Source organism: Balaenoptera borealis, assembly GCF_965194805.1.
Source record: "Balaenoptera borealis genome assembly, chromosome: 3".
Taxonomy (NCBI): Eukaryota; Metazoa; Chordata; class Mammalia; order Artiodactyla; family Balaenopteridae; genus Balaenoptera; species Balaenoptera borealis.
The window spans coordinates 45,469,735-45,721,994 of NC_138866.1; the positions used below are offsets into that span (position 1 = coordinate 45,469,735).

General features: G+C 43.4%; 1 protein-coding gene across 9 annotated transcripts; it reads right to left on the reverse strand.

Moving 5' to 3' along the window:
- Nucleotides 1-8,829: 8,829 nt before the first annotated feature.
- On the reverse strand, nt 8,830-233,435 carry SAMD4A (sterile alpha motif domain containing 4A). Of its 9 annotated transcripts, XR_014242965.1 has the most exons (15): nt 233,075-233,435; nt 231,225-231,852; nt 91,267-91,785; nt 61,314-61,577; nt 50,067-50,176; nt 47,770-47,856; nt 39,732-40,065; nt 37,389-37,474; nt 32,408-32,526; nt 27,895-28,096; nt 26,422-26,548; nt 18,681-18,764; nt 17,293-17,373; nt 15,427-15,909; nt 8,830-13,195 (listed from the first exon to the last, which is right to left on the reverse strand). XR_014242965.1 is itself a non-coding variant. In XM_082386513.1 (14 exons), exons 2-14 carry the CDS (start codon nt 231,418-231,420, stop codon nt 13,167-13,169), a joined length of 2,238 nt encoding a protein of 745 aa, XP_082242639.1. In that variant the 5' UTR covers nt 231,421-231,852; nt 233,075-233,434; the 3' UTR covers nt 8,830-13,166. The 9 variants fall into 9 exon arrangements, 7 of the variants coding, with proteins under 7 accessions (XP_082242639.1, XP_082242642.1, XP_082242644.1 ...); XR_014242966.1 differs by lacking the exon at nt 17,293-17,373 and having other exon boundaries at nt 233,075-233,433; XM_082386513.1 differs by lacking the exon at nt 15,427-15,909 and having other exon boundaries at nt 233,075-233,434.
- Between the last annotated feature and the right edge of the window lie 18,825 nt (nt 233,436-252,260).

Below are 252,260 nucleotides of genomic sequence, written 5' to 3' on the forward strand. Positions count from 1 at the left end.
AAAAAACCCTAAAAATAGAGTTGCCATATGATCCAGCAATTCCACTCCTAGGTATAGGTCCAAAAAACAAAACAAAAACAAAAACAATAATTCAAAAAGATACATGCACCCTGATGTTCATAGCAGCATTATTTATCATTGTCAAGACAGGGAAGCAACCTAAGTGTCCATCGACAGATAAATGGATAAGGAAGATGTGGCGCATATATATATATATATATATATATATATATATATATATATATATATATATATATATACACACACACAATGGAATACTACTCAGCCATAGAAAGAGTGAAATTTTGCCGTTTGCAACAACATGGATGAATTTGGAAGGTATTACACCAAGCGAAATAAGTCAGAGAAAGACACTGTGTGATATCACTTATATGTGGAATCTAAAAACTACAACCAACTAGTGAATATAACAAACAAGAAACAAACTCACAGATATAAAAAACCAACTAGTGGTTACCAGTGGGGAGAAGAAAGGGTATATTGTACAACACAGGGAATTTAGCCAATATTTTATAATACCTATAAATGGAGTATAATCTTTAAAAATTGTGAATTACTATGTTGTACACCTGTAACTTAACATAATATTGTATATCAACTATACTTCAGTAAAAAAATAAAATTCCCCAACAGTTGGGAATTGGCCAGACAGGGACGCCAGGACCTTACCCACCTGGGTGCAGGGTAGGACTGTGCATCTCAGCTCCCTTGAAGTCAGATGTGGCCGTGTGACTAGCTTTGGCGGATGAAGTATGAGCTGCAGCGATACTTCTGGTGGAAGCCTCATCCTTCCTTTCCTCTGCCGTGGCAAACATCAACGCTCCAGGTGGTGGCAGTTGTGCCAGCCTCAGTTCCAGAGTGAGCTGTGTGGAGCAGAGGCCCCAGGTGAGCTGGGATGGACGTGCTCCTCAGTGAGAAATAAGTTTTTGTGGTTTTAAGCCACTGACATTTTGGGGGTGTCTGTTGCTGCAGCATAATCTAACTTATGCTGACAGATAAGTGGATAATCAGATGGATGAATTCTGGCTGATGGATCCTTCGGCTAATGTGTTATATATCCCAAGAAACAACATAGATTAACCTAATTAAAGTACAAGTCATTTCCAAAATTAAGTCTTTGTGGTAGGCATTGCAAGCACAATTGCAGGTTAGTGGTGGGGGGAGAAATTTGGGAAGTGGCTCTGAGCCTGCTGAAACCCCACTGCTTACTCTGCCGGGCCTAGAGGATTCCCATAGGTAGGGCGCCCAAGGACGGTGATGGGTCAGGTGCTTAGTTCTCTAATGAGTGAATGGAGACAGCTGCCTTTTACCTTCATCTACTAAAGAGGCAGAAGCACGGTCACAGACCACTTCGGTAAAAGAGGAGAAACAGGTCCCTTTAATGGGTGGGTTTCACCCTTGGCTGCGCATTAGAATTACCTGGGAGCTGAAGATCCCCACCCTCGGGTCACGCCCCAGACTAAGTCAGAGTCTCTGGAGGTGGGATCAGCGTGAGCAGCTGGTGAAGCTCCCTACGTGATCTGTGTGTGTTCCAGGCTGAGCACCACAGCCGTGAAGCCTCTTCGTCCTCCAACAGGGGCCATATTTTAACCAATGTTTGAGGCAGTCATTTTATAGAATTCTCCTGCCTATACCTGTGGCCTGTGTCTCAGGCTGCGACAGATGTTGGAAGGAAAAGGCCTGGAGATTCACCGCAGTCTCCTAAGTGCAAGTGCTCATATGGGGAGATCTCCGAGCCTGACAGCCAGCCATGGTCCCCTCCTAGCAGGATTTGAGAGTAGACAGACCTGGACTTGAACCCCTGCCCTGCTCTCCCCCATAACAGTTCTGTGACCTTGGACAAGTTGCTTGACATCTCTGAGCATCAGTTTCCTCAGCTGCAGAGTGGGGATGATCTAATACCAACCTAACTGGCTTAGCACAATTGTCTCTGCATAACTACCAGCTAGTTATTATTTCTCCCAGGTGACTTTTCTTGAATGATGAGGTAGGTTCAGTAATATAACAAATTCCACCTGCTGCCTTTACTTGGTACTCACTCCTTCAGTGGTGAATGGAACCTCGACTCCCCAGCTGCCCCAGTCAGAAACTGGGGAGGATTCTGGACTCTTCAATTTCTCTTTCAATCCCCACATCCAGTCCGTCATTACCCAGGATGTTGCTGTCCGCTAAGAATGTCACAGACCCATCCAGTTCTCCCTATCCCTCCCGCCACTCACTCAAGCTTGTGCGTTGTCTGAATAACGCAGTAGCCCCCGGTGGGTCTCCCCAGCGTCACTCTGCCTCTCCTCAAATCCATTTCCCAGAATGTAGTCAGAGTGATCTTTCTAAAATATAAACCTGCCTATTAGATATTAAAGCAAATTTTTAAGTTGTAATAAATAAAACAGTGGGGATGCTGGTAGATGAATAGACAAACTTATCAATGGAAAGAAAAAAATTAAGTCTAGAAATAGACCTACATACATAGAGGAAGTTGGTATACTACAAAAGTGACATTTCAAATCAGTGGAGGAAAGATAGATTATTCAATAAACAGCATAGGCACAACTGGGTAGCCATCTTTGCATAGAAATAAAATTGGATCCATACCTCATACTTTACACAAGGAATGGTTCAAATACATAAATGTAAAAAAGTGAATCCATAAAAGTACTAGAGGAAAACATAGTATATCTCAAAGCAAAAAGGGCCTTTTAAAATAAGATTCAAAATACAGAAGCCTAAAAAGAAAGGATCAAGAAATTCAACTACATTAAAAAAATTCTCAATGGAAACAATCACTATAGGCAAAATCAAAAGACAAACTGGGAAAAGTATTTTAACTCATATCACAGACCAAAGGTAATTTCCACAATATAAAAAGAGCTTCTACCAATTATTAGAAAAAGACCAACAACCTGATAGTAAAATGGGCAAATATATGGACAGACAGTTCAAAGGAAATTACGAATGACTATTAAGCATATAAAAATATGCTCACCCTCACTCAAATAAGTGAAATGCAAATGAAAAGGACATATATTATTTTTCACCTATTAGATTGGAAAATATTTTTTAAATTGGTGACATAGGAATTGCTGAGAGGGTAAGAAATAAAGCACTGTCATCCATTGTTGCCAGATGTATAAATCTATGGAAGGCAACTTGGGAAAAGTTAGCCAAATGACAAATGATAAATGTGATGGTTATCAGCTTGGCAAGGCTCTAGTACCAGTTATTTAATCAAACACTAATCTAGGTGTTGCTGTGAAGGTATTTTGTAGATGTGGTTAACAGCATCTATAGTCAGGTGACATCAAGTAAAGGAGAGTGCCCTTGATGATGTAGGTGGGCCTCATGAAATCAGTTAAATGTCTTAAGAGCAAAAACTGAAGTTTCTAGGAGGAGAGATTCTGCCTCAAGACTGAAGCGTCAGTTCCTGCCTGAGTTTCCAGTCTTCTGGCCTTCCCTACAGATTTCAGACTTACCAGCCGCTACAAATGAGTAACTGCTTAAAATAAGTCCCCCATATCTATCTATCTATCTATCTATCATCTATCTATCTATCATCTATCTATCTGTCATTTATCTATCTGACTGGTGTTTTTCTGGAGAACGCTGATATAATACCCTTTAATCTAACAATTCCACTTTCTCACTTGTGGGAACACTTGTACATATGTGAAACGACCCATGTACAGTGTATTTCATCATAGCAGTGCCTGTAACGGAAAGAATGAAGGCAGCGTGAATGCCCATCAGCACAGGACTGGTGAAATCCCACTAGCCCAGAGAGTCGAGCCCTGAGCAGTCATCAGAAAGTATGAGGCAATGATAGTGTTTTCCAAAACTGATCTAAGCGGAAAAAAAGAAAAATAGCACACAATGACAAACACTCTGCACATTGTGCTCTTTTGTGTGTAAAAAGAGAGAAAATATATCAGTGTTTGTAAATGTATAAAATATCTCTTGGTGGCTACAGAAGAAACTAACTCTGAATGCCTGGGGGTGGGGTGTGCTGAGCGCCTGGGGCAGGAGGGAGGCTTTTCACTTAGGCTCTTTGTTCTACAAAACCAGAAACCTCGGTCTTCCCTCTTGGCGCAGTGGTTGAGAGTCCGCCAGCCAATGCAGAGGACACAGGTTCGAGTCCTGGTCTGGGAGGATCCCACATGCCGCGGAGCAACTGGGCCCGTGAGCCACAACTACTGAGCCTGCGCGTCTGGGGCCTGTGCTCCGCAACAAGAGAGGCCGCGATAGTGAGAAGCCCGCGCACCGCGATGAAGAGTGGCCCCCCGCTTGCCGCAACTAGAGAAAGCCCTCGCACAGAAACGAAGACCCAACACGGCCATAAATAAATAAATAAAATTCAAAGTACATTTTAAAAAAAACAAACAAAAAACGTGCTAAGCAAGATAAGCCAGACACAAGAGACCACGTAGTGTATGATTCCATTAAAAAAAAAAAAAAAAAGAACCAGAAACCTCATATCTGATCATATTGCTGGCAGGCAAGGGCAGCTACGGTCGTTAAGGTGCAGTCTACACTTCTCACCATGGTTAACAAGGCCCTTTGTGACTCTGCCACTGGCTCCAGCCAGTCCCCAGCCCCTAAACCCACCACTGCCCATTCTCCATTCCAGTCGTCTGTTCCTCAGATTCACAAGCTCTCTCTTGCCCCCAGATCTGGAATGCTCCCAGGCTCTCTACAAGAACTGCTTTCCATCGGGGTTGCTCCCTCTCTTCAGAGGAAGCTGGGAGGCTTGGTGGGTGTTTGACTTCCTGCTGGGAAGAGAGCAGCACCCCTTATTCCCCTGCTGCCCCCTCGTGGACACCCTGACCCCTGGGCTCATATCATTCAGGCTAAGAGACTAAAAAGACCCCCCAGGGGGCCTGATGGGGCATCTCAGGTTTTCTCTGGGTGGCACAGGACAGATGGCTCACTGTCACTGGACTTTACCTACCGGGTCCAGAAGGACCTTGGTTCTTGTCCCCTGCAAAGTATCCTCTGTTTCCGGACATGCAGCTGGTCAGCACCTGGTCCCCAGGAAATTCTGTTGTAGGAGGAAGACAGCAAAACTGGGGTCTGTTCCCTGAAGCCTTTTCTGGGAGCTGGGTTGGATATGAACACTTTGGAAGCACCTCTGGATAAATGCAGTGACTGCAGTTGAACAAGGGCTTGGATTCTGTGTCTTAGGAGAGCAAAGTGGAGTCAGTTAGGAGATGAAGCCATCTAGACCCCAAAGCACAGAACAGGAGAAGGCATATAGGGTGTGTTTTCTCCGCCCCGGGTTGGATATACGCATTTGGTAATGGAGGGAGGGAAATGATGTTATGTATGCATTTTATTTCTCTCATCCACAATTTGCTGTCTTTGGACATATTCCATCTTGGATGAGTAACACAGTTATAGGTCAATGCCAAAAGGGACTCAGTCAGGTAGAGGTACTGGAAATCCATGCTTAGCTTTTTCCCAGTGAACAGATCTGGGATAAGCTTAACAGAAAGCAAAGTGGAGAGGTCCAATTGGATAGATTTGATCTTGGGGTTTTGTAGGTTCATCTGACTTCGCTCCAAGCCTGTTAGAATTTTATGGCATGGAAAACTGGAACTATCTCCCAAGGATGTTGGCACAAACAGGGACACCCAGTCCCGGCTATGGTCCCCACAGGGAGGTTTAAACTGGAACCTTTCAGCTGTCTTGAGTTCCAATAGCTCTGGTGGGACCATTTCACTCACCAAAGCTCTGATTTTGTTTCTCCTGGATTGGACTTAAAAACATAAAACCTCAAAAAACTGTGGAACACACTATTTAAAAACATGTGCTCTGAGTCAAATGTCAACACAAAGCTGTCTTTTTATAAAGTCTGAGCTTTATAACGTTGCCAAAATATTTCTCTGTGGGTTTTAAAAGTTGAAGTAGAAACCACTGAAGAATGAAAAATATTCCTTGGAGGAAATTCTCAGTCATCAAATGGCCAGGTTCATATCACAGAGAAGTCACTGTCTGTGCACAAGGGCCCCTTGGGCAAGGCTGGTGGGCTGACACCCGGGAGGACAGGGAAAGATCACGCACTCCAGCGGAGCCCCTTGGTCATAACTGAGATGTCGTGCTGACGTTTGCCAAAGTTTGCAACTTCCCAGGCACCCGCATTTCCTACTTTATGTACCTGTGTCCCAAATGCGTGGGCAGACCCCCCCCGCCCCCACCCCACACAGAGGGGCCACCCTCCGGTCTCAAGACACCTGGGCCAGAAACTGAGAGGAGAGTGAAGACCACTGCTCAAAGTTACCATGGAAACGGTGCTCTTTCACGTGACCCATTTCCAAGCCCTTTAGGTTTGGGCTCTAACCTCCCACCACCGGTCCCATTACCTTATGGACCCTCCTTTTCCTTCCCTGCTGACATGTCCCCTTTCTCAAGGATTGCGTTTTTAGCTCTTAGAAATGCCCAGTGAACAAAGCACTTGCCACTTTTTTTAAAGATTTTTTTTTTTGATGTGGGCCATTTTTAAAGTCTTTTCTTGAATTTGTTACAATATTGCTTCTGTTTTATGTTTTGGTTTTTTGGCCCTGAGGCATGTGGGATCCTAGTTCCCCAACCAGAGATCGAACCTGCACCCCGGGCATTGGAAGGCGAAGTCTTAACCACTGGACCGCCAGGGAAGTCCCAGCACTTGCCGTTCTTGAGCCAATGTCTGTGCATCTCTCAGATGTGATGGTTACTCCTCTGCTGTATGGCAGGCACTGTTAGCCCAGGGGAGGGAGATGTTAGCGCCAGGATTTCCACCGTCTCATCCTGAGGGCGATCTCCCAGTCTGATTTTGCAGGCTGATCCCAGAACTTAGGGAGCCACAACAGGACTACTTTTTAGCAATTTAGCAAAAAAAATAATTTTGTCTTTTGAATCTAGCATGAGATTGGGGGATTGTGATTTTCTTTCTTTTATTTTTCTTGTATTTTAAAAAAGAATTAGACTATGTGGGTTGGAAATAAACAGCCACCCCCTACAACTAAAATTCACAGGTGGTTTGAGAAGCACTGAGTGAGCTAGGCCATCCTAGAGCTACAGTTAAGCATCCAGAGGCTGAAATGCCCAGGGAAGGGGTAGTTTTCAGGTTTTGTGATGTGTGGATGGAAGATAGAAAATGAGAGTGCTTGCAAAAGCCTGTGGAACGGTATCTGTGAGATCAGTGCCTGAGTTTGATGTGCTAGCACAGCTCACTGGGAAAAGGGGCCTGGACAAAGTGTGGGCTGACACACTGTGCTTGGTGGTGGAGGGGGCCAGATCCACCCTGACTGGTCATCTTTCTAGAGGATTAGGTTCTGGTTATGGATGAGCATTTCGATACCCCCCAGGCCCTCCCCGCAGCCCCTGGGGACAATATGTCTTGGGCTGATCAGGAGTCAGGGCTACATATAGATGTAGTGACTGTTCAAGGGACAAAACCAAGGTACTTTCACAGGAGTTTGGTCCCTTTTTCTGTTCCCCCGGGCTGCCATTCTCATTAGCTTGGAGAGTATGAGTTGATTGTACCCATCTGTGCTGCTTCTGGATTCTTGGCTCAAACCCATTGCAGCCTCTTCCGAGCCAGTACGCTATATAGATATTCATCCCCCTTCAGTAAATGCAATTAAATCTCTTTTTGGGAGGGGCTGCTAGGGGGATTCCTGAAAACTTTACTACAGGAGTAACCTTTTCTCTAGGATTGAACATTCCATTACAAAGATGGCTGACAAAGAGCTACAGCTCTACTGATAAATTGCTAACTAACCCTGTTTTGGGCACCGTGCTGAGCCCTTTATGGTCCCTCTAATCTCACAACTCTCTTATCTTCCCTCATTCCACACATTTCAAAAGTGAGGCTCAACTTTTCTCTTGTACACTATCTCCTCCTCACAGAATACCGAGATAGAGCTCATTTGGGTTATGGGAATTTAACTGTAGGAGGAATTTCATTTAATGTCTCAGCTTACGAGGCATTTCTTCACTTTTCCAGGGATCGTTTTGGATTTTGCCAGTCTCTTGAGCAGCTTGAGCCTGGCGGAAAGGCAGTCACTGGATGGTCACTGTCACAATGTTAAGCTGTGGTTGCCTCAGAGAAATCTCAGGTTGCTAGGTTTTGGTGGTAATAACCTCTGTATCCTATGTTTTATTTTGTCTTTACCTTTCTTTCTTTCTTTTTTTTGGACTAGAGTTTTAACTACACAAACCTTGAGTGTCATAGGCCAAAACCCAAACCAAACCCAAGGCTCAGAGAGGTTAAGTAACTTGTTCAAGATCACACAGCCAGAGAATGCTGGAGCCAGAATTCAAACCCAGGTTTGTCTCTCCAACCATATGCTTAACTGACACGTTATTTAGAATTTATATTAATGTATATTATATATCTTACTGGAATTAGAAGTATTAAAATAAGATTCAAGCCATGTGTATTTAAAACCACAAGGCTCCAAGGAGGCTCCTGTTTATGCTGTGGTTAAGGGGTAAAATATGATTTCAAAGGCACTGAGGGTGGAGAGCAAGCTATAAACAGTACCACCTGCAAGGTTAGAGTTTTAATTTAGAAACATGCCCCTAAGTCAGGTGATACATTTATTGGTTACTCTGGGCACAGATCAAGCTGCATAAAATTTTACACCTCTCTCCCTACCTTTTCGTTAAAAAAAAAGTAGCTCATGGTTGGAAGACACAGTTTTCATAGAATGGTCAGGGGGGAACAGTTTACAGGGATGTCAGGCTTATTCTTCCTGGCTGGCTTATTTCTAAGATTCAGTTCTTGTTTTCTAATCGATCATATTGACGAAAATGAAAAAAGACACACACCAGTGTTACAAAACCTTGTATTAATCATTTCCCTTCACTTTCAATATAACGTTGATATGAAATATAGCCATGATTCTTAGTTACATGGGAGGAAATGAGTAATAAATACATTGTAGCAAGTTTAAACCACAAGGGTGTTTCACTGGTAACATTTGAAAACTGTACACTTGCAAAGAACAGCTTCTTCAAACATTAGTATATCTGTATATCAGTAAAGCTTTTACATGTAACAAACATGCTATTTCCATATATGACAAATTTAAAAAATATGCATTGCTTGGCAACATGAACTAGGCAAAAATAGTTCTTTGTTCACTAACTTTATACAGGAAAACAGGACGAAAGGCATGCATGTACAATAGGGATGCCTGCACGGGGCATGCAACAAAAGAAAGCTTTTTAAAAGTCAGCTTACATTAGGCATAAATACATGAGGGTTATATATTAATAAGGGAGGAAGTCTTCTGTTTGACATTATTAACATTCCTGTTTTCTTCCTATTCCTCCCAGAGGAATACACATTCACCTTTAAGTAAAGATAAAGGAATTACAAAAAAATAAAACTCACTTTGCAAACATCTCTGATGACTTGTAAAACAAAAAATCAACATTAGTGTTATCACAGCCCCATGTGCAAATTATCCTTCCCCAGGGCCTTCTTGTAACAGGCACACCTGAACGCCTTGGTTAGGCTGCTTCCCTGCACCAAAGATGGGGCCACCTGCCCAAGACATCCCCAGAGGGCCACCGAGATGGGGGCTGCTTTCTCCTCCCCTCGCTGCCCTTCTGGTTGTGCGCCTATCCATTCAACCCAGCTCAGCCCCCAGCCCAGGCTCTCAGGGAGATCCCGGTTCCAGAGGGGGAACGTGCATCTACAAACCTTGCACTGGCAGTAGCTACAAGAGGGGCAGAAGAACAGAAGACCCGGAGAAGGCTCCCATTCCGTAAAAGGCAGCCGACGACACCTCAAAAGAAAACCTTGTTTCCCTCAGTGTCTCTTCAAATGAATGGGAGAGGGGGCCCAGCTCTAGCTCCAATCCTGAGTACCAAAAAGGGACCGTCAATACACAGCATTGGAGAGCTTGGTGCAAACAGCCGCCCTCTTCAGGGCATCTATTTTGTTTGCTGGCCCTTGGTTTAAAAAGTGAAACTCAAAAAGCATGTGGAAAACAAAACAAAACATATCAGCAGCAATGTTTCATTTCTTGTACACAGTTCATGTGTGTCTTCCTACTGTTTCTGGTAAGAAACCACTATGAATAAAAAGCACCAATAAAACATCATACATGATAACAATATCGTAGAACACCACTGTCCCTGGGACAATGTAGAGATGTCAAATACACACTGCTTAAATCAGAACAAGGGGAGAAAAAAAACCCATGTAGTGAAATAGATTTTACTCTGAGATTTTTAATGTTTACTATTTACTTAATATAAAACAGTTGCATTTGGGGGTCAATGGGTAAATACAAAAAAAGGCACTGCCGCTTTATTACTAAATATCCGACTTCACAGCCTTATATGCATGCAACTGTTTGATTTTTTTTTTTTTTTTTTATAAATAAAGTTCTTTTGCTTTAGGATTTTTAGATTGAGCTGTATACCTGCAGTCAACACAGGACTCAAAACAAGGTGGGGACAGGCTCCTAAAATTTATCAGAACACTCAACTTAAAAAAAAATTAAAACTAAGAGCAAAACACAACTAAGTAGATAAATCTATACACAGTCAATGAAAAATAAGCTTTTCTTTAAAAAAAAGAATTATGTTGTTATTAATAACAGACTTTATCATGGTTACCAGCCATAGCAAGTTAATAAGTAACATATCCAAAATAATATCTCTAATAATCAGATAACCATTGTTTCTATATTCAGTGAAGGAATAAATAGAAATTCAGATTTGCAAATACTTTAAGGTCTTCTTCCTTTTAAAGGATTCATGCTAATGTGATTGTGTTCACAATCTGTTTTCTGAACAACCCGAGTGTTTATGGATATATGTGTTTTGCAGCAGATCTGAATGCTTTTTAACTTCTCCACAAGATGTGTTATACCATTGTTTTTTTCTTCCATTAACGTTCTTAGCATCCAAAACACACCTTCGCAAACCCTCTGGTCTTGCCTTTGGCCTTCAACATCTTTGACCTGTCCTTCCCGGCTCACACATGATCGTCCATCCCAACACATTCCCCAAGTAACCCTAAGCTTGCTTAGAAAAGGGAAGTGGAGGATGAATGTTAATGGCACTTGGTTAAAAAATATCAACTAAAAAATGCTGCCTCTTTCTGCAAATGAATTTGCATCTTTAGAACATAGTCACCCATGGAGAGCCCCACTCTTTTTTAAAAAATGCAGTGCAGGATGTTGTGGATTCATGTGTTCTTTGCTTGCTAAAGGCTCTCTGTGGTTAAGATGTTCCCACATTTTAGACCTTAAGAAGACTTTGCAAGCTTCACAACATCCAAGGCTGTGTTGGGTGTACATTTTCAATCTTGAAGGTAGAAGAAAGCTGTTTGGATTTCATTAAGGCCTTTTAAATTGTATTTACTTCATTATTTAAAAAAAATAACCCCAAGCAAACGCAGTGATTTTCATGGTCTGATCTCTTTAATTTCGACTCTGACTTTGCTAAAAAACAAACCCAAAAAATTGTACCAGACACCCATTCAATAAACATGCATCCTACCATCTCCCTGATCTCGCCTCTGGCTGAGCTGTCACACCATCACTTACACAACCCAATTTTCCAGCGCAGAGCACATTTCCTCTTGGATTTCCTCTAATACCCTCCATTGCATCAAATTCCAAACGTAGTCTTTCTTGCCCTTAAGAAATAGAGCTATTACTTCGTGGTAGCATAGTTTGTTAATCTCTCACCATGTAAGTAGTAGTTTTGTCTCCCTTCCGTGTGGGTGGATAAATCAGCCGACAACACAGCAAATCCCTGACGTACGTGATAGAATCATCATTTCCATCATGAAGTCGACCTTTCTCACATCTTCTTCCACTGCCCACCTGGGACGTCTCCCCGCAGCTCTCTCTGCCACTTGCTGACTGACCGTTTATACACTGTTGCCGGACCTTGCTCTTCTCCTCTTCCTCAGCGGTGAGCGAGCCAAGGGGCTGCAGCCCCCAGGCTGGGGTTCCTGCGAGCAACCCCCCAAAAGTGGCCTTTTGAGCTTATTATCTGGGTATTAAGGCCTCTTGCTAGGGAAAAATATTCATCCTTGCCTTTTCTCCTCCAGTGAAACTTGTACCCACCTGTGTGTGTGTGTGTGTGCGTGTGTGTGTAGCGAGGCCAGGAGTGATAGGATGACACCCCATGGTAGGGTGGGGAGAATGAGGTTCTCCGGGTGAGAAGCAAATCCAGCGTAGAAAGGGCAGCAGGATTCCTTTAGACTCTCTAGGTGACTGCGCGCAATCCCATAACCGATCACATGGTGGCGCCCTTCCCACTGCTCCGCCCACTCCAGCCACATCCTCAACTCCACCTACACACTTCTCTCACCCACAGGTGGGAGACACAACTCAGGCCTACGTGACCGCTCCGTCTTCCCGAGAAGCAGAGCTTGGCAGCCATTTAAAAAGACGACCCTGCTGCTATTATAAAAATAGAGGAAAAAAATGAATCCATAGCAACAAATCCTTTACAAAAACCATAGTATGAAGAAAAGTTCTATCCCAACTCTTTACACATTATGTACCCTTTAAAATTGTTATGTAAACAATACACAAATCAAAGTTTATCTGAAATTTTGTTGGAGGGAATTTCTCCCTTCCTGCCCCCGTTGCCATGTGGACTTCTTCTGCGGCTGGATTTCAAGCAGGGGCCTCAGGGAATCCAATCAGGGGAGACATAAAAGAGCGAGCCGCCGTTGTGCTTTGGTCGCAGGCATCCGTGCCTTCCTCCTGGGGCCTGACTCTGAAGGCAGGCTTCTGAGAAGGCTCCCAAGGGCTGGGGCTTCTGCCTCCCTCCCAAGTCTCTCATCTCTTTCCAAGCGGTACCCTCTTTTTTTTCCCCCTCATTTCCATCCAAGAAGCCACTTGCATTCCCTCCACCCGCTCCCAGTCCTATGTTTCCCTTAGAGATCCCTCCCCATGCCCCACACCAAGCCATCCCACGACAGAAACAAATGACAAAATAACCAATCCCAGGTCTACTGATATGTTTACAAGGACGACCTACGCTCTCATAAAATCAAAATGGGAGAGGGACCAGGGGAAAAAAAAAGGCTGCAAAGTATCTTGGAGGATTCTGTGCAACCCTGAAGATGGCTAACACTGGACCCGCAGCAGTCGATTTCACGGCCAGCGCGGTCACTCTCATCTTCAGCTCTAGATTGTGGAGGTCCGGTCAACCCCGTCTGGGAGAGAAAGAAGGACACAATGGGCACAGGTGAGCAAAGCAATTCCGTTCATGCCCACCGATTCCAGCGTCATGCATGTTGGACCTGCCAGTCTCTGAGGACAGATAAGGGTTAAATTCATCCATCCATCCATTCACTCATTCTTCACATACCCACCCACTCAACATAGCTATTTTTGCCAGGAGCCATACTGAGCCTGGAAACCAAGACGAAAAGACCTAATCCTCACACTTAGTCCAAGTATATATATATATCCTAGACAGGACACAGACATGTAAACTGACAATGACATATGAGGGATAGTTGCTGTAATGGAGTATGTACCAGGCACAGCAGGAACATGGGGGAAGGAGTGTTTAGGTTGCCCTTGGAAGTCAAGGATGGTTTCACAGAGAAAGGAAATGACTTTGTAGATGGTCTGGTAGGAGAAGAAAAGAGGAGGCAGGAGAGTATTAGGGTGGGGAGGGCATACAGCTCATGTACAGGCGTGATGCTGCTCATCAAATGGGGGGCCTGGGGGCGGGTTGGAGGTTTAGGACGAAGGACAGGAGGAGTGGCAGGAGATACGGCAGAGAGCCAGCTAGGTTTTGCAATACACATGCAGGTGGACCTGTCCAGCTCATGTCCCTTTCTTTGGGAGCATCTCCCTCTCCCCCTGAGTCCCTGCTAAAAGGCTGGGGATGAGGTGGTGGTGATTGCGATCCCTGATCACAGCTGAGCAGACCAGGGGGATGCAGCTGACCCAAACTGATCCAGATTCTCTGTCTCAAGAACCTGATCGGGGGCAGAGACACCAGGGTGAGATATTTTTTTGGCACCTGGAACTGAAAGATCCAGTGGACATGGAAGAGCGTTGAGGCCACCCAGCATATGCCATGTCAGTGTTATGGAGAATCGGTGAAACCAGGCTATAGAGAAGGTGGGGGACATGCCTGTCAGAGAGGAGAGGCCATGAGTGAGCCAGACCACAGAGGGAGCCGACGGCTGCCCAACCCCTTTTCACACGGCACTGTGGGAGAGTCCCCAGAATCAGACCATGAGGGTCTTGTGTACTATTAACAGGAGCTTGGACATAGGTATTTGGGGATTTATAACTGGTAGAGTAACCAGATTTGACTTCAGAATGGTTTCTCTGGCATGGCTGGTGGCAGGAGGACCAGTTAAGAGGTCCCTACAATGGTCCATGCTAGAGTTTCTCCAGTGAGCAGAGAGAGGCATGGATTAGTCATAGGAGGTAGAAATGACTACGTTCAGTGACCACTAAATGAAGGCCAGGATGGGATGCAGGATGCCTCCCTGGTTTCGCTGATGTCCGCATGTCAGTAGATGTGTTTTGGTCTAAACCTCCACGTCACGAGGCCCGTCTAGCAGAGGTGCATCTAGATGCAGTGGGCAGAGCTCAGGTGTGAGAGGGGCGTGGCCAACTGTTCCAGGGAAAGCTGGAGGACCTAAGTGACACAGAGGAGCACTGAGCCCACTGCAGGGGTCTCCTGGCCGCCTCATGGGTGGTGCCAGGCTGGCATCTTGCCAGCAGGGACTTGGAGGAAAAATGTTTCTTTCATTCAGATTTTTAATGAGATCACTGTAGGTCCACATAAGAAATAGCACTCTGTTTCTGGGTTTGCCCCTAAGGTAACATTTTGCAAAAGTATAGTATAGTATTACCACCAAGATAGTTACATTGATGTAATCTACCCATCTTACAGATTTTCCCAGTTTTACTTGTACTCATGTGTGTGTGTGTGTATAAAGTTCTACATGATTTTTTGAGAGATTTTAAATAAGGGAAGCAAATGGCCCCTGAGAGCATCTGTTGTTTCAGATTATCAATCCTAGAGGTCCCCAGATGTGAACGAATCACCTCTCCCCGCCTTCCACGCATGTCAACCTTAGCCTCTTGAGTGGTGGCTCGGCAGTGGTAACTGGCTGTGGGAGAACAGTGAGTGTGTGTATGTGTGCACACACACGTGTGTGGGTGGGGTGAGGGTGCAGAGGCCACTCCCTCGTCTGTAGAAGCGCAGTGCGCACTCTTGCTGGGCCTCACTCGTCCATTCATTAATGTCAACCTTTCATAGTTGTTGAAGTGAGAAGCTGAAAACAAGAAAATCTCAACTAACCCAGCCCCAAGTTGCATTTTCACAGAATTCTCACCCTATACCTCATCCTCCAAGGGTGATGGTCGGTATTCACCTGCAGGGAAATGACCAGTAGGTTAAGTCCAGACTCACCATTTACAGCTGTGCGGGTCGTGCACTGCACAACTCAAAGGGGCACCATTCACATGCAACCATCATAGGTTTTATAATTATTATGGCAAATTTCAAATGAAAGGCAGATTAATGTCTTGAGAAAGTGGAGCCTTTTCCCGATTTGCACTTATATCGGCTATAAGTGGAGCTTTAAGTCCCAAGAAGAAGTGAGGAGAGAAGGTGAGAAGGAACGACAACGGGATCAGGTGAAGCACAAACCCCAGAACATCCGAGGATGGACCGTGCATTCCTCTTTATGGTTTGATTCACTATGGACGCCATTCTGCCGGGCGGAGCCTCGCAGACTCATTCTGCTGGTACTGAGTCTCTCTGAACACCTGGGGCCACCAGTCAGGAGCAAGCCCAGCAGAGCCAGATGAAAGCCTTAAATAAAGACTCACAAACCAAGATGGCAGAGGCAACCCACCCCCTGGGCTTCCTCACCGGTTCTGTCGGAGGGGCCTGGGGAGAGAAAAGAAGAGATGGATAGGGAAGGCCAGGGAAAAGTAGCTTAGACCAACACCGAGAGGGCAGCAGTTACTGGAGGAGACTGAAAGAGCAGAGATGCCAGCACAAAACCATGGCCCCCAAGGCTTGGGGCCCGGGGAGCAGCCCCATTAGAATGGCCATCCTGGGATGTGGTGTCCTAGGAACTTGGACACCTCTCCCCTCTTTTCTTGAGATGCCAGCAGAGGAACATCTTTTACTACTCTGCTTTCCTCTCCCTAGTCATTCATCCTCGTGTAAGATAACTTCACTCACTGGCAGAAATTCTGTTCCCAGCAAAGTCATCTCCGTTGGCACCTGGCAGGGGTCGGCCAGCAGAAAGGTGCTGTCACAGTGGGAGGGCACACTGCTGCCACCGCACCCAACTGGGCCACCCTGAACCTAATTTGCATTCCCTGCTCAGGAAGCTGCTTACGAGGCTTCCCACCAGAGAGGATTATTGAGAAAAAACACAGCAATAAAAAGGCTTAGGAGATTAACAAGATGCAAACATTAGCAAAAAAAAAACCAGTTCACAGATGTTTCCTGTAAAAATAGAAGAACAGGCTAAAAATGAAGTCTTTCAATGAAGACCTCCCTTTAATAAAGAGCATTTGGCATTACTGCTATTAATGATGATGACGATGTTAGTACTTGGCGGATTGATAAGAGCTTCCGACACACCAATTACCTGAGATCTGTCAAGCCCGGGGGGAGGTGAGTCCTCCTGGCTGACTCTCACAGGCAATGCAGGACTGAGTGGAGTCGCCCCGCAAGCCAGCCCCTGTCAGGTGTCAGGTGGGAGGGTACCTGGGCTGCCTACAGGGGGCTGAGCTTGGCCTGAAGGCTCAGGTCCGGAGGCCTTCCGTTTAGGACAAAACTGAGATATAATTTGCACGCCACAAATTTCACCCTTTTAAAGTGTACAATTCAGTGGTTTTGAGCATATTCACAAGAATTGTGCAGCCATCATCACCATCTAATTCCAGAATATTTTGTCACCCCCCCAAAAGAAATCTGGTGCCCATTAGCAGCCACTCTCCATTCCCACCTCCCTCCAAACCCTGGCAACCACTGATCTGCCTTCTGTCTCTGTAGGTTTGCCTCTTCCGGACATGTCACATTAAGGGAATCACACGCGGTGTGGCGTTTTGTGTCTGGCTTTTTCACCCATTAGCATAATGCTTTCACAGATCAGCCACGTAACAGTACTTCATTCCTTTCCAAGGCTGAAGGACATTCCACTGTGTGGCTAGAGTGCCATCTTGTCCGTCCATATTCATCTGCTGATGGACCTTTGGGTTGTTTCCCATTACTCCTCAGGGGCTGTCAGGGTGCTGACCCAATCTCCTCGGTTACCTGGAGAAGAGGCGCTGGTGGCACCACACGCAGAGGTACCAGGAGTGAACCAGTGATGCTGCGAAGCTCCTAGGATCTGAACTGAATGGCCAAGGGAGAGAGTGGTGTTTGCAAAGGGGGTTCCCTGGAACCCCAGCGGGGGGTCACGGAGGGAGCTGTGCACCCCACCGTCTGTCCGCTCAGCAGCCCTGGGAGGCCTTCAGCTAGCTCCCTTCTGGTACTGAGCGGAGGCTTTCTCCAGGCTCTGGAGAACCTCGCATGGGTGAGGTCAGGTGGGTGCAGTCCCGGCCTGTACTCTGCTCCGCACAGAGCATTTACCTTTGTCCTATTTGGTTTCAGGATAAGACTGTGTTTGTAGAGACTAAACATCTAAACATCCCTGGTCAGGAGGACAAAGCTCTCTGGAGCAGTGGCTTATGACAGCCTTTCTTTTTGCTGCTGCTGCTGCTGGGCTAGCACAAATTGTGCCTCTCCGTGTACCCATCTCTGGCTCTGGGGTGGGTGAGCACGTCCAGACCGGACAGGGCTGTCGGGAAGGGTCACAGGAGGCCTGTCTCAATCTCCATGACTCACAGCCTCCCTGGAGGTTGGCAGGAAGGGGCGGACATCTCTCCTCTGCCTGCCAAACATCCCCAGGGCTGGCAGTGAGTCCAGGCCAGAGAAAGGCACACGTTTAGTACCAGGAGGGCACTGACGGCCTCCCAGGGCTGTTGTGACGATGCAGGGCTGCAGACCAAACACACAGTGGGACGACCCAGCTGCTTCTGGGAGCTCCTCCAGGGCCTGCAGCCCTGCACACCACTGGCGCATCCAACTAGACCGTCCCTGTCACACTGCGAAGGACGCCTCGGACTGCTTGGGGCTCTGGGCGTCGTGGAAGCCATTGGAACGGGGAGATGTAAAAACAAGGAGGGATTTTGGTTTCAGAAATTCTATTTTTAGAGCAAGTTGGGATATGCTTGGACCGGACTGGGGGATCTAGTGCCGAGAAGGAAGGAATCCAGTGCTGTGGGGGAATGTTTCCACTAAAAGCCACGTCTTGTGTTCCTGGCTCCTCCCGCGCCCGCATTGGGCTAGGACAGCTGCGGGGCTGGGACTCCAGTGTGCCCTGGGGGGTGGAGCCTCTGGGGAAAGAGGGCAGCCTCGGTCTCCAGGGACCCGAGTCACCTCCCAGAGAAGGAGGAGGAGCAGGGCGCTGGGGGCCACTGTGCATGGTGTGGCTTGACAAGGGTCCGACAGCACCCTGCAGCCACTCTCCCTCTCCCTCCTTGTCCCCTGCCTCCCCGGCCTGTGCCCTTCCCTCTCTCCCGAGCTGCGAGCTGCGGAGGATGGCACGTGGCTGGGGGTTCTCCCAGGCGTGCAGTGTCATGCGGGGAAGATGCACTCACCTCCCAGGGCGTGCTCGGTCATACTGAGGCACAAGGACTCCAGCCTGTTGTTGATGTCAGGTTCAGTCACGGGAAGCTGGAATTCTGCAAGGGACAAAGGGTTCCGTTGGTGACAGGGGCTCTGAGAGCAAGGAGGAAGTAGGCACGGTGTCGCTGGCTCCACCTGCCAGGGTGAGGGTTTGGAGTGCCTCCCTGGGAGGACTCGGGGGACGGGGTGGGAGAGACCAACAGGGCCGGCGTGGAGGGTGAACTGGACTCGGGTTCAACCAATCTCTGAGTCTGTTAGACACACTGAGTCCATTGCAGCTGGAAGAAAACTGGTGACTAAAAATAGCTGTCATGGTCACAGTCTGCCAGGCCTCTGGTCAGACCCCTCCAGCGGCTTCCCATCGGAGTAAAAGCCAGCCCCTTGCCATGGCCTGCAAGGCCCCGAAGACCTGGCCCCTTGTTACCTCTCTGCCCTCATACAGCAACCCCTTCCTTCACTCCCTACCAGGCCCTTTTCTACCCCAGGGCCTTTGCACTGCTGTTCCCTCTGCCCAGAATGCTGGTCTCTGGACACTTCCATGGCTCACTCTCTGCCTGCTGTCACGTCTCTGGCTCTACTGTCTCCTTGGAAAGGACTTTCTGTTCATTGTAGGTGAACAGAATTTCCCCATCCCTTTTCTCTGCTTTATTTTTCTTCATAGCCATCACCAACACCTGACATGTGTGTATTTGTCACCTCCTCCCAGTTGAATGTTTGCTTCATTGGAGCAGGACTTGGCTTTGCTCCCTGTGCCTAGAACTGGGGCCTGGTGCATTTCTGCTTCATTGCAAGGAGCAGGAAATGGAAACCACAGCCTGGCAAGAGCCTCTTCTGAGTCCAAGACCCTGCTGGGTGTCCAGTTCTCAAGTGGGGCTCCCAGGGGCTAAGTGACGTGTCAAGGCCAGCCAGCTGACGCGGGGCTGGGACAGGAACCCGCGTGGGTCTCACCCCAGAGCTGGGGCTCCCCCGCACACTGCATGGCCGCCGTGCCTGTCAACACTCTCAGACTCCAAGCGCTGAGAAGCAAGGGCTGAGACGTCTGCTCTGCGGGTTCCCGCTACCCAGGACGATACTGTGCATTCGAACCACAAAGCCCCCCCATCTACCGTGTGCACCCTCCCTATCTCTCCAGGCTCTGATCCCTCCTCCTCCAAGGGGGAGGCACCCCTGAGCCTCCTCTGTCGTGCTGGGGCTCACCATCAGCACCTCCCCCATCCTCCCCATCCTGTGGAACTCTTGAACATCCTTAACTAGCTTGGAAGTGCCTTGCAGACAGCGACGATGCTCTCAGATTTCTCTGACGCTCCCATGATACCCAGCCATGGCCTTCTGCACACCTCATACCTGTCTATGGAGGGATGGAAATGGAAGGAAACTGACAGCTGTTGTGAAACTCGGACAGAACTGTGAAAGCCTATGGGGGAGGGCAGAAAAAATCAGCAGTGGGATATGTTCTGAGTGCCTGGGGAGCTTCAGCCTTGCCACTGCCTTCCTGTGTGACCCTGGGAAAGCTGTTCCCTTCTTTGGGCCTTAGCTCTCCCATCTGTAAAGTGGGGAAAGGATCCTGCGGCCCAAACTGCAGGCCATTTCCTGGCTCCTTCGCATCTCCACTAGGGGGCGCTTGGGGCCAGAGCGGGGAGGGAATGAAAAATGAGGTTGATGGTTTGGTGGGAGAGGAAGTTGAAACCAATGGCGAAACCAAAGTATTTGTTTTCCTCGAGGAGCTATGCATTTCAGCCTTCCCTGCAATCTGTGTTCTCCATTACCAGCTAATTCAGAGGCAGATGTCGTTTCCGTTATTTAAAATTCTCAAAAGAGAAGGTTGGCAGAATGGATCGATATGAAGAACACCGGGAAGCAGATAAGGTTCTTTCTGACACCAGTTCCAGCATCGATGGGTCTGAAAGACAACTGTGCCAGTTCATGAGCAGACAGAGGACGACTGGGCTTCTAGGGAAGCTGGTTTCCCCACACCCGCATCCACCACTGCTCTGAGTAGGGTCGGGCAATTAGACAACCCAGAGGGAAGAGTATTTTAGTATTTTCATCCATTCATGTGAAAATCATATGCATGCAAAAATTAGCAGCCTTCAGGGTGTGAAATCTATAAAATAGAAACACAATTTTATATATAGCCAGTAGGCAAATAAAAAAAAAAAAAAAACCCCAGCAGTTACAGCCATCCATATGCTCATTGTAAAATTTAGTTTACTCTCTAGCACTCCCCTTTAAACAAACACTGTGGAGAGATTTGGATAAATAAAGATGCTCGACATTTGGAGAGAAGTCTTTCAGCTGCAGGATTTCTTGCCAACACGCAGCAAAATGGCATTTTCCAAGCCTGGGATTGCGTGTTCCAAAAAAAGGGGGGCTGAGAAATGTGGGGCTCTCTGCTCCAGAATCTCCAAACCCTAGTGGCTGCTCTTTTAGGCTGAAAGTCGGCGTGCTTGCTTTTTATCCTCCAGCTCTCCCTCTGTTGCACGGGGGAGTCATGGCTCCCAATCACTTTCAGAGCAGCTTTGAAAAATTCTAAGTCTTGGAAGAAGCCCGTATGTTCACACTCCAGAGTTTCCTAATAGTGTGACTTTTTAATTGTGTATTTGATAAAAACAGATCCGTGGCACCTCCCTGCACACATGAGACAGCGGGAGACCAGACGGGTGAAGAGCGGCTTCCATCTCGGCTGGAAGCCCTCAGCCACGGGTGGCTTGGTGGGCAGAGCTCTCAACGCCCGGACTAAGCGTTTGGGCAGCTCCTGCCCACAGGTCCACGTGGGCCACAGGCCAACTCTTGTCCTTGCTCCTGCTCAGCCTGGGGGCTCATCGCGTTTATCCTGGGCCCCCAGCTGTAACGGACTGGGCAGGTGTAGTTTCGAGTCTTCGGGAAGGCAAAAAGGATAGACTCTGAGCCTTCTGTCCTGTTGCCCTAGCAGGCCTGTTTCCTTAGCTCGGATGGCATCTCTGAGTACAAGGGATTCTTCCCCTCCCCATCAGACCCTTCCAGTATTTAGGATGTATTTGAGGATCCCCAGTTCTAGGATGCCCAAAGTCTAGGCTGATGCGGGACTTTCAAATTGTGCCTTTTCAGAAGTCCCACAAGAACAGGGACCGCCGTTCAGGCCCAGGGTCAAGAGGATTCCGGAAGGAAGCAGCGCCCATCCCTAATGAGGTGTTGCTGCAGGGTCCACCTGGGGGACCCCCACGTGGCTTTTTCTTGGCCGAAGCAGCCATTGCAGCTGAGTCTCATGGCTGTGGCACCTGAAGTGTCCTTCTGCCTCTCTCTCCAGGTCCCTGAGGCTGAGGTAAAGGGGCCAATGTTTTTAGGACTTTAGAATAAGAAACAGGTTGGGGCATTCTAGGAAAAACCTTGAGAATCTCACTTTGTCCAGGACAGCTGAGGCCACTCTGCTGAGTAAACCAGAAGGGCTTTGAGTCTGGTTGAGTGAGAAGTGGGTTGCTGGAAGGCGAGAAATTAGGAAAGTCAGGCTCTTGAGGAAGGGGCAGGGAATGCAGAAGTGGGAGCTGCACAGCTGTGATGAGGGGAGGAAGGAAGATAAAGGGAAGGCGGGAACCAAGAGGAAAGGGGGAGAATGGTGTCAAAAGGAAAAGAGATCAGTGCGGGCAGGGAAATGGGCCAATGCGGCCGTGCAGAGCTGGTAGTGGTGGGCGGGCGGCAGGGAACACAGGTACGCAGTCGCTCCCTGAATCTGCTGTGGGGAACGGAGCTCTTCTCTGGGGACCTCGCTCCTAGACCTGCAGAACTAAGTGCTGCGGAAATCCTATGGGACCCACATTTTCACAAAAAATGATGAGGAGACTATGGCACACGACACTATTGTACCATCTTGCCCCAGGTCGGTCTCCCTGAATTTGGCTCTCAGAAGCAGCGGGGCACAGACCCAGCTGGGTTCTTGGCTGTGAAAGAATTGATTCATTTGCCAACCTCTCTGCCCATTCTCCGCCAGTCCTGAGCAGGGCTGTTTGCCTTGGATTACTAGAAGGAGGGAGCAAGTGTTGATCAGGTGCTCTCAGTGGGTCCCTGTTCTGGCCTCTGCTTCCGCAGGGCAGCTCCTTCCGTCCCCTCAGCGGAGCCAGTGCACTGACGGCCCTCCCCCTCTCCCCTCTCTTTCTATAGGCAGTTCTCTGGAAGGAGTCTGAAACTCACTCGCACTAAGGAGAAAGGAATGATAACAGCTTTGTGCACTGTGCTCCCAGGTATTCTAACGATGGAAGGATTCCAGCCATGAGCCGCTGCACAGGGGAGGTTTGCGATGGAGAACAGATACGTCACATCACGAAATGCTGCCAGGTAAGGCACTGCCTTACCCGTCTCACATCTGGGTGGTCCAGTACCAAAGGTAGTTTGCGCATGGTTTTGTGCAAGGGAAGGATGAGGTCCCCTGTGAGGCTGCCCAGTCTACCTTTCTCCATGCTTTTCCTTTGAAGTCAGCTGCTGGGCCCCCCTCTGCCCTTTCCCATCAGGCCCTCTAGGTGGCGAGGAGCCTCCGTGGCCTCCTAGTGTCACGCCAGGGCTGCTCTGAGATCCTCTCTGATCCCAAGGGTGGCGGAGCCCGGGTCAGCAGGCTCTGCTTCCAAGATAAGGTGTCATTCTGCAAGCAGTTTCCAAACTAATTTTCCAGTTGGGATAACACCCTACCTCTCGGAGAAACATGACCCCTCTCGCCAGGCGCCACCCTGATTTTGAGCCTGTCACCCCCCGGTGATGGTTTCAGACCCTGTCCTCCTCTCTCTGGGAGGACCAGCTTCGTGTTTCTTACTCATCCCACAGGCCAGCAAGAGGCAACAATCACCGATGGCTCTCCTGGCTTGTCCTGAGAAACATCTCAAATCTGTCCACATGGGAATGAAGTGAAGAACCACCCCTCCTGCCCTGGCCTCCAAGGAGCCCACGGATTCTGTAGGTCCAGGAAAGAAAGAAGTGCCTCGCAAATTCAAGCAAGGTGACTGATGAATTGATATACAACTTGGAGGCTGGTTCTAGCCCCCTGGCTTTTCTTTATTCTTTGGAGACATTCCATCATCTTGATGGGATTATTTTAAGTTTATAGAATCCAAACTTCCTTAGAATGTATTGTAGTCTTCAAGATTTGCTCAGATGGTTCAAAGTGGGTGCTTTGAAGACATCTAATGGCCAGGAGGAAACCACTATGTTGGAATGTAGCACAGTTTTCTGAGTATTTAATTTTGGGTTGGTCACACATCTCTATTCCACTTTGCGTTCACAATTACTACTGCTTGTGTAAAGATGAAAGCCGCTTTCTGCCTTCCTGATTTCTGCCTCCCTGACGTGATGCTTATGGTCTAGTCCCAGCCCCTGGCCCTCAGGCCCTAGATGCAAAGGCTGAGGAGGAACTTTCTGCGCCCATAGGGGGACTTTCTGCAGCCTGCTTTCCCTTTAGCCAGGGATCCTGGGTCACAGCTGTGCCCTGCCTTGCCCTTCATGGCCACGTCTCAGGAAGAGCCACCCCACATGGGCCGAGGGTGCTGGGCAGGACTGAGGAGCGGCTTCTGCTGAGCCCTAACCAGGGTATTTGCAATCAGGAAATACGGAGCAGGCCTGTCCCCGTGCCGTGGTTACTAGAAATGCCGTGGCTCATCAGGGCCTTGCTGGAAGTGGGTTTGTCATGCTCGGGTGAGAGGTTAATTAAAACAACAACAACAACAACAATAACCCAAGGGTTCTAGAGTTCTAAGTCCAGTATGCGAAGAACATTATTGAGAGACTTGCAGATAACTACCAGGAAAACTGAAAACAGTCGGAAGTGCTGCTTCTGGAGACGGGACTATGGGCTGGGAGGGGAGGGCAGGCGGAGTCACTTTCTCTTACAAGCTGTTTGGTATTATTTGATTCTTTAACTATGGGAACAAGAGGCTTCATGGGAAGAGGGTGGAAACAATCCTAGGGTCATAGCTGACCTGAGCATAAGCCAACTGTTCAGCATTGCTGTATAACAGCAGAGGGGAAACATAGTGCAGATGTAGGATTCATATCAACAGACCCAAAAGGTTCTTCTCCCAGGGATGGCCCAGCTCTTCCCGGTGGGCCTGGTCTGCCCAATTAAGATGGGGGACAAAGAGGATGACTGAGGACTTGGAAGAGAGCTTCAGGGAGGTAAAAAGAGGTAGGAAAGAATGGAGAAGGCCACAAGCGTGTTAGGATTGGCAGAGAGTGGTCGGCTACGCGAGGGCTCCCGTGAGGTTGCACGGCGGCTGGGCTGCAGTCCTGGGGCTGAGGTCAGGGTGAACTATTCATTTAAGGTGAAAGGTCTCGTGCCCAGGATGTCTTCAAATCTTGTCCAGATTCTCTTCTTACTGGCAATGGATTCTACATAATTCTACATGAAAACAGAGGCTGGGACTAAATGACCCAGGGAGAAGGCCTTCACAACCCCCAAATTTTATCAAGTATTTCTTCCTGGGAAGAAAAATAGCAAGTATCAAAATGAAGAAAAGGAGCTTTAAAACAAAAATGCACGAATAGGTATAGAGTTCTAGAAGTCAAGAAGCGACTTTCAACCAGCATCTGGAGTATGTGGATGTCCCCTCCTTTCCTGACATACCTTGTTCCCTGCTATCAACACCTGCCCTTCTCCCTCGCGGCCTCTCCTCCTCCAGCCTGCCCGCCCTTCACTCCTCCATGCTTAGCCCTGTCTCACCCCCCCTGCTCAAAATCTTTTATCGATTCCCCACTGACAGCAGCTGGAGTCTGAGCTCCTCGGCCTTGGATTCAGGGTCTCACCTTCGGCTGCAGTCTTTCCAGCTCCCTTGGTCTACTTGCCGCTACTTCAGCCTGACCCCTCTGCCGAGCCGCTGTGGGACTCGCTGTGGGACTTGATACCTTTGCAGTCTTGCTCTCTCAGCTCCTTCGGCTTGCAACGCCACCCTCCTCTTTCCATCTCTTCACCCTCTGCTCCCTGAAGCTCACCTATGACTCTAAGAAGCTTCCTTGCCCACCCAGGCCACAGTGACATTTCCCCTCAGACTCCTGTTAAGACATGGTACAGAGCACGTCTACCCAGGGTGAGGACCTTCTTCCAGGTGCAACCCATGTAGTAATTGCTTGCGGGGCTTTGTATGACTCATGGAGTCTAAGAGGTCACTGTCTGCACAGAAAAAGGTGCAGGTATCTGTTGGCCTGCACATGTATGTAATTCTGGCTACTCTGTTTGAGGAGGCGTGGTCAAAGGTGAAATTGACACGAGGTGCACCAAGCTGCTCTTTAACCAAGTAAAGGGAAGATGGCTGGACCAGCAGTCACGTGTGCAAGGAACTCCCAAACCAGGGAGAGGTCTCTCAGCATCAGCACTGTCAAGTTTTCTTTCTCTGTCTCACCATCTACACATTCTCCCACGTGTATACCAACGACACACACACTACACATGAAACCCCTCCCAACTCCCCCCGAAAACCCCCCAGTAATATCTCTGGGTTAATCAATCTAGAAATATAACTAGGATCAAAAACACCCCCAACAGATCGCAACCAACTCGAGCTCCGTGTGCTGGCTCCCAGCCAACCAGCCGCTATTCATGCTGGCAAGGCACGGTTTAAAAAAGGAAAGGCTTCTATAAGCTCAAAAGAATGCATGGTGACAGTTGAGGCTAAGCGCTTTCTGCCTGGGTTCACTGGGGCATCTATTTTGGCGACCTGGCCTCCCCAAGAGGAGAGCGAGGGATGGAGGGCTGGGCCCTACCTGGCTGCTGGAACATCAGCATATTCTGTGGTGAAGTGTGCACAGGCAGCGAGCGGGTCCTTTGGACTGAGCTGTGGGTGCGGCTTGGCATGCTATTGCTGCCCCCGGGGTTGGCGAACCAGAGGTTCTAGGGAGAAACACGAAAGCAGAACCCGTTAGTCCGGACACCTGGTGGGGCCCCCAGCCAGAATCCAGGAGGCAAGTACCCTGGGAGGACTCTCTGCTAACTTCTGAGAAAGGGCTTATAGGCCAGTGCAATCCATCTGCTTATTTAGAGAGAGGGGCTTCAGATTCCGTTCAATCCCCCCCTTCCCCCCCCCCCCCCCCCGGCGAAACCTCCTCGGCCCCAGGCTCCTTTCTAAGCCTCAGCTTAATCTGGACACCAATCTCCCTTGCTAGCTCCAAAACTCTTTTTATCCCTTCTGTTGCCTTTGCTTTTCCTATCACTTTTCTAGGAAATGGGGGGAGTTCTATAAATGTCTGCAACGAAGAGCACAAACTATTTCAGGGCTCTCATTTGATTTTCTCTGTGAGATTCTTACAATTTACTACAAAGCAAGGAGGAGAAAAAAGAACCTCTCAGCTGGCAAAGAGCTGGCACAACTCAGCTTGTGTGTTTATTATTACGCGGGTGTCCTAGCAGTGATTTCCTCTTGGACCCATCTGGGGGCTTCCCACAATGGTCAGAGAGTGGGGCTTTTTCCTACCCTGTGCTGCTTCCCTGGGGGGAGTGAATCCTGCCCGTCTTGCCAGGAACTGTTTCCTGTTTTTAAATCAAGCTCTCATCCCTTAGTTTCTCATGACAACCCAGAACCTCAGACTCACTTGGTGTCCCTCTACCCCCAGCCCCGACCTGCAGAGTCCCCACAAAGCAGGGGCTACACAGGTGGGAGGCACTGGGTGGGAGGGTGGGACTAATGGGACGAGGAGCCAGGGGACAGAGGTTGGCTCTAAATCCCACGGCGAGAATCTCTGGCAGCCTGGCCTTGACCGACTGAGAATGTTTCAATTCTCCCTCTGACAGCCTTTCTCAGGCTCCTTCCTGTGGGTTCTCCACCACAGCTGGGACCACGACAAAGGAGCCATTTGCCTCAGATACAAAGGCTAAGAAAGCCCTTAGATGCTCTGGAAGCCAAATTTGGAAGGCAGTGGGATCTGCTGGGGCAGGTCAAGGATCAAGGCAAAGAAGAAATAGGTCTTGCATTTCTTCCTGAAGGCCCCCCGTGTGCAGGGCCCCCAAGGTTAAAGCGGTCGTGGGGCAGCCTAAACAAATCCCCACAAAGCCAGTTGCTGCCGTGGCCTCGCTTTGTCTTCCCGAGAAACAGTGCAAACAACCTCTGAGCCACAGGGACAACTGTCCTCAGTCTAGCCCCCCTGGACCTCTCCTCTCGCCTTGGGGTTGTCTGGGGGTACGTCCTGAGCCTCAGGCCCTGAGCTGGGCCCGCCCACCCTCCTCCCCGGGGCCAAGCAGACCTGTCTTCCTTGTTTCATGATGGTGGGGTTGGCTGCGGTGTTGCGCTGGGTGGAGCTGACGAATCCGCTGGTGCCCAGGAGGCCAAGGCGGGCGGAAGGGACATTCCGGGAGGGGATCTGGTACTGGCGTGGGTTCCGTCTGCCCATGCCACCGCCCACAGAGCCAGCCGTCGGGAGGGAGTTGGACTGCCCGAAGCCGCGGCTGTGAGAGCCAAGAGGGAAGAACAGAGGCCATCAGTCACCCTCAGCCCTTCCCAGCCCCCGGGCTGCCAGAGGATGCCTCCTTGGGGTCTGCTCACAGTTTGACCGTTATGAGGTCTACGGGGGTCAGGGTTCTATGACTAAATGACAGCTAACATCTGAGAGCTAACATCACGGGCACCGCCCTGGGACTTTGATGTTGATTCTTCAATCCTCACGACAATCCTATGAAGTAGGCACTCTATCTCCATTTACAGCTGGAGAAGTAAAACAGAGAGCTTAATAATTTCTCAAAGGTCACACAGCCATTGGGGGGCAGGGCTGGAATATGAGCCCAGAAGGTTAACCCGTGTGCTCTACAGCCTTCTTCCACTGTGTCACGGGCCCTGAGCACTCAAGTTCCCGTCAAGAGGCCACACAGCAAGAAAGCGGCAGAGCCAGGATCTGTGCCCCTTCCTTCAGACCACAGTCTGGTTCTGATGTCTGTCTGTACAGCAGACTTGGAAGGAGTGGCCTCTGAGCCCCACTAGGACGTAAGCTCCATGAGAAAAAAGATGGTGTCTGTCCTCATCAATCCTGCAGGTCCCCCCTGCCTGGATCAGCTCCTGGCAGTAAATGCAGGTTGCGTGAACGAATGAATGAGTCTCTGGCATTATAATCACCTCTCCAAATGGGAGAGCTGACCCCATGTCTAGGGCTCTGACTCCAGGTGAAGAGGAGGGATATGAGAATGAAGATGATGATGTTTGCAATCGCTCTGGACCTAGGACACCGACTGCTCCCCACTCCTCAGGCCCTCCCCGCAGAAAGACCCGGAGGTCACAGGCTTCGCCTGGGTCCACGCAGGGAGGCGGCCGCGGACCCGTGGCATCACGCTCGGACACCGTGCTCCCATTGGTCTGGTGACCTCAGCGCTGAAGAACTCGTCCTCTCCAGCAGGCCTCAAGTTCTGGGAGGGTGCACAGCAGCCAGCAGGGTTTCAGGAACCAGCACATTCTTTCCAAGAAGAGTCAGCTTTAGTCATTCACTGATGTTTCAGTCAAAATGCTTTACCTCCGATGGCCACAAGATGGAATAGACTCGCTTTCCCAGCTACACAGGGGAGGTTTGTACCAAGCCTGTGAGGAGACTCCAGGAGACAGGGCTGACGTAGTTTAACCAGATGATGGGGAGGGGAGGTGCTGCAAAACAGTTATTTCCTGAGGGAGAGAGAGATGTGTGTGTGTGTGTGCGTGTGCGTGTGCGTGTGCGTGTGTGTGGTGGGGTGGAGTATCTAAGTCATCAGCACAGTTGATCTCAGAAAGTGTTTCTTCCTTAGAATTCCTAAATTTCCTGGGGGGCGGGGGAGCAGGGAAGAGAACGCCACAGTGAGCTGGTGGCAACTGATTTCTGGGCTGTGTTTTTCCACTTCTAGGCTTTTGTGACCCAAAAGAATGGTTCCCGATTCCAGTCAGAGGCTCACGTACACGTGGTGAGAAGGACACTCACGGGTTCTAGGTCTCTTGGTTTATCTCATTCTTTCTCCCATTTCCCCCCTTTCTTCCTTCTTTTACTAAGGTTTAAAATGTTTGGTTTGAAAGAAGAAATTCGGGCCCAGAGGAGTAGAAGTAATCTCAAGTGATGGAAGAGACCTCCTCTGGAGTATGGACAACATGTGACAGGTGGGGACAAGGATCAAATGGCTGTTTTTTGGGGGTTTTTTTTGTTTTTTTGTTTTTTAAACTATGAAAACTAGTCCTTTGGTTTTTGGAGTCAGAATTTTGGCCACCTGGTATGATGATTTAGTATTCTCCTAAGATTTTTCCTTATTTAGTGCAGACAGCTTTTTTGCTCATCTTCCTTTTTGGTTGGATTTTTCAAAAGTTATTTCATATGCAAAACAGAGCAGTCAGCGAGTGATGCGAAAATGATTTGTGTTTCCAGGCAGGCAAGACTATATTCTTAAGCAATATAATGTAGGCAGAGGATTCTGTAATGGGACACTTAGTCACGGGAGAAACGTGGACTCCTAAAGTTAGCATTCACAGAGCTGGTAGAGCCCAGAACATTTTGGGGATAGGCTGGATGGAGGGGAGAATTTGGTTAGGCCATCGAATGATGGTGGATCTCACCGTGGTGTCCTAAACTTGGTTATCACAAAGTCAGACTTATTGAGGGTTGCCACTGCTGGTAACCAGAGTGAAAGCTTAAGTCACTTAAGATCACTAGGCTTAATGAAATAATCATTCTTTCTAGGGAGAGAACAAAGTGACAAACGTAAGTTTTCATTTCTCATTCTCTTGCTCTGCCCATCTGTGTCTTTCTGTGCTTTCCTAAATCTAACCAACTGAGTTCATTTCCTTGAAATGCATGAAAAGACTGATAAAATAACATTAATAAGAACCAATTAATTTGGGATTGGTGATAGTTCAAGGAGGGGCTGGGCTGCAGTTACCTTTGTATTATGGGAAAAACAGGTCTTCAAAGCAAATTAATAGCATAAAAAGATCCCAGAGGTAATATTTATGAGAATGAATTATTTTCTGGAGCTTTAGCAACTTCCAATTGACCATCCATAATTGATGACTGAATTCATTCTGATCTAATCAATAAAAGGAGAACCAATCTGGCAAACCTTGGGTTAGCCCAATTCAAGCGTCAGTTAATAACACTGTAGAGAAGTCAAGGTTAAGGGCACAGTGATATGGACCAAGGACAAAGCAGGGCAGACAGAAGCAGCGGATGGCACTTTGGGGAGGAGGAGCAAAGAGCCTGAAAGCTCTGTTTTCATCTTCAACTTCTGAATTCCTTCTTCCTCTTGGAACTTGTCTCCCAAGGGCCTGGTGTTGCAAGAGGGGTCCGGATCTTCCTCCTCTTTCTTGGGGGTTTTGCTGACCTTACAAGAAGAGGGAGAGCCTGGGAAGGGGGCAGCCTCAGGGAAGAAGGCTAAGGAGCAGGGCTCGCCTTTCATCTGGGCCCCCAGGAATCCTCAGGGTGCACAGGTGGTCCAGCCCAACCCTCCAGGGAGGCTTGGGGCCAAGGAGCTGGCAATAGAGTATTGTTTTGTCTGACTCTCTTTTTTGCACATCATCCGGGGACCAGGAGAGCTGCCCGCAACCGCAGTGGTTAAGAGCACTGACTCTGGAGCTGGCGCTGGCCTGCCTGGTCCAAATCCCGGATGCCACTGCCTCCCAACTCTTCTGTAAATTGGGGTTAATAATAGCACCTCTACCTCATATGGCTGTTGCAAGGATTAAATGTATTAATATTCTTAAGTGCTTGGATACCCACTTGGCACAAAGTACATGCTAAATGTTTGTTTAATAAATAACTGTGTTATATATGCTGGAATATGATAACACTTCAATTTTTACATTAATCTTCAATGAAGACTTTTCACAAATTCCAACTGGCCTTATCTCCCTGAAGTAATTTATAAAACAGTGATGTTTCAAGGCACACTTATGCAAATAAATGCCAAACATTTTAACACGGACAGAGCTTCTACATATGCACTGAGAAATGAATTCAGAACTTTCTAGGTGCAAGCGAAAAAAATGAGTATTTATCTGCTCACGTTGAAAAAAGTAAAATAGAATGTTGATTTTTCAGCATATCTGCATCATCATCAGTCCCTTGTCTCCCCCAAAACTCCCTGTCATTGTTCAAGGCTTCACTCTACCCCTCCCCGTGATTCCTCCCCCAGATTGTCACTGTAATTCACCTTTAATACGCAATTAGATTCCTCAATTTCAAACCAGATTAAGGTAATGGGTTCTAAAGTACGACGAGGCTTATTTTTAACTGCATCCAAGAAGCTGAAGTACTATGAAAAATCAAGAATGGTACTGCTTTACTCTTAGATTGCAGCTCAGACCAAAATAGACCAGCACTGGGCTCTTCACCCTGCCACCAACTATAATTAGCTTGTCTGCAGCAAGAAGGGAGAAAAAATTACACTACCACTTAAGGTGCGGAGAGAACAACACGTTTTTGTCCTTTCAGATTCCCCTGTTGTGGATAAACCACCAAGTGTTTTGTGGGCATTCATTAAATCATACCCACTCCCCACTCGATGCCCATCCGGACTAACACCGTCATTTTGACCATGTAAATTGAGTTGCCAAAGATCACATTCAGCTCTTTCTCTGGGAATTCTTTCCCTCTACAGCTTTTTCCCAACCCCACCTGTTTAAGGAATGCGATCTGGACTTGTCATAGGGCGCCCTGATAAACAAGGAATGATGCCCTGTGTAGTCCTGCCCCTGGAACCTAAGCAGACAGTGAGGTACTGGAACCACCATGCATTACAAAGACCGAAATCCCAACATACTTTCTTTGCTGTCGATATCCTGATATGTCTAGAAGGGTTTTCCGAGGGAAAGACCGAAAGAGCTTCTGCACCTGCTGTTTCCATGACAACAATCGTTTTTTCTGTGTCTCTGTAAATGCCTGCAAAAACAAACAGGACTTTTTAATGGGTGACGCAGCCTGGCATTAGAAGGAGAAACACGCGATTAATAGGGGAAACATAGGAGTCCTCCAGCTGCCTTTTCTTCACCTTGTTTCCAACCTGGTCCAAACAGCAGTCAGTTTTATTTGGGAGCTGCCTGTACTGAAAATTCAAGTTATTTGACATTGGAGGCGCCTGGTAAGGTACATGCCTTAAGCTTTTGACAACCCTCAATTTTGGTTGCATTTCTGGCAAATCCATACCCACCTTCCACTTTCCCCTGACTCCACTCTGGACTCTGTTTATTAACCAAGAATGAATTGCAAAATTGATTGTTGACTACTCGGGCTTTTACAGGCATTTTCATAATCCATGGAAATGCTAAACCACTCCAAAAAATCAATCTGCTTGATGGTGTGTGTTCACCCTGGAGTGGTCTGTGGGGCTTCAGAAAAGGGAATGTACTCTCTGCGTGTCTGGGCTCTGCTGAGAAATCTCCAGTTAAAGGGCCCCATGCTCTACACAACCCCAGTGCACCATTCCTCACCTAAATTTTGTCTAAGGTTTAGGAAAATGGGTAGATCTGATGCCTTCTCAAGTCTTTTCTAGTAAAACTGGTGTTTGGGGATGCTTTGCCTACTGCCCCATACGTAACGCACTCTCACCTATATCACGTGTCTTTGTGTGTACAGCCTATGTACTCAAGTGCAGCCCAGGGAAGGACTTCACAGGGGCTATGAGACCCCAAGGCGGGGACTCTCAAATTCATGATATATTAGGATCCCCCCAGGAGACTGTTAAAAGGCAGATTTCTGAACCCCCTCCCCCAACCAGAGCCTGATTTCATAGATATGGAGAGGAGTCTAGGGGGTTTGTGTTTGCAGCAAGTGCCCTGGGAATTCTGCTGCAGATAGGCCATGGCCATGTAGTGTTCTAGATGGTGAGGACCACACATGCAATATAGGAAACCCCTGTCAAGTGCCTAGAACTGTGGTCCACGCACTGTCATAAATCCACCAGATCTGACTGATTAGCAGTAACAGTGATGGAGATATCATACCCAAGTAGTTTTGTCAATAAAGCATGAAATACTTTAAGTAGAAATAAATGAATACTTAGAGTAACAGACTATATGTCTGTTTCCCATAAAGGAAACAGATTCCTTAAACAGGCAGAAAAAAATGACAGCTTTATTTTCTTCCAATGACATTTCATCTTTAAGGACCTGAACACAGGAGAGCTATGTGAACAAAAGCAAGAAGACGTTAGTCATATTGTGGAAAAGGTACTGACGACTTGCCAACCCCTTCCTCCTGGGTGACCTTAGCCAGATGCCACTGAGCAGAGTCATCAAGGAGGACTTCCCCAGCAGGCACTCTGTGCCCCGTTAGAGAAAAATGTGCTGACACGCCTTAAGGTGCATGGTGGATGGTCTCACGGCTAAGAGGTGAGTATGTGGTTCTCCTCTGTGGTCCCTCTCATTTGCTGGTTATGCTCAGCAAGTGTCCAGCTATACAGGAATAGCTCCAAAAGCTGCAAAAGGCAAGCATTTCTGCTAGACTAATAAAGGGACGGGTAGATTCTGCTTTTGACCAGCTTATTCAGCCAAATGTTGAGCGAGGACACAAGATGCAGGTGCGCTGCTCAAGATGACTTGGGGAGGAGAGTCCAGCCCAGTGGGTCAGTGGAAGCCGCTGGATGCAAATGGGCAGGGCTTGAATCCCTGCACATCTTTATGCAAGTTCCTTTACCTGAGACTCAGCTCCTTCTGAAAACTCAGGTTAATAATACCTCATCAAAGGGATGTTGTAAGGATTAAATGAAATTCACACACAAAGGGCACTTAGGACACTCAGAACACGCCTGGCTGTTCGTCATGGTTCACTGTGTGCTGCCCACAGACGCTCTGACTAGGTTTTTCGGTTGCATGGACGGCCCTTTGGTGGCTTCATAAGCTTTGGTATTCAACCATGGCCTTAAACTCCAACCAATGACTTCGAGGTCTCAAAACTACAACATTGAGCTGGTCTGGAGCCCACCTGAGTTTCCAAGTGACAAAGGAGTAAATGGCTCACTTTACAGATGTGCATTCAAAGTGCTTCCAGGGACACTGGTTCATATGTGACATTTCCCATGGTGGCCAAGAGCACCCAAGAAGATGGACATGTTTACGCCCCCTCAGAGAGGTCAGCTCAGCCACTCAGCAGCGGGCCAGCAGCTCACATAGCTGGGGCTGCAGATGGGGATGGGCCCCTTAGGCGTGCTCAGTGTGTGGCTCTTCTTCTCAGTCCTGGGAGCTGCGGCTGGGAGGCCTGGAGAGGAGCTAGACCATGGTTAGTAATGAGCGATTTCTGAGAGCTGGTTCCCGTGTGCGCCTGCAAATAGCACTCAGTTGTGGGAGCTCTGCTCTCGGCTGGGATGCCAGCACCTCATCTCAGCCCGCTCCAGGCAGCTCTGGGCTGCGCTGGCAGCAGCTTCCTCGGGGGCTGGAGGGGAAGGAAGACTCCACGCTCCAGAATGCCCAGACACAGCCGGTCAGCCACTTCTGAGCTCTCTGTCCCTGTCAGGCCCAGACCTATATGTCTGTCTGGATGAACATGTGTCCTACAGCTCTTGTGGCTGGATTACAGGGGTCATAAAGGGGGCAAGAGCTCGTCTTCCAGAACCTTCTCAAGACGGCGAGGAGGTGAGAAGCCTGGGCTTATAATCCAGGAGACGAAGCGACTGGTCTCAGAAATAAGATTCAGAACTTTCCTGTCCTTTTACTCGTCTAGGGAGTTGGCTCCTTTGTCCCTGGGGAGGAAGGAAGGTGTCTCGGCAGTCAACACCCTCCCATCCACTGGCTAAAGAACAGCACGATCGGGAGGGAGCCCTGGGTCTCGGAGCCCCGGCCAGTCTTCAGCCCGGATGGAGACTGTGCCTCGACAGGGCCTCACAGGGAGGGTGGGTTCTGCACACACAGAATAACCCGAGGCTGTGGAAAATTATTCACACGTGTTTCCTCTACTCAAACTCAAATCATAAAAAGCCTCAAACACCATTTTCCCTCCCGAAGCAGAGAGCAGGCCCCTCCATCCTGACACGCATGCAGGCAAGCAGACGGGGCACGAGCTCCTTTCTGCCCGTGACTCCTGTCAGCGACGCGCCCCCCTCCACTGCAGTCAGGGGAGATGAGCCCACACGGGGCCACCTTGGCGCCTGTCACTTGGAGCTCCAGGGAGGAAAAGGGGAAAGACACAGAAAGGAGAGTCAGGATGCCCAGGGAGGGCATGCATGACTGCAGGAAAGGGAGAAGCACCAGCGTCGGGGCTGGCGTGGACCAATGAGGAAGCTAGTGCGCCATCCAACGGAGGCAGCTGCAGGGCTCGTTACTCTGTCTCCTGGGCTCAGCAGACTGGAGGCGAGGTGGGAGGGAACTTGTCCTCCAGTATCTTCAAGGATCAGTGCTGAGCGTGGGCGTGGGAGAGGAAGCAGGGTTCTGGTTTGCTTTTTCAGAAATTTAAATGCTCCCCTGATCAGACCCTGCTGAAGCCTACTCCAAGCGTCCTCCTCCCCTCCGAGCGCTGTTCCCTCTGCCTGACTGCTCTCTTCCGCTTCCTCACGGACCAAGTCTTTCCCACTAAGATTCTGCTCGCCTTTCAGCTCTAGCTTGGACGGAGTGCCTCGGGGCTCTGGGTGGGTACCCACCACACCTCCTGGGCTCCAGTTCCTCGGAGGTGGCCTTATTGTCATATGTGTGATAACCTGTTTTCCTTTTGTCCCACTCACTCCCCTCCCACAGGAAGCTCCCTAGCCAGGGGCAGGACCTAGGTGCTTAATAAATATCTACAGAATGAATGAGCTCTAAAATCCATCCCCTGTTCTTGCCTTCTCTCCTTCCTATTGTTTTTTTGCTGGCCCAAATGAGAGCAGAGTCAGAATTGGACATTGAAAAGGGTGAGTGGGAGGTTGGGTGGAGGCTACCTAGAGATTGTCATACTGAGTGAAGTAAGTCAGACAGAGAAAGACAAATATCATATATCACTTATATGTGGAATCTAAAAAAATGGTACAAATGAACTTATTTACAAAACAGAAACAGAGTCACAGATGTAAAAAAAAAAAAACTTACGGTTACCAAGGAGGAAAGCAGGGTCTGGGGGAGGGATAAATTGGGAGATATTGGGACTGACATAGAGACACTACTCTATACAAAATAGATGACTAATAAGGACCTGCTGCATAGCACAGGGAACCCTACGCAATACTCTGTAATGACCTCTATGGGAAAAGAATCTAAAAAAGAGTGGATATATGTATACGTATAGCTGATGCACTTTGCTGTACAGCAGAAACTAATGCAACATTGTAAATCAGCTCTACTCCAATAAAAATTAAAAAAAATAAAAACAATTCCTATAAGAATCACAAGTCAAAATACAGCAGACTAACCACCAAACCACATACAACATACACACAGACACACATTATTTCTTCTGCACGCTCTCCTTTTCTCCCCGCCCTCCTCCAATTTTCCTGAGCTCAAAGGGAAAATGTTTCCACACCCCCGGGGCTAGGTGGCAGGACTGTGGTCGGCCACCCCAGGCTCGGTCCCTCGGGCAGGCTTCCGGAGCCGGACGTTTCTCTCAGGCATTTGCCCCCAAGTCAGAGCTCAGTCCAGGCGAAACTTTGGACCCCAGAGTAATATGCAAGCTGCGTTTAGGTTTGAAGCCACCACAGCCAAGTTCTGCCTGAGCTATTATTAATGACCCCCCCCCCCACCCCGCTCAAACACAAGGTGTTGGACACCCGAATGATCACAGCACAGAAACTCTGAGAACCACTTCTAAGCAATGAGAAAAAGCAGTTTCGTGAAACTCACCTCATGGATTAGACACTTGTCTATGAGCTGTAAATAGGAACTTATATTCTCCTCGTCGGGTCTGGAGACCAAGAGTTGTGTGCACACTGGGAATTAAAAAAAAAAAAAAAAGGGAAGGTGAATTAGAGAAATGCACACCCATCCTAACCTCTGAGATCTGCCTCTGATTTCCTTTCAGGACCAATATTTTGAGAGGTATGTGTGACTGTGGCTTTATGTCACGTTCACAAAAAAGGCCAGGAGGCTCCTCATTCCACTGAAGTCAAAGGCTTGGTCACCACAGGAGCCCTTGCCTCCAGAAGCCCCTTTGGTTAATTCCACGCATACCATTCTATATTAAGCCTTCTGCAACCCAGCCCGAGACAGACACTCTGGGAGAGGAAGAATGCAGCAGCGTCCCCGAGCCCTGTCTTTGAAAGAGGTTCCTTTTGAGAGGGAGTTCAAAGGCATTAAAGACCATCAGCCCTTATCAGAGAGCAAGAGCCATAATTTTATGAATGAGCCGCACATCTCATTTGGAGGAGTGAGGCTGGCACATCTTTTAGGATGTGAGGTGTGTGGGCACGCACATGAGCAGGGAGCCTGCTTCTCAATCAGAGGAGGGTGATTTTCTCAAAGCGATACCCACATTTATACATGCACAGGCTCACATTCACCTACACACTCAAGTAAGTTCTCGCAGAGACGGAGCAGAGCTAGTCTGCAGGTGGAGGACACACCCACCCTGGACAGGTCATGGCCACGCTAGTGTAGCCCATTCTATTCTCATCCTAGAGGTCCTGATGCTCTGATTTTGATGGGAATGTTTAGAAGGCCAGGTGGAGATGGTTGGACAAAGATGTCAGTGAGAAGTAAAAATGCCTCTCCATGAAGCTTGAAACTGGGCATCAGGATTCCTTTCTCTCCCTAATCCTGCATAACCAGTCTGTCATAGAATCCCATTTATACCATTTCACATAGATTTTCAGTATAGCATTGTCAGTAATAACAAAACATGGAAACCATCTCAATGTCCATTCATTGTGGCCCTGTTAAATTATGGTTTATGCATACAGGGGAATAGTATGCAGCCTTTAAAAAAGAATGAGGTGGTGCTTTTGTATTGCTAGAAATACTGAAAGCATATAATGTAAAAAAAAACAAGCTGCAGAGAAACATGTAAGCAAGACCTGTTTGTGTGTAAAAAGGATGCTCATGTGCTTATATATGATTATAATGTTTCTGAAGGGATATTCCCCACCGTTTAGAGTGGTTACCTCTGAGGAGGAAGATGGCAGGGCCTGGGGTGGAGGTGGGCATATTTTTCACCTTTCACTATTTTGTTTAGCTTTGATTTTTTATGTAGAGCATGAATTAATTTTATAATTTATTTGAAAGTAGTTAAATTTTAAAAAGACACCATGTCAGAGGACTGCGAATCCCCTGAGGGCAGAGCCCACATGGGTCTTGTCACAGGGAAGGGGGGTGACGCACCACACTCTCAGATAACCACGCCCACCTGTACCTCCACCCACGGGGCCATCTGCTCTAATCCACACAGCAAAGAGCCCACTTGGGGTTGGGGGAGAGTGAGAAGGTGGCGGGACCCACCCTGACCAGGAAGCGACTGGCATTTCAGCTCCAAGGGATGCTACAAACCATCTCCTCTGCGCCAGATTTCTACAGATTTCAGTCTTTTTAAGGACACGTACTATAGGGAAACTCTCACTGCGCCTATAAGATTCAGCTGTCCTTTTCGTTAGAACCCAGTCTTAAATGGTCTGAAATATTGCACAATGGAAGAGAAAAAACTTGTTTCCCCTTCCCAAAGGAAAAGTACTGGTATTCACTACATTTTTTAAATAATCGAGATTTTTTGAGAAATACCCCATCAAGCACAAATTATTCTAGTGTCAGACAGGGTCAAGGATATATGCATAAGGGCCGGGCACAGGGCAGTCACAGGCAGAAGGGGCGCTCTTACCCAAAGGACCACGTGGGAATTCTATGCTGCCTTACAGACACACACAGTGTGGCTGTGGTACCTTCTATGGCCCGTGGGAAGGCTGCCTTCAGCCTGAGGGTCCAAAGGCCCAATGAGCGCTCCGCCAGCAGGCCCTGGTCTGAGGAAGCGGGAGAGAAGGGAGCCAGGGTGAAGAAAGACGCCTTTGGGGATCAGAGAGCTTGGAATTCAGATCCAAATACCTTAACCTCTCCGGGCCGCACTTTCCTCATCTGTAAAATGGGCTAATGACATGTACTCTGGTAGTTCGCCCAGCATCCTGGGGAAGGTCCTTGGGAACTGGGAGCTCTGGTCAGTGGTGTCGAGAAGAGGAAAGGGGAGGCGGGAGAATCGGGTCCTACCTTTCCCCATGACACGTGTGAACTGCCCAGGGAGATCCCCCTCTGGCAGGGGGGTGACAGCCAGCTCCCCGTCACAGCTGCTCAGCTGGTGCGGTTGGAGCCCGCCACTGGCCCCAGCCGAGGCAGTGGCCGTGGCTCCGGCGGCCACGGCGCTGTCTTTGCAGTCGGGGCTCTGGCTCTCCGGGCCCATCAGCGAAGGCGGGTGTGAGGCCTGGGACTCCCGGCGGCGAGCCTCGGGGGTGGCGCTCGGGGAGCTGTAGGCCTTGATGGGAGTCAGGATCATTTGGTGCAGCTCCTGGAGGGGGATGCGCAGGTTGCCCCCCTCGATGATGTCCTGGATGGTCAGAGGGAGAAGACCTCCATGAGGGTCAGGAACTGGGTGACCCTCCTCCATGCCGCCCCGCCTCTTCCCCGAGCTGTTCCCACGCAGGGCTCAGGGCTGCTGACCCCTTCATTAGAATGTTCTTTGGAAGAGCAACCATTTAAAACTGAATCATTCTATTGTTAGCCCAGGTAGAAAACTTGGAAAATACATACAGGTATAGCGAGGAAAATATGATCACTTTAAAATCCCACTATCTAGCGACGATCACTAAAATGATTTTGGTACATTTCCTTCCCTGGCTTCCTCAATGCCTTTCTTTAAAATGCATTTATTTAGTTTACATCCACACACTTTAGAAGCTGTAAAACAAAGTTATACAGGGTCACATGGTGGCTTCCTGACCTGCGTGTGATTTGTTTTAGATGAAGGAACATGCTCATTCACATCTTCATTCAGCGCATGATACGGGCAACACAGGCAGTGGTTCAAAGCACAGACTCTAGGACAGCTGCCTGGGTTTGAATTCTGACACTGCTGTGTGACCTTGGGTAAATGACTTAACCTCTTTGTACCTCAGTTTCCCTGTGGAAACGAAGGAAGGTTTCAATGTTAAAATGAAGGTAACAGTAGGACCTGCCTCATCAGGTGGTTGTGATTATGTTAATATTTGTAAAGCTGCAGGTTTCAGTGTTATGTGTTTCTTTGTTAAACCTATAAGTATGTTTTGGGTGCTCTGACCTGCTGTGCACTGGGCTAGGCATGGGGATATGGCAGGAAAGCCAGTAGGGTTCGCTCAGGGAGTTTACATCCTGCCATGAGATGAACATTCGTCATGCTAGAGACTAAGGCACAGGGCAGGGCTGCTGGGAGGGGAGGCTTCGTGATGGGGTGACATGGGAGCAGGAACCCAGTTGAGCCTGAGCTGCAGGTTCCCGGGAAAGAGCGCTCCAGGCAGAGGGCACTGTGAGGGCACAGGCACTGAGGTGGGAGCCTGGAGGGTGTGAGGAACAGCAAGGAGGGCTGGCGTAGAACGGGGTGGGGGAGGGGAGGGGGTGGAAAATGAGGTCCAAGGAGCCATGGGGGCCTGAGTGTAGGAGTCAGCAGTCTGGGGCAGGGATGCAAGAATTTCTTCTACAGGAGATGAGAACTGTATATACTATACAGGCAGACCTTGGACATATTCCGGGTTTGGTTCCCAACCACCTCAATAAACCAGTTATCTCAATAAAGCGAGTCACACAAATTTTTTTTGTTTTCTGGTGTATATAAAAGTTATGTTTACACTACACTATAGTCTATTAAATATTCGATAGCATTATGTCTAAAAAAGACAATGTACATACCTTCATTAAAAAACACTTATTGGGGCTTCCTTGGTGGCACAGTGGTTAGGAATCTGCCTGCCAATGCAGGGGACACGGGTTCAAGCCCTGGTCCAGGAAGATCCCACATGCCGCGGAGCAACCAAGCCCGTGCGCCACAGCTACGGAGCCTGTGCTCTAGAGCCCGTGAGCCCCAACTACTGAGCCCGCGCACCTAGAGCCCGTGCTCCGCAACAAGAGAAGCCACCGCAATGAGAAGCCCGCGCACCGCAACTAGAGAAAGCCCGCGAGCAGCAACAAAGATCCAACACAGCCAAAAAATAAATAAATAAAATAGAAATCTTAAAAAAAAAAAAAAGACTTCATTGCTAAATAATGCTAGCCATGACCAGAGTCTTTAACGAGTCATAATTTTTTTTGCAATAGTAACATCAAAGACCACCGATCACAGATCACCATAACAAATATAATAATAATGAAAAAGTTTGAAATATTGTGAGAATTACCAAAATGTGACATAGAGACATGAAGTAAGAAGCAAATGCTGTTGGAAAAATGTCGCCAAAAGCCTTGTTCAACTAAGGGCTGCCACAAACCTTCAATTTGTTAAAAAGAAAAAAGAAAAAGGCAGTATGTGCGAAGTGCAATAAAGCGAGGTATGCCTGTAATGTATATAATTGTCTGTAATACATACATGACTTTATATAATACAATTAGATCCTCCTGTACATTGAGTTTTATATCCTGGGCATTATTTATTAGAAAAAGGAGTGAAAGTTGATTCTGATAGACATCTATCTGTTTGCCAGATGCTCACAGAGGCGCAGAACAGGCTCAGATGCTTGGGGCTGGAGGTCAGGGGTTGGGGGGTCTTTGCTGGTGTGGTGGGCGGACCTGCCCTGCCACAGTGCTGCCCAATGCTTATGCAGGAGACCTCTCCCCGGGACCCGGGAAGGACCATGACTATCAGGGCCCTGATTACTAATGAAGTATTTAAGCTTCTGAGCGCCCAGAATAGCAAGGACATAATTTTAAAAGCCTGAAGCATGAGTACCAACCCGTTCTGGGGATCCTCTCTTACCAAGAAAAATTGCTTGATGATGTCAAGGAACACAAGCTCATGGAACGTGATCATTTCTACACCCAGACCGCCCATCAATCAGTTAGAAAGAGGAAATCTGAAGACGCAGCCTTGGACAGGCGTGTTTCAGTTCTGGGCAGCAAAACACCGACAGCCCGCCCCGTCGCTGGCGGGAACCTGCTTTGTTCGCGGGTTGGAAGCAGAGCCTCAACTGTGCCTCAGCCTAGTTGGCACCCAGGGATTCGGAGGGAAGTGAAACGTTAAGTAGCCACCAGAACTGTCTCAAACCTGGCCAGGGCCACTATCCGGCCTATTTCAGGGGAGAGAATCCCATTTTCCTTGTAAAGAGGCAGGCTTCAGAGAGTCTACCCTCTTCCTTCTAAACTTGGCGGAGAGGGCCGTGTGTGGTGAGACCAGCCTGCAGCCTGTGTCTGCCAGCCTGATGCGTGAGTCAGGACGCTCCTGGTCATTCCCAGTTTTCCCACTTCCCCAGGCTGGACCAGCCCTTTCCCAGAGTCACGTGACTGGTTCCTTGACTTTGGACCTGGTGATCTATCAGGGCATGACACAGGGAGGCAAGCTAGCTGACCTATGCCAAGAGAGCCCCTGCCATCTTTTCTGACCAAACTGTGTGCCAACTGGACGACCCCTGCCTCGAGGTCCTCCAGTTTCTGCCAACCGCCCAGCCAGCACCTGGGTGTGGAAGGGCAGCCCTGACTGAGGAGGGGAAGGGAGAGGAGAGAGAAGGGATGAGGCTTCCCCACGAAAGGGGGCTGGGCAGGCGGAGCTGGCAGGCCCGTCTGGGTGACCATATGTACCCCTGCTGTGCCATCCCACGTGGCAGCTACCACTGAGGGGAGCTAATGCACACTTGTGATACTCTGTCAACTGCCACTGAAACCTTGTCTGCTCTCGTCACGTGGCATGAAGGCTTCTGTAGTTACTCAGTGATGGGGAAGGAGATCTGGGTTATGCTAAGAGCTGAACTCCTTCAAACAGGGAACATATACTCGTCCCAAGTTCAGATCTTATTCTACTGGGGACAACTACACCAAGAAGGAAACCATAAACATAATGAATAACGTTGGACACTTTCTGAAAATATCACAATCAGGAATCATGCTTTGTTTGACTTCTGTTTTGACTTCAAAGCCACTGTCTCAAAGACAACACCTGGCTTGTGACCAGTTGGCAATACTCCTGCTTATGCCAGCCTCCATGGGGTGGCACTATGACCATCTGGTTACATTCCTGACTCTTCAGAGTGAAGTCCGGAACTTAGCACTGAGGGCCCAAGTTGAGAAGGAAGCTAGCTCAATCCTGTACCCTCGACTGGCTGTGGGAATGAATTCTCCATGTTGACCAAAACAGGGAATCAGCCCAAGTCTCTACTGATCCTTCATACCATAAATATAATCCTGTATTATGAACACGAAGAAGCAAAAATGAACACAAAGAAGCAAAGCTGCCCGTTAACTCCCGTGCAGAGCCGAGGAGCTCACGTGAGAGCAGAAGTGGGAAGGCTGGTCCTTCCTGCACAGCAATCCACTCAGGCAGGCACAGCTCAGGGCCGACAAGTGGGAAGGAGGCTACCATCTGACTGTCACAGCCTTCCTGGCCTGGCTTTCTTAGGTCTTGGAGGAAGACTGGTTCAGAGCCTCTCTAGGGGCATGTAACAGCCACAAGGGGCACATCATCTGGAAGCGAGAACTTTGGCTGCCAGTGGCGGCCCCGGCACTTATGTAACTTCCCATGGCTCTATCTTTCTCTCTGGGTGAGAAGAACTGGACTCCTCACCCAACAGATTGCACTCCTGCATCTACTTAACTCTATTCTCCCTATGGGCCGGGCACTGTTAGACACGGGGGGTCTAAAAACAAATATGACAGAATCTTCACCCTAAGATGCTTACAGTTACCGGGACCCAGGCAGCGTGAGGGTGCTGCCAGGGCAGGGAGCAGTGGGAACACAGACGTATATGTGTGTGAGTATGTTGTGTGTATCTCCTTTCCCCAGGCCAGGTTCCCAGGCTCAGAGAATGGTTCAGCTGCATCATTTGGGAGTCAGTTGAAAAAAGACAGTAAATAAAAGCACATGGAAACATTTTCATTATTAAAGATAAATGCTGGAAAATCTGCCCTGGTGACCATTCTAATCTTCCCTTTTCCTTTTCTACCAAATACCTTGAGAAGGCTACACTGCCTGAGCCCACAGCCTCGATATCCTTTCACGCTCCCCGGTTCTTGGGTTTCTGCTTCCCCTCCCATCTCTCTGAAACCCTACTCATCATGGCTACCAGTGAGCTGCTGGTGGCCAGTTCCAGGGGGCAGTGACAGTCGTCATGGGACGTGACCCCGCCACGGTCCCTCCCTCCCTCTGTGACCCTCGGGGGTCTGTCGCTGTTTGGTCCCTCCATGTCCTCTGCTGCTCCCCACCCAGGGTCTGTTCTCGGCTCTTATCAGTCGCCACACACTTCTGGGGTACCAACCACCATCCATATACAAACGACCCACAGCTGAGCCTTGCAAAGCCTTGTGGACTCTAGACTTGTTCTCCTGGCCACTGACTTGCTGTTTCTGCCTGGGTGTCCCACAGGCACCTCAGACTGCATCCGCCAAACTCAACTCTATTTCTCCCACGCTATAGCTCCTCCTCTATTTTCAGTTCCCAAATGGTGTGACATCCAAGCCCACACCTCCTGCCAACGCCCGGACTCCCGCTAACTGACTCTCTCATCCTTCTCCACCGTCACGGCCCCCGCCCTGGCTCAGGGGTCCACCGCTGGCCACGGGCTCCCAGCGAGTCCTCCCGCCAGCACTGGCTCCCCTCTGCTTTCCATCCTCACCACGGCAGAGTGGTCTGTTTCATCCCAGGAAGATGTCCCCACCAGCCTCAGCGATGACGCCGATCACGCTGGATTCTGAGGGCGCCCCTACACATCTATCTGTGGTACCTCGTGTCCCGAGCTCCCCGAGGGTGGGGACCACGAGTTCCTCACGGTTAGCCTCCAGTGGACAGGGGAAGTCTAGTCCAAGGCAGCTGCTTAGTAAGTGTTCAGTAACTGAGTGGTAGCGCTCTGGACCTAGAGCTTATCTGCAGCGGCTGCTGGTTGTGAACTAGCCACTGGCGGGGTCCCGGCCATCTCCTTAGAAATCTCTGTGAGGTAAGAATGCCAAAGGAGGCAAGGGCATGATGACAGCGTTTCCAACAGCATAATCAGCTGAGGATGTCTGGGAATGTCAGAGGAATGGCTGATTGGAGCCTGTCGCTGGTGGCCTATGTGGGGACGGGTTACCGGCAACCCTCTCCCTGGCAGGGCGGGAGAGGCGCGGCCCCCAGAGAAGAGGGAACAGAGCCGGGGGCTGAGTCCTCAGTGGATGTTGAGGAGAGCTGCCCACCCACCCCCACGCCATCAGCTCCTGAAGGGACAAGCTCGCAGGTGTCTGGACTCGGGTGTTCCCAAGCAAGCCCAACGTGGTGGTCCGCAGCTTCCCTCCTTAAAGAAGTCACACCGAGTAAACTCATCATGCTTTCCGCTTGGCCAGTAGCTGCTTTCAGACTCTGTATTACATCTGTCATCTTTTTAACATTCCCAGTCCAGTGACCCAGGGAGAAGGTCTTTTTGTGGAGTCAACCTTATTCTAGGTGTGAAATATAGGACACAGAAAGTGTCACCGACTTATGACAGGCTAGATAGAAAGTCAGTGGCACGTGAGGGCCGCCCGAGCCACCTTGCTGCCCTTGTGTTTCCACGTGCTGATTTGGCCCAATGTTGCACGCAGTGGAGCCGACAGCAACTCCATCTCTCTGTCCCCCAGGTGGGTGCATATCCTCAGTGACAAGAGGATATGAATGAGTTCTTGAAGGATGCTCCAGAAATAAGTGCGGAAAACATCGCTCTTTTACCATAATGCTTAGCAATCTAATCCTTATGTAAAATGTTTTCTGTGCTTTTTAACAGATAAGGAGAAAACTGGCCTGTTGAATGTTCCCCCAAAGAGAACAGTTATATAAAAACGGCAGTAATCACTCTGTTAGACAAACTGCCTGGTAAAGGAGTTGATATAAAATTAAGAACAACAACAACAACTTCAAGTTCACTTGGATAGGTTACTTGTCGTTTGTGATTCACTTTAATTAAGAACAGGCCTTTCATCAAGGAGGTGCCTATGAGTAGCCTCTATCTATCCATCCAGAGGCTTAAAAACCCACCTTCCTTATAAAGATGCATATTCTGTAACTACATATTACTTTATATTTTATAAGATATGCATTAAGCATAATTTTATATGTTGTCACACATCTTTGTGAATAAGGTAAAAAAAAAATCCCCACGACATTAAAATGTTTATGTGCTTACAAAACTTGCTTTAGCCTCACCTACCTCAATACTTTGCTCCCTTTCAAAGGCACCCTGGGATTACTGGAAGAGATTACAACTCAAGCTCTGAAGGCAGCAAATATCAGTACCTTCCCACCCACCACTCCCAACAGCAATATACAAGGATCTCCACACTAGGGCCGAGGCAGCACTGGCTCACAACGTCTGCTCTCTTTTGGACCTTAGATGAACTCATAAAGTCACCAAGCCCTAAAAATGACATCCTTACTATGGTGACATCCAGATACCATGATAGGAAGAGAACATGCTTAGGCAGCACACAAAAAGGGATGGTAGCAGCAAATAAACTGATTTTAACAATGGAATAAACTCTTTTTCAGCACTGTGCATTTTTGAGATGGGTCCTCTCAGAGTCATAGGGACCCATTCTGGTAAGTTAATGTCTGAAATTTTTCTCTGGAGAGCCTACCATGCCTGTCCGTCAAGTGATTTTGATCCTCTCTGTTGAAGCTTGGGGTTTACTTGGTGTTTGCCACTCTGGGGGCAGCTTTTCTCAAAATAAGATCCTTCCCTGGGAGGACAGCAGGAATGAAGCACATCTGTATGTTCCCTACACTGATGTGTCAAGATTGCAGCCTCTGATTGTGGGCTGAACACCTCCTTCATCTCTACAAACGTATAAAAGGCAGAAGGGAATATATATAAAACATTTCCTTAGAGCTCTGGGATGGCCAGTTGTGGGATGCCTGGACACAGGGAATAAGTACATTTCAGCGGTTAGATTACATAGAAGCATGTATAACCAGGAAACTTCACTTCAAAATCATTTCATTTTTTTCTGACTTTGGTAAGGAAACAGCATGATACTCCCTACAAGATCTGCCGATGACACTTTCAACTGAGAATCTCCCTTGGCCCATTTTCCCACGATGAAGGTGGAAGTGGTTCATGACCCGGTAATAACTTACCCTTTCCAAAGACTTCAGGAGGTTTTGTCTCTCTTTGAGCTTCTGAATACTGATGACAATTTTGTGTCTTGCACCTTTGGTAACATTCTATAATGAAATAAAAGTTATATTTAAAAACATATTTTTAAGCATCAGCTTAGAGATTCTTGGAAGCTATTTAGTACTTTACTGTCTTCTTGGTTCCCACATGTGTGCAGACTAGTAAATATCCATTTGTCTCTCTCTTCAACATCCATTGTCATCAACCTCTTCTTACTAAATATTATAACTCCTCAATATCCATTATCATCAACCTCTTCTTACTAAATACTTTAACTCCATCTGGCTACACATTTGCCTGTGTCTTTTGGCTGTGACCTTTAGGAGAACGAGAAATAGCCAATTATCCCATTCAGCATGAAATTTCTTCATAGTCTTAAAAGATCACTTTTAGGTCATACACTCACTCCTTGTGTCCAGGTTTTATCATTTCGGTCCGTTCCAGTTTTCCTGAAGGTTCCAACCCCATACAGAGATACGCATTGCTTTCTCAAAGCTTTCCTATGTTTACCCATCTCGAGGAGACATGAAATCCAGTGCAGTTCTCACCTGGTGTCAGACAATACTGGCTGGTTTTTGTCAGTTTGCAGCCCCTCTTGGTTCTCCATAAGGAAAACTAAAATAGAGAACTTAAACCTATATTTCAGTCATCACTTCAGAGAGAGGATTAGGATTCACAGTTAGGATTATGGATTTTATCTTCTTAACTGCGCATCAGTGGTGAGCCCAAGGATTCAGTTAAACATTTGTTGACTAGAGAGACTGCAAATTTCCAAATAGAAGATCCTCTCTCAAATCAGGTCTCTAATATAAACTTCTGATGACTCTCACAAATATTCATAAAATTTCTCTTAAAGGTGGGAACACCAGAGGTATTGCCTTTACTGAGGAAAATTAAGACTCAAATGATGTCTAAACCCACTCTTTAAGATGAAGCACTGGGGGCATATTTCTGTTTAGCCTTGACTTTGGGTTCAAGTGAATTTTTACTCTGAAAAGTCTGTGCTGGCCTCTGGTTTTGCCCTCTGTGTCAATTATTTCTTGTTTTTTCTCATGTCGAACAACTGATGACCGAGATTTTTTTCTCAACTCTGACCCAAACACAAGAATGCTCTTAGAAGAAGTTCTCATCAGTCCTGGGGATCTCAAGGAGTGATCGAGATAAAAAAGCAGTGGGAGAAGTGTTAGGAAGTTGAAATTAGGGCCTTTCATTCTCTGAGAATGTGCAGTGACTCTGGGCTTTGTCTTACAACTCAATACTGGTATTCAGCCAGGCCTGCAGAGGTTAACTGTGGATACTGAATATGCAGTGGGAAACCAGGATCTGCTGGGAGGTCTGCGTCCAGACCAGCCATGCCCCAAATGGTATAATCTCCTCTTCCTGCAGGGGAAATACTATTAGCCCATTCAGACCATTAATTCTCTCAAATCACCACTCAAAGGAAACCGAGGTCAATTTGAAACATGCAAATAGCATTTTAAACAAGGGAAACAAAGACATTGGTCAGATCTATTTGCCTGAGCACAGCATGGTAGGAAACATGCTTAGCTTCAGGGGCTCTGCTGACTGGCCTGGGCTTCGGTCCACAGTGGGAAGGAGGAACTTTGTCCTTTTATGGCACACAGAGGGAACTGACATCTGAGACCTGGGGTAATCCCATTCTCGATGGCTGTCCCATGTTATTTAGGGTGGTTAGAAGAAAATATTTTGTACAACTTTCTCCATTCCAACTAAGATCTGTCTGAACGTGTTTTTGGACAAGTGTTGGGGAAGGTCTGAGACGGGAGCTGGTGCTTCTACTTCCTAACTACTAGAAGTCAGGTGATTTGTAACTGGACTGGACAATACACAACCAATCTGTCATCCTCCAAAGCAGCCCTGGCTGGGCAGACAGAGGGAGGGGCCCAGGAAAACAAAAGCAGGGACACGGACTCTTTGAGGTCTTGGTCAATGTTACTTCTTCTGATTCCCCCCTAGCACCCTAGAAGTGTGCACCTAGGTTATTTCTTTTTCATAACACTCCTTCTCACCCTCATTTGCCCTGTGGTTACCTGCTCGTCTTCCCATCTCTTACTGGACCCTGAAGGCAAGAACCCAGCCCTACTCACCATGGCATGCTGGCCAGCACCTGGCAGTTCCTAGAACAAGGCAAGCTACTAGGTGGGTACAGGTATGGGTTCAAACAAGGTCTGCCTTGGACTTGAACGTCAGGTTCCACCCGGGGTACCTTCTCGAGGATAGCCAGCCAAGCACATACCTGAGCCTCCAGCTGGCACTCAGTGAGGGCCATCATCTCCTCGTAGGTCATCTGGGAGAAGAGCGCAGCATACTTGTGCAGGCGGAGGCTTTTTAACCAGGCTGGAACATCTGTGGTGCGAGATGCACAGGAGATGGGGAGAGAAATTCAGAGGGAAAGAGAAGAGATGACAAGAGATGTGGGAAGAGAGAAAGGAAAAGAAGGTGGTGGTCAGAGGGAAAAAAACGAAAGAAAAAAAAAAACCTTTATGTTACTACTTGTTTAATTTTGGCAGCAAATTACAGACTTAGAAGTCTTGATCTAGTTCTGATATTCCCACTGTTGGGCTCCCTTACTCTTTACACCAGGGGGTGGCTAACTTGGGGTCCATGGGCTTCAGAGCATACAGCAATTCTCTAAAACTACATCCCAATTTGTGAATATATGGGTGCTTTTCTGGGCAGAGGGTCATCCACAGCTTCTGTAAGATTCTCAAAGGGATTCACGACCCAAAAAATGTCAGGGATTCACTGCTTTAGCCAGACGACTTCATTTTTGATTTTGAAAGAACTGACTTAGAACATAAACTACATATGATGAGTCTTCATCCTCAAGATAATTTCTTTCTAGGTTTAGTGCAGATCCCCATATGCTGTTTCTGCCGCTTCCACAGTGATAGGAAAAAATCCAGGCAGCAGCACTTTCCCCATGGGTGGAGCTGCTGTCATTCTCAGCCTCATCTTTCTTCTGACTTCCTATACCCCAGTGGGAATAAGGGCATCCTGGACTCCAAAACTACCACATAGTGTGTGTGTGTGTGTGTGTGTGTGTGTGTGTCTGCTGACCATTTCTCCTAGCTAAGTCATGTATCTGGATGTGTCTTTGATGTTCTCCTTGAATGTCAACCACATATCAGGACTTGAAAGGTCCAAAGACTGCCTAGACTATGGGATAATGGGAATTCCAAAGCACATCTGAAATAATTCCTACATTTGGGATTCTAGATTTAGGAAAATTAAACAGTAACTGTATTGAAAATCCACAGGAGAATTATTACCTTGGTAAGTACAACCAAAACAAAGCACTTGCCCATGCTCTTTAAAGTCAGGGTTTTTGAGCTGATAGGATCTTTGAGAAGTCTCTAGAATCATCTTCCCCCACCCCAGCTCATTCTACAGATGGCAAAATTAAGTCATTAAATCTAGATCACAGGGCAAGTATGTGGTGAAATGGGGACTAGAGCCAGGTTGCCAGATTCCCAGATTTTTCCTACATTGCATCAACTTTTTGTAGAATGAGGACCAAATAGTCCATCAGTGGGAAGGCTGAATAAACAGTGACTGTAAAGTCTTTGAAATGCTGAAGCATTGGATAAACGTTATTCATGCTTTCTATGAATTATTATCCATTACTAACCATGTTGATTGCAAGATACTATCTATCTCTAAGTGCTTTATTCTGAGGTGCTGACAGAATCCACAAACACTACAAAATAAGTAGGAAACTTCTAATTTTTTAATGTTTAGAGTAGCTAACTGGGATTGATTAAAGAGGCCTGGCCTACTCTGATATCAGGCCCTGCCACCTGGGTGAACCCAACCTAGTTTTAGGGAATGTGGGTATGGGATGATCACCTGAGACTCAAAGATATAGCAGGGGAGAGTGGGCCTGGCGAGGTTACTTCTTGATTTGCAGTAATGTGAAGACCAAAGAGGAGGAATTTCTGGAGAAACAGAATTGGATAGCCAATGGCATTTTAGGAACAGACTCAGTCATCTCAGGCAAGAAATCACTTGACTCTGTGCTTGGAGGCCCTTCATTCTACTGTGACAAGTGGAGAGTCCTTCTGGGACCATTGTTAACCACAAGAGACAGGGCTTCCCCAGCCACATAGTACCAATCCTCACATCCTCCTCAACTCAAGCTGTGGTTGGATCAAGAGTTCAGGACATCTGCTTCCCTCTGGTGACATCCTGGAACTATTCGACCAGACTTGATTCTCCGTCATGCTTTTGTTGCTGTTAAAACAATGCTAATACTTCCACAGAGTGAGCAGCAAATAGATGTATCTCTGGCTTTTAGGCCACTGACATGTTACTGCTTTGTCACCAGGTTTCACGTTTGTTGTTTACATCTTTGAAAGGCCCCAAGTAGCTGCTCAGAAAACTCAGTGATCATGATTCAGAGAAGTCTGGGTAACCCAATGCTATGCTTGGGTACAATCTGTCATAAAAGAATATGGAGTAACTTCATGGGCTAAATTTTCACTGGGTGCCCTACAGCTTAATCATGCAAAATCCACTGATGATAAAACAAAGAGAATCCCGAGCTACTAAATCATGCTGCAAACTGGGTGCTTTATAAGCCAAGGTGACAATACGGTGTTTTAAGAGTCGGGGAGAGTGGGGTGCAAATCTTGTCTTGGCAAGTCTCAGTCCAATCAGTACTCATTCCTTTCTATAAAAGTATTTTGACAACTAGAATTTCCCTGGTTAGAGGGATGAAGAGCCTGCCTCACTCATTTAATCAAAATGTACGTCACTGGGAGTCGTTTCCCCAGAAAAGGTTCCTACACAGCTTCAGAACATGGTGAGTTAGGCCTTCCTGAAGAGTTATTCCTGGCTATGTTCCGGGGAAATGCAAGCTCTTCTTGGCCATATGTGCCTTGGGTAGGCATGTTGAACCTGCTCCTAGAGGGTCAGTTCCTAGCTCAGTGCCATGTGCCATCTCCTCCTGCAACGTGAACTGATGAACAAAGAAGAGGAAATCCCAGTTCTTAAGAACGTAGTTTACTAACCTTTCACCCCCTGGTTGGCGGTGAGGCACCTTCCTTTGCCAGGGATTAAAACAAAACTCCATTAATAGGGAAACACACCAGAGAACTGAGTGCCTTGACCATTTCACTCCTCTGAAGCCAGGAATTCCAATGACTTGGAGGCTAGATTCTGTAAGATGTTGGCCAGGGACAAATTCTAACTAAAAGCTCAGGTCCTTTCCCATGATCCAGATACTACATGGTTGGATGCAAAGCTGAGAACCAGCTAACATAAACTCAGGCCTATGGTTGGAAGACACAGACCAACTAGGGTGTTTCCTGGAGTGGCTGATACGTGATTGAAAGCATGCATGCCGCCTGGGCTCCTGCCTCTGGCTGGTACACAGCCATTTAACTTCATCTGGGCTGTTTCTGATGGACATGCCAATGGAGGTCCCAGACTAGACAGTTATTCTCTTATGCAGTGTGAGAAAGATAAAGATGATTTTACTATATGCTGGAGCTGACTTCCTTGCCAAGTGTGGGAATCCTGATATTTGCTCACTCAACATTTATTGAATGCCTATTATGGGGGCTAGGCATGTCCCTGCCATCAAGCAATTTTTAATACAAAAAAACAGGTAACTCACAAAAAAATTATAAAAGTTGCAGAACAAGTGCTAAGTCTACTCAAAGTTCTGCAGTGGGGGGGAGATGGGCACAGAACAATGGGCATTTGGGTTTGCCTTGAGGAGTGGGATAGCTTCACAGTAGCATTGGTCCTGGAGTCACTGGGCAGACCATAATGAGGAAGCCGTCTGAGGAAGCCATCTGAGGATGCAGGAGCAGTGCATAAGCAAAGCAGAGATGCAAGAGAGCATTCCAGGCCAAGCAAAGGCTTGGGTGAATTCTAGAGAAGAGCTTAGACATAAGACGGGACAAATAGGCAAGGGTCAGATGATTGGGATTTCTAATGCCGAACCAAGGACAGTCAACCTTGGCTTGGGTGATGAGAAACTGTTGAAATCTGAGCAGTAGAGGCACAATCAGATGAGTATGTAAGAATGACGATGGCTGTCGATGTAAAGGCTGGGCTGGATGAAGTGGGAGTGGAGGCCAGGAGATGAAGCCAAGCTCAGGAGGGCAGTGGCAGAGGAGAAGGAAAGTATGTAAATCCACAGCACTTGAAGATTAAGGAAGTACAGGGAATAAGGGAGAGAAAGGAGCCTAAAATGGTTCCTCTGAGTAGGTTTGGTAGGAAAGTATAGGGGAGCATCAGATTTGGGGTGAGAGGAGAGAGATGGTGAACTCCATTTTAGGTCAGCTGAGTGTCATCACCTTTGAGCCACCCAGGCGGAGAAGTCAGCTGGTCAAGACCTCTGAAGAGGGGGCTGAGCTGGAGAACCACTTTCCTTGTCAGTAGCACATGGTAGTTGTTTTAGCCACGGAAGTGGGTGAGATTACTCAGGGAAGAGGGGAGAGCCAAGGTGGAGCCCTGGGAGTACCAGGCTTTTAGGGGAAGGTGAGGGAAGAGAAGCCCATGAAGGAAACTGACAAGGGCAAAGGGTAGGAAGTTTCTGGGAGAAAGCAGCACCATCCACGTGTGGACAGTGGGCTCCCATGCCACAGTGTCCATCCTTATGAAGCTCCTCTACATCTTGCTGCAGTCCACGGTGTTTTATCTTCTCATGGGCGTTTTTGATAATAGTGCTTCACCCATCTTTTATACCCTGGTATGTCTACCTCTTGGTCTTTACCAATGGGTCAAGTTTCCCATTACGCTTTCTATTTACCTTTTAGAGTTTGGATAAATCAGCCACAGAGAGGCTTTGTGGTGCATATTACAGCTCACACAGAAGCTGAGCTCCAGTTAGAACTTGGGCTGCTTTGCTCAAATGCCTGCTGCTGGAATGGCTGTAAATATCATTCAGGTCAACAGGCCATGCAGCACCTGCCCCACAAACAAGGGGGCCCCACAAGAGAGAAAGATGGAACCAATATTGCAGAAGAGCTCAATATGGGGAGCGATGTAAAGGGTAGGGAGTTAGGCATCCCTGGAAGACAGAACCATGAACAGCCGCCTTTTCCACAAGAGGCTTCACTGTGGTGGTCCTGGTACCTGCAAATGGAAGAGCAACTCCCACTCGCCACGGAGAGCCAGGCTAATCTCAAACAACTCCCTCTCTCTCTCCAAGACACGACTGCATCCTTGGTCTTTGAGGGAGAAGAGCCAACGTAGGAGCAAGAAGGGACTAACTCTTCAGGGTTGAAGCAAGAAGGAAAACATGTCTTTTGAAAATGAAGAAGTCTAGCAGCATCATTAAGATAATGGAAGCCTGTCTATTTTTGGCCAGAGCGGAATGAACAGCCCCATTCCATACCAGCCTTTGAGCAAAAGAAAGAAGGTGCCTTGGTCTCGGGTCCCTGTGGAGCTGGAGTGGGCTCTGCCATCCTGGGACGTGTCCATGGTGGCCTCCGGCTTCCACACTTGTGGGGAGCATGTGTGGGTCTTGGAAGGCACAGAGATGGTCGAGTTTGGGTAAAATACCCTCTTTGAAGGGTTTGATACAAACAGAAGGACTAAATTTCTCGCAGTTTCCATCGGCTATGACACCCGTAAGTGGTGTTCTACTCTTAGCCTGCTTTGCGTCAACAGCAGCTGGGTTCCACATCGACAGCTGTCCTTAAAGCACTTTAGCTGAAGACATACACTTTGTAAGAAATAGCAGCTATAAGTCTCACAACCTTTAGAATTTGGGGGAATCCTGGGGATTTACATTTCAAAGATATCAGGGCCTCTCAGCCTATCTGAAAAGAGGAAGCACAAGTCTGAGCCCATTAGGACCTATCCACACAGGTTGTATGTTGGCATTTGGGAATAAAGAAAGTGAAGTAAGTTTACTAAATCCTGGCCTTTAAGTTAGATGAATTCGAGACAGCATCTAGAAAGTCAGCATTCAGAAAATAGTAACTTGTTCCCATGACAGCCATGCTGAAAAGTGTCCCAGCCACACACGGGGCTGTGTCACTCCCTCTCCGTCACTCACATCCTTATGACCCTCAGAAATGCTGTATTCACAACCTTTCTTACAAAGGTTTCTGATGGGTTCCTTTGTCTTACCAAAATAACACTTCTCAATATTTTTTTTTCCTCATCTCATTCTAAGACAGGCAGAAGTTCAAAGGTCTACATTTCAAAACCAACTCAAAACCCCAAACCCGCTATTTCAGAATAGGCAATATATTTCCTTTGTTATGGAGAAAAAAAAGTTTACGTAAGTTTCATCTAAGGAAGATTCTTTAGAAAAGAAAACCTGAGCCTATTTTCATGGTTCCCTCCGCTCTTAATCGCTGTTTACTGGACCCAAAGGTTTCTTTTTTACCTTTATCATATCTATATGCAAACAATGTAAGTTTAAATTACCCCTATATTTTTATACTAACATAGTTCCATACCTCATAAGCATACCAGCCAATGTTAATTCATATTGGGGAGGTTGAAGCTCATCTCAAGAGAAACAGACCCCACCCCCTCATCTCTACCCCTCTCACACCGACAACTGCAATGAGAAAATCATGGAGCTTCTCAGTCTTAGGAGACTAAATCTACGGGCCTTACTAGCCAGAAGTCTAGTGAATTCCCCACAGGAACTTCACCGCAGGGAGGCAGAATGCTTACTGTGCAGGTGAGGAGGGGAGCCAGGGCTCTTAGGGGGGCTGAGCCAGGGGAGAGCATGGTGCACTGTGGTCCTGGCTGGAGCGCCTCCACTGGAATCTTCTACAGGTGCCCACGCTCAGCCCCCGCTGCACGCTGTCCTCCCAGTCTGTTTCTTTCCCAATTTACTCTTTGCTGTCGATGACATCATGGGCTACCCAGATGTCCCAGGCAAAAAGCTGGGCATCGTCCTAAATTCCTCTTGCTCCACCCCTGTCTACATTCAATCAGTGCGATTCAATTCAGAGCTCCCTCAGGTCTATCTTACGAAGACCCCACGAACACACTACCTTGTCTCCTTTGTTCGGCTTGGTCCAAATTCATTGTCCTCCTCAGTTACTGAAACATCCCCCACCTCCCAGCTGGCCTCCAAATCCAGGATCCCCTGCCCCTCCCCTACTTTGATATGCCTCCCACTCTTCTGTTCAGGTCCTATTTCTAATATGTAAATCCAAGCAGGTCATTCTGCTGCTAAATTCCTTCCATGTCAGGATAAAAGCTCCAATCTTTTGCAATGCCTAGCATCTGGCTCTTCCCTCTCCAGACATTGTTGCCATGTGCCCCTAACACACAAGCCATCGGATGATGCACTTGGTCAAGCTGTCTCATAACCATGCTTTCACGAATAACATTCCCTCTGCATAGAATGCCCTTCCCTCACCTTATATATTTGGCTAATCTGTAATCCTGCTCCGAGCTGAAGCTCCAGGCCTCTCCCCCTCCAGGAACTTTCCTTGACTTCCTTCCACTTTGAATTAGGGCACTCCTTGCTGCCTGCCTCGACCCAGGGCAAGTCTCTGAGACAAGATATGTTCACAGATGTGCACATGCATCAGGTCTCTGTTTGTTGCTCACATGATAGCGAGTCCCTTGAGGCAGGAACCATCTCCTTCACCTCTGTCTCCCCAATAGCCAGTCCAAAGCCTCTCTCAGCAAGCGCTCAAGAAAGGCAGCTGACTTGCTGAGGACAAAAATGAAACCTGTTAATCAGTCTTTCTTCCCTTATCTCTGTTCCCACAGAACAGCCATTATCACTCATGAACAGCCCTTGCCTTTGGATAAGTCTTTAAGTGTTGGGTTTATACAAAATTTCTGAAGACGTGATGCTAATAGGAGGGGCAAATGTACTTCTCCCACCAATGAAATTCTGTTCTCTATTTTCTTTTCCTTTCAGGAATTTATGGGAATGTCATTTTTTTCCCTCTTGGCCACCTGGAGGCTTTGTATGAGCGAAGGGGTAAGAGAGCACATTCTACTCATGTGATATGGAGGGGGAGAAGAATATAATTGAGTGTCAACTTAGAATCAAGAATCTTTCCCCTGGGATAAGTCACAGTGAAGCTTTTGCAAGGAACAAGGACAACTGAATTTAGAAACCGCAATCAGCCTATTCAGTGCAAACATGTATAACCAGTAGCCTCCACAGGGCATGTTGAAGGGGAAACTTCCATGTTCCCACTCAGTGTCCCACTTCTGTTCATTAATTTCTAGTTGAGTGGCTGATCCCATGCTTCCCTGAGCCTGAGATATTAGTTTGAGATCCCTACTGCCAGGGACATCCACTCTGTGCTTCAGAGCTGACTTAAACCTTCAGGATGTGTGTTTACGATAAAAGGAAAAACAAAGCAAAGCAGGCAGATGATGTTAATCCTCTGAGAGCAGGAGCTGGTCTACTTGGGAGAGAACTTAGTGACAATCCCTGGCAGGGAACGCTGACACCAAGACAAAAAGAGGGAGAGATGGTTGTTTGTGAAAAATCAAAAGGGCAAGAATGCTGGGCTGTGAGCTTTATTTCCCACTCTGGACCCAAGAGGCACATTCCTAAGGGACGATGTGTAGCCAAACCTGGCTCATCTGTCTGGATGAAAAGGAAGCCTCAGATGAACACAGTGTTTCGGCAAAGTATGCACAGCTGCTGTCAAGAAAGATGAATTCACACTAAATTAAGCTCAATTACGGGAATTTTTATTCTTTTCCCAAGGTGTGGGGTGAGGGCTGACATGCATCCTCTGGAGATTTGGAACTCCTCCAAATTCTACTACAGATTCCTTGCTGTTCTCGTAAACTGGGTGTCTAAAGAGTAGGAAAATAGCAGTTAGATGATGGCATCCTGAGGTGGACCAGAAAGTAGCTTTCAAAGGCTGACACTCCTGCCAAAGGGCCAGGTCACAGAAAGGAAGAGACGTGGATCCAAGAGGAAGAGCTAGCTCTCTTTAAAAGCACTTCATTTGATTTCAGATGCCATTTCTCAGAAAAATACAAATTAATTTGGAAATTTAAACCGGTGTCTGCTCTTGGACAGGGGAATCGGATGACACACTCTTAGGACAGGCTCATTAAGGGTTGCTTCTGCGCTCTCCTGGGAGGCCATCCTGAGCAGCGCTAGATGGTGGGCGTCCTCAGGGGTGGCCTTCGAGGGAAGCTGTTGCCAGGTGCAGCGGGGGAGGGGCATTCATGTGGCGTAAACACTGGCCCCGACACTCTGGAATGATGCTGTTTTCAGGTGTGGATGTTTCTACGGCTTGACCTACCAGCTGAACTGCAAATATACTTTTCCCACACATAGAACCCTCATCGTCTATCATGTTCCTTCCTTCAAATAGGCTTTGCCATTTAATTCACTAAGGACCGTATACGTTGGGAGAAGGACCATTCAGTAGGTCAGCAGAAGGTGGATATACACAGAAGAGGGTCCTCTGTTTAGTCCTGTCACCAAAGAGCCTGTTTTCTGATCACATGCCTTGGGCCTATAAAGAAAATCTTGGCTATCAGATCTTATCTGCATCATTTTCAGATCGAAGAAGCTCTGAGGGGACAACTCTCATCAATTCTAAAAGAAGGAATCGAAGAAGCTGATATACGGGATGTTCCTTGAACTTTGGAATATTTTGGCTTTTATTCTAAAACAGGGACAGGACATTTATTCCATTTTTCTCTCATTCATTTCTCTTTAAAAGCCTGCTCTCATTACTCATTTCTCACCTCGAAAGGCCAGCATGCAATGAGCACACATTTACCTGCTTTGGGAGAATGTCTAAGGTATACAGAGGGCTTCACAACCAAAAACAAAGAAAGAAAACCAAGAAAAGAAAGCAAAAGGAAAAAAGAAAGAAAAGATAACGAAGCTCCTATGAGCAGACAGCAGACCCAGCATTCCTCTGGGCGAGGCCTGTGTCCTGGAGAACAACAGGCTTCCTGCAAGACCCTCCAAGCCCTTCAACGTAAAGGCCAGGCCTCCTTCCCAAGGTTACCAATTAGAACCGCACGTAGCTTTCTTGGAAACCATCTGTCCAGACACCCCACTTGCCCAGATGCTCCACTTCACTCGGCAAGAAGCTAGTCCTGAGTAACCACGACTTCTACCCCTCTTGGGCCAAGCATGGCTGAGCCTCCCCTACTACCCATCCCCCCGGGGCTCAGCTGCTTGAACACAGAACCATGTAGCATAAACTCAAAAATGGGTTTGGGTAGGTCTCCAAAATTACGACACATTTCCCCGAGAACTGTGAAAGAGAAAGAAAAGAGGACACACATCCCCACCGTGCCAAAAGAAGCCATTGCTTTTGCTGCCTGTTAAACACCTTTAATGACTCATTTGTATCACCAGAGAGAGGAAAACATCAAGATGTGTCCCACCCTCTCTGGGCACTCAGCACAGTACCCACCACAGATTGCGATGGGATGGGAGGATGCTGGCCTGAGCAGCTGGGAGGGAGGAATGCTCCAGGGAAGTGTCTTTGTGTCAGATTCATGTCCCCTGGTGGACAAGCTCCATTCTTCAGCCTGGCGCTCACTTACAACCAGCACCTGGGCAATGGCGGGCATCTCCCTGTGCCACGCTTCTGTGGCGGGGAGGAAACTCAGTACACAGCCTCCTATGTCAACACTAGTTCTTCTCAAGGGTACGATCAGAAACAGCACAACCTCAGGACTATGCATGCCAGCAACGAGGGCACCCTCAGAGCCTCCCCTCAGCATCGTGGTCCCAGGAGCACGACTAGCTCTTGTTTCTCCATCTAAAATTGTTATTAGTGTGTCTCTGATGAGCATCTTTCCCTCAGGGCTTCGCAGCCCTTGAACAACTTGCACCTAAAAAATACAGAATGTGCCTATCCTCTCTGAACCTACCATGGGTGATTTGGAAATCTCTATCTCCCGATGAGTATCTTTAGAAGAGGAGAGATTTACAGGGCAATGTAGGAACATTTATGTATGCTGCACAAAAGGCCTTTATCACCTGTATGCAAATCTGTTATTAGGCTTAAAACACTGTCAGAGAGTCTCAGTGGTATTTTTTTCATGTCCCTTAAACAGATGCAGAGAAAAAGGGTTTGCAAGCTTCTTTGGATATCAAAGGAAAAGGGAGAGAGGAAAGAAAGCAACACTACGATTGTACACTAAGAGAGATTTGAAAAAAAGATCCTGTGGTTTGTTTTGCTAAATTATTGACGGTTCCCTGGCCAGAGCAGTGAGGTAGAAGGCTGGAGCAGCTCAGCATCTTTACAAACAGGGCAGACCGAGGAACGTACGTGCAAACAGTAGATGCTGTCACCGCCAGCTGTGACACATTTAATTGTCCGCAAGTCACTGCATTCAAAAAAAAGAGGGTGTTGACCTCTCTTGCTCTTCCCAGGTTTTGGCAAGAAGCCCTGGAAGGGGAATCCGAGCCCTTTCCTCCACGGTCAACTCCATCAGCCTGGGGAGGGGCGGGCTCTTTCCTCCTTGCTGCCTACCTCTCTTCTCACCCTCCTGATTCCAAATAAAGGGATGGACTCTGTTGCCAGTGGTAGTCACTCACCTTTCATACCACTACCTTCTTCTTGGAATGTGTTACGAGCAGTGGTCTGATCTTCTAAGTGTTCACTCCCACCACTTCCTGAAGAGGCTACACTGCTTTGTGGTGACAGGGGGGCATGATCGGATGGGAGGCACTGGGGTCCTCTAGCTCGTAAGTCCTCATGAGACATCCATCCATGTCCTAGAGGCTGGTTTGGCACATTCATGGGTGGGGTAAGGGACACAGATCGTTTCAAAGGGCTGTGGTGTGCCTGGCCTGAGAGAACTGGAAAAAAAAAATAAAATGAAATAGGTTATTCCCCCCCCTTTAGCCTGGGCCGCAGAAGAACCCACAGTACCTCTTCACCCTGAGAGATGGCGCTGTCTTATTACTGCATCAGTGGGCATGGGGTGGCCCTTCCCTTCGGGGTGATTAAAAAGGATGCTGTATGTACCTCTGGGTGGGTTGGGCTTCTCCAGGGAGGCTACATCTATAGTGCCCAGACCTGTGCTTTTGTGGGTTGGGATCTGGGTTTAGTTCCAACTCTAGAAATCAGGATTTGGAGTAGTAGCCCCATAAATCAGGTGAGGCTTGACAGCCTGGCTAAGTGGCCATCTGCCAGGACTGAAAAGAACATGTCCTGGATAATTTTTTTGCAGGGGAGGAAACACACAAAACCCGACATTACCCATGTCATTAAGGGTGGACTTCTGGAAGGGCAGGCAGGCCGGTCATCATCGTTGGGGATCTTTGCTGGGCTGAGCTAGACGAAGTGGACTAGTCCTTCCAACCAGGAATCGGGGGAACCATCACCTCTGAAGGGGGTGCAGGCTCAGCGAGGGGCCCAACACTACCAGGGGTACGGGACACAGCAGCTGTGCGTGAAAGGGCCGATTCTTTCTCTTGGCTTCGCAGGTTAATGCCAAACTTTACATTGAAAACACTTCCAGGTAACAAGGCGTTCATTCAGAAGCCAGTGGGGTGCGTGTTCAGCCCTTCCGTGCAGTGGGCAACATCTGTGTAGCCCCCATTTTTAATTTCTTTTCCAGAAAACCAGGAAAAAGCAACAACTCACATATAACTAGCCAAATTAAATTGAGGTCATTCAAGGCAGGGATTTAACCAAAATCAACGCCGAGGGAGCCGACGTTACCCTTGGTTGGTTTTTCTGGGCGTGTAAAGTGACAACCTTACAAAATAAGTCTATTCATAACTTTCTCTCTGCGCTGGCTACTGACAGGTCCAGTTTATTTTGACTGCTGCAGTGTTAACGTGGAATTGAGCCACATGCATTTTTAAACATTTTTCAGGGAAGCCATTAAGTTCCATCTCAGGCTCTATCCCCTCCAGTGAGGTATTTACTCTCCCAAGTCCGGACTAGCAATGCTTTGCTGGCGTTCATCTTTGTGTGTTTTTTAGTCAGCAGACCTGACATCCCCATGTAAGAAGTTCCGCTTTCTGTTAAACCGCATTCTGCTGGGGCAGCACCCACATAGAGACCTGAACAGCAGGCTCCCTTGCCCCCCACTTAAAAAGATAAAGTCTGAGTGTTTGCAAACAGTGTGTTTGGGGCAGTAGAGGTGAGGGCAGGCTGCCCATGGTCAGCTGGCATTAACCAGGCCCCGAGAGCCATGGGGCTCACACCTCTGCTGTCAGTGTTTCCGTTTGGCTTCATGTGGCCAGAAGGGCAGTCTTGTGTGTGAAAGAGGGACAATCAGAAGGGGTAGAAACTTCCTTATTAACAAAAAAGGGAGGGAAAAAGGGAGCTGCCGAGTTTAGTATCTGTAACCCGAGAAATTTCTAATTTGGGTCGATTCTATCAAAGGCAAGGAATTATCATCTAACTTCAAAATATGCAAAGGGAACAATGTTAAAAAATTGTTTTGGATCCTAACAGGCTGAAACAGCTTGCATTTCCACTAAATAGACTACGGAAGAAACTATTTAAAAAGGCTCCCTGGAAAATGCATTGCTACCTGGTTGGATCCGAATTAGCAAGAGAAAAAGAAAAAGAAAAAAGAAAAAGCAGAAAAAGAAAAAAAGAAAAAGGAAGCAGCAGCAAAAATGAAGAGAGAAGCCAATAGGAAGAAAAGCCAGACATCCAGAAAATTCATTTCATGCCTGTCTAAGTATTTATACAAAATTGGGCAGACTTGTTCAGGGCTGCCCCAAGTGCTGGGACTTTCCAGCTGAGATGTCTTTGCTTCCTGGTACCTCTGCAACCATTTCAGAATATCTGGTGGATGCTCTGAATGGTGCCAGCCAGGTGTGCCCAGAGTGGAAACGGGGGCTCCTCTTCACAGCCAGGATTAGAGTGAGCCCGAAACCATAAAAACAGGCCTTGCCAAAGAGAGACACACAGCTCAGAGCTGCTGGAACCCTTAGCATTCCACCTGGTTAGAGGCTATAACTGAATCCATAACCATGAGTGGTGACACTGCTAAGAGAGTCCCCGTTTTTGGATGTGGAGAACAATACCATACACAGGTAGCAGTTGAATTCCGTTATTAGATGAAGCCAATTTGCTTCTTTCCACCGAAAGTTTTCTTAAAATCCATGCTACCTCCCCACTGATGGGTGTCCTTGGGGAGGCTGTCAGTGTCCAAGGAATCTACTAAATGTTTACCTAACTTCCCAGGACTTACAGGGATTTGTTCATAGAAATCTACACCCATTTCTTCATATATCCCTGAGCTTGACTGAAGCTACAGGGATTATGGCACGAGCTTGGTTGGTCTCTGTCTCCAATAAAAATCGATTATACCTGAGGTACAAGGACCTTTTCCTAGGGACTTTCTACCTAAGGCCCCACCCTGTCTGTATCATAAAGATTCCCACAGCTGGCACCAAACTCAGAAATGCCCCCTTAGGAGCGAACCTGCCATAGCAACCAAGCACAGTGCTTCTCGTTAAGCTTCTGGTTTGGTTTGCAGAGAGGGCCGTGGATTGAGAGCCAGCGGGGGCCCACACCTACATGAAAGCCAAGTTGTGCGGGGCAAACACCTCATTTCTCCAAAGGGAACTGAGGCCTGGAGGCAATACAGGCTCACCTTCCTGTGGGAAGGAGACTGGAGCAGGTGACAGGTCACCTGCCGACAAGGCCACTTTGGGGTGAAGACAAATCTTCAGGTAGAGGTAATGGTGACCGCGGAGCGGAATTTGGTATTACTTCAGGTGCTGGAGTACTTTGTTTGGCATAAAATAGCAGAGGAAAGAATAAACGCCATGGACAGAAAGAGTGTGAGAAAACAGGCCACACAGCAGTGGAAGGAATGAGGTGGCCCGGGGCAAAGGGTAGATGGCTGTCCCATGACTCCTTTTTCTTTTCAACCAAAAGAACTCATCTGAAGTGGTGGTAAATAGAGGAAGGATGGATATTCAGGCAAAAATAAATAAATAACATTCCTTTCCCTATGAGTAGGGAGGGGAGAGCAGTGAAGTCAGGCTTCTGAGAAGCTCTTCACACCGTGTTAGCTGCCCCAGAATAACTCTAGCTAGAGGCAGACCTTTTGAATGCTCTCGCTTGCTGACTGCTGCACGCCAGACAACAGCAGCGCTCCACTGAGACTTAAGCTGCCCCAGAGTAATATTCAAATGATGCAGAATTAAGCACACCTTGAAAAAAAGTCTCACTATTGATGAGAAGTTAGCAAGTTCCAGCTGAACCGAGGTCCTGAATTTTGTGACTTTATAATAATGAGCGTTGGAGGGACAGCATATTTCAGGGGGGATTCATTCTAACAATTGCCCAGGGGGGCAAAATTGTGACTCTTGCTCTTGAAAAAACTGAAGCTAAAACTTAATACTGTGTAGAGTATAGAGCCTGTATCGCTTATATTTTTAGGAATAGGAAATCTCAGGTATGTACACATATATATGTATGTATGTATGTGTACATATGACAGTAGAGTACTATAATAGTTGGAACATTTATAACGTCAAGTAAACTAAAAATAAATAATAAATATTGAGCAAGTCTAGTTGAAATATGGGAAAAGCAGCTAAAAATAATCTTGCTTCAGCAGTGGAGCAGTATGATGTGAGGACAGAGGGTCTTATAATCTGGCCAAAAACTCTGTCATACCATTCGGGGCCAGCCGCCGTCTCTGACCTCCTTTAACCTTATGATTTCTTTTTCATCTCCAAGCATCTTTCATGAGGCTACTTTCAACACATTTTTAGGGGAAAATACGATACCTGGCACTGGGTTCTGTTCTTTTAAGTATTTTCTTGAAAGCCTGGAAATCAGATTTCTTTCCCCTTTCCTGTGACCAAACTTGACTTTGCCTTGATTTTTAGCTATTGAAATAAGGTTCAGGAAGAGACTTTTCAAGATAGACTTTTTAAAGAAAATTAGGTATAACTACTTCTCCTGCCTTCTAATATGACAAATAATGGGGTTTGTGGAAAGAGGAAGGTTTGGGATACGGCCCCAGCTATTTCCTTGGTCCACTGTTAGGTTAAGACTGTACCCCACTGTCAAGGAGTGAAGTGATCCTCATACACAAACAGTTCGGACAACTGAAGCTCAACTCTTACACTGAAACTTTATCCTAACAAACGGTAATGGGGATCTTTCAAAGATACATTGCATACTTCTCTGTTCTCCTTAAATTTATACAGTGAATGCAAGTAATGCTTTAAAATTAGTATTATGAGCATAGATTAATAACATTTCAGAGCTGCAAGGCCCTGAAAGGCAATGTAATCCAATAATCCCTATGTTGTGAGCTGGGGGCCCCTGGGTAGTGGAAGGACCTGGGAATCCCTACGTGCACCGGTTAGTAGATGAGACGCTGTGCTATACGTGGTTTTTATACGTATGTAGAGAGTATTAAAATTAATAAAATATAAATTCATTTATATTTGCTGAATTCATAGCTCTTTTTGTCATTTTTTTCATCATCAGATTTGAAGTACAATTATTGTCTTACGGGGATCCCAGTTTTTTGTTAAAAACTGAGGCCCGAACTCAATAAATGATAGAGATGACCGCTATTCTCTGCTGTGTTTGCTGAGTTCCACGGGCACCGAGTGGCCTCGGGAACTCGTATGCTTAAAGTCCTCTGGTGCCTTTCACAGTTCCACTACCTCCTCAAGTTCACTCCACCACCAGGTCTCATTGCTACCACTGTGAGTTTCCACCTATCTCCAGGCTCAGCATTTTGCCCTGGAGTCTAGAATCTAGACTGCTGAAGCTGATTTCCTTTTGAATAAGGGCATCAAGTACACCCATACTCCTAATGTCATTCTCTTTCATCAAACCCAATAACCTGTCTTCTCAACCCAAGGTTGGGCTCTGCAGCCTCATCAGGCCCTCATGAGTTCAGCCACGTAGACATGATTTGCAATTTCACTCTTCTTTCTTCCTAAGCCAGTCTCTCCATTTCTAATTCAAGAAGTTGGCCTTCACAGAAAAACTTAATGCTTTGTTAATTTTTCAAATTCTAGATGCTCATGTGACAGAACTCAATCTAATTGCTAGTATGACTAAACTTTACAAAAACAACTCATTCTAATTTAGGGATTTTAAAAAGTAGAATGAGGAAATCAAACATTTGCATATTATTTTTAAATATTAACTTAGAATTTCTTTCCCGAATGAAAAGGTCTGGGTCAATTCCCTACTCGGGTGATACACGTTACGTGTGTTAACAGGCTATGAAAAAGCACGGGGAATATTCGACTTACGTGTTGCTAATGGTGTACTTTAACAATATTTTCTAGACCTACTCCCCAAAATTCGGAAGTATCAGTAGAACCTTTGCTGAATACACCAATTTGAGAGTTTTGCTGCAGGAGGTGGTTTGATACTTGTCAAGTTTAAAGGAGAAAAAGCTCAAGCCATTGCCAGCTATAAAATAGCTATGGCTATTGTTTCAAAGTTACTGGGGAGAGTGTGTCTGTTCATCCCCTTAGTTTAGGCCTGCTTAACAGGCATCTTTCGGGTGCCATCCCAAGAGTTTCTTCTGAGAACACTGATTTCAGAGCATCTAAGGAACTGTTACTGAAGGCTTTCCATTTTCAAAGAGTAGAGTTCTGCTAACACCACTTGTATGCATAATTCTAGACATTTGCTTTTTAAAAAAGCCAACATCTTTGAGTAAGGCTCAGTGGCGAAACGACATTAGACCCTGGATTCCTCTTCTTTAGTTGGTTTTGTGGTGCCACAACCAGTAATCTGAGGCCCTGTGGTGGGAATCTTTGGGGAAGAAAAGATTAATAGTACTGCAAGAATACATTAAAAAAAAAAAAACAAAAACTTGGGTATTTAATCAGTGACATCATGCAAAAAAAAGACAACACCAGTCACATTCATGGCCAAGAACAGATTTGTGTCGGGAGTTGGAGGGGGAAGGGAGTATTAATTATTACGGTTAAAATTAACATGCTCTGTCTCATTGCTTCAGGGAATAGATTAAAAGCAAATCTGAAAGGTTATATGCCTCAACTCTGCATGCTTGTGCTCTGCTTCTTGTCCAAAAGTTTGGAAAACCAGTGCTCACAACATCTGGACACCAGAAGATGATTCCCCCAAACAGCTTTAGACTCCACCTCATCCTGGGGGAAGAAGAAAGAGCAGGCTACAAAGCAAAGACATAGGGGGTGGACCGGGTGTTCCCGACAAGCCCAGGGAGGAAGCCACACGCTCTCTGAAGAGAAAGTATACACTCGCCTATGCAACAAAACAAAACAAATGGAGACTCTAGAAGAAGACAGAGCCGCAAAGAACATGCCAACAAGGCTGACAAATACCCACTGCCAAATCTCTTTTTCCCCGTTCAGTCTCATTTTCATACCATATTGAAGTGAACACATTCTGACGCAGGGAAAAGCACCTGGAGAGGTTTTTCCATGATGCGAGTCCTTGTCACTGGTGTCAGCCCTTATTACTCCACAGAAGGCTAGGCCTTTGGGCAGAGCAAAGATGTATGTTTCTGCCTTCACATTATCACTTAAACATTTAGGCTTTTAAGAAGTAAATTAGAATGTTTCTGGCAGACTTTTATTGCTGCATTAATCTTTTGTACATTTCATTTGTCCTCTTTTGTCAGTTTCTATAATGGCAAAACTGGGTGTCATCCTAGAAAATCTATTTTAGAAAACTGCTGTTTGACTTTACACTGTCATTATTTATAAGTTAGACAAGAAGACAATATATACATTTTAAAGAAATCAGTAGAATCTTACAAGTTGAACTTCAAATCAAGCAGTCCTATAAGGGAACTGCCCAAATCCTCTCATTCCATTCTATCAAAACCAATGACACCAACTATGGAAGTAACTTGACACCACTGAAGCAGATGTTTCAGCCAATTCGAGGGACTGTGGAATCAACCCAGCCATTTCTAAGGTTCCTGTATATTGGGTTCACTTCTACTTTCCTGAATTATGTTCCTTTTCATATCTATAGTTATATCTATATGTGCTTAACCCTTAGGCTTCTTAGACCTTAGGTTTGTCCGTGGAATTTCTACCCACGTGGTGAGTGAAGAGTTTAGACAGAGTTGCAGAATTTGAATCATTTCGATTATGACACCAAGTAAAGAAAATATTTGAGTCAAGCAAGTGGCCAGGAGTGGACTGAAGCAGCTATTTCCTTTTTTGTTTACCAGTGTGTCCATAAAAATGCTCCAGTCACTGTGTTTAAGGAAGAGAGTGGAGAAACTCAGAAAGTTAGATGTTTGATGACAAAACTACCCTCCTACCCCTTTCTTAAAAGATAACTCTCAAATTGTAATCACTGTTACCTCAGCTCACATGTCTATCCAGGAAGTGCTTCTTAGGTTTACAAAATGCGCTGTCCATCCTGTGTTTAACACTCCCCGGCTGCTGACTGAACGCGGGTACCAGCAAAGCAATCCAAGTTTGGAACTGCAATAGCCAGGGTTTCATGATTGAGCAACCAAGCCCCCCGTCAGAGCGTCAATCCCAAGGCCACTACCAGAGTCACTGCACAAATCATCAGGGTATCCTTTTGCATCTTGACACCACCAGCAGCACTTGTCCAGAGGAGAAGGGGGTCACACTTAAAAGGGGCTTACAAAGGATATTTTGGAGTCTTGTCTACTAACTCCTGTCTTGAGCTGAACTACTGGCAAAGTCTTCACTGCCGCTGGAGCTTAAAAGGCTCCCAGATAAGAGGGCAAGGTGGCTCTTAAATGCAACAGCACTGATTAGGCAAGGACTGGCATCATTAGAAGATGCCGAAATCCTACTGCCATCAGGGTCTCAACTCAGCACCAGCCAAACGCAGGACCGGTGCCAGGATTTGAGTGTGAAACTCTGAACTTGGCCTTGATTAAGCAGCAATCTTTTTTCTTTTCTTTCTAGTGTTAGGAGACGGGTTATAAATAATTAGAAATGTATTATGCAGTCCTGACTAATTCTTAACTTAGTTCCTTGATAGAAGAATGAGAACTGGAGATTCTCAGCATTTCGGCCGGCAATTTACTGATGAGGGAATTGGTTCTTGTTTTCATTAAAGCATTCAATCTAAATGTCAAGTGTAACAATACACATAAATGACCATTCAAAAAACAAAAACCACAATTTGAGCTTACACTGCTAATTAGATTATTTGGGGGGGATGTTAATTAAGAGAAATTGGATGGTTTGGGTTCTCCTGGTTTCTTAATTATATTTGATTGAATCACCATGTGATTCAAGACAAGCTATTGAGGCTTCACGCATCCCAATTCCCACCTTCTCTTCACCTTCAGCCTCTTCTCAAATTCTAAACTGTCACAACCTGACCCTGTGGGTGTTGGGACACAGTGAGATTGGTACTGTGTTTGTAAAATTGATTTACTGTGGTCTGTAATTACACATAATGATTTGAATTTTTGACTTGGCACTGCATTTTTCATTTAAACCGGATCATTCTTCTCTACCCCAGAGAAACAGCGTTTACGTAATTGCTCTCAACTCATCGACTTGGGTATTATAAATCAGTCCTGCAATAAAAGACTTCCAGAGACACTGCAAGCATGAGGTTCCTGGCATAATTCAGGCCCCAGGACTGTTCTAGTTTAAGGACAGGAATTGAACAGCATTCATTTCTTATTGGATATGAGATGGGGAGGGCTGTCTGAAGCCTTAAGATCCGGGCAGCAAAGACAACAGGCTGTAGGGTGATCAGGGGGGCTGGGCTGACCCCAGACAGCCAGCTCAGATCCATAGGTCTCTTTGCTTATCTACATCTATGCCCACCTTGACCTGCATACAAACTATACAGTGTGTGCGTGTTCCTCTATTATGTCTTATATATCACTGATCCTCCGTATTCACAGATTCTGTATTTGCAAATTCACCTATTTGCTAAAAATTTCTTGTAACCAAAATTCAACACTCGCAGCATTCTCATCGTCATTCACGGACCTGTGCAGACTGGCAAAAAATGAGTCCTTGGAGCACGTGTTCCTGGCTGGAGTCGAACAGGCCTTGTTGCTCAGCCTTCCCATGTCAGTTCTCATACTGTAAACCAGTGTCCTTTACAAGGTTGTTCAGTGCCATGTTTTTCTAACTTTGGTGTTTTTCGTTGGTGATTTACTGTTTAAAATTGCCCCCAAGTGTAGGGCTGGTGTGCTGGCTAGTGTTGTTCAGTGCAAGGGGCTGTGATGTGCTTTAGGGAGAAAACACATGTATTGGACAAGTTTTGTTCAGCATGAGTAAGAGTGCTGTTGGCCTTGAATGCAGATATTAATGAATCAACAATATGTATTAAATAAGATGTCTTTAAACACATATAAAATAATGTTATGTATTGATAGGTTAATGAAAATGTCATGAGGTTTGCAGGAACCTAGCCTAGTATTTCCCCTAGCAGCAGGGGGGTTCAATGTTTGCTAATTCAGTGTTCACAGGGACTTCACAGAACATCAGCAGTGAAAATAATGAGAACTGACTAATATAGATATGGATAAAATTCTTCATTCCGTCTTCCATCCTGGAGCATTTTTGTCTTAGGCTAGCAGTTCTCAACCTTGGCTGCACATTCAACCCCTCTGGAGCCTTAAAAAAAATCCCAATGCCCAGATCCCAGGCCAGACCAAGTAACTGAAAATCCCTGTAGTGGAGTCAGAGCATTCATACTTTCTGATGCACGTGAGTGGTTTTAATGGCTAGCCAGGCTGAGAACCACCGTCCTGGGCTGTCTTCTTACCTCAGTGTTCCCCTCAAACTCTGCCCACATCCTGGACATTGCACACCTCCCCAGGTTGGCCGCCTGGTCTTAATAAAATGCCCCCAAAGAATGGGCATTTTTTTACCCTTTAAGTCACTTTAAAAGAAAACATACACATCATTGCTTTGGCTTCACATGCAGAATTCTGCTCAGGCTCTTCAGCGCAGGATTTTATCACTCTTGTCCTGCCCTCCAGGTAAAATAGATATTTTGGAACCAGAATTCCAACGTGAATGATATCTGGGCAGAAATTTCTAAAAGACTCCCTATACAATGTTTTGACTCCTGGGCAATAGTGCCTGCCTCTTGCTGTGGCCATTTCATCCTTGCTAGGCAGGAAGAGAGGGTCAGGGGTCAGCCTCAGTCTCTCTCTGGACATGAATCAGCTGCAGAAAGCTCTGAGTACATTTTCTCTTGGTCTGGAAATTCGGTAGGTGAGAGCATAACTGATTCACAAACAGCAAAAACTGTGTTCTAGATCCACGGACCAGGAGCGTCAGCAACATCCGGGAACTTGTTAGAAAGGCTGGACTCTCAGGCCTCACCCCAGACCCAGAATTAGGACCTGCACTTTAAGATCCCGGGAGATTTGTGTGCACATTCAAGGTTAAGATGTACTGGCTACACACCCAGCTCTGACTTACTGGCTTGACACCTGTTCTGTTGATACTGGGGGAGGCATCATCTGCAGCAAATGCAGCCTGATGAAGTAAGAATTTGGGATTTGGGTTGGAAGACATATGGCCATTCTGTGCCTCAGTTTTCTCCAGCAGTAGCTATCAAAGGCTCCATCATAAGATTGCTGAAAAATTAAATCATTTACTGTACATGAAAGTGTTTTTTAAACTGTAAAGTCCTACAGAAATATTAGTTATTAGTTGTCAGAGTAAGAATAACCCAATATAAACCAACACTGCTAACTGAAAAATCAACTCAAAGTACTAGCCAGCCTAATGATATTCATAGAGCATTTTTAGTGTATTATGTGCCATATGAAAAATATCTCTGATTGCTTGATAGTGTTTCATAGATTTACAAGAGATGAGTTTTCTACCATGGCCTGTCATACCAAAAGAAGTGTCTTCCTTGTTCTTTCAGAATTCTTATCTACAGACAAACTTTTCTCTGCCCCAATCAGAGTAACGTTCCTTTGATTCAGACTCAACTTGATCTTTCCTTTCCTCCCACTCATTTTAAGTGTTCACATTTCGTTTCCATTTTGGAGGGTCAGGGCACGTGAATCACCTTCTTTTCCATTAAAGAAAAGAACCCCTCATGAGACCTTCTCTTTGTCCTGACAGTGGTAAGCAACACCGATTGCCAGAAGTCCTTATTGAAGATTCTAAGTACTTCCATTATATTTAGAAATTCAAGCTAAGAACGTATAACACAGCTAGGTGACACTGGGTTCCTCATATGCAAAACAAGGAGGTTGGACTAGGTGAACTCCTTCCTTCATTCATTCATCAGACATTTGTTGGGTGCCCGTGTGTCAAGCTCTAAAAGCTGAGGGCACAACATTGAAAAAGCCATTACAGCCCAGAGGATGATCTCTCAGCCCCTCCCTAAGCCAATCTGCTACGATGCTATTAGCATATTTATGCAGTGCCATTCTCATTTGGACAAGATATTTTCCTCGCATTGTTTATTTCCCCATATTTTAAAAAAAGTCTGCCTGTAATACTGATAGAAAAGCCCGCGAGGGTGTCAGGGTAAAGGAGCTGCCAGCCGCTCACCGCAGGCTACATTCTGCACCAGGGAAGGCACTAACCGATCTCATCCCTCCCCTTCCTGGCTCATCCCAATGCTCTCCTTTCTCCTGCACATTTTAGGCTTTCATGGAAGGGTGACTGAACGAATGAATGCTCTGTCTCTTTAGTCTCTTTCTTTCTTCCCGGCCCTGGGCTGGGGATACTGTACTGTCCTTTCCCCAAACACAACCCAAAAGCACATCCTTAGGACCGCCTTTCCTGAACCTTCTCCCTGAAGAGGAGGCCACACGAGGGCGAGCACAACTGCAGCACCAGCTACCGTCACTAAGGCTGGCCGAGTGTCGAGCACTGCCAAACGCGCCCTCACATTGTTCCGGTCACTCCTCACTTAATGCCTTATGCAGTGGGTTCTATCATTACTCCTCCCCCAAGTACAAACACACAAACACACGTTTCACAGAGAGGAAGCTGAGGTGCAGAGGGTAAGGGGCTTGGCAAAGATCACACAGCTAGGAAGGGGCAAGGGCCAGGTTTCAAAACCCAAGTTTCTCTGACTTGCAAGTTTGACTTGTGTTCTTCAGCCCAACTCCACACTGTTTCTCATGGAAGAAAGAACACCAGCCCTGACACTGGGCCTTGACACTGAACACTCAATATCCAAAACCCCGAGCAGGTCCACTGGCTCCGCATTCAGGGTCTCATAGTACTCATCTGGAAAATAGTTATAACAATGATAATACCTCTCCTACCTGCCTCCCAGGGTTGCTGTGGGATCACACGCTGCCCGTATTATCCATCCATCCATCCATCCATCCATCCCTCCATCCATCCATCCATCCAATACTCGCTGAGCATCTGCTCTGTGTTGGGCATATGCTGGGTATTAGGAAGGATGACAAAGGCCCACTAAGATGATGTACACAAGATCCTTTTGAAATAAATTTTTTACCTTCCTGCAAAAAGAGTTTAAGCTAACTGCCTTATTCACTCACTCATCCAACAAACACTTAGCTAACATTTCTATGCACAGGGCACTATGCTAGTGACTAGGGCTACAGGTGCCGAAAAAGAGAATACTAAAAGACAGGGCAGCACAGATGCAAACAGTATCTTCTATCACTTATTAAGCCATCACCTTCTATCATTCAGAAGCACACAGCTGCTAGCAGCTGTAAGGCAGTGTTAATATTTTAAGTAACACTTTGCACGAAGGTGAAGAATTGCTGAAGGAAGTAAAAATGTTAGGTGATTTCAATTTCAATTAATTTGCTACAGTATCTCAAGGACTTATCAGAGTTTTTGAGGAGGTGGTAATGCACCAGGACCAAGATGCTTCTCTGAATCCCGGCTCTCCATTTTAGAATGACAGCGTCAGGAGAAATGCATAAAAGTCAGAAAAGCTCTTCTCTTCTCTCTTGCTTCTATGGTAAATGTGCATGTTGTTTCTTTGGCTATTCCATGCAGTCAGTTAAAATCCGTGGCTCTGAGTAGCATGAAGATTCCCTATAACTGAATTAGAAATCACCTGCTCAGCTGCCTGGGAAGCGTCTCTTTTTCCACTTGGGCTTTCCCTGACTGGCTCACAGAGCTTATGGTTTTGGTCTTGTGTGGGTGTTCTGAAGGGCAGAGTCAGATGAGCATTTGCATAAAAAAGCCAAATCAAGATCTTTTCATTTTAAATTAAATGCTAGAGGGAATTCCCTGGCGGTCCAGTGGTTAGGACTCCGCGCTTCCACTGCAGGGGGCACAGGTTCGACCCCTGGTCTGGGAACTAAGATCCTGCATGCTGCACAGCATGGCCAAAAACAAACAAACAACAAAAAAATTAAATGCTAGAGGAGGAGCAGACTTAAGAGGAACAACCTAGTTTTTTTTCTCCCTTCAAAGATGTAAGATAACCATGAAGTTTCCCTAAACAGAAAGCTGTGCTTCAAGAAGCATCCCCGTAAAATGAACACTGACTCACCAGGTGCCCAATAGGGTGGGTATAGAGCTCCTCATTCCTTAGTCAAGTCCTTAAGAGAATTGGTAGAGGCATAAAACAATGCCAATGTTTTATTTTTATTTTTACTTTTTTTTTTTTTAAGATTTTTCTGATGTGTACCATTTTTAAAGTCTTTATTGAATTTGTTACAATATTGCTTCTGTTCTTTTATGTTTTGTTTTTTTGGCCATGAGGCATGTGGGATCTTAGCTCCCAGACCAGGGATGGAACCTGCACCCCCTGCATTGGAAGGCGAAGTCTTAACCACTGGACTGCCAGGGAAGTCCCCCTATGTTTTATTGAAAAGACGTTGTTTTTGTTTAGATACCCAATGGAGTCGGTCCTGATGGGGTTTTAAAGATGGTGTTGCATTTCTTAGGCCCTTCCTCCAAGAATATTATTTTCAGAAGACTGGAAGGTGTCAGGAGCACCACAGTTTGTTTTCCTCATTTATTTACTCCCCAACTATCTCAGAATTCCAGAACTGTAAAATAGGAAGGGACTTCTTTAAGAATATGATTTAGCAATCATCCAATCTACCCCCTTGCCATTTTATCACTTAAGGAACCAGAGGCTGAAAGAGATACAGCAATTGCCAAGGTCACTGAACAAAGTTGATATTGAAGTTAATACTAGAGCCCCTATGTTTTTGGTCTTTATCATTCAAATTATATCAATGGTCATTAGTCTTTATATCAATGTCATTGATAGAGAGGGAGAGTTTTTTTTTTTTTTTTTTTTTTTTTGAGAGGGGGAGATTAATAGATCTGTGATTTAAAACAGATATCTCTCGTTTAACACCAGAATAACACACTGCAGGACCCCAATGTTGAGGCCTATGTACAATGTAATAAACAATGTAACCCAAACACAGCAGGGTCTAGGGTCTCCAAAAACAACAGTATGCCATTGGGTTTTTCCAGAACCAGAGCTGTTGCATCTTCACAGTGGGTTGGCAATTTCCAGTTCTGGGCACTCTGTGCACCTGTTTTTCTCATATTGGCTGCCCACCACTGTTCAGCCATCCGCCGCTCAAGACCTGCCACAGGACGCTCTTGTTTTTGCCAAAGTGGTCAGAGAGATTGCCAGCACAGATGTGAAGTCAGGTATTGTCTGGAGATTGGAAAAAGCAACACCTTCTTCGGCCAGAATCTTCACCAGTGGAAGACTGGTTTCTCTACTACAGTTAATCCTACTAATCAGTTTGGGTTGTATTTATTTAATTCTGTGGTTTTTATAGTGAAAATATATTTATGCAGATATTTAAAACTGGGATGTCTATATGTATACCTGGAAGCCATCATTTATATATCTAATTATCTAATGAATTGACCAATCTGCCATTTGAAAAGATTGGGCAATTTCACAGGGATGTCACTATCATAACACCTGGGCCCTAGAGGTGGTTATTTATTGTTTATTGACACTTTGTAATTAGCAGAACCACAGAATCTGTCATTTTAGAGCCTGAAAAAGCTTCAGGGATCATTTAATCAATCTTTCTGTTCTCCCCAGACTACTTTCCAGATAAGACAATGGAAACTGAGGGAAGGTAGGTGACAGGCAGAAGGTCACATTATGAATGAGGAGAACTAGTTCCAGGAATGCTTCTACTTGGCAATGGGATCTTCAGGCAGTCTCTTACCTTTCAAATGCAGACCTTACTTTAATAGAAACAGGTGACATCCTATTAGTAAAGAGAGTTATGGTGGGAAGATCACTATCAGGAAAAGTTTGGGCTTGAAGAAGGAGTTCTAGGGGAGGTAAGATATTTCAGATGCCTCTCATTAAAGATTTTAACTTAAGAGACAGATTTGTCCCCATTTAAAATCAATGGCTGTGAGTAGCATAAAGTTTGGTTTCAATACTTAATCTTCAAAGATTGAAATAATTATGCTTAAGATAGTTATCATTTATTGGGCTGTAAGCATTGTACAAAGAGATCTATATTACATGTGATTCATTCATGCATACATTCATTAAGTATTTATTCAACACCCATGATACGCCAGGGAGTGTTTTGGACACTAGGCATACTATAGTGAACAAGGCCAGGCCCCTGGCCTCTTGGAATTTATAATCAAGTGGGAGAGATAGATAATAAACAAATTAACAAGTTAAAATAGACTTCCAACATATGGAGATGTTACCATTCCTTCTGGAAACTCACTAAAAAGACAGCAAAGGCATAAATGCACAAGGAAAAGGACACAGAGAAATGACAGGAGATGACAATGGGTATCAGAAGACCACTGAAGTCAACAAAATTTTGGAAGCTTGGGAACAGAAGGACATGAAGGTAACTGACTCAGTAGACCAAAGAAAGGGGATACATACGCCCACAGCAATGGAAGCATGACAGTTTACGCTGCAGAACTCCCAAGAAATTTAGGACTCCAAGATCACGTACCTCTGAAGGCAGGGGTGCTGGGAGGCGCTGAAGACAGGAGGTTTGGTAGAAAGTATGTCTAAGGTACAGGGACAACCTCAGATTCTCTCTCCTACCCCAAAAAATTAGGCAACTATCCTATCATCTTAGCACCTTTCTCCTGACAGCACCCAGGACCCAGACAGCCAGGCCTGTATCTTCCAGAAGGAGAAAAGGATTCCTCTAGGGGAAATGGACTAGTTCATGAGAAAAGAATTACAGCTGTGAGTCCCCAGGAAACAGCCTGGCCAGGCCCGACCAGATCTCTCCATGGTGAAATTCATACACACAAGTTCAAGTGCCTTCCTTTTAAATGAAAGGACATTTGCTTGAGATACAGAAAAACAGAAACAGAAAATTAACTCAAGGAAGCACAGACAATGTTGGGAGCTGAAAAAGACTCCAAAACTCAACTGTAACATCTTTAGAGATATTAGAAAAGGTTTGCACTTATGAAACAAGAACAGAATGCAATATGAAAAGGAACATTCAAAGAACAAGAACACTTGCCATTTGAAAATACAATAGCAAAAATTAAAAATTATATAGTAGGTGTAGAAGATAAAGATATCAACCAGAAAGTAGAACAAGAAGACTAAAAGTAGAGCAAAAAGATTGAAAACAAGAAAGGGAAAGTTAAGGAAATTAGATGATCAAAAGAGAAAAGCTATTATCTGATTAAAATCAGAGGGAATTATTTTTAAGATTTGAGAAAATTTCCTAGAACTGAAGGAGCACAAGTTTTTAGATCAGGAGGGTTAGTGTAAAATCTTTGTCTTCAAAAAAAAAGGACGGTACTTAGGCTCAGAGAGGAATTTCACAATCACTCATGGGTGGGGATTATTACCCCCTTCTTAAATATGAGAAAATAAAGGCCAAGAGAGCTTAAGGCATCTCTCCAAGGTCACACAGCTAGTCATCAGCGGAACTGGGAATCAGTGGAATCAATCAGACCCAGGTTGGTCTGACTCGAAAGCATGTGCTCTGAACCACAAGTGGATATTGCCTGAGACCTTTCTGGACTCTGATTCTGCCATCAGTGTAAATTAGCAACCCTGCCAGATCCATGCTACCAGCATGAGTTCTTGAATTAGCCAAAGTATAACAGAGGAGGGAATGTTGAGAAATATGGGATTATTTGCCTAAACTCTCCCTTCAATTGTAAAAACTAGGCCACCTCCATGGATAGATTTGGGTGGTGATGCAAACCGGGGCAATTCTGGAGAGTCAGACTCATATTTGAACTGTGGGACTTGAGGAAAAGCAAACTTCTCCAGCACCAAAGGAAGACCCAACTCTACTTGTGACGGGCTTAGAGATCGGGTTCCCAATGGGATCCTTATGACCATCATGGATTTGTTTGAGGTAGAAGTTTCATCAAAGTTCCCATTGGAAAGACGTGGTGTTGGGAGTCTAAGTATTTTTTTTTAATTTTTAAATTTAATTTTATTTATTTTATACAGCAGGTTCTCATTAGTTTTCCATTTTATACATATTAGCGTATACATGTCAATCCCAATCTCCCAGTTTATCCCACCATCACCCCCACCCCCCCTGCCACTTTCCCCCCTTGGTGTCCATACGTTTGTTCTCTACATCTGTGTCTCTATTTCTGCCCTGCAAACTGGTTCATCTGTGCCATTTTTCCAGGTTCCATTAATATACGATATTTGTTTTTCTCTTTCTGATTTACTTCACTCTGTATGACAGTCTCTAGGTCCATCCACGTCTCTACAAACAACCCAATTTCGTTCCTTTTTATGGCTGAGTAGTATTCCATTGTATATATGTACCACATCTTCTTCATCCATTCGTCTGTCGATGGGCATTTAGGTTGCTTCCATGACCTGGCTATTGTAAACAGTGCTGCAATGAACACTGGGGTGCATGTGTCTTTTTGAATTATGGCTTTCTCTGGGTATATGCCCAGTAGTGGGATTGCTGGGTCGTATGGTAATTCTATTTTTAGGTTTTAAGGAACCTGCGTACTGTTCTCCATAGTGGCTGTATCAATTTACATTCCCACCAACAGTGCAAGAGGGTTCCCTTTTCTCCACACCCTCTCCAGCATTTGTTGTTTGTAGATTTTCTGACGATGCCCGTTCTAACTGGTGTGAGGTGATACCTCATTGTAGTTTTGATGTGCATTTCTCTAATAATTAGTGGGGAGTCTATAGATTCTTTACATCGAAGACAAATCTGGCTTTCAAGCAGGCTTCTTCTAGAGTTCTAACAGCTCAACCAAGGGCCCTAAGTCTTTGCCAGTCTAGATGATTCCAACAGAATCTAAGCTGATTGATCTAAAAGAGGGAGGGGCAGAGGGGAAAGGTATGTCTCTGTACCCTCTTCCCAAAGTCAGGATTCTTAAGTGTTTCGTATCTCTCAGCCCATGCCATTTAGGTGGCAGAGAGGTCTCATAGGGTCAACATCTCCAGAAGTAAATCAATTACCCGATATGATGAAGTGGAGCTGAAAAAACTGACCTGCGGGCAAAACAATCTCCTGGGTCAAGGAATTTCAGCAGCCCTTTTGCTTGGAGTCACACCAGTTTGAGAGTTTGACCCCTGAGTGTATAAAGCTTCTTGCTCCTAAGCCAGTGCAGGCGCAGCCAAAAATACAAAACCTGGGTTAAGTATAGGAACATATCTTTGTTCTCGGCCACTTGGTGGCTATTTTTCCAGTGTGAAGACCTAAGAAGTAAACATGAAATCCTTTACTTGCTCTGTCCTTTAAGAAAAAGCACTTGTTTCTCATGTTGACCTTTCTAAAAAGTTTGTTCATGCAACTGCAAAAGGATGGAAGGCAGCTCACAGGCAGAAGTGTGGACGTGAATGAGGAGATGGTCACGAGCATGACCCCGGCATTGAGCTACCCCAGTCGAGAGCTTAAAGAGCTTTTCTCTGAGCAACTGCTTCTCCAGTACCCCATAATTAGCCTGCTCTCTGAACTGCATACAGATGGAGTGGCTGGGGAAGAGGAGCAAGGGAATAACTCTAGAAGCAAATAAAAATGATGCAGCTTCTCCAGCTAGAGAGAGATCATCACCAACAGAAAATTAGGGAAAGAACTGTGACCATACAAAGCTTTAAATTCTTTCTCACAAATCGCACAGATTAAAAAGAAAGCATTCAAGCAACACAGCTTTGCTTGCAAGACATCCACCCTCGCTGACTATTGACAAAACTCATTCCTGAACAGCCGTGAGCTATATGACAAGGCTTACCTTGAATTTAGGGTCTGCAGCTCAGATCCCGATTCTGGGACTGGCTGACCTCAGTCACACTGTCAGCCTTATAACCAAATTAGAGACACTCTCGGGAATCAAAACCTCTCAGACTTTGTAGGGGAGCCCACAGTGCTTTGAGATTCCAGGTGAATTTGGAGCTACCCTGCCAAAATTTAACAAATGGTCATTTTTAGCCAAAGATGCCATTATTGTACTTGCAGTGAGCTCTGACTTTTAGAACAGTACTTATATATAACATTCAGTCGGGATATTGAAATTATCCTGCTAAGCCTGTCAGAGTTAATAACAATATCGCAGGCACCAATTTCTTGGATAACGATGAACATGTGTGAATAATCCCCTTTCTCACAAACTATCTCCCTGAGGCCTAATGACTACTCCAAAATTCTTCCAACTTTCCAAACATGCTGCAGTCCTGAGCTTCCTCCCAATGCACCCAGTGGATGCAGACCAGGCATCATTCTAGCCAGGCCCTCACATCCACATCTTTTCTCGGCAAGTTCTCTCTCCAGCTCCTGAAGGTATTTGGGAAGGCCACCTTCTCTGTGTTTAGAAATGCAGCTTGAGGTGGGAATTAGAGCCACCTGCCCACTAAGTCTGGAAGCATAGAATGAAAGCACCATACAGGATCCTTAGGGGTCATCCAACCTCATGCCTTGATAAAGAAGAGTCCCTGAGAGTGCAGGATCCCACACTGAGCTGGAGATGGAGTGACTTTCCTAGGCCACTACTCTTTCCTTCCACACTCTGCTCTCTCGGGACTGGCCACACTTCCCTAGCCTGTATCTATGTGCATAGCCTCATTTTTCTCTATTAAATCTTATTCTGTTACTTAAGGATCATTTTAATAAATGTGAATAAAATCCTTACACTTATTGCTAATTTAAAAAGTTATTCCTGGGCTTCCCTGGTGGCGCAGTGGTTGAGAATCTGCCTGCTAATGCAGGGGACACGGGTTCGAGCCCTGGTCTGGGAAGATCCCACATGCCGCGGAGCAGCTAGGCCCGTGAGCCACAACTACTGAGCCTGCGCGTCTGGAGCCTGTGCTCCGCAACAAGAGAGGCCGCGATAGTGAGAGGCCCGCGCACCGCGATGAAGACTGGCCCCCGTTTGCCACAACTAGAGAAAGCCTTCGCACAGAAATGAAGACCCAACACAGCCATAAATAAAATTAAAAAAAAAAAAAGTTATTCCTGTTAGCAATGGATCCCAAAGAAGCAACAACAAAATTTTACCTATTCTTATTCTTTCTTTTCCTTCTGGTCCATTTTAAGCTATTTAGTAAGATACATCACTGCAACAGTCCTTATGGGGATATAGGTATTTGGGGAAGGCAGCTCTCTACAGAGTTGACTCAAAGTATCTTGATTTCAATTGAGCCTATTGGAAGAACCGTGTCATAGAGCTGCCCTAGGAAGCTTATTCCACCCTAGTTTACCGCAGAGCCTGGGCTGGTGGATGAACCACCCTTTACTTGTATCAGCATTAACAACCAGTGCAGAAATAATAATAATGAGGGCTATTATCTGTTGAGTATCTCCTATTGGCAAGTGCTTTACATGCATTTTTCATTTAATCCTCACAACCCTAAGAAGCTCTCTTAACTCATCTTCACTTAACCAACTTACTGGACCAACCGGTACTTTCCATTCCCTTCCAACTATTCATAGATGCCCGTGGCTCACGGACTCTTTACGAACTAGAATTTACTTGTGCACTTCTGCTCCCACCAGCTGACTTATTGGTGTACCAAGAGAAGGTTGAATTTGTCACCAAATCTATTTATGCCAGTTGTACTTACTATTGTAAATGTATCACTTTAAAAAGTATAACAGAAATAACATATGAATTATAAAAAAAGTTAACTGCTTAAAAACTTTGTTACAAGCTTTAGAAATATCCATTGTTTTACTTAAAAAAAATCTACTGTTGAATTCAGTGTTAGTGAGAAAACTATAAGCTAAATTATAAAAAGAGAAAAACCAGAATCTAGAAAGATTCTGTGCTCTGTTTTTGCAAATGTCTTCAAATTCCGCTTCCATTTTAAGGAAATCACAGACAATAATGCATCAAGAGTGTGATTTATACAGGAAAAACAAATAGCAGCCTCAGTCAGGAACCCTATCCTCAAAGAAAGGACCATCTCACGATACAAAAGATGGCACATGAATGTATTTACACTTTAAGTTAAAATAATATGTTTAAGGTCTTAAGCCTTTTTTAATGATTTCCTGCTTTAAACAGCTATTGCAATTACCACATCAACCATCCAACCTATCAAGCCAATTAAGAGATCTCCTACCGAAATGTATTCCCATTTTATGGATGAGGAAAGGAAGTTTAGAGCTCAAGTAACTTGTCCATGGTCACATACCCAGTTATTGGTGGGGCTGGAATTTAAAACCAAGACATCTGACTTCAAAGCCACGTTCTTGATTTTGATCAAGACTGCCTCATCATTTATACCCCAAACTTGAATATCTAGAATGCCACTTATAGCCTTATAATCCCCTTTGCATTGCAATGTCTTACTGTGCAAAGGAGAAGGCTAAAGTATAAAATAATCTGTTATAAATTTTTAGCTCCGTATGGGTTTTGCTGGGCTTTTCCAAAAGGATGCATCTCGGCAAGGTTGGCTGTGAAACAAATCTCTAAAGCAAACCCTGTGCTCTCATTGGCTCTACTCTCTAATTGTAGCCATGGAATTTGTCTATGGGAATAGTCCAGACTTTTGGCAAAGAATGACTCTCCCAGGGTATGTTGGGAGTTTTAGCCTTTCTCCAATCCACAAAAATCCTTTATAGCACTTTCCAGATTTTGGAAGCCCCCTGCCTACCTCACTTCCCCATCTCCATATCCCTCCTCTTACTTGACTTAACACCTGAGACTTTCTAAGACCGTATTTTACCTAACAGAATGTCGAGGACTGGGGTGGGGGTAGGTGATGGCAGGAATGATACCTACAGTGTTCAAGAGTTAGAAAGTATACCTCAGATTAATAGTAATTGCTTCTACTAAAATTTACCCTCACCTGTCACCATGAAATTCAAGGGTTTAATTTGCTTAATGTTAACAACATCAAAGATAAGCTACACTCTTGATACATCTTTCCTCAGTGTAACATGAGTTTGTCCCCAGAAATCTTAAAAGTGAGAAAAGAAAAAAAATAAGTAAATGCAAGATTAAAAGATTTTTTTGTCCCATTGTTCATGGAGTAGCCACTGTTAGACTATAACTCTAAATCTTGTGAAATAATAGAAATTCTAAGACTACAGGGCTCAGAAAATGTCTTAAAGAAGCCAGCCTGTTCATCTCCTTCTTCCTCCCCTCTTCCAGGCTAGTCCAATTTAAGCCATTTATTCCAGCCAGAATCCATCCTATTTTTGAAGTACAGTGGGGAATTAGAAACAGTACTGCCTTCTTCTGGAGCTCATCTAGTGTTTAATAACCCTCACTGTCATTACAGTCTAAAAAACTCCTCCCGGATAGAGGCCGGATGGTACAGCCTCATGAACCAAGGCACGTGTACCATGGAGGTCTTTGACTTTTCCCAAGTAGTGGGATCTCCGATGCATAATAAACTAGCAGGCTTCTTGCTTACTACAGTGTTTTTTCTGATTGTTCCTCCCCAAGCCCCAGAAAACAAACACTAGACACAGTGAGGAAAAGCACCGTCCTGTAAAACCTTTGGACTCTTGGAAACAGGAGAAGGATCAGGCAGTGGCAATATTGGGTCCTCTGAGATATCACTGAGCCATCTTCACAATGTCATATCAGGAAGGCCAGGGCCATATTTAAAAAAAGGTTCCCCCAAAGGGGAAGGAAGCTGAAGCTAAAAATATATCATGCCAGCTGTTATAAATGCTTCTCAAAGGAAGCAAAGCAACTAGAGTTACCTCTTTCAAGAGCAAATGAGGGGTTAAGGATCTAAGGGAATTTTTCAGTTACATGCCAGGTTGGCTACGTTTTGGGGAAGAAGAAATTTTCCACCAAGAAAGAAAGTCTGTTGGTAAAAGACAAAATAATTCCATTAAAATTTTAAAGGAACTCCAAAGGACACCAGTGGCTCCCAAGGCTTAGGATGGGGATGACCTGCAGTCTGCAAGAGAGAAGCAAGGTCTCCAAGCCTTGTCCCTCTTTTCAGTTCCCAGGAGACCACTTGCCAAGACCTCTTCTTATCAGGCCTGCACAAAGTTGAGTGTTCTCTCTCCTCCCCTTGAATATTTGTGTTCTAATGGTTTTTTACAGGATGGCTGGAATGAGCTCGAAGTAGCTGGTAGCCTTGTAAGAAAATGTGAAGGGCAGAGAGAAAAGGACTTCTTGCGCCAAACGGGTATCTTTGAAAGAGCTGGCCTTGGCTGCCTAAGGGGCTGATGGAATTGGGTTGTTTTTTTTTTCAGTTGCAGATTCAGGGTTCCCAAAGGAGCCCCATTTCCTGAGATCCACAACATCCCTCCTTTTTACCTTGCCCTGCTGAATTAGTTTTGTTTCAGGTGTCTGCTCCCTGGGTCCCTGCAGCCATCCTTTCCATGAAGGGATGGACCTTCCACCCCGCAGGAAGGCTGAGAAACAAGGATCAAAGTCCAAGGAATATCAAGGCACAGGATGCCCCAGTAGTTTTTACATTTTAACTTTCAATTTTGAAATAAATACAGATCTACAAGAAATCGCAAAAATACTACATAGAGAGGTTTCATGTACCCATCCCCCCAGCATCGCCCAAGATGACATCTTACACAACTGTAGTGTATTACCAAAACTAGGAAACTGACATTAACACAACACCCTTAACAAGACTATAGACCTTACTCAGATCTCAGCAGTTTTTGTACACACTATTTTTTTGGTATATATTTGTGCATCTTATCACCTATATAAATTCATATAACTATCTCCACAATCAAGATCACAGTATGTTACTAAAAGTCTGTTAGTATTGAGACCAAGTTGGTAACATAAGTCAGGATGACTGTAAGGATTATGATAGAATGCTAAATGATCAATATTATCACCAAATATTTAGTGAGTTCTCAAGGACACTTTCTTATTTATTTTGGAAATCCATTAATTTCATGAACATCTGCCTAGTGAGCCCAGGAATTTATTAAGTCCCTACTGTTCAGCAAACGTTTCTGGCAGGGCGGGCAGACAGGCTTCAACTCACATGCCATCTCTTATTGAATTATAGTGGCTGCCTCAAGGGGTATATTGAGGAGGACGCAGAGGCCACATCTGGGCTTAGCAGGAGACAGCCATTATCTAAGAGATGCTCTACCACAGGAGAGTGGCAGCTGAACACATGCCAGGAATTTGCCATCTCCAACATTTCTGTGACTTTTTGAGGGTGTTCAAGGTGCTGGGAAAGAGGGATAAAGAAGACAAAACCCCTGTCCCCAAAGAGTTCATAATCAGGAAGGGGAGGCAAATATGTCAACCAAGAACTGGGACACAGAATGCTCAGTATATGAGTCAGTGCAAAGCAAGCATACTTGGGGTACAAGACTTGGATGGTCTGTGACATTGGTCAAGTTGCTTGGCCTCTCTGTGCCTCGGTTTCCTTATCTGTCAAATGGGAATAACAATAATAGCCACATCGTGGAATTATAAGAATTAAATGAGCTAATATTTATGTAAAGCGTTTTGAAGAGTACCCAGCATGTAGTAAGCACGATGCAGCGATTACTGTTAATTTACTTTTCATGATCTATGGTACCCCCAAATTTTTAATGTATTGCTTTTATCATCAGAAAAATCAATTTAGATTAATAAAAGAAATACTAAGGTTCCAAGCTATACCATGAGACTGTAGAAGAAGTGGGCAGTTCAAATGGAGCACTTTGGAATAATTTTTGTAACGCAAAGTTTGTGAGTTCTTGCCTCAGTCTAGGCTAGCAAAGGTTGGCATGTGTTCAAATCCAAATGTAAAGAATGCTAAGAAAAATCGTGTATTGGCAATGATTTGAATAGAAACAAGTTCCTTTCATTTGTAACTGCAGCACATAGTTTTCTCCCAAGTCAAATTCTGCCAGTGAAGAGTAGAAAATGGTTAGAAAGTCAGTCTGGGGCAATGGAGGTGGCACTGACCTGCCCACAGCAAAATTCTGTGGGCTCTTAAGAAAACCTGGATGGTTCTTTTCCTGGAGAGTTTACTTTTTCTATGGAAGACTTGAGACAGAAAGCAAACCTAAAGGTGCTAAGCCAGGTTCTAGGCATGTTGTATTTGGAATTGCTTGTGATGGTCAATACAAAGGCCATGATTTGTGACAGCCAATACCTTGGTCCTTTCTGGTCCCACAGGCTCATGATGAAGAATCTGCACATTCTTGCTCTCAGTCAGCAGACCCCTGAGTAGCCTTAAAAGGAGAGCTAGGTACTGAAAATAGATTCTCCCCTCTCGTCTGAAACACTTTTGATGCTCTCCAAAATGGTGCTTCATAGACTCTCGATTGTCCCAACCCATTCTTCTCTTATCTCATGGAAGAAAAGCCCCAGCTCAAAGATCCTGTGGGATTTCATTTGATTCAACTTCTGTAATCAATAAAAGGTACTCTCTCCTCTGTCTAAATGGATGAAAATTGGTTGATTCTTGTTAGATTAGGACATAGTTTTTGCCCTCTACTTTTAGCCTCATCTTAATCCCTTCCTTCAAAAAATCTGTGTGGTTCCATCATCTATTTTTTAATGTATCATTTTCTCCATCTCAATGTGCCAGCACCTTCTCAAAGCCAATATACATCCAAAATCAAGCTTATAGCTAGTTTCTCTCCCTATCTTGTTTCTTATCTCTTTGGAATCACTAACTCAACTTTCTTCTTCCCTTAAATGCCTATCATGTGTGAAGCACTTCCAATTGATCTCTAAGATCTCTCTTTGATAAATCCAACGGTCACTTCCTGGTCCTCATCTTATTGGACCTATCAGTAGCATTTGACTCAGTTGATCACTTTTTCCTTTTTGAAACCTTTTCTTCATTTGCCTTGACACACACACACACACACACACACACACACACACACACACTTGAGTTTTCTCCAACTTCAATGGTTTCTCCTTGGTTTGCTGCTTCCTCTGCTTTTCCCCAGCCTTCATGTTGATGTGCTAAGGTTCAGCCGTTGGTTCTCTTCTCTATCTGCATCTCTCCTATGGTAATCTCATCTCATAGTTTCATAGCTTTAAATATCACCCATGTGCTGAACTCCCAAATGTCTATCTTAGGTCAGTCTTCTCTCCCAAACTGCATGCTCATATATCCAATTGCTTACTAGACATCTCTGATTGTCTAACAGATGTATAAACTCACCATCTATGAAACTGAACTCCCAATCTTACCCCCAAACCTACTCAATAAATAGAGACTTCCTCATTTCAACTGATGGCAGTACCATCCTTCCAAGTTGTGTAAGCAAAAACCCTGAAGTCATTCTTGAATTTTTCCCCTCACAACTCATTTATTCTGTCAGGAAATCCTTTTGGCTGTACTTTCAAAAATATATCTAGACTTGACCACTTCTCCCCCCTTCTACTGCAGCCATTCTGGTGCAAGTCATCAATGTCTTGCCTGGATTACTGCAATAGTCTCTTAACCAGTCTTCATGTTTCTGTCCTTGCCCTGGTACAATCTATTCTTAACACAGCAGCCAAAACAATCCCTTTAAAACATGAGTCAGATCACATCACTCGTTTGCCAAAAATCCTCCAATGGGATTGCTGAGAGAAAAAGTCAAAGTTCTTGCAATGGCCCACAATACCCTGTAGGATGTCTCCCTCCCTGTTACCTCTGCAACCTCTCCCACTGCTGTCTACCTCACTCACTCTTTTTCAGCCAGCAACCTTCTTTGCTTTTTCTCAAACAAGCTGGTACTCTTCTATCTTGGAATCTGAAGGCTTAAGGCCAAACCATTTTCTATTGCAGTGAAATGGTCACAGCAGACTCAAGTCCCCCTAGACCATGCTGCATGGTCTGAGCTCAGGAAAGATACAATGCAAATGAGGGCACAGAGTCTGGGGGTTAGTGCTAGCACTTTGCTTCTCACTGTCTTGCCCAGTCTCTCTCATTCATTTAGCAGACACTTACTGAGTGCTTACTGTTGCCAGCCCTGGCCAGGGCTGGGCATTTACGTACATAGTCTCATTTACCCTCACCACAACCCTCGCAGGCAGGTATCATGAATGTTCCCATTTTACAAGTGGGGACCTTGCTCAGAGAGGTGAAGTAACTCAGCCAAGTTGCAGTTAGCTAATTTCAGGTCTAAGATTTGGATGCAGGAAGCAGTGACACCAAAGTCCTTGTCCTGCCCACTTTGTCAAGCTGCCTCCCAGGTGCTGAAGAGATATTTGATAGAAGCACAAGCGAATGAATGACCCAAAGGATTGCAGTTTTGATAAGCACAATTTAACCACCATTGACAATGCAGAGGGGTAAAGCAATGACATTAATGTTTTGTTAAAGAGATGTTCTCGAAATACAAGTGCTGATATGACCTAAGTGTTTGAATGAAACTTTCTGGAGGAGAGATCTGAGCTCTTACCTTCTTTACTGATACTCTGAAAAGGGGCTCTAACCCCTTTCTTCTCAAGATACGTAATATAGTTACCTTGTTAAACCTCCAAGTCCTTTTCAGCTCAAGTACTACACTGGGCTCAAAGGTCTAGGAGGCCATGACAATCATCTAAGCATTTCCTCCCCTCTGTTGGGCGAGGTAGCCACAGTGAAATATAAAAGTGCCTGTTGACTACAATCTGATAACCATCTCAAATTGTACTAATCTTATCAAGACCCCGGAATGTGTAAATCAGCGGAGATGGAAATGTGATGACCCAAGACTAATTTCAAGACAAATGACATAGAACTCAACCCCTTAAAATACAAAAGACCAAGTTTTGAGAGGGTAGGCAGCTCAGAGCCCGCATCTCTCCCAGCTATCAAACAGTTTTGTAACAATTACTGGATTCTGTCACTGACCCAGGAAACTCCGGCCAAGAAGCTCTGTCATCCCAGCCTGCATGTGTCTGCTTGAATAGTTCAAGCCATCACTCTCCGTCACACAGAGGTTAGTGAAACTGTTCCCTGGATTACTAGTCTGAGAAAAAAACTGTCACCAGAACCTCTTACACAATAAACTAATGATGCAATAATCACCTAATTCCCCAAATTTGCAAATTATCAATATCTAAATATAAAAATGGACGAAAGAATTTTAAAATCTCATGTTGTGGCATTATCAATGCGGTATTTTAAGTACTTCTTTGATTATTCCACTGAAGTACTGTTTCAATCAATGTAGTAAAAATTCAACACTCTTACGTATTTGAAAAAGCCATTTAAAAAGGCCCATTAGCCAAAAGATCCGAGGGGAGGTAGAGGCCAAGAAACTGTCACTGACAATCCTTAATCCTCTCAGATCTTTTAATTGGGGGTTCCTGCATGTTGGCAGGCACATAAGGTCTAACCGCAAAAGCTTTTCCCCAAGAAAGTTATCTATGCACTGACGCTGTCTTCAGGGACACATGCAAACTAGCATCAGGGAACTCTGTTTAATGGCAGGCCACTCTCCCACGTTGCCACTTTACAGAAGCACCAGTGGCATGTTTGTCACTTTGCTCAGCCTAAGTGGGGAGCCATAGAGAGGAGGACTCCTGGCCCTGGTCCCAGCTGTGGGCAGAGTACTTTGCTTTAGTGGTCAAAAGAGGAGGAGGCCGTCCTCTGCTCTCCCCTCCCGCAAAGCCATCCTGCCCCACCTCTCCTAAGGGGTTAGACAAGAGAAGGCCATAGCATCCACACCAGGCCACGGCACAGAGCAGCATTCTCAGTTAGCAAACCTGCTCCCCCTGGTCAGGAGGAAAAGTGACTCTGACAACTGGGGATTAAAACCAGGAGATGCAAGGGAGGGAACATTCCAGGGTGAAATTAAAAAATAAAAAAAAAAGAAAGAAAGAAAAAAAGAAAGGAAAAGAAACAAAAGAAGTGAAAAGAAAGGAAAATGCACAAAGCCCATGAGGTTGTCTGGTTAACCATGGGTTAGAATCAGGTTTAGAGAATCACACGGGACTCAGTGTCTCAGCGAATCCAAAAACCCCAGGTGAAAGATAGCGGGTGAAAGGCATTTCTGTTCGTGGAAACAGGAAGTTTCCTTCTTTCACCACTTAATCTGTCTCATTTAATTTTTTCTTTTTTTTTTGGTCTATTTGTAACCCGAATTTGGACCATCAATCATTTTTAGCTGCCCAGCATTTTTCTCTTTCCAGAGTTGAAAGAACAACAAAGATGGGGTCCAAAGAGCCCTTTCCCACAGCCAATTCCAATCAGCCCTCCTCTCCCAGGGTTACAGGGTGCTCAGAGCAGACATTCCCAGTGGGACATGCCACACACAGCAAGTCGCCAAACCAGACTGCGCTAAAGGGCTTCTCGGGGACTTACTTGTACTTGTGCTGGTTCCAATCGTATTGATTGTGGTGGGGACGGATGAAGAGGAGTAGAGGGGCACGTGGCCATTCTCACACCCCAGGCTTTTGTCCTGCCAGTTGGAGGCGTTGATGCAAATCCCAGAATCCCGAGAGTTCTGCCACCCGTTAAGCTTGTCGTCGGAGTTCTGTCTTTGGTGATAGTAGTGCGTCTGCCCATAATCCACGGAGTCCGAGCGGCCTCGGTTCTGGCCGCCAAAGCTGGTCGACGTGCGGTCCTCCAAGTGGTTCAGCCACATGGCCAAAGCACTGCGGTCTTCCAACGAAGTGGCCGGGTGGATCAAAGCATAGGACAGCAGCTGCCTGCTCTCCTCGATGTGCTGGTTGTGTTCAATGGAGTGCGCCAGGATTTTGGGCAGCAGTTTCATATACTCTACTTTTGCGTCGAGGTTTCCTGGCTTCAGCAAAGGCAGGTGAGTTAACAGGAGGGAAATCACTTTATCCTTGGATTCCTGTTGCCATTGGTTAATGATTCCTGAAAAGGAAAATATGCAGGGCAAATAAGCAATTACACCGACAGTGGCACCAAGCACCACACTGTAAAGAGAATTCCTGGGGATTAGAGTCTCAATCTACGTACCCTGGCTAAATTTTCTCAAAACAGCCTCTGCATTGAGTTGGATAACTGACCTCAGGTTGTCAGGGGGCAGTGACTTCAATGAAACATGAAACAAACGCTCTGAGATGTTTGGGTGCTCAATCTAATTCTCATGCAGGTCTCCAAAGAGGCTATGACCACTTCGGTACAAACAAATACAATTTACAGCCATTTTATTTCTTAGGAAAGTCTAGGCAAAGCCTCAGATAGGTGAAGAAGGAATAAAAAAATCTCCATGGAAAAGTGAGTATAATCAAGGGTCCATATAGTGGAGTCCGCGAAGGTACGGCTGCTTTCCCTTCCCCAGACATTTGTGGAAAGTGGCTGAAGCCCTGACAAAGGCATTTGTTTGAAGTTGGTTAAACTTCCTAGACGGAGAAATCTGTCAGGGAAAAAAGGACACCCCTCAGCTCGGTGAAGTACGCCTGCACCTTCCTCATGAGAAGCTGACTCAGAAAATGACTGTGATCTCAAAGCTAGAATGAACAATAGACCCAAGACTTAGCTCCAGTGGCATCTCCGATCACACATGCTAAGCAAGCTATTTTTCTTTAAATGTAGAAGATCTGTTTGGTTATTTTTATTATGATAAAATATACATAATATTTGCCATTTTAACCATGTTTAAGTGTACAGCTCTGTGGCATTAAGTACATTCATATTGTTGTGCAGCCATCACCACTATCCATCTCCAGATCTTTATCTTCCCAAACTGAAACTCTGTACCCATGAAACACTGACTCCTCATTCTCCCTCTCCCATCCCCTGATGACCATCATTCTACTTTCTGTCTCTATATATTTCACTACTCTAGTTACTGTATTTAAGTGGAATTATATAGTATTTGCCCTTTTGTGACAAGCTTATTGCACTTAGCATAATGTCTTCAAGGTTCATCCATGAAAAGATTTGTTTTTAACACTCTCCCAAGGAACCCCTCCTATTCCCTACTATTCAAAACACAAATTTTTTGCCGTTAGGTAAACATGGATTAATTGCCTTAACTGGCCTTTGAAAAGTAGCTTGTTTTGGAGACTGATGGTTATCCATGGGGCCTGGGATGATAGGAAAGAAAGCTCCCTCCAGAAAAGTCATTCTGAACACCTGAACACCTCAACTGGCCCAGTGATGACTGTAGAAGGGCTAGGACTTTCACAAAGTATCTGCAGGGTTGAAAAGGCACTTCTGGAATTTAGCAGAAGGGCTTCACAATTCTAGTGAGGCACAAACATACCAGAACAAGCTCAAGAGTCAGTGTTGACCATAAGCTACAAATGCACCAGCTGTGTAGGATAAGGCCTCTCAAGACGAAGGGAGTATTCAATGAAAAGTATTAGGCGAGAAAGACATGGTAGGTAATGAAAGAATGTGGGCTTCAGAGTCAGACACACATTGGCATGAATCCCAGCTCCGGCACGTAATTGGCAATGGAACTTTGGTAAGTTACTCAATCTCTCTGAGCCTCAACTCCCTCATCAGTGAAGAGTGCTACCAAGAGCACCTGTCTCTCCTTGTGTTATAAGATTAAATGAGGTAATATATCAAAAGGACCAGTCAAATACTTGATAGTGGAAATAATTCCTTCTATTTGTCTCTGCATTAGTCAGGCCCATGTTAGAGCCATGCTGGGTGGTTTCAGATACCAAGTTTTAAAAATAATAGAGGCCAGATACTCCAATAAAGATCTATTAAAAAAAACAGAGACCAGAGATGACCCAGGGAAGGTCATTAAAAATTATCAGAGTTGATACAAAGCTACAGTAATCAAGACAGCATGGTATTGGCACAAAAACAGACACATGGATCAGTGGAACAGAACAGAGACCCCAGAAATAAACCCATACACCTACGGTCAATTAATCTTCAAGGAAGGAGGTAAGAATATACAATGGAGAAAAGATAGTCTCTTCAGCAAGTGGTGTTGGAAAGTTGGATAGCCAGCCAGATGTAAATAAATCAATGAAGTTAGAACACACCAGCACATCATACACAAAAATAAACTTAAAATGGCTTAAAGACTTAAATATAAAACATGATACCATAAAACTCCTAGAAGAGAACACAGGCAAAACATTCTCTGACATAAATCATATCAATGTTTTCTTAGGTCAGTCTCCCAAGGCAATAGAAATAAAAGCAAAAATAAACAAATGGAACCTAATCAAACTTGCAAGCTTTTGTACAGCAAAGGAAACCATAAACAAAATGAAAAGACAACCTACAGGCTGGGAGAAATATTTGCAATTGATGTGACCGACAAGGGCTTAATTTCCAAAATATACAAGCAGCACATACAACTCAATTACGAAAAAAAAAACAAACAACCCAATCGAAAAATGGGCAGAAGACCTAAATAGACATTTCTCCAAAGAAGACATACAGATGGCCAACAGGCACATGAAAAGACGTTCAACATCGCTAATTATTAGAGAAATGTGAATCAAAACTACAATGAGGGGGCTTCCCTGGTGGTGCAGTGGTTAAGAATCTGCCTGCCAATGCAAGGCACACAGGTTCAATCCCTGGTCTGGGAAGAGCCCACATGCCGTGGAGCAACTAAGCCCATGCACCGCAACTACTGAGCCTGCGCTCCAGAGCCCACAAGCCACAACTACTGAACCTGCGTGCCACAACTACTGAAGCCCGTGAGCCTAGAGCCCGTGCTCCTTAACAAGAGAAGCCACTGCAATGAGAAGCCTGCATACCTCAACGAAGAGTAGCCTCCGCTAGCCGCAACTAGAGAAAGCCTGTGCACAGCAACAAAGACCCAACACAGCCAAAAATAAATAAATAAAATAAATAAATTTTTTTAAAAATTTAAAAACTACAAAGAGGTACCACCTCACACCAGTTAGAATCGCCATCATAAAAAAGTCTACAAATAACAAATGTTAGAGAGGGTGTAGAGAAAAGGGAACCCTCCTACACTGTTGGTGGGAATGTAAATTGGTGCAGCCACTATGGAAAACCATATGGAGGTTCCTCAGAAAACTAAAAATAGAGTTGCCATGTGATCCAGCAATCCCACTCCTGGGCATATATCTGGACAAAACTGTAATTCAAACAGATGCATGCAACTCTATGCATAGCAGCACTATTCACAATAGCCAAGACATGGAAACAACCTAAATGTCCATCGACAGATGAATGGATAAAGATGTAGTACATATACACAATAGAATACTACTCAGCCACAAAAAAGAATGAAATAATGCCATTTGCAGCAACATGGATGGACCTAGAGATTATGATACTAAGTGAAGTAAGTCAGAAGGAGAAAGACAAATACCATATGATTATCACTTATATGTGGAATCTAAAATATGACACAAATGAACTTATCTACAAAACAGAAACAGACTCACAGACGTAGAGAACAGACTTGTAGTTGCCAAGGGTCAGGGGGTGGGGTTGGACTGGGAGTTTGGGATTAGCAGATGCAAACTATTATATATAGAATGGATAAACAACAAGATCCTACTGTATAGCATAGGGAACTATATTCAATATCCTGTGATAAGCCTTAATTGAAAAGAATATGAAAAAGTATATATATATGTGTGTGTGTGTGTGTGTGTGTGTATGTATAACTGAACACTTCGCTGTACAGTGGAAGTTAACACAACACTGCATTAATAAATCAACTATACTTCAATAAAATAAAATTTTAAAATATTATCAGAGTCGGAAAAGAGATAGAAAGTCAAAGGTAAAAAATAATGTGCTTACAACTGAACAATATGAAGAGATACCTGACTTTTTTCAAGTAGGGATTTCATAAGGAGATGGACAGTCAACTACTTGAAGCAAAAGTCTTCAAATTGAAGCATGAGAGAATAAGATTGGATGTGAAGTGCCAGAATGACAAAAGACTCAGAGGAGTCTCCAAGGAAGTCTCTACAACCTCCATCCTCGGGGCCTGAAGACTAGAGATAGATGGTCCAGAGAAGCACTGTCAGATAGAAATATAATGCGAGCATATGCAATTTAAAATTTTCTAGTATTAAAAGAAAAGTAAAAAGGAGGTAAAATTAATTTTAATGATATATTTTATTTAATCCATTATATCATTATATTATTTCAACTTGTAAGCAGTAAAAATTACTGATGAAACATTTTACATTTTCTTTGTATTAAGTCTTCAAAATACAGGGTGCACTTCAGACTACCCAAGGCAAGCTACAGATTCAGTTTAATCTATATCAAAGTACTAATGGCATTTTTCACAGAACTAGAACAAATAATTTAAAAATTTGTATGGAAACAAAGAAAACCCCAAATGGACAAATCAATCTTGAGAAAGAAGAACTGGAGGAGTCATGCTCCCTGACTTCAGACTATCTTACAAAGATACAGTAATCAAAACAGTATGGTACTGGCACAAAAACAGATGCATAGATCAATGGATCAGAATAGAGAGTCCAGAAATAAACCCACATACATATGGTCAATTAATATACAACAAAGGAAGCAAGAATATACAATGCAGAAAAGACAGTCTCTTCAATAAGTGGTGCTGGGAAAACCAGACAGCTACATGTGAAAGAATGAAATTAAAACATTCTTTAATGCCATATACAAAAATAAACTCAAAATGGATTAAAGACCAAATGTAAGACCAGAAATGATAAAACTCCTAGAAGAAAACATAGGCAGAACACTCTTTGACATAAATCACAGCAATACTTTTTTGGATCCATCCCCTAAAGCAAAGGAAATAAAAGTGAAAATAAATAAACAGGACCTAGTTAAACTTAAAAGATTTTGCAGAGCAAAGAAAACCACTGACAAAATGAAAAGACAACCTACTGAATGGGAGAAAATATTGGCAAATGATATGACCAATAAGGGGTTAATTTCCAACATATATAAACAGCTCATACAGCTCAACATCAAAAAAACAACCTGATTTAAAAATTGGCAGTAGAACTGAATAGACATTTTTCCAAAGAGGAAATGTAGATGGCCAACGGGCACACGAAAAGATGCTCAACATTGCTAATTATCAGGGAAATGCAAATCAAAACCACAATGAGATATTACCTCACACCTGTCAGAATGGCTATCAACAAAAAGAACACAAATAACAAATGTTGGTGAAGATCTGGAGTAAAGGGAACCCTCTGTTGGTGGGAATGTAAATTGGTGCAGCCACTGTGGAAAACAGTATGGAGCTTTCTCAAAAACTAAAAATAGAACTACTATATGACCCAGAAATTCCACTGCTGGGTATATATCCAAAAAGAACAAAAATGCTAATTTGAAAAGATACATGCACCCCAATGTTCATAGAAGCATTATTTACAATTGCCAAGGTATGGAAGTAACCTAAGTGTTCATCAACAGAGGAATGGATAAAGAAGATGTTGTACATATATACAATGGAATACTACTCAGCCATAAAAAAGAATGAAAACATGGATGGACTTGGAGGGTACTATGCTAAGTGAAATAAGTCAGAGAAAGACAAATACTATATGATATTACTTATATGTGGAATCTAAAAAATACAACAAACGAGTGACTATAATAAAAAAGAAACAGGGCTTCCCTGGTGGTGCAGTGGTTAAGAATCCACCTGCCAATGCAGGGGACACGAGTTCAAGCCCTGGTCCGGGAAGATCCCACATGCCGCGGAGCAACTAAGCCCGTGCACCACAACTACTGAGCCTACGCTTTAGAGCCCATGAGCCACAACTACTGAAGCCCATGCGCCTAGAGCCCATGCTCCGCAACAAGAGAAGCCACCCCAATGAGAAGCCTGAGCATCGCAACAAAGAGTAGCCCCTGCTCGCTGCAACTAGAGAAAGCCCCCTCGCAGCAACGAAGACCCAACGCAGCCAAAAAATAATAATAGATAAATAAATTTTTAAAAAAAGAAGCAGACTCAGATATGGGGAACAAACTAGTAGTTACCAGTGGGGAGAGGGAAGAAGTGGCAGTACAGGGGTAAGGGATTAAGAGGTACAAACTATTATGTATAAAGTAAGCTACAAGAATATCTTGTACAACACATGGAATGTAGCCAATATTTTATAATAACTATAAATGGAGTATAACCTTTAAAAATTGTGAATCACTATACTGCACACCTGTAATGTACACAATATTATACATCAACTATACTTCAATAAAAAAAATTTTTTTTTTAAATCCAGGGTGTACTTTACCACTGACAGCACATCTCAGCTTGGACTAGCCACAGCTGAAATGCTCAGAGGCCATGTGTGGCTGGTGACTACTGAATTGGCGAGCACAGGGCTGGAGACATTCAGATGGGGAAGGCGGGTGGGAGGGCACAGATGACCTCAGCAGGTCCCTCCAAGCTCCCTATATTTAGCAAATTGCCACCTGACACAAGACAACCCTCATGCATTCCACTAGGTATACAGCCTTTCTTTTAAAGTTGCTCTGGGAGATGAAGGAAGCACCAGTTCTAACTTTCTCATCAATACCTTTTCAGCAAACACCCGGCATGTTTTAAATTCTGAACATGCTTAGGATGAAGATAAAATCTATTCATTAAGCCCAAGGAACTAAAGAGGCACTGGCAAGAAGCAAAAGGGCCTGAAGTGAAGATGGATCTATGTCCAACGCCAACACTGATCACATGTAGCCAGTGTATACCCTGAAAAATGTATGTTTAAAAATAAAATTTGGGAACAACCTTTAATACAAATCCTTGAGGCTGAGGAACTCCCTAGCTTTTTGCGAGGTTACTTCCCTGTTTGGATATTCTACCCTTCCACGAAAGATCAGCCTAAAAAAAGATTAGGAACAAAAAAAATTTATCAATAAATAGGACTCAGAGTACAAACTAAACATGTTATCTCCAGGTAAGCCCTCTCTGGCAGGGATTAACCTGGGATCCAGAGGAGGAACAAGCATAGCAAAGAGGCTGCTGACCCTTGGTCCCTTCCAGGCCTGAGAAGGTTTTTTCTCTATCCTTGGGACAGGGCTTAGATGCTGTGGGGCTGTGGCATGGCCATGAAGACAACTATGACTTTTGTTTACTGCCTCTGGGAACATGGAAATACGATGGCCTTCTGAGGGCTAACTACACCTACTGGATCAAACTGTTTCTGCCACAGCTCCAGCTGCCATGCTGAGAGCTAACAGTACTGAATGTTTTCTGTGTGCCAGGGACTCTTCTGAGGTCTGTGCATGTAATTCCTCGTTTCATCCTCACACGAAGCTTATGACACAGGTCCTATTACAGCCTCACTTTACGGATGGGGACACAGAGGCACAGAGAGGTCAAGTAACTTGCCCCAGGTCCCCCAGCTAGGGAGGTGGCAGAATGGGGGTATGCAAACTAGCATAAAGATACATAATGACTATCATACTAGAAGAGCTTGGCTATAAGCTAAATATATTAATATTTATAATGCATACGTAATTATATACTACATATATAATTATATACTACACATGTAATTATATAATACATTAAAATATAATTATATAATATATAATTACACATACAATTAAAAAAATTTTTTTTTTAATTAAAAAAGAATAATTTTGGCCACACCCCATGGCATGTGGGATCTTAGCTCCCCAACCAGGGATCCACCCCGCACCCCCTGCATTGGAAGGTGGAGTGTTAACCACTGCACTGCCGGAGAAGTCCCTAAAATGTTTATATGTACATTCTATTTACAAATATAATAATGTAAAAAAATTTTAAGAATACGTGGATAAGCAGAAGATTTGGGTCAGCTATGGAAGTGTAGAAGAAAAGAAGGTACAGAGGACAATGTACCTTTTGTGGTTTTAAAATATGTCCACTATGTCTTTGTCAGTCCTCTCCAAAAGGTGGAGCCAATCAACGCCCTCTGAGAGCAAGCTGGGGTTAATGAGTCACTTCTATCGGATAGAATGTAGCAGAAGTGACAGTGCGTGACTTCATGGATTAGAAGAGGCACTGCAGCTTTTATCTTGCTCTCTCTTGGGTTACTCACTCTGGGGGAAGCCAGCTGCCATGCTGCGAGGACTCTCAAGCCACCCAGTAGGGACAGAGGTCTGGATGGTAAGCGACTAAGCCCTGCTGCCCGCAGCACCAACTTGGAAGCAGAACTCTTAGCCTCCGTGAAGCCTTCGGGTGACTACACTCCAGAGAACATCTTGAGGGGCCCTGCGTCGTATTCCTGAGCCAGAGAAACTGTGTGTGATAACATGTTTATTGTTGTATTAAGCGTCTACGTTTGGGGTAAAGATAACTGATACACCTATCTAAGTACCCCTCTAGGAAAAAGGAAGTTTTAGCCCTTTGGCTTCTAGTAGTTCAGTCCTTAGTGCAAGGTCATTCCCATTCTGAGCTGGACTCATGAAGCTAACCTGTTGCCACGAAACATTCCCCTCACTTAGCTTCCCTCATCCTGGTTATCCACTCACCAAACAACCTTTGGACTATGATTGAGCTAACCAGGTACCTTTAGGGAGAGGATGAACTGATCATACAGACAAGGGATTTCTAGATTCTGTGATGACGATTTTTCAGGGCAACTTAATAAATGGTTTCTGATTATGATCTGTCTTCCTGTGGAGGCCTTCCTGTGCTGATTATATGGACTTTGAGAACATCTAGTCTCTCTGGCTCCTTTGAGTACGTAAGGTCCCTCCTTATGGCAAATTAATCAGCCAGCACTGATTGGCTGAATCAGTCTCTCAGGGGGAGTATCCCCAGAGCACTGACGAGAGTGAGAATCTCCACCTTCAAACAGAAGCCCGGCCCTGCATGCGGGGACTTGGTATAGGAACGGCAGGTCCTGCCCAGCTGCCCACTGGCCTTTGTGTCATCCACACCACCTTCCAGGCAGAAGGAGCCTTTACTGAGATGTGTATTCAAGGAACTCTCCTTACTGGGGAAGACCCAGGAATCCTCAAAATGTTCAACTAATCGATCACTTTTGTGATGCAGTTTCTATTATTATCCACCCCAATATCAACTCTAGTCGGTAGACAGTCTAAAGAACGGAAGTCCAAGAACAATAAGGTTCAATGATGCCAACTCACCTCTATTACTTTCTCTGAATGTTTTCTTTATTATTTCTCTGGATAAGCAGCAGAGATAAGAGTTTTATGGATGTTTTATGTGGGTAAAATCTAATGATTTATAATTTATAAACCAGTGACATAGGAGTAGTAAAAAAAATCTTGAAAGAGCTATAATTAAAGACCATGAGGATTAGGAAGCTGTCCCAGTGATTCTTGGAGTGACAAAGAATATGTTTAAATACCAAATCTGGTATTATTACTACACAATGGTATGTCAATGTTTAAGGGCTCCAGTTGTTAGTAAATTACCTTTAAATTGGTATTTTATTATACCCTTGTTTTCAGTTTAATAACATTTACCATAAAAGAGTTTCTCACAGGTGTATTTAGGCAATTTGCTCATGCGAGAAATGGCTGGAAATTAAATGCAAACGTACAAGAAGTACTGGTTAAATAAATGCGCTAAAAGGCAGGAATACTGTGGGTCTTAAATGGTCAAAAGCTCCCTGGAAGAATTTGTATTACAAACTCAATCCTAGACACATCATGTAATAAAGGCTTCTAACTGTAGTGCATCTTTGCACAAATCAGGGACCGAAGGACAGTGGGAATACCACATGCCATGCGTTTGGTAGGGATGGGAGCTGAGAGGGCACCTAAAAAGTCAGGGGGAAAATGGCAAAAACCAACATGGCAAACAATGGGATTCCTGTGTTGGCACCTGCATTTGCCTACTGTCTCCCAAGGAATCCTCTTGAGCTAGAGATGGCTAAAGAAACATCCCAGTAATTTGGTGGAGCCCTGCAAGAGATGTGGATTAGACCAGTTGTGATGGGGGACCCCAGATAACATGGAAGTGGTGCTGCAAATGGTGCTTTGGGCAGATACAAAGGATTGAGAAGATAGAAACCTCCTCCCTATTTTCAAGGAGGGTGATTGCTGGCTGGCGGTCCCCACGGATCCTTGCCTCCTGGTCTTCATGCCCTTGTGTACTCTCCCCCAACACCGAATCTGAACAGTTGTATGTGACCAACAGAGTGTGAGGGAGGCGTTCTGAGATTAGGTCATAAAAGGCATTGCAGCTCACTCTCTTGGTTCACTCGCTCTGGCGGAAGCTATAGCCACTCCAATTGTGAAGACATGCAGGCAGCCCCAGGAGAGGCCGCCGTATGGGGAGGAACCCAGGCCTCCTGCTAAAAGTCAGCACCAACTTGCCAGCCATGTGAGTAAGCCACCTTGGAAGTGGATTCTCCAGCTCTAGTCAATATCTTGATTGCAACCTTGCCAGAGACTTTAAGCCAGAATTACTCAGCGAGGCCATCTCAAATTTCTGACCCTCAGAAAACTGTGAGATAAACATTATTATGTGAAGCCATTAAGTTTTGGGGTAATTTGTCATATAGCAAAAGTTAACTAGTACAGGGAGCTTCATGTTACTTGGTAAAAAGAATCACTCAAAAATGCTACTGCCCCTTGAATTCACTAGAAAAGGCAGGGATCTACGTAGTGGACTCCATAGCCCATTATAACCACCAGCGATTTCTCTGAAAGTACGATGGTGGTTAGGGGCTGGTCATTCATAGGCACCTGACCGTCCTCAAAGAGCAAGAACCAGACACCTCTGGCCCCAACAGATACCTATAATAATCCCTTACTGCTCCCAAGTGATCTTGTCATCTCTTCAATGGGGACTTTCCATCTTAGTCCCTTTTCTCCTGGGTACCAGCATGGCTGGGCAATCCAGGAGGTCTCCTTTGCTCCTGAAGGACCCAGGTCAGCAGTAACTAGTCCTGAAATCTCAAGTTAGGGTTGGGATTCACCTTCAGGCTTCTGACCTCCTCCTGGCAATGGCTAACTCTCATAGGTCTGAGGCTGCCCCGCCCCTGAGGGCACATAAGACAGGCCAACTCCCCCTGCCACTTGCCTCAGTTCTGACCTCTGGCCTGACGACTATGCAGACAACTCCTACAGTTGTATCTCCAGCACAGGTTAACAAGGCCCAAACTGAACTCTTGCTTTCACTCTCCCTAGACCTGCACCTTTTGTCTTCTTTTCTATCTCAGCAAATGGCTTTTCCATCTTCCCAGTAGTGCAGGTGGAAACCTTGGAGTATCCTTGACTACCTTTATCTGTCAGCAAATCCTACGTGCTGGATCTTCAAAATATATCCAGAATCTAACTATCAATGTAATAAGCAGAATGATCTTCTTATACCAGAAGATAGGTCATGTCACTTCTCTGATCAAACATTCCAATGGTAAAAGCCATAGAACGGACTATTAGCCCCTCTGTGATCTAGCCCACCCCCTACTACTGTCCCTCATTCACATCCTGGCTCCCTTGCTGTTCCTTTACATGCTAGACCTGGGCCTACCTCCCAACATTTGCACCTGCCTGGAACACTCTTCCCCCAGACCCACATCCAGCCTCCCTCAGTTCCGTCTTTGCTCACATGTTACCTTCTTAGTGAGACCTTCTCTGTACACACTCTTAAACTGCCCACATCGCCCCCTCACCCTACACTCCCTCTCCCCCTGTCCTGCTTTACTGGTCTCCACAGCACTTATAATGTGACCTGCTGTGTACCACACTCAGTTTCCATCGTTCTCTACTAGAATATAAGCTTCATGAGGGTAGTGATTTGTCTCCATTTCCCCTTGCATTACCATTTCCTTATTAATCACATTTTAAAATGGCTATATAAAATTGTCCCCAGGCATTTTGTTTGATAGTTTATTAGACTTTGGGATTTCTTACTCAAAATCTGAGGTTCTTTCTAGAAATTTCCTTTAAACAAAGACTGATGGACTGGGTGACCTGCGAGCAATAGTAGGTACCAACTGTCACCCCAAAACTGTTCAGTCACCTCTTTCTTGTTTGACTCTGGAATTCTGATTAATTCCAGCTTTAACGTCAAATAGAAACAGGAATACGTAAAAGAGGAAAATAAAATGATTAGCTCAGTTTTCAAAATCTTTACTACATGCCCCATTTCAATATTCTATTTAGGATGGAAAATTTCCCCAAGTGCTAGAAAACAAAAGCATAATGGGAGCTTTTCCTGATTGTAACTGACACCAATTAAAGTAATCTTCATGATAAAGATTTGTTAGGCTGAGACAGCAGAATTAAATGCATTTAATACGACTCTTTTGCAAACATCTGTTGAAGAAAGAGACAAAACCAATGCCAATAGGGCTGTGTTAAGGCTGTGTCGTGTCCAAATTTTTTTGGCCATAAGTGATTATGTTCTAATAAAACCTCATAGGAATGGGCCTCCTAAGAGTCATATAAATTAGAGATGAAGAAAATGTTACCTTACTCTTGACAAATGCAAGACAAATCTTTGCAAACCACATTCGGCTAGTTTTTTTTTATACTCAAAACCCCTCCAAGGAGAGGCGTTAAATGTTCTCAAAGCAGGAAGCTTTCCCAGTCGCTAATCTTCAGTGCCCCTCTCGCCCTCCCAGACCACCACTGACAAACCCCACATACCACAAAATGACTCTCCAATCGTATTTCAAAATAATGAATTAGCAATCCTCACGCTGACCTTGCAGAAGAGAAAAACAGGCTTTGCACTCCTGCGCTTAGATTCAGGCCTTGCTCTATAAGCAGCGCTGGAAATGAGAGCATGAAAAGAAGCACACTGTGGTCCAGGGAGCTGAACTGCAATGAGATTTGCTACCGAAGAACTCCAGGACCAAAATCCCTGGCAATGTCCAGACACAGTCAACCAAGGAGTGTCAGGAGGGATATAAACAAGGCCAGATCACAAAGGAATAGTCTGTGCTCCATCCAGCAGACCCAACTGAACAACAGCCACTTCACACAATAGGTTTGTAAACCTCACAAGTCTGGCGAGGGCCAGAGTGAACCACCTCTGACCATGTGGAGGCGTACTATGTCTTGAAATGAGTCTGGACTATTGAGTCACCAGGTCCCACACTTTCTACAATAATGAGGAAGTTGCTCGACAAAATTTCCCATCTTGAGAGATGGGAATCCAAAGTGTGCGTGTGAATGTGAGAACCCTGGGATGCGTGTAAATATTGTCACCAAGGAACAGCCCACACATATGCCCAAAATACCCATGTTGGAAAAGTTGATAGTAACATGTTTGCATCACTCCCTTAGGTAGGAATTCTTAAATACATGTACAAGTTATTCGACAGAGGATAGAATGGACAAATTTGTGAAGGCAGGATATTTGAATCCATGGTCACAAATGAACTGTTAATGTATTTGAAAAGAAGGGCCTGGTTAACCGCCCAAGGATAGAGTTGGGTGACTAACCCTAGGACGGAGCCAATCCCACCCTCTGGTCCTCACTACCCACAGCCCTGCAGAGGGAGTTAGAAGCACACCTCCCTTACTGGATCTCTTGAGCTATTAGCCAACTCCAGGAATTTATGCAAAGGCAAGCAGAAAAGGCAGGTTATTTTCACCTCTTACTTGTGCACTGAACTCATTTTCAGGTTAGTAGGTCTGTCGAGGCAATCACACAGAATAAGACTTTTCAGATTTTTTGAGAAGGAGGGCTACTTTTTAATTTCTGAAGTTCTCCCGGGCAGTGGGGTCTGAAGGAGAAAAGGATGGTAAAGGATGTAATTCTCTAATCAGAAATGAGAGGCCATTTCCCTCCTTCTGGGCATCTCACTGTGAAATTAAACAGACCCACAGGGCAGTGGCTGGGCCAGAATCAGCAGGACTGGCCGGATGAGGGCACTCTGCTTTAGGAGACTTTGTGGGAATGCTGCAGGAGAAGACAAGAGCTCAGAGCCCATAGTTATAATGTCTGTGGACAAGGGCCTCTTGCTCATGCTTCCTGAGCCTCAAACATACCGCCTAGAATTCTAAACCAAAGGAAGACACGAAAACAGTGAGAGGACTTAGGCCACACTAGTCTAGAGCAGGGAGTGACAGCAACAGCCTGTTTTGTTTTAATCTGGCTTTATGCCACCACCTTTGGAGGTGGATGTATTTATCCACTGGATATTTATCTTTGGTCCCTATCGATGTATATGGCCTGGTTCTAGGGTCTCTCTTTTTCAATGGGGTGCGCAGGGTCAGAGATAGCCATGGAAAAAGTTTTGTACCCCATAGAGAAGTCTGTAATACAAAGAATTTGGAAAGAATCAGACCAGAGGGGTAGAGAAATACTTTAAAGAGCTCTCCATTTATAGAACAGGCAACTCTCTAAGGAGTAGAATCTATTTTCTAAAGTAACTCCAGAACCTGCAGCAGACCTCCAGCCAGCATCTGACACATTATTTACTAGAAAAACATGAAGAGCTTAATCAGTTACAACTATACCAATAGAGACTTAACCTTGGCTGTTCAAATCCTAAGAGACTATTATTTATCATTAAATATTCTTTGCTGTAGATATGCCCTGTATACATCCACACTCGCTGCCTCCTGCCCCCGCCATTATCCATGACATGGTTTAGGAATCTACCTCCTTCCTTGAATCCTATTGATCTACTCTGGCCCTTACTGCTTCTCTAACACATTGTCTACCTCAGTGGCATACGATACTCTTTCTCCTCCATTAGACCGTGGGCTCCTTGAGGGCAGGGCCAGTGCCTCCCACTTAAGTCTCTACTGTTTGTTTGCCAAGGACAGTGCTGATCACACACGCTTGCTGGACCAGACTGGAGAAAAGACACATGCACTTTTCTATCACAGCTGATGATGCAGATGTGTTCCTTCTTGGCTTCGTCTGTCTCTGGTTAGGGTGCTAAGTGTCCATAGCAGAAATCTCCGGACCAAGGCAGAATGGTGAGGGGACACTGGGCCCCAACAGAAGGGGAGGTCTGGCCTCTCTTCACAAGTGGACGCCCCCCGGCGTCTTCACATCAGCCCCCTCCCGAGGTCCTATCCACTGAGAGCCCTTCCCACCCACCTCCACACACACACACACACACACACACACACACGTACACACACACACGCGCACACACACACACACTCACACACGTGGGGAAGCCGAGCCGCCTGGAGACTCGGACCCCGGGATGCAGATTACAAGTACCTAAGATGGGCTCAGTTGTCTTGGGGCTCCTTTCTGAGGTATTCACTTCCAAGAACTGTAGGAGTACCAGGTGCTCTAAGTAACTTGAGGAAAAGGAAAAGAAAGATAATAAAGCATTGAGAGCACAGATTCCGGCTGTATTGTTTGGGTCTGGGTCTCAACCTTCCATTTAGTTAGCTGTGTGACCTTGGGCAATTCTGTACACTTCAGGGCCTCATCTGGAAGATGGAACACTTCATAGGATTGCTGTGCTGTTTGAATTATTTAATCTGTGTAAAGCATGGAGACCAGTGTCTGGCCCATCGTGGATGTTCTCTAATTGTTAGCAACAGTCCCCATTATCTGAGGAACGAGGCTAAGGTTCCATGGGCCCCTCCCCCTCCCCTGCAGGCTGGGGAAGTGGGGGGAGGGGAGAACAGGAGAGCCAAAAAGACCTAACACACTGGTTCTCCAAATGTAGGGGGCTGCACACCTGGGAAGTTGTTAGAAATGCAAATTTGGGACCCCTCCCTAGATCTACTGAATCGAAAACTTTGTGATTAAAAACCCCTTCAGGTGATTCGGATCCAGGCTTAAGTTTGAGAACCCCTGGTCAAAGGAACTAAGAGAAAATCGTAGCCTCCTTGGTTAAGGCAGCTCCAATTTCCACCTCTGGGATGATCAGCAAGGTAAGGCTGGTGTGAAACCAGGTGGGAAAACTAATTTCTTACCAGGAGAAGGGCTGAGAGGAATCAATTCAAAGGGCAAAAGGAACCTATTTTTAAGAGGAAGTTGCTGGATTAAAAAATTAACCAACAAATAAGCCAGCAAAATGCCAGAATATTTCTAGGACAGGGCTGATCTCTCAAGTTTTCTATTCATAGCCATCTAGCCAGATAAAAGGAGTGATAGCGCCTTCTAAGGCTACACGGGGGAGCCACGATTTGGCTCACGTGGGTTTTAAGAGTGTTGTCAGAACAAGAAGCAAAGTCTGACCAGGCCTGGGAAGGCTCATGAATACAAAGAAGGTTAAAATTCCTGTTTTAAAGCATTGTTACCATAGAATCACGCCTTCACAAACCAACCCCTCATCTTCCCAGAGTTCTGTGTGGTCCCAAGGAGGAGGGTGGAGAGGGGTCTGCAGGAGACCCAGAGGAGCCTGGACCGCAAAGCCAGGGCATTACCTCTAAACGGTTGCTCCGGAGAGCTGTTTAGTGAAGAAGTTATCAACTCACAGGTCTGACAATGAACCACGAGACACATGCAGCAACAGGAGCAAAATTCTCTTGATTAGAGGACCACGATATTTTGCTGAGTTTGGGAGGGAGGGCGCAGACGCTGTACAGGTTGTGTGGAGCTGAACACATTACACTTGAACCAGATGTTAGGTGAAAAAGTTGTGAGTTGATGGGATTATCACATAAGGGATTGCTCCATCTCCTCCTTCTCCACTTTGTCCTCCGCCTTTTCTTTCCTCCTCTGGTGTCCACTGGGCACAGATCAGCATTATTGAGTGTCCAGCTGGCTATTGTGATGTCAGAGGCATCACCCACAGTGGATGATGCCTGAGGAGACTAAGCAGCCCAGCCCTGTTTGGGGACACAGGCCTGATTTGAGGTCCCGTGACACCACGCTCCCTCCATCTACCTGATCACATCTCACATCTCCTACATCTCCGGAAGTCCTTATCCTCCCCTCTCAAAACCGATACGGTGCTTCAGGGAAACTGAGGCACAGAGAAGCTCACCCAAGGTCAGGCAGCCATACCCTAGTATGGCCACGAACAGTGCCAGAGCTTCCTGACCGCTTGTCCACACCACTCCAGGGGACCCGGCTGCCTTTTATAGAAAGTTTCCACACACCTTCTATTCCTAACCCTGATCACAAGCATCGCCAGGCCGCATGCCTCCGAAGCACCAGCAGACTCTGTGTCACAGCCTTAGTAACGTGTCTCATTTAGGACCATGAGCACAATTTGTTTGCATGGGACACTGAATTCCTGATATTCTTCCTGGGCTCCTTTTTTGTTTTTATTTCAAACACGGCTAACTACTCAGGCCTTCTATATATCGAGAACGCTGACTTGATTCTCCAAGAAAAATGAGCAGTTTTACCACACACAACTGTTCTTGGTCATCCCCAAGGTGCCAAGAATGTCAAGAGTTTGCAGTGTGAGGGTAGGAAGAATACTTTGTTCCTAATGGCCCATGGAGAGGCAGGACCCAACTAACAAGTATTTGTTTTTATTTTGCAAGCTAACAGTAACAGTACTGATAAGATGAAAGATAATCTAATAAATAGATAATCTAATAAATAAATATATATATGTACATATACACGCACACATAAACACACATATATGTATTTTAAAGTTACCAGAGTGTCTTGATTGAGATCTAAAATGGGTAGAGCCTTGGGAAGAAAAGGAAGCAAGACCCTCAGAATAAGATCTGCATGTGAAGGTGAAGAACAGATATATAACCTTCAGTACATGGCTTGCTCTACTAATCACTGAACAGATTCCAGTACCTAAATAAAGCCTCAGAAAGCACACATATGGGAAGAACTAGCTCATTTATAAAACAACTGATGGGCCAAGACAGGAAGCGCTCACCAGCCAATAAGGTGGTTTGGTTTCTCAACATGACAGAAGTGCATTTTAACTGTGTAGTAAATAAAATAAAACTTCATTGTAAAAGAGCCCCAATGTCCCCCATGTGATCTGTCTTTGCTGCCTCCTCATGTGACCGGCCTCCCAATTTAGAGCGTAACCAACTCCCAATGACCTGTAATAACACCATTCCCAAATTAGAGCTCTCAATTTGACTTGGCCTCGGTCCGTCCCTCAAAGCAAAATAAAGCATCCGTTTTCTTTTTTTTCACATTCATAATACTCTCCTTTTGGAGTTGCCAACTCAAACCCTGTTCCAGTCAGATTGAGCCCTTCCTCTATTTTTTTTTTTTTTTTTTTCTGGTTAGCCAAAGAGCCTGATGGAAAAACACCAAGAGACAAAAACAAAAACAAAATCAGATGAAAATTCCAAGTAAGTGACATTCAGCTGGAAAAGCGATGATTCACATGCAAATAAAAATCTCCCTGAATTCACTGTTATATGACGCAAGCCCCTGGCTTCAACATAAAAAGGGCAGGATGAAATCACCCACAATTAAACTCACCGTGGAATACTGGAATTCTCTGGCTAGGCCTCCCCAATTAATGATAAGAAAACCCCCAACTGTAACAGAATGAAGCTAATTGTGCTGGATCCCAGGGCATCCCCACCTCAGCTGACATTCACTGCCGGATATTCCCCAATCCAGCTTTCTCCACCTTCCCTCCGCCCTGACCTGGACCAGCATAGCCTACATGAAGATGGGGCTCCGGTCTCCCAGGGGAAGCCCTCCTTTCCAGGAAGACATCAGGGGATTGTGCCGAGAACCCTGGCCCTCTCACCCGCACTCACCACCCCCAGACGCTAGTGCGCTAGGGAGCTTTCTTAGGCGCTCTGGGGAGCTCTCCCCAAGACTAAACAGAGCCTTTGTCTGAGCTTCACATCATCATCAGCCTCTGATCTCAAGTCCAGCCAGAGATAGTTCAGCAAGTCACCTCCCCTGACTGATAAATAATTTACCATTTCACTTTCCCTTTTTTTCCAGGGGAAAGTTGGTCAGACACCACTTTCTTCTTCTCCAGATGGTTCCCTTAGGATGCACAGTCCATCAGCCTGAGAATCACAGAATTCTGGAGATGGAAGGGCCCTCAGAGATTCTCTGGCCCTCCCTTTACTAGTTGTGGGCCTCCCACCTTTGTTCCTCCCTGATGGTCACCTGGGCTGAGCCTAGCCACGGGGAGCCCACTTCCACCATCAAAGAGAGCTAGAATTATCGAAGCCCTAATCCATCTCTCTGCAACTTCTTTCCATTCAACAGAGGTCAGTTTTTCTGAAACTACAAAGAATAAATCTACAGATACTTGTACACTCGTGTTCATAGCAGCGTTATTCACAATGACCAAAAGCAACCCCAAAATCCATCAATAGAGAATAGAGGATGGAGAAACAAAATGTGGGCCATACATACAATGGAATATCATTCAGCCTCTAAAAGGAAGAAAATTCTGATACATGCTACAACATGAATGAATCTTGAAAACATTATGCTAAGTGTAAGAAGCCCCATACAAAAGACAAATATTGTAGGATTCCACTTAGATGAGGTACCTAGAATAGGTAAATTCATAGAGACAGAAAGCAGAATAGTGGTTACCAGGGGTTCAGGGGAAGGAGGATACTACTCTTTAAACTGTAAAGAGTTTCTGTTTGGGATGATGAAAAAGTTCTGGAAATGGAGAGTAGTGATGGTAGCACAATATTATAACTGTAATTCATGTAATAGAACGGCACATATAAAAACTTTTAAAAAGCACATTTTATGTAATGTCTATTTTATTACAATGAAAAAATACAATAAAAAATCAACTTCCCCTTTCACAAGATAGCCATCCCCCTAAATTTTCTTTTTCAGGCTAAAAATCCCCAGTTCCTTCTAATAATCTTTTTTTTTGGGCCACACGGCACGTGGGATCTTAGTTCCCCAACCAGGGATCGAACCCGCGTCCCTGCTGTAGAAGTGCAGAGTCTCAGCCACTGGACCGCCGGGAAAGTCCCATCATCTTTAGATAATATGATTTCTAGACCCCACGGCCTCCTGGCCACCATCCTCTTGGTCCAGGGTCCTCAGTGTCTCCCCAGGGTCTCCCTCAGAGGCACCCAGCTTAACCGCCAATCGAAAGGCTCACAGAACGGAACCACGGCCTGCCTGTTTTGGCTACCAGGACAGAAAGGTCTAGGTTCAAAACACATGCCCTATTCCACCCCACCCACCCAGCGGCTGCTTCCCCAGGCCCAGATCCATTTCCCAGACAGCTGTGGGCAGCTGCAGCTGAGAAGTGAAACCAGCAGAGGCAACTGGCGGACGGGTGGGAGTGGGGGCAGTATCCTAGCTGAGCACGCGCTGGCCTTTACACAGATCTCCCTCGTTTCTGTGGGTGTCTGGCAGATGGAAACGGGGCAGGCACAGGAGGCGTTTCTCTCCAGGCACTCGGGGATGCCTCTTAGGCACCCACCAGAACACACCAGCAGCCTGTGGCCAGCATCACGGGGGGCTCAGCTACCCCGGCTGCTCGCTGGGCTTGAAGCACTCGCCCCTATCGGACCATCTGGAAAAGGTTTGAAAGTTTGAGGCAGGGAAAGTTCCCCTTTGCATTTTAAAGGATGTTGAAACTGAGCAGCCTGGGTGTTGGTCTGATTCCACAAGTGAGTAATCCATTTCCTGAAAGTAAACTGCTCACCCTTTGGAAGTGGACCAGGGATTTTGGGGTGCCATTTGAAGTGTCACTAGCTGGGTAAATATTTACTGGCACAAGCCATGGAGCTTTTCTAGGAATGTCAGTTAATTTACTAAATTAATGACCCTTAAGGTGGCACCCTTAAAAAAAGTTAATTTGTCTTTTATAATGGATGAGCAGTTTATGCCTGGGATGGGGTATTGGGGGAAGGGTGCTTCTCTGACTGCTTAGAATAACCACATATAAATTAAAACCAGGCCTGACTTTAAAGTCTCTACCTTCTAACTTTTCTTGACTCCTGATTTTCTATTAAAATCTGAGCCAATGATAGGTTGACTTTGGAAAACTCTGTTTTCTCTGCCAATAATTTGCCTGGAGTTTCAAATGACAGGATTTGAAAAATCCCTTCTCTGTGAGTCTAGTGGCCTCAGGGATTCCATACAGATCTCCTACATCCCCGCTTATTCAAAGACTGTGCGCCTCTGGATATACCTGGAGACATGCCTCCCGTGCTCCTGTGTGGAACAATTTAGACTTTAATCAGGTGGCTTGGAAAAGGCTTTTGTGTTGAAGAATAAAAAAGGTGATTTCTTTTTGGCTCAACTGATCACTTAAACAATCCTTTCAAAAAGACTCCTGTGCCTCCTGCTTCATGAAACAGGCAATCTGCAGGAAGTAATCTAAATTTTCTGATTAAAACTATGCAGACAGAGGACTGTTTCTGGAGCTCTGCTGGAAGAGAAGTGTGTGTGTGTGGTGGCCTCTGAGGTAGGAATAAAGCAAACTGAGAAGCGATTCTCAGTGGAAGAATCATAGAAGTTTACGAAGCTGATAGAGAAAAGGTCACTCTGGATTCCCAATCTCATGCTCAGCCTGCCGCCAGCACTCTTCAACCTCTCTCAGAATGAGCCCTTTTAGAAACGAATTTAGGATCCATATGTGACTGTGTTGGGCTCAGACATCACCGCCACCCTCGGGGGTCTTCCTAGACAGAAATGGGGGTTTCTGTGACCCTGCCTGAACCCTGGCGTGGTCCTGCGCCTCCGCCTGTGTTCTACCTCACAACCACTTGTGCCCGGGTTTTAGGCCAACCCTACAGTATCCTAGAATCAGATGCCATCTACCTGCTATTCCATCCCCATCAGGGGTACCCCGGGAGGGAGATGGCTGTGACTCCGAGAGACGACAGCTCTCCCCCAGTGTTCTGGAGCCTGAGCCTGTAAAGGCCAGAGCATCAGCACATACTTCCATCCACGGAGAACCAGGCCGGGTGCTCGCTTGGGTACACAGCTTCCCCCAGCAGGGCCCACCTTCAGCAGCACTGCAGAGCGGCTGGCGACGGAAGAAAACAATATGCTGGCTGCCAAGAACACAGGCTTGGTGATCCAGGTAGCCAGCAATGCTGAAAACGGTGTTTTTCCTTGTTCATTCATTTCCTTCCTTTCCAACAGGCCTATGTACAAGGCAGCATGGCTTAAACAGAGGTCACCGAATGCCTGAAAAATAGGGCTGGCCTATCCTGTTAGTAGAGTGGAAATTTGCTCTTACTTTATTTCCTTTTATGCTTTAATTTGGCACACATTTATTCTCCATTGCATTATCTTTCGTACTTATCTTTTGATGGATGCAGCCATAGTCAGAGTACAGATCCGGAACAGAACATCATGGGATGTTGATTGTGTGCTGAGAAACTCCATCTTCAATACTTTTTGGAACAAAAGTAAATGCTTAGGGCTTCCCTGGTGGCGCAGTGGTTGAGAGTCTGCCTGCCAATGCAGGGGACACGGGTTCCAGCCCTGGTCTGGGAGGATCCCACGTGCCACGGAGCAACTGGGCCCGTGAGCCACAACTACTGAGCCTGCGCGTCTGGAGCCTGTGCTCCGCAACAAGAGAGGCCGTGATAGTGAGAGGCCCGCGCACCGCGATGAAGAGTGGCCCCCACTTGCCACAACCAGAGAAAGCCCTCGCACAGAAACGAAGACTCAACACGGCCAAAAATAAATAAATAAATTAAAAAAAAAAAACAATGCAAAAGTAAATGCTTAAAATACAAGTGATGATCAGTAAGCATTAATATCAACAGGGCTACCAGGAGCTGGGAAATGTCAGAGAGATTCACAAGATGAGCCTTCAGTGGGATGTGTGCTGGGATGGGCACTGGATGAGAGTTAGGGGTCCACATGTGGTGTGTGTCCCTTGGTTACCATTGGCACCAGCACTCAACAGCCCCCAGGAAACCACCTTATTCTATTTTCTGTGACTCTCCCTTGTACAGACCTGGCCTGGGAGATGGAGAGGTCACAGAAGAGAGCAAATGGACTGAAACAGTAGAGACAGGAGGCCGACAGGGAACTGAACAAGCCCCAGCTACGTCTGCTGCTTTCTGAGTCCCGGGAATAGGTGGAACTTACAGACGTCTCCCCCTATAAACTCATACCTCAAGATTCTTCCATGCATGCAGCAGGCTCCCTACGACCTCAGACATTAAAGCCCATGTTGGGGGGTGAGAACAGGGCTCCTTCTTCACCCAGGGATTCCTGAACCACACGCCCCTTTAATGGAATACCCACCTCAGGGGTATTCGTAATATTCACCCCTGCACTCCCTGTCAGGCCAGTCCTGTGACCAACACTGGATGTCATGACAGCTCTCTTCAAGAGCTCTGCATTTCTTCTTAAAGTGGGATATTGCATCAGTCATAAATCTTTTTCCATCATCTGGAGCAGTGGTCCGTCACAACTTACTTCTACTGCTTGTCGTTGGGGAGATTTCCAATTCCCACTTTGTTTAAACGTAAGGGAACTGCCTGAACTGGTCTCCCGGAATATTTTTCACTTGGGGCTCCATCAAAAAGTGACTAAAAACTTTTCCAAAATCAGCGGTGCTCCACACACATAATGATCAACATGCTCACATAATTACATTTACCTCCTCAACCTCTGGTTATGAATATCTAACATCTGTGGAGGACGTTCTTTAAAAGTTGGCAAAATCTCTATCTAAACATTATCACATCTAATTTTCAAGACAAGTGTGACTAGGCAGGCGGTGAGAAGCTGAGGCTGGTGGAGGTGAAGCCATCCGCCCCAGGCCCTCTGTGCAGGCTTAATCCTCGCTCCCCAGCCCGGAGCTGCTGTCCTCTGGCCTCTCGCTGTGAGGCTAGGCTAAGGCTTGCTGGAAGAAGGTCTGCACCGCTCAGCCTGACCTGTTCACTGTTTTCTTAGTGATTGTTACGAATGACTCTAAATGTCCTGGATGGACATCAGAAATTTAATAATAGTTTACGCGCACATCCCAGCATGTCTCCAAAGCAATGGAGAATCAGATTCTAAAAGCAAATAAGACACTGCTTTATTCTCCTTTCTCTGGCTCTGCTGGCGGGGTGTGAGTGAGTTGGGTGTGTCGGGTGAGGGGAAAGAGCCTCCAGAACATACCATTATGATTATCTAACAATAACAACACTCTCACTGGCAGCGTCCACTGAAAAGATTAAGAGCATGAGGTTTCTTTTACTCTATATGGCCACGAGCTTCCGAAGTAAAAAACATAAAGTAAAAATATAAACTGCTTCATTAGGTCTCAGTGATGCTGGGTACTTTGATTGAGTTTTCTTCGAACTTTAACATGATGAACTGAAAAATGTGTTGGAACAGAAGTTTCTGGATCTTGTTTCAACTAAATCACTTTTCAATTTGCCAGAAAAGGATATGTAACAAATGTGGCTCAATTTAAGTAACTTAATTTAGTTAACTTTCCCTTAAAATAACCCTATCAAAAAGTAATCATACACTAAAAAGGCCTCAATACCCGCATTACAGCCCTAAATATCACCTCTGCTCACAACCCGGGGACAAACACAATCCAAGTCTCTCAGCCACAGACCTCAAAATTACACCACCTTGGCAAGATGCAACTCCACGGCAGATGCATTCGAAAGTGAGTGGTAGTTATTAAGGCCCAATTCTCCACGCGTTGTCTTATTAAGTTTTATTTTCTGAGAGGTAACTTTTTTTTGTCAAACCGAAGAGCTGGCAGTTGTATTAAGACTGTTACTCTTTCACTTGCATAGTTCTTATTCCACAGCTCCATAAAGCCTAAGAAAAGATTTCTGTCTAAAAAAATACACAGTGATGTCAGACATGCTGGTGAGGTTTCCCACCAAACAGCACGGGAATGAATGATGGTGAAGGACTGTGGAACAGCACACACACAAGGGAACGTGGCCCAGCGAGACTCTGAACACACACCCTGCATCTTCTCTGGATACACACACACCTGTCCCAACATCTCTGCCTCCAAATCCTCCAGGTCACTATCCCATCCTGTCCTGTCTACCTCAGGTCGCAGACAAGATCCTCTTGTCAAATCCTGAAGGTTGTCAAACAGAAAGCAGTACTTGCCCTCACACATTCTGAGAGATGGGTGGATCTGGTAAGGAGAAACAGGTGGAAGAGTTACCGTGTGGAAACCAGCAACACGAAACAGCTTGCTTGAAAGTTGTTTCCCAACTGCACACGGGGTCTCAGGGTCATAGCCTTAGGTATTCAGCCTAGGAATGTAATCTCTTGTGCCTCAGTTTCCTCATAAGGAAAAAAATACCCTTCCATCACCAGCCACTTCCAAAGAATGACATGGCAAACATGATTTGTACATCTAAAGTCAGCATGAAGTGTAATGATAAGGCATTCGCTCTGAAAGTCCTTGTCTAAAGATCTTTACTTCTATGAGCTAAAAGCTTCACTCAGGCTCAGGCCTCAGGGTATACTCTGAAATCCAGTCTTTGCCTAGGATCCTGCATCATCTGGAAAAGGAAGAAAGTTTAAATGTTCTTCGTTGCACATTGGTATTTTTAGCACACTTAGAAAAGATTAGACTGTTTTTCATGTAATTCATTTCTCATAATATTAGCACTTGTGTTTTAAGAGCATGTAGCAGGGACCTATTGTTAGAGAAGACAAGATTAGAATAAAATGGCTGAGTTATCAGGTATATTGCTCATTCTCTTCTGTTGCTGAAAATATCTCCTCAATGACTACTTTCCAATTAGCAGCGCCCAAATATTCCTGGTCCAATGGACTGTAGACATATAAGAATCACCAAAAGCCAACTTTAAATATTTGACCTTCAGTCCCAATCTCCAAGAATGATGGGCAGCTGGCTCATCTGTGAGTTTCCACAAAGTCCTACCAGTCTGTCAGACCCAAAATTCAAACCCAAGTCAGTAAAAAATAAGCGCTTGAATATCTGTCTTCCTTGTTTCCCCCACTTCTTCCTGCTGCCTATTTTTTGTATTTTTAACTACTAACTACTTTTAAATGTTACATAGCACAAAGAACGGGGAATGACACTTGAAAAATGTTTGGGGACAAGTTTGGGTCAAGCAGAAGGTAAAATAAAAGGTTGGGATTATCCAGGGTTTCAATCATCCATTCTCTCCCAGTAGACTGTATATTATATATATAAATAAATGTGCCACATGCACACACAATTATAGATAGGTAGGTAGACAGAGAGATAGAGGGATAGAGAGAATAAATGAATGATATTTGGCTGCAAGTCATTAGAGACAATTTAAAAGGAATTCAGATACTAGCATAAACCCCAGGAGACTAATTCAGTAGACAAAAATGCCCTTTCAACCAAATAGTTCCAACATATCAGAGAATTTCCTCCTTTCACCAAAGCCAAATATTTTACTGTGCTTTAACAGACTAATTAAAACAGCATTGTGGTATTCAAGCATGCGTGGGTTATGGAGAAGAACCTCCACTTCATGAGCAGACACTGAATCTACGGCAAGAGTTATACAGGAGGATCAGAGACCTTGCTTTGTTTCATTAATATTCACACATCCACTTGGTAAGAACTGTAGCTTGGAACTATGATTTCCATTACAAAGCCCCTGAAATGCCAGGAATGAGTCATGGCATTGTGCCTGGCCAGTGCACTGATTTTCTCCATTAACCAGGCGTACATACTGACAATTTCCAGGAGAAAAGCTGAATGAGTCAGTTTCAGGAATAAACCACATCAGAATGCTATGTGCGTGGGGGAGGTAGGGTAATAAGAATGGCGGTTTTGGGTTATTGTTTTGTTCTCTTTAAATAGAAGCATTCATAAAATGTATTTCTCCAAAGATTGCCAAAAGCAATAGATCCATCCAATTATAAGGATTCTAACACCATGACCCGTTAGTTACCCAAACACTACACAGTGTGGTAAAACTGCTAGGACCAATAATAGCTTCTCAAGGACAATTCCACAGCCCCTTTCACACACACTGCACTACCTTTTGACCACTTCCAAACACCTTCTCTTGTCCTGACTTACTTCTTCAGGTGTCTTCCACTAGCCGGCTTTCACAGAGAAATGGGAAGTCGTTAGAAGGTAACAAGTTGGATAACAAAATGGCCAGAATTCAAGCAGGTCATGGGCAGTGTTTCAGCAGGTACACACAGACCTCTGGCTTCAGTGGGAAGCAAAATGCATAACGCAAGGCTCTAGACCATGGGGACCTCTTCTGCATCCTGGCACGCTCCCTCTTGCCATTCTAGCTAAGGAAATTGGAGTCCAGATGTCTTTAGCTGTCCTCTTTCTTGAGAATAGCTTCCTAGGTTTAAGAGATAAAGACCTAGAACACTGTCTTTCTGGCTATCTATTAAGAAAATTTTTATTTGAGCGTATTTTGGGAAGCCCAGCAAGGTAGAAATATTGAAACTGAGAAGAATCACAATGAATGGAGAATTGTGAATACGCCAAAAGCACTTGTAAAGCCAAAATGAGCAGTTAACGAACAAGGGTGATTACGAAGAGCCGGCCTATCTCTTTTCTAATAAGGACCTGCTGCAGTATTCAGGGGCTCCTTTGTCCAGGATTATTCTCAGTTGTTCTACATCTTTCCTAGGACTGAGCCACAGGCTTGCTTTTTCTTTTTTTGGATTTGGCCTCCAATGTTTAGGCACGAGTCAGTACACACAGATGAATAGATTAGCTGAGCTAATTTAAGGGCGCCCTACCATGGAAGGATTCTTTTTTAGCCCTCTATATTTAGGTTAAGGTTTGTGCCTGAGCAAGACACTAACTGAAGGGCTGAATTTTCTAAACCGTGCAAGGGAGGAAACGCTTTTATGAGATCTTCCTAACAGGCTACTCGCTTGCTCCCTGGGCTCTGATGTCCCCATAGCCACAGAGCCTTAAAACAGGCCAATTATGGTGACCTCACTGATATTATGGGGTGACTCTAGCCTCGTTTTCATAAATGCAGTGAGCACACGCTGTGTTGGGGAATCCTGGCTGGTAAATATCCCTGCCAGACAAAACTTGATAAAACTTAATTTGATATGACAGCTTGATTGAATTGCTACCAGAAGCAATCATTGTGATTAAATCACAGAGTTCCTAAATCTTACAGTTGGTAACAAACTCAAGACTTTGAAGCTCTTCACTGCTGAAACATGAATTCGCATGTTCTTACCCTGTTGCTTAATCAGACCTAATGCGTGGCTAAAGAATAAGTTTAAAGTTTGGCCCTCAAGCAAACACTTCAGAAAGATTCCGTGGCTTCCTGGGTATAAAATAAGCTGCTCTCCATGGTAGAGGATGCTGTGCCTTCTTTTAAAATCTCTTCCCATCCCATTGATTTGGGTGTCATTTGGGGCATGGCTACATCGATGTTAAGGGATATACTGCACTGTCACTATGACAGTGTGTCAATGGATTTCCTTCTCATGTTTTTGACATTTAAAGGCATCTGCAGAAAGGTAGACTCCACCTGTGTCCTCCTGCTGGCAGAGACTAAACACCTGCATGGTAGAAACCAAGCCAGGATCCACTCAGTGTCAAACGGGCCTTTGGAGAACAGAATCAATTACCCACTGCCTTTTCTTTTGTTTCTCAAGTTTTAAGCATGCTGCTGTTTCATTCTTACTTGTTTAGAGAATTTCTATCCAAAAAGCAACTTAGAAGCGCAGCAAAACTCCTGCCCTTCTCTCCCCAAACGTGGACTAGATTAACTTGGCAGCATCTCTGCTGCCACTGAATATATTAACTTCTTAAACGAGGCAAACCTTTCCAGGTTCTTCTCACTCATTCCGCAGGGACATAAGCTTCCTTTGCATAACCCCTTCTTCCCATTGAAAAGAATGAGAACGCCATGCTTTAACATTTTGGCATTTCTTTGTGGATGCAAGTGGAATGCTAAAAGGGATTTAGGTCCCAGTGGGGAGAAGTAAATGAATTTTTCACACGCCTCCCCTCCTTAACTGTATGTGCCCTAAGCATGGCTTTTTTAAGACTCAGAGAGTAGGTTGCATGCTCAGATAGCATCGGAGGCTTCAGAGAGCAGGGAAGACTGGTCCCCGGAGTTAAGGTCTGAAAAAGAAAGCAATTCAGATCCACGGGCTGAGGTTTGAAGTTTAACAGTAATGGCTGTGACTGTTTACACAGACAGAAGACAGTTATTTAAGGGTGAAATTTGATCTACCTTTAGCTCAGCCAAAATGATGATCCGAGAGAAGCGTTACGCTATTTCTTCTTAGACTCAGCTGCTGAAGGGCCCGCACAGCGGCAGGGCTGCCAGGCGAGGGGCTGCTGCTTCTTCCCAAGGGCCACAGAGCCACCCACCCTCACCCCAGGGCCCAGGGCCCCACTGTAGAGCTTCCTCCAGTGATGCCTGGGCACCCTGACAGCAGGTGGGGATTCAGTGGACTTCCTGAATGTTCCTTCTAAGCGGGCTGAGAGGGTTAAGGAAACCAGTCCAAACTTCAAGTGCTAAAAGCAACAGGCAGCCTGCTTTGCTGACACCATCACAAAACCCACGGTCAGGAACAAGACAGCCATTATTTCTTCACGGATCCTGAGGGAGCGTCTATTGCCTGTATTGTTTTCTAACTTTGGAAGCACTAAATAAGGATAACTTTTGGTTCAAGGTAGGAGACTGAATGTTTCTATGACCTCACTCTTTCTTACATAATATATTAATCAGGACCTTTAGGCCTAAGTTTGAAAGAGCCAAATTCTGCCTCTGGACATGTGTCACTCCCACTGAAGTTGATGTGACTTGGCCGTCAGACAGCTGGGGGCAAACTTCACTCTTCATCAAGGATGTGATGGATAAGCAGTGGTTTCCAAGAACAGAATACAATGCTCTGAAAAAGAGCCACCAGAGGAGGATGGAAAAGATGCCTTTAAAGCTCACATCAGCAAACACTCCCCATCATTCCTGAATGTGCATGTCTACCTTCCCAGCTTGCGAGGGAACCTTTGAGCAACGGCCCCAGGCACCTCCCTGGAGATCATTCTAGATCTCAGGTGCACCACGGCTGCAGGCAGAATGCAGCCTGGGCCAGAAGATCTCTCTTCCAACCGTTAATACGGTGATATTTCACTCTCAGTCACTTCGTGGGAAGATGCATAGCAGGTTTCAGAGCCACAAATGACTTTATAGTTGCACTTTATCATTTCATTGTTCCCACATTACAGACAGACTTTTATGGAAATTGATCTTGATTTGGTACATATATAGATTTATTGTGCATTACCTTGTTCCAAAAAGAATTTTAAATGACTTACATGTGGTCTTAGGAACTGCTCCCACATCCCCATAACACTTAAAAAACAATACAGTCGGCCCTGCTATCCACAGGTTCTGCATCCTCAGATTGGAATCTGCGGTTGCGGGACCTGAGGACACAGGGGGCTAACTGTATCATCCTCTTGTAACTTGGACGATTCCTTAAAAATTGAATGTAGCCTTTACACAGCTAAAGTTGAAAGTAAATCAAACCTAAGGCATTCCAACCCTCCAATTTTTCACTTAAAAACAAATCCCAAGATGACGGGCATCCTCTCAGGGGCTCTGTGACTTTCTGCAGCCCTTTCTGAAGTCCTACTGACCCAGCTATGAGTGCGGAGAGGACGGGGCAGAGCGTGACAGATTCCACGCCCGCACGAAGCGCAGCACCCACAGATGACTGAAAACAAAGTCCTCTGTGATTGGTGTTGATCATCCCCACCTCCCCGCGACCCTAGCAAAGAGAGTAAAGATGACTGCGTGCATCCCGAGGCTTAAAAGAAATAAAACAACAACGAGAGAGCTGACTATACGCTAAAAAAAAAAAATCTGTAATCTGAAAAGGAAGCAATAGATGGGGGCAACGTGTGACATTTCCTGCCCTCGCCCCCTCCCCCCCGCCATGCCTCTGCGCCTCCCACCTCTTTGTCCCCGACTTTAACTTCCTGCTGGGGCTCTGCTGCACATCTCCCCTGAGGTGTCAATTCAGGCCTGATAATCCAAGCTTCGATTTCACGGCCGCTGGCATCTGGTGCATTGCCAGGTTCACTGGGACTGAGATGTGGAGACCTACCCTCAGACAGGTTCAGATTCTGGCTTCACACACACTGAATTCTGGAAGACTGAGTACATTTCACATTTTCAGTAAAGTCCAAGGTTCCTGGCCTGACACTCAAGACCCCCCACGGTCTCATCCTAAGCCTCCTTCCCCCTCTCTCACCTTCCCCAAGCCCGTGCCTCAGTGTGGACTCTGCCTTGGCTCATGCAACCCTCCATGTGGAAGAACGCCGCCCACCTTCCCTTGAAGGGTAAATCCATGCCTGTCCTTTGGCAAATTCATTTAACAAACACTGACGGGGGACTCACTGTGTGTCAGGCGTTGCACTAAGCACTTTACCTATCTCACTTAATCCTTGCAACAACCCTGAGAGGTAGGTACTATCGTTATCCCCATTTTAAAGATGAGGAAGCAGAAGCACAGAGATGTGACCTAGCCTGGCGCTCAAGGAGCCGCAACCAAGTAGCAAAATGCCAAGTTTCAAACCTGGTGATCCAACTCCAGAATCTGCATTCTTAATGATGATGCTGGCTGCCTCTTTCATAAAACCTGCATGTCCCAACTCCAGCTAAAATTTCTCTCTCCTTCTAAATTCCATAGCCCTTTAGTGCTATCTCTCTTATGGTCCTACCATTTTCTTCCTAACTTTCAAGATGTTGATGGGCGTTTCCTCTTTCCTGGTAGCAGGTAAGCTCCTTGAGGACAGAATCCATGTCTGATTCCACGTTGGCCCCTACGGTTCGCCCCCAAGCCCTGTACATGCTCCGTGGGTGCCTGTCAACATTTGCGTGTTTGTAGGTGGAAGAGAGCAGACAAGGAGGGAAGAAGGGACCCACTCGGCTAAGGGATCCCCTGCTACAGTGAGGAAACACCTCATTCTTTGTTTTCATCCCTATGTGGCTGTGAGTTTTATGTTTACTTTGGTTGTTCTTTTTTTCCTTTTTGGCCGCACCGTGCAGCATGTGGGATTTTAGTTCCCTGACCAGGAATCGAACTCGCGCCCCCTGCGTTGGAAGCGTGGAGACTTAACCACTGGACCACCAGGGAAGTCCCTACTTTGGTTGTTTTTGGAGCAACTGTAGCTGCTGTGGTGGAAGGCAGGTAGTTTTGAAGACTAAAGCTGTGTGCTATGTGCATGTGAGGCATCAGCCGTCAAGTTCCCCTTTGTTCTTCCCAAATGCACGAGCTGCTTATAGAGGCAGCGGTAATGACAGTGATGGCAAGATCAGCAATAACAACAACAAAAACTCCTATCAATTATCGTATACCCATGCTAGGCACTTGCTATCCAGCATTTGCAATCCTTTCAATAAAGCTGCATCTAGGCCTTATTATCCTTATTTTACAGATGGGAACCGAGATTCAGAAAGGCTCACTCTTTTGGCCAAGGTCACAAGCTGGTAAAACATATAGTACAGAGTTGTAAACCCAGTTCTGCTTCCCTCAGGGTTGATCTGGGCTCCTGCAGGAGCTAAGAAGAGCAAGTCACCTGGCCTGTTCATTCCCTACTTCCTGGACTCTCTCTGTGGTTTAGTCTTTTAGGTGAAAAGCTACCCTCACACATGCACAGTTCTTGCAAGAAACCAGATGAACAGTAACCTACTTTCACATTGCTCAGAGAGCCCTTAATTACTAGGAACAGACAGGATCACAGTCACAAAAATGTACCATGACATCTACAAGAGGGGGGTGCAGGTGGGGACGGGGGGCAAGGGATGGGACCAGACAGATTTGTTTGGAGTCAAAGAGGCAGAGAGAGAACTAAATGTTTTGTTTAGAAGAAAGAATAAATCACTTTTCATTAATCTATAAAGTTGTCTTACTTGGGCCACAAGAAACACTCGATGCGTTCAGAACTTCGCCACAAAAACATGTTACTGGTCTGGGGCATAAACAACTATTTTTCCTCATATAGGAAGAGCAATGCTTTTCACCTCGCAAGGGCAGGGCAGGAGGGAATCCCTCAAAATACAGCACACACTTAAACATGATTCTGCTCTGATTCATCAAATCTGCAATAGTGTTCAGTTCACTTTAGGATTCTTGGCGCAAAATGTTCTTTAAATAATTGAGAAATCATCTTTCCAATCTCCTAAGTGATACGCTACTTCCCCTAATGTGCTCTTAAGCTCACGACAAGTTTAAGTTAGACTTTTCTGTGTGTGAGAATAAAGTGGTGCTATCACAAGCAGAAATACTAACAGCTACTGGGGGTCAAGTTAAAAACCAACCACGTTGCAGCTCAATATCAAAAAAACAGACAACCCAATCCAAAAATGGGCAGAAGACCTAAATAGACATTTCTCCAAAGAAGATATACAGATTGCCAACAACACATGAAAGGATGCTCAACATCACTAATCATTAGAGAAATGCAAATCAAAACTACAATGAGGGGAGCCTGTGCTCCTCAACAAGAGAGGCCGCGATAGTGAGAGGCCCGCACACCACGATGAAGAGTGGCCCCTGCTTGCCGCAACTAGAGAAGGCCCTAGCACAGAAACGAAGACCCAACACAGCCATAAATTTAAAAAAAAACAAAAAACAAAAAACAAAAAACTACAATGAGGTATCACCTCACACCGTCAGAATGGCCATCATCAAAAACATCTACAAACAATAAATGCTGGAGAGGGTGTGGAGAAAAGGGAACCCTCTTGCACTGTTGGTGGGAATGTAAATTGATACAGCCACTATGGAGAACAGTATGGAGGTTCCTTAAGAAACTAAAAATAGAACTACCATATGACCCAGCAATCCCACTACTGGGCATATACCCTGAGAAAATCATAATTCAAAAAGAGTCATGTACCACAGTGTTCATTGCAGCAGTATTTACAATAGCCAGGACAAGGAAGCAACCTAAGTGTCCATCGACAGATGAATGGATAAAGAAGATGTGGCACATACATACAATGGAATATTACTCAGCCATAAAAAGAAACAAAACTGAGTTATTTGTAGTGAGGTGGATGGACCTAGAGTGTCATGCAGAGTGAAGTAAGTCAGAAAGAGAAAAACAAATACCGTATGCTAACACATATATACAGAATCTAAAAAAAAAATGGTTCTGATGAACCTAGGGGCAGGACAAGAATAAAGATGCAGACGTAGAGAATGGACTTGAGGACATGGGGAGGGGGAAGGGTAAGCTGGGACGAAGTGAGAGAGTAGCATTGACATATATACACTACCAAATGTAAAATAGGTAGCTAGTGGGAAGCAGCTGCATCGCACAGGGAGATCAGCTCGGCGCTTTGTGACCACCTAGAGGGGTGGGAGAGGGAGGGCTGGAGGGAGACGCAAGAGGAAGGAGATATGGGGATATATGTATACGTACAGCTGATTCACTTTGTTATACAGCAGAAACTAACACCCCACTGTAAAGCAATTATACTCCAATAAAGATGTTAAAAGAAAAAACAACCAACCACATTAACAGTGGGCTAAATAAAAGAGTCAAGGTCGCTTCTAGCGATAAAAGCCCCCGTTAAATATTCTTCATCTGCTTGTTTTGCTGAATTTGACATATAAGCTACTCATTTCTAGTCGTGGTGATTTCAAGTCTATGACTTTTTCTTTAAGAAAGCATTCCACGGAAAGCACACGTTCTAGAGCAGCGGTCCCCAACCTTTTTAGCACCAGGGACCGGTTTCAGGGAAGACAATTTTTCCACAAACGGGAGGGGTTGGGGGGATGGTTCAGGCAGTACTGTGAGCGATGGGGAGCGGTCCAGGGCCCAGGGGTTGGGGACCCCTGTTCTAGAGGGAACCTCAGAGGAAAAAGTGGCAACCTTCCCCTCTCTAAGGGACTCTGAGTTGGGGGCATGTAGACTCCTTAACAGACCCTGGACTAAGTCTCCTATAATGAAGAGACTATAAGGAAGAAGATGTGGAGCTGTGTTGGGGGAGTTTCACAGTAATTACCTTGCAACAGGGATCCAGGCAGCAGCTACAGACTCAGCAGCCTGGCCACTGCTCTGGCTTATAAGTGGTGCTTCTTCTCAGTTTGAATTAAAAGAAGATGAAACACAGCAGCCTAATCTAAATTTCCTCTGCTCAGTCATCTTGGACATTGAATTGAGCTCCCTGCTTCTTTCTGTATCCTTCCCTGTCTGTCAGTCCTCCCTGATCCTACAGGGGAACACGGTAGAGGAGGAGCACAGACTCGGGGGCCAGACTCCCTGGGTTCAGGTCCTGGTAAGTGTCACTCACCAGCTCTGTGACCTTGGGCAAGTTACTTACCCCTCTTGCCTGCAAAATGAGGCTGGGGATAACAGTACCTATTTCATAGGGATGTTATAGGGAGTAAACTAGAAAGGGGATTAAATTAAAATAAAATACCTGTATATGTATAACTGATTCACTTTGCTGTGTACCTGAAACTAACACAACATTGTAAATCAACTATAACTATACTCCAATAAAAAGTTAAAAAAAGAAAACAAAAGAAACTTAAATAAATAAAATTAAAATAGAAGTGCATGTCAGTGTTAGCTATTATTATTTTTTCCTTCCTGTCTTCTTTCATTTGCTTTCTTTCAATGAATAGTTACTGACTATCCCCTAGATACATGTCTCTACACTGGACGCTACATGAACTTTAAATATAGACAGGATAAAGTCTATGCCCTCCAAGGAAGGACAGAAGGTAAAAAGTTATCGCAGGAAAAAATCACCAGTCTGGGATTTGGGGAAACTGAACTCTGGCCCTAACACTGCCAGTAACTTCTTTATGGCTTTCTCGCCTGTGGACAAGATCCTTCTAGGAATCTTGACCAGAGAAAGGAATAGTATGCAGCCAGGCCTCATGTCATCTACCATGTCATCTGAGTGATTACACAGCCAGTACCACAAAAACTCAGAAGGAAGAGAAACGGTTTCTTGTCCAGCCAGTCAGAGAAGGCAGCACAGGCTGCCAATCTGTGCTCGGCCCTGAAGGATGGGGCAGAAGTAGGGAGACGGAGATGAGGGCAGGCTGTTTCCGGTGGAGGAAGGCGCACGTGCAGACGTACAAGAGTATTTAGGAACTAGGAAACAGAATATTTCGGCTGTTGCTGAGAACTGGTTTTGGGAAAGCAGGAGCGAAGACACGAGAGGTCAGCTTTTGAAGGGCTGGTGCGTGAAAAAAACAAGTGGCAGTTTTTGAAGAGCATGGCACAGTATGGGGAGATCCATCTGCTGGTGGCCACAGGAGGGAGCCGGGTGGAGAGAGAACAGTTGGAGGACAACTGCACCAAGAAGACACAAGGACACAGGGTGAGGGGTGTCTGCAGCCTCGGGAGGGAGGGGGCCCCCATGGAGCAGCTGTCAGGTCTGGGGGGCTCTCTTAACCTCTCTTATCCACAGTTCTCTCATGTTAACAAAATGATAACACAGCGAAGTGTAAGCACAGTGCCTACACGTGGTAAGGACTCAGTAAACGTTACCTAGAAAATAAAGTGATGGATGTGAGAAAAACTGTCAGTGGAGAATTACTGTTCACCTGGAAGTCCCAGTTATTGGTGAAACAAATAGCAGGTGACAGCAAGAAAGAGGGGGACCATGGAGACTTCCTCCAAGTCACCAGCACAGTGGGCTGGGAGAAGATGACCAAGAGAGCGGGTCATCCAGGAGAACGTCAGGATGTGGAGTCATGGCATGCACCTTTCCTTGACTCTTCAATCAGAATGACCTGGGGTAGCAATACTGCAGTTGCCATGGAGACTAGGGAGCGAATAAAAGTCAATGCCCTTCCTGGCCCTGGAGCCCTGATCTCCACACATGGTCCCTGAGAAAGAGATGAGGGGTTCTACCCTCATCTCTCAGCACAAAGCCACTAACGATGCCAGTCACAGATATTACTGCATCCCCTAAGAAGACAGTAAGCATTATTGTTTCCATGTTCAAGGTGAGGAAATTGGGCTGAGGTCACTTGGTGAGCTGGTAACAGCTGAACCCAGAGCCTGGACTTTGTCTTGGACTTGAAAGCCTGTTCCTCTCCCAGCTGTCTCTCAGGCTGTTTTTACCCCATTCAGCCTTCACAAACAGATCTAAAACCATACTGCAAAATACAAGAGCATGAAATTGGAAATCAAATAGGTGCTTCTACATCTATTTAAATCCCATTTATTTTTAATAACTACTGAGGTTAAGCTTTGTGTGATAGGTGAGAAGTTGGTTTAAATCTTGATTTATCTCTTGGTTGACTAGTAAAATATTGTCATTCTGCTCAAGTGAAGAAAAGGCCCATTGAAAATGTCACACTTATTTAGCTTTTCTTAAAACTAAGTGTACACCTCTGGGGCACTTTCTTCCAGGGTCTTAAGCACCTGTGATTTGCCAGCTTTTAGTTTGCTGGTATATTCCATTCCTCCAGCATGTGGTGGGTACATATGTGTCTGCAGGCCTATGGCAACCAAAAGGCTAATGCTCATTCTGTCAATTACACAGAAATTCTCATCTTAAGTGGGAATCATTTGTCCTTCTAGTTAAGTGTCTTTGACAATATATGCTATTTATAAATCAAAGGCATCTGGCTCTGAATGGAGGCTAATTACAACCACAATAAAAATAATAAATACAAACTGGTTAGCAGGAGAGTCTCCAGTATGAGCAAAAACAATTACGTCAATAGGCCTACCCTAACACGGAAGTTAATGAGAATACCAGGCCATCGATCAAGGACCTCACAAAGACATTTTTAAATTAAATCCACAAAGCATCGCTGTCCCTAGTACTTCCCATAGGTCCCTCCTTCCATTGATCTTGAGGGTCGCCTCTTGACCTCAGTGGCCCAGAACAACACTTCTGGGGTTTTCCCACTATCATCTGCTGCTTCTTATGCCTTATTCCACAGTTGGGGTAACCGCTAACTCTCCGTCTTGCTTAGTTATGGTGGGCTTCGAGTCTCTCACCAGACTTAATCTAAGAACCCAAAAGTCTCTCTTTTACTAGGTTTTACCTGAACAACAGTGGAAGCAATTTGTCTCTTAAACTCACTCCCTGAGCTTTAGGGTTCACACCCTGCCCAGTTGTGCCTTCTCATTATGAGGAAAGAAAATCCACTATTAACTCGAAGTAAGGAAAACCAGATTCCAGGTTGAGACAGCCCCTTTCTTCCAAAAGCCTGAAATATCAGGTGAGGAGTTCTTTCAATCTGTTCAGAGTTTAGTCAGCACATTCTGGTTATTCTGGACCCAGAAAATCCTCAGAAACCAGGGTCCATTATGTAGGGTCAGAGAGATGGGCACGTATGATGATCAAACAGGAATTAATGAGGATTGAGGAAATCCAACCAATTTCACCTGGAGATCTCTGTGGCCATCCATCTTTTCCGCCATCTGCTCCAAATTTGGACCTATGCCCTGAGAGGCAAAAGAAAAATCCATCCATCTTAAAAGTCCACTCAGGTGAAATGCCATTAAATTGCACTATTGTCCAGAACTGCAGAGAGAAACATTTCTTTTCTAGTTTATCTGGCAGCCATCAGTTGTTCCTCATTACCCTGAGAGAAGCATCTGGTTTAGGCTCTAGAATAAAATACCTCACAATCTATCAAAATCAAACCCCTAAGAGCTAATACTGAAAGGAAGGACGGCCTCTTACTTGTTGGAGGTGGGTGGATTCATGCTTTCCCATGAAGTTCATATTCTGGTGTACTTATCTTTGGGAGCTGCATTCCCTGGGTGAACAGGAACCCAATCGTCATACCTGTTTTATGATTTTAAGCATTCCACATTAGCATAAATTAAAGTACATTCATATGGCTTTTATTGTTCAAGATGACAACCACCTCACTGTAAAATATTATTCTTCCTGAGGTTCTCAGATACCTCTGTTAACTTGTCCGGAATCCACAGGCATTCTCACGTTTTTCCTGCAGTTGTTTGTGCTCTGATACAGAGTCTAGACACAGCACAGAAATAGAGGGAGGTCTTTCCACAATGTTTGTAGACCAAAGAGGATAAAAAATGACTTAAAACACACTGGGTTTTAGGACACTTCAAATAAGATTTCTTTCGCTATATCCTGATCTCACTTCATGAGAAATAGGTATATTCCTAAACCATCTAACGTAAGCCACATGGTAATAAATCAAAGCTCGTTATTTAAAGGAATTCCCTCTCCTTCTCTCTCTCTCTCTCTCTGCTGAGTTCACATAAATAAACATATATTCAAACCATTTTAAGCCAAAGATCTTATCTTTCTTGGAACAAGTGCTTTGAAATATATTGTTGTTCAACTCCAAATGGTTTCTCCCCTATTTATTTCGGAGTTCTTTGACCTCAACTACATTTGCGTAGGGAGAGAGAGGGAGAGAGAAGGAGAGAGAAGTAGAAAGAAGAAGAGGAGGTGGTAGAGAGGGGAGAGAGGAAGAAGGGGAGAGAGGATGGGAGAGAGAAAGTGAGTGTGCTCCAGAGAGCTTGTGCAAAGGGTTCAGCCTACAGTTTCCCTCAATTAGCATGTGTCCTTGGCTGAGTGTGCTAAAGGAGGTGTGTCTGCTCTCTCCTCAGCCTGGTTCAGCTCTCTTGTAAATCACATAGTATAAGCATCTTGATATGCTCAGTAGACATGTATATTTTACACAACATGCTGCAACTAAAAAAGAAACTCTAATCCAACACATATAGTAGCTTGGATTGGGTTGACAATCTAAAAAAAAAAAAACTGGTTAAAGCATGGAATCATAAAAATGATACTCTTGTTATATATATCAACTGACATTTATTCATAGATATTTAAATATATGAGCGTACACTCATTCACAAATTTGGTACAGGAGCAATGCCTTTTCTTTGATGATGGGTCCAACTGTCTGGAATTCCCAATTGTCTTTCCTGTATAAACCAGAGATCTACTATAATTTTCAGGTTTAGTTTCTTAAAGAAGAAAACAACCCCCAAACAACTGAAAAGCAATCTGACTGGGGAAGCTGCCTAGATTTCTATGAATTTTCCCCTAATCTTTTAGAATTATCTTGTTTATACTTAATTTGGCCACAGTTTTCGGGTTTTTTTAAATCAAAGTCATCATTGACAAGTCTTTCCAAGACAACAGTATAGTTTTCATAGAAACACCTCTCCTTTTCACACTCATATATATCTGTTTACATAATATTTAGCTACATGTCCCAAATGGAAAAAGTACAACTGGCATAAACAGGTTTGGCAACAAGCAACTCTCAACTGGCTTCCAACTGAACTGACTGGAGAAGGAGGAGGGCCCACAAGAGAGCAGCTGACTACCCCAGCATGCCACAGACATCTGGCACTTGCCAGAGGGAAAAGAGCACAGCCTGATGGCTGAGTGGATCCAATGAGCTTCTCTGTACCTCATAGAGGCTCAATCAAAGAAATAGCTAATGATCTATTCCAACAATGGAGGGGGGGAAATGACCAAGTTGGACCTAGGGAGGAACTGTAAGTCGGTCTCTAACCTGATGCCTTCCTAAGACTTCGAAGGATAATTTGGGCTTTTTTTTTTTTTTTTTTGCCATTTGGAAGATGTATTTTTTTTTTTTGGTCTGCTTAATTTTTATCTTACAGACTATTGGATAAACCTCCTCATAAGATGCAATAAGTAACACTGCTGTAAACAGGACAGAAAGAAAAAGTAGCTGTGCTTTTGGCTAAACAGAAAGAAAAATGAAAAGACAGGATATACATTATATAAGTATATAAATATATAAGTCTATACTATACAGGTATGTATATACTTTTAAATATATAGTATATTATATGTAAAAGTACATATACTATGTATTTTAAAGTATATGTATACTATATACTTTCTATAATATATACTATATACTTAAAAGTAACTATTGTATTTATATAAAAGTATATATTCTATACATTTTAAATACATAGTATATATTATATAAAAATATATACACTTTAAAATATCTAGTATGTTATATATAAAAGTATATATGCTATATATTTTAAAGTATATATACCTGTCTATATATTATATATAATATACTGCCTTTTAGTTATATATGTGTATATGTTATATATATAAGTGTATATACAGATGTCTACAGCATATACGTTATGTGTGTGTGTGTGTATACTTATCTGATGGTGCTTTATGAGGTGTGGAGGTTCACACTGTATCTTAAGATCCTTTGACTAAAAACTTGAACCCCTAAAATTCCAGCTGGATTGAAAAATCGACTTAGTTTCCTTGGTTCAGTACTTCAGATCTCAGTCTATCATTTTACTCATCATTGTTACTATACAGGGTTTGGATAAAAATATTCTAGATGAAAAGTATCTGAGGCTGAATCCAGTCTCAGTGTTGAGGAGTGAAAGCCCTTAATCGTCCATCCTGGCTAATTCCACTTTGCAATACTTGCAGCTGTGAGGGATGGTATATTTAAAGGGGTTTTATTTAGCTCTGGAGTTTTATTTATTTATGATTTATTATTTACATCCTGCCTACTTCCATGAAGGATTTGAGGCAGCTTGGCTCTTCAGTTAAGCCCGTCCTAGATCAGTTCAGTCACTTCTCCGTCATACTGCTACGTCCAACTTCAATGAGTAGTTTTCCCAGTGTGATCAATTAACTCAGACCCCTGTGGTCCGGGCCTTCCACTGAGCAACAAAGGCGGTGCATTTGCAGAGTCTGTGACCTTTGGTTTGCTGCCCAGTGCAGGAAGCCGCCCCAGCAGCACAGGAAATCCTGGACGAACTTCCCAGGGCATCCCCTTTGGTGGCCAAACCTCTCTGGGGGATGCATGGAGTGTGGAGACCCACAGGGTTGTCAGCAGCTCCACATCCTGTGTCGAGGGAGCAGAAAAGTGGCCTCAGGATGCTCCCTGGTGAGAATGTAGGGTACCAGTAAGTGTCCCAACCAGTAGGGGTCTCCACCGATATGTTCTATGATCACACACCCTTCTGTGTGAAGCAAGAGAATGGGGAAAGCCTTGACCCTGGCTCCCATGGATCTCCACTCTGTCACATCTCTGACTAAATGGAATAAACGCTTACACAAAAATTTTTAAATAGCCGTGATAAAAATGGATACCACCAGGGAAGGTGGCAGGTCTCTTGTGAACTGTGAGACAGTTCTCAACCATGACATGTCTCAAATGCATCTCCACAGGCTGTGGAGATATTGATCCCCTCAGCCCTCGAGCAGTCAGGGATGGCCCAGGGTAGCTGGGTCACCCCAGTGTGCTGAACAAATGTTAGCACTTTCTCACATGCCCGGGCACATAAGGGATTGAGAACCAGCCACAGCCATGTGGAACTGCAATCCTAAACATCTCTCTTTCGTACAGAGCCAGAGATAAGATGGATGCTACGTTCCCAAGTATCATTAATACTTCCTTGCCTGATTCCTCACCTATGATATCAGGCCCTCACAAGTACCCTGTGAGCAAGGCATCCCCAATGTACAGGTATGCAAACTGAGCCTCAGAAAAGCCAAGCAACTTGCCCAGAGTCATCTTTTTGAAAGCACCAGACTGGCCCAGTTCTGCTCATTCTCTACTTCCTGCACAGTGTGTAGCCATGAGGTGCACCTAAGTCCCCAATCTGACCTCTCTTCTAACGAACAATCATAAAAGATTATTCGTTAAGATTAATCTTAACGAATAAAATTAAGAGTGGGAATCAAAAATGAAAAGTAAGGACATTATGCTGGGAAGAGTTCCTTGGAGGAAGCCTGTGAAGATGGACTGACCCTCATTTGGAGACTGAGTGGACACCACAGCGGGAGCATGACAAATGGCGGAGAGGGCAGGCAATACTGGGTGAGGAGGAGATTCTTCTTGTCAGGCAGGCTGTGATAGGGCCCTGGCAACCCAGAGCAGGATGTCATACAAGCTTTTGGAAATGTGGGTCTGAGGCTTGGGATAGGGGCTATCTAAAGATGGGACTTGGCAGTCATTTGCTCAGAGAAGAAGGCTGAAACTTTGGGGCTGGCTAAGGCCTGGCAGGAGAATATAGCCCAGATCCAGACCATGAGGGGTGTCGCTGAGCCACTGTGAGAGGTCTGGGAGCTCTGCAGCTCCAGGTTAAAGTTTCTAATGAATTAGAAAACAGATAGTTACACCTTCCCTTTAAGCACCTTTCACATCTACTTCGTGGGATTCAATGTAAGAAAATTCTTGACCTCAAGATCCTAGGACCTAAAGCTGAGCTGGGCTGTTAAGGGTATCTTTACCCCGCAGAGCCTCAGCTCCTGGGATGAACGGAACAATCTTCAGACTATCCACATCTACCAAATTGCAAAGTAGAACCCAAAGAGGACATTCTCATGCCCAAGGTATAGATAGGAAAAAGGCTGGCTCTTCATTGGCTGATTTCAAGTCCTCATATGAAGTTTCTTGACATTGTCACTTACTGCACATGGCTGACCTGGCCTACAGGTGCAGCTGGCCCCTAGGAAGGAGCTGGTGGTCATTTTACATGACTGCACCACTGCAGAGGATGGACAGGTGCCCATGCCTTAGTAGAGAACCCAGCACAACTTTGACAGCAAGATTGCAACACTCTCTACAAAAAATCTTGACCACAAAACTAGAAATAGTACTTCCAGCTGACCTCAACTCTTCCCCTCTGAAAACCTAGCATCTGACTTCTCAACTGGCAATGAACAAGCAAGACCAACAGCCCAATCACATTGTTAATTCTAGCTGCCTTAGAAAATAAGAAAGGGGTCAGGGAGGAAATCTGTGCTTACAGGGATGGGAACACAACAGAGTAGTGAGGAAAAGTATCTATGTGAACCGATAGTGTTACTTACAGAAGGCAAGTTTTACAAACTTATGGTTACCAAAGGGGAAAGGGGTGGGGGATGGATAAATTAGCGGGTTGGGATTAACATATATACACTACTGTATATAAAATAGATAACCATCAAGGACCTACTGTATAGCACAGGGAACTATACTCAATATTTTGTAATAACCTATAAGGGAAAAGAATCTGAAAAAGAATATATACAACTGAATCACTGTGCTGTACACCTGAAACTAACACAACATTGTGAATCAACTATACTTCAAAAAAAAAAAAAAAAAAGAGAAGTATTAGCTGATTATCAGTTTTAGTTTCTCATTACACCACAGATAGGTGGTAGGTGGATTAATTTGCTTCAGTGGCCAATGTTCCTGGAATATTTTATAGTAAAATATTTTAATGGCTAATATTAACTTGTAATTTATCACTGTAAGTTTAGTGAGGAAATTGAAAAATGATCACACTACAGGTGCTAAACACATCTATAGATTAGATGGAATGCATGCATTCCTATAAAAGGCATCCTGAATACCGGTCAATCTGGCACTGACTCCCACTGGAAAATAGTTGTTAAGTTTCTCCAGGGGATGGAGAAATGGAATATAATCAGGTTATTTGTCACCTTGCCCTGTGCGCTTAGCAAAATATGAGGAAGCACATAAAAAGCTAGTCACAGAATCAGCTTTACAATTATTTTTGCTACTTATTTTAAAGCACATCTACACAAGCGTCTCAGCATCACTCACTATCTTAGCAGACAGGTTCATGCCCGTCTGGTATGTCAAGAGCTACCACCTCCAGATAAGGCAAGTTCAAACTCAAGGGGGAAAGTCCAGGAAACAGTGACCTATGGAAGAGACCCAGACAGGAGTCCACCGCACTGAGAACAGAAGACTCTCCAAAGGTGCACGTTGGGAAGAGAAGACTTGACAGCTTCAGATCAGAGTATCTCTCCATGTCAGGAGGGAACAGTACACAGTGAAAAACAATCTAGACAGTGACATGATATGAAAATCTACTGAAATGGTGAAGGGTAAAACCGAAACCAAAGGTTACCAGAGAGTTGAATTCTACAGTAAGGAAAGTTAAAGGGTAAGAATCTAACCCATTCTGCCCATCTGATTTGTATTCATTTTTCCATGTCCACTAGCTTCCTCAATAATATTCATTATAATAATAATAATACATATGTAATGATCATTTATTATACGCCAAACACTCCTAAGCACTTTCCATGTATCAACTCCTTTCCTCATCAAAACAAACCTATGAGGCAAATTCTATTAATATCTCCATTTTACAGATGACAACACTGAAGCACAGAGAGGTCGAATAAATTACCCAATGTCACACACCTAGTAAGAGGTAAAGCCTGGATTTCCAGACATTTTGGCTCCAGAGCCTTTGCACTTAACCGCTCTGCTTTCCTGTCTCTCAACGAGGAGGAATGTCCAAAGGAGAGAAAAAAAAACAATGGCAGTGAATAAAATGGGCTCTACCTAAAGCTTGCTGGAATAAATTCAGTCTACCAGTTCCTGCTGCTCTGGGTTTGTCGTCCCCAAGGAAAGTGGACGCCATGATTGCCCTCTCCCACCCCAGCATCCATCCCACCTCACCCCCACCGTAGGGAGGACATGGGATTTGGGCAGACTGATTCATGGATGTGGTCTCTGAAAAAGCATATCTTCTACATGTAAAGCAACAAGCTGGCATTTTTGTTTATGGATTAGCCTCCTCTGAACTTGGGAAGTGTAAGTCTTCCCAGATCATCCATGAGGTAACTGATCAAATCAACCTTCAGATCTACAAAGCTGAAGATCAGACCTCAGTCTACAAAGAAAAGAAGCAAAGAAAAGCAGTGTCCCTTGAAGCCCAACCCGAAATAGTCATTCTAATGAATAGCCTAATTCACTTCTCCAAGAGAGAATAAAAATAAACACCATTTACTGAACACTTCCTATTACTGAGGAGCTATTTCATAGGCCATCTTCCTTGTGCATTCTTCTGTGCTCTCCCTGGAGAGGGGGCAGGGGTCTATTAGCCATGGAGTGAAGGCTGGCAGTTCCCAAGTATCACAGGTCAACACTGCTTCTAGGACAAAATTTATATTGGCCTGTGGTTTAATAAGAAAAATCTGAACAACCCAATATGAGTTTTTCTGGAAGCTCTATGTGTGTGGTATAGAAGACTCTCCTTTATTCTGAGATTATATTCTTCCTACTTCTGGTGTTGAAATATCTTTTCTTTTATGAAAAGATTATAACATTATATGACAAATTTTCTGCTGCTGTTTTTAATATCCTTACTCCCCATGATGAAAGCTAACAACTCTATATTGAGCCTCCTGAATTAAAAAAAAAATTGTTGTTAGATCATAAAATTCCTAAGTGTAGGGTTGCTAGCCCGGGGGCTGACATCCTGGGTTTTGCTTGACCTCAACCACAGAGAAAATTTAGAAAACAAGGAGACAATTGGGTGGCTGGAATGTCCCCTGTGCTGATGTCTTCCCTGCTAAGCTCCTAGCTGACCTCCAGTTACTCCCTTAGTCCCCCGTGGCTGCTACCAATAGGGTTTCCCTATCCTTCCTGGCCAAGCTGACGTGCTGGGCAGAGTTCAGGACACAGCTTTAACTGTGGTTTCCTGATTAGCAGAGAGACTCCAGTTAGGCAGGAAGGAGTTCAAGCTTGACTATTATATGTCATAGTCATCTACCAGTTCTTAGGAATGAATACATCAACAGAAATGACCTGGAGCAAAAGAGTATTCCTGAGAAAATCCCCAACAACTCAGAGAGAGACTCTTGTCACTGCACTTCATCTTTTGTGTCTTCTTTTGACAAGAAAGTGACACATTTAAGACTCAGTTACTCTAAAATGTCATTTAAGCCAAACAATATTTGAGAAGGTTAACGGTGATTGAGAGAAATGAGTGCTAACAGGAACCAGACAAAACATCTACACGACTTCCTGGCTAAGGAATAGCGTGATGAGAAGAGACCCCAAAACAGGAGTCAGGAAATGGGGTAGTTGAGTGGTTCTGCCATTAGATTGCCTTAGAATCTTAGGAGAAACCATTCTCAGGTCTTCTACTTCCTCACCTGCAAAATAAGATGGCTGGTCACTCTGCATCCTAAAATTCCCTGATTCTGTTCATTGTCTGGAGAAAAGAACAAAGTACCTTCATGTGTCAAGAAAGATTGTGAGAAATAATACTGAAAAAAAACCCTTGAAGGTAAAGTGGAAAGTTCCTCAGGGGTCTCAAGGCCCTGATCAGACACTGATGAAAGATGAGCCCCAGGATCGGAGCCCCAGGAACACCTCCAGAGGGGTTCTCCCCAGAACAAGCTTCCAGCCAGAGCTGAGAAATGAAGAATAGGGCCTGTATTGCTGAGACCAAGAGAGAGAAGGTAAGGAAGAGAGCAGGAAGAAAATAGGAGGGAAAGAAACATAGAAAAGGCAAAGGCCTAAAATAAGTGGGATCCTATGAGTATCAAAGAGCATGTGAGGAGAGAGCACGGATGAGTAGAGCTCTGTAAGGGGTTGATAGCATACGGGGGAGGAGTGGAGTGGAAAGAAGAGAAAGCTGAAAAGAGAGACAGGGCAGAAGAGCAAAGGGAGAGCAAAGAAAGAAGGAAAAAAGATAATCAAGACCTCTGCCTCTCATTTTGAATACAAGTAGAATTTCTTAACTCTCCCATCACCCATTCATCAAAATAAGTCACCAGATGTGAGGTCCGAGGGCATCCTGCCAAATTAAATAGAGAAAAGCTGCACCCTTAAAGAGAACAAGATAGTATCATTTTCTATAATTCAGTGCACGCAGAGGCAGCCCATCTACACACAGATATGGAAGGAAAAAGTCCACCAAGGGTCCATAGCCTTAAAAAAAAAAAAAAAAAAAAAAGATTCTGGCCTAAGCTATCCAGAAATAGAACATTTTGATTACAAAATAAAAACTAGGTCAATAAGATAATAGACATGATTTAAATGAAAATCACAGTATTTGTAATGGGCTAAAAATGGTATCAATATTACTGCAGAGAAGGAATATAATTAAATGTATTTTTAAACAGCAGCTCCCCGACCCAGCCCTACAAATCCCAGACCGGCCACCAGTATTTCTCCACCTCATCGCAGAGGAATGTGCTGGCATGCCACAAGTTGGTCTGAAGAATGCAGAGTTTCCTACTACTTTAGAAGATCCCAAATGACACTGGTGAGCTACATTCTTTCACTCGTAGATCACTGTGATTCATTTATAAAGCAAAGAAATGGAAAGGTTAGAGATCTGACCATTTCATTCTTTTACCATTTTGACTATATGGCCAGGAAATATGCAATGGAGGTCTGACTGCCACAGTTCTCTCAGGTCCACTGAAACCAGGAGAATTCCAGACCATCATAGGAGGTGGTTATAGATCCTAAGAGTTTAGCACAGGCTAGGAATTAAGATAAAGGGTAGAAGTGTACATTTCTGGTTTTCTTTCTACAATTTGCGGTGTGAACTTGCAGAGAACTTTAACTCCTGAGTATAATTAATCTTCTAAACCCTCACATGGGAGGAAGGAGGCAAAAAGGAGCAAGATGAATTAGCCGGAAAGAATAATGTTCTGGACAGTGAAGACAATTACTACAATAAGCACACAAAAGTCCTTGGGCATTTCCTCGGATGTCTATACAGAAGCCAAGTCCTAGGACTCTGTTTATGAGGAAATATCAATGGCCCTTCCAAATTTGGGAGGCCTTCAGAGGCCAAATAAAGATTAAGTTGAATACATTACCACTCTGGAATATATATGTATACACACATACGTATAGTATTCCTTATTTAAGGATATTGCATCAATATTTATATCACGGATATCTCAAATAAGCTATCAGCATGACTACATATACATATTAATCATCCAGAAGAGATTATTTACAAAATCTCTTTGTGGCTAGTGCATTTCTACTAGTAAGTTTTTAAAAAGAATCAACTCTTTAATATGCTTAAATTCCAACATACCAACTTAGTTGCAAGGCATTCATTCATCCTTAGAAAGCATAAGCTTACCTCCCATAAGGAAAATCTGTTAAATGACAATTGAACTTGTCAAACAAAAGACGAGTAGAGAACTTAGTCATTTCATGTTACAACTCATGTAACCGAACTTCCTCAGGGCAATTAAGTGTGTGTATAAAATATCATTAAGGTAGTGTCCACTTCACCCCCTCTTTACTTTGAGCATTATAATAAAAGGCATTTCAATAAGCAGTGAGTTGACAGATATCATAGCCATGATATGTCACTTTCTGTAAGTGACATAAGGAGCTCTAAAGGCCTGGTATTCTGAGTCAAGTGAAATAAGTCACTATAATAGGTCTTAAGGAATTCTAAACCAAGAGAAAGGCCAAAAAGTTAAGGATCATCTGAGCTCATCCTACCACTCTCGGGGTTGTTCTTATTTATAGTTCCTCCCTATCACCAGGGCCGCTAAACCTTGAAATGGAAATAGTGAAGCAGAAGTATGGCAAGGGTTGCTGCAGACAAGGGAAACTTCTGCAATATCCAGAAAGCACAGAGCTCAGTTTTTCAGATGAAAAGCACTCAGTATCGGTTTTAACTCTGACCTTCCACGACCTCAGTCTGGAGATCCTGATAGGGATGAAAGAAAAGAACTAAAAGGCCAAGCAAGTAAAAACCACAGAAAGAATGCTCAGTGCAGGCATACGACATGGGCATGCCTCTCTCTGTTCCGTGAGTCTGGTGGGGGGAAAATGGATTATTTATAGGGGAAGGGAAGGAGGATGACAAAATAAGCTCTTGACAAAGAGGATAAAAGCTTATGCTGGGAAAAGGCATCGCAGTCATTTGCACTCTCATGGGATGAACTTGGTCTAGCAGTGACTTGGGCATATTCTGGTTTCTCAGCAGGGAGGAACCAGCTGGGGCCTGGGGACACTGGTGTTTTGGGAGAAACAGCTGCTTGAGCACGAGTGTCGGAAGGAAGTCCTCTTCCCTACTGCCAACCCACAAGACACAGAACTGTAATCCAGTCGCAGGAGCTACTATAATGAGACAAAGGGGGACAAGATTGAGTCAGTGCCGATTAGTGCCCCAAGAGTTTGACAATGGGACAAATGCATGCCAACAAATGCCATGCCAACAAATGCAAGAAGGGAAAACACCAGCCAACAACAGGGGGATCCTCGTCTAACAACAGGACTTGGGGAAGGAATTCTAATTTTATCTATTTAAGCAACTATTAATTACTTATACAGGTTTAGGAACACGATGGACTGGTGAGTCAATAAGGGATGTAAAGGTTTCTCTATAAACAACATGTAAACCCTCTATTCCAAGTCTTTTATCTGATAAAAGTTGTGAGTCTGACAGATTTAATTCACTTTCATTCACTTCTGTCAACTTGTCAGTGAACTACTAGAGAGGAGGTAAGTGGGAAGACAAGAAACCTCTCTCTAGAACAATCAATCATCCCCTTAGTAAGAGCTCTCGATAACCCCTCCCATTACCCTATTTGTACGTTATAAGCCAGTAAGCATAATAGAAAACCTTCTCCTCCTTTTTAATAGCTATTCTTTCCAATGGCTAAAAGTCTGAATAGACTAGGAATTAATACCAAGTATATCAACACTGGCCATTTTAATGGGAAAAAATATGAAATATATATCTTCATGTAAATGGAAGTCCTACATTATAAAAGCAGGCGAGATGATTATGTGTGACAAATACTTAACAGTCAAATGAGAAAAAGTAGAAAAAAGTTCTCCCTTCTAAAATAAACTAATCTTTTTCCAGCGTACAATCCTCCTAAATTCTGACATTTATGCTTGCTTCAAAAAACAATTTAAGTCAACACTTCCCACTCTGTTATTCTATCCTGAGGCATACAAATTTTATTAAATAGCCTAAAAATGCTCTCACGCACAAGGAACAGGGAAAAACTGACTTGCACCATGACAAAGTCAAGCTATAGGCTGACTTCTACCCCGTCGTTGTGCTGGCACCAAACTAACCTTGAGTTCTGCTTGCCCACTCTCTCTCCCTCCCTTCCCCCTTCCTTGAGAACCATACCAAAGCCTCCCAGTGTGCGCTCTCCCAGTGATCACCACCACACTATGCCACTGTCTTCAAAAACACCTTCTCTGTTTCAACAACATCACAGTCAGAATGACATGTTCCTCTCCTGGTCAACGCCTCCATCCCAAAACAGGATCCTGCGAATTCCTAAAACCTCTGTCTCACTCTTTTTTTTCTGGTTAATTCTTTTTTTTTTTTAACATCTTTATTGGAGTATAATTGCTTTACATTGTCGTGTTAGTTTCTACTGTATAACAAAGTGAATCAGCTATACGTATACTTAAATTCCCATATCCCCTCGCTCTTGAGTCTCCCTCCCACCCTCCCTATCCCACCCCTCTAGGTGGTCACAAAGCACCAAGCTGATCTCCCTTTGCTATGTGGCTGCTTCCCACTAGCTATCTATTTTACATTTGGTAGTGTATATATGTCCATGTCACTCTCTCACTTCGTCCCAGCTTACCCTTCCCCCTCCCTGTGTCCTCAAGTCCATTCTCTACATCTGCGTCTTTATTCCTGTCCTGCCCCTATGTTCTTCAGAACCATTTATTTTTTTAGATTCCATATATATGTGTTAGCATATGGTATTTATTTTTCTCTTTCTGACTTACTTCACTTTGTATGACAGTCTCTAGGTCCATCCACCTCACTACAAATAACTCAATTTCGTTTCTTTTTATGGCTGAGTAATACTCCATTGTATATATGTGCCACATCTTCTTTATCCGTTCATCTGTCGATGGACACTTAGGTTGTTTCCATGTCCTGGCTATTGTAAACAGTGCTGCAATGAACATTGTGGTACACGACTCTTTTTGAGTTACGGTTTTCTCAGGGTATATGCCCAGTAGTGGGATTGCTGGGTCATATGGTAGCTCTATTTTTAGTTTTTTAAGGAACCTCCATATTGTTCTCCATAGTGGTTGTGTCAATTTACATTCCCACCAACAGTGTAAGAGGGTTGCCTTTTCTCCACACCCTCTCCAGCATTTACTGTTTGTAGAATTTTTTGATGATGGCCATTCTGACCGGTGTGAAGTGATACCTCATTGTAGTTTTCATTTGCATTTCTTTAATGATTAGTGATGTTGAGCATCCTTTCATGTGTTTGTTGGCAATCTGTTTATCTTCTTTGGAGAAATGTCTATTTAGGTCTTCTGCCCATTTTTGGATTGGGTTGTTTGTTTTTTTCATATTGAGCTGCATGAGCTGTCAGTATATTTTGGAGATTAATCCTTTGTCGGTTGCTTCGTTTGCAAATATTTTCTCCCATTCTGAGGGCTGTCTTTTCATCTTGTTTATGTTTTCCTTTGCTCTGCAAAAGCTTTTAAGTTTCATTTGGTCCCATTTGTTTATTTTTGTTTTTATTTCCATTTCTCTAGGAGGTGGGTCAAAAAGGACCTTGCTGTGATATATGTCATAGAGTGTTCTGCCTATGTTTTCCTCTAAGAGTTTGATAGTGTCTGGCCTTACAGTTAGGTCTTTAATTCATTTTGAGTTTATTTTTGTGTATGGTGATAGGGAGTGTTCTAATTTCACTCTTTTACATGTAGCTGTCCAGTTTTCCCAGCACCAATTATTGAAGAGGCTGTCTTTTCTCCACTGTATATTCTTGCCTCCTTTATCAAAGATAAGGTGACCATATATGCATGGGTTTATCTCTGGGCTTTCTATCCTGTTCCATTGATCTATATTTCTGTTTTTGTGCCAGTACCATACTGTCTTGATTATTGTAGCCTTGTATTATAGTCTGAAGTCAGGGAGCCTGATTCCTCCAGCTCTGTTTTTCTTTCTCAAGATTGCTTTGGCTATTTGGGGTCTTTTGTGTTTCCATACAAATTGTGAAACTTTTTGTTCTGGTTCTGTGAAAAATGCCATTGGTATTTTGATAGGGATTGCACTGTATCTGTAGATTGCTTTGGGTAGTATAGTCATTTTCACAATGTTGATTCTTCCAATCCAAAAACATGGTATATCTCTCCATCTCTTTGTATCAACTTTAATTTCTTTCATCAGTGTCTTATAGTTTTCTGCATACAGGTCTTTTATCTCCTAAGGTAGGTTTATTCCTAGGTATTGTATTCTTTTTGTTGCAGTGGTAAATGGGAGTGTTTCCTTAATTTCTCTTTCAGATTTTTCATCATTAGTGTATAGGAATGCAAGAGATTTCTGTGCATTAATTTCGTATCCTGCTACTTTATCAACTTCATTGATTAGCTCTAGCAGTTTTCTGGTAGCATCTTTAGGATTCTCTATGTATACTATCATGGCATCTGCAAACAGGGACAGTTTTACTTCTTCTTTTCCGATTTGGATTCCTTTTATTTCTTTTTCTTCTCTGATTACTGTGGCTAAAACTTCCAAAACTATATTGAATAACAGTGGTGAGAGTGGGCAATCTTGCCTTGTTCCTGATCTTAGCAGAAATGGTTTCAGTTTTTCACCATTGAGAACGATGTTGGCTGTGGGTTTGTCATATATGGCCTTTATTATGTTGAGGTAAGTTCCCTCTGTGCCTACTTTCTGGAGGGTTTTTATCATAAATGGGTGTTGAATTTTGTCAAAAGCTTTTTCTGTGTCTATTGAGATGATCATATGGTTTTTCTCCTTCAATTTGTTAATATGGTGTATCACATTTATTAATTTGCATATATTGAAGAACCCTTGCGTTCCTGGGATAAACCCCACTTGATCATGGTGTATGATCCTTTTAATGTGCTGTTGGATTCTGTTTGCTAGTATTTTGTTGAGGATTTTTGCATCTATGTTCATCAGTGATATTGGCCTGTAGTTTTCTTTTTTTGTGACATCTTTGTCTAGTTTTGGTATCAGGGTGATGGTGGCCTTGTAGAATGGGTTTGGGAGTGTTCCTCCCTCTGCTGGTGTTAGCTCTTCTGTAAATGTTTGATATAATTCACCTGTGAAGCCATCTGGTCCTGGGCTTTTGTTTGTTGGAAGATTTTTAATCACAGTCTCAATTTCAGTGCTTGTGATTGGTCTGTTTATATTTTCTATTTCTTCCTGGTTCAGTCTCAGAAGGTTGTGCTTTTCTAAGAATTTGTCCATTTCTTCCAGATTGTCTATTTTATTGGCATATAGTTGCTTGTAGTAATCTCTCATGATCCTTTGTATTTCTGCAGTGTCAGTTGTTACTTCTCCTTTTTCATTTCTAATTCTATTGATTTGAGTCTTCTCCCTTTTTTTCTTGATGAGTCTGGCTAACGGTTTATCAATTTTGTTTATCTTCTCAAAGAACAAGCTTTTAGTTTTATTGATATTTGCTATCATTTCCTTCATTTCTTTTTCATTTATTTCTTATCTGATCTTTATGATTTCTTTCCTTCTGCTAACATTGGAGTTTTTTGTTCTTCTTTCTCTAATTGCTTTAGGTGTAAGGTTAGGTTGTTTATTTGAAATGTTTCTTGTTTCTTGAGGTAGGATTTTATTGGTATAAACTGCCTTCTTAGAACTGCTTTTGCTGTATCCCATAGGTTTTGGGTCCTCGTGTTTTCATTGTCATTTTTTTCTAGGTATTTTTTGATTTCCTCTTTGATTTCTTCAGTGATCTCTTAGTTATTTAGTAGCACATTGTTTAGCCTCCATGTGTTTGTATTTTTTACAGTTTTTTTTCCTGTGATTGATACCTAGTCTCATAGCGTTGTGGTTGGAAAAGATACCTGATATGATTTCAATTTTCTTAAATTTACCAAGGCTTGATTTGTGACCCAAGATATGATCTATCCTGGAGAATGTTCCATGAGCACTTGAGAAGAAAGTGTATTCTGTTGTTTTTGGATGGAATGTCCTATAAATATCAGGTAAATCCATCTTGTTTAATATATCATTTAAAGGTTGTGTTTCCTTATTTATTTTTATTTTGGTTGATCTGTCCATTGGTGAAAGTGGGGTGTTAAAGTCCCCTACTATGATGGTGTTACTGTCGATTTCCCCTTTTATGGCTGTTAGCCTTATGTATTGAGGTCCTCCTATGTTGGGTGCATAAAGATTTACAATTATTATATCTTCTTCTTGGATTGATCCCTTGATCATTATGTAGTGTCCTTCTTTGTCTCCTGTAATAGTATTTACTTTAAAGTCTATTTTGTCTGATATGAGAATTGCTACTCCAGCTTTCTTTTGATTTCCATTTGCATGGAATATCTTTTTCCATCCCCTCACTTTCAGTCTGTATGTGTCCCTAGGTCTGAAGTGGGTGTCTTGTAGACAGCATATATACAGATCTTGCTTTTGTATCCATTCAGCCTGTCTATGTCTTTTGGTTGGAGCATTTAATCCATTTACATTTAAGGTAATTATCGATATGTATGTTCCTATTACCATTTTCTTAATTGTTTTGGGTTTGTTATTGTAGGTCTTTTTCTTCTCTTGTGTTTCCTGCCTAGAGAAGTTCCTTTAGCATTTGTTGTAAAGCTGGTTTGGTGGTGCTGAATTCTCTTAGCTTTTGCTTGTCTGTAAAGGTTTTAATTTCTCCATCGAATCTGAATGAGATCCTTGCTGGGTAGAGTAATCTTGGTTGTAGGTTTTTCCCTTTCATCACTTTAAATATGTCCTGCCACTCCCTTCTGGCTTGCAGAGTTTCTGCTGAAGGATCAGCTGTTAACATTATGGGGATTCCCTTCTATGTTATTTGTTGCTTTCCCCTTGCTGCTTTCAGTATTTTTTCTTTGTATTTAATTTTTGATAGTTTGATTAATATGTGTCTTCACATTTTTCTCCTCGGATATATCCTCTATGGTACTCTCTGTGCTTCCTGGACTTGATTCACTATCTCCTTTCCCATATTAGGGAAGTTTTCAACTATAATCTCTTCAAATATTTTCTTCGTCCCTATCTTTTTCTCTTCTTCTTCTGGGACCCCTATAATTCGTATGTTGGTGCATTTAATGTTGTCCCAGAGGTCTCTGCGACTGTCCTCAACTCTTTTCATTCTTTTTTCTTTATTCTGCTCTGCAGTAGTTATTTCCACTATTTTATCTTCCAGGTCACTTATCCGATCTTCTGCCTCAGTTATTCTGCTATTGATTCCTTCTAGAGAATTTTTAATTTCATTTATTGTGTTGTTCATCATTGTTTGTTTGCTCTTTAGTTCTTCTAGGTCCTTGTTAAACATGTCTTGTATTTTCTCCGTTCTATTTCCAAGATTTTGGATCACCTTTACTATCATTACTCTGAACTCTTTTTCAGGTATACTGCCTATTTCCTCTTCATTTGTTTGGTCTGGTGAGTTTTTACCTTGCTCCTTCATCTGCTGCATATTTCTCTGTCTTCTCATTTTGCTTAACTTACTGTGTTTCGGGTCTCCTTTTCACAGGCTGCAGGTTCGTAGTTCCTGTTGTTTTTGGTGTCTTCCCCCAGTGGATAAGGTTGGTTCAGTGGGTTGTGTAGGCTTCCTGGTGGAAGGGACTGGTGCCTGTGTTCTGGTGGTTGAGGCCGGATCTTGTCTTTCTGGTGGGCAGGACCACAGCCGGTGGTGTGTTTTGGGGTGTCTGTGATCTTAGCATGATTTTAGGCAGCCTCTCTGCTAATGGGTGGGGTTGTGTTCCTCTCTTGCTAGTTGTTTGGAATGCGGTATCCAGCACTGGAGGTTGCTGCTCGTTGAGTGGAGCTGGGTCTTAGCGTTGAGACAGAGATGTCTGGGAGAGTGCTCACTGATTGATACTACGTGGTGCTGGGAGGTCTCTGGTGGTCCAATGTCCTGAACTCGGCTCTCCCACCTCAGAGGCTCAGGCCTGACAGCCGGCCGGAGCACCAAGACCCTTTTGGGAAGTCTGAGGTCTTCTGCCAGCGTGCAGTAGGTGTTCTGTAGGAATTGTTCCACATGTAGATGTATTTTTCATGTATTTGTGGGGAGGAAGGTGATCTCCACATCTTACTTCTCCACCATGTGTAAGGTCCTCCTGGTTAAGTCTTAAAATGTGTGGATTTCTATCCTCCAAAGAAACTTTTAAAATTCTCGGGCAGCCGTCCTGTCACAGAGTCACCCAAGGGCCAGGCGTCCTGTGAGGGGCTCCTCTCCTCGGTCCCGGAGACACCTGAGGGGCAGCCTCCTGTCAGGGGCTTCCTTGTCAGGTGCAGTCGCCTGAGGTCCGGGCGTCGGGTCTGAGTCATGTGGGGCACTGGGGTACTCGCCTCCTCTGCTCCACAGCGCAGCGTCAGGGTGTTCGGCCAGCGTCTGAGGCCCAGGTTACGGCTTCCACCCAGATTTACGCCTGGGACCCAGGTTTATGACTTGAGGGGTGGGTGTTTACGTCTCCCACTCTTGAATACTCTTGTCAGTCAGCTTCTCTTCCTCTCTTCTGGCTCCTCCCTTCCCCTAAAAACCTTAATAAACCACAACTCCTCAAATCATGAGACAACTCCAGGATCACATGTTCAACTGCCCACTTGACAGCCCCACTAGGATGTCTCATAGGCATCTCTAGCTTAATATATCCAGAACTGAATTCTTGATTTTGGCTGTAAACCCCCAGTATTCCTTCCATGGTCCCCATCTCAATAAACGGTACCACTCACTTAGCGCAAAAGCTTAGAATCACCCCCGACTCCTCTCTGTCTCTCACACCACATATTTCCTCCAACAACAAATTCTGTTGATTCTGCCTTGAAAAATTATCTCCGGAACCCACCCACTTGTCTCCACATCCACCATTGTTATGCTGGTCCAAGCCATCAGCATCCCTCACCTGGAATACTGGAGTAACCTACCTGAGCTCCCCGGTTCCACGCTTACTCTTTCACTAAAGTCTATTCTCTGTACCACATTCAGAGTGGTCATTTACAAAGTCCAATGAAACTCATTGTTATCAAACTTTTCCAAAGGCTTCCCATCACACTTAGAATAGAATATAATCCAAAGTTTTACATGGACCGTACAGCTCCTGGTAGCCCCATAGCCTATAAGGCTACGCCTCTAACTTCATTTCCTACCACACTTTGCCTCACTCACTCCACTCCAGTCACTGACTTTGCTACTATTTTTTAAACGCTGTACAATAACTCTGAATGTTTTCTATGCACATGGATTAAATATTATCACTATGCAAATGTTAAATCTATTTATCCATCTACCAACCTGCTTCTCAGATATAGCCTCAGGATACATACTCTGTTTATAAGGCATCTCAAGCTAGATGTCCCTCTGCCAACAGAAATTAGTGCAGAAAGGAGCTGTTTTTCCATCACCAGGCTGGAAGCCTTGAAGTAGCTGCCAACCTCCACTGTACTTCAACCCACAATCAGTCAGCTGCCAAATCCTGCCACGTTCCCCACCACAGAAGTCCCAGTTGGCCCTTCCCTCTTGTTCTCTCTATTCAGTCTTGTGCCTGCCCCACTCATCTCATGTCTGAAATCCCACACCTCCTCCAGTTGCCCCTTTGCTTCCTCATATTGCTGTAACAAGTGTCCTTCCAGAGGGCTGACAAGGGCTTCTCTCTACACTCAAGTTCAGGTCCATGCATCTCAGCCTCCATTCCTGCCTCTTATGACTTAATCCTTCTACTGCCTTCTACTGTCCCTATGCTATCCAGTATGATAGCCACTAGCCACATGTGGCTATTTACGTTTCAATTAATTCAAATTTAATAAAACTAAAAATTCAGTTCCTCAGCTGAGCTAGTCACAATTCAGGTGCTCAGTGGCCACATGTGACTGGTGGGTACCCTGTCAAACAGCACAGCTATTCAATTAATTGAATATTAATTCAGTTTATATCTTTTTCAATGCTTGCTCAGCTGTTACGCCCTTACTATCTGCTCAATAAGGTTTACTATTTTAGACTGAATGCTCTTGGGGGCAGGGCCAATATTTAATGATGCCAAGCATGGAGAGCTCTTTTAAAAGTATGTTTTAATAAGGGTAATAGCATAGTGGGAAAGCACTTAGGCTTTGGAATTACCCTGCATCTGAGTTCCTTTTCTGCCACTTGCTAGCCAGGGACCTTGGGCAAGTTATCTAATCCCTCATCATTCTTGGTTTAAGCATCTGTAAAACAGAGGAAATAATAACTGTCTTCCTCATAGGGTTGTTGTGATAATCAAATGAGATCAGACCTGTTCATCTCTTAGCAATGTTTGATACATGACGACCACTCACTTATGTCAGCTGCTGCTGATGATATCAGTTATTTTCAATAGTTGCAAACAAAATAAACTTCAATACTTGAGGAAGTTGGAAGCAAGATGAAAGAGAAATCCTGAATACAATTGCTCTTCTTAGAGAGTCAAATGAATATCTTCAGAATACAATGTGATGGATATTACTTAAATATCAAACTGTGGAAAATACGTATAAGAGTAACATAAATTTGAACATTTCCATTCTGCTTCTTGTATAAAAGCTGCATAGAGTTTCCAGTTCTTTGGAAAATTTATTTCAGGGACAGTGGAACCTTGCTTGGCAAGTGAAACAACTTTCCATTAGTTAAATGCAAGAAGGATGATTTCATTTTAAAAGTGAAATGTGGAAAGTGGTTAAATGGGCAGGATATAACTAATCATGCTAGTCTTTTAAAAAATCTGAAAAACAAAACAATAATAGAGAGAAGAAAGACTTATAATTGAAAGCACATGTGGGTATTATTTGATATTGCGTGCTTAAAGGTTCATCATCCCAGTGAACAAATAAAGTGGGTACACACATTCCACGCATTTGGAGCATTAAGATCTCTCTCCCTGTCTTCAGTAGCTGAAATTCAGATGTGGGCCCTGAATCTGGGGTAGCTCAAGCAGAGGAGCCATTCATTAGGCCTCCTCTTGGACAGGTAGTATTAAAAGATCTTCAACTAGCTCTCCCCTGTATAGCTGCGTGATTTGGATTCAGCCTCCCTCACTAAAACTTGACTCTCTGATGTGAAAATTAATGAAGTCATTAATGATACTGAACAGAACCCAGGAAGCAGGGACTCCTGTGGCTCAAAGGCACCAGCAAGCTAAGCTGGGTCATGCAGAGGAAGCTAACCCTGGAACCATGCATTCTATCTGCACAGAGAATGGAGTCAAAATCATACAGCCCCAAATCGCACCATTCAATTTACTTGGACTTTAGAGGAAGAGTTACTGATTTACAATGAGACACAGAGTAACAATACAAAGGATGGAGTACTGCAACTAATTTAGGAAGGCCCCCAACACTTCTTTACTTTTGATCATTGTGAAAAACAAAAGAATCACAGAATTATATAACAAAATCCTACCAGCTATACGAAAAACAAAAAAGAAAGATACAGGAAATCCTCTCCAGAGGTTTTTCAAAACATAATACTTCTTAACAGTCAAAACTCATTTAGAGGGAAATGGAGAAGTATCCTGGATTCTCAAAACTTGAATCATCATGCGAAAGCTTTTTTAAGCAAGAATGCCTTAAATGACTTTTGTTGTCATTTCTTAAAAGACCTAAAACAAAAGGAAAGCTTATTTTAATACTTTGATGCTTCCATAATGTTGACAGTTATATTTTCTCAATTCTAATATAATATATTTTCCAGCAGAGTGCCTTATTCATTTTTCAGTGGAAGGAAATAAAATTCAATATGCATAAATTTAAAGTCTTGTGCTTTTTTACAAACAAACAGGTTTTGTTCGAAAATTATTTTTTACCAAGTGCACACAGTCACATATTGTTTTTATAATTAAGATAATTTCAAGAAACTAGCAGAGTTATAAATTCACATAAAAGATGTGTTGCATAGTTGTATATGTAGAGCTAATTTCTAACACTAGTTATGTCTGGGCAGTGGAACTGGGGGTTCCACTGGGGGTTGGGAGGCAGAGAAATAAGACTATTACTTTTTCTTTTTTTCTTTGTAACATCTTTATTGGAGTATAATTGCTTTACAATGGTGTGTTAGTTTCTGTTTTATAACAGAGTGAATCAGCTATATGTACACATATATCCCCATATCTCCTCCCTCTTGTATCTCCCTCCCACCCTCCCTATCCTACCCCTCTAGGTGGTCACAAAGCACCGAGCTGATCTCCCTGTGCCATGCGGCTGCTTCCCGCTAGCTATCTATTTTACATTTGGTAAAGACAATTACTTTTTCACTTTAAATCCTTGAGGCCTATTCAAATTTATTTTTGCACCTATTTTGTATAATTCTTTTAACTGTACTAGTTAGAAATCAAATAAGTTAACTTGAAAATAATTAATCCATATTATTGGACCATTAACCTTTTGTATCCATTTCATTGACTGCTACTTAATAACTCTAGGTAGCGTTTTCAGTTAACTTTTCCTACAATTTGAGTATGGGATCACCAGATGACAGAGGCTCTCAACTGGTACAACTCAGTCAAGTTGCAAATGAAGAAGCTGAGATCCAGAGAGGTTAACGGATTTGCCCATTGCTTCAAACTGCCTGACTCTGGAGGCAAGGCTCACCCTCAGCTCTTGGGCTTTTTGGTTTATGCTCCTTCTTTATCATATCGTGTTGCCCGTCACAGGTTCTACAGCACCACTCATGGGTTAATCGAAGGTCTGAATCATAATCATGAAGTTACTACAGCGTTACAAAAACATAACTCCTCGACAACTAAAGCTGTACACTGTAATTAAACCCTGAGCTTAAGGATGGTCTTGTGCAGAGGACCTGTATGCAGGCAGTGATGGGAGGACTTAAGATCAGGGATTCAGCAGTTTTCTGCCTGAATCTGACTCCTCCGCTTCCTAACTGTGTGACTAACTGCATGTAACCTCTTTTTTGTTTTTAATGAATGGTTCTTTTGTTCATTTGTCTATTTATTATTTTTTGGCTGCTCCACGCAGCATGAGGGCTCTTAGTTCCCCGACCAGGAATCGAACCCGTGCCTCCTGCAGTGGAAGCGTGGAGTCTTAACCACTGGACTGCCAGGGAAGTCCCTGCATGCAACCTCTTATGCCTTCTTTTTCTCATCTGTAATATCATAATAAAAAACAATATCTACCTACTTAATGGAATTGTGAGGATTAAATGAAATCATTTATGTCAAGTACCTAGCCAAATGCCTGGTATATAATAGGTGCTCAGTAAAAGTTAGTTATCATCAATCAAAATTTAAATTCATAAACTAGGTATAATTTAGAACCTTCCACACTAATTCCTGTTTTCAGTCTATTACAACCATAGCCTCTTCCCCCAAATTTGATTATAAGTGCTCATCTTTGAGAAGATCTGCGTTTACCACAAGTTAGTAACCTCAGAAAAGGCACACCTCCTTGTCTCATTCTTCCCAGCAGTGGGACAGACAAGCTCGAATTTAACAAATATGTGTGAAAACTCTACGGAATGGTAAAGTTTCCTAAACAGAAGATATACTTTGTTTTGAGCCACCCCTGCATCATGGCTGGTCATTATGGTTTGCTCTCAAGTCTCCAGATCACCCAACTGACCTCTGACTGTGTCCCCAGCTCGCCACCAAAATGAGAGCTTGTCCTAATAGGTCCCTCGTGGGCCTGCCTGCCTTCCCAGTGCTATGTGAAGCCTCTTCCCTGGGCACCCCCATCCATTAGAGCCCTTCTTTTCTCCTTCCCACTGGTGAAGAGGGCTCTTTTCTCTAAGCCAAAAGTGAAAAACAAAAAACAAACAAACAAAAAACCTGTGACTTATTTCTTTTCAATTCTGGAGAAGGCAGTTTTCCACTATTCTCTTCAGTAAAGAAGAAGTCAAATCCCTGTGACCTCCTTAACAAAAACACTCTTTGAAGGCACAACAGAATAAGCAATAACTGACAATTTAAACATACCTGGAATATTTTGCCACACATACTTCTCTGAGTGTCTTATAACACCACAAAACTTCAAACAGCATACCAACCCCTGCCTACCGGCTTAAATGGAAATTAAACTTTCTAAGCCCATTGTCAAGGCATTTCAGGGATATTTTAGAATGTTTTCTGGATATGATAACAACAATCTATTGAGAGCTCCGGCTGTAAATCTTTGGGCCTAAGGAGACTTCCTAGCTCCAGGCTGGTACTTCCATTAAAGGGCAGACATTTGCCAACGTCTGGTTTAGCAACAAAGTCAAAGGAGCAGCTCTGGGTTTTGAAACCAAACAATCATGGGTGTGAGGCATGCACTTGCTGTGACCAACAACTGGGTTGAGAAGAAGGTTCGCAGTCAATTCATCTGCGTGGCGTTAGACCAATAATGAGCTTACTCAGTGAGTTTCACAACTAGGGCAAACAATTCTGAAGGGTGTATTCCTTTTTTCCCTTTCCTATTGTTCTTCTTTTTCAAAATCAGATTTGTTGAAGAGGAGTAGAAGGAAAGTCAACAGAGCAGGGGATGGAGTTCTTTTTTTTAAATTAAGATATAATGGACATATAACATTTTATTCGTTCCAGTTATACTACATAATGATTTAGTATGTAGTATAACTGACACACACACACAGGGAAATGGTCACCACAATAAGTTTAGTTAATATCCATCACCACACATAGTAACAAATTTTTTCTTGTTCTGAGAACTTTTAAGATCCACTCTCTTAGCATCTTTCCGATATACAATACAATATTGTTAACTATAGTCACCATGCTGTACACTACACCCCCATTAAGTCCACAGTAAAGGCATTTATCTTGTAACTGGAAGTTTGTAACTTTTGACCACCTTCACCCATTTTACCCACTCTTCCCACCTCACCCCCACCTCTGGTAACCACAGATCTGATCTCATTTTCTATGAGTTTGGTTGTTTTTTCTTTGGTTGGTTGTTTGATTTTAGATTCCACGTATCAATGAGATCATACTGTATTTGTCTCTCTCTCACTTATCTCACTTAGCATAATGCCCTCAATATCTATCCATGTTGTTGCAAATGGCAGGCTTTCCTTTCTTAAGGTTGAATAACACTCCATTTTAATATGTACATCTTCCTTAAGGGACGGAGTTCTTGGAGCGAGGTTCTAACTAACTTCCCTGCTCTTGCCTGCTGTCTAAATGATTTTTACCAAGTTGCTTGCTGATTCAATGCTTTATTCTTACTGAACATATGCCTTCCTACCCAGATATTAGAGGAACTAAAGATACAGTTGAATCAGTAAATTGCCTTGAGACCTTTGAGGAAAGGAAGTTATTTTCCTTTACAGTTCAGGGCTTTCCAACTGCATGTTGGATTCACTGCTGGGTTCTCCATCATTTAGAGGTTCTGGCAGGCCAGTAACACTGTGTGATATATCACCTAATAGTTATTAGTGCTCACCGGCGTATGACACCATGTTCAGAAATACAGGGTTTGCAGGTATGGTTACAGCAGACTTGCCTCCCCCTTGATTCAGAAAGCTTTCCTCTTCATCTGACTCTCTGCCCTTCCTCCTCCTCCTCCCCTTCTCCCCCAAACCCCCACCCAGGAACCAGGAAGCTGGATCGTCCCCTCAACAGGATCTTTCATCCCTGTTATTTCAGTGACTAACGCAGCACCAGGCACACAGGTGGTATTGAGTGAATGTCTGCTGAATGAATGAATGAACTTGGTATCTATTGCTGTCTAGGTAGCAGAGCAAAGATTTTCCTGGATTTGGGGCCAGGTCAGCACCAGATGAATTAAAAAAGGATTCTTCTACAGCCAATGCCAGGCCAATTTGAGGACAGCAGTTATGTCAGGTTTGCAGACATCTTGTTTTTGTATCACCTATATCCATCTCCAATTCTCAGAGTATACCTGGTGCCACTCTTCTTGAATGGCGAGCCCTTGTATCATACTCCACTAAGACTACTTTTCCAGCCTAGACAAAGTCTCATCCCTAGTGTCATGACCTCAGTCCTCAGTGTGATGCCAGGAAAGAAACCTCGTAAGTAAGTTCAAGGCATAGTGCTGGGAGAAGACTAGATATATGCATTTTAGAAAGAGACTCAGAACTAATAGTTACCTTCCAACAACTTAAAATTTACTGACTTTTTAGTTAAAGCCTAGATAGAAAATTAAATGTCTTTGCTCCTCCACACACAATAAATGGCTCCATACGGAAACTACACTGGACTTGGAGTCAGAAGACGTGGGTTTGCATCTTGGGTCTGCCTTTTACTGGCTGGTTATCATAAGCAAAAGATGTACTCTCTCTGATCTGAAATGTTATCACGTGTAAAATGGAGAGGGTAATGCCCTCATCTCATAGGGCTGTTATATTGATTAAATGTAGTTTAATTTATAGAAGAGCTTTGTTAAATCTGATGTAGTAAATGAATGAGTGAGGTGAAAACAGTACAGAAAAGAAGGGTCAAGAAGACTAGTCCTTGAAAATCCAAAATATAAGCTAGAAGGGAAAATTAGTACCACATGAAATGAGTTCAAGAGGAGACTTGGGTTGTGATCTGTACGGCCTAACACATAATCATAATATCAAAATTACAAGTGGTCCCTGCCTATAGACCCAGAATTGTTGGTGATGTTGGTGATGAAGAAAGAAATGATGCTGAAGACGATGCCTTTACTGAGTGAAGACCATGTATCTAGCACTATTCTGAGCACTTTATATGTTTTATCTTGTTCACACTGACAATAACCCTAAGAAGTAAGTAATCCTATTATCTCCATTTTACAGATGAGAAAAGAAACAAAGGCCCAGAGAGTTTAATTCATCATACAGCGCAATTCTCTCCGAGCACATATGTTTCTTTTCAATAGACTGTTGAATGGGAGGAGAAAAGCATCAGGAAGTAAAAGCAGACTTTTATTCATCAGGACTGAAAGGTTGAAACCCAGAGTGGTGAAGTTCAAGAGCAGGGGTGGAATGAAGTTATAGACCCTGAGAAGAAACCTGGGAGAAACCTAGTGGAAGAGACCAAAAGGAAATTCTTTATCATGGAAGACAAAGCCTAGTCTGCCTGGAAGGCGAAGGCCAGTAGGAAGCAAGGAGAATGTAACTGTTGGGAAATCAACAGAGATCAGACTGTGGCATTTCCCCCACAGCCTGCCCAATGCACCAGGCACACTAATTAGCAGGTGTTATTCTCCGAGGCACGACCTGCTGCTGTGACAATTGAGGACTGGGGTGAGGGCACACTGATGAAGCCGCTGCCATCCCAAAGCCTCGTGCCACCTCTGAGTATTCAGCACCATTCCTGTGAGCAATGACAAGGGGAAACAGCTAGAGCTAGCTGTCACCACCAGACTGCTAAGGAAACCAGAAAGGCTGCAAACAAAACCGCCAGCTTCTTCACGACCACCCGGAACAGTCTAAATTCGGAAAAGGAGCCCCTTCTGCTGGGAACAGTTTCCCTCAGTGGTGAGCCCCCAAACAGGCTTGTCTTAGAGACCATCAACCAAAATGAGATCTATAAATCCTGACAATGTCTTTGCTGTTCTGTATTTTTCTCCTTCTAAATCAATAAATAATTGATTCTGTGTCAGTTGGGACCTCTTACATCCCAAACACAGATAAGAGATTTCAGGGATTAGCTACAGATCTTCATGGTCATGAAACAAATTTACAAACCAGAGTAAAACGTGGAAATCCATGGCACAAAAACTGCCAGATACTGTTATGAGAAAGAGAGAAAGAGGCACAGAGAGGCAGAGAGAGATAGAGAGGGAGGGAGAAAAGAAGAGAAGGAAAGAGAAAACACTTCTGAGGAAAGGGTATTTGGTCTTGTTTAACTGGGGGAAGGAAACAGAAGCCACTCTCTGCCTTGACTTGCTTGGGTAAAAGGCTTGCACTGGTGATTTGAAGGCACACGGAAAACAAAATGCCAAGGTTATTTTTTTTATCAAACACAAGTACTTTACCCTAATGAGCCAATTTATGCAGACTTTTTGACCAAACAGATCCAATGAAAATAAACACAATCGCAAGGATTTGGCACTTTTAAAAGGGAGTAATTTGTCAATAGAAGAATGTTAGACCTCTTTACATCCTCATCAATGAGCCAGATGTATTAGAACTAGAAAGTGGTAGCATGTAAGCATGTGTGTGTGAGCGTGTGTGTGTGCGTGTGTGTTCTAATCAACGCCGACTTGACATTCAAAACATCTAATCAACGTAGGCAAGTAGCAGGCACCACTAGCATCCTGAGGAAATGGATGCAGTGATATGAGCTGGCCTGTCTGAAATCCCAAAGCAAAGGACAAACAACCTAAAAACCGCGGGGTTGAACATGGGGAAGCAGGCTCTGCAGAGAAATGCTGAGAGATTCTGCAAGTGAGAGGAGCCTATCTGAGGGGAAAGGAGGGAGACACTGACATCACCCCCTCCACAGGTCACCCCGGCTGCTGCTGCTTCATGTGGCCCAGCTGGGAGTGGCTGCGAGAAGCGGCCCCCACTTGTGAGGCTGGCTGCCCCCCACCTCCTCCTCTGCCCCCTCACTCCCAACCCTGATGCCTCCATTGGAAGAGAAGGTGGGGCTAGATGAGAGCAAGGTGTTTTAGACAAGCATGTAACACACACGGGAGAAACAAAGATGCTGAGATAGTTCACCAAGGCTCAACCACCACGTTTCTTTTCTTACATCTTCGAGACCGCAGGGTAGAGGAGATCACAACAATAATACATGTATTCCATGCCCCTACGCACCAGGCACTGTGCTAAGAACCTCACATAAAATATTTAATCCAGTTCTCACGATAACTCTGTGATGCAGGTTATTTACCCCAAAACAGAGATGAAGAAACAGGCTTAGAGAGATTAAAGTCACTGCTGGGATCAATAAGTACCAAGCGGCACAGTCCACAGAGCTGCTAAGCCATGTCCCTTCCTCTAGCGTGCCAACCTTGCTCAGCCATTTAGAGAGATAAATGGGATTCTGTGCCCTAAGGTTAATAAACCTAAACTTGGTCAGATTTTAACAAGTAATAAATGCCAAAAGGCAAAATCAACCCTTTCTAATATAAGGAGAAATGTTTTTCAACAACAGCATTTATAATAGAACTGGCTACATGTCCACTCTCCTAGAACATCAGTAGACACTGGATCCAGATAATAAAACTAACTTTTCAATTTCTAGCTTAGCTAGAAATTATTACAAATAGTTTTCATGATAACAGAAATTAATTTCAGGATTCTATTATAACTCAAAGTATAATCTATCGTGAAACAGTAAGTGACTAGCTTAATCTCCTAGAGAAACCTTTCTTGCTGCTCAAAGATAGTAAGTATAGTTGGAGTATAGTTGATTTACAATGTCGTGTTAGTTTCAGGTGTACAGCACAGTGATTCGGTTATATATATATATATAGTTATAGTTAGTAATATATATATTCTTTTTCAGATTCTTTTCGCTTATAGGTTAATACAAAATATTGAGTATAGTTCCCTGTGCTATATAGTAGGTCCTTGTTGGTAGAAACTGTTTTACTTATAGACGAGTCTGCTTTTAAATCAGGAAATTTAACAAATAGCTCCTTTGATAATTTATTATAACTCCTCTTCTTCTTTCACGTTTATTCTGCTTAAGAGGGAATATCCATAAGATTAAAAGTTTATAATATCCATCACTAAATATTCACCTTCAGAATAGCAATATTCTAGAATTCTATTACTTAGGTTCAAGGTAAAATATTAATGTACACAGAAATTTAGGTAGGATTAACAGCCATCTTAGCATGACAAATGGGGCAAATTCCATGCACAACATTATGGGAAACATCAGGTTAGAATGCTCCTCAGACCAGCTGCTCTGTGATGTGGCTCCCTGCTACAGTCACCCATGAGTCACGAGGATCACAGTTGCCCTAAGCCTGTGGCATTCACCAAGTGGCCTGCTTAAGCAAAGACAAGACTTTGCTTCTGCTCCTGGAGAGTGAAGACTCCATATGTTGTGCCATATTTTCCTTGTAGCAAAAATAGCCTTGAGGATTTACATCCCTTCAGGAAGGAACGATGTACGGATGGTGACCATTTGGCAAACAGCTACCAACGTTGGGTCTCTGTGCAATAACTGAGCTGTTCTGTTGCCCTTCCTTAAACATAAGCGCAACGTGTTAGCAGAGAGGCTATTGAGTCTGGGCATTGTTTATTGGTGTATGAGGAAGTCTTAATAAAAATTTCAAGAATTCAAGAGATCCTCAGTGGCACATGAAACAAAAGGGAAATAAATTTCATCTGCTGGGGATTCTAAAAGGCCATTTAGAACCAATTTAAGACAATCAGTGTCAAAAAAGGGTCAAGAAGTCATCACTGTGTCACTAACAAACCTACCTTCCATCCCTGCTCATTTCTCTTCTTCTTGAGAAGCCAGAACTGCGGGAGGAAGATGCTTCCCTTTTCTTCTGAGGATGCTGTTGACAGCTCTGCGTCCACTAGGTCTCTTCCCAGTCTCCTCTGTGCTGACACACAGTGCTGACTGCTAGATCTCTACTCCATTTGGAAGAAGGTAAGACTCTCACTTGACCTGTGAGCAGCTCTGGACAGAGCACATCTTTCTCTCTTCCTTGATGATCCTTCTTCATTTGGCTTCTAGGGCTCCACGTTCTCCTGGCTTTCAGCCAACCTCACTGTTGGCTCCAATTCATCCTCCTTGGCTAGTTCCTACACTTCTCTCTGACTCTTGATACTGAAACGACTCAAATCTTAGTCCCTGTCTCTCCTCTATCTTCCCTCTCTCCCTTGGTGATCTCATGCAGTCTCATGCCCTATAGATGATATTTAAGGCAAACAACTTCCAAATTTATATCCTCACCCTTAATCACTCTCTTGAATTCTAGACTTGTATATCCAACTGCTTATTCAACACTGGACTTGGAGATATAATAAACAACTCAAATTCAATATGTCCCAAACTGAAAGCATTTTACACATATTAAGTCATTTATTTATAATCACCAGATGAGAATGCTGAAATTACTCTCATTGTATAAAGAACAGTGAAGTACAGAGAGGTGAGATTACCTCCCCAAGGTCATACCTCTAGTGAGTGACAGAACCAAGAAGCCACTATCATCCTGAGGCTTCTCTCTCCCTGTCTTCCTCCCCTCTGCCCCCCACACCCAAGCCCTTAGTCCTTTGTGTCCAATCCATTAGCAAAGCTCGCAGGCTCCACCGCCCCCATCTCTACCACCACCCCAGGCATTCAAGCACCATGCTCTCTCTTGCATGGGTCACTGCAGTAGCTCCTAAGTAATATCCCTGCCTCCCTCCACTTGCCCCCAACTGTCTACTTTCAACCCCACAACCAGAGTGATCTTATAAAACCAAATTTTATTCCCTCTACTGGCTTCCCTTGCATGTATCAATAGAACACACTTCTGAGTAGAGTCAATGCGAACCCTGTCTTCCTGTCCAACTCACAGCCTGGTACCCTCCTCCTCCCCTGCCAGCCTTCAACCACACTGGTCTGCTTTCATGCCCTTGGACACACCAGGGCCACTTCTGCCTTGTAGCTTAGCCCCAGCTGTTGTGACCCTAGATCTTACATGGATGGCTCTGTCTTATCATCTAAGATTTAATCTCAATGTCACATCCAAGGAGTGACCTTCCTTGACCACTCAATTTAAAGTAACCCCTCCCTCTACCCCACATACTTTCCCTTATATACTCTAGTTAGGACTGTGGATTGATACAATCTCTTCAGACAGCCAGCTGGCAATATCCATCAATACCTAAAGGCACATACATAGCCATTTGACCCAGCAATTCTACTTCTAAGAATTCATTCTAAATATAAACTTGTACATGTGTGAAATGATATATATTGCAGGGTTATGTATTGCTGTGCTGCTTCTTATAGACAAACACTGCCAACAACCTTAATGTCCATGCATAGGCGCTCCTTAAATAAACAAGCCTATTACAAAAAATGGGCAAAGGACTTGAACAGACATTTCTCCAAAGACATGCAAGTGGCTAATATGCACATGAAAATATGCCCAACATCACTAATCATTAGGGAAATGTAAATCAAAACTACAATGAGGTGTCATCTCATACCCATTAAGACGACTACTATAAAAAAAACCCCAAGTGTTGGCAAGGATGTGAAGATATTGGAATCCTTGTAGACTGCTGGTGGGAATGTAAAATGATGCAGCTGCTATGGAAAACAGTATGGCAAGTCCTCAAAAAATTAAAAATAGAATTACCATATGATCTAGCAATTCCACTTCTGGGTATACACCCAAAAGAACTGAAAGGAGTATCTCAGAGAGATATTTGTACACCCATGTTCATAGCAGCATTATTCACAATAGCCAAAAGGTGGAAGGAACCCAAGTGTCCGTTGACAGATGAATGGATAAACAAAATGTGGTATACACATACAATGGAATATTATTCAGCCTTAAAAGGAAGAAAATTCTGACGCATGCTACAACATGGATGAAACCTGAGGAGATGTCAGGTGAAATAAGCCAGACACAAAAAGACAAATACTGTATTATTCCACTTATATGAGGTACCTAGAGTAGTAAAATTCCTAGAGACAGAAAGTAGAATGGTAGTTGCCCAGCGCTAGGGGTTAGGGGAAAATGGGGAGTTTTTGTTTAATGGATACAGAGTTTCAGTTTTATAAGATGAAAAGAGCACTGCAGAGGGCAAGTGGTGATGGTTACACAACAGTGTGAGTGTACTTAATACCACTGAACTGCATACTTAAAAATGGTAAATTTTATGCTACATGTATTTTACAATTAAAAAAAAAAGCTAGGGCTTGCCTGGTGGTGCAGTGGTTGAGAATCCGCCTGCCAATGCAGGGGACACGGGTTCGAGCCCTGGTCTGGGAGGATCCCACATGCCGCGGAGTGGCTGGGCCCGTGAGCCACAACTACTGAGCCTGCGCATCTGGAGCCTGTGCTCCACAACAAGAGAGGCCGCGATAGTGAGAGGCCCGCGCACCGCGATGAAGAGTGGCCCCCACTTGCCACAACTAGAGAAAGCCCTTGCACAGAAACGAAGACCCAACACAGCCATAAATAAATAAATAAATAAATAAAAATTAAAATGGAGATTTCTTTAAAAAAAAAAAAAGCGAAAGACTTAAGAGATCTCTAAGATACATGCGTAAGCTTTAAAAAGAAAAAGTTGCAGTAAAATGCATACAATACAGTCCCATTATATAAAAATGAACGTAAATATACATGCATAGGAAGGAGACAAATTGTCATCAGCAGTTGTCAGTAAGATGGGAAGGGGGAGATGAAGCTGAATGGGAATGTTCGTGCATCACTGTGTGCCTCTGTATCGACTGAACCTGGTACAATAAGAACATATTTGTATTAGCTTCCTAGGGTGGCAGTAATGAACTGAGTGGCTTAAATAACAAATTTATTCTCTCCCAGTCCTGGAGGCTAGGAGTTTGAGATCAATGTGTCAGCAGGGCCACACTCCCTCTGAGACTCTGGGTGGAGTCCTTCCTTGTCCCTTCCCAGTTCCTAGCGGTGGCTGTCTATCCTTCCCGGGTGTTCCTTGGCTTGCAGCCGCAATCACTCCAACCCCGCTGCTGTCGTCACACAGCGTTCACCCTGTGTGTCTCTCTTCACTTGGCATTTTCCCTTCTGATAAGGACACCAGTCATACTGGATTAGGGCCCACCTTAATGACCTCATCTTAACTTGATTCCATCTGCAAAGACCCTATTTCCAAATAAGGTTACATTCATAGCAACTGGGGGTTAGGATTTCAACGTTTTTGAGGGGACACAATTCAAACTATAATAATATTTGTGTTTAAAAAAACTATATTATGTATATATATATATATATATATATATACACACACCACATCTTCTTTATCCATTCATCTGTCGATGGACATTTAGGTTGTTTCCATGTCTTGGCTATTGTAAATAGTGCTGCTATGAACATCGGGGTGCATGTATTTTTTCTAATTAGAGTTTTCTCCAGATATATGCCCAGGTGTGGGATTGTTGGATCATATGGCAACTCTATTTTTAGTTTTTAAGGAACCTCCATACTGTTTTCCATAGTGGCTGCACCAATTTACATTCCCACCAACAGTGTTGGAGGGTTCCCTTTCCTCCACACCCTCTCCAGCATTTGTTGTTTGTGGACTTTTTGATGATGGCCATTCTGACCAGTGTGAGGTGATACTTCATTGGAGTTTTGACTTGCATTTCTCTGATAATTAGTGATGTTGAGAATCTTTTCATGTATCTATCTGCCATCTGTATGTCTTTTTTTGGGAAATGTCTCTTTAGGTCTTCTGCTCATTTTTCAACAAGACATGGAAGCAACCTAAATGTCCATCGACAGATGAATGGATAAAGAAGATGTGGTATACACACACACACACACACACACACACACACACACACACACACAATGGAATACAACTCAGCCATAAAAAACAGTGAAATAATGCCATTTGTAGCAACATGGATGGACCTAGAGATTATCATACTAAGTGAAGTAAGCCAGATAGAGAAAGACAAATATCATATGATATCACTTATATGTGGAATCTAAAATATGACACAAATGGACTTATTTACAAAACAGAAAGAAATTCACAGACATAGAAAACAAATTTATGGTTACCAAAGGGGAAGGGGGTGCAGGAGGGATAAATTAGGAGTTTGGGATTAACAGATACAAACTACTGTATATAAAATGGATAAACAACAAGGTCCTACTGTATAGCACAGGGAACTATATTCAATATCCTGTAATAAACCATAATGGAAAAGAATATGAAAAAGAATATGTATATATATGTATAACTGAATCACTTTGCTGTACACCAGTATCTAATACAACATTGTAAATTAATTATACTTCAATTAAAAAAAAAGATTTTTAACAAATCTAATTTAAAAAAACTACAGTTAAGCTCCCTTGAACACTCTACTTATGAGCCTTCAAGAGGATAAGTAAAGATCCTTTAGAGCAGCAGTCCCCAACCTTTTTGGCACCGGGGACCTGTTTCATGGAAGACAATTCTTCCACGGACCAGGGGTGGGGAGGGGATGGTTCAGGCGGTAATGCGAGCGATGGGGAGCGGCAGATGAAGCTTCGCTGGCCTGCCCGCCGCTCACCTCCTGCCGTACAGCCCACTTCCTAACATGGGTCCCCGGGGGTTGGGGACCCCTGCTTTAGAGGCAGTATTTCAAGAATTAAGAGCCTGGATTCAGGAGTCACACGGCAAAGGCTCGAATCCCAGTCAGCCATTTACAAACTACGTAACCTTGGGGAAGTTTATTAACTTCTCCTTGCCTCAGTTTCCCTTATTTTAAAATAACAGCCTCTAGTTCAGATTGTCAGAAGGATTAAACGAGGTACAAAGTGTTTAGGGCATCCTAAGTGCTCAATCAATGCGAGCAATTGTTGTCACGGTTATCACCATTTATAGGATCTCGAAGACCCCTAGAAAGCATTCCTGGGCACAGAGTGCCTTTATTTTTGCAGCACCTACTGAACGCCCTTCTCCATCATTCCTTGCCCGAGAGTCTCATGCCTGACTTCACAGCTCCAGCAATTTCATTTGATACAGGGTTACACTACTACACTAAATACTCCTCCTCCACACAGCTATCCAACTCTCATCCTGGGTGTGATCCCATCTGCAGTGTGGCAGTTGAGCTCTCCGTGGCTGACAGGGTCTCTGAGCAGTGCCACCTAAGCCATCAGGGCAGAACGCCCATCACACCACGTGCAGCCCACAGAGGGATGCAGAGTGGTCCTTGACCTCAGACCTCCCACTTTCTGTGATCAGTGCCCTAAATTTGGATTTTGATCTTGGCCTCACTTGCTGCTAAATCTGTATCCAGTTAATCTTACAGGGTTGTGGGGGAGGAGTCATGTTGCTATGGCAACCCAACAACTCTGGGCAGAAGAGAAGAAATGGAATCTCAGGATGGAGACCACCAAAGGTTCAGAAACTGCCATTTCTGCCTTTGTTTCACAGAAATGAATCTTGATATGCTAAAATAAACAGACCTCTCTTTTCTTTCTTTCGTTTTTTTTTTTTTTACAAGTTTCCAGCCATTGACAAAAATAAAAGCCTGCTCATACAAGTATTCTATTCACATGTCATTTCCTAACAGGATAGAAACTAAAACTCACACTTCATTCAGCAAGTCAGGAAGTCAGCTGATTTCCTTTAAAGCTCTCTCTCTGCATGAAACGAGCAATTGTCCAGTCTGGATTTTATACATAATATTACTTTTTGACCTGCAGTTTACAAATAAACTAACAGAGGGACACAAATAGAACTTGGGCCCTCTCATCTCCCAGTGGTTTAGAGGAGCCGGGGGAGGGCAGAGAAAGATGAAAGAAACTGCCTTGGGACGCTGAGACCTCATCTTCCAGCAACTTCTATGCTGTCCACGCTGTGACAGAGCCGCTCACATACACCAAAGCTGACTCACTAGATTTTCCTGTCTTTGTTTTCCTGTCTACATTCTGGTGGAGCTTCTAAGGAATAGTAAACGATTGAAAAGGTAATTCCCAGTCAAACAAACACATGAACACAAACCACGGATTGTGTACCAGATATGCAGGCACTAAGTAATCGAAATTTGACCAAAGGGACTTCCCTGGTGGTCCAGTGGTAAAGAATCTGCCTTACAACGCAGGAGACATGGGTTCGATCCCTGGTCAGGGAACTAAGATCCCACATATCACGGGGCAACTAAGCCTGCGCGCTACAACTACTGAGCTCGCGTGCCTCAACTAGAGCCCATGTGCTGCAAACTACAGAGCCCACCCGCTCTGGAGGCTGTGCACCACAACTAGAGAAGAGAAAACCCTCAGGGCACAACTAGAGAGAAGCCCGCGCACCCCCAACAAAGAGTCTGAGCGCCCCAACGAAAGATCCCGCGTGCTGCAACTAAGACCTGATGCAGCCAAAAATAAATAAAATAAATAAATAATAAATAAATCTTTATAAATAAATAAATTTAAAAAGCCGACCAAATAAAGTTCTGGTACACTAGCTCAGGCTAGGACCAGCCAGAGGACAGCAAAGTAACTAACAGGTTTTGTCTTTGAAAAACTACTCTGGGTTAAACTGAGAACTGACATCTTAGGCAGCAGTTAAAATTTTCTTTAAAAGAAAAAAGGGTCAGAAGCACCCCTTGACCTGATTTTCTTTACTTTCTATCATTTTTACCTCCTTTCCAAAGACAGTTTTTTTTTAGCTTGAGTGAGGAACAGAGTCAGTACTGGAGTAGAATTTGTTAACTCAGGGGTCTGGGAGTGGGAAGGTAAAAAGATGATGAGTTAGCTTGGTTATGATTATGTAACTTTTCTGAATTTCTAAGGGAATGGCAATTGCTTAGAATTACACAATAAGATTTTATGTGTAAACAGCTGAGAAAAGCAGGATGTGATCAGGAAAAAAACTCTGGAGCAGGAGTCACAGACTCAAGTCCTTGGCGTGGCTCTATCACTGAACAACAGCCACATAATCACAGACAAGTTAGTTAAACTTCCTGAACCTTGGCTGTTTTAACTATAAAATGGGTATAAAAACACCTGCCTTGACCTCAATAATTCAAATTGAGGAGCAAATGAAACCACATACATGAAATCCTTTTATAGACTATTAGGTACTGCTCAGTGAATGTATTGTTATTTCAACTAGAATCTAGATTTACTGGATGTTCTCCTGCTTTGTATATCCTTCAGCCTCCATAGGAGTTCCTTATATCTAGTGGGGACAAAAATGCAATTGAAAACAAAAATATGCCAACCAAATATGCATATAGTTTTTTAGACCAACTTCCCCAAAGTTGGTTTAAAGGTAAGCTGTTCTACTTAGAAAGTCAAAGGAGTCAGCCATCATCCAGAAATCAGCGATGCAGCCACAAGGTACAGAACACCCGTAGGCAAAGCAGTTTTTCTTCCTGAATGGCACTTCCATAATGAGTTCACTCACTGTTGTGCAAGAGATAAAAAGTTTTAGTTCATAAAATTCTAGTTGGTAGCCTGCCATGTCAATTAGCTTCTTACTCTACGTTCATAGCATTAACACTAGATTAGAACTAATTACCCTCCAATTAACAATTTAGAGGCCATTAAAATATAGATTAGCATGAAAGAAATACAGTATCCTGTGGAAAGTTAAATTCTGATGGAAAGGAGATGAACTCTAACATCTAACATTTCGTGTGTTAATGACCCTGTGTCAGGTGCTAAAAGAGGACGTTAATTAAAGTAGAGCTACTACCTTTCCTGACTTCCTGAAACTCGTGTTTAAAAGGACAAAGTAACTCAGACACGCACACACACACACACACACACATATGTGTACAAACACCTAGCAGTAGAGCTGCTATCCAGTATGACAATACCAAACCTTGGTATTGTTTGAAACAGACTTTGCTTAGCATGTTTCAGAAACAACTAGAAGTTTTTAAGCAGAAGTCAAAGAGAGATCAAATCAGAGTGGGATCATTTAGAGGTGCGATGTATAGAGAAATGATGCAGGAAAGAAAATGAAGAAAGGAAGGCCAGGGAGACCATTATTCATGATCTGAACCGGCCCAATGAACAATGCAGCACAGCGGAATTCAGCAAATTTATGTTTTAAATTGTTTTATTATAAAGTTCTATTCCTTAAGTACTTCTTGAGTACTTCACATTTCAAACTGGCAACCACCCAAGTATGGGGTCCTTTCTCCAAGAACACTTGCAAGTGTGGAAACAGATTTTTAAAGGTGTGAAGGGATTTAACATCTCATTGTGTAAACATCACCTGGTGATCAGAAGAGTAACAGTCTGTCAATAAACGAGCCCCACCTGGGTTCACAAACAAATCAAAATGGCTTTTCCAGGTTCTAGAAGGAAACCGTATTCTTGCTATTTTCGCCACTGAACTTTGGGGCAGCTAATTACAGAACGGCAGTGTTTACCTTACTTTCCGTACAATCTCACACCTAGTGTAGGGAAGACTAATGACAGTGTGGGGAGGCAGAAACGTGGGAGTAATTGCTCAGCAAGTTGGAGCACTTGCACTCTGGTTGCAACAGCAGGAAAGCCCATTACTCCAGTTGCCGAATTATGTCTCACTGGAGTCAGGTTTACAGAAATATTTATAGGATTAGCAGAACACTATCATTGGCAGTTTCTTTGGGTTGCCTGATCTCCTGAAAGCTTTTTTTTTTTTTTTGCAAGGGATGGAGGGTTGGGAAAGGAGGAACAAGGGAAGCCACCCACCAAAAAATGCTGTGTTAAAAAAGAAATGATTGGGTTTTTTGCCGCAGCACTGCAGTGTTCAGAAAAAGCATGGGGACCCAAACTCACGTCACTATTCATCCTAAAGAACAAACAGACTGACGATGGCTGTCAACTCCAGATATGCGTTCCAAAGACTTCGATTAGCCAACAAAATCCTTACATTTGGAATGCCCTCTGAAAAGTTGTATTTATTTTTCTGATACTTTTTAAAAAATTATTTATTTTTGGCTGCGTTGGGTCTTCGTTGCTGTGTGCGGGCTTTCTCTAGTTGCGGCGAGCGGGGGCTACTCCTCGTCTCGGTGCGTGGGCTTCTTATTGCGGTGGTCTCTCCCGTTGTGGAGCACGGGCTCCAGGTGCATGGGCTTCAGTAGTTGTGGCACACAGGCTCAGCAGTTGTGGAGCACGGGCCTAGTTGCTCCGCGGCATGTGGGATCCTCCCAGACCAGGGCTCGAACCCGTGTCCCCTGCACTGGCAGGCGGGTTCTCAACCACTGCGCCACCAGGGAAGCCCGATTTTTGTGATACTTTTTAAGAAAAACTACTGCATATCTTTCTGTATGCTTCAAGTTTTAGTCATTTGTGGTCACTTTCCCCCACAAAAATAAAATCTCTTTTCCCAGGTTGTCCTACATATTACAAAGTAATTGTGATGTTCATCAACTGAACGCAGTAATTGAGAGTAATTGTACAGTCATATGAATAAAACTATTTGCTTTCTTGGCAGTTCTGTCAGTTCTCAGTCTATTAAAAGTCACAAGTGACTCAGAAGGAAAACAGCATTCACTTTCTAGGTCTCAACTGTAGGCTTTTTACCAAACCTCAGTGAGCACATCATTTGCACTCAGTTAAATTGGTTGTTTCTGAAATTTCCTGCTAGCACTGAAATAGATGTCAAAGCAGGTGGTCTCCAAAAGGTCTTAGATCAGTAATGCTTGGGATCCCTGGCTCAGTGAGGGTTTGTGTAATAAGAGTCAATGGAAGTGGTTCTGGAAGAGAAGTATGGAGTCATTCAGTAATATTTGATGTCTTTGTCCTTCTCACATTGCACAGTGATGTGTAAGTTACCATGCGACTAGAGAAGACATCATAGAAATTAAATAGGAGTGGATGAAATCAAACCAGTTCCATTAGACTGTCTCTTCACACTAAGTTCTTATGAAGACAGAAATATCCTTCTCATATTTTTCCTGGTTGCAAACTTAGAGGAGAAGGGCCCTGGGCAGCCATAGTCCATTTCCTTCCAACAGTTCAGGGAGAGTAGAAAGAATGAGAATATTCCAGGCCAAGAGATTCTAAAGGAGGTAATGCAGTAACAATTGGGAGCTCCCATATGTTTTCTCCAACTGTGTTCATGACATTTCTACATTGATACCCTCCCTTAACTCAAATTCAACAAGTCCAAATCAAGCTCATCCTTGTTCCCTTCAAAACAGATCCCTATCTTGATTTCTCTATTTCTACCAATGAAATTAGCCATCATTTTCCCAGTGTCCAGTGATTAATACTTTGGAACCATCTTTTACACATTTCCTTCCTTTTCACCAATGGCCAAGCTATTTCTGAACAAAGTTGCCATCATAGTTATCAATTAATATCAACAGATTTGGGCCCCCTACCCCACACTCCAATATTCACTGATATGGACTTGACTTAGCTGTGAATGTAAATGTTCTCCCACCTGCTCAGGGTCTTTAAAAAATGGAAGTGGGCTTTATGACACTAAAAACAATTTGGAAAGTACACAAGGACTACACCGAGGTCCTGCTGAGAAGCTAGAAACAGGAGAAGTAAGATAGCCTCTGAGAGACAAAACACAGGAGCAATACCTGGGACAGGTGTGTAGGCAAGCAAAGACACCTAATGGGACTAAAGAGCAACCAGGCCATCAAGACCTCAAAAGAAAAGAAGCTGGCCAGCCATGGGGTCAGAGCGTATGGAAAGTCACTGGGGGAAGCATTGGCGGAAGCCATGCAAGGCCAGCACGCTCCTGGGAGCTGGGAGAACAGCAGTGAACAGAACAAGTCTCTGCGTTCACAGGGCTGTCAGTCTAGTGGCGGGGACAGAAAACAACCAAACTTAGAACATAATCCTTTCCATCCACCCAATTTCCCTGTTCTGATCCCCTACTCACCAAACAACCTTCTAGTATGATCTGCCTTTTCATCTAGGTCTGCTTGCAAGGAGAAAAAGCACTGCCCTGTGGCAGTCATATTTCTCACTGTAAATTCTCCATGGCCTGTTTTCACACTTTACTCTCATGAGTTTGGAGACCAAGTCTGCCCCTAGAGATGGATCTCCTCCAGGTATGTTGACACATCAGACCAAGGACTGGACCCAGGAGTGTGGTTCATTCATGGCAATATCTTGACATATTTTCACTTAACTTTGCCAAGTTCTCAGTCTACAGTAGAATCATGTGACTCCCAATGATCCCAACTGTACTCAACAAAATCTGCCTTTATAGAAATGATCTCAGCAGCAGTGATGTTTCTGTTTTCAAAACAACAAAATCTATTCTAGACATTATCCAATGGGTTCCAACAGTTTCTAAATCAATTCATTATTCAGCTACAGAACGAAACCACTTCCATTTGCAGCTGCCATTCAGACCCATCAGCCTAGGAGGGCTGTAAAAAGTGCTCCTCAGACTTGACGGTACATACCTGGGATGCGGGCTCTGATTCTGTAGTGCTGGCGCTGGGCCTGAGATTCTGATTTGTAACAAGCTCCCAGGCCATGAGATGCTGCTGATCTATGAACCCCGCTTTGAGGAGCAAAAATCCCAATACCCAGGCTGCATGACAGACCAATGAAATCAGAGTCTCAGGGACTGAGACCAGGAATCAGTAATGCTGAAAGCTCCAGGATGATCCCACGGGCAGCCCAGGCTGAGACAGACCGGCCTAGATGCTGGGCCAGGGGCCAGAAGCCTTCCCACAGCCTGAATCGCTGCTCCTGACACTCGAGAGCAAATCAGCAAAGCCCTGTCTGCAGAGGCCTGAGCTGATTCCATTGTTTGAAGTTCCTAATGCCAAGGCAGAATTACCCAAATTGTGGCATATTGTGAGTGTTTACATTTATCACGCCAAAGCCTTTACACGAAGTACAACTTTACGTGTAAGTTCATTTGAAGATAACATCTCAAGTGCACATCTGAGGCCCATCATAATCCTACATCCTACCTCCCCTGGCAGACCCTGAACAGTGCCTCCACCAGTTGCCTGGTTATTTGAGAAAATTTTTCTCTGAGAACTAGATAATGAGAATGCAAAGTGGAAGAGAGACATTATAACTATTCCTTTCTCAGTAAAACATCAAAATTGATGTAACAAAATAACTAACCCTAAATGATTAACTTCTAATTTAAACAAAAACAACAGAATATTAATATAAAGAAATAAGCTTTTTTCCCCACTAACAAGCTGTATCCTAGTGTCACTACCACAAAACTACTCCCATTAAGGAAAATTAGTTTTCTAAGTCAAAATCACAAAGATTGTACACAGGTAGCACTTTCTTATACGTGAAAAATCAATGAAATATTTCCCTTCCTCCAGAGGAAAATTTTCATAGAAGAAATACTCATTATTCTATTCCTAAATTTCATAGATTATGAGTAACACAGAAGAACTAAATGAATGAATAAAAATAATTCTTAAAGATTAATTGCTGCAGAATTTCCTCCAAAATATTGTTCTCCTCTGCTTCACTGACATATCAAAAGTGAGTCTGGGGCTTCCCTGGTGGCGCAGTGGTTGAGAATCTGCCTGCCAATGCAGGGGACACGGGTTCGAGCCCTGGTCTGGGAAGATCCCGCATGCCACGGAGCAACTGGGCCCGTGAGCCACAATTACTGAGCCTGCGCGTCTGGAGCCTGTGCTCCGCAAGGAGAGAGGCCGCGATAGTGAGAGGCCCGCGCACCGCGATGAAGAGTGGCCCCCACTTGCCGCGGCTGGAGAAGGCCCTCGCACAGAGGCGAAGACCCAACACAGCCATAAATAAATAAATAAATTAATTAAATTTAAAAAAAAAAGTGAGTCTGATTGTACTTGGACACTTTCAAAATCAGAAGATTTCCCCTTTTTTTTCTTAGACAATGTGTTAGAAAGCATCAATGTTCTGTACATTTTAGGGAATAGATTTGTTTTGTGTTTTTGTTTGTTTTGGGTTTTTTGGGTAGAGGAAACTAGAAAGAAAGAATCTGATCTGGAATCTAGGGGATGCTTCTGTCCCTCAAAAAGGAGATCTGAAAATAAACACAAATTGAACAGCCTTCAGGCATTTTTAACCCTGAGGGTCTTGCTTGGTGATAGCCTTCTTGGGTTCTCTGTGTTGCTGAGTGCTAGCAAGTAGAGGCTATTCTGTGATTGTGCCATTTGGGTTCAAGAGTTGCTATTTTAAAAATTCAAACAGGAAATCTGGGAGTTGAAATGCACCAAACCTTCCCCTAGAGGTCACACCTTCAAAATAGCTCTCAGATTCAGCTCTTCCTTTCTCCCTTCGTCACCTGATCTCATATGAAACTTCAGTTGAACATAAAGAAAAAGAAATGGAACAATGATTTCTCCCCCTAGGTTCAATTTTTAAATTACGCTTACGTTTGCTCATAAAACCCCATAGATTTAGCCCGTATTCCTTGAGACTTCTTTCCTACCTGGTTTAATTCCAAAAAAAAACAAAAAACAAAACACGAGCTCAGATCTAAAAACAGTCAAAATCACTCCACCTTATACCAAGAGAAGCTGTTCCTAAACTGGGAAGGCAGGGCCAATGCCATACAAATCTGCACTACTTATCTGTTGCCTCATTTGGGAATCCTCTGGGTAGACCACAGCCACCATAGCAGAGAGAATGCCACTGACTATTCTATTCACTTGGCACTTTAGGCAGGGCTGTTAGCCCCAATTTGGGGATCAGATTGACCTAGTTTTGATGATGATGATGATGATGATGGAGGCGGCTAAGACTTAACCAGTGCCTATTCTTGTTTCCAGCACTGTTCTCAGCAGTTTCCATTTGCTTATTATTTTAATCCTCAAACAACCCTATGGGATGGGCACTGATGTGAGGTCTCTTTACAGATAAGTTTGGGTTTGATAGCTGCTAACTGTGACGCCTAGGATGAGTTAGCTAAACTCCCAAACCCTTCATTTCAACATCTGAAAAGTGAGGATTATAATACTGTCAACCTCGTGAGATGATGTATGGAAAGCCCTCCACACTGGCCTGGAGTATATATGGTACCCACCGAATGGTAGCCATCTATATCAGTTGGATGCCTGGAGCAAGAGGTGCTCACCGCAGTCTCATGGCTATGCATCACCTCACATCACAGGTGAGGCTGAATTAGGGAGATGCTGTCAGTGGTTAGTGTGGCTAAATTTAAGGTCAACCACATGATAGTTCTCCTGAGATCAATGAAAAAAGACAAACATCTCCCAAGTCCAAAGGAGAACAATATTTTTTAAAAGTAATTGACTTGCCTACCTTTGTTTTTGTCTTCCAGCTGAAACAAAAAAGGTTATCCCTAGCCACAAGCATGATCTCCTTCCCGATTTCTTAACATGTTCTGGATTAAATTAGTTCGAGTCATTTCTCCAAGTATATGTTATGTAGGGAAAGAACACCTGTTATGTTAAATGCACTGAGTGCTAAGATGCATCTTACAGACACAGCCAGAAGAGAAAAATGTAAATGAGAAGGCAGGATCTCAAGATTATCTCTCCTGCCTTCAAGGAATTAAAGAATTTTAAATATAATTTAGAATGCAGTGGTAAGAAAGTTGTTATCATTTTCAAAGTCTTGATAACAACTATATCTGAATACCAGAAACTGATCTTGGCTAATTAACATTTTGACTTGAAATAATTACCTATTAATTATATCAATAAGTGGATTATCATTCTTAGCAATTTTTCCATTTATAATTCATGCTATTTTAAATCATTAACAGATGATGGCAGTTGTATTCACGTTGGAAAATATTCTACAAACCTACTCTCAAAATATATTTAAAGTGACATATTGATCCATAAAGGGGTGTTTTCTTATCTTCCTATATGTAAACTATATATTTTTTCAACATTTAAAAAAAGACATGACTTTTTTATAGAATGCTAGCCCTATTGTATAGTTAGCCTTAGGAAAAAGTACATTACTTTATAGAGGTCCAATAAATAATGAAATAAAACATTTTTCTTTCCTGCCCAAGACACCTCTAAGTAATCTTCCAAAGGGCAAGTGTTAGCTTAAAAATAAAACAAACAAAAGAAAAGGGGGAAAAAAAGGAAAGGAAAGCATCTTAGTGATTGGCCAACTTCTGTGAGTACCAGTCAAGATTAGCAGCCCTGAGGGAATATACCTTAGTAACTGTACCTGGCTCTCTCCACACTAGAGAGAGATCCCGGAAAGATCTATTAAATCAAATTAACATTTAAAAATATATTTGAAGACATATTTATCTATCCTAACAGGCTTAAAATCTCTAGATCATTTTCAAGTTTGAAGGGAGATAAATTTGATAAATGCTTGGGTGGAGGTAGTTTGGCTAAATCTGTGATTTCTGAATGTCAAAAGACTTATTTGATATTTCCTTTATGATTGATTCTTGGTAGATATTGTTTAAAACCTCAAAACTGCAAAATGTACTATCTCTTGGTTTTGAAGCAGTAGCATGTTAGTAAATGTTTTAACAACTGATTCTCTGTGGGATGAAAGGCAGGATTTATAGCATGTGCCAATTTCCCTGGTATTAAGACTACCAACATGGTTGATTTCAGACTACCTAGGTGATGTCATTGAAAGTGCAGTTGGGAAGAGTTGTTCTCAATCAGCTCGTGGGAGCTGGTGTGAGCTGACTCTAGTACACCACTGGAAATAAAGTACATCAGCAATACCATATAGCTCTAGGCCAAGTTTATTCTGAGTTGTACCAGAAGCCACCTCATCCAAATTGAAAGCACTGAACTGTTTATTCTTATGATGTCTGTCACCAAAAGACTAATAGTTTGGGGGCACAGTCAATTGCACACCCTTGAAAAAAAGCAGGGTAATGAATGGAATGGCTCCTTAAAGAACAAATCTTCTCATACTAATCTCCTCTAATAACCCAGGGCCAGGCCTAAAAGGTATCATCTATCTTGATGTCAGGAAGGCTTTATGTCTTTCCCACACAATGTAGTCATCAATAAACTTGTGAAAACATAGTTTACATCGTGCTTAAAATCAGGTACCCAATTTTCAAGAAGTTTCTAAGCGAGGCATAGTTATGAGTTGCAGAGAAAATAATTGTTTTGGGTACACTTACTGAATGGTGATCCAGGTCCAGTTTAAAGTTACCATCATTAGTGCCTGACTATTAATTCTATAGATAATGTGCAAGTAGTGGTAGTTACAACTCTGATGGAAAAAGAAGTAGGATGACTTCTTAAAACTAATCATGAAATCCAATGGCTCATCAGAATGACTACATGCAGTATGGGATACCAGACATTTGCTCATTTTCTCAACTTCAAAGAAGACCAAAATGTGAATCCACAAGGGAACGGGCTACACCTAAACTATCTTCCTATACCACTTTTGTCTGAATTGTGAGGTTCTTCTTCCTCCCATAATTTTAACAAACCAAGCCTGAGCTCATGTCTTTAAGAAAATGGTTTATAGCTTTCAGTAAAATTACTGACATAGTAATTCATATTTGCATGTTCTTATATTATAACTTATTGATCATTTATGTATTTTAATGCACAGTTGTATTTCTTTCTGATTGAAAGAGCCTACTGTGTTTGGGGAGCCACAATCTTTTCATGTACAATTGAGAAAGAAATACCTATGGAGAAATATCCTGTGGAATATACTACCTCAAGGAAATGAATGACCTTTTCACCTTCCCTCCTTTATTCTCAGAGAATTGCAAAAAATGGTACCATATTTAAACACCTCTACTTTATTAAATACATAACTTCAGTACCTTTAAAAAACCTTTTGGTTTGTAAATATATATTTTGTTACTCACCAGGGTTTTGAATAACTTGTTTGACACATAAGTAAATCAAGGATAAATTTTACTCAAGGGTAAGTTGACTGGAAACAAATTCCAGTTCTGGCTTCAGCTTTCACTAGCTCACATTCAAAATTCTCCTTTCTCAATTAAAGGGAATTATTTCTTTATTGCTACCTTATAAAATACAATTTCACATTTTTTTGAAAACTCAGAATTCTTGAAGTGTGCATTGTTACTTCAGGAAAAATAAACAAGGTTGGTGACAAGATAGGCATTAAAAGGCTCTGAGGGCTTCCCTGGTGGCGCAGTGGTTGAGAATCTGCCTGCCAATGCAGGGGACACGGGTTCGAGCCCTGGTCTGGGAAGATCCCACATACAACGGAGCGACTAGGCCCGTGAGCCACAATTGCTGAGCCTGCGCGTCTGGAGCCTGTGCTCCGCAACGAGAGAGGCCGAGATGGTGAGAGGCCCGCGCACCGCGATGAGGAGTGGCCCCCGCTTGCCGCAACTGGAGAAAGCCCTCGCACAGAAACGAAGACCCAACACAGCCATAAATAAATAAATAAATAAATAAAAGAACGTGAATTTCAAAAAAAAAAAAAAGGCTCTGAATTTGTCAAAACAAAATAATTACATCAATTTAGCAATAATAAATCAACAATAGTAAGTTTAATTCTATAAAAGCTTAGTTTAATCAAAGGAATTCACAAGTCAAGTTTCCATATTATTAAATTCTGGAATAAGCCAATGAGAGAGATTATGCTGACTATATCCAGTTATCTAAGGATGGGGTGATTTGTTTTGGATGATTTGAGATATCGCCTTGCCTCAACCAGCAAGCTTGGGACCTCAACCAGAGCCTTCCCACGCGCAGATCCTACGCTTTAAAGAGTACTGACACAACCACCAAGACATATGCAGCTTTATACAATGGCACAAAGCTCTAACCAGCAGAATAGCCTTCTAATGGGATACGAAGAGCAAAACAGCATGATAGATTAGTACGTAATCTTTCTGGGAGATGTGTCTGTTCATGAAAGACTTAAGTTCTAAAGAGTCAAAAACAAAAACTAGGCCTTGCCACATAACTCAATAGAGTTATGGAAAAAATTTTTCCCCAGAATATAAGAAAGTGTGGAGTAACTCTGAATAGTTTTAAAGAGAACAATATAGACAGGTATAAAATGTGCATGAGCAGAGGCAGCAAGGCAATTTATAACCTTTCCTATGGGAAGGTTTATATTTTCATTCTGTACACTTAAATAGAGGCAGCTATTTAATGGTAGTTATCTTCTCTAGAAATAATGTGTGGTTGATACAGAGTCTCATGGGATATACTGTAAATTGTATAGCCAACTATAAATACAAGTAAATTTTATTTGAAAGAGGATGGAGTACAACGAAATTTTATTCTTACACAGGAAATTTCTGATGAGAGAATTTTTTCCCCACTCACTTCTATTATATAATTATATTTGCCTTCCATGTGGGCAAAAAAGTTCCTGTAATTATTAGTAATGTTTTATGTAATATTATATAATAATGTAATATAATAAAATAATAGAGTAAAGCTTTTTGAAATAGTATATTTTTAACACTATCACTCTCAGGTAAAATATTCTTACTTATTAGTAATACCACATTGCGATTTCAAATAAGTCACAAAATAAAAATGATAAACATTAAAATAGAGAACAGACAGTACCTAGCTGCAGAATTTTTTTGTATTCTAAAAGCTTATTTATATACAGGTTATAGAGAACTTGCAACACCTTTTTCAAGAAACAAGGCTATAAGAGGTGATGAGGGTCCTAGGTCAACCCACAAATATCTATGTAGCCCAGGATGTTCCTGAAATGTGGTACTTAAAGTGTCCAGTCCTGAAGAACCACAGGTAACAATATTTCTATATGAAATAATTCAGAGTTCCACCTTGAAAAGTCAAATACATCTCCTGTGCTCTGAACAGGTGTTTCTCAAGGGTCAAGAGACTGGTTCATGTTTTTGTATTGTTAGGAAAAAGAATAAAGTGTCATCATTTACTAATCACATAATCTCAGGTATTTCCTCAACTGCAAAATGAAAGTAATGACACCTGCCCTAGTTACTTCAGAGGTTTGCTGTGAGCATTCAATGAGATAGAGTACCAGAAAATTACATTCTAAAACCACCTCCCTCCTCTCCTGGCAGGTAAGTCCTCATTTGACAGATGACCCAGAGCACGCGGGAGGCTGGGTGACTTGTCCAAGGTTGCAAGGTGAGCTTGTGAGAAGCCTAGAGAAGCAGCCAGGGCCCTTGACTTCTGGTCCATCTCCCTCTGCACTACATGTGGCATCTAACTTACTCTTTTGGCAGTTAATCTTTATGGAACACACACTGGGCAGAGTACCAAAGAAAGGTGACAGTAATAATGGTACATTTTGAGATGACTGAGCTGAACTCCAGAGAACCACGACCCGACCCTGGCCTCACCTCTGACTCTAGGACTTAATTAGACAATCACACAGCCACTTCCCACTTCACAAGCTCTCTCTCTTTAAATTGGGGGAAATAATGTGGCTTCTCCAGTCTTCCTCTTAGGAGGCTGTTCTCTGGCTCTTATTTTAACGGGTAAATAACTGAAAAATCAATGAAATTTTGTTGTAAAGCTCTGTGTCCCTTAGGCAAAAAGGGCAAAAACTGCTTGCTTTTATTAAAGTATTGCTGGCAACTAGAAACATTTTATGAAAAGAGAATAAATAGTAACTGTTTCCCACGTATTTATACAAGGCCTACATCAGGTTTTACAGCTAAGGGGATTTAATTGGTGTGTAGGGGGAAGAATGAAGAGGGAAACACACTAACCACTGGCACAGAAGACAAGAGAGATCCAGACCAAGTGCCTTTTAAAAGTCACTTCTAGGGCTTCCCTGGTGGCGCACTGGTTGAGAATCTGCCTGCCAATGCAGGGCACACGGGTTCGAGCCCTGGTCTGGGAAGATCCCACATGCCATGGAGCGACTAGGCCTGTGAGCCACAATTGCTGAGCCTGCGCGTCTGGAGCCTGTGCTCCGCAACAAGAGAGGCCGCGACAGTGAGAGGCCCGCGCACCGCGATGAAGAGTGGCCCCCGCTCGCCGCAACTAGAGAAAGCCCTCGCACAGAAACAAACAGAAACAAAGACCCAACACAGCCATAAATAAATAAATAAACAAATACTTAAAAAAAAAAAAAAATGACTCCCTTCTAAAAAAAAAAAAGTCACTTCTATTATCAATATCTGATTTTATGGTATATATTTATGTCATTTAACAACCAAATTTTTGCATTATCCATAAAATGCTTATTTTAAAGCTGAGGTTCTCAAACTTTTTAGTCTTAGGATCCAGTTCCACTCTTAAAAATTATTGAAAACCCAAAAGAACTTTTGTTTATATAGATTATATTTATCCAGATATACTATATTATAAATCCAGATTAACTATATTATAAATTTAAATGAAGAAACTTTAAAAATATTTATTCATTAATTTATTTTAAAATAAGTAAACCCATTATACATTAAAGTACATAACATATTTTTAAGAAAAATGACTGATTTCCAGAAAAAAAATTTAGTGAGAAAGGCTGCAGTATTTACATTTTTGCAAATCTCTTTGATGTCTGTCTTAACTGAAGTCAGCTAGATTTTCATATCTCCTTCCGCACTCAATCTGTTGTGATGTTCTTTCAGTTAAAGTATATGAAGAAAGTCTAGCCTCACAGAAATGTAGCTGGAAAAGGAAGGAATATTTTAATAGCCTTTTCAGATAACTGTGATATTCTTCTTTGATAAAGACTAAAACGTCACAACTGGTCGTTTCCTTAAAGGTTACTTGCAACGTGGAATCTGAATCTTTATTGATGAACTTGTACTCTAAATAGTCATGAGATAATGAGAGCGAAAAGGCAAATAATGTCTTAGTATTATTGCGAAAATGTGTTTGACCTTGCAGATCCTCTGAAAATGTCTTAGGGATCTTAGGGTTCCCCAGACCACACTTTGAGAACCTCCACTTTAAAGATACAAACTGTCTTATGATATGTAACTGGTAGAATGAGGGATATACTATGTGAAACTTAAGGAACACGGTGTGGAAGAAAGATCAAGTGCAAACAAATCAGTCACCCCCTGGTCTACCTTCATGTGGACGTGGGAACTGGAAAGCAGGCGTTATAAGGCAGGAGCCCCAGCTGGAACCCAGCAACAGTAGTTGCACCAAAATGGTCCAAACATCTCAGACAGGGTGACCTTTTCAACAATATGTGAGAACCCTCGGGCACATTGTAAAGACATTTTTATTGCATCATGACTGCTGACAACCAGCCTCAGACCTTTAAACCAGCCTAGTATACATACACCATAACCTACTACCAACAGAGGCAAACCAGAAACATCCAGTCCTGGTCATAGCAATGCCTGCTACCTGCTTCATGTCATCCCAACCTGTTCCCACCTCCCTCCAATCTCCACCCAGCTCCCAAGCCAAGCCTTCTGCCCCTGTATGCATCCTGTAATTGCTGTTAGAATCAGCGAGTATATTTGCTTTCCTTGGCTCTTCCTCTTTAGGAGGACTGTGTCTCTTTCCACTACTGACTGTCTCAGGTAGACCCCATTCCAACCTCCACACTGGTTTTAGCCCCTCACACTCAAGTCCTGACACCCAGGTAGATGAGTGGGTGCAGCTCCCTCAAAAGGGCCATTCAAGAAAACTGATATTTTTCAGTCTTCCTGTACAAATTTTTCTTTTTGTCTGTTTCTTAGCATAGCGTGACAGAGAACACGGAAATAAGTCATTTTCATGCTATTAGCACATTTAGGGAACAGGCTTCCACAGTAATTAATCTAATGAAGATGACCCTAGACTGAAGAAACAGCAATTAGAGTTGCCGGAATAGACATTAGGGAAAATGAAGACATTTACATTCAAAGAAAGATAAGATTTTTAAATAAGAGGTAAAATTAATAACAGCCCAAATTCTATGGAGCAGGAAAGAGCTTCTAATGACTCAAAGAAGGCTGGGAGACATGCAGATTACACTGTTATATTCAAGTGAATACAAAAGTGATGGTATCCTATCATGAAAATATGGACATTAAGGGATAGGCTAAAAGAAAAGGAAAATTAGAAGAAACTGACTAGCTATATGCAATCTAATGGAAAGGATTTGCTCTGAATAAAAATTTTTTCCAGGTAAATTTTCAGTTGTTATTTTCCAAACATAAATAACCAACTATTTAAGTAATAATTCAAATTCTGTGCTATTCAGAGATGCAATTTGGAAACCAACAGAAACCCTGTTCCAGTGGTGCAAGGAACCCACTACGACCTACCCAGCTGACCTCAGCAAGGGGTCTGCACATCTGGGGGGTCGATCAAGGGAAGGCCCATCTGGGGGTTTCCATCCAGATTGAGGAGATCTGTTGACACTAATTATTAGCAATAACAACAGCTCTTGCTGGTTTATTTCTCATCAAACTCAGTGTGTTACTAGAATCTAGTATGTCAGGCTCCCTTTTTGACCTTATAGGAAGCCAGGGGACAAAACCAGAGGGGAAAAGCCTAACATAAGGAAGAGTTTCTTCAAATGCCTTCTCTATGCTGATTTCTATGTAAAGGTTGATCAAATGGTTTGCTGGGACCTGGGGCTACCTAGGGAATTTCGGCCCACTCTGGAAGGCAACCAGTGTTCTGAGCACTGCACACTCACCGAGCAGAATGCAGAGCTCTGTGAAACCTCGAAGGCCACTTGTAGGGCAGAGAAGGAATACGCTCATTATTGTTGATGCTGTTACTATTAATAAATGGGGCTTTATGAATAAAAAGGGAAGTGAGCTATGACATCATTAACATTAATTTTCCCTTATTACTTCTTTAGTTTTTAGGTTTTTTAGGGTTTTTTTCTTCTTTAAGACCCATATGCCCAGCCAAGAGTCAAAGGCTTCCTTTCGGCTAAAGTACTATATTTCTATGCCATTATTATATACAGCCTGAGTAATCACAATTAATATGATTTTTAATGTACAAATTAAATGTGCTATAAATTCTAGATATCATCATGCTGGTTTTTAATCATTATTATTAGGTGAAACCTTAGAAAAAATGTAAGCCTATCATGGGCCCTATCAGCTTCTTATTTTAATTCTGAAGATTTGGGCATATCTGCTGTTCAGAGACAGAAAGAATCAAAACTTCCTCTTTTTCCATCTGGCTACAAGTGCTTTTCATAGCTTATTTTTTCCACACTCATTCCTAAAAAATGCACTAGAGCTGAGCTATCGTGAGATTGTGTCAGAGTCAAACTATTATATTATTGACTATTAGCTATTTCACAGGAGAATCAAACTGCCTGACTTTTTAAAAAAATCAGAATGGACTTTTATAGTAGTAAGACTTTGTCAACAGAGACTGAGTGCTACATGCAACTTGGCCCAAAAAAAATTGAAAGCTTCAGAAATTAACTTTATCACAGAAAACATTTAGCTGTAAGCAATATCCAGCTGTAGAGGCACAGAACCAAAGGTCAGAGAAATGTACTAAAAAAATAAATACTTTTCAGACACCGAGTGGAGAGAATAGTAAGAGCTAGTGTCAGCCTGTTGCTGTGCCAGGCTGAGCTAGCTGGTAAGTTCTCCGGTAAAGAAAACGCTTTTCTGGAATGATTATAATGGGTACTCTGTGAGCTCTGGGGCCTGGACTTGCTTTTCTATAGATGACTTTGTTCCTTCTTTACATTGTAAAGTTCAGTTTATATTTTTGTAGAAATACATTCTCATCATTTCAAATGACGATGCTGATTCGGCCACATTTAAGTTTCATTCTCATTTGAAGAACTGAGCCCTAGCTTGTTTGGAAGAGAAAATGCTACAAAAACTCTTGCTTCCTTTTGAAACTTTTATTAAATATTCAGAACTGAATGAAAGTAATCTAGCTCTGGAAGGGATGGGTCATATTTATAGAGAAAAACAAAAACCAGGTTGTGGAAAGATGGAAAGACAAAAGGAATTCACTAACCAGCTGAAAGTTAGAAACACACGATACGTAGTTGAATCACCTGTGATACTCCAACTAAAAATCAGCAGTGCCAACAAAAGAGGTTTCTAAAAGTCATAATAGGCTCCCATTTTTCAGAGAGTAAATAAATTCCTTACTGGGGAAAGAAATCCACAAAGAGATGGTAATTTTACTTTTATTTCAAAGACTAAACAATACAAGATCCCACAAGCAAGTTTAAACACTCCAAGAAGATATTCTGAATGATTCTGCTAACTTTTGCTGTCAGTCTGACTCATGAAGGACTTAACTAACTGCACTTTCTTTGATAGCCAAGAAAGGTCCACTCAGAATAATCATGTGGCAGAATAAAGAAGTGCAGTGTGGCCAAGAGGAACCTGTGATGATTTATTAGTCAATTACAGCTATTTCTTTCAAACTGTGTCCTATTAGATTCACCTTCCTCTCCAAATGCATAAATTAACCCTGCACAAAAGCTTCTGAATAGCAAAAAGCACATTATTCTCCAGAGGTGAAACATCGGGGGCAGACACAGCCTCCCTTTGGTGACCATATTGGAACTGTATTAGTTTCCTGTTGGCTGCTGTAACAAATCATCATAAACTTAGTGGCTTAAAAAAAAAATGATACTTTTACAATCTTATAGTCCTGGAGGTCAGAAGTCCAAAATGGGTCTCACTGGGCTAAAATCAAGGTGTCAGCAGGGCTGTGTTCCTTCTGAAGGTTCTGGGGGAGAATCCATTTCCTTGCCTTTTCCACCTTCCAGAGGCTGCCCACAATCCTGGGTTCACGGCCCCCTTCCATCCACAAGGTCAGCAGCGGCTGATCAAGTTTTTCTCCCATCACATCTCTCTGGCATTGACTCTTCTTCCACCTCTCACTTCCCCTTAAGGACCCTTGTGATTACATGGAGCCCACTCGGATAGTCCAAAAGAATCTTCAAGTTTTAAGGTTAAACTAAGAACCTTAATTCCATCTGCATGTATGCCATGTAACATGAGATTTTCGCGCATCCCTGGGATTAGGATGCAGACATTTTCTGGAGGCCGTTATTCTGCCTCCTACAGGTACTAAGAATAAGACAAACATTTTACCTTCCTCTGCCTCTCTTCTGTTACAAACTGTCCAGCCAGAGTTACTCCACATCCTTGGGTACAGGCACCTCACCTTTAAAACAGTGGTAATAATAAATCTTGCTTCTCCTGCTGTCCCCTCTACCTCTAAATCTGTGACTCTATGACTAACAATTCTTTCCATGTTTTCACCTAATAAAATCATAGCCTTCATCTCCCACTAAAAAGACAACGTCGGGTGGCTCTGAGTACGATTCCCTCCTTCCAGCTAGCTTAAATGCAAAATTCACAGCTCAAAGAATTTGGCAAGACATTTGTTCATTCATTCACATATATTAACTCAACACCTACTGTGTGCCAGGCACAGCAAGTCCAGTATTAAACAAAAGGGACATACTCTGTGCCCTAACTGGGCTTAGCTTAGCATTTTCCTATATTTGCTGGCAGGATATAGAGGAAAGCTATTTTCTACTATTTATGCCCCACTTCTTTTCAGTACATATCTGAGAACATATGATAAAAACACAGGTGCATTGCGAATCTATAAAATCAGGCAGGGTGTAACAAATATTAATAGTTATCATGACAGGTGAAGGTCTGGATTGAGACACTGGGACTCAAAGCAGATTTTCTAAGTTTTGTATGAGACACCTCAGCATACTAAGTGCTTTCCAATACATTATCTCCTCTGATCCACACTACGACTTGGTCAGGTATGGAAAGTGTTCTAATCATCCCCAATTGGCTGGTGTGAAATTCCCCAGAAAACTTTAGTAACTTGACTAAGGCCACACAGTAAATGGCAAAGTCTGGGACTCAGATTCAGGTCTTAATTCAAATGATTTGCTCTCTGTCATTTTTGTGCTATTAACTGAGAGCCCTTCTCCTTGCCTGGCTTGCAGGATGCCCTGCTGCTTCTCCTAACTTCGAAGCCCTCCTTCTTCCTACACACTTCTTACTATCTCCTACCATGAGCGCTGCCCAATACTCCATTCTCTTCTCAGAGCTTGAACCAGCCCCTCTTCGTAAATGGAAACTACGTCTACCTCCCACGACTGCCTATTCCCGTGAGGAACCTCCCTCTGACACGGAGCTCTATGAGCTCCACCACCAGCTCTCTCCACCTGCCCATCAGGAATGTCCACTGGGATGACGTAACCCAGGCCCTCCATTCCCTGGCCTTAGCTCTATTCCCTATTTCCACCACTGACATCACTAAGCTCCTGTCTCTCCTTTATATCTTGTTCTGTCGAGGCCTCGTGTTCTCATGACTCCAGTGGTAACCCAGCTCGGGTAAGAGTCATCCCCTCAGACTCTGTGCAATCGCCACTGGCCAGGCTACCCTCTGACCCCCACGTCCCACCAGGCAAGAAGGAATATACAGCCCAGAGATGAATTTCCCCCCAAAGTAGGCTCAAATGTTCTCTCTTCTTGGGTAGCACCAAAGACAATGTTGGCAAATACATGAAGATGTGTCAACCACCCTTACACCTTCTTCAGCATTTCCACAGTGAGGAAGAAACCCAACTGAAGATTCTCTTCAGCCACCAAACTAAAGGACTACAAGAGGCGGGTATCAAAAACATGGTGCCAGGTATCATGAAGCTTGCTGAATGAAGAACTTTCTGAGTCACTAAATCTCTCTGGACTTTGAAAACAGCCTTTCAAACAGACATTATGAAAAGACATTTTACAGAAAACCCTCAAGAAATGTGCTGAATGAATGCTGACGGTCTAGTGATGATTTCTAGAGCACCGGGCCTGTGCCCTTCACCTTTCCGAGGTTACTGTGCTGCCTCAGAGAAGCAGCCTTGCGCCAGCCTGACTGTGCAGGGGCCATACTCCCTGCCAGGGCTCAGCTCTGCCTCCCACAAAGGGACACGTTAGAAGCAGACACGTGCCACGGGTTAAGCAGCACCAAGCAACATTCCGCAAGCAGCTTGTAAAGAGTGACGTCCTATCAATCTGTGATGGGCAACCAGGACCGCAAGGTGCTCTCCAGTCTTGAGCTCTCACTATTGGAAACTACATGTGAGCCTGCCTGAGGCATGGAAGCAATGTTGCAAAAGCATGTGCGAACACACACACATGCGCGCACACACACACACACATACACACATACACACATACACCAGAACTAAGCCATGTAGAGGTCTGAGTTCTTTTCCTTACAGTAGAAAGGACACGCTTTCTAGTTCCTAAAAGGTGGGGCTGATCCTTAAACTTATCTTTACAATTTCCTCTCCCTCCTAGTACTGGGCTGGCCAAAAAGTTCGTTCGGGATTTTGTAACATCTTATGGAAACACCCAAACGAACTTTTGGGCCAACCCAGTACTTAGAACAGTCCTAAGGTAAAAATGGGCACCTAGTAAACACCGAATTGAGTTCATTATTGCTTTATTCTAAGTTAAGCTCTACTCTTTCTCTACCAGAGAGTCAGAAGAATGAGGATAACTTGCTTTTCACTATTTAACGAGGATGTTTTAAAGACACAAATTCCTTAAGAAGTCTACTTGTAAAGTCAGTCATGGTGGAAAGTGATTATTATGAAAATTAGATTTTTAAAGTTATATATATATGTGTGTTCTTAATGACCCAATCTATTTTTTAACCATTTTTTACTGAAGTATAGTTATTTTAGGAAAATACAGTTTATTCACAAAGATTTTTAAGAAAAAAATTAATTATAATATTCAAATACCAAGCAATGGAGCAGTTTAGAACTTACAGAGCCATTAAAATTATATTTGTAAAGATATTACAATGATAATACTCATCATCATTATGTTATCATTTTAAATGTAAAAGGGTGCAAAATTGTTTAGAGTATGATTATGATCACAATGATATTAAAAACAGCACAGAAGAAAACAGAGCAAAGTATTAACAGAAGTTGTGTTTGGATAGTGGTATAAAGTGTTTTCCCTATTTTATTTCTACATATTTTCTAACTGTTCTATTATAAACATTATTGCTTATAATAAAAAGTGAGTTATTTCCTAAAATGTTAAGATATCTGAATAGTCTCAGGCTTCAAGAAATGCTCAACACTGACTCTCCATGTTCTGCAAATTAGCTCTTCTTTCCTAAGCATGCACTATATGCCAGGCCTGACCAAGTGCTTTACAGTCTTTACTTCTTAGTCCTAAGCACCACCCTAGGAGGAAGGAAAGGCTATTATCCCTGTTTCACAGATGAGGAAACTGAGGCACACAGCAGTTAAGTGAACTTGCCCAAGGTCACAGAGCTAGTAAGTGGCTGAGTGCAGTGTGAGCCCATTTGGTCTGCCCCAGAACTCATCCTTGTAACCCCGTGCAATGCTCTCTCTACAAGACTCTAGCAGAGACACTGATTAAAGTAATGCAACCCTGGCAGGTGCTGCAGCTTCTCTGGGCCTCAATTCCCCCATTTATAATGGCACCTACTCAATAGAGTTGTTGTGAGATGATACATGTAAACACAGTGCTGAACACGATGCCTGGCACACGGCAAGCACTCAATTAATGTCAGCTCTGGTCATTTCTAAAAAAGAACCAGTGGCTTCCCTGGTGGCGCAGTGGTTAAGAATTCGCCTGCCAATGCAGGGGACACGGGTTCGAGCCCTGGTCCCGGAAGATCCCATATGCCACTGAGCAACTAAGCCCGTGAGCCACAACTACTAAGCCTGCACTCTAGAGCCCGCAAGCCACAACTACTGAAGCCCATGCACCAAGAGCCCATGCTCCACAACAAGAGAAGCCACCGCAATGAGAAGCCCACGTACCACAACAAAGAGTAGCCCTCGCTCGCCACAACTAGAGAAAGGCCGCATGCAGCAACAAAGACCCAACACAGCTGAAAATAAATAAAATAAAATAACTTAAAAAAAAAAAAAAAGAACCAGCACCTTTGGCCATGGCCCCAAACCTGCAGCAGGATGGGCAATCCACAGGGCCTCCTGAGAACTGTCCTGTGAGACATCTGCTTCACTGTGGGGCTTTCCTTCCTATTTTAAGTGATGCAATGTGATAGCTACTTCACTGCAATGTAATAGTATCCTTCACTCTCCTTTTTTCAAAACTCTGCTTTTCACCAAAGCACATATTTTTTTAAATATATGCATCCAATCTTGCCTCCTTGGAATTACAGATGGCAAAGAAAATCCAGGTCACAAATGAAAGTGTGACTGACTTCAATGCCGCTAGCATGCACCTAGGAAATAATGCCAACTTATCTGGATTTTATGTTGATGAGTTAGAGATAGCTTCCATTAGATATGCTCTCCTGGTCTTGCGCTTTCTCCGGGGTGGATTTTCAGCATCCCGGCTCCTTGCTTTCTTTGCAGCAGAACCTCAAGCTGACAGATATTCATCCTGTGCTCAGGGAAGCTACCGCCACTGTAACTGTCATGTGAGCAGGAAAATTAAAATCACAAACAATGCTATTATTTTTCAGCAGGCTACTTAGCTTATTAAAGATCAGTTTCTAAGTGGTAAAACTTAACTGTTCTTAAGTCCAGAATCAGACAGATTGCAAACCTGAAAAGGTCTGGGCATGAGGAAAAATGGCTGGGCCACTGTCACGGGGTACCCACTGATGCTACAGCTCACAAATAAGACACTGCAGTGCACGGGTCTGCGACAGTAAAGCGGCCTAGAAACGCACGTTAGCAGAGACAGCTTCAAAGACTGTGATGCTCTATTTCTCAGTTGAGGAGCAGGGGCGGTTATTAATCTTTAATGGCACATAAATATGATGTACTCTTTTGTATGAGTGATAGATTTCATGATTTAAAAAAAGATCAGAAGTGCAATGGAAACTCAAAGTGAATATTAGATAGAATATAAATTTAAGGCAGGGAGCTCTTTTTCTCTTCATTTAGGATTGATAAACAACGTTTGTAAGAGTTCATAAAATTTCAGACTACAAGAGATTGAAGACCACCTAATCTAATGGGTTTCCAACGGTGTTCCCAAAATAAAATTCCATCTTGCGCAGACACACCATAAACTCCTTACTCAGAACTGGGAGGTTTTTTTTAAGAAAAATGATTTTTATTAATAGTTTACTATATTTTCAGAGAACTGGGAGTTTTCTTAGCACTGGAACTTCACTTTGTACATCAGAAGAGTGGCCTAAGTCTCTCCATTACCTGCCACCAGCCCTGGTTCTTCCTTTCCTTCTTGATTCAGGAGACTCTTTCCCATCACCTGAATTGCTTCAATAAAGATACAGATTTAATTTATGTGTCTTCAAGAAGTTCAGAGAGAAATGTACCATGTGCCTTAGAGAGACATATTCTATTTAAAAGGCATTATGGAAATCTACCATTCTTGCAGAAACAGTTACTAAAGAGGGAGAAATCAGCAACTTCAAACACCAAAAACTGGAACAGCCAAGCAAGGAGCAAACGGCTAACAATACCATAAACAACTGTGGTCAGCAAGGGTGAGCTAAGGGAATAAAGCACTCAAAAAAAAATAATAATAATAATAGTGTATATGGGCAGGGGGCCTACAGAAAATCTTTGTACCACCCCCTCAATTTTCCTGAGAACCTTAAAGTGCTCTTAAAAAAACTGTCTTAATAAAAAATTCAAATAAACTTTTAAGAAAGCAAAAAATTCTTTAAAATAAAATAATGGAAGTAGAAAAGATCTCCCTTTTTAAAAGATGCCTTCTATGTACCAAATGTACCAAATTACAAAAGAATCCTGTGTCCCTGGGAATGACTAATCCACATACACCAGTCCTGGAATAGTCCATCTACTTACTCATAGAGTAATACTAAAACAGGACTCATTTGCTCCATCATACAGTTGGCTGTAGGCCAAATGCCCATACAACCATTAAAAAAAATCAATTTCACAGGCTAATGGGCATTATGGGAGCCAAGCTATGCACACTGAACTCCAGACAGAGCTAGGTACCACCAGCTTTGTAAACACTAGCACTGATTAGTTTCTGCTAGCTCAAAGCAAAAGGTAGCTATTGTTAAATTACCCGAGAGCTCATGTATGTCAGAGTTCAAAACTCATATTCGTACAACTAAATTATATATATTCTACAGTGTTCTCAGGTTTAATTATCTTTGGGCTAATGAAAGTAAGATAAATAAAACAATGACACTTTAAAGTAGTAATGGCACTACAACCAGTTTTACTTCTTTTTAAGTAAATCACTAGATGTCTCTATCAACTTTGTCTTAGCAGTTGGGAACCACCATGGCCCTGACAGAGATGCTACAAGTTAAAGGAAAGTCCAAGAGTCTTGGTCACTGTATACAACGTGCCTGGCCTGGCCTCTCCCTCCTACAAGCCCCGGTGGTGTTCATGCTTGTCACATGGCCCTGCCCACCCCCTCATCCGGGATGATGACATTAGGGTGGGCACTCGATGAAAAGAAACTACTCTGTAAGTAGCCAGTGACCTGCACCCGTGTTCCTCAAACTCTAATGGGCAACGAATCACCAGGGGGTCTTGTTAAAATGCATATTTAGATGGGGAGGGTTGCACTTCTGTCAAGATCACAGATGAGGTCCATACTGCTGGTCCCTAGTTTGCACTTGAAGTAACAAGGACCTAGACATTTGGACTGACAGACATGATGCACTGAGACAGAAATCCAGCAAGTAGCTGTCTTGAGGGCCCAGATCATCTCAATTCTAGCCCCTCTGAGGCCGGAAAGGCTCCTGTTCATGGAGTCTCATGCCACTCCCCCGAGAACTTATTTGTATGCCTGCAATAGAGCCCCATTTCCTCAAGCCAGCTCACGCTGGCTTCTGTTTCATGTAACCAGAGGAGCCTTGACTAGGACAGACACAAAGGGACGTACCTTCATCCCCGAAGCCACTGTTGGTGCCATTCTGGTTTAAAAGGGGGGGGGGGTTGGGGGGTGGGCATCTTCTAGCAATAGGTAAATACTTTATTCCAGTTGAAAATAACGCAGCAGTACATGGATGTGCTTTCCCTTTGAACAGCGATTTTCCACTTAATCCTGAGGGAATGGTCCAGACCTGGAAAGATGTTCCAAGTAAAGGGCTTGCTGATTCCATGGTTACCTAAGCTATGACCACTCACTCCCACATCCCCCTTCTAAACCACAAGCCTCCCTGGGTCCAGCTGAGACTTTGAAGGAAGAAGAGAAGAAGTTTCTGGTACCACCTGGATCCCCAGGATCCTGCTGTCTCTGTCTTGCTTTCCCCTTTGTTTTTATATTGTTTTCCTTGATATTCTCTCCATCATTCTTGCCAGATGCCTTTGGAGTTTTCTCCTTTTTCCAATGACCTAGAATCATCATCTTATCCTAAAGTCTTTAAGTCACTCTAGCCAGACTGTAGCCTTATAAGCCCAGCACCCATATCAGTTCTTATGGAAAGTGACATAAGGGTGTCTGAGTTTGTTCTCCAAGTCATCAGCCTTGGTTTCTGCTTAAAACAACAACTCTGCACCCAGACATGCGATTCAACTAAAAAATGCTTTATAAATTCTAACCCTAAAGTCTCCAGGGGAGCCCTGGGCTGTGAGATCCACTATTTAACCTCAACAAAGTCTACTAGCCAATTACTCTAACCCTTATACTGTACCTAAGACAAGTGATGGCTCTTTGATTTACATGAAAATAAAAATATTTGCACAGTAGCCTTTATAACGTTATACTTTAAACTATAAAAATGTTGCCCAGCTTCAGTTGAGGATTGTATTCCTTTTTTGCCCCTATTCCTGTTTTTCATCTCTATCCAAATGTGAATGAATCAAAAAGGATAAAGAAGTTCAGAGGGAAGCAGGAGACTAACACCAAAGACCAATCAATAATGTGACTGTGACGATAATGCAAGCGATGCCATTTTATTTATAATCTGAACTACCTACTTCCATAAAGGATTTTAAATGCCTTAAAATAAACACATGTACAGGATAATTGGAGTAAAGGAAAGAAGAGCTAATCCACATGGAAGAAAGGGGAGATAACTACCAGGAAATAGAGATGAGAGTTATTGTAACGAAGCACTAATTTTGGCTCTCAGCTTAGGAAATCACAGCTAAAAAGGAAACATGATAGGTTAGGAATTCTTAATTTCGTAAATGTGGAAGCAGATGGATTTGCTAGAAGGGACAGTCCATTTTCTACTGCTGAGCTCAAAGAGGAATTTATGGCATAGTCCCTCCATAAAATAAGGAAGGGGGACTTCAGCTGAAGCCAGGTGGCCATTTCCTCCTAGAACTGTTGGAAGCAGCCAAAGCCCAGATGCTGAAACCCAGATCTGCGCACAGCTGAGTTAGCATAGTCTAAGCAAGCTGGTCTCTGGTGCTAACATGGTAAAATGGTAGCTCTTGGAGAACTGGAGTAACTTATGACCAACCTGCCCTGCAGACTGTTTCCTCAAGGAAGGATTAAGGTTGTGATGAGCATTTCAAGTGCAGTACGTGGATACTGATGGCTGATGTTCTGCTAAGAAAATGAAGGGCACTGCCTTGAAATCTTACCAGGAAAAGGGGTCTACAATAGCTCCTCCAGGCAAGACCCATATTATTTATTGGTAGCATGCTTTTAATAAGCTTCACATGCTAAACCAGTTACTTGAGAAATACCAGCCCAAAGTTCTAGGCAACAGAGAGAAATCATGTTAGTCTAGAAAGTAGAGAGCAGGGGTTCTCTGGTGGCTAACTCAGGTCACAAAAACACCACAGCACAGTTCCAACAGAATAACAAATTCTGAGAGAAATCACATCCTGTTGATAGTTCACCAGATTCCAAGCAGCTAGGTCAATGTAAGTACTGGGTGAACTTAATAAAGATTTTTTTAGGAACAAACAGAAAAACGAAACCCATAATATGAGCAACAACATCCTGGAAAACGTCTTCCAAAGATCCTAATTTCAGGTGTGGGCACTTAATGCTGCAATATTATTTCATAAGTAGCTGCCTCACCAGACTGCCTGGGTTTATGACAGAGGAGGGGCCTGGCTCCCCTTTGGTCTGGCAGAAACCAGGCATCTCACTTGCCTAAAAACAGAAAAGGAACATTTGGCTATAATTTAAAAAGAAGAAAGGCCAGGACACGGCTTTGCTTCCTGGATTTTAAAATTGAAATCTGATCTGCCAAAAGGTTGTTATTACTCACTCCAGTCTGGCATTAGGAAATAATGTGGTACAAGGTTTGGAGTAGAATGAAAGTAGGATTAATGATCTGGGAGTATGCAGGAGTACACGTCTCTTCTCTCCAAGATCTAAGACTACAAGTCCATAAATTCTCCTGAAATTTTTAGTTCGAATGGAGAAACACCAGTGTTTTAAGAAGAAAAGAGGCACAGAGTTTTAATGGGATGTCCACTGAACTAATTAACCTGTAATTTGAGGACTAATCAGAAGGAACGCTACCTGGAAAATTTAGGAATAGTATTACTGCTGTTATTGATGATATTGGTATATTTGTACATTGTTTTGTAGTTTACAAAGTACTCTATATTTTCACCTAGGTATTATCTCATTTAATTTTTATGATAATACTGGGAGTCAATTATGGCATTCTTCATCACCGAATAGATGAGAAAATTAAGACAAGCCAAGTAACCTGTCCAAGATCATATAGACAGAGAAATACCTGGTCCAGAATTAGAACTCAATTCTTCTAATTCTAAATCTTTTATCATAGAAATTGGAGCCCGTTTCTCTTGATACAACCCAAGCACTACAATGTTTTTTAAAAATCTGCTCGTACTACAAAGAAAAAAAATTTTTTACGCAAAATTTTTGGGCTCCACATCAACTGATGAATGGATAAACAAGAGGTGATATTTCCATACAACGGGATATTATTCAGCCATTAAAAAAAGAATGGAGTACTGATACATGCTACAACATGGATGAACCTTGAAAACATTATGCTAAGTGAAACAAACCAGACCACATATTGTAGGATTCCATTTATATTAAAAGCCATTTATATTAAAAACAGAACAATAGAGTCAGAAAGTAGATTAGTGGTTGCCTGGAATTAAGGGTGGGCACAAAGAATCTTTTACAGGGTGATGAAAATGTTCTATAATTGGACTGTGGTAATGATTATGCAACTGTAAATTTGCTAAAAATCATTGAATTGTACACTTCAAATGGGCGAATTTTATGGCATGTAAATTTTACTTCGAAGAATCTGTAAAAATAAAGATTAAACATTTTTTAAAATTATGGGCTCCAATTTTTCCACCTATAGTTTAAAAAAGATAATTTAAGGTTCTGAGATTATTTATAATGATGGCGCTAGTAGATAAAAATGTAGTGTGTTCCTGTCACACTACAGGTTGACCTACGTAACAGGTTGACTTTATGTTGGCTTATGTATGTCCATATCTGAGACCTCACTTCTTTGAATAGTGGCTATTACTCCAGAAATATAGGTCAGTATGACAATAGAAATTAAACATCTTAAAAATAGGTATATTATTTGGGAATATCTATCAAAAATGTAAATGTGCATTACCCCAGGGGCTTCCCTGGTGGCGCAGTGGTTAAGAATCCGCCTGCCAATGCAGGGGACACAGGCTCGAGCCCTTGTCCGGGAAAATCCCACATGCCGCGGAGCAGCTAAGCCCATGCGCCACAACTACTGAGCCCATGTGCCACAACTACCGAAGGCCGCACACCTAGAGCTCGTGCTCTGCAACGAGAAGCCACAGCGATGAGAAGCACATGCACTGCAACAAAGAGTAGCCCCCGCTCACCGCAACTAGAGAAAGCCTGCACGCAGGAACGGAGACCCAACGCAGCCAAAAATAAATAAATAATTTTTTTTTTAAATGTGTATTACCCCAGCAATTCCTCTCCTAGGAATTTATGCTAAAGAAATCAGGGTAAGTACACAAAAGTGTGAGTAACAGGATGTTCCTGACAGTGTTGTTTATATTAATAAACAGGTTGTTTATCTTCTTCTCTGCTTTGTCTTGATTTACTTATTTTTTGCCACGAGCTTGTGTTTCTTTTAAAATCAGAAAAATAAAGCAATTTTTATAAAGAGAGAGAGAGAAAAAATAACTTTTGACACAGTAAATCTATTTTTCCTAAGGAAAAGATTAGGATCAGTGTTTGACAATATGTGCATAAAAAAAGTACAGCACAGTATTTTATAATAGTGAAAAACTGAGACAAAACTAAATTTTTTTCTATGATAACAATATTTAACAATCATGATATCTTCATAAGATTGGCCATTACATAGTCATTAAAGGTGTTGACGTTTGCTTTTATTACTGAATACAGAAAGCCAATTATAAAAGAGGATGTATACAGTATTACCTCATTGTGTGTATGCACATAGCTATATGCATATATTTGCAGAGGAAAACTTTAGAAGGCTGTAGCTATGTTGCAATTAGCCTTGGTGGACAGGATAACATAATGGTTATATTAGGCAAAGACTCCAGAACCAAACTGCCTGAGTTTGAATACTGGATGTGCCATTTTCTGTGTATAATCTTAAGCATTTTAACTTTCTTTGTGCTTCACTTTTCTCATTTGTAATGAGAAGAACAATCATGACTACCTCATAGGCCATTATGAGGAATAAAAAGGTAAAGCACTTATTTAGCAGAGTGCCTTGCACACAGTGAGGGTCACACACATGCTATCATCATTATCCTTGATGCTGGGGTCATCCATGGCTGCTTTTATATTTTATCTGTATCTTCCAAGTTTTCTACAGTTTGAGCGGGTTTTACATGGATTACATATGTAATGTTTAAAATAACCAATTGGGGCTTCCCTGGTGGTCCAGTGGTTAAGACTCCATGCTTCCACTGGAGGGGGCACGGGTTCGATCCCTGGTCAGGGAATTAAGATCCCGCACGCTGCATGGCGTGGCCAAATAAATAAATTATTTTTTTTTTAAAATAAAATAACTGATGGCAGGGATTTGAACAGATGTATGTACACCTATGTTCATAGCAACATTATTCACAATAGCCAAAGGTAGAAACAACTTAAATGTCCATCAACAGATGGGTTGATAAACAAACTGTGCTATGTACATATGAATGGAATGTTATTCAGCCTTAAACAGGAAGGAAATCCTGATACATGTATACATCTTGAAAATATTGTGCTAAATAAAATAAGCCAGACACAAAAGAACAAATATTGGATGATTGCACTTATATGAGGTACTTAAAGTAATCAAATTCAGAGACAAAAGTAGGATGCTGGTTGCCAGGGGCTGGGGGAGGAGGCATTGGGGAGTTAGGGTTTCATGCACACAGTGTTTCCCTTTGGGAAAGATGAAGAGTTCTGGAGATGGCTGGTGGTGATGGTTGTACAACAACGTGAATGTACTTAATTCCATAGAACTATACACTTAAAAATGGTTAAAATGGTAAATTTTATGTTATGTATGTTTTACCACAATTTAAAAAATTACATAGACAATCTTTAGGCTTAAGGAGAGGGTAACTCTGAGTCCATTCATTCGGGCCCCAGCATGTACCCAGCTCTCGTGAAGGGACAGAGCAGCAGTTAGGAGAAAAGAATGGACCAAAGAGCAAAAAGGCTCCTCTCCCTATTTCCAGAGTCTCCTCATCTTCCCTCTGGTTCAAGGTCCCCTGGGCCCACCTCAGCCTTTCTCTTTCCCTAGCATGCCCTTGTTCTGAAATAAGGGATGAGTTGGGAACACATGCCATTCAACAACCGTTGCTCTATGGAAAAGAATGAAAAGTTTAAAAGAAAACTTAGAGACTGACCTAAAAGAGTAAAACTGAACTTCATTCATCTATGAAAAAACCTTCTCCTAGTTAGTCTAACACTCAGACTGTGTCTCTAGGGACAAGATTAGTCTCCATGTCTCTCTATTTCCTCTGTAGAGAAATGTGTCTTCCAAGACAGAGTTCATTCTCTTTCTAGATTGTGTGACTCATCTGTCCTTCCTTCTCTAAATTGTTTTGTTGAAGCCAGGTTCATGAACTCAAATGTCTACAAGGACCAGGCAGAAGCAATATGGGTTTAAGACCACAATAGGGAATGGTGGGGATTGAGGCAAAGTGAAGAGCTCCTACCTGTCTAAAGGGGTAGCTGCTACTAGGCTTAGCAGATTGTTTCCATACAGGAATGCATGTTCAATGCTCCCAAATTTTCCACTTGCCAAAAGAAGTACAAAACTCAGATTTTGATGTGAATCTCCCCAAAGACAATATAGATTTTTTTTTAAAGAAAATACCGTGACCCAAACAAAACTCTTCCGCATGGGGCTCCCTTTCATGACATCTGATTTAGAGGTTAGTCTGCAAGCAATAAAATCCTAACAAATGAAGCACACCAGTTAACCCTTCAAATGAACACAGGAATGCTATGAACAGGGAAGGCTACTTTTTATAACTTGAAGACTTTCCTCCCCAGCTGGATATTCTCCATTTGCCCCTCCAGATCCACGCCCCGCTCCTTCTTACTTTGCTCTGTGACCCAGGAGGCCACCCTCCTCAGACTACATCTCTTGGCTCCTTGATCTCTGGGGTTTACTTGGGTCATCCAGTGGAATGGCCGGCAGGAAACCAAAGGGAGGGAAGAAAGAAAGGCTGGGGTATTTATCCCCCAGTTCCTGCTGCTGCAGTCTTCCCCTGAAAGGCCACAGCTCCTGTCAGGCAGCACTTTCCTACAGCTAAACCTCTTACAAGTTACAAGAGATTCTCTCTGTCCTTGTCTCCTTAGGACCAAGGAGTGGCAATGGCTTTCTACTGTTAACTCTAGGATGCTTCACCAATTTTTGTTGATCTCCCTGACCTCTGCCTAGATTTTGTTAGGAGTCCCCCTTATTTCCTCCATTACCCCTTTTGAGGGAGCCAATCTCTTTCTTGCCAGGACCTGCCTGGCACATCTTCCCATATCACATACCACGATGTACTTATGATATTAAACAGACAAGATCAAGATCCCTCCCTTCCACACCTACAAGTCTGAATCCACAGGGAAAGAGGTGAGGCTACCTTGACTCTATTTTTTCTGGCTTTAAAGGATATTAATTCTTGAACCTTACATGAACTCTAATTTCTAAATCACAGTTCCGAATTACTAAAGTCCTTAGATTACCAGTGCCACTCTGGAACAGGTAACAGGAAAGGCAAAAAATGGTATCCTCCCACTAAAAATAAAATTTAGAAATCATATATGCTCCACAGGGCAAAGATCTTTTTCTTATATTTTCTTGAAATGCCCACATAAGATGGTTAATAATTTTGAAAGAGATGTGTCATTAAGACATGTTATATTGAAGCTTTTCCTCCCATTTAACCCCATTAAACACTTTTAGGAGCAGGGACTTCCCTGGTGGTCCAGTGGTTAGGACTCCGTGCTTCCACTGCAGGGGGCGCAGCTTTGATCCCTGGTCTGGGAACCAAGATCCCCCAAAAAACACTTTGAGGAGCAAATGCTTAATCCAATTATCTTAATATTCAAGTATCAATATCATACACTAGAGAACAAATGTATGGGTGGGGGGAGGAATTGGGAGATTGGGATTGACACATATACACTATTGATGCTATGTATAAAATAGACAACTTATGAGAATATACTGTATAGCACAAGGAACTCTACTTAATGCACTGTGGTGACCTAAACGGGAAGGAAATCCAAAAAAGAGGGGATATATGTATATGTATAGCTGATTCATTCTGCTGTACAGCAGAAACTAACACAACATTGTAAAGCAATTATATTCCAATAAAAATTAATTTTAAAAAGTATCATACACTAAAGATCTGCATTAAGAGGGACACTACTCCTCTAGTCCTCTCAAGACTGTTTCTTGACTCCTTGTATTGTAGTTAGGAATGTAAAGATTTTAGTCAACATTACTAGATTTTTCATTTCATTTTTAGAGAACTTTTCAGTCATTTATTCAGTAACTATGTATTAATCTATATACATTTAGCACCAACTATGTATCCATTCTGACTCTGAGGCTGTGAGATATGAGGTCCCTGACCTCAGAGAACTCAGTATCTATGCTATTTACAAGACAATGAGATAATGCTTTAGTAGGATGTGTCCAAATGTGAGAACATCAACGAGGAATCTGCTAAGTCAGTCTGTAGAGCTAAAAGGGCTGGACATCATAGGTGACCTCTGTGTTGGGACATGAAGGATGAGGGAGATGTTGTCAGATGGAAGAGAGGAAGGTACTCGGATGGGAAAGCATGTGCAAGACACCAAAGAGTGACAGGGGCAAGTCTTACAAGTTTCTCTCTCTAATACTGAGTGTAGCTCATGGCACAGAGTAGGCTTTTTTTTAAATGAATGAACAAAGTGGTATTTCACATACAGAAATTCTACTGTTTTCATTATTTAAACACCTGTTAGAGTAGCAATATAATTAATCATTCATGGTTGGCCCTAAACTGTAAATAGACCTTGTGAAATTCATTATTTGCAGTGTTCCCAAAATTAAAAGTCCTAATGTTGGCAATGTACATTCCTGTCACTTAAACTGCAATGCAAAAATTAAGCTCCAACAAGTTGCTGATATGTTAGTATGACTGAGACTAGCTTAATATTTTCAATTCATTCATGATTTAGTCATCTTGTCATAGTGACTATTTTAATGTGTTCCCAAGGGAAAAAGTACAACCACCAATTAAATCTGATTCAGTGATAAAAATCTAACCTCTGAATAATAATATTGGGCTCTTAACTCCTTCCTTTTCTTAAGTTTTCCCTTCTGCTATAGTTTTCTATACCTAACAAGTTCTGTCCTGTTATTTGCACTTAGCATCTTACCTCTAACCAGGAGAAACTGCATGTGGTCTCTATACTTCAAAGGTCTGGACAGTTACTGATTACCAAATTAACACAAGCATTTTAAAAGGTAGCATTTTTTTCTGTACATTATTCATACAATATATGCTAACATGGTCATTCAGTGGCAAGGAGTATGGGTTATGGGAGACTTTTGCTTTCTATGTTATACATATCTATTATAAAAATCTGAAAATCTGCTTTTTGTTTTACAGCAACCGTATTTTACTTTGTAACAAAAGAAACAGTCATTTTCTTAGAGTAGGTAGGTACATGAGTCATCTTCCTGTATATGATCTGGTCTAGAAATTTCAGCAGATACTGCAGAAGAAATCCCATCAGAACTAGGGCAACAGTAATCCTTCCTTCATTTTCACAGGGAACTAGTAATCCTACCACCCATCCAATTCTCTCCCTTGCTCATTCTCCCACAGCTCACAATGGGCCAGATCTAAGAAAACCATCTCTCTCCACTGCCTGAGAAACTACCTTTTTAAAGAGAAGCTGTATGTAGGTCCTCTCCATTTAAAGATGCTGGGTTTTTTAATTAATACCAAATATACTTGTTAAAATACAAATTTAAATCAGCTGGATAAAAACTCTTATACATACTGGTTCAAGTGCATCTTAGTTTAGGTAGATGGTCACTATTCCAGCCTATAAGCGGGGGCCATTTTTCAAGCAAAATTAAGCAAAATAAAGTATTTGTAAAATAAATTTCCATTGGGCAAAGACTATAATTTACCAGATATTGTTTCTCCTGAAACCATTTTCTCTTTCCTTCTTGCGATTGTCTCTTAAATTATCTAGAAAGTAAATACCATTCTTTTACATTGCCAGTTTTCAGGAGTTTTTTTTCTCTAAAAAAAAATGAATAGAGAAACATAACTTGTTACTGTAATTCATTTGAGACTCATTCTGGCTAGAACAAGAAATATTTGATGGATGGAGAAAAGAAAAATGACAATGAAACCAGCCACAGATATGAAATATAATAAAAATCCCAGAGTACAAAACTAATAATAATCATAGTTACTTAATCATGAAGAAATTAATTAGGTTAACCAGGAAGCAAGAATAATAATTATGACAAGAAGAACAAAAACGTAAGGCTCTATAATTACAGAAAACTAGAAATCATCTAAATTTACAATAACAGAGAAATGCTTAAATAAATTATGTATCATCCAAACAATGGAATGGTATGCATCCATTAAAAACCACATATTCAGAATGGCAGAATGCTGATGTTACTGACACTGAATGCTGGGTATCTAGGAATTTATCATACTGTTCTATTTTTTGTATGTCTAAAATTTTCAGTAAAACCTGTTTTATATAAATATGTTTCCTAAGACTATTTAGTAACGAAGGACAATTCTTGTGATATAACATTAAGTGAAATAAGCAGGGGGTAAGCCAAATACAAACCATATAAAGTACGTGATTCTAATTTTGTTAAAAACATAGATATACACAGAGAAAACAGCTTGAAAGGAAATGCTCTAAAATGATAGGCAGTGAGTGGCTCTGGGTGGCAGATCAGTAATGATGATTATTTTCTTCTTTTACTTTTCCATAAATGTCTTAACAATGAACGTGCTTTACTTTTATAATGAGCAAAATGACAGACAGGAAAGAATTCATATTTGGGAAAGGAAAGAAGACAAGAGAGTGCAGCCCATGAGCGAGAGCTGGCGAAACATCAAGCATTCCTAGGCACTGCATGAGACAAAAAGACTGAGTCAAGTGGACCATCTGAAGCTTGCAAGCTATTCAAGGAGATAACTTAAACATAAAAAGATACCTGATGCCACTGGGCTGCAGACAAGTGTTGAATAAGGAGTTCTTACAAGTGCTACAGTAGTTAAGAAAAATAGAAAGTCACTGAGCTGTGGTAGTTGAGGAACGATGACTTCACAAGGCTGCCCAGGGAACTGGGCTCTGATGGGTGGGTGCGTTTTATAGAGAGGGAGATGGAAGGAACTTGGAGGAGAAGGGGTGGTTTGAGGCACACGTGGAGGGAAAGAAAATGTGGGACGCAGAGCAAATAACTTGGCCTGAAACAGGGTTCATGTAGAGGAGTAGTAAGAAATATAACTTCTGTCAGGTTAGAGTGAAGGTTTTCAAGCTCATCAGACTCCACGCCCCCTTTATAATCTGTAATGAAAATCACAGGTAATATAACGTAATCCACAGGCAATTCTAATAAATCAATGTTACGACCTAGCTGCAATATAAAGGAGAAATAAAAGGAAAGTAATTTATAATGGTATAATATACATTACAATATGTACATTTTCAGACACGAGATCTCCAGAAGACAAAATGAAGTGGTCAGATCCTCGCCCCTATCCTACGATCACTATGAATGCAACAGCTATGCACACCAACTGATAGCCAGTTACAAACCACAAGTAATGGTGCCAGTGTGGAAGGTGACTCTAGGTAAAGTCCAGAAGAAAAAAAGATACAGACCTCCAGCCAAGTTGTGCAAAAGTACCTTTTGCTTATAGAGTTGGTTGTAGGCTCTGATAATTATCAGTAGGGTTTTTCACTTCCCCATTGCCTGGTGGACATTGGAAAGTCAAGTGGGAAGCAGGGAAATTCTCCAAGGTGGGCATCTGCCCCATGCATTGCAGGACTTCTAGCCTCCTTGGCCACGCCCATTAAACGTCAGTAGTGTACCACCCCCTAACGTTGTGAAAACCAACACCATTTCACAGGTTTCTAAAGTACCCCATAGAGGCCATGACCACCCTTGTTGAGAAGGACTGGGAAAGAATCAGCATTTATGCTAGGGGCACCTGGGCAGGACATTTTTCTCACGGGCACAACTGTCTCCTGTCTCATGTCTTGCAGGATGTTGGGTATCCCTATCATGGGTGCTAAAATCCTGTCATGGTGATAACCAAAGAACAGCCCTCATCTATCCTCTTTGGGTGCTACCGCTTCGCCTTTGAGAGACACTAGCTGAGACCTTAGAAGGTTTGAATGACAAGCTACAGAAGCAAGTGGGGAAAGGGAAGGTCTGAGATAAGGAGCTCTGACTTAAAACTTGCAAGTCTTTCTATTATGCATCTCTCAAAGAACTTAAGTTCAGAATCACATGATTATTATGTAAAAAATGAAAACTATAATAAAAGCACCCTTGAACACTTACTAACATTTAACTTTCTCTCAAATCCTAAGGCAACCTTTGGCTACTTCTAAGCTAGCTGCTGGAAAGCATGTCACCTGAGTGTCTGGTAAATACAAACTCAAGAGCTGACCACATTTGGGTTTTCATGTTACTCAAGTGGGAAGGCCCACTTGGAGTGAGGCATGAAAAGAATGTAATGTCACGCCTTAGAAAGACTCGGCACAACTAACAGAGTGGCCATGACACAGCTGGGAGAGGGGAAGACGCAAAGACACTCAGGAGAAAGAAAAGGGAAGATAAGGCTGTCTAATCAGTGTCTTCCTACCTTTTATAACCCAGACCCTTTTAAGATAGACATTTTTAAGATCTCTCTGTCTCCTTACCCTGCTTTATTTTTCTTCATAGCATTTATCACCACTTACAGTGCCAGCACATCACAGGCATGCAAATATTCAGTGAATTAATTTATTCAACAAATATTTATTGCATGCCTGCTATATTCCATGTTCTGTTTCTGATGCTGGGGTGGGAAAGCAGTCAACAAAACTGACAACACCCTTCTTTCACGGACTTTACATTCTAGAGGGGAGTTTGGATGATAAACAGATACATAATTTAATATGTCATATGGTGATGACATGGTGAATAAAAGAAACCAGGGAAGAGATTTAGAGAAGGTGGTCAGGAAGGTTTCTCTGAGAAGGAGACATATGAGCAGAGACCTGAAGGACATGAAGAAATGAGCCACACAGACATCTAGGGAAAGAGGGAATTCCTGCCTTTGAAAATTAAAGTGAAGCTATCATGATTAAAACAAATCAAAGCAATGGACTTTGCTTTCAAATTAAGAAAGGGCTATGTCTTGTATACTGCGGGATCTCAGCTTCTAACACCACAGGTGTCGCTTCTTACCAAAAATATAGTTTTGAATAGGCACAAAATAAAATTAGTGAATGAATGAACAACACAAGTCACCTTATTACCTTCTGGAAGGACACGCATACTCCCCACATTGAGAATCACTGGCTTAACTGATGTTAATATCGCTTGGCTTCTGAAATAATTTCACATAGAGTTGAGTCTTGCTACTTATATGGCAGCACAAATCTGATTCAGAATGGACAGAAAAATATCAACATGGAAAATCTAACCAAAGTATTCATACCACATATGGCTATAAAATTCCATCCCTGGAGTGAAAAGCATGAGGCTTTTTGACCCAGTAGGTGTCTATGAATCAGAAAGTCATCAGCTGTGACAGGCCTATAGCAGTCATTGTTACCACCCCCAAGTCTGGGCATTCCTGATAGATGAGTATGTAAATTACTCTGTCTTCAGAAAATCTCACACACAATGAATCACTTATCCATTTTAACTCTTGTCCCACCTCTAACGTGCCTTGATATAAAACGGACCAAACTCCAAAATGAGAACTTTCTAGGATGAAAGTACTAATTTGAGCTTTTGGGTATACTATTCAAACAACACAAATACAGACATATCTTGATTCTTAATATGTAAGTTGTATACATTTTAGTAACTTAAAACTCTTCTGAAGGAATTAAACTAAAACTGAGCAGCTACCTCTTCCTTCCTTCTGGAAAACTAAATGATACCACACAGGAGGAGAAAATAAGCTTTTGATAGAAATATCACTTTTCTCTCTCAAAAATCCTTTTCCTACCAATAGACTGACTGCATCAAAATCTTAAACTTCCGGACATCAAATCACGTTATACAAACTGGAAAGAAAAAATATATATATGTGATAGTGATCATAAATTAGTAAGTAAAAACAAATGCCCTGATGGAAAAAGAGACAGAAAGAAAGGATAAAAACTATAATTGAACCATAACTATAAAAAAAATCATCAAAGAAATATACCTGAAAATAAGAACCTAACAAAAATAGGTTTCTTTTGCTTGCTTTTAATTATATCCATTGTAGAAAAAAGTGTACAAGAATTAAATAATTAAATGTTCACAGGAACAGTCATTTGCCCAAACTTTCAGAAGGGCAATATGGTTAATATACTATAAACAAAATTGTAAGGATGTGTGACCCAGAACTTGCATTTCTGGGCATGGATCCCAAAGTAATAACCATGCTTTAAAGGCTGCTTATCACAGCATTGTAAAAAACTGGAAATAACCTAAATGACCAAGTATAAGGCTTTGGTTTAATAAATTATGGCACAGCCATACCATGAAATCCTATAGTCATTAAAAATACTGTTGTAAAAAAACTAATGGTGATGCATTAAAATATGAATGGTATATTAAGTTTTAAAAGGCAGTTTAAATATATTTTTTCAGAGAACAGCATATAAACACATGTATACACTACATATAAACACTACAATATGTTCATATGGTCCTAATTTTGTGTATGTGTGTAAAAAAATTGTGTACTGATGGTAGGAAAGAAGACTCAAATATATTCGATAAAATGAGAAATAAAATTACAGGGGTTATTTATGTGATCTCTCTTTTTCAGTTTTTCCCCATAGAAATGTAATTCTTCTTATAAGAATGTTGTTTTGTAAAAAAAAAAAAAAAACTCTTCTACCCAATTTGCTAGGACCTGATTTGCACAATGTGATAAATCTTTTCAGACACAGGAGAAAGTACGCTTACTAAAATAGACTTCTCAGAAATAGCTATTGTGACAAATTCCATTTCATCCATTTAATGCCTCTAATTCCTTATATTATAATATTATCTAGAATAAACTTAGATTGGAACATTTATTTTAATCAGAAAACATGTTAACAAGTGTGTTGCCAAGCAATTGAGTAAAGGGCAGTAACGGAAAGATCTAATTCAAGTAATTAAATCATATAAAAAGTTAAATAATAACCTAAACATAACTATCTATTTCATTCTATTGAACAAATTTTACTGTGAGTGCCTACTATGTGCTAAGCACTGCACTGATAATTAATTTGACAGAGCCCTCTCCTAAGACCAAAGAACATTTAAGTCTAAAGGGTTCACCTGAACAGTTGCCCCTAAAGCCCAGCAGAACAACAGCTCTTCTGGTAAAAATTCCTCTGCTTCATAAAGAAGATCCTGGATGTTTCATCCCTCAGCTGCTATGTCTCATCTGCAAAGCTCTCCTGTTCCTGCACACGCAAGACAGCCTACCCTAAACCCAAACCTCAACACTGACATGCGATTTGCCAAAAATGAAGTCAGTCTAGCACATAATCACAATTCCAATGGTAAAATAATGCAATGCTTTATTTGAATCACATTTCAGTGAACGCAGGCCAACTGAAGCCACCTGTTACTTGCATAGACCCCTCTTTTAGCAGCTCAACAAGAAAATACTATAAATATTCATTCTTTATAAATTGCTCAAAGGTCACTTTTAAAGGGAAGGTTATCAATGGGACAGCTGGCAATAGACTAGCTGTATTTTAAAGACTCTACACCTGCATTTTAAAAGGCACTGATAATAGAGATCACTGTAATGTACTATTACTACATTGGTGGGGAAAATTAATGGAAAATATTACTACATGTATAATCCCTAGGAGCATTATGTTTGATAATTTAACCATGAACATCAAAATCATTTAAATTCTATAAAATACTATTTGCCTGAACAGGGTGCACATCTTTTCAAAAGGTTCACTGAATAATACCAGTGTTACAATAATACCAGTGTTACAAATAACCTCTTTAACCTGCTGTAGCAACAGTCTAGGTTTTCAACAGCTGTCAAAACAGATTCCAGCATCCATTCTACTCAAGTGTGTTAGAAGATCTTAAAGCTGTCAGGAGTGTCAGGATGTGGGTAACTTAGTATAAAATGTAACCCAGCTGACTCCACCAACTACAGAGAAATGGAGAAAGCTCGCATCAGCTCAAAGAGAAAAGATCCATCAAAGGGAGTAGGACGAGGAGGAGATCAAGTCCAAGAACAGGTAAAGTCCCAGCTCTGTGCTCAGACATGATGGGTCTTACCTAATAGGAGCCTTCAGATCAGGATTCTAAAAAGCCATGTCATTCATTCCCCGTAACAGGGGGGACATTTCCTAGATACATCCCTGCCGCTACTGGGGGCACTGCTGGTTCAGGACAGGGTTGCCAGAATCAGCAAATAAAAATACAGGAACCCCAGTTAACTCTGAATTGCAGATACACCAAACAGGTTTTGTTTTGTTTTTTTTTTCTTTTGTATAAGTGCTATAAGTATGTCCCATTATTCATGGTGCATCTGCAAGTCAAAGTTACCTGGGCATCCTGTATTTTATCTGGCAACCTACACGAGGGTGATAAAAAAAACACAGGCCCTTCCTTCCTGGAGCCAACATTTCAGTGAAGGATATCAAGAACTAAGAAGGGTAAACATGTTGAACTTTTTATTAAAAAAAATGTGTTCTTTATACATTTCACCAAGATTCACCAGTTCTTAATCTTTGTCACCTTACATATGACAACCATTTGAGAATAAGTTGCAGACATCATGTCCCTTCACCCCTAAAGACTTCAGCATGCATCTCTTAATAATAAGGACATTTTCTGATGTGACCAAGGCATAAGGATAATATTAAGAATATTTAAAATTGATATAGTATTATCCTCTATAGTAGATAGAGCCCACATTTAAATTTCACCAATTGTCCTAATACTGTCCTTCACGGCAATATTTATTTTCCCAATCCAGGATCCAATCCAGAACCCCATGTTGCATTTCGTTGTCATCTCTTTGTAGCTTCCTTTACCCTGGAACCGTTCCTTAGCTAACACAGTAATTGCAACCCAGTGTGCTAAGTGCCAAGCTGGTCGTGTGCAGAGGGGATGTGGGAGCACCGGGGACGGCAAGGCACCTCCTGATTTGTCTTCACACAGACAAAGACATCTGCTCTATCTAAGGACTGAGCAGCTCATGAACACCACTCACCATTTGACTTCCTGTGGAGTTCAACAAAACACTCCAGCATTTCCTATTTTAACTCTGGGAATCCTTCTCTCTCAATGAAAAGGGGGGAGCATCTTAAAGAAAACCAGCAGTAGCAGCAATTCTTGTCCAGATTACTCCTACTGAAAATACTGCCAACTAAACCTATATGCACCGTGGTGATTTTCGTGTAACTCATCAGCACCTTAATATCAGAATCACACACAAAATCCAACTCTGATCTCACAGCTCACAGTTTCAATATTTTAACTGTGCTCAGATCATCTGCAAATACCACAATAATCTGGAAAATTTGCTAACACTGAAATTCTGCCACTAAAAGAAAAATGTGAGAATAGCAAGTTTTGTTTAAAAAAAACAACGAACAAGAACAACGGCAAAAGACAGTTCTCCTTTTCCAACTAACACTTGTTCAGTGAAAGGTAAAGGTGAAGATAATATTAAAGTATAAAAAGCAGAGTGTAATTATTTTCTTGTTTAGCTGAGGTATACAAAAATACTCAAAGGTTTCCCACTGCATGTTTTAAGTTGGATAATAACTTTTACGAAAAAGTTACCTCTTTAATAATAAAGCTTAAATAAAAACTTAACTATCACAAGTTTTTAAAGAATCCAGACCTGCCAATTAATGTATAGAATCCCTGTGGCAATGCTTTCATGCTCTACGAACTCTCATACCAGAACATTTGCAGGCAGGGATATAGTGGTCACCACACAGCATTTCATGTAAACTTCCCCAGAAGAAATTCTTTAGCACTGACATCTGAAGTCCTTCAAAGTGGAAGAGAGTGCACTCAATGATCTAATCAATTAAAAGGAAAAAAGTGGACACAAATCGAACTTTGACAAGTTACAGCCAGACCAGCCTGTGGGGACTCCGGGCCATCAGCTACAAGTCCCAGTTGAATCATCAGATCCTGGCCTTGGTCCAGGCCCAGAAGTGGCTGGTATTTATTACTAGAACTGTGTGTTTATTTCAGCTCTTGCTAACAAGCAAAAGTCCTGAAAAAGAACCCATGGTTATCTTTTCCTGGACCTCTTAAACACACACATTCCCGAACTTTTTATCCCATTGTTTCAGTTGGTCATTTGAAAATAATGTCACCCCGCATTTATATAACATGATTCAGCTTACAAAGTACTTTACACATAGGTGATCCCACCTCATCCTGGTAACAGCCCTGTGACTCTTGTAGAGGTAACTCCATTTCACAGATGAGGAAACTGAGGCTCAGAGAGTTTAAATCATTTTCACACAGTGATACATTTCTAAGCAATGTTGCTAAGCTAACCCACGTCTTCTGTAAGGGACTGAAAAGTAACACATCTATTTCTCTCATCTGGCCTTTATCACATACCTCTTGGTAACAGCACTAGCATTATCATCTTGTCCTGTTTTTATTACTGTCTTTATGCAATTAGGTTTTTCTCACATCCAAGATGTAAGCCCCGTCTGGACAAGAGCCATGAGTTAAATTTCTTTGTATTCACTCATCCATTCTTTCAACAAAAACGTACCAAAACCACTTGAGTCCAGGCACAATATTCAGTGCTGGAGGACAAAAGTGACTAAGACACAGACTAGTCTGGAAGATGAACAATGACAAAGTCCTGCGACAGATGCTGTAAAGGAGGTGTCTGCAGGGTGCCAGCGAGCCCTGAGGGGTCAGGGGACGTTCTCAGGAGGAGTCTCGGCTGCTCCGCAACACCACCATGCAAAGGAACTGCTTCACCAACCAGTGAAGGAAATCCCTCCCGTAGGGGCCGTAGGGGCAGTCATGAATGACACCCAGTTCTCTGCTGGGATTGAGGGTAACTCCAGTGGCTGAGTGAGATCCTGCATAAACCAAGAGGACATTACTGGAACTGTGATTAAAACATGCCAAAATAGAGCTTCCCTGGTGGCGCAGTGGTTAAGAATCCGCCTGCCAATGCAGGGGACACGGGTTCGAGCCCTGGTCTGGGAAGATCCCACATGCTGCAGAGCAACTGGGCCCGTGAGCCACAACTACTGAGCCTGCACATCTGGAGCCTGTGCTCCGCAACGGGAGAGGCCGCGACAGTGAGAGGCCCACGCACCACGATGAAGAGTGGCCCCCACTCGACGCAACTGGAGAAAGCCCTCGCACAGAAACGAAGACCCAACACAGCCAAAAATAAATATAAAATTAATTAATTAATTAAAAGAAACATTTAAAAAAAAATTAAAAAAAAAATATGCCAAAATAAAGCCAAACCTTCCTATGCTATAACTCTCTGTCATTTCAGAATATGAGTGCTAATCATTCTCCAATGAAAAAAAATCTGTGCTTTATTGTGGGTAAAGAAACAAAAAAGAGGGGGGGGTGTCTGGAAACAACTTCAAGGAAGGAGACCATCCTGATGAACGCTTTGACAATCAGGTAAACAGAACATCTCCCATGCCCAGCACGGTCATTCAATGTGGTGACCACAGAGGCTGAGTCAGCTGTGGGAAAGTTGTGGGAGATCAAGGTCTAGGACGTAGATGGCCGAGAAGCAACTGGCTGTAAAACCAGCCCTTCCCTACTAGCAGGTACCCTTAGTGGATCTCAGTCTTCTCAAATCTTCAAAAGAGGGGCTGGAGTAGATAAGGCCTCTTCCACCTCCTTAATTTTTATGCTGCTAGAAAATGAAATAAGTAGAATTCACTCTTAGACCAACTATATGTTTTCCTAAGCTAATCTTCAGAAATTTTCCACCATTTACAAACAACAGGAGAGCTTGTTTTAATTTACAGCCCTCAAGTTGGTGCTTTGCCCAATTCCAAATCCTAAGGAGATCCTGACCCAGGATCACCAATTGCTAGTTTGTCAAAGTCAAGGATACCACGAGCTATTAGATAACTCATTCCTCATTCCTTCCTCTCTGCAGCTTGCCGAGCCTGTTTCCTTCACCAAGTCCTGCCTGTTCAGGCAGAGGCGGCAGAAGCCTCCTGTCCCATGAATCTCCCTAATAGGAAGGGAAATGTTTGAATCAATGCTTTTCACTTAATATTTTTTTTAATGCCAGAGGAAAAAAGAAGCCAAGCCATGTCAAGCTACATAGGATTAAAATGTGATCAATAAGAGGGACATTAAAATAGACAAGCTGAAAAGAATTTTTCCAAGATTGAATTTATAAAGTGTTATTCAAACTACCATTAAATATCCTTAAGTACTTTTCTTTTAAACACCAACATTTTATTTACCCAAGAACTGGAAGAGATCTGCAGCATTCTACAGTGACGAAGATTCAATATGGGCTTTTAGATCACAAACACCTCGGTGACCTCAGCACATTTACAACCACTCTCAACCTAAGTTTCCTCATCTGTAAAATGGAGACAATATATAGTTTCTATTATATACACAGTATTTATTATACTACTTTGTATTATGCACATACTATTATACTATTTGTATTACCTACATAGTATTATGCTACCTTACTTTATATATATATATATATATATAATATATACACACAAAATACATAATTCAGAAACCAGTTATTAATCACTTACTATGTGCTAGACTCTAGGTAATAATAAGTACATTATCTAATTATTGCAATATATTGCATTAATTTTTACAACCATTAGTTCTGCCTCTTCGTATCACTCATCTATTCAATAATTGAAGATAGTTGTGTGTGTGTAGCTATCTGCACAGTGCCCGACACTACAAAATGCTAAAAAGGGGGGGAGGGGAGAAAAGGTATCTAGTACCATATAAAGAATATCCTATAGTCACTTTTATTTATTTATTTTTTTGGCCGTGCCACGTGGCTGGCGGGATCTCAGTTCCCAGACCAGGGATTGAACCAGGGCCAAGGCAGTGAAAGCCCAGAATCCTAACCACTAGGACACCAGGGAACTCCCCTATAGTTACTTTTAGAACTACACAGAGGGAACAAAAAAGATTTGGAGACACAGATAGCAATTATGATTTACCTTTGCTAATAAATGACTGATACACTCAGAGATGATCACTGCTATTGTGTGACCCAAAAGAAACAAGATTGCATTCAGTTCGTTACATCTCTTCTTAAATGTGGTGGCCCTAGTCCTCATGGTGACTTATCCTCACCACACTGCCTACTTCAAAAAAAGCACAGAAAATCACTCTAATTTGTTTTTCCTAAACAAAGTGCCACAAATCTGTAGCCCAAACAGGCTAAGAAGCACAGGAGGAATACGCTGGAAATAATTTGAAGAAGACTTTTAAGTCTTCTTATCCGTTGACTCCTTCCCCCTTATCCATTGACTCCTTCATTCATTTATTCATATTCTCTCTCTCGTTCTTTCTCCTCTGCTCTGGACAGTTCTGGATAAGTTTTATCTTTATTCCTGATTCACAGAAATCATAGAATCTTAAGGTTAGAAGGGACTTTGGAGGTCACTAAGAGGTCACGCTTTTTTCCTAAAGAAATACATACTGTCTCCCTGCAGTGGAGAAGCACATGGAGGCGTTCTGAGGCCGAGCTGCTTGTTTCCTCCCTGACCAACAGAAAAATGACAGCTCCTACCTCATCTCAAAGGGTTGCTGGGATGAATATATGCAAATGATAATGTATGCAAAGAATTCAATAAGGTGCCTGGCACAGAGCAGGTGCTCAAGAAATAGGGGCCAACCTTATTTAGAAGTTATTCTGTGCCCTGCATGATGTTGAATGCTTGCCCACCTCTGGTGAAACTCAAGCCTCTGCCTCCTAAAGCAGCTTGTGCCGTTGTTTGGGAGCTCTCAGCATTGCCAGGTTTTCCTTTACTTTGAGCTAAATGAGCTTTGGCTTCCACACACTGCCCTCTACACAGATATGGAATGGAACCCCTCAACTCCAAGCTAACTTTTCAGGGAACCAATGACAGTTGTCCTGTTGTCTGCTCATCCTTTTTTCCAGCCTGAATGTTCCCCCTGGTTCTCAAGTGCCTCACCATCCTCCTTCTGCCAGCCACATCCTGACTCATTCATCTTCCTCAAAGTGTGCAGTTCCTCAGAACTGCACCCCACACTCCAGGAATGGGCTGGCTTGCCGAGAAGGCCTGTTCTGAATAAAATATTATTATACATTGCATTGTATATACAATGTATTGTTAAAAGTTTAGCGGCTTTGGGGGCAACCCCCTTGTGACATTATTCATACTGACTTCTAAGTCCACTAAAAGCCCAAAGTCCTTTTCCTGCACACTACTAATAAGCCATGTCTCCCCCAGAGGAGGTCTAGGGGATGCAAATCTAGAGGCTACACTTTTAGTGGTTTAATAGTCATCTTGTTATATTGAAATATTTTGGATCATGATTCTGTCATCAAGCTCTCACCTATCCCTCTGGGTTCACCCACAGATTTGATAATTACACCTTCTCAGTCCAGTTTACACCCCATTCCTTGCCGTGGCCACCAGCTTCAGGCAGGTGTAACCTGACAGCACCCCACCTCCATCACGCCACTTCTCTCTAGCTCTCTGCCTTGGGGCTTCTCCAACACCATGCCTGGGACACTGTGGAAAGGATCAGCACTTGCACATGTGCAAACCTGGAAGTACGGGGACTTAGCACCCTGGGGCAACCCTTGACTAAGAGGAGAGGGGAGCCCGTGGATAAATGCCCACCATGTCTGTCCCTTCTGAGGCACAGTCTGCATGGTCCCTCAGAGGGTCCCATGGGACTGAGCCCCAGTGCCCATGACAGTGACCAGCTCAACCACATAGGCTTGTGTTGGCTTCGCCTCCTTCCCTGTTTCTCTCCTCCCCAGCCCCCTTTCCTGTTCCCCAGGATCACTGCCAAAAATAAACTGCCTGCATGCCAGCCCTTGCCTCACGCTCTGCTTTCTTGGGGACCCCAGGCTAAGTCGCAGTTAATATGAATAATGATGTAGGACGTGTGAGCCCCAAGGCACAGCACCAAAGACCTCCCTTAAGGCCGACAGCGGCAGAAGTCACTCTAACGCCACCCAGACCTCTTATGGGTGGGTGACTCTCACCCAGCCCTCCCCTGTCTCCCTTTTACTCATCAAGAAATAAGGGGCTTTGTCAAAGGCTGTGCTGAAACTTAGATATGGAATGCCTACCAGAATTCCTGTAATCTGCCCAGAATACAGAAGACTCTCCGTAGATGTCAATGGTATCTCGCTTCCTTTCCTAGTCCCCCATCAAAAAGGAAATGACATTAGTTCTCCATGACCCAGTCTTCCCATTCTTAGGAAAACCAGGCTGCTTCCTATTTCCTCATCCAAATGCTCATATATCAAGTTTCAGATACTCTTCTGGTATCTTGCACAGGATCCCTGTTGACCTCACATATCCTTACAAGGTACAGAACTTACTTTTTCCCTCCTTTTTGCCTTCTCAGAGACATCATTATTTATGGAGGCTTCTGATGATTCCTCTATTATTCCTTCACAACTCTTGAGAAATTCAAAAGTGGTTTCGCATCGCCATTCTAGTCACATATTTAAATCACTTATTTGGTGCACATACTCTCTCAGATATAAACGTATACAATGAAAGTACGGATTCTATATGTATTTATGCTGCACACACACACTTGAATTCTACTGACAAATCAGGATAAGCTGCTTCAGAAGTTCCGATGTTGCATTTTATGGGAGGACGCTGGGGAAGTAGGAAGAGATCTCTCCCATCCGGTCTCTGGAGTTAACATTCCTGCTCTTACCGGCTCAACTTTACAGTCCATAGCGTCAGCACACACACACACACAAATCTTTCCTGGAACCTCATTTTCCATGGGACACTGATCATTAGAATGCCTGGAAATTCCAGCAGGGGCACGGCCAAAAAGCTCGGGAAATGCTACAACATAGCCCAGATCTGCCTTCCTCAATCCCAGCCTCCATTCAGGCTGTGACGATCTCCAAGCCTGGGGAAATCACAGAGATTTCAAACTGCTCTCCTTGGAAAGTTAGTGTTGGGGGGTGGAGATGGGGTTTGGTGGGAGGGGGACCATCCACTTGCCATAAGCTTTCATCTAAGTTTTCATTTGCAAACAAAAACCTTGCGATACTCATCCATAAAACCTGAAAGCCAATGCACCAATTACCTCTAAATTACCTTCCACCTCTAATAGCCTATGGTCTTTCTACTCAACGTGTGGTCCACAGATCCGCAGCAGCAGCACCACCTGGGAGTTTATTAGAAATGCAGGACTGTGTCTTTATTCCCGTCTTGCCACTAGGTTCTTCATGACCTTTTTTTTTTTTTTTTTCCTTAGATTCCATATATATGTGTTAGCATACTGTATTTGTTTTTCTCTTTCTGACTTGAGAGAGTGTCATGGACATATATACACTACCAAATGTAAAATAGATAGCTAGTGGGAAGCAGCCACATAGCACAGGGAGATCAGCTCGGTGCTTTGTGTCCACCTAGAGGGGTGGGATAGGGAGGGTGGGAGGGAGACGCAAGAGGGAGGGGATATGGGGATATACGTATACATATAGCTGATTCACTTTGTTATACAGCAGAAACTAACACAACATTGTAAAGCAGTTATACTTCAATAAAGATGTTTAAAAAAAAAGAAATGTAGGAACTCTGGGCCCCCCACAGGCCTCCTCAATAAGAATTTTCGGTTTAACAAGATCCCCAAGCGATCTGTATGCATATTAAATTTTGAAAACTAGTTTAAGACACTTTTATCTTTTCCTATAAGTCAGCGGTCCCCAACCTTTTTGGCACCAGGGACCGGTTTCGTGGAAGACGATTTTTCCACGGACCGGGGTCGGGGGAGGGGGGTGGGGGGGATGGCTCAGGCGGTAATGCGAGCGATGGGGAGCGGCAAATGGAGCTTCGCTGGCTCACCCTCCGCTCACCTCCCGCTGTGCGGCCCAGTTCCTAACAGGCCTCTGACTGGTATCAGTCCGTTGGCCCAGGGGTTGGGGATCCCTGCTGTAAGTGTTTAACATGTTTCTTCTTAACACTAGTTCTAATCAAAGTAACATATGGAAGTATTCTACTAAAAGGAACCAAGAGAACTAAGTCTCATAATTTTAATGGGTAATTTTAGGGAAAAAAATTGGGGGTGAGCTGATATGTTGTTTTCCTCCTACGTTAGAAATCAGAGGCGTGTTTGGATTGCTCCTTCTTCCATTCAAGAATTCACTCCTGATGGACAATATGCACCATGCTCCCCTCTTTCTAATGTACTCATACTCATCTTTCAAAGGCCCAGGAAGGACTTCCCTGGTGGCACAGTGGTTAAGAATCCGCCTGCCAATACAGGGGACACAGGGTTCGAGCCCTGGTCCGGGAAGATCCCACATGCCACGGAGCAACTAAGCCCGTGAGCCACAACTACTGAGCCTCCGCGTCTGGAGCCCACGAGCCACAACTACCGAAGCCCAGGGGCCTAGAGCCCGTGCTCCACAATGAAGAGTAGCCCCCGCTCGCCACAACTAGAGAAAGTCCGCGCACAGCAACGAGGACCCAACGCAGCCAAAAATAAATAAATAAATTTATTAAAAAAAAAAAAAAAAAAAGGCCCTGGAAGCCTGCCCCTTACATGGTCCAACAGACTCCCCCTATAGGAGTGGTTTTCTTGACAAAACTTTCATTAAAGGTACTAAAAAGGCAAGAATCTTGTAAGCTCTAAAGCACTTGTTGCAAATGACCCACTCAAGTTTACTTCTTCCATTCCTTACTTCTTGGACGACCCAACCCATCCTGTTCTCTCCCCTTCACTCAAGTCCACTTTTGTTCTCTCACTGGAAACACAGCATTTAGCAACTTTTCACGGTCTAATTATTATATATACAGATCATCCTTAGCTTACAACGGGGTTGCCTCCTGATAAGCCCATTATGAGTTGAAAATGCATTTAATACACTTAACCCACCTAGCTTAGCCTTGCCCACTTAAATGTGCTCAAACACTTTCATTAGCCTACAATTGGGCAAAACCATCCAACACAAAGCCTGTTTTATAATAAAGTGTTGAATATCTCATGGAATTTATTGAATACTGTACTGAAAGTGAAAAACAGAATGGTTATATGGGTCCAGAATGCTTCTAAGAATATCGGGTTGTTTTCCCTCGTGATTGTGTGACTGACTGGGGGCTGCCACTGCCCAGCATCACAAGAGAGGACCGTGGGGCAGCTTGCTAACCTGGGAGAAGATCAAAATTCAAAATTCCAGGAACGGCTTCTATAGCAGACATATCGCTTTTGGAATCGTAAAGTCAAAAAATTGTCTAATTCAAACTACCGTTAAGTCAGGGATCACCTGTATATGTGTTGTTTTATCTCCACAACTCGAGTGTAAGCTCCTTGAGGGGAATCATCACACCTCCTTTGCCTTTGGACACAGCTCCCAGCTCTCGGCTGCAGGACTTGGTGAATTAATAAGTAGTGAGGAACTTGATCCCACAGTTTCTTACCAGATACTCTTCTCCAGGTACCACTTAACAGTATTATCTATTGCAGAAAAGAAACCACTGAATCGTTTGATTGATTTTTTTCTCCCTGCTAAACCAAGACAAGGAAAACTGTATTAAAATGATGATACCTAGGTGAGAACAAAACCCTAGAACTAGCTTATGAGTCCCAAGGAGTGAAATGCTCCTACATGTAATAAAAGCAGCAGGTTCCTCTGAACTCCGGCTGGCTCCTGGAGTGCAGGCTTCAGAGCAAAGCCCAAGCCTTGACTAGCTAACCTTGAGAGAAAGCTTGGCTCCTCTTCTGAAAGTTCTGCTTTCCTTGGGAGATTCCTGCCTCAGGCAGCTTCCACAGAAGCAAAAAATAGCTCAGAGGAGACGTCTGATTCTGCATCTTAATCTATGTGAACTGGATGAACTCAGTAAGGCCTTGGAAGGAATGATTAGAAAAGATGGAAAGAAAGGAACAGGCTAAAAATTCAAAGTAGTAATTATATTTTTAAAAGAAAAAAAGGATTTTAATGAGCACCACAGCTTTCCTAGCGAATGACTTATGTAAGGCACTTCCCTCATGGATGAAAACCTCCAAATTTTACTCAGGTCAAGGAGGAGAGTATTTTCTCTTCTCTGGTGTTGTCAATTCTTATTAGAATTAAGCTTCTGCAGGATATACTGGGGAGTTTTCAGTTACTTCTCAGCCCTTCTGACCCTCATTTCACTCTCAGTTTGTTTACTTAAACATAAACAAACCAATTTGACTGCTATAAGTTTGTCTGCCTTCTACTTGCTTTGATGGGACCTATTTATAACACATACTCAGTTGCTAAAGCCTTTGAGCATCCAAGCTAAACAATCACATGCAATTTATTTGCAACAAAGATCACAAATGTGTGTGACCTGCTCCCTGTCATCCCAGACCAACCCAAAGAAAATTACAACACCCAAAGTGAAAAGTGTTTCAGATATAAAGTCCCTAGATATTTCATTCCTCAAAATGATTTCTTTTTTTCACATTCACCAACTAAAGGTAAAAAGTGTTGACAAGTTACTTGGGAAAACTGGGTCAGGGCTGTGTTTTTTAGGACTCAACATGATATAAAATAGAGTAATACAGCTAAAATATAGAAGGTGGAGCAAAGTAGACTCATATCTTTTCAGGTTCCAAGTCATCTTCAATCTCTTCCGGATAATCCTTTAAATAAAAGATGCCCTATCAGGACTTCCCTGGTGGCGCAGTGGTTAAGAATCCGCCTGCCAGTGCAGGGGACATGGGTTCAAGCCCTGGTCTGGGAAGATCCCACATGCCGTGGAGCAAGTAAGCCCGTACGCCACAACTACTGAGCCTGTGCTCTAGAGCCCACAAGCCACAACTACTGAGCCCGCATGCCACAACTACTAAAGGCCGCGTGCCTAGAGCCCATGCTCCGCAACAAGAGATGCCACTGCAATGAGAAGCCCAAGCACCACAATGGAGAGTAGCCCCCAATCACCGCAACTAGAGAAAGCCCGCTCGCAGCAACGAAGACCCAATGCAACCAAAACTAAATAATTTTTTTAAAAAAGATGCCCTATCATTTAGGAAAACATTAGTTATATAAATTTCATATTAATTAGAGGCAAATTTAAACCTGGGGGACAGAATAGGTCCTTACTGGATTGTTAACAAGTAGCTTCCAGCCAATAACAAGGTTTCATTAGTCCCATTCTACAGATGAGAAAACTAAGGCTCAGAAATTAAGTGACTAGCCCAATTCAAAATCCATACTCTAAGAATCCTCTAGACATATCCCCTCCTATGGATATAAATAAATGGTCACCTGGTAATACCTTCTTTTCCTCTCTATCTTAGTCTTTCCTTCTCCCCCATACAGCAATGCTGGAGCAACAAAGCTGCCTTGGGCTGATGATGCCACCATGTGGCCAAAATGGAAATTGTCTGAACCAAACTTTGCCTCATTTGTCCCATTTTTGCCTCTCAGAGAATCATGCATATATTACAAAGCTTTCCCAAAAGTGTACACAGACACACACATACACACCCCTTTCATCTTTTAACTTCCTTCTTCTTCCCTCCTCATTCTCAGAACACCCCTGCCTAAAAGTCTTCTTGGGTTCTCTATCATCTCTGCAGGATTAAGCCAAATTCCTTAGCTAGCAAAGTCCTGCACACACATGACTTCTGTTTTAACTTCTCTCTCTTATATCCCAGCATTCTACACCCTTTGAGCCACTCTGAACTCATTATTTCTTGCACACAACAAGGCCCTTTCATAAGACAATGTTTTTTTTTTTTTTTAACTAATAGCTACTCTATTTATTTATTTATTTATTTATTTATTTTTAGCTGTGTTGGGTCTTCGTTTCGTGCAAGGGCTTTCTCTAGTTGCGGCAAGCGGGGGCCACTCTTCATCGTGGTGCGGGGGCCACTCTTCATCGCGGTGCGTGGGCCTCTCACTATCATGGCCCCTCCCGTTGCAGGGCACAGGCTCCAGACGCGCAGGCTCAGCAGTTGTGGCTCACGGGCCCAGTTGCTCCACGGCATGTGGGATCTTCCCAGACCAGGGCTCGAACCCGTGTCCCCTGCATTAGCAGGCAGATTCTCAACCACTGCGCCACCAGGGAAGCCCAAGACAATGTTTTTATAAATGCTATCTCTTCTGCTTGGAAAACACCTTCAAGCCTGCTCTCTACAATCCTTTTTACATACTGAACCAACTCCTATTCACCCTTCAAAACTCAAATATATCTCCTCTGCAATGGAGGCTTCCCTGACTCCTCCAGGCAATTAGCTGTACATTCACAATGCTCCCAGAACCTCTCCCCTACCCTTTTTATTCCTATATCTATGTTTCTGTACCTGTGATACGGTATTAGTCATTTACTCAACACTGGGTATCCATGCACCAGGCATTGGAATACAGTAAATTACCTTTGTATTCCCACTGCATAACACAGGGCCGGGAAAGTAGTAGGCAGTCAGTAAATGTTTGTTGAATGAAAAAGTGAAAGGAGACTGGGCCGGACTGAAGCTAGACTGTGCTCAGCGTGAGGCATCAGATGAATAAATTTTGTTTTAAGGCCGAACAAGTGGGTTAACCTTACCTAAGATAATCGTGAATTACAGCGGCCACAGCAAGAACTTTTAACCTGGATAAGCTTTTCCATTTATGAGGTGCCCTAGAGAAAAAGGGTTCTCGGCCAAGCACTCACTAAAAATAGAAGAAGGAAAACTATTTTTCTGCCTCTTCATGACCTTCTGGTGGCCGGGATAAGATCAGCTGGGACATCCCACTCGTTCCAGAGCCTGCAGAATCCTGGGGAAAACTGGCAGAAGAAAGCAAAGGCCGTGTGGCTGACAGGGTCTTGGTGCTATGGCCGGGTGTCAGGCCTGTGCCTCTGAGGTGGGAGAGCTGAGTTCAGGACATTGGTCCACCAGAGACCTCCCAGCTCCATGTAATATCAAACAGCAAAAGCTCTCCCAGAGATCTCCATCTCAACACAAAGACCCAGCTCCACTCAATGACCAGCAAGCTACAGTGCTGAACACTCTATGCCAAACAACTAGCAAGACAGGAACACAACCCCACCCATTAGCAGAGAGGCTGCCTAAAATCATAATAAGTTCACAAACACCCCAAAACACACCACTGGATGCGGTCCTGCCCACCAGAAAGACAAGATCCAGCCTCATCCACCAGACCACAGGCACTAGTCCCCTCCACCAGGAAGGCTACACAACTCACTGAACCAACCTTAGCCACTGGGGGCAGACACCAAAAACAATGGAAACTATGAACCTGCAGCCTGTGAAAAGGAGACCCCAAACACAGTAAGTGAAGTAAAATGAGAAGACAGAGAAACACACAGCAGATGAAGGAGCAAGGTAAAAACCCACCAGACCAAACAAATGAAGAGGAAATAGGCAGTCTACCTGAAAAGGAATTCAGAGTAATGATAGTAAAGATGATCCAAAATCTTGGAAATAGAATGGAGAAAATACAAGAAACATTTAACAAGGACCTAGAAGAACTAAAGAGCAAACAAACAATGATGAACAACACAATATATGAAATTAAAAATTCTCTAGAAGGAATCAATAGCAGAATAACTGAGGTAGAAGAATGGATAAGTGACCTGGAGGATAAAATAGTGGAAATAACTATCGCAGAGCAGAATAACGAAAAAAGAATGAAAAGAATTGAGGACAGTCTCAGAGACCTCTGGGACAACATTAAATGCACCAACATTCAACTTATAGGGGTCCCAGAAGAAGAAGAGAAAAAGAAAGTGACTGGTGACTGAGAAAATATTTGAAGAGATTATAGTTGAAAACTTCCCTAATATAGGAAAGGAAATAGTCAATCTAGTCCAGGAAGCGCAGAGAGTCCCATACAGGATAAATCCAAGGAGAAACACACCAAGACACATATCAAACTATCAAAAATTAAATACAAAGAAAAAATATTAAAAGCACCAATGGAAAAACAACAAATAACATACCAGGGAATATCCATAAGGTTAACAGCTGATCTTTCAGCAGAAACTCTGCAAGCCAGAAGGGAGTGACAGGACATATTTAAAGTGATGAAAGGGAAAAAACTACAAGCAATATTACTCTACCCAGCAAGGATCTCATTCAGATGTAAAACCTTTACAGACAAGCAAAAGCTAAGAGAATTCAGCACCACCAAACCAGCTTTACAACAAATGCTAAAGGAACTTCTCTAGGCAGGAAACTCAAGAAAAGGAAAAGACCTACAATAACAAACCCAAAGACCCATATATATGCTGTCTACAAGAGACCCACTTCAGACTTAGGGACACATACAGATTGAAAGTGAGGGGATGGAAAAAGATATTCCATGCAAATTGAAATCAAAAGAAAGCTGGAGTAGCAATTCTCATATCAGAAAAAATAGACTTTAAAATAAAGACTATTACAAGAGACAAAGAAGAACACTACAAAATGATCAAGGGGTCAATCCAAGAAGAAGATATAACAATTGTAAATATTTAGGCACCCAACACAGGAGCACCTCAATACATAAGGCAAATGCTAACAGCCATAAAAGGGGAAACCGACAGTAACACAATCATACTAGTGGACTTTAACCTCCCACTTTTACCAATGGACAGATCATCCAAAATGAAAATAAATAAGGAAACAGAAACTTTAAATGATACATGAAACAAGATGGACTTAATTGATATTTATAGGACATTCCATCCAAAAACAACAGAACATACTTTCTTCTCAAGGGCTCATGGAACATTTTCCAGGATAGATCATATCTTGGGTCACACATCAAGCCTTGGTAAATATAAGAAAACCAAAATCGTATCAAATATCTTTTCTGACTACAACGCTATGAGACTAGATATCAATTACAGGAAAAAATCTGTAAAAAATACAAACACATGGAGGCTAAACAATATACTACTTAATAACCAAGAGATCACTAAAGAAATCAAAGAGGAAATCAAAAAATACCTAGAAACAAATGACAAGGAAAACACGAGGACCCAAAACCTATGGGATGCAGCCAAAGCAGTTCTAAGAGGGAAGTTTAGAGCAATACAATCCTACCTCAAGAAACAAGAAACATCTCAAATAAACAACCTAATCTTACACCTAAAGCAATTAGAGAAAGAAGGAAAAAAAACCCCAAAGTTAGCTGAATGAAAGAAACCATAAAGATCAGATCAGAAATAAATGAAAAAGAAATGAAGGAAACAATAGCAAAGATCAATAAAACTAAAAGCTTGTTCTTTGATAAGATAAACAAAATTGATAAACCATTAGCCAGGCTCATCAGGAAAACAAGGGAGCAGACTCAAATCAATAGAATTAGAAATGAAAAAGGAGAAGTAACAACTGACAATGCAGAAATACAAAGGATCATGAGAGATTACTACAAGCAACCATATGCCAATAAAATGGACAACCAAGAAGAAATGGACAAATTCTTAGAGAAGCACAACCTTCCGAGACTGAACCAGGAAGAAACAGAAAATATAAACAGACCAATCACAAGCACTGAAATTGAGACTGTGATTAAAAATCTTCCAACACACATAAGCCCAGGACCAGATGGCTTCACAGGCGAATTATATCAAACATTTAAAGAAGAGCTAACACCTATCCTTCTCAAACTCTTCCAAAGTATAGCAGAGGGAGGAACACTTCCAAACTCATTCTATGAGGCCACCATCACCCTGATATCAAAACCAGACAAAGATGTCACAAAGAAAGAAAACTACATGCTAATATCACTAATGAACATAGATGCAAATATCCTCAACAAAACATTAGCAACAGAATCCAACAGCACATTAAAAGGATCATACACCATGATCAAGTGGAGTTTATCCCAGGAATGCAAGGATTCTTCAATATATGCAAATCAATCAATGTGATAAACCATATTAACAAATTGAAGGAGATAAACCATATGATCATCTCAACAGATGCAGAAAAAGCTTTCGACAAAATTCAACACCCATTTATGATAAAAACCCTCCAGAAAGTAGGCATAGAGGGAACTTACCTCAACATAATAAAGGCTATATATGACAAACCCACAGCCAACATAATTCTCAATGATGAAAAACTGAAACCATTTCCTCTAAGATCAGGAACAAGACAAGGTTGTCCACTCTCACCACTATTATTCAAAATAGTTTTGGAAGTTTTAGCCACAGCAATCAGAGAAGAAAAAGAAATAAAAGGAATCCTAATAGGAAAAGAAGAAGTAAAGCTGTCACTGTTTGCAGATGACATGACACTATACATAGAGAAACCTAAAGATGCCACCAGAAAACTACTAAAGCTAATCAATGAATTTGGTAAAGTTGCAGGATACAAAATTAATGCACAGAAATCTCTTGCATTCCTATACACTAACGATGAAAAATGTGAGAGAGAAATTAAGGAAACACTCCCATTTACCATTGCAACAAAAAGAATAAAATACCTAGAAATAAACCTACCTAAGGAGACAAAAGACCTGTATGCAGAAAATTATAAGACACTGATGAAAGAAATTAAAGATGATACAAATAGATGGAGAGATATACCATGTTCTTGGATTGGAAGAATCAACATTGTGAAAATGACTACACTACCCAAAGCAATCTACAGATTCAATGCAATCCGTATCAAACTACCAATGGCATTTTTCACAGAACTAGAACAAAAAAATTTCACAATTTGTATGGAAACACAAAAGACCCCAAATAGCCAAAGCAGTCCTGAGAAAGAAAAAATTTACAAACAGCTCATGCAGCTCAATATCAAAAAAACAAACAACCCAGTCCAAAAATGGGCAGAAAACTTAAATAGACATTTCTCCAAAGAAGATATACAGATTGCCAACAAACACATGAAAGGATGCTCAACATCACTAATCATTACAGAAATGCAAATCAAAACTACAGTGAGGTATCTCCTCACATAGTCAGAATGGCCATCATCAAAAAATCTACAAACCATAAATGCTGGAGAGGGTGTGGAGAAAAGGGAACCTTCTTGCACTGTTGGTGGGAATGTAAATTGATACAACCACTACGGAGAACAGTATGGAGGTTCCTTAAGAAACTAAAAATAGAACTACCATTCGATCCAGCAATCCCACTACTGGGCATATACCCTGAGAAAACCATAATTCAAAAAGAGTCATGTACCACAATGTTCATTGCAGCTTATTTACAACAGCCAGGACATGGAAGCAACCTAAGTGTCCACTGACAAATGAATGGATAAAGAAGATGTGGCACATATATACAACGGAATATTACTCAGCCATAAAAAGAAACAAAATTGAGTTATTTGTAGTGAGGTGGATGGACCTGGAGTCTGTCATACAGAGTGAAGTAAGTCAGAAAGAGAAAAACAAATACCGTATGCTAACACATACATATGGAATCTAGCGGAAAAAAAATGGGTCTGTAGAACCTAGGGGCAGGAGAGAAATAAAGACGCAGACGTAGAGAATGGACTTGAGGACACTGGGAGGGGGAAGGGTTAGGTGGGACAAAGTGAGAGTCGCATGGGCATATATACACTACCAAATGTAAAATAGATAGCTAGTGGGAAGCAGCCGCATAGCACAGGGAGATCAGCTCGGTGCTTTGTGACCACCTAGAGGGGTGGGATGGTGAGGGTAGGAGGGAGACACAAGAGGGAGGAGATATGGGGATATATGTATATGTATAGCTGATTCACTTTGTTATAAAGCAGAAACTAACACACCATTGTAAAGCAATTATACTACAATAAAGATGTTAAAAAAAAAAAAAGAAAAAGCGAAAGAAAGAACTACAAACAAGATCTTATCCAGGAAATATCATCAGGAAAGCCTATACTCTTCTGCTTTCCTTTTACTCAATTTATGATCTAAAAAATCAACTAAGGTATGGCATACCTATACCATGGAAACCAAAAATCATAAAAACATAGGACCCATATCTTTGCCCTCTAATGAGAGTAAATGTACCCACAAGCCCTTTTTAATCTCCACAATTAATTTTGTCTTTAACACCACCATTTCAGATAATCCTTTCTCTTGTATTTAATTATAAGTAGAGTAACAATCTCTTTGCCATTTATTTACTACAAACATACGCAATTTCCCCACAAAATATGCACTGTTTTGTGAATTAATAAATTTGTGGATTCACTTGTGAATCTCCATTTATTACACTATCTCCATTGGAAAAAATATTTCAAGTTCAAATGACAAAAGCCCTAAACTAGTGCCACACAATCCATTTTTCTTTGAAGATTTCCAAGTCAAGTCAGCGGGTTCCATTTTTAGGTATCAAATGACATTTTAGCACCAAAAACAGACAGCTACAAACTGAGACTGGCCAGAAATCTCAATGTTAACCTGGGCTGGTAGCTGAAGGGCACGTATCTAAGGTTATGAGAGTTCTGGAAACAAGCCTCTACTTTAGAGATCTGATCATGACCAGTACCCACTGACCAAATCTGGAGTGAAACACACACACACACACAACACACACACAAATCCATAAGGACTAACTCAACCATGTTCTTTGGATCTCAGATGACCACGAACCTGAGGCAAAGGATGAACCAGTGAACCACTAGAATCTCAATAAATGCTAAATTTAAGAGAACAAAAAGTTAGTATCAAAATATATCCCATGGATCTCAAATAAACCATGTTTAATGTGAAGGATTATCTATTTAAAGTTAGTCCTGTAGAAAACAGAGCCAAGTTTGCACTATTAGTAATTTTTTTGTTGTTATACTGAGGTCAAGCCCCAGATATGAATTTCTTTCTCATGCACCAAGTTTTAAAATCTCTGAACACCAGAAGAAATATGTGTTTGTTTAATTGATGATTACAAAATAAAGTAAGTCACACATGATGATTTTGGTATAGGAAACCTCAGCCAGCCAAGGAATGAGTCATTCTAAACAGCCTAGTTTTCTGAATGGGTAATAGCTTCACATGCCAAAAGAGCTCTGGAGGTTAATTACCTTGAGTGTTAATATTTCCAATGTTTATGGCATATTTCCCTCTCTTCTCAAAGAGTGTATTTTAAAATTTATCTTTTTTGGTAGTTCACGCTCATTAATGGTAAATAGCAATTATGGATTTATGTTATTACAAAGTAATGTCTGCAAGTCCGATTGAGGGTTCCTACCTTAATATTCCCAAACCTTCAGGGCTTTTGTTCCCAACTCTCGTATCTAAAGTTATAATTTTTCTGTTTCTTTCCTAGTTGTCAAGCTGTCAGGGGTTACTTTTCACCACTGGTTACAGCAACTCCTCACCCCATTCTAAATGTGCTACTCCATATATTCTATGGATCATTTTTCAAATAAAAAAAGTTAGGATTGTTATCTAAAGTAAGAGTAAGTTCTGAAAGAGCATCTGAAGTATCCTCCCAGACTTTACGCCATCTATTCCAATGCTGAGTAGGCGTTTTTGCCCCTTTCCTGGTTCTTGGCTAGGTTCCAGATACGTAAGAGAGCTGTGCCCCAGACAGGCATTCTACGACAAATCTTGATGTTCCTTATGATCCCTTAATGCAGAAGTAAACCAAACCATCACATGACCTCACTAATAAATTTCTGTCCTGGCCACATAACAAAACAAGTGCAAAGTTTCCAAGGAAGCAAAATATCCAGGTTGAAAGATTAATCCAGAAACTGGAAAATGGTCCCTATCTTACATAATGGTTATGGTTTCATATATCTACAGCATTTAGCATCATGAACAGGTAGGCAGCTTACACAAATAAGTATGGTTAAAAAAGTTTTTTTGAGGGGAAAAATAACCAAATGATGTTTTTAAACTCACAGAAGGTCAATTTTTTTCTTGGTTTATTAAATTAAAAGATTTTTAAGCTAAGCAACTTCTTCTTAATTCCATACATCTAATGGCTTCACTTACTAAACGGATGGCTGCTATGTTGGGAAAAGTCTTCTCCTTTACTCAAAGGGAAAAAATGTTGCTCTAACATTTGAGTAACCTAAGGATTAATTATCATTGTTTTAAACAGCCCCTACAAGCACTGAGGTCAAGCATTCAACATAAATCACTGTACTTAAATTCTGTGCATTCTATAAAACACAAAAGTTTATATAACCTTGCTTGTCAAACCTGTAAAAGCAAAATCAAGCAGGTGATCCAGGCTACCCTGTCACATTAAGAATGGAAGTAAAGAGGGACTTCCTGATGGTCCAGTGGTTAAGACTCCAAGCTCCCAGTGCAGGGGGGCGGGGTTCGATCCCTGGTCAGGGAACTAGATCCCGCATGCCACAACTAAATAAGATCCCGCACGCAGCAACAAAGATCCCCTGTGAGGCAACTAAGACCCGGCGCAGCCAAATAAATAAATATTAAAAAAAAAAAAAAAAAAAAAGAATGGAAGTAAAGAGAGCAGGTCATCAGTTATCCTAGTTATGTTTCCACACCCTTATGAAGGAGACTGGCCCTTCAGCTATTTATAAACACAGAACTGAAAGGGAAGGGGGCCCTGCCACTGCCACCCTGGTGAGTAACCAACAGGGTGGGCTGTTAGGCTCAGGCTGAATCCCAGGGGGACCTGTGGGAGCTCCCTCGGGATGGCCCACCACACTAGGCAGCACCAGATCCTCTGGGTGCAGTCCTCTCTGGTCAGGAAAAGGACTGAGGATTTCCAGCAGTCACTGCCAGCCTATGATTCTATATATGGAAACATCCCATCCTAGTGCTTGCAGCACCATGAGCACCACACCAGGGAGGAGGAGTGAGAAGCAGGCCAGCCCTCCTCTTGCTGCCCTGCCGGCACGCTCACTTTCGTGTCTCCCAGGCCCTGCTGCCCTGGACTGGACCCTGCCATCAAATGGCAGCCCAGCCCTCTGCTGAGTCTTGCAGGCTGGCGGCTCTAACATGGAACAGCTGGAAGAGGACCCTGCATTCTTTTCTCTGTGTAAACACTGGGGGCTCTGTTCACCCTCCTGCTGCAGCATGAACTAAAGAATTTTCCCCATCCAAAATTACAACCAACAGACCTTTCCCCATCCCCCATCCTCACCTCCCACCCTCAGGCCCAGATATAATTTCAGTCTGTCACCACCCATGCTAGCAAACAGCAAACTGCTGAACCTTTCAGTACATTCACTTTCTATGCTAGTCGAGGTGTCTGTAAATACACTAGCAGGGTAATAGGAAACAATTCTGTTATGTTCAGTAAAGTTTCCTGACAAAAGCATTAAGGACCCTGATTCATGCCTGCTCCCTATGAGACCCTTTCCACAAGATGTATATCAATATAAATACTGTCGTGATAGTTAAGTATAGCCACGTAGTATACGAACTGCAAATATTTTAATAGTCTATAGCATCACCTACAAATTATTCTGAAGACAGACCTCTAAAATTGGAATATCCGTGGGGAAAAATGAATAATAAAATTGGATTTTCATGTATTCCTCATACAGCCTCATCAAAGCTTGTCTTCTGAAGGGCAGTCCCAGGCTTCTTCATGTGTTGCTGAAATCCAGAGAGCCACGTTGCCCAAGAGAAGAAGAAAGGGGGTGGTGGGGGGGAAGAGCCCAGAAAATCCAGACTCTACGTGACCTGACTTACTTATTTCCCAGGAAACTGCATGAGAGAAAAATCAATCATTCATGCTACCGTAGCTACCACACGGAATGGACTGAGGGAGTTGACAGTGGGCAAAAAAAACGAAGCGGCCAGCGGAGGTTAGTGGGTGGCAGGGCCTGGGGCGGGGGCCGGTGGCGGGAGACGCCAAGGACCCGGAGGCCTCGAGGTTCTGTCGCCATGGACCAGCGGTCGGGGGGCGGGGCCAGGCCCGAGGCTGGGAAGGGGCGGGGGGGGGGGGCGGTGGACAGGACAGCGGGACGGCGGCGGCCGCGCACTTACCGGGACTGTTGGCCTCGCCTTCGAGGACGTGCAGCTCGGTGCAGTCGGCCAGCGAGTGCTCCAGGCAGAGCTGGAGGAAGCGGGCCTGGGTCTGGCTCACGCGCTTGAGCAGCGACAGCAGCGCAACAGTCTGCTCGCACTCGTTCCAGCCCTTAAACCAGCCCGCCAGCACCCCGACCTGGTCGCGAAACATCATGGTTAGGGGGCGGCCCTCGGTCTACAAAGCCCCCTCCGAGCCCCAGCCCGCCCCAAAGTTTGGCGGAGCCGCAGCCCAGCGGCCGCCGGAGACGCGTTCCCGTTCCAAGGTGGCTCTGGTGCCCGGACGCTGCAGGTACTGCCTCGGCTCCTGCCTCTCTCGTCTGGTTTCAGTTACGTTCTGGTGGTTCTGGCTGATTTCCCCAGAGATGATGACAGACAGTAGCACGGAAATGTTTTTTGTTGTTTTTTTTAAAATTACGATTAAAAAAAATTTTTTTTCCCCACAAGGCACACCAACTGAAGAATGCTCTCTTTCCCCCCGCCTTCTTCTCGCAGCTTCGGGATGGTGATTTCCGGCGTCCCGGGGTCTCTCCCCCGCTGGGCGGCAGCTCGGACCCTTCACACCCGCATTCCCGAGTGGCGATCACCACTGGAAGGAGAGAAAAGGCTGCAGTGAGACCTCGGCCAGCGAGGGAGCGCGCCCGGGAAACGAGTGCATTAGAGGGGGTGGAGGGGGGCGCCCCGCGGGGGGTTTGGTCCCCCAAATTCCGGCCGCCCCCTCCGCAGCCGGATGCTGGAGAGGAGCTATTCCCGTTCTGGGAAAGGCAAGAAGCCTCCTTCCCAGGTGCGTGAGGAGACCGCCCGGCTCCCTGTTGCTGCCGCTGCGAACCGCTAGTGCTCCCCACACACCCCACCCGGGGTGGCCTCGGGGACTGTGCCTGCAAACGCCCGCACCAGCAACAGATCTTTCTCGCGCAGAAAACTTGCAATGCGGCTGCGGAGGGGCGCGGGGGTGGGGGTGGGGGCTAATGCAAAGCAGAGGCGGAGGCAGCAGCAGCCCGAGTTCCTTCCTCCTCCTCCTCCTCCTCCTCCTCCTCCTCTCCCTCCTCCTCCTTTGCCACCTCCTCCTCCCGGAGAAGCAGCCGAACGGCTGCAGCTCCATCTACAGCAACAGCCAGCATCTCCACCGCCAGGCGCCCCTCTGGATTTAGGCCGTGAGCAGCCGCGGCAACAGCTCGAGACAAAAATAAACTCTCCCCACCCAAAGCTCAGCGTCCAGCGGGCGGAGGCGCAGCCGGAGCCCCGGCTACCCCGCGCCGCGCCGCTCCAGCCCACCCGGGAGGGCTCCGAGGGCCTGCTTCGCCCTGAGCGATCAGATGTGTGCGTGCGTGTGCGTCTGTGTGTGAGTGTGTACGCGTGTGTGTGCTGTAGGCATCCTGCCCCCGCTGCCGCCGCCTACGGGCGGGTCTGTCCGGCCCACCGCCTCGCCCGCGCGTCCCAGGCCGAAGGCAGCACGGCTACGGGCGAACGCCGAGCGCGGAGACAGCCGAGCCTACAGCACTGCCTCCCCCGGCGGGCAGGGCGGCTCCGCGGGAACTGCGGCTCCGCGCCGCCCGCACACGCCCCTAAAGGACCGCAAAGAAGAAAAGTTCGGTTTCGGGGGCTCCCCCAGTCCTAACCCTGTTCGGGTGGCAGCCAGCGGGCGGCGAAGAGAGCCCAGCGACTCAGCCAGCCTGCGAGGGGCGGCTCGCTCCCGGCACCCTGTTTCCCGGCTCTCAGAACTTCCCGGCTCGCAGAACTTCTCCCCTCCGGAAAGGGGACCCAGTAACCCACGGGCCCCATGCCTGAGGCAAAAGAGAGAGGGCGCTCACCTGGGAGAGGCTCATCCTGGCGGCTCGCGGCCCCAAGCGCGGGTCCGGGACCGCAGCGGCTCTCAGCGAGGTTGGGGGCGCCCGGAGCGCGGGCTGTGGGCCATGCCGTCGGAGCGGGCGGCGCTGAGAGAGTGCGGCGCTGCGGGTCCGGGCCGCCGCCGCCGCCGCTCCTGCTGCCTCCAGTGTCGGCTCGCGGAGGACTGAGCCGCCCGAGCCGGAGCTCCCCACATGCTACTGATTAACATACACCATTACATCATGGGCTTGGCAGGGAGCGCCCGAGAGGGGGGGAGAGGAACCCGGGCGGCGGCGGCAGCGGCGGCAAGCGGGGGGAGTCGGGGGAGGATCCCCGGGCTCGGCCTGCGGCGAGGGTGTGGGGGCGGGCGGATTCCTAAGTGGGGACCAGAAAAGGGGAGGGGAGCGGAGAGGGAGGAGCCTGATGGCGCAGAGGGGTCGGGTTGGAGGAACGGCCGGGCGGAGGGAAGAAGTTTGGGGAAGGGGAGGGGTCCAAGTGAATGCCTGCCCTCTGCTGCCTGCGTGTTCCGGAGGGGCCGGGGTGCTCGAGACGCCGGAGTGCGGGCCGGAGGGGACCCAGAGGACGCTTGAGCGGGGACGGTGCTGCCACCGGCTCCTCGTCCTTGGGAATGTGGTTCCCCGACTCGGGTGACCCCTCGGCCCAACTGGGGCCCGGGGGTGACAGAGACCTGGGGTCAAGGGCGCTGGAAGCGTGGACGGGTTCCGGGGGTCGAGGACGCGAAGGGCGGAGGAAGCCGAGGGGCGGTACGCAGTGCTGGAAGTGCCTGGACGCCGGACGGCCCGGGTCCGAGGAGCGCGAGAAGTTCCCGGGCTGCTCACCCCTCGCCCGGGTCGGACCTTGGATGCCCTTTGCTCCTGTGGGCGGCCTCGCGGCTAGCCCCACACCCCTCTCCGGCCTTTCTCTCCCCTGGGGAAGCCGCCTGACTTCTGGGGCCAGCCGGGGAGCTACACCTGGCGTCCGGGCTGCGGCTGCGGCTCCGGCTGCGGGCCTGGAGCGGAGAGGAGCGCCGCCCCAGGCGGCAGGGAGGCGGGCGAGGCCACCTGTCAGCGCGTCTGAGTCGCCGGGCTGGGCAGCCTTTATCTGGCCCTGCAGAGTGCACGAGGCCGGGCAGGGGGCTTCAGAGGTCTTCGCCGCACACAAGAGGTTGGGGGTGGAGGTGCAGCGCCGAGGCCAAGCAGTTAAGGGAGGGCTGGGAAAGTGCCCTCGGGTAGTCTCGAAAGTAAAGGATTGGTTAAAAATACCCTAAAACGTAACAATCGCTGTGCCTTCTAATAGTAATCGAATATTCACAGGAGGACTTGATGACCAAATCCAGGCTGTCTCTGTGTTTTCAGTGAACAGTGAGACCTGGAACATTTCTCCAGCAACTTGAGGAGAAATACTCTTTATAAGAGTACTTCTGATAAATTAGTGAAACCTATGCTTCAAATCCTGCCTTCCCTACTCTGGCTAATACAGTATTTCTGAAGATAAAGTATCTGAGATATTATTCCACTGATTTACCACTTCCTTCTTTAACTCCAGCATATGTTCCTGGATTTTCAATCATTTCTTCCTTCCGTCCTCAAACCTAGTTTCTGCACCGCTTAGTTCCTGTGAGACATGTGACAGCACCTAACCAGCTGTTGGAGTATTGAAAGGTCTTGTGGAGCTGCAAAAATGTAGGTGTTACCATTAAAATAGGGTGTGTGAATAATTTTCTTAAGCTCATCATTAACCAGCCAGGAAAGGTATCTGCATAATTTAATGAATATTTTGCCCTAAAAACAATTCTAGATTCAGTGTTTTAATTTTGTTTTGTTTTATTATTACAGAGGCAGGAAATCTTGAAATATTTTCTCCAAAACATTATTATCATTAGCTAGTACTTAGTAATAACTTCTATCAAGAAATGGGGAGAAGGTTTAGAGCATGGTCTATCTCAGTATATACCTTGCTATCAACTGCAGCCAAAGCAGAAGTTCCCCACCTGGGGATTTTGGAAGCCTCCAAGAGTGATTTTTTAAAAGAAAGTGAAAAAAAATCAGTTTCATTAACTTATTTATTGTCACCTGCAGTTTACTAAGCGAATAGTAAAACTAAGAAACGAAAACAACAAAACCTTGAGGCAAATTGAATTCTGCTTAAACTGAAGAAAGAAAATACTGCCACCTACTGGAAAAGTGTACTTCTTACAGCAGCCTGTGACCTAAGAAATGATCTTGATTTAGCTAATTTTTGAGCTATTTTTTAAAAAATACAAAGAGGAGCATGACTCATGAGTTGCCAGCCTGCCTTGTTTTTGTGGGTTCACAATACTTGTGATTTCCCTCACCTCTGGGCCTTTTCCCTGACTGGAAACGGAGTGGAGATAAAACCCAGTGATGCTGCTTCACTATTCCTCACAGAGTGAAGTCAGAACTGAAGGAAGGAAAGTAATACTATCAACTAAATATATACTTTTGTCTTAAATATGGACTTTCCTATTCGAACCTTTACCCAGTTTTTATGGATAATTAAGAAGTGGCGGGGCTTCCCTGGTGGCGCAGTGGTTGAGAGTCTGCCTGCTAGTGCAGGGGACACGGGTTCGAGCCCTGGTCTGGGAAGATCCCACATGCCGCGGAGCACCTGGGCCCGTGAGCCACAACTGCTGAGCCTGCGCGTCTGGAGCCTGTGCTCCGCAACAGGAGAGGCCGCGATAGTGAGAGGCCCGCGCACCGCGATGAAGGGTGGCCCCCGCTTGCCGCAACTGGAGAAAGCCCTCGCACAGAAACGAAGACCCAACACAGCCATAAATAAATAAATTAAAAAAAAAAAAAAAACAGTGCCAGGATTAAAAAAAAAAAAATAGAAGTGGCTTTGGGATTGACATGTACACACTGCTATATTTTAAATGGATAACCAATAAATTTTTTTTGTAAAAAAAAGTGGCTAACAAGTACTAAATATCCACATGACTTGGAGTTTTAGAGCAAATTCTAACTTCCAAAGAACAGTTGCTTAGGCGGTAATCTGGGGGGAATGGGATTTAGGTGAGCTAGAAACATGGCTGGCAGGCAGGGAAACCATTTCTTGGTTAATGGAGACAAGCCCAGGTGCTTCTCCGTACTCTGTACTCAGTAAAGGTGCAGAACCACTGATGAGCATGGAGGCAAGAGTAGGCTACTCAGGCCAAGATGTAGAGAAGGAATTGACTATGAGAAGATTAGACTTGGGGGCTTCCCTGGTGGTGCAGTGGTTAAGAATCCGCCTGCCAATGCAGGGGACACGGGTTCGAGCCCTGGTCCGGGAAGATCCTATATGCCGCGGAGCAACTAAGCCCGAGCGCCACAACTACTAAAGCCCTTACGCCTAGAGCCCGTGCTCCGCAACAAGAGAAGCCACCGCAATGAGAAGCCTGCACACTGCAACGAAGAGTAGCCCCCGCTCACCGCGACTAGAGAAAGCCCGCGAGCAGCAATGGAGACTCAACGCAGCCATTAATTAATTAATTAAAAAAAAAAAAAAAAAGATTAGACTTGGGTGACTGAACAGAAGTGCCCAGGAGTGAGGGACTTTGAAGACTGATTGAAAGTGAGCCAAGCTGGCATCTGCATCAGATAGAACTCTATCTGTGTAATATTTGCCACTGGGCTCTAGTGTGCTTCTTGAAGAGCATGCACAGCTACAGTAAAGTGGTTTTTGTGTTAAGAATATTATTTACAAATAATTGTAATGCCTGCCCTCATAAGGTCTGAAAATAACTGGCACATTACTTGGCACATAGGAGGTACTTGATAAGTATTAGTTTTCCTTCTTTGTAGGTACAAATTAGAGTATGTTAATTTGCCTAATTTACATCTTGGGTCTGCCTCACATAGAAGCATGCTTTTTCATTCTTCAAAGACATGCCCTCTCAAAAGCCATGTAATAAGGCCGAGGACAGTATTGCCAGGGCTTGAATCAGGATTCAAGGGGATGAAGAGAGAGATGTGGAGGAAGAAGCTGCAGAACTGGTGACAGATGGAATGTGGGAAGGCTAAATCAGGAGTCAGGTCTGCTAAGATAGCAACAGTGAAAGGCAAGCTGGGTGAGGCCCAGGAGCTGTGGCTTAGGGAGACTAAACTTGAGTTCAGATCTCATTAGAAGAAGTTCAGAAATATCTCAGTGTTGGCAGGGGCACACATTCAGATAGGAAGCTGGTGTTCTGTTAGCCCAGGGCAGAGTGCTAATGGCCAGCACCAATTTCCTATACCCCTAGCACGTTTTTATACTGACGGGATCGTGGCAGGTAACTGGCCCAGGGTAAACCTGTCTGGCCGAGCCTCAGGTAAAGCACTGGGACTCTTGAGGAATCTGCTTTCACTTTTCACTGAAGTTCTTACCACTCTCAGGATAGTTTTCAAATTTTCTTCAGTTCCTCAATTTAGAGAATTTTTCCAGAAAAAAAAAGACTTCTTAAACCCAGTTTTAGGTAAATAGAATGCCACTACCCAAAGGCCATACCAGGTGTGATTAGTTACTCTTCAGGAGTCAAACAAGAATATGAATTGGATGGACATGCTGAATCCATAAGGAAAAGGTCTTTTTTTTAAATTTTGGTAAAATATGTATAACATAAAGTTTACCCTTTTAACCACTCTTAAGTATAAAATTCAGTTGCATTAAGTACATTCACATTGTTTGTGCAACCATCACTAACTATCCATTTCCAGATCTTTTCCATCTTCTCACACTGAACTTCTGGGCTTGTTAAACAATAAATCCCCATTCTTCCCTGCCCTCAGTCTCTGCTAACCACTATTCTACTTTTTGTCTCTATGAATTTGTCTGTTCTAGGTACCTCATATAAGTGGACTCATACAGTATTGTCCTTTTGCGTCTGGCTTCTTTCACTTAGCATAACGTTTTCAAGGTTCATCCATATTACAGCATGTATCGGAATTTTATTCCTTTTTAAGGCTGATTAATATTACATGAAGAAAACTTTTGAGACAGCTTTCTCTAGAATGGAGTTAGATAAGAAAGGTGACCTCTAGTTTTTAGAATGTTTAGTCAGGTACACTGTCTATTTGACTGATTTCTAAAGAGTATAATCCAAACCAATTAACTGGTACTTAAATAAAATATAAATTCAAGCAATTGAACCACAAATTCAAACACAAATGCAGATGGGTTCACACTTTTTAAAAATAAACAAATGTGTGAAATATTAAATTATAATTTTTTACAGTAAAACATCTTATAAGGCATCATAGATACATTTTCAAATAAATACAGTCAAAAGGTTAAATGTAAGTGCTGCAAAACTACTCCTATTTATAGGATTTGTATAGGTCAGGATTACAAAAGTAGGAGCTTAGACCTTTTAGAGGGATAACTTGTCCCAGATTGGCATGAGAGAAAGAAAGTAAAAATTACTCCTTGTAGAAGTCATCAAATCCTAATTCTGACCTTTGTTGTTGATTAAAGAATTGCCAGTATCTTTTCCAACTGCAAGTGCAATTGAAATGTGTCCACAGTTTTAAATAGCTGAAATTTTTTAATGTACAAGTCTAAAGTCATATTTCTATAATCTAAACAAAGATCAGACTCCCCTTCTCCAATATTCTTTAAAGCAACCTCTGTGATGAGAATATTCCAAGACTGCTGGCACCAACAACTTTCTCTTTACCAGGTACTATTGTTGCATAGGATACATTAAATATTGATTAATCCCACATTTTTCCACATCCTTGGAATATCCCCATTCAGAAAATTTATGAGAAACTGCCTGGTTATACATTTAAATTTTACTGCAAGATTTCTCAGAGCCTTCATTATGCTAACGTTCATTGTGCTCTTCTGGAGAGTACAGTATATGGCAGGTCCTAAAGTGACTTGAGCCCAGAACACATTCTTCCTAGGTCTTGTAGTATCGTGTTGCCTGGGATATGTTTTGGGAAATGCTGGGTCTGATAATGGGTTCAAGAAAAGCAATAAAAATGATGAAAGAATTTAAAATTGTACCCACAGTTCAATGTTGAAAAAAACCATGTGCTTTTCATACAATGTAGTAAGGTGACTAGTGATTAAGAGCACAAGCTTCAGGCAAAACAAAACAAAGCAGAACTGGATTCAAATCCTAACTCTACCACATAGTAGATGTGTGATATGGGCTATTTAACCTCAGCTGGTCTCAGTTTTCTGTCTACCATAGTAAACTGAGCCAGGTATATAGGAGGTAATATCTAATTGCTATCAATTAGAGTAGCCAGGAGAGAGACAACACCAATTATTTTATCAGAGATCATGCATATAAAGAGTTGGTAACTGAAGAGTCGAAAGGAAAACATGAAGGTATCTCACAGGTAGCAACTGCAGGAAGCAGCTACCATCCACAGGGCTAGGGAAACAAAATGAAGAAGTTGGAATTATAAAAACTTAGAAGTTTGGAGGACGGGCCCTCAGAGCTGGAACGCTCAGCCCTCTGAGGAGGGGGCGTTGCTAGGCTGGGGCTGGCGTCCTGAGGTGGGGGTGAGGAGGCAGGTTTGGCAAATGTTGGGAGGACTGCAATCTGGATTCAACTGCCGCTCCTGGAATCAACCACCATTGCCAAGGTAAAGAAGCGAGGCTCCGGCGATGCTCACAGGGACAGGAAGCCAACGTGAAGCCCACAGGAAACAGACAGGCAGGAGCAAATCCCTCCTTCCTCCTGTCTTCCAGTTGCCCTCTATTGCTCCAGTTTGCAAAGCCTCATAGGGAGCCCCCTGGCAAAGCATAAATGTGGTTTGCAGAGTGTCACCCCAGCATCACAAAGCCGGTCGTAGAAGGGTGGGTTTGCAGCTGAGACGCAATAGCTTAACTGTTGGCACAAATACAAAGCGCTCAGAGCAAGGAAAGTGTCTGACAGCTATTCCTCCTCCCCTAACCTGACTAACTGACTCAGTCCTATGCCTGGGGCGGATTTGCAGAGTTTCCAAAGGACCTAGCTACAGTAAAGAGAGAGGAGAGTAAATGCCTGGGGGTTCAACTAAATAAATAAAACAAATAAGGTAGGCTTAACATCATAGCTCAAACTTCTAACAACTAAAACTGAACCCCTGGTTCTGCCCCCTTCCTCCCTCCCCAGGATGCATTCCCCCTCAGTCTTTGAAAATTGCAAGTTGGACAAGGTTACCTCCCTTCTTTGGCTCTCCAAGGTCTTCCCACTGCACAAAAGACTATCCTAACTCCTGCCCATGACAACACTTGCCCTCTCTCCAACCCCAACCACATTGCTCCTTCGCGTTTATTCACTTCTAGTCACATAGGCCTTTTCTCTCCCTCTACTACCCAAGCTTTTTTCACTTTGTGCTTTTTGTTCCTTCCATCCAATATGCTGTGCTCAGGCTTTTTTTTTTTTTTAACACCTTCATTGGAGTATAATTGCTTTACAATGGTGTGTTAGTTTCTGCTTTATAACAAAGTGAATCAGCTATACATATATATTCCCATATCTCCTTCCTCTTTCATCTCCCTCCCACCCTGCCTATCTCACCCTTCTAGGTGGTCACAAATCACCGAGCTGATCTCCCTGTGCTATGCGGCTGCTTCCCACTAGCTATCTGTTTTACATTTGGTAGTGTATATATGTCCATGCCACTCTCTCACTTCGTCCCAGCTTACCCTTCCCCCTCCCGGTGCCCTAAAGTCCATTCTCTACTTCTGCGTCTTTATTCCTGTCCTGCCCCTAGGCTCTTCAGAACCCTTTTTTTTTTTAGATTCCGTATGTATGTGTCAGCATACAGTATTTTTCTCTTCACTCTGTAAGACAGACTCTAGGTCCATCCACCTCACTACAAATAACTCAATTTCGTTTCTTTTTATGGCTGAGTAATATTCCATTGTATATATGTGCCACATCTTCTTTATCCATTCATCTGTCAATGGACACTTAGCTTGCTTCCATGTCCTGGCTATTGTAAATAGAGCTGCAATGAACATTTTGGTACATGACTCTTTTTGAATTATGGTTGTCTCAGGGTATATGCCCAGTAGTGGGATTGCTGGGTTGTATGATAGTTCTATTTTTAGTATTTTAAGGAACCTCCATACTGTTCTCCATAGTGGCTGTATCAATTTACATTCCCACCAACAGTGCAAGAGTGTTCCCTTTTCTCCACACCCTCTCCAACATTTATGGTTTGTAGATTTTTTGATGATGGCCATTCTGACTGGTGTGAGGTGATACCTCATTGTAGTTTTGATTTGCATTTCTCTAATGATTAGTGATGTTGAGCATCCTTTCATGTGTTTGTTGGCAATCTGTATATCTTCTTTGGAGAAATGTCTATTTAGGTCTTCTGCCCATTTTTAGATTGGGTTGTTTGTTTTTTTGATATTGAGCTGCATGAGCTGCTTGTAAATTTTGGAGGTTAATCCTTTGTCAGTTGCTTCATTTGCAAATATTTTCTTCCATTCTGAAGGTGTCTTTTCATCTTGTTTATGTTTTCCTTTGCTGTGCAAAAGCTTTTAAGTTTCATTAGGTCCCATTTGTTTATTTTTGTTTTTATTTCCATTTCTCTAGGAGGTGGGTCAAAAAGGGTCTTGCTGTGATTTACGTCATAAAGTGTTCTGCCTATGTTTTCCTTTAAGAGTTTTATAGTGTCTGGCCTTACATTTAGGTCTTTAATCCATTTTGAGTTTATTTTTGTGTATGGTGTTAGGAAGTGTTCTTATTTCATTCCTTCACATGTAGCTGTCCAGTTTACCCAGCACCACTTATTGAAGAGACTGTCTTTGCTCCATTGTATATTCTTGCCTCCTTTATCAAAAATAAGGTGACTATATGTGCATGGGTTTATCCCTGGGCTTTCTATCCTGTTCCATTTATCTATATTTCTGTTTTTGTGCCAGGACCATACTGTCTTGATTACTGCAGCTTTGTCGTATAGTCTGAAGTCAGGGAGCCTGATTCCTCCAGCTCCGTTTTTCTTTCCCAAGATTGCTTTGGCTATTCAGGGTCTTTTGTGTTTCCATACAATTGTGAAATTTTTTATTCTAGTTCTGTGAAAAATGCATTGGTAGTTTGATAGGGATTGCATTGAATCTGTAGATTGCCTTGGGTAGTAGAGTCATTTTCACAATGTTGATTCTTCCAATCCAAGAACATGGTATATCTCTCCATCTCTTTGTATCATCTTTAATTTCTTTCATCATTGTCTTATAGTTTTCTGCATACAGGTCTTTTGTCTCCTTAGGTAGGTTTATTCCTAGGTGTTTATTCTTTTTGTTGCAGTGGTAAATGTGTTTTAAGGAGTGTTTCCTTAATTTCTCTTTCAGATTTTTCATCATTAGTGTATAAATATGCAAGAGATTTCTGTGCATTAATTTTGTATCCTGCTACTTTACCAAATTCATTGATCAGCTCTAGTAGTTTTCTGGTAGCATCTTTAGGATTCTCTATATATACTATCATGGCATCTGCAAACAGTGACAGCTTTACTTCTTCTTTTCTGATTAGGATTCCTTTTATTTCTTTTTCTTCTCTGATTGCTGTGGCTAAAACTTCCAAAATTATTTTGAATAATAGTGGTGAGAGTGGACAACCTTGTCTTGTTCCTGATCTTAGAGGAAAAGGTTTCCGTTTTCACCATTGAGAATGATGTTGGCTGTGAGTTTGTCATATATGGCCTTTATTATGTTGAGGTAAGCTCCCTCTATGCCTACTTTCTGGAAGGTTTTTATCATAAATGGGTCTTGAATTATGTCAAAAGCTTTTTCTGCATCTAGTGAGATAATCCTATGGTTTTTCTCCTTCAATTTGTTAATCTGGTTTATTACATTGATTGATTTGCGTATATTGAAGAATCCTTGCATTCCTGGGATAAACCTCACTTGATCATGGTGTATGATCCTTTTAATGTGCTGTTGGATTCTGTTTGCTACTATTTGGTTGAGGATTTTTGCATCTATGTTCATCAGTGATATTGGCCTGTAATTTTCTTTCTTTGTGACATCTTTGTCTCGTTTTGGTATCAGGGTGATTGTGGTCTTGTAGAATGAGTTTGGGAGTGTTCCTCCCTCCGCTATATTTTGGAAGAGTTTGAGAAGGATAGGGGTTAGCTCTTCTCTAAATGTTTGATAGAATTCACCTGTGAAGCCATCTGGTCCTGGGCTTTTGTTTGTTGGAAGATTTTTAATCACAGTCTCAATTTCAGTGCTTGTGATTGGTCTGTTTATATTTTCTATTTCTTCCTGGTTCAGTCTCAGAAGGTTGTGCTTTTCTAAGAATTTGTCCATTTCTTCCAGGTTGTCCATTTTATTGGCATATAGTTGCTTGTAGTAATCTCTCATGATCCTTTGTATTTCTGCAGTGTCAGTTGTTACTTCTCCTTTCTCATTTCTAACTCTATTGATTTGAGTTTTCTCCCTTTTTTTCTTGATGAGTCTGGCTAATGGTTTATCAATTTTGTTTATCTTCTCAAAGAACAAGCTTTTAGTTTTATTGATATTTGCTATCATTTCCTTCATTTCTTTTTCATTTATTTCTGATCTGATCTTTATGATTTCTTTCCTCCTGCTAACTTTGGGGTTTTTTTGTTCTTCTCTCTCTAATTGTTTTAGGTGTAAGGTTAGGTTGTTTATTTGAGATGTTTCTTGTTTCTTGAGGTAGGATTGTATTGCTATAAACTTCCCTCTTAGAACTGCTTTGGCTGCATCCCATAGGTTTTGGGTCGTCATGTTTTCATTGTCATTTGTTTCTAGGTATTTTTTGATTTCCTCTTTGATTTCTTTAGTGATCTCTTGGTTATTTAGTAGTATATTGTTTAGGCTCCATGTTTTTGTATTTTTTACAGATTCTTTCCTTTAATTGATATCTAGTCTCATAGCGCTGTGGTCAGAAAATATACCTGATACGATTTCAATTTTCTTAAATATACCAAGGCTTGACTTGTGACCCAAGATATCTTCTATCCTGGAGAATGTTCCATGAGCCCTTGAGAAGAAAGTGTATTCTGTTGTTTTTGGATGGAATGTAGTATAAATATCTATTAAGTCCATCTTGTTTAATGTATCATTTAAAGCGTTTGTCCTTATTTATATTCATTTTGGTTGATCTGCCCATTGGTGAAAGTGGGGTGTTAAAGTCCCCTACTATGATTGTGTTACTGTCGATTTCCCCTTTTATGGCTGTTAGCATTTGCCTTATGTATTGAGGTTCTCCTATGTTGAGTGCATAAATATTTACAATTCTTGTATCTTCTTCTTGGATTGATCCCTTGATCATTATGTAGTGCCTTTCTTTGTCTCTTGTAATAGTCTTTAAGTTAAAGTCTATTTTGTCTGATATGAGAATTGCTACTCCAGCTTTCTTTTGATTTCCATTTGCATGAAATGTCTTTTTCCATTCCCTCACTTTCAGTCTGTATGTGTCCCTAGGTCTGAAGTGGGTCTCTTGTAGACAGCATATATATGGGTCTTGTTTTTGTATCCATTCAGCCAGTCAATGTCTTTTGGTTGGAGCATTTAATCCATTTACATTTAAGGTAACTATTGATATGTATGTTCCTATTACCATTTACTTAATTGCTCTGGGTTTGTTATTGTAGGTCTTTTCCTTCTCTTGTGTTTCCTGCCTAAAGAAATTCCTTTAGCATTTGTTGTAAAGCTGGTTTGGTGGTGCTGAATTCTCTTAGCTTTTGCTTGTCTGTAAAGGTTTTAATTTCTCTGTTGAATCTGAATGAGATCCTTGCTGGGTAGAGTAATCTTGGTTGTAGGTTTTTCCCTTTCATCACTTTAAATATGTCCTGTCACTCCCTTCTGGCTTGCAGAGTTTCTGCTGAAAGATCAGCTGTTAACCTTATGGGGATTCCCTGGTATGTTATTTGTTGTTTTTCCATTGGTGCTTTTAATATTTTTTCTTTGTATTTAATTTTTGATAGTTTGATATGTGTCTTGGTGTGTTTCTCCTTGGATTTATCCTGTATGGGACTCTCTGTGCTTCCTGGACTAGATTGACTATTTCCTTTCCTATATTAGGGAAGTTTTCAACTATAATCTCTTCAAATATTTTCTCAGTCACTTTCTTTTTCTCTTCTTCTTCTGGGACCCCTATAAGTTGAATGTTGGTGCATTTAATGTTGTCCCAGAGGTCTCTGAGACTGTCCTCAATTCTTTTCATTCTTTTTTCTTTATTGTGCTCTGCGGTAGTTATTTCCACTATTTTATCCTCCAGGTCACTTATCCATTCTTCTACCTCAGTTATTCTGCTATTGATTCCTTCTAGAGAATTTTTAATTTCATATATTGTGTTGTTCATCATTGTTTGTTTGCTCTTTAGTTCTTCTAGGTCCAAGATTTTGGATCATCTTTATGATCATTACTCTGAATTCCTTTTCAGGTAGACTGCATATTTCCTCTTCATTTGTTTGGTCTGCTGGATTTTTACCTTGCTCCTTCATCTGCTGTGTGTTTCTCTGTCTTCTCATTTTGATTTACTTACTGTGTTTGGTGTCTCCTTTTCACAGGCTGCAGGTTCGTAGTTCCCGTTGTTTTTGGTGTCTGCCCCCAGTGGCTAAGGTTGGTTCATTGGGTTGTGTAGGCTTCCTGGTGGAGGGGACTGGTGCCTGTGTTCTGGTGGGCAGGACCGTGTCTGGTGGTGTGTTTTGGAGTGTCTGTGACCTTATTATGATTTCAGGCAGCCTCTCTGCTAATGGGTGGGGTTGTGTTCCTGTCTTGCTAGTTGTTTGGCATAGGGTGTCCAGCACTGCAGCTTGCTGGTCGTTGAGTGGAGCTGGGTCTTAGTGTTGAGATGGAGATCTCTGGGAGAGCTTTCGCCATTTGATATTACATGGAGCCAGGAGGTCTCTGGTTGACCAATGTCCTGAACTCGGCTGTCCCACCTCAGAGGCACAGGCTGACACCTGGCTGAGCACCAAGACCCTGTCAGCCACACGGCTTAGAAGAAAAGGGAGAAAAAATAATAATAATAAATAAATAAATAAAGTAAAATAACATAAAAGTTACTATAATAAAAAATAATTACTAAAAATTTAAAAAATTAAAAAGAAAGAAGGAAAGAAAAAAGCGAGCAACCAAACCAAAAAACAAATCTACCAATGGTAACAGGTGCTAAAAACTATACTAAAACAAACAAACAAACAAAAAAACGAACAGACAGAACCCTACGACAAATTCACACAAAGAAGCATACACATACACACTCACAAAAAGAGAAAAAGGAAAAAAATATATTTATCTATATATAAAAAAAAAAGGAGGAAGAGAGCAACCAAATACATAAACAAATCTACCAATGATAATAAACTGTAAATAGTAAACTAAGATAAACATAAAGCCCATAACAAATTAGATGCAGAAAGCAAACCCCAAGTCTGCAGTTGCTCCCAAAGTCCATTGCCTCAATTTTGGGAAGATTTGTTGTCTATTCAGGTATTCCACAGTTGCAGCATACATCAAGTTGACTGTGGAGACTTAATCTGCTGCTCCTGAGGCTGCTGGGAGAGATTTCCCTTTCTCTTCTTTGTTCGCACAGCTCCTGGGGTTCAGCTTTGGATTTGGCCCCGCCTCTGTGTGTAGGTCGCCTGAGGGCGTCTGTTCCCCGCCCAGACAGGACTGGGTTAAAGGAGCAGCTGATTCTGGGGCTCTGGCTCACTCAGGCCAGGGGGAGGGAGGGGTACGGAATGCAGGGTGAGCCTGCAGCGGCAGAGGCCGGCATGATATTGCAGCAGCCTGAGGCGCACTGTGTGTTCTCCTGGGGAAGTTGTCCCTGGATCACAGGACCCTGGCAGTGGCGGGCTGCACAGGCTCCCGGGAGGGGAGGTGTGGAGAGTGACCTGTGCTTGCACACAGGCTTCTTGGTGGCTGCAGCAGCAGCCTTAGCATTTCATGCCTGTCTCTGGTGTCCGTGCTGATAGCCATGGCTTGCGTCGGTCTCTGGAGCTCGTTTAGGCAGTACTCTGAATCCCCTCTCCTCGCGCACCCCGAAACAATGGTCTCTGGCCTCTTAGGCAGGTCCAGACCTTTTCCCGGACTCCCTCCCGGCTAGCTGTGGCGCACTAGCCCCCTTCGGGCTGTGTTCACACAACCAACCCCAGTCCTCTCCCTGGAATCTGACCTCTGAAGCCGGAGCCTCAGCTCCCAGCCCCCTCCCATCCCGGCGGGTGAGCAGACAAGCCTCTCGGGCTGGTGAGTGCTGCTCGGCGCCGAGCCTCTGTGCGGGAATCTCTCCGCTTTGCCCTCCACACCCCTGTGGCTGCGCTCTCCTCCGTGGCTCTGAAGCTTCCCCCCTCTGCCACCCGCAGTCTCTGCCCACGAAGGGGCTTCCTAGTGTGTGGAAACCTTTCCTCCTTCACAGCTCCCTCCCACTGGTGCAGGTCCTGTCCCTATTCTTTTGTCTCTGTTTTTTCTTTTTTCTTTTGCCCGACCCAGGTACCTGGGGAGTTTCTTGCCTTTTGGGAAGTCTGAGGTCTTCTGCCAGAGTTCAGTGTGTTCTGTAGGAGTTGTTCCACATGTAGATGTATTTCTGATGTATTTGTGGGGAGGAAGGTGATCTCCACGTCTTACTCCTCTGCCATCTTGAAGGTCTCCCTGTGCCCAGGCTTTTGACAAGGCTTGTTTCCTCAACCCTCAGGACTCAGCTCAATTGTAGGCTCTTCAGAGAGACCTCCACAGACACCGTCCTATCTAGTTACCTGCTAACTTGCTTTTCTTCTTCAGAGTATGCAGCATAAACAGTATCATCTTATTTTTTTAATTTACTGTTTATTGTTAGTCTTCTCCACTCATCCAAGTGAGTTCCACGAGCGCAAAGATCTCACATGCCTTGTTCATCCTCTACCTCTAGCACCAAGCACAGCAGCTGATCCATATAAGACCTTCTAAGTATTTGTTGAATGAATGGATGGTGTTCTGGGGGTACAAACATGAATAAGACAGAGTCTTACCAGTTTTCCTGACTCACTTTACCCAAGCCAGACGCCTAAGAGCTATCCTGGACTCCTCCTCTCCATGATCCAATTTGATGAAGTCCTTTGGTCCTTATTGTTTCTCAGCTGGATTACTGTAATAGTATCTTGATCCTGATTTTTCCACATTTAGTCTTCCCCACATTTCAAACTCCAGACCATCTTCCAAACTTATATATTTATTTATAAGTGATTGGCATTTTCTCCAGCTAATCCAAGATTAGTAAAATGTGATTTCTCATGCAGATAAAAATAAACATGAGTTCCAATATTTCCCCCACATTCCACTTTGTAGACTGCTACATTCAAAGCACCTCCAATACTGACATTTCCAAAATGCATATCTGATTATATTGCTCTGTTTTAAATTACTGCAGCAATTCTTCAGTACCTTTAAGATTTGATTATATGAATTTTATCCTTTGTTTTGTTAATATGGTGTAGCACATTGATAGATGTACATCTGTTGAACCATCCTTGCATCCCTGGAAAAATTCCACTTGATCGTGGTGTATGATTCTTTTAATGTATTGTTGAATTTGGTTTGCTAATATTTTGTTGAGGATTTCCACATGTAAAAGAATGAAGTTGAACCCCCTTCCTCACACCATATACAACATTTAACTCAAAATTGACTATAGACCTAAATGATAAAACTCTTAGAAAAAACATAAGAGTAAATCTTTGTGACCTTGAGTTAGGTAAAGCCTTCTTACGCGTGACAACAAAAGCGCAGTAACCAAAGAAAAAATAGGTAAGTTGGACTTCATCAATATTAAAAACTTTTATGCTTCAAAGGGCACCACCAAGAAAGTGAAAAGACAGCCCGCAGCATGGGAGCAAATATTTGTAAATCATATATCTGCTAAAGGCTTTGTATCTAGAATACAAACACTTACAAATCAATAACAAAAAGTCAACTCACTTTTAAAATGGGTCAAAGATCTGAATAAATATACAAATGGCTAATAAGCACATGAAAAGATGCTCAACATCATTAGCCATTAGGCAAGTGCAAATTAAAACCACAGTTACACTGTAGAATGGTAGTTGCCAGGGACTGGGGTGAGGGGGAAATAGGGAGTTGTTATTTAATGAGAGTAGAGTTTCAGTTTTGCAAGTTGAAAAATTCTGGAGATCTACTGTGCGACAATGTGATGTACTTAACACTACTAAACTATACATTTTTAAAGGGTTAGGATGGTAAATTTTATGATATGTATTTTTTACCCAGTTAAAAAATTTTGATACCACTTCACACCCACTAGGATGGCAATAATAAAAAAGATAATAACAAGTGTTGGTGAGGATGTGGGAAAACTGGAACACTATACATTGCTGGTAAGAATGTAAAATGGTGCAGCTGCTTTGAAAACAGTTGGGAAGTTCCTCAAAATGTTCATTGTAGAATTTTGATATGAACCAGCACTTCCACCTGTAGGTATATACCCAAGATTAATGAAAACATATGTCCACATAAAAACTTGTAGCCAATGTCCACAGCAGCATTTTTCATAATAGCCAAAAAGTGAAAAAAATCTAAATGTCCATAAACTGATGAATGGATAAACACAGTGTGGTATATCTATGCAATGGAATATTATTTGGCAATAAGAAGAAATAAAATACTGATTTATGCTATAACATGGATGAACCTTAAGAACATTATGCTAAGTAATATTCTGTGGCCAGTCACAAAAGGCCACATATTGTGTGTGATTCCGTTTGTGATTCTACATGTGATTCCATTCCATGCAATGTCCAGGACAGGCAAATCTATACTATAAAGAAAGTAAATCGGTGGTTGCATAGGGTTGGGGAAACATGGCAGGGATTGGGGGTGATGGCTAATGCACACAGGGTTTTTTGTGTGGGTAATCAAAATGTTCTAAAATTGACTGTAGGAGTGGTTGGAAAACTTTCTGAGTACATTAAACCCTTGAATGGGGGAATTGTATTGATATGATATTTAAACTATATCTCTATTAAACTGTTAAAAAGAAAAAAAAGGCAAAAACAAAAAAGGTCATGCAGCTTTTGCCTTGTTCACTAAAAACACTTACTCTTGGAATCCTGAGCCCCCATTTAAGAAATGACTATCCTAAGGCCACCTGGCTGTGACAAAGTCCAGGCCACACGGAGAGGCCACAAGTGTCCTAGCTTGGCCCGGCTTTCAAGTCATCACAGCCCAGGCACCAAATATATAAATGAAGAGCCTTCAGATGATTTTAGTCCTCTGGACTTTGAGTCACTTTAGTCATTTGGATCTTCTCAACTAAGGTCCCAGACAGGCCCATCCCTGCCATATCCTGTCCCAATACCTGACTACACAATCTGTGAGCATAATAAAATGGTGATGGTTTTATACAACTCCATTTTGGGATGGTTTGTAAAGCCCACGCTTCTGGTTTTCCTCCTACCTCACTATCTACTTCTCAGTGTACTTGTTCCTCCCAATCTCCGTGAATGCTGGAGTATCCCCTCAGTCCATGGACCACTTCTATTCCTGTGCTCACGTTGTCAGTGATCTCATGCAGACTCATGGCTTTAAATGCCATGCTGATGACATGGCATCAAGAAAAGATGAAATCTATCAGCCAGATCTTTCCCCTGAACTTCAGAGTATTATATTCACCTGCTTATTTGAGATCCCTACTTGGATTTCCAATTGGCATCCAAAATGGAACAATAACAAAATTGCTCTTTTCCTCCAAACCTACCTTTTCCCAGTTGTTTCCATCTCAGTAAACTGCACCTCTCAGCCTTGCAGTGGTTAAGATGTCTTTGTCTAGATATACATAGCTCACTTCCTGGCCTTCTACAGGTCTCTATTATCCTGGTGAGGCCTTCCTTGACCATCGTATTTGAAGTAGATTCCTCACTTCCATCCTTCACATTCCCGACTCATTCATCCCAGCTTTGATTTTCTCCATAGCACTTAATCTCCACCTGATATATGATATTGCTAATTTGTCTCTCTCTCTACTAGAATGTAAGGCCTATGAAGGCACGGGTTTTTGCCTACTTTTTTTTTTACTGCCGTATTCTCATGCCCACACAATGTGTAATGTCTTTGGCCCTCGGTAATTATTCAATTACTGAATGATTAAATGAGTTTAGGGAGCAAACAGAGATGAGACCAATAACACAAGCAGTGTTGGCCTCAGAAGTATCAATATATATAATATACCTCCTCTTTTGAGGAAGAGAGAAAAGAATGTCTACTGGCTTTGAACATCTAAACAAAATAGTAACAGTAATACCTGTCACACATAGAGCTTACTATATGCTATGCCCAGGTCTAAGCACTTCACATATATTAACTGGTATAAAACTCTCAACAGCCTATAGTTAGGTTCTATTATCACTATTTTTATAGATGAGGAAACTGATCAGAGTGAGTGAGGTTAAATAATTTGTCCAAGGGACAAGTGGCAGAGCTGGGAAAAAGCCCAAGATATATGACTTTGGGGGTCTATCATCTTAACCTACCTTTTGAAGCTTCTTTTCTGAAAGTGAGACAACAGTGGTGGGGTACAAAACTTGACAAGAGCGGAAGAGAAATAGCTATTGGGAGTTCGGTAGGGGGTCCATTAGGAAAACAATAAAAGGATTGTTGAGCAGCAGTGACGACCTGGAAGCAACTAAGCAGAGAGGCTTCATGGTGGGCTCCATAAATTGGTTAGACCACTTGACCTTCTGTGGTAACAGCAGGAAAGAAACATAGTCGAGGTAAGCCAAGTGTGTGGGTTGCTGGGGCAGGTAGAGTGGAGAGGCCAAGAGAGCAAGCCAACATGGTAACACATTTGAAACAGTTGAGCCAGCAACCCAGGAGCAAGTTCATGAATTATTAGAATAGACTCAGGGACCCAGGAACTAGAGGTCATGATGACAAGAGAGAAACGATTCAGGAGAAATATAATATAGGGAGATATGAAAAGAGAGGGGAATTCAGTGTTCAAAATCTAGGTAATGGAGTTAGGGAATTACCTAGTGGAATAGGGGCCATCTGAGGCAGGATTGAGTAGAAGAGGCTGAAATCACCTCCACCCACCCTTCCTAAACCCCAGATTACCTATATTGATGCTACAAATTCCCACAAGCCAAGACAAAATTTCATTCCACAATTAACGAGAAGGCTTAAAAAATACAATAGACCCAGTGGGAGACAATTCATGATTATCTGTGCTGTGATGAGATGATTTGTGTTGTGTCCTTAAGCAAGTTTTTAAGTTCCTCC

Bases quoted from the DNA above. Each gene is read 5' to 3' on its own strand.
- SAMD4A (XM_082386512.1), bottom strand. From the start codon at position 231,420: ATGATGTTTCGCGACCAGGTCGGGGTGCTGGCGGGCTGGTTTAAGGGC. The intron at 47,857-50,066 runs GTATGTGCTTGG...ATTTCATTATAG, and splicing joins AGTGCCAGCTGGAGGCTCAG to AATGTTACCAAAGGTGCAAG. The intron at 37,475-39,731 runs GTAGGACCCGAT...TTTAATTCCCAG, and splicing joins CACACGTGTCATGGGGAAAG to TGTGCACACAACTCTTGGTC.